Source organism: Mobula birostris, chromosome 18, assembly GCF_030028105.1.
Source record: "Mobula birostris isolate sMobBir1 chromosome 18, sMobBir1.hap1, whole genome shotgun sequence".
NCBI lineage: Eukaryota > Metazoa > Chordata > Chondrichthyes > Myliobatiformes > Myliobatidae > Mobula > Mobula birostris.
The window spans coordinates 16471956-16731499 of NC_092387.1; the positions used below are offsets into that span (position 1 = coordinate 16471956).

General features: G+C 41.7%; 2 protein-coding genes across 5 annotated transcripts; both read right to left on the reverse strand.

Annotated features, from left to right (window-relative positions):
• Positions 1-617: 617 nt before the first annotated feature.
• LOC140211973 (deoxyuridine 5'-triphosphate nucleotidohydrolase, mitochondrial-like) lies at positions 618-43308 on the reverse strand. 2 transcript variants are annotated; one of them, XM_072282262.1, is made up of 7 exons: positions 42684-42868; positions 26479-26608; positions 25686-25777; positions 12709-12753; positions 2369-2443; positions 1022-1092; positions 618-936 (listed from the first exon to the last, which is right to left on the reverse strand). In XM_072282262.1, the coding sequence occupies exons 1-7, from the start codon at positions 42829-42831 to the stop codon at positions 880-882; spliced, it is 618 nt and encodes a 205-aa protein (XP_072138363.1). In that variant the 5' UTR covers positions 42832-42868; the 3' UTR covers positions 618-879. The 2 variants fall into 2 exon arrangements, with proteins under 2 accessions (XP_072138363.1, XP_072138364.1); XM_072282263.1 differs by lacking the exon at positions 42684-42868 and adding an exon at positions 43284-43308 and having other exon boundaries at positions 620-936.
• Positions 43309-64886: 21578 nt separating this feature from the next.
• slc12a1 (solute carrier family 12 member 1) lies at positions 64887-226791 on the reverse strand. Of its 3 annotated transcripts, none has more exons than XM_072282265.1 (26): positions 226253-226791; positions 213579-213704; positions 211721-211796; positions 189324-189419; positions 167373-167512; positions 167143-167253; positions 166890-167001; positions 166667-166794; positions 166503-166587; positions 165091-165242; positions 162486-162593; positions 140987-141110; positions 138259-138360; positions 137870-138025; positions 134771-134870; positions 128326-128437; positions 125581-125721; positions 123484-123590; positions 93467-93549; positions 86974-87126; positions 83197-83319; positions 82150-82261; positions 69905-69991; positions 66335-66470; positions 66157-66224; positions 64887-65828 (listed from the first exon to the last, which is right to left on the reverse strand). In XM_072282265.1, the coding sequence occupies exons 1-26, from the start codon at positions 226658-226660 to the stop codon at positions 65693-65695; spliced, it is 3282 nt and encodes a 1093-aa protein (XP_072138366.1). In that variant the 5' UTR covers positions 226661-226791; the 3' UTR covers positions 64887-65692. The 3 variants fall into 3 exon arrangements, with proteins under 3 accessions (XP_072138366.1, XP_072138365.1, XP_072138367.1); XM_072282264.1 differs by having other exon boundaries at positions 86974-87129; XM_072282266.1 differs by lacking the exon at positions 189324-189419 and having other exon boundaries at positions 86974-87129.
• Positions 226792-259544: the final 32753 nt, after the last annotated feature.

Consider the following 259544-nt stretch of genomic DNA (forward strand, 5'->3'; position numbering starts at 1 on the left):
GACACAGACATTAAATCTATCCAAGAAATTTACTGGTTTCTGGGTAAAGGAAATTAAAAAGATATGGGAAGCATACAAGACTATGGCAGGCTTGTAGATCAGCTAGGATTGTGATGAATGGTAAACTGAAAGGACCAATTAGCCTATAACTGCTCCTATTTGTTTTGCGTAAATGAACGTGGAAGTGGCAGTGAACGTTTTATTTCCAGAAACTACATGACTGCTTCCCCACTGCTTGCCTTCAAACTAGCAAGTACAACTACATGCTTTACCACTTTTCTACCAAGAAAAACAGGCAGCACAGTAACGTAGTGGTTAACACAAGGCTTTACAGTACCATTAACATCTGGCTCAATTCCTGCCGCTGTCTACAGAGTTTGTGCCTTCTCCCCTCGAGTTTCCTCCAGGTGTTCTGGTTCCCTCCTACAGTCCAAAGGTTGGTAGGTTAATTGGTCATTATAAATTGTCCCATGATTAGGCTAGGATTAAATCGGAGGAATGCTGGATAGCATAGCTTGAAGGGCTACAGGGGCCTTTTCTGTGCTGTATTTCAATAAATAAGAACATGAAAACATCTTCTTATACAGATTGGTGAAGACATGAGCTTTAACAAAATGCAGTCTATATAAAAAAAAGTTACTTTTATTACTAATAAAATGAATTGCACAATTGTTCTAGTAATAGTTCACATAGTCACCAGAGACAATTATCTCATAACCACATAACATACAAGTCTGTTTGTGTTTTGCTTTGGAAACATCCTGACAAAATACAAAACAAATGCATCATAGATCACAACTTTTCATGAAGAATCCACAGATTGAAGCATCTTTGAAGAGAATTAGGCAATGCATGACATGTTTTGGCAGAACATCACGTTCAGTTTGTACCAGAGGAACCAAAGCCACTTGCACCTCGTTCAGTCTCATCTAGGCTCTGAAGAAGACAATAGGGCAAGTGAAAGGAAAAGCTTCTTATCCAGAAAAAAATATTAATTAAAGAGAATTTAAAAATTACTCACCTTTAACTCCTCAAGTTCTGGATAGCAGATCCGTTCACATATCAACTGAGCAATTCGATCGCCTTTTTTAACTACAAAAATAAAAAGTTGTAATTCAAAACTCTTTAGAATTATTTAAAATATTTAGCCACCCCCCCGTATGCCTTTCATTTCATTGTACATATCTGACTGAAGTTTACAATGTGTCCATCTGTAGCATACAAATGTTCAAAACTCTTTCAAGTTATTTGAATTCTTAAGAATATAAAGCTTTTTTTTTGATTGAACCCTAGAATTTTTGCCACAACTTTAAAGATAGCCACTTTAAAATGTTTAAGCAATCAAATGCTTATGCAGCAGACCAGTCATAAAACATGCATACAAACATTTATTCCCCTTTGGGTTAAACTTTATGACTTAAATATTAGAAATAAACAATGGCATCACTGTATAAAGAAAATTCCATGCTTCATTATTTTCTGTTTCAGTGTGGTAACCAAGACACCAAACAAATAACAATTTCTGGTAATCAAAGCAATTGGATAAATCTGCACTATCACTTGGTAGGACATTGAACATGAATCTCCTGTTAAAATGTGGTGACTCATAAGAATCAGTTTCAGATGCCAACAGTTTCTTTGTAATACCAAGTGCCACTTGTCATGTATTAGCCTAGGTCTCTTCAAACTTGGCAAGGAACTTAAAGCCCAATTCTCTTCTCATCCCGTGCCTAAAACACAGGCATTCTTACAGCTGTCAGCAGATCCCAATAGTGATGCCCCCCACCTCCCAGAGAGAATGACTGTGGCCAATGCACAAAAAGTTCTACAACTTAACCTCTGACAGCAACAGATTAACTTAGTTCAACTGGGCCCTCTTGCAAAGACATATTTAAAATCAACAGGTGGAAATGATATTATCATTCAAAACAAACTGGAAGCACAGCCTTCCACGATAAACATAAGCTTAATTACATGACACATATCGACAAACTGAATTTTGGCCCAATCAAAGTATTTTAATTACAACTGCAATAACTAAACTCAATCAAGCATTCAAAATACCCAAAATACAATGACACTGTGACATTATATATTTGCATTTCAAAATGCATTCTGTAAAATACTTTGTGACAAAATATGAGCATCAAATTAGCAATTTTAAGGATTATCTCAAATTTGAAATTTTTCTATGCCAAAATTTAGTAGCTTCATGTTAGTTAAATCCTACTCAAACGGCAGTTCCTATTTAGTAGCCACAGAGCATGTGGTTATGATGCAAGATAAACAGAAAAAAAATCTTAGTGAATATGCTTTCATGTGGAAGCAACAGTAGTCAGTGAACATTTACTGTTGATCTAGCCCTTACCTTCAAAGCTCTTTTTTCCAAGATTGAATAGAACTACACCAACATTTCCTCTGTAATCTTCATCAATAACCCCAGCTAAGAAAAAAAAAGACAATTGAGGATGTTAACACAAAAATTATATAATACTAGCAGGCATGCATTTATTATTCATATCCAGGCCAAGCAATTCATTATAGCCAGTCTTTTGAAAACTTAAAAACTGGTTGATACTTTGGACAAACAAAGCTGATCAGGGATTTGTAAATTATTGTATTTGTACCTTTTGTAAGTAACCAAAGTGAGAGATAAGCCATTCTATAATGAATTTCAAATGGACTTCCAATGGTATTTCATTGGGTTTAATTGAAAAGTGAGAAAATATGGAACTGGATGTACTTGTGGTACATACTGGGACATGACTAGCATTCAGCATAACAAAAAATCAGTTTGGAGCTTGCTGACAATGCTAAGCTGGTCGCCAATACAGAGCACATAAGTTTCAAAAAGACAATGGGCAGGCAAAGTCTCAGAATTGTGGATGAGTAGAGATTTATGGGCCCCAAGTATTAAAAACTCTTGAGGATTTTTAAGTCAAATTTAACAATAGCAGTAAATCCAAGAGAACCAGAATATAAAAGAAAGGATGTAATGCTGAGACCTTATAAGGCATTTGTCAGACTGCACGTTAGAGTACCGCAAGCAGATTTGGGTCCCTTATCCAAGAAAGGATATGCTGGCTTTGGATGGGGTTCTAGATGAGTTCCACAAGAATGATTCTGGGAATGAAAGGTTTAATGTATGAAAATCTCTGATGGCACTGGTCCTGTATTTGCTAGAGTTTAGAAGAATGGGGTGGGAGGAATCTCATTAAAACATATCAAATATTGAAAGGCTTAGCTATAGGGAACATCCTCAGAATACAAGAACATCCCTTTAGAAAAGACATGATAAGGAAACTCTTTAACCAGAGGGTGGTGAATCTGTGGTATTCATTGCCACCGAAGGCTGTGGAGACCATCATTGGGTACAATTTAAAATGGAAGTTAATAAGTTCTTGATTAGTAAGGGCAAAGGTTTGAGGAGTAGGTAAGAGAATGGTTTTGAGAGGGATAATAAATCCCTCATGTTGGAATGACAGAGCAGATTGCACAGGTTTGATGGTCTAATTCTGCTCCCATGTCTCATGGTCTTAAGGACTATATAGAACTGAATTGTTTAGCAGTGTAATTAAAGGTTTAGCATTAGCCATCCTTGAGCATTTTTTTTTTTTTTAAATAAAGCTACGATACTTAACTGCCAGTAAAATCATGCCCCAGCTTAATTAACTGCCATGGGAAAACTTTGACAAATGTTAAATTTACTATTAAAATGTTTAAATAAACTTTAAAACAAACTGCTCAAAACCTCTCCTTAACAGACATTCCTCTCCATTGAGATCAATAATTCAATGCATTAGGGCTAGCTTAGGATCAGTGCCCAGGTTTCCCAGCATACCCACTCAGAGACAAGTTAACATAGAAACATAGAAAATAGGTGCAGAAGTAGGCCACTCGGCCCTTCGAGCCTGCACTGCCATTCAGTATGATCAATGCTGATCGTCCAACTCAGAACCCTGTACCAGCCTTCCCCCCATACCCCACTGATCCCTTTAGCCATAAGGGCCATATCTAACTCCCTCTTAAATATAGCCAATGAACTGGCCTCAACTGTTTCCTGTGGCAGAGAATTCCACAGATTCACCACTCTCTGTGTGAAGAAGTTTTTCCTAATCTCAGTCCTAAAAGGCTTCCCCTTTATCCTTAAACTGTGACCCCTCGTTCTGGACTTCCCCAACATCGGGAACAATCTTCCTGCATCTAGCCTGTCCAATCCCTTTAGGATTTTATATGTTTCAATAAGATCCCCCCTCAATCTTCTAAATTCCAACGAGTACAAGCCTAGTCGATCCAGTCTTTCATCATATGAAAGTCCTGCCATCCCAGGAATCAATCAGGTGAACCTTCTTTGTACTCCCTCTATGGCAAGGATGTCTTTCCTCAGATTAGGGGACCAAAACTGCACACAATACTCCAGGTGTGGTCTCACCAAGGCCTTGTACAACTGCAGTAGTACCTCCCTGCTCCTGTACTCGAATCCTCTTGCTATGAATGCCAGATACTCAAAGTTGATACTCAAACATAGATGAGGATGCATCAGTAAGTTTGGCCCTTCAGTGTTCATTTAAGCAGCCCTTATAAATGAATTAGATTACTAATCTAGGCCTCACCACAAAGTACTGCTCACCATTGTTTAAAGACCAACATGTTCTTAAAAATAGCAGTTATTATGAGGATACAACAATTGATACATACTTTCATAATACATTTGAAGTCTAATGAAAGTATTGATAAACTCGTGACAGCTTCTACAGTGGTCAGATGAAAAGTCATTTAGTGTTCCATCCACTAACCCCACACTGGATTCTTTTATAACCCCTAACGTGATCTGTTACTACTTCTAATCATAAATACTAAAGTGAAATACAAGAATTTTTCCTTTTAGATTTGCTATCATTCTCTTTTAATACTTCCCATCCCTTTTATTTGCATGGGAACACAACAACTGTTTAGATCATGTTATTTGCTACAAAATATTAATATCAGGGATAATTTTGCAACTTTCTCAGCAGAAATAGGCTCAAGTCCAAGAATTTGAAAACTACCAGATCAATGAACTATGTTCACCACTTTGCAGGGTTCAGTTGGTATATCAGAAGTTTCTCAGCATCTTTTATTATCAAATGTAACAATATAATCAGTATTGAGTGCAAGGAAACAGACAAAGTATCAAAGTATCAGCCAGTATGCAACATTGGAAACGAATGACAAAAGCACACATTCAAAACTACAGATTAAATATAATAAAGAGTAGCAGTTAGACTAGTACCAAACGGTTTTATTCAAATGTGACACTAACAAAGAACCACTTAATACCTGTGATGATATTATCCTGGACCCCGAACAGAAAATGCCAGATTCGTCCGTTACAAAGGTTTTTAAAATTATATGAATTTAGAACATAACAGAACAACACAGGCTCTTTGGCTCACAATCTTGCGCTGACCTTTTAACCTACTCCACCATCCCTCCTATAGAGCTCTCCATTTTTCTTTCAGCCACGTGCCTAAGTCTCTTAAATATCTTTGATGTATCTGCCTCTACCACCACCCCTGGCAGTGCTTGTAAAAAAAAAAAAAACACCTACCTGACATCCTCCCAAATACTTTCCTGCAATCACCTTAAAATTATGTCCCCTTGTATTAGCCAATGCCACCTTGGGATTTGTTCCTATTTGTTTCTTGAAACACATATGTGACATGGAGACGTTGCAGTTGCATCGATGACTTACAACTCAAGACACAGCTATTGTCTTTATGAAGTTAACATTGACATCATGGGTTTTCTCCAGGTGTCATAGTTTCCCTGAACAACCCAAAGACAGATTAATCTGTCAGATCAACTACCTTTTTATAAATTACCCCTTAGTGTAAGCAAATAACAGAAGAACCCAATGGGAGTTAACAGGCATATGAGATGTAGTTGCAGGGAAATAGAGGAAGAGAGGGGTGGAAATGGATGAGATTGCTTTGCCGTCAGCCAACCTGGATCCAATTGACAAAATGGTGCCTTTGTGTTATAGTAAGTAACTTCACATTAATACTTGAAAGCTTCATGCTCTAAAAGCTAGGACTTGGAACTCTACATTTTCCTTTTGGAGTGAGCTATAGTTAAATAGTTCAATTTAGTGCAACTTTCAAATATACCCGTTACCTAATGAGAATACATTTCTTTAGCTGCTAGCCATTTTCACCTCATTATCTTCATTATTTCAAAAGCTAAACCTTAATGCCAAAATCATTAATGTAATTGGATTTGCTCATGCTTAATAATCAGCCATGTATGTGTGAAAATGTACCATTATTTTGTACCATTATTTTGTTGCACTCACGTAGAGTAAGTGTTCACTGCTGGAAACACGGGGAAATACGAAAAAGATGGTGTTGCAGGGAAAGATACATTCATAGATGTTGTTAATGAGTTTTTTTTTGTTAAAAAGCACTAGGTTTACACATATTAAGCAGTTTATCAAAAATAAAGACAAGATTGACAAAAATTGTTGGCCTCATCTCCGCCTGGGGAATTTGAGAACAAGACATATACAAAAAGTCAAATACTGGGGGGGGGGAATGTTAAAGTCAGAAGGGTTTTGCAGTGTAGTTGTCTTGTTGTCCTGTTGTCCATTATATTGCCAAACACGTTAAACAACATTTCCTTCTTATTCACTTGCATTCAGTATGGAGCAAAAATATGAACAGCCTTTGTTTTGCAAAGAGCTCAAGACATAATTTTAAAATAAAACAGTATTATTAAACAGTAAAAATCAGATGAGCACAATGCATAAGTATCTGCATTATCAGAAAGCAAATCTGACTTGGGGCTAAAAATAAAAGCCACATTTTAAAAGCACACTAAGGAACAATCTGCAGAGGTTTTTGATCACTGGTATTAAAAATACTATCAAAACCTTAAAGAAAATCTTACTATGAATGATCTAACCCTTCTCTTCCATATAGCCTTCACCAAGTCTCACTTACAGACACACATTACTCTAAATTAATTGCAACAAAGTCCAGATGTTTTGCTACACTTTTGAGGAAGTGGGTGCAAATCAGTTATTTTGCTAATACACAAAGCCAAGGTATCATATCCAGGCAGAACACTTAAATATTTAAACTTATGTAAAGACTTCCATGCCATATCCAGGCAGAACACTTAAATATTTAAACTTATGTAAAGACTTCCATGCAGTTGGCTGCACTCGATTACCCTGGAGATTCACTAAGGGGTAAGATCAAACAAACTACATGATGAGAGGACATGCCTTTTTCAGCAATAAAGAACTAGCACAAAAGGAAACAAAGCATGAAAGTTCTAGTCTGCATGACCCTCAAATGAAACAATTTAATTGCTCACACACAAGGAACAAAATGACAAACTGCTTACACATCCTTTATATTTCAGAACTCCCAGCCTAGCTCTCTACAGTGATCTATTGTGAAATGTTTAATTTTATTTGCTCAGCTCCATCCTAGATCTACAAAAGGAACCCACTGGCATTTCATCAGACAGTTCTCAAGAAACTTCAAAGTAATGCCAGTGATCAAAATTTGCTACAGATGGTTCAATAAACTCAGCACTTTGTGTTGGTTCCACTTGTGGAACTATTTCAGTAGAAGTTGTACTTCAGTGCAATATCAATGAAAACAAAGAAAACCACTGACCATGACATAGATATATATTAGAATATGTCCATAAGTCTCAAACACATAGCTCACTGTAAGCAACAAGAACCCTGCTTTAATTTAAATAAAAATGCTTATTTTATCATAAAATTATTTTGGCAATGTTACTTGTATAAGAGTTTACATGGCTGAAACTGGAATCGTATTGGGTGGCAGGTGTCAAGACAGCACTACACTTTCATCTCACGTGTTGATGTGTCCCATGCTGAAGCCCTACAGCTGCATGAAATTTCAGTTTGTATTTCTGGAGGAAGGTGGTAAGCCTGAAATGTTTACTGTTTTGCTCCCTACTGATATGAATTAATCTTTTTCTGTTTGAATTTACATTTTTAGTTTATTGAGTTTCCCATTTCACAACTTCCAGTCTCTTTTGTCAGCCAAGTCCTGACCACTGAGGTCACCATCACTGGATCTGAAGCACAGGCAGCCAGCACAGGAAGAGGAGTCTGTTGTAGGGACAGAATGACCAGAAAATTCCAACTAAGTTACTGTGTGTAGATATGGCAGAGAAAAAGACTGAAGAGGGAAAAGGTCCTGCAGATCTCCCTTCTAGATCTCCAACATGTTGTAGCTGGTGTTGTGTTGGAGATGATTAAGGGGATTCCTGTAATTCTTTGGTAGCTAACAGTCGGTTGAAGTGAAGTACACTGAGGTGTACAAAAATGGAAAAAAAAATACAGAAAACACTTACATTTACAAAGTGCAAATCAACAAAAGGGAAAAGGCCATGACAAGATAGAACGAGACATCAGAATTGCATCTTTGGGGTACAAGAGATCCATCTAATTCTCTCATAACAGCAGTATTGAGCTTGTCCATGAGCCTAGTGTTACATGTTCCCAAGCTATAGTCCTTCTGCCCAATGGGAAGGGGAAGAAAACCAGTGAGGCACCTTTGCTATTGTTGGCAGTAAAAAGTGTAAATAGAATTCCAATGCATTGAGCAAAAAACATCTGATCAATTACTTCTATAAATATCATATCTACAATGGGATATGCAGATGCAATGATTTGCAAATTCACATTTGTACGAGAAGTTGCAAAAAAAAAAAAAACAGGGGAAGACACTCGAGACCAGACAAAAGGTATTTGCTCTATCACAAACTTCATCCCTCCCTTATTTTAAATCTCTTAAATATCACCCCTCAGTCAACCTATCCACTCAGGCAATTGCAGGCCTGGGTTTCCTACTCTCCATACCCCTCAGCAATTTTTTTTTAAAGCAATGAGACCCCTTGATGTAGAATAAAAGCCCCACTTTCCGTCATAATCTATCCTGAGCCCAGCACACGGAAGCACCCATGAAGGCAGCATGCCAGCATCTGTATTTTCTCAAAAATTTAGAGTTTCTGGATGTGAAAATTCTTTTTTGAAGTTTTTAACAAATTAGTTATCTTTTAATGAACAATCCTAAAGTGCTGACATTCGATCACATAGCCAATTGACAATACGTACTCTTGGACTTCTTAGCTTCATATTGAGCTAGACATTCTTCCCTGATCCTCTGCACTTTCCTCTTCATCATCAGATCCAAAGAGACCAATATCATCATCATCTGCCTCTGCTTTTGTTGAGGTTGCGTCTGCTACATTTTGTGGACCATATTTGCTAAGGGGCTGCAAAGGCTGGACTTCGTGCTTTCATAGGACTGAATGTGATTGTACCACCGATGTGCACGATAGAATGAAGGTGCAGGTGGCCCACCAAGAGCTTCATACACAGCAATGTCTGCTTGTGATGGAACATACCCCTCAATGTAGCTGCAAAGTAATCGTTAAGTATCTGCAGGCCGGATGCGGCCTTCAGGTCACCAAACCCCATGGCTGACACTAGGCCCCATCCACGCCAACACGACGCGCAGTGGCAACTGCAAGAGCTCTGACACACTTCTATAGACAGAGTGGAAAGCATTCTGACTGGTTGCATCACAGCATGGCATGGAAACTCCAAATCACAGGAACCCAAGAGACTGGTGTGGGAGTTAATCAGTTCCATCACAAGTACAGCTCTCCCCATCAAGGTACTTTCAAGAGGTAATGTACCAGGAAGGTGACGTCCATGATTAAGGACCCCCACCATCTAGGTCATGCCTTCTTATTGCCATCATAAGGCAGGAGGTGCAATGAAGACCCACATTTCAAGGTTCAACAGCATCCACCCCGCTGCCATACATTTTCCTCAAAATGCACTAAGGTCATTATGTTTATTTTGTCATTCAAACTACACATAATTCAAGTTTGTATTCACTGGTGCTTGGCCTTGTCTTGTAATGTACTATGCTGCAAACAAAACATTTTTTACAGAATTGTCACCATGGATACTATGCCTATGTCAATAAAGTGGAATTTGTTGAACTTGAACTTAAACACTGTCCAACTCAACATTTAAATCTAGACAATTTTTTTTGGCAACAAATGTGATACACATTACGCAGAACGACCTCAAGTAGCACTTAATGTATAGTCATACACAATGAAAGGGAACAGGCTATTATGAAAGCAAACATTTGACTTCAAGTTAGACAAAGGGAAAGTAGGTCAGACAAAGTGCCAAGTATTAGGCAGCAACATACAGGGAGAGAGGGGTTTATGCAAGGAATTCCAGAGCTTAGGGCCAACATAACCAATTATTGTTGGAATGAGCAAAAATCAATGCACAAGCCAGAATTGGAAGGACAAGCATTGAGGCTTCTAGAGCTGAAGTTGGCTGCAAAAATTGGAGGTTTATCTGGAGATGGGAGAAGATAATGGCACTAAGGAATATAACAATTAAATTAATTAGGTCATGTTGGGGGAAAAAAAGTGGCATTTGGAGTAAGTTATGATTTAGAAAGCACTATTCTCCTAGAAAATTGACTAGAAGAGCATTGTAATAAACTTATCTACAAGTTACAACTTGTCAGCCAGTGGTGTAGTGGCATCCACAAGGGACTTTGAGGCAAGTGGCACTAGGTTCGAATCTGCTGGCTCCTTACGGTTTCCATCTGTGCTGGGTTGAGCTCGCAACACAGCCTTGTAAAACAGACAAATGCTAAAGGAATGGCAAGGTTGCCGCCTGATGTGCCATGTGGCGCGGAAAGTAAGAACAACAATAGGTTACGAATGCACAGAAGCTGGACTGAAACGAAGCAGGTTTAGTAATAGATTGGCTATTTCATTAAAAACATAGCTGTCAAATTTAACACTTTCAAAGGATGAAAACTGGGAATTTTAAAAATCTTTAAGGATTTGGATACAATTTAGAAAATATTTTGGTTTATTGGGATTCTCACTTTCTAGTCCCACTTTTTAAAAAAATTTTTTTAAGCCTTCTATGACTGATGTAGTTTTTAAACAATGGGAAAGATTGGGTATTACATGTTTCCTGGATCTGTTTGTACGAGGAATTATTTCTTTGTTCGAACAATTGTCAACAAAATATAGTTTACCAAAAACCCATTTTTTTCAGTACTTACAAATTAGAGATTTTCTGCGATCTCAATTATATACATTTCCTAATAGTCCTGATAAGAACGTATTAGGTGAAATTCTTAATATGAAATCATTCTATAATGGTTCAATATCCAATATTTATATGTTGTTGGGAATGAGAAATGATTCTTTAGACAAAATTAAAAATCTTTGGGAACAAGATTTACAGACCTCAATTTCTGAAGAAATTTGGAATGAGATTTTTAAATTAGTTAATACTTCGTTATGTGCTCGTCACTCCCTCCTACAATTTAAAGTGGCTTATATGACCATGGATAAGTTATCTCATTTTTATATGGATATATCTCCCTACTGTGATAGGTGTAACAATGGAGAAGCTTCATTTATTCATGTTTTGGATGTCCCCAAGTCTTGGAAAATATTGGATGGAAGTATTCCAAACTTTTTCTGTACTCTTTAAAGTAAATTTTAAGCCTAATCCTTTGACTGCCCTATTTGGTATTGTTGGAAGGAAAGATATCATTTTGAAGACATCTGATCTGCACATTCTGGCTTTTATCTCTGTTATGGCTAGGAGGGTGCTTTTGTTTAAATGGAAGGATGCTGTTCCGCCTAATCATGCTCAGTGGTTACGAGATGTTATGGCATGCCTAAATTTAGAAAAGATTCGTTGTCTATTTCTGAATCTAACCAAGATTTTCAAAGTTTGTGGGGGCCATTTTTAAATTATTTTCATAATCTTTGACTTCTTGCTAAAGTACAGAAGTTGGTTAGTAGTATATTTTATTACCTGATGTTTTTTTTCCCCCCCAAACAGCTTCAACTTTGGTAGTGGGTGTAGATCCTCTTTTTAAATAAAATTGCTTATATTCTAATACACAAATTAATCTAATCTATATGAATATAGAGTAAGGAGTTTGTTAATGTGACAATATATTGTATCTGGTATTATTGTATTTTTTCTTCTGTTTTATAATATGTATTCTCTTGGAATCTGTATTCTTCTATATAGAAATCAATAAAAATATTGGAAAAAGAAAGAAAAAATCAATGAACTCCTCTGGATGCTGGAAGAAGGGATGAAATCAGCAGGAAATTTGGCTTTAAGATGACAATTAGTGGTGTGGAAGGGAAGTTGTGGGCTACCCCTGTATTATGGAATATTTTAGGGAAAAACAATTTAGGACTAAGACAATATCATGCATAAAGCAGTCCAACTAAATCTGGGATTATCAACAAGTGTCCATTTGTCTTGTTTCATTGCATTTCACTGTCAACTAATATACTTAATTAAATTAGCGATGCATGAATTTATCTAGTAATTTTAAGTTCACAACTAACTCTCCAAATATGCCCTGCAAGTTAGAGGTGCTGTTCTGCATTTCAGATATTTTTCTTCCAAAACAGGCAACGCCATTCTGGAGATCAGCAGACTGTGCAAATCCCAATACCATATATACTACCTTGCTCATTCCTCAAGCCACAACAGTGTTTAGGTTTGTCTGCTTATACATAATTTCCAAAAAAAACTAGTATACCATTGATGATCACATGCAAATTTTGTTTCATATTTTAGTGCAAATACATCACCTCCAACATCAATGAAGTGTTTTGCTGCCAATCCAGATCTTGGAGCTAGGAAGGATTAAGAGAAAATTGACAAGTTATTTACAGTCTCAGCTAAAACATATTTTAGTTATAAGCTATTAGCACATATTCTATTTTTCCAACTTAAAATATTATATGCAGTATTCAGTATTTTTAATTTCTGATGCTCAACAGATATTTATGCGACTCTTAAAATATGCAGGGCACACTGAGGAAGAAAATTTCTTAAGGGTCACCGTCCACAGACAGTAAAAAAAAAGTTAAATACCATATTAAAACATCTTATAGGAAAACAGCAAAAATTGAGCAGAATATAAAAACAGGAAATGACTAGAAGTAGTGAAAAATCTTAAGATTAGCCTGGAAAATAAAGAGTTTCTACCAACTTTTAATTTAAAAAAAGTTAACCAAATAAGCATTAGTTTTAAAGAAAGAAAGTCTGGGAAATTAATAATGGAAGTAAAATGGCAGGAAGTCAATTCAATGGGTACTTTTCAATAATCTTCACATTACAGGATACAAGAAACACCCCAGATATAGCTGTAATTTTGGAATGAGGAACTCAAAAATTACAGCTACCAGGAAAGTGCACTGAGAAAACTGATGGAACTACATGGTCTTGATGGGTTTCATCCTAGGATTTTATAAGTGACTGAGTAATTGGTTTCCAAAAATTTCTTGATTCAAGGAAAACTCCCTAGATTTGGAAAATAGTAAATGTAATTCCTCTGTTCAGAAAGGGAGACAAAGTAAGAAAGGCAAGTTAGTTGAACATCAGTCTCAGGAAAATGTGAGAAATTCTAAAGGCATTTTAGATGGAAGAACTAAATCAATTATCTCAGGATACTCAGGCAGTCAACGTGATTTTGTAAATCAGAAGTTATGTTTAACCAATTAGTTGTCCTTCTTTGCAAGGACTGTGCAGAAAGGGGAAAATGGTGAATTCCATAAAAATCTACATCAAAAGTTATTGTAGAAAATAAAAGCTGGTGGTGCTGGAGGTGATATGCATAGATGGAAGACTAGCAGGCTGACATGAAACAGCAGAAAGAAATGGTCTTTCTTTACTGGTTGCCTGGTGTCACAGAAATTGGTACTGAAGCCTTGACATTTTAATTTATATAAAAGACTTGAGGACAGCTGGCAAATTTACTGATAACACTGATAAGTGGGAAAATTAGCTACAAAAAAGAAGAGGTTGTAAAGGGATATAGATATACTGGGGGAAAATCCAGCAAATGGAATACTATGGGAAAATGGAAATATTGAACATTTTGGCAAGATTAATAGAAGTCTATTATCTAAATGGTAAGAAATTGCAGTACTTAGTGATAGATCTCACAAAATAAGAAAATCAACACAAGGTTGTAGTCCATTGGTGAGAGAATATAAAAATAGGACATGCTCTGTCAGCCATTTGTAAGGCACTGTATTGTTTTTCTTAAGGTAAGATTAATGCAATAGAAACAGCTCAGAGACTAATACTGGATACATGCCTCATGAGCAAAGACCAAACAGGTTAGGCTTGTATTTGTATTAGAAAGTACATAGGTGATTTGACTGAAATAACAGGGGAACAAGAACAGTAACTTTAAAAATATGGGGACAATTGTTTGAAACAGACACAAAATTCTCAAGTTGTGCGACTGTGGAACTCTTCCTCAAAAAGAAATTGTAACCAAAGTATGAATTCATTTTTTTTTTAAAAAAGGGTAGAGGTAGGTAGATTATTGATAAAGGGCAGAAGGTCATTGTGGATCAAGAAATTTGCAGATTAGAGATGACAGTTGCAAAGGTGCTGCAGGGACTTGAGGAAGGAAAGGTTGAGTGGGTTAGTGAAGTGTATTTAATTTCAGTAATATTTGAGTAATATTAAGCATTTTTTTACATAATTCTTTCCATAATAATAATGATTATATTGATCCCAAGTGGGAAATTCGTGTTACAGTGGCAACATTTAAAAACAGTGAGGCTAACAAGGAGAACGCAGCATGTACGTGTCCACTTGGAGTCTTTCAGTTTGAAAGGATGCTCCAGGGCTTATCAGGAGCACCGGCTACTTTCCAGTTGGTCATGGAGAAAACTGTTGGGGATATGAATTTGTTGGAGGTGCTGCTGTACCTAGAAGATCTCATAGCGTTTGGGTCCACCCTGGAAGAGCAAGAGGCGCAGCTACTGAAGGTGTCAGGCCTCCTGAAAGATAAAGATAACTATCACTGGACAAACCCCAGTTCTGTAAGACATCTTTCAGATATGTTGGGCATGTAATCTCACAGAATGGAGTAACTACAGAGATGGTGACAATGTGGCCAAGGCCCAAGAAAGTGAACACCCTACACTCATTCCTTGGATTCTGTGGGTATTATCAGAAGTTCACAAAGAACTACTCTGAAGTGAGTCACTTTTTGAATCAGCTTCCATGCGGTTACCCACCCTTAGGGAAGAAAGGGAGGAGGAAAGGAAAGGATGGTAAATATCTTAGCTCTTTGAAGCCTTTTGGAGCAATATGGGATGCAAAATGTGAAGAAGTTTTTAAGTTGCTGAAGGAGCTGCTGACAAAATTGCCTGTGTTGCCTTTTGCAGATCGCCAATTGCTGTATGCATTGCATACAGATGCCAGCAGAGAGGGCTTGAGGACGTTCTGTATCAGGATTAGGGCACAGGGTCAAGACCTTTCTCTTTTGTCAGCCAGAGTCTGTCACCCTCTGAGCGAAACTATCCACGAGCACAAATTGGAGTTCTTGGCATTGAAATGGGCTGTAATGGATAAGTGATTATATGGCACCAAGTTTGAGACGAGGATGGACAACAATCCATTGACTTGTATCCTGACCTTGGCGAAATTGATGTCACAGGCCATCGTTGGTGGGTGGCGTTGTCTACCTATGATTTCAGCCTGAAGTACTGGCCGGGGAGCCAGATCATTGACGTGGACACCTTTTCCCAACATGTTCATGAAGTGATGGAAGGGGACGGAAAGTGGGAGAGAGTTCCTGCGCCTTAAGTTAAAACAAAGTGTCAGTTTTCCACCATGGGGAAGTCAGAGGCAAGGCAAGGGCAGGATTGAGAGTAGTGTACCATTTGGGAGCTTCTGGTTTTGTCATTCCACAGCTTACTGCAACCTGACCCCTCCGAATACAAAGCAGTTACCTGAGTTGAGCCCAGGGGAACTGGCCGCCGCTCAGCGAGATGACCCTTGCATAGGTACTGTTTGGTCAGCGGTTGCAAAAGGGGATATGGCCCAAGCTGAAAAGATGAAACACACTGCCGTATCTCTACTGCTGAGAGAATGGCACAAACTGGAGTTGAGGAACCATATTTTATACTGGGTCACATCTCTTCCAGATACGCCTCGGCATTCCCAGTTGGTCTGCCTGAGAAGTATCGGAGGATTATGTTGAAGTCACTTCACGATGATTCAGGTCATTTGGGGTTTGACAAGACTCATGGATTGGTCAGAGATCAGTTCTACGAAGCCTGCGGTCAAAGAGTACTGTAAGTCATGCATTCAATGTATTTGGAGGAAGATGCTGCCTATGAGGGCCGATCCGTTATTGCATTTGTCGAGTGCAGGGTCACTTGATCTGGTCTGTATGGATTTCCTATCCATAGAGTTCAATTCCAGCACCATGGCAAATCTTTTGGATATTAATGATCAGACCAGGTATGCTCAAGCCTCCCCTACAAAGGATCAGAGGGTGTCCACCATGGCCAAAGTGTTATGGAAAAAGTATTTTGTTCATTGTGACCTCCCCAGACAGATACATAGCAATCAGGGAAAGGATTTTGAGAGTAGGTTCACACGAGTTAATGAGCATGCTTGGAGTCGAGAAGTTAGGACTACGCCTTATCACTCTCATGGTGATCCCCAGCCCAAGAGGTTCAACCTGACAATGCTGGACATGCTCAGAACCCTGGAGATCAGCAAGAATAAATGGAATCAACATACTGGGAATCTGGTCCACTGCTACAACTGTACACAGAATATTTGGGCATGAAGCAAGGTTGCCCATTGACCTCTGTTTTGGGACTGGCAGGGAAGATTTGCCATAGAAGACCTATCCGAGCACGTGTCTGGTACGAGGAGGGAATTGCAAAAGGCATATGAATGAGCTGAGGTCTGCTACATAGCCGAATCAAGGAAATACTATTACAGCTACAGAAAGAGTGGGTAATGTAGCAGGATCCTCTTTTGAGTCAGTATGGGTGGAAATCAGGAACAGGAAGGGAGTAGTTACTCTATTGGGGGTATTCTGTAGGCCCCCTGGTAGCAGCAGAGATACAGAGGAGCAGATTAGGAGGCAGATTTTGAAAAGGTGCAAAAATAACAGGGTTGTTATCATGGGTGACTTTAACTCCCCTAATATTGATTGGCACCTGATTAGTTCCAAGGGTTTAGATGGGGCAGAGTTTGTTAAGCGTCCAGGATGGATTCCTGTCACAGTATGTGGACAGGCCGACTAGGGGGAGTGCCATACTAGATCTAGTACTAGGTAATGAACCAGGTCAGGTCACAGATCTCTCAGTGGGTGAGCACCTGGGGGACAGTGACCACCGCTCCCTGGCCTTTAGTATTATCATGGAAAAGGATAGAATCAGAGAGGACAGGAAAATTTTTAATTGGGGAAGGGCAAATTACGAGGCTATAAGGCTAGAACTTGCGGGTGTGAATTGGGATGATGTTTTTGCAGGGAAATGTACTATGGACATGTGGTAGATGTTTAGAGATCTCTTGCAGAATGTTAGGGATAAATTTGTCCCGGTGAGGAAGATAAAGAATGATAGGGTGAAGGAACCATTGGTGACAAGGGAGGTGGAAAATCTAGTCGGGTGGGAGAAGGCAGCATACATGAGGTTTAGGAAGCAGAGATCAGATGGGTCTATTGAGGAATATAGGGAAGCAAGAAAGGAGCTTAAGAAGGGGCTGAGAAGAGCAAGAAGGGGGCATGAGAAGGCCTTGGTGAGTAGGGTAAAGGAAAACTCCAAGGCATTAATTATGTGAAGAGAAAAAGGATGACAGGAGTGAAGGTAGGACCGATTAGAGATAAAGGTGGGAAGACGTGCCTGGAGGCTGTGGAAGTGAGCGAGGTTCTCAATGAATACTTCTCTTCGGTATTCACCAATGAGAGGGAACTTGATGATGGTGAGGACAATATGAGTGAGGTTGATGTTCTGGAGCATGTTGATATTAAGGGAGAAGAGGAGTTGGAGTTGTTAAAATACATTAGGACAGATAAGTCCCCGGGGCCTGACGGAATATTACCCAGGCTGCTCCACGAGGTGAGGGAAGAGATTGCTGAGCCTCTGGCTAGGATCTTTATGTCCTCGTTGTCCACGGGAATGGTACTGGAGGATTGGAGGGAGGTGAATGTTATCCCCTTGTTCAAAAAAGGTAGTAGGGATAGTCCGGGTAATTATAGACCAGTGAGCCTTACGTCTCTGGAAAGCTGTTGGAAAAGATTCTTAGAGATAGGTTCTCTGGGCATTTAGAGAATCATGGTCTGATCAGGGACAGTCAGCATGGCTTTGTGAAGGGCAGATCATGTCTAACAAGCCTGATAGAGTTCTTTGAGGAGGTGACCAGGCATATAGATGAGGGTAGTGCAGTGGATGTGATCTATATGGATTTTAGTAAGGCATTTGACAAGGTTCCACATAGTAGACTTATTCAGAAAGTCAGAAGGCATGGGATCCAGGGAAGTTTGGCCAGGTGGATTCAGAATTGGCTTGCCTGCAGAAGGCAGAGGGTCGTGGTGGAGGGAGTACATTCAGATTGGAGGATTATGACTAGTGGTGTCCCACAAGGATCTGTTCTGGAACCTCTACTTTTCCTGATTTTTATTAACGACTTGGATGTGGGGGTCGAAGGGTGGGTTGGCAAGTTTGCAGACGACACAAAGGTTGGTGGTGTTGTAGATAGTGTAGAGGATTGTCAAAGATTACAGACAGACATTGATAGGATGTAGAAGTGGGCTGAGAAATGGCAGATGGAGTTCAACCCGGAGAAGTGTGAGGTGGTACACTTTGGAAGGACAAACTCCAAGGCAGAGTACAAAGTAAATGGCAGGATACTTGGTAGTGTGGAGGAGCAGAGGGATCTGGGGGTGCATGTCCACAGATCCCTGAAAGTAGCCTCACAGGTGGATAGGACAGTTAAGAAAGCTTATGGGGTGTTAGCTTTCATAAGTCGAGGGATAGAGTTTAAGAGTCGCAATGTAATGATGCAGCTCTATAAAACTCTGGTTAGGCCACATTTGGAGTACTGTGTCCAGTTCTGGTTGCCTCACTATAGGAAGGATGTGGAAGCATTGGAAAGGGTACAGAGATTTACCAGGATGCTGTCTGGTTTAGAGAGTATGCATTATGATCAGAGGTTAAGGGAGCCAGGGCTTTACTCTTTGGAGAGCAGACATGATAGAAGTGTACAAGATAATAAGAGGAATAGGTAAGAGTGGATAGCCAGCGCCTCTTCCCCAGGGCACCACTGCTCAATATAAGAGGACATGGCTTTAAGGTAAGGGGTGGGAAGTTCAAGTGGGATATTAGAGGAAGGTTTTTTACTCAAGAGAGTGGCTGGTGCGTGGAATGCACTGCCTGAGTCAGTGGTGGAGGCAGATGCACTAGTGAAGTTTAAGAGACTACTAGACTGGTATATGGAGGAATTTAAGGTGGGGGGTTATATGGGAGGCAGGGTTTGAGGGTCGGCACAACATTGTGGGCCGAAGGACCTGTACTGTGCTATACTATTCTATGTTCTATGTTTAAATGGGAGATGTGATCAAAAGGTTAGGTTCTCCCAACTGATGCCTGAAGACAAATTTAGGGCTACCAGGGAAGCAGAAGTTGGCTGACCACTGGGTGGCTATGCCTTACTTAATGGAGAGTCAGATGCCAAATGTACCAGTTTTCCAGGTGAACCCAGAGGATGGGAATGAAGCTGTCACGATTCTCCATCTGAACCACCTTCTACCTCCAGGACAAGAGGTACACGTTGACCCAGAGCCTGACATGGACCCTAAACCCAGTAAGAGGACTCTGAAGCAATGTGGGAGAACAGAAGGCCAAGCAGTGGACATGTTTGGAAGGGACGTAACCACTAGATATGGTATGGACTCATAGGGTGATGAAATGGAGGTGTGGTATATGCTACCCTCTGCAAACTTCCCAATAATTAACAAAAGGATTTCTAAACCTCCACACGCCGATGCATATGAAATGGGGGGGAGGACTAGCAGTGGGCAGGCAGGTTTGTGGCTGGACATTGAGGGAGACTGGGCTCTGAAGTAACTGGGTATGGAGCCGAGCTCAACCAGTGACAAGCTGAGTTGTCGGAAGGCTCATGTAATGGACAGGGAGAAGCCTCTCCACGTAAACAGGAAAGATCTGGAGGGGACCATGATTCAATGGAGCAAAGGTGTGGAAGTCCACTGGGGATTGGTGAATATGACTTTTGAAAGATTTGAGCTCCAACCTGTGCACGTTTGACCATTTAATCATAATGGACTGTTTTTTTGTCTTTTCTCTACTAACTCTTCAGTCAAGTTAACGTTCATAAAGATACTCCTTTTAATTGTATGTTATGTACAATCTATTATTTCCTGTGACGAGATGAAACAGGGCAGCAAATCACACAACATTCACAAACCGGGGCTTGGATAGGCGAGACATCCCAATTTCATGGATTTGGCAAGACCAGAGTGTGTATACCCTAGATGTATGAGGCCAGAGAAAGACGAGTTTCTTGACGCTGAATTGGGAGAATGCCAATGACAGCTAATGAGCCGTTTCCTCAGATGCCCAAGAAGAAAGCAGGTTTCACACACCTAACAGTGTACTTAACAAATAAATACAGAATAATAGTGTAAAAACAGTAATATAAAAATAGTGTACATGTGCAATAATAATGTACAAGATAACAATAAATCAGACTATTGTGTTTACCTGTTGCAGAGATGAACTGTTTGTATGTGCTTATTGCATTTGGTTGGAAAGATTTTCTGTAATGATCTTTGTGACAGTGGAGCCAATTGAGTCTGTTCGAAAAGGTACTTCTCTGCATATTCAATAGGTCATAGAGAGGATGTTTCAGATTGTCCATAATGGATAACAGTTTGTTTAGCGACCTCCTCTCCACCACTAACCCAAAAGAATTATTTAATTAGTACATGAATAGCATATGGAATTCATTGCTGCAGGCAGCTGTGGAGGGAAAGTCTTTATGTATACTCAAGGCAGAGGTCGATAAGATTCTTTATTGGTCAGGGCATGAAGGGATATGGGGAGAAGGGAGGAGGCTGAGGAAAATTGGATCAGCTATGATGAAATGGCAGAGCAGACTCAATGGGCCAAATGGCCTAATTCTGCTCCTATATGTTATGGTTCTATAGTTATTACATTACCATGTCATAAGTGTGCACCTTACTAAAGTGGAACTACGCACACATTTTTCCTATAGCTCCCATATTTTTCTTTCAAGTCATCTCTGGAGTTACAAACCAAAGGCGACAAGTAAATTCTATAACAAACATGAGACCACTACCTACCTGTTGAACATAAGAAATAGGAACAGGAGTAGGCCATCTGGCCTGTCAAGCCTGCTCCACCACTTTATTTTCAGTACTCCGCCACTGAAGCGTAGCACTTTATTTTTCTTCGCAAAGGGGAGACCAGCATCAAGTTAAAAATAAAAATGACAGATACTAGACAAGGTTTACAAGTTTGTAAACAGTGAGTACCGGGTGATAGTAGTAATAAACTTTTAAAAGTCAGAAATGGCCTGCTACATTGTAAAAATAGACACGTTTGATCACAAAACAGATAACTGGGTGATGCATACTGAATGAATTGAGCAGTATTTTTAAGCAACTGGAATAGCCAATGAAAAGGGATTGCCAGTTTTGCTGAATGTAATAAGTGGAAAAGCACATAGCTTGCTTACGAGTTTGACCACTCAACCAAACCAGACAAAACAAGTTTTGCGATTAATGTAAAAGCAATACAGGAAAATTTACAACTGAGACCACTGTTGATTGGAGAATGCTTTAGCTTTTATAAATGGAATCAAAAGGAAGGGGAGTCCATTTCAGCTCAAGTGGCTGAATTGCCGAAATTGAGCATTTCAGTACCGCCAATTCAGTAGCTTAATGATGCACCAAGAGATTGTTTAGCTTGTGGAATCTTAGAAGAAAGTATTCAAAAAGAGTTGCTAATTGCAGCACAACTCACATTTAAGAGAGCTGTTGAAATCGCTGCATCAATGGAATCTGTAGCCAGAGACACCATTAAGTTGCGGCGTGGAATGAAAGTGAGCATAAACAAAAAAAATTCAACATTTGAACAGACACCTCCCTGGCCAAACCAAACTGTATTACATTGTGCCAGGGGCTCACATACATCAGACCAATGCAGGTTTAAAGGTGAAACATACAGAGAGCATGAGGGGCAGACAAAACTAAATGGAAAGTGCAGGGAAGAGAAAAATATTTTTAAAAAATCAAGATGCAGTTTCAAAAAGAGCATTAATCTGCATGCTGTTGATAAAAAAAAAATACTGATAGTGATGAGAGTGACACAGGACTGAGTAGCCTTGAGATTTACAATGTGAAAACTTACAAAAGACAAGCAATATGGCTTACACTAGAAGTGAATGGCAAATTAAATTAGAATTAGACACTGGCTTGGCTGGAACATTTCAATGATACTGAACTGAAGCCTGTAGATGATCCAATGAAGAACTTATACTGGAGAGAAGACAACTCCTGTGAGAATGACATTTACGACAGTGAAGTCCAACAACTAATAAGCCACATTGAGCTTTATGTGGTAAAAACAGAGTGCCAGCATCATGGGTCCATGATTGGCTGAGACAATTTGATTTCATTGGAGATCCATCCACAATTTTCCTGCTACATCCCCTTCATTAGTCAATTGAAAGTGAATTAAGAAAGGTACTGGATGATGCCACAGCAGTGCTCCTGGACAGCACTGAAAAACTCAAACACACCAAGGATAAAATAGTGTTAAGTGCCACACTCAAGTTTTACAAAGCCCATTCAGTTCCATATACTATCCATGATGAAGTAGCCAGTGAGCTGGATGGCACAGAGGGCAAAGGAATTCTTTCCAAAGTTGAGTGGAACCTATGGGTAACATCAGTGATCCCAGTAGCAAAGAATGGGTCCATCAAGATCTGTGATGATTTTAAGGTACCATCAACCCAGTACTGGAACTTAATGCCCAGAATAGAGGATATCTTTGCAAACCTTTCTGGAGGGAAACACTTCTGCAAAGTGGACTTAGCTGAGGCCTACCTACAGATGGAGATGGAAGAAGAGTCCAGTGTTTTTCACCATAAAGACTCAACAAAGGGCTTTATCACTGTAATAGGCTTATTTTTGAGGTAGCACCTGCACCTACACTTTGGCAGAAAGCTATAGGACCAGATGCTGCAAGGTTGCCCAGGCTGTGTTACCTAGACAACATCACTGCTACCAGTGAGAATCACAAAGATCTCCAAAATCTGAAGACACTTAAAAAGATTAGAAGATCATGGGCTCAGAGCATGACGCAACAAGTGTTAATTCTTTAAACCAAGCTTTACTTATTGTGGTCACACTATTTACATACAAGGATTACATAAGTGTGCTGAGAAAATTCAAGCAGTGGGGGGATACCCCAAAGGCAAAGGACATGTCACAGTTGTGGTCCCATTTCAAAAATTCTTAATTACTTTAACAGGTTCTTGCTGGATCTGGCTACTGTGCTCCACTCCTTGAACTCATTACTACAGATCGGGGGGGGGGGGGGGGGGCGGAAAAAATGGCAATAGACAAGGCAGTATGGGGTGGCTTTCAAAAATGTAAAGGAAGTGGTGACGTCAGACATTGTACTCACACACTATGATCCACATCACCCAGTGAAGCTTGCCTATAACACTTTCCCTTATGGAATAGGTGCAGTCTCTTATCTCATGGTAGTGGTGATGGAAATGAACACCCCATAGCCTTTGCATCACGTTCGTTTACTACTGCAGAGGAAAAGTATGCACAGGTTGTAAGAGAGGCCTTGAGTCTGGTTTGGGATGTAAAATGTTTCAAACAGTACCTGTACAGCAGAGTTACTTATTACTGGCCATCAACCACGAGTGTCCATTTTCAATCCCCTGAAGGGACTTCCACTAACAGCAGCAGCATGAATGCAGTGATGGGCTCCGTTTCTTAGAGGACACAATTACGAGATTGAATCCAAGAAGACAATTAATCATGGAAATGCTGATGACTATCCCATTTACCTTGGAAAAGGAAATACCTGAAAATTTTAAAAACAAGGATACTCCCTTTGACGTGTTCTCCCTAATGCAAATCGAAAGTCTCCCTACTATGACAGAGATGATCCAAAGGGAAACTGATAAAGACTCCAGTCTCAGGTTTACATGGCAACCCAAAATAGCTGGAATTTGCAGCAGAAATTTCAGTTTTCCCCAGATTTACCAGAGCCAGGATGAACTTGATAGAGGGTTACCTTACGTGGGGATTGAGAGTCATTGTACCATTCAAGCTGAGAGCTAAATTACTGGGAGACCTACATCAAGGAGTGGTCAAAATAAAAGCGTTAACTCAAAGTTTTGTCCGGTGGCTTGGGACAGATAACAGATTGAGCAGCTTGCCATACACTGTTTGGGATGCCAACATGTCCAGAAGATGCCAAGAACAGCTCTTCTCCAAACCTGGGAATGGCTTGCATTGCCCTGGCAGAGGGTTCATGTGAATTTTGCCAACCATTCATGGGCAAAAATTTCTTGGTAGTTGTGCATGCAGCTACAAAATGGCCAGAAGTGTTTCCAATGGCCTCCACTACAGCCTTGCACTCCGTTGGTGTATTAGAAAGCCTATTCTTAAGGACTGGAGATCCAGAACACTTAGCCTGTGTCAATGGACCAGTTTGTTGCAGGACAGCTTCAGCCATTCCTGGAAACGAATAGAATAAGCGACATATTACATCCAGACTGTACCTTCCAGCTACAAACAGCTTGGCGGAAAGGTTTGTCCAGTCTAAAGAATGCACTGCGTGCAATGTCAGTAGAACACACTACACTGACTCTGAATCAGAAGCTTGTCAATTTCTTTCTTACATATAGTAATGCAACACACAATTGAACCAACAATTCACCAGCTATGCTGTCGCTGGCTCATCCCTGACGTTCAGGCTTGGGAGCCCCTTGAACCCAATCTCAGAAGGAGTATGCAAGACAAACAGCTGAGACACAGTGAGGGCTCCTCAAACACGGAGCTTCTAAGTTTCACTCCTGGACAAGCGAGGACTTACAGAGGTGATCACAAGTAGGTGCTTGGAAAGACGAATGGAGGTTGCATCTGACATCATCTGGAGACAACGCATTGATAAGCTGAGGAGAGCAGAGTCAAATGTTAGAAAAGAATTGTGTCCAAAGCTGTCGGAACCACTTTGAGCAGTCTCAGAGTCATCTCCTACAAACACTATTGAGGAGCTCCCTGAACCTGAGGTATATAGGCATATTTGAGTTGAGATGCATTCTATAGTGAGTACTTGATAATTTAAAGTAAAATAGAAATACATGAGATACTTGTCCCAGTGTTGGGGAAGTCCAGAACGAGGGGTCACAGTTTAAGGACAAAGGGGAAGCCTTTTGGGAAACGAGATGAGGAAAAACTTCTTCACACAGAGAGTGGTGAATCTGTGGAATTCTCTGCCACAAGAAACAGGCCAGTTCATTGGCTATATTTAAGAGGGAGTTAGATATGGCCCTGGTGGCTAAAGGGATCGGGGGGTATGGAGAGAAGGCAGGTACAGGGTTCTGAGTTGGATGATCAGCCATGATCGTACTGAATGGCAGTGCAGGCTCAAAGGGCCAAATGGCCTTCTCCTGCACCTATTTTCTATGTTTCTATGAAAGCTAAAGAGTAGCAGTTATTATCACTTACCCACTCTGCCATAGAAACCAGGAGGAAGTGCAATCTGAATATCAGTCTTCGCAATAACTTTATCCTGAGGAAGGATCACATAATCATAGGCACTGCAAGACAACCAGAGAACTGAACTGAACAAGCTGGAGCAAATAATCAAGAAAACAGTGCACCATCCATGCACTTCAATACCCACATTGTTCTTGAATTTATATGTCATATGATAAGTAGTTATCAGACATACTATCAAGTGGTTACTACCCACCCTAAAATGCCCCTTGTACAGGCAGGTAGTCATAAAATTAGAGCAGACAGGCACCCGAGAAAGAGATGGTCAAGGGGAACAGAAATGTGTTTGCTCTGTAAAGCATCATAGGCTCAATGGACAGAATGGCCTCCTGCAATGCTATAACCCTATAATTGTGACACACAATGGTTATCACTAATTGGGTGCAGGAGGGATACACTCAACCCGACAAGACAGAGTGGCGGGGAGGGGGGAGAGAAGAGAGAGCCAGAAAAAGTGAACGGGAAAGAGTAATGGGAAAGGGAAAGGGAGGGTATCAGAGCCCGAGGCGAACCATTTGGTGGCAAAATGAAAATAAAAGCATGCAATTGCAGTGTAGGATTCCTATTATCAGTTTTCTTTTGAAGTACATCACTTTTGAAAAATCAGTAAAGCGAGGAGCGACGGGTTAATTCGAATAATAATTAAGTTTAGTGCAAAAGCGAAGGAAGATGCAGCACAAAGCTCGGGAAATGCAGCGCAGCGCCCCGAGACAGGTACCGGTTCCCCAGCCCGAAGACTCACCTGTAAAGGTCGTAACCCGCCGCCCGCGCCGAGCCCCGTGTCGGCCGGTACGCATTCTCGCTCAGCTTGGCGAACTTGAGCACGGCGCTCTTCACCGGTGAAACGGAGACAACTTCTGAGCTCGGCATGGCTGAGGGAGAAAGGGACGCGGGCTGAAAGAGCAAACAGCCCGCCAAAAACCCGCGCTCCAATCAACGCACGCTCCAATCGGCCTCGCCAATCAGCGCCGACTGGCAGCCGCCGCTCCAATCAGCGGCAGCCGTCCTCTTAGAGCGGGCTCCTAGGTCCCGCCCATTTCCAGGCGCCCACCCCTCCCCCCCCAGGTTCCAGTCCCTTGCTTTTCCAATTCTCCCCGCACTCCCTCACTCCCTCACCGGCATGTCGGTCTCTCTCCACTCCCTGGGTGAAGCGTTTCATATTCTGCCGTGCACACTTTGTTTAATACTGAATTGTACATTTTCACACCCCCGAGCTCTTTTCTCCTCCTCATCTGCCGAGTTACACAGCGCTCCAGCTCTCATTACTTAACTTTATTTCCCTTCCCCATTGGTTTTATCTTCCCATCACCTCTCCCTTATCATCTAACTTACTGCTCAGATTCTAGCATCTGCAACCCCTTATTTCCATGTCACCCTCTCTTTCCCCTCTCCCCCCTCCATGAACGGCCGTTGCCACAAACTGGACCCTCTAATCAACTGCATGAAGAGTCTCAAACCCAAAGCACTGACTCAGTTCCTCTCCACCGATGCTCCCCGATCTGCTAAATTCCTCCAGCATTTTGTGTGTGTAACCCACCAATCAACTGTTGCTCCCACTGTAAACCAAGCCAACAGATCAACTGCCATCACCACAAACCAGGTCAACCAATCAACAGACTAAACAAGATCATTCAGTCAACAAATTAATAGGCTATGGGGGGGGGGGTGGACTATAAAAATGGTAGCCATTGGTGAGGAAGAACATGGACAAATGAATTAATCTGAGAATTTCTGGTATCTCACTTTCTCTGTCTCAGACAGGACCATGTCTGTGACACTGGCTCAGACTTTCTCTATTCATCAGCATAGCCTTACCAGCTGGTCTGCACTAATGTATTCACTTATACGTTGCCCTTAACGGGCAACCTCATTTACAACAAAACCCTAAGGAATCCTGGCCACACCCTATCAAAGATGTTCCCTTTCTCTTATCCACCCAGTCCCCTACTCTATAAATTAAAACCAATTATTTTCTCTCTTATTCAGTTCTGATGGCAAGTTCTTCAACCTGCAAAGATAACTATTTCTCTTTGCAAGGATGCTGTCTGAACTGCTGAGTTTTTCTGGGTTTCTTGTCATTCTTAAAATTTCAAGCAGCTGCAGTTTCTTTTTTGCTTTTCATTCACGCTATATGGTGTATCCGACAGGAGCGTTCACCTCAGAATAAATGATGAAAATACTCGGCAAGTTCACCAGCGTCTGAGGAACGAGAAACCTGATGAGTGGTTCAGAACCAAAACTGACAAGTGAAAACTACAACAGCAAATGAGGAACTCAACAGGTCATGCAATATCTATGGAGGAAAATAGACAGTCAACATTTTGGTTGGAGACCCTTCATCCGCACTTAAGTCATTCAGCAAACGGTTCAGTATCAGTAGATACTCAATGTCCAGCTACGACGATGTTCCCAAAGGGTCCAAATACATGGTGCATGACTCCACGACATGTTAATGCAGTACAGAGTTGAGCAAGTGGATCTGCTGCCTCACCACTCCAGCAACCTAGGTTTCGCCTTGGCCTCAGGTGCTTTCTGTGTGGAGTTTGCACATTCTCCCTCTAACTATGTGGATATCCTCTGGGTGCTCCAGATTCCTCCTACATACGTGAGATGCTAAGTTAATTGGGCACTGTAAATTGACCTTAGTGTGTGTAGATGCAGTGTACAATCCGAGGGAGTTGATTGTAATATGGGAAGAATAAAATGGATTATAATAGGATTGGTGTAGAAATGGTCAGTGCAGACTCTGCGAGCTGAGATCAGAATCAGGTTTATTATCACCGGCTGTGACATGAAATTTGTTAACTTAGCAAAAGCAGTTCAATGCAATAGCAGAGAAAATATATAATAAAATAATAATAAACAAGTAAATCAATTACAATATATTGAATAGATTTTTTAAAATGTGCAAGAACAGAAATATTGTAATTTTAAAAAAGTGAGATAGGGTCCAAGGGTTCAATGTCCATTTATGAGTCGGATGACAGAGGGGAAGAAGCTGTTCCTGAATCACTGAGTGTGTGCCTTCAGGCTTCTGTACCTCCTACCTGATGGTAACAGCAATAAAAGGGCTTGCCCTGGGTGCTAGACGTCCTTAATAATGGACGCTGCCTTTCTGAGACACCGCTCCCTGAAGATGCCCTGGGTACTTTGTAGGCTAGTACCCAAGATGGAGCTGACTAGATTTACAACCCTCTACAGCTTCTTCCGGTCCTGTGCAGTAGCCCCCCCACCCCCCATACCAGACAGTGATGCAGCCTGTCAGAATGCTCTCCACAGTACATCTATAAAAGTTTTTGACTGTATTTGTTGACATGCCAAATCTCTTCAAACTCCTAATAAAGTAGAGCCACTGTCTTGCCTTCTTTATAGCTACATTGATATGTTGGGACCAGGTTAGATCCTCAGAAACCCTGACACCCAGGAACTTGAAAATGCTCACCCTCTCTACTTCTGATTCCTCTATGAGAATTGGTATGTGTTCCTTCATCTTACTCTTCCTGAAGTTCACAATCAGCTCTTTCGTCTTACTGATGTGAAGCCAGGTTGTTGCTGCAACACCACTCCACTAGTTGGTATATCTCACTCTTGTACACCCTCTCGTCACCACCTGAGATTCTACCAACAACAGTTGTATCGTCAGCAAATTTATAGATGGTATTTGAGCTATGCCTAGCCACACAGTCAAGTATATACACAGAGTAGGGCAGTGGGCTAAGCACACACCTGAGGTGCGCCAGTGTTGATCGTCAGTGAGGAGAATATGTTATCATCAATCCAGACAGATTGTGGTCTTCCGGTTAGGAAGTCGAGGATCCAATTGCAGAGGGAGGTACAGAGGCCCAGGTTCTGCAACTTCTCAATCAGGATTGCGCGAATGATGGTATTAAATGCTGAGCTATGGAGAGCCATTAAGATTGTGTCTGCTGTTGACCTATTGTGGCAATAGGCAAATTGCAATGGGTCCAGGTCCTTGCTGAGGCAGGAGTTCAGTCTAGTCATGACCAACCTGTCAAAGCATTTCATCACTGTCGCTGTGAATGCTCCAAGTCAATAGTCATTAAGGCAGCTCACATTATTCTTCTTGGGCACTGGTATAATTGTTGCCTTTTTGAAGCAAGTGGGAACTTCTGCCCGTAGCAGCGAGAAGTTGAAAATGTCTTTGAATACTCCCAATAGTTGGTTGGCACAGGTTTTCAGATCCTTACCAGGTACTCCATCCAGGTGGAGGTGGAGCCTAGGAGGAACAATGGTGCCGAAGGGCGACTCCTTTGCTCACATCTTCGGAAACAGCTCTATTTCTACCTTTAATATTTTATTTTTCCCTTTCAGCGTTCTTTTGAAGACCCTAATCTGGAGTTACACGCAGGCTTCAGTTCTTTGCGGGACTGGCCTGAGAATCTCGATCGTGTTCGGAAGCCTAAGATCTCGGGCTCTGGAGACAGGCAGATCGGTGTCACGGCAGGAGATTCATGTGTCGTCGGGGAGGCCAGAAAATCTTTTGCTGTGGGTCTGAAGACCTGAGGTCTTTGCGATCTTCGGACACAGAGCTCGAAAAAAGTGACGAAACGGACTTTTAATATGATAAACCAGCGGGTTGTTGTTATGTCTCCCGCTCGCTGTGAAAATGGGGAACACCTCCCTCTCCCTTGCTAGGGGCAGAGAGAACTGGTGAGTTATCGAATGTCAGATGAAATGTGAAGCCTTTGGGGTAACTTTGGTCTGTGTCTTTGCTATTGCTTAGCACGATTGAGCTCAGTGATGGTACCGATCTTTTTTTTGTTGGTGGGGGGAGGGGGGATTGTTGCTCGCTGCTGCTTATGCACAGGAGGGGGTGAGCTGGGGTTGTCACGTTTAACGTCGTTCATTCTCTGGGGCACTTCTCTGTTTTCGTGGATGTTTACGAAGAAAAAGCATTTCAGGATGTATATTGTATACATTTCTCTGACATTAAATTTGACCTTTGAACCTTCCACCTTGCAAGGGTTCACTCTCTTTAAAGACAGCCTAACATTGGCCTCTGAGACGGGGATTACAGGGTCACCGGGTGCAGCAGGGATCTTCACAGCTGCAGTTGTGTTCTCCCTTTCAAAACGTGCATAGAAGGCATTGAGTTCATCTGGTAGTGAAGCATCACTGCCATTCAAGTTATTGGGTTTCGCTTTGTAGGAAGTAATGTCTTGCAAACCCTGCCAGAGTTGCCATGCATCCAATTTCACCCCCAACCTCGTTCGAAATTGTCTTTTCGCCCTTGAAATAGCCCTCTGCAAATCATACCTGGTTTTCTGGTACAGGCCTGGGTCGCCAGACTTGAATGCCACAGATCTAGCCTTCAGCAAATGACGTACCTCCTGGTTTATCCACGGCTTTTGGTTTGGGTATGTACAGTAAGTCTTTGTGGGCACACGCTCATCCACACAGGTTTTAATGAAGTCGGCGACACTGCAGCATACTCATCCAGGTTCGAAGATGAATCCCTGAATATAATCCAATCCACTGATTCAAAGCAGTCCTGTAGGCGCTCCTGTGACTCCTTCGTCCATACCTTTTTGGTCCTCACTGCTGGTGCTGCAGTCTTCAGTCTCTGCCTATACTCAGGGAGTAGAAGTACAGCCAGGTGATCAGGCTTCCCGAAGTAAAGGCATGGAATAGCACAGTAGGCATTCTTGATGGTGGTGTAGCAATGGTCCAGTGTGTTGTTTCCTCTGGTATTGCAAGTGATCTGTTGATGGTACTTGCTTAGTGATTTTTTTCAGACTGGCCTGGTTAAAATCTCCCAAAATGATGGTCAGCTACTGCTGAATTCCGAAACCAATGGACTCCTGCCCAGCTGATCACTGTTTCTGGAGAGAAAACAACTGATTATTACAGGTGCATAACCTTCTTGTTCTTTCAGCTTTCTGATGGGAGTTCTCCTTCAGATTCCTGCTTCCATCCCCAAGAATCACTCCCCTTCATACAGCACTTGCCCTTGCAACTGCAGGAGATGCAGTATCTCATAAACATAAGGAATTTTGCAGATGCTGGAAATCAAAAGAAGCACACACAAGTTCCTTCAGCATTTTGCGTGTGTTGCTCTGGATTTCCAGCATCTTCAGATGCTGCCTGTTGTGTTTCCTCCAACATTTTCTGGGAAATGCAACACCTCCTCCTTCATCTCCTCCCTCCCCACCATCAGGGGATCCAATAAAGCCCTTGCAGGTGAAGCAACGATTTACTAGTGGGCTGTTTTTCATGCTCATGATATAGTCTCATTTACATTAGAGGAAATCTTCTGAAGTAGTCCTTCAGGATTGATAATGGCTTCGTTCCATTCAGATTTCAACAGTTCAGATGTGGCTGACGTAGATGCTGATCAATGCAGATCAGTAGATCGTGGATGCAAGGTGATCACCACCAATGTTCTCTCTAAGGTGTGCATGCACACACATCTTTTGCTTCTAATGCGCAAAAGGTTGTCACCCTCTACCTCACTGGCATGTTACGTATATTTCACGATCATACACAATCACATTTCCTTTTCCGTTTCTGATGTGGATGGTGTTGATAACATGGAGTTTGTGATGATTTATCTGCCGATTTTAGAACTGGCTTATTTATAGTGTTTCTATCGAAGAAATTATTCAGTGTGCACATGTTGTTGTCACTGGGCAAAGAAATTGCACAGCACAAGATTTTTGCCCACACTGGTCATTACAAGTTGGAGGGACTCAAGTGCAGAAGGTGTTGGCCTGAGAGGAGAGACTGGACTTCCACTGAATTTTGAGGACTTTGTGAGCACAGTGTTTGTTGAGATATTTTCCCAGGTAGTCCAAGGCTCAGAAACATAAGAAGGAAGGGATCACAGCTGCCTGGCAGACCATCAGGTCTGTACCAGATCTGACAACTTGGTTTTCAAATGTCCTTTATTATCCAAGGACCAAAAATGGTGAATTTCACCATTAATAACCCCCTTTGCTGAAAGATGGTTCCCAAGATATGGAAGGTGTTTCAAGTTCTCCAGGTCTCACCCATCAAAAGGCTGCGGAGTGCAACAGGGGAAGGTTGGTGGAGAATCCTGGTCTTTCAGACATTGAGCATAAGATCCACCCTCAGGTATATCTCAGTGAATGAGTCAATAGTGTCTTAGAGATCGGCACCCGGGTGGGTGTGAATGGAAGTGCCATCCACCACTGCAGCTCACTGCTGTAGTCTTTCTGGCCCTGTTTCTGTAGTGTAGACACTGTGGATTGAGAAGTTTGCCATTTGTTCTGTAGATTAACTCCAGTCCTGGGGAGGCTTGTTGGAAATTTTGTCCAACGATGCAGCAGGAAAGACTGATAGAATTGTTAGTGCTGTGACAGACCCTGTTTGACACCCGTCCTTACTGAGATTAGTTCTGCCCCTGGTTAGTATCATGACTTATTTGCTTTTGTGGAGCAAATGTAAGAGATGAACTTCTGTGGGTGACGAGGGTGTTCCACATTCTTTCTTGACTGATGAATGAAGTCTGGAGTGAGGTTACAGAAGGCCACATACAGAGGCTGGTTCCACTCCCAGTGTTATTATTAGGGTTTGCATGTTGTGGAGGTCATGTGCACCGAGTCACCTAGGCGGACACAATTCACTCTGCAATTCAGAAAGCAGATCTTCAGCCATGGGGAGGAGCTGGCTCAGGATGTCCCTGTGTCAGACATCAGAAAGACCTCTCTGCAGTTACCTCATCGCACTTGATTCCTCTTCTTGAAGATCAAGTTCAAGTTTAATTATCATTCAACCATAGATTAATAATAGCCAAACGATACAGCGTTGCTTCAGGGCAAGGTGCAAACCACATTACCAAGAGCGCACAGCACACTCACATAGCATATAGCACAAATAATGGTTACCATTATGCCATTTGACATTCTGTGATATACCTTTCTCATCCCTAATGTGAACAAGGAGACGGTAGATTCAACCCCGGGATTTCAATGGGATACCAAATTTTCCTGGCACCTGTCCTTTTCTGAGTTGAGGTGCATCCTTCTTGTCAGTCAGGAGTGGATGAACCAAGTGGGCGGCTGTGGGATGAAGGCCAGAGGGCTCACATCAAGCACCACACTGCAAGTTAAGGTTTCGAAGTGTTCCATTCACAGAGGGCACTGACTACCTCTCTATCCCTGATTGTGGAGGGACAGTGCAGGAAGCTCACTCATCTCATGATCCCACACCTGCACTCTTGGCTCCTGGGAAAACTGTTATGTACACTCGGGGTCCAAGGGACCCTGCAACAAGTGCATCAGACATAAAACTTTACCTCGTTTTATTTTAACTCAGTTGTCAATACTTCCCAGGTCAGAAAATTGGAACTGGCTATGTCCAAGTCTGACAGATGACACCTTCAACTCAGCCCATTTGGCACTGTTGACATCAGTAGATCTGAACAATTGCCCGATTTAAACCTAGAGGAACCTTTTTTTTTGTCACCTCTGTTTTTCTCATGGCATGAAAGGTGGCCATTTAGTCCACTGAATCAATACTGGACCTCAAAGCTATTCCATCTGTCCAGTTTCCCCATTTATTTCCTATACAGGCTGTTTCAAGGAAATGAACTCCAGAACATATCAACTAGCTGTGGGAGGAAATCCAGGCACAGGCAGAACATGCAAACTTCGCACACAGAGCACTTGAAGTGAGGATTGAACCTGGGTCACTGAAGGTGAACTGTGCTACTCTCTACCCAGCACATGTACGTATGAATTAGGAGCCAATCGACCCATATGTCATGTTCATGCCAATCTCCACCTTAAATACAACCAACGCCCTGGTCCCCACAGTTGCCCGTGGTAACAAATTCCACAAGTTCACCACCCTCTGGCTAGAGAAATTTCTCCACATCCCTGTTTTAAATGGACACCCCTCTATGCTGAGGCTGTGCCCTCTTGTCCTAGACTCCCCACCGCGGCAAACATCCTTTTCGCATCCACTCTGTTTAGGCCTTTCAACATTCAAAAGGTTTCAATGACATCCCTCCTCATTGTTCTAGATTTCAGCAAGTACAGACACAGAGCCATTAAACGTTCCTCCTATGATAAGCTTTTCATTCCCAGAATCATCCTTGTGACCTTCCTCTGAACCCTCTCCAGTGCCAGCACATCTCTTCTCAGATAAGGAGCCCAAAACTGTTCACAATACTCAAGGTAAGGCCTCACCAGTGCCTTATAAAGCCTCAGTATCACATTCCTGACCTTAAATTCTAGACCTCTTGAAATGAATGCCAACAATACCTTTGCCTTCTTCACCACCGACACAAACTGCAAGTTAACCTTCAGGGTGTTCTGCACAAGGACTCCCAAGTCCCCTTGTATCTCAGATTTTTGGATTTTCTCTTTTAGAAAATAAACTGCACATTTATTTCTTCTACCAAAGTGCATGACCATGCATTTTCCAATATTGTACTTCATTTTCCACCTTCTTACCCATGCTCCTAACCTGTCTCAGTCCTTCTGCAGTCTTCCTGTTTCCTCAATACTAACTGCCCCTCCACCAATGTAGGTATTAAGAAAGAGGATGTGCTGGAGCTTTTGGAAAGCATCAAGTTGGATAAGTCACCGGGACCGGATGGGATGTAACCAGGCTACTGTGGGAAGCGAGGGAGGAGATTGCTGAGCCTCTGGCAATGATCTTTGCATCAGCAATGAGGAAGGGAGAGGTTCCGGAGGATTGGAGGGTTGTGGATGTTGTTCCCTTATTCAAGAAAGGGAGTAGGGATAGCCCAGGAAATTATAGGCCAGTGAGTCTTACTTCAGTGGTTGGTGAGTTGATAGAGAAGATCCTGAGAGGTAGGATTTATGAACATTTGGAGAGGCATAATATGATTAGGAATAGTCAGCATGGGTTTGTGAAAGGCAGGTCGTGCCTTAACAGCCTGATTGAATTTCTTGAGGATGTGACTAAGCACATTGATGAAGGTAAAGCCGTAGATGTAGTGTATATGGATTTCAGCAAGGCAATTGATAAGGTACCCCATGCAAGGCTTATTGAGGAAGTAAGGAGGCATGGGATCCAAGGGGACATTGCTTTGTGGATCCAGGACTGACTTGCCCACAGAAGGCAAAGAGTGGCTGTAGATGGGTCATATTCTGCATGGAGGCTGGTGACCAGTGATGTGCCTCAGGGATCTGTTCTGGGACCCCTACTCTTTGTGATTTTTATAAATGACCTGGATGAGGAAGTGGAGGGATGGGTTAGTAAATTTGCTGATGACACAAAGGTTGGGTGTGTTGTGGATAGTGTGGAGGGCTGTCAGAGGTTACAGTGGGACATTGATAGGATGCAAAACTAGGCTGAGAAGTTGCAGATGGAGTTCAACCCAGATAAGTGTGAGGTGGTTCATTTTGGTAGGTCAAATATGATGGCAGAATATAGTATTAATGGTAAGACTCTTGGCAGTGTGGAGGAACAGAGGGATCTTGGGGTCCAAGTCCATAGGACATTCAAAGCAGGTTGACTCTGTGGTTAAGGCAGCATATGGTGCATTGGCTTCATCATTCGTGGGATTGAGTTTAAGAGCCGAGAGGTGATGTTGCAGTTATATAGGACCCTGGTCAGACCCAACTTGGAGTACTGTGCTCAATTCTGGTCGCCTCACTACAGGAAGGATGTGGAAACCATAGAAAGGGTGCAGAGGAGATTTACAAGGATGTTGCCTGGATTGGGGAGTATGACTCGTGAGAATAGATTGAGTGAACTCAGCCTTTTCTCCTTGGAGCGACGGAGGATGAGAGGCGATTTGATAGAGGTGTACAAGGTGATGAGAGGTGTTGATCGTGTGGATGGTCAAAGGCTTTTACCCAGGGCTGAAATGGCTAGCATGAGAGGGCACAGTTTTAAGGTGCTTGGAAGTAGGTACAGAGGAGATGTCAGGGGTAAGTTTTTTTTTAAATGCAGAGAGTGGTGAGTGCATGGAATGGGCTGCCAGCGGCAGTGGTGGAGGCGGAAACAATAGGGTTTTTCAAGAGACTCCTGGATGGGTACATGGAGCTTAGAAAAATAGAGGGCTGTGGGTAAAGCCTAGGTAGTTCTAAGGTAGGGACATGTTCGGCACAGCTTTGTGGGCCGAAGGGCCTGTATTGTGCTGTAGGTTTTCTATGTTTCTATGTTTCACTCAATCCAGTATAGCTGATCCCCTAGTAAGCTCAATGACAAAGTGCTCTAAAAAGCCATCTCATAGGCATTCAACAAATTCACTTTCGGGATCCATTATCAACTTGATTTTCCCAATCAACCTGCATGTTAAAATTTCACATAACTATCATAACATTGCCCTTTTGACATGCCTTTTCTATTTCCTGTTTTAGTCTGTAGTCCACATCCTAGTTACTGTATGGAGGCCTGCATATAACTCCCATCAGAGTCCTTTTACCCTTATAGTTTCTTAACTCAAACCCACAAGTATTCAGCATCTTCCGATCCTATTTCATATCTTTCTGATGATTTGATGTCACTCTTTACCAGCAGAGACATGCCACCCCCTCTGCCTGCCCTCCTACCCCTCCGATACAATGTGTAACCTTGGAATTCAGTTCCTAACTACAATCACCCTTCAGCCACCCAGATCATCCAGTATCGACCTAGGCCCTACAACTATCCAAAAACTCTGCTCGTACTGCCTTCTGAGGACAAGAGTTCTAAAAATTCATAATGTTCTGAGAGAAAAGATTTTGTAGGCAAGTCCCCATTCTTAAACACTGACCCCTAGTTCTAGATTCTTCCACCAGAGGAAACACCTTCTCCTCCTATATGGTCAAAACCCTCAAGGTTGTTTTTTAATGTTTTTTATGAAGTCATGCCCAACTTTAAGTCCAGTGTACACAAGCCTGACCTGCTCAACTTTTCCCGAATCCAGTTCAAGTGAAGGCTCTCAACCCAAACATTAATTGTCCATTTCCCTCCAGAGATGCTGCCTGACCTGCTGATTTCTTCCAGTATCTTGTTTTTTGCTCGAGATTCCAGTATCTACAGCCTCTTGTATTTCTCATTATTGGTCTAGTAAACCTTTTCAGTACTGCATCCAACTCATTAACATTTCAACTATTGTCACAACCACAACTAACGTATTGTTCGCTCAGTACTCATCAGTAGCCCACAGAACCACTGGATGACAGAAGAAGTGAATGTATTTGCGTAATGTAGAGAAATAAAACCTTACCAAAGCTTTCAGCTACATACACATTGTTCACTAATTCCCCTTTAAATGTCACTCTCCACTTATTTCAAAATACACACGGAAATGTTGAAAACACTCAGTGGGTTAAATACCCTCTGGGGGGAGAACAGCAGTGCTAATGCTTCAGATCAAAGACCTTTCACCGAATACCTTTATGTTAAATAATCTTGAGTGGCTTCTCATAATATCTCATGCTACATTAGCTCTAGTGCATGTCTTTATAATATTTCATTCACAATGTTTACCTAGTTTTAATAAACTTGTTACAAAGTTCTGGGTGTGTTGTTCTGCCAGCCTGGACAAGTTTCACCCCTCAGGAATTGGGATTTCAGGCTACAAACCCTAACCTCTACTGAACCCTAACCCTCTCTTCACAAACGCTGTCTGACCTGCTGAGCATTTTGTTTTTGTTTCAGAATTCCTGCACGTGCAGTCGCTTTTTTTTTGGCTTTTCTAACTTGTTCCAAAGAAGGGTGCCCTAAATAGGAAATCCTACAGAAATCCCACCAATTCAGTCTTAATCCAATTTCATCTGTGTGTGATTTTCAGATATCTGCATGAAATATCTTGTACCCTTGAAGGCATCAAGCTAAGTACCATCAGGATTAGTTTTAAGCCTCTTTATTGTTAACTGAATATATGAAACTCGTGCGGTATAACTTCAGGGTCACCTGTACCCTTGGTATCCAAATATGAACGGAATGTTGGCCTTCATTGCTAGAGGGATTGAATTTAAGAGCAGGGAGATTATGCTGCATCTGTATAGGGTACTGGTGAGGCCGCATCTGGAGCTCTCCGTACAGTTCTGGTCTCCATACTTGAGGAAGAATATACTGGCTTTGGAGGCGGTACAGAGCAGGTTCACCAGGTTAATTCCGGAGATGAGGGGTTTAGACTGTGAGGAGAGATTGAGTTGCCTGGGACTGCACTCCCTGGAATTCAGAAGGATGAGAGGAGACCTTATAGAAACATATAAAATTATGAAAGGGATAGATAAGATAGAGGCAGGAAAGTTGTTTCCACTGGTAGGTGAAAAACTAGAGGACACAGCCTCAGGATTCGGGGCAGTAAATTTAGGATTTAGATGAGGAGGAACTGCTTTTCCAAGAGAGTGGTGAAAGTGGGGAATTCTCTGCCCAATGAAGCGGTGGAGGCTACCTCAATAAACATATTTAAGTCAAGACTGGATAGAATTTTTGCATAGTAGGGGAATTAAGGGTTATGGGGAAAAGGCAGGTAGGTGGAGATGAGTCCACAGTCAGATCAGATATGATCTTATTGAATGGCAGAGCAGGCACGACAGGCCAGATGGCCAACTCCTGCTCCGAATTCTTATGTTCTTAGGAAGATTGGTACAAAACCCAGTGAAAAGCCTCCAGTCATAGGGCAGGGTTTAAGGACTCAAAGCCCCAATTCGACACCAAGTTTCTGCTATTGATCATATCCCACTGTGTCCACTGTTTTCCAACTGCCTGAAATGATATCAATTGCCTTTAGCTGACTTCTACCTCTGTTCCCTGGACTAATGCTGCCTGAAACTTTGAGTCAAAGTACCATGTCAATGTTCTAAAGAATGATCAGGAATCCAACCGGTTTTGTTGTACGGTAAAGGCCCTCTAATGATATGAAAGGCATTCGTTTTTTTTAGTCCAGTGAGGCAGTTGGCAGACAGTTCTCTGAGCTATGAGGGGAGGTTGGTACATGGTTAACATAAACCATAGAACAGTACAATACAGTACAGGCCCTTCAGCCCACAATGTTGTGCTTACAGAGCTGTGGGGGAGAGGTAATACCAGCACCATCTTAAAACAGTCTGTCCAAGCCTGCACTTTCGAGTTCTATTTCACCACCCCTGTGCTACAGCTTAACAACACAGATGTTCTCTTCCAGGTCTGAGACTGTTCTAGAGTTGAGGCAGTTGGTCAGGCTGGGTTACAACACCAAACATATGCTCCAGACCTTCCGAAAGGACCACCTTCCGCAGGCCTTTCAGATTTGTTCGCACCCCAGTCTCACAGCACAGGAACAGGCTCTCCAGCCCTCTGAGCTCCCACCATCCACTTAAACATCCTGTATGGCCATCAGCTTCAGCACTGGGAGGAACACTCAGAAGTTTAATTCAGATTAATGAAAGGTGTTGCATTTTGGTAAGACAAACCGGGACAGGACTTACACAGTAAATGATAGGGTCCTGAGGAGTATTGTAGAACCGAGAGACTTGCGGGTACAGTACATAGTGCTCTGAAAGAGGCGATACAAGTAGTCAGAGTCATGGAGAAGACACTTGGCACTCTTGCCTTCATCGTTTAGGGTATTTTGTACAGGAAGTTGGGACGTCATGCTATACTAGATATTAGTGAGCCCACATTTGGAGTACTGTGGATAGTTCTGGTCACCCTGCTTTCCAAAGAATGTCATGAAACTGGGGATGGTGCAAAGATTCAAAAGGACGTTACCAAGACTGGAGGGCTTGGGTTATAAGGAGAGGCTGGCCTGTTTTCTCTGGAGTGTAGGAGGTGGAAGGGTGACCTTATAGAGGTTTATAATAATCATGAGGCGTGTAGATAAGCTGACTGGCAGTTTTTCCCCCCAGATTAGGGGAGTCCTAAACCAGAAGGTGCAGGGGTAGAGTAAGAGGGAACATTTTTAAAGGGACCATCTGTTTCACACAGAGCGTGGTGGGTATGTGGAACAAGCTACCAGAGTAAGTGGTAAAAGCACGTACAATTACCATTTTCAATAGACTCTTGGACACGTTTAGAAGGACAAGGAGACCAAGTCAGGTCATTTGGCTGGCGTGGACAAGATGGCGCAAAAGGCATGTTTCCATGCTGTTTAACTCTATGACTCAAAGGTCAGGAACAAAATTCACTTGGAGATCGGCAGAGCCTGAGGCATCTGCTGAAATCTGTGGAGTCCCACTACTGTTCACAGACCCGAGCTGGGACCTCTGCACAGCCCCCTGAAAATCCACTCACTGCTCAGAGTGGAGGCTGTTCCCACTGCAGTTTGTGTGAAAAATAAATAAGGCGTCTCACAGCTGAATGGAGGTCTGAATCCACTGCAGCAGATTGACAGAAACACCATTGGCTGCAATAAATCCAGTGGTCAGAGGGTCATTACAAGTGTCAGGAACCATCCTCCACACTGTCCATATTGTCCAGACTGACTCCCATATGTGCATCAATGTCCTCTCTCCAGCACAAAGAGGCCAAACTCATACAGAGGGACAACACCTCATATTCTGCCTTCCTCCAAACTGATGGCACGAGCAGCAATTTCTCTAACACCCAATAATTACCCTCTCTCCCTTTTCCCTCCTTTTCCATTCCCCAATCTGGTTACCCTCTCACCTTTTTCCCCCAACCCCATCCTCATGACCTGCCATTAAACTCCCTACGGTTCCCCTCCTCCTTCCCTTTCTCCTGCGCCACTCCTATCACATTCCCTCTCCTTCATCTCTCCCACCCAATCAGTTCTCAGCTTCTGGCATCATTCCCCCTTCACCCGGTCTCACCTACCACCCGCTAGTTTGGCCTCCTTCCCCCCCCCACACCATAGAAACCATAGAAACTACAGCACAGAAACAGGCCCTTTGGCCCTTCTTGGCTGTGCCGAACCATTTTCTGCCTAGTCCCACTGACCTGCACACGGACCATATCCCTCCATACACCTCCCATCCATGTATCTGTCCAATTTATTCTTAAATGTTAAAAAAGAACCCGCATTTACCACCTCGTCTGGCAGCTCATTCCATATTCCCACCACTCTCTGTGTGAAGAAGCCCCCCGCAATGTTCCCTTTAAACTTTTCCCCCCTCACCCTTAACCCATGTCCTCTGGTTTTCTTCTCCCCTTGCCTCAGTGGAAAAAGCCTGCTTGCATTCACTCTATCTATACCCATCATAATTTTATATACCTCTATCAAATCTCCCCTCATTCTTCTACGCTCCAGGGAATAAAGTCCTAACCTATTCAACCTTTCTCTGTAACTGAGTTTCTCAAGTCCCGGCAACATCCTTGTAAACCTTCTCTGCACTCTTTCAACCTTATTTATATCCTTCCTGTAATTTGGTGACCAAAACTGAACACAATACTCCAGATTCGGCCTCACCAATGCCTTATACAACCTCATCATAACATTCCAGCTCTTATACTCAATACTTCGATTAATGTACCAAAAGCTCTCATTACGACCCTATCTACCTGTGACGACACTTTTAGGGAATTTTGTATCTGTATTCCCAGATCCCTCTGTTCCACTGCACTCCTCAGTGCCTTACCATTAACCCTGTATGTTCTACGTTGGTTTGTCCTTCCAACGTGCAATACCTCACACTTGTCAGTATTAAACTCCATCTGCCATTTTTCCAGCTGGTCCAAGTCCCTCTGCAGGCTCTGAAAACCTTCCTCACTGTCTACTACACCTCCAATCTTTGTATCATCAGCAAATTTGCTGATCCAATTTACCACATTATCATCCAGATCATTGATATAGATGACAAATAACAATAGACCCAGCATTGATCCCTGTGGCACACCACTAGTCACAGGCCTCCACTCAGAGAAGCAATTCTCTACCACCTTCCTACTCTGGCTTCATTTCCAGCCTTGATGAAAGGTCTCGGCCCGAAACATCAACCGTTTATTCATCTCCACAGAAGCTGCCTGACTCGCTGAGCTCCTCCAGCATTTTGTGCGTGCTGCTCCAGATTTCTAGCATCTGACTCAGGCAAACATGACCGGCAATGTTCTTACTGTCTTTCCCCTGCTCGGCTCTGGAGGTCCCTGTCTCCGCTCTGGAAGTGCAGAGCGCCCTTGGGAGTGCACGGGTCCCCGCCTCCCAGCCGATGCAGCGGATGAAAGAGCCTCCGACCAGAAGCACGGGACCCGAGTTGCGGAGCATCGCCCGTCAGACGCGACGAAGCGGTGGCGAGACGAACCGGGGGCGGAGCAGGAAGCAGGCGGGTCCTTCCTGTGCCGACCTGCGGTTCCGTGGGCAGCGCAGTGCTGACTGCTGCGGGAGAGCGCTCTCTGTTAAAGGGAACGCTGTCTTACATCAAGTAGGTGGTTTACATCTCACCATTTTGAAGCCTAATGGCTTGCTTCTGGCTCAGCAGCTACAGAATTCTTCCAGCTTTTTATATTATTTTAGGTCATTTAAAAATATTAAACTTCAAAGTAAACTTTACTATACTCTGCGGGTATTCGCAGTAAACACAATATAATCAATGGAAATCACCCCGAAAGGACGGACAAACAATCAAACTTTTCAAATACAAAAAAAAATAAGCAATAAATATCGAGAACCTGAGATGATTGCGGACTTCCGGAAGGGTAGGATGAAGGAACACATACCAATCCTCATAGATGGATCAGAAGTGGAGAGAGTGAGCAGTTTCAAGTTCCTGGGTGTCAAGATCTCTGAAAACCTAACCTGGTCCCAACATACCGATGTGGTTATAAAGAAGGCAAGTCAGCGACTATACTTAATTAGGAGTTTGAAGAGACCTGGTATGTCAACAAAAACACTCAAAGACTTCTTTAGATGTACCGTGGGGAGCATTCTGACAAACTGCATCACTGTCTGGTGTGGGGGGTGGGGGGCTACTGCACAGGACCGAAAGAAGCTGCAGAGGGGTGTAAATGTAGATGACTCCACCTTGGGTACTAGCCTACAAAGTACCCAGGGCATCTTCTGGGAGCGGTGTCTCAGAAAGGCAGCATCCATTATTAAGGACCTCCAGCACCCAGGGCATGCCCTTTTCTCACTGTTACCATCAGGCAGAAGGTACAGAAGCCTGATGGCACATACATACAATTCAGGAACAGCTTCTTCCCCTCTGCCATCCGATTCCTAAATGGACATTGAACCCCTGGACACTACCTTACCTTTTTAATATGCGAGGGGTGATTGATAAGTTTGTGGCTTAAGTTAGAAGGAGTCAATTTTAGAAAACCTAGCAGATTTATTTTTCCTACATTTACACACTTAGGCAGCGGTCATGGAGCATACGAATCCCTTCTTTGTAGAAGTCGGTGTCTTGGACCTCCAGAAGTGGTCCACAGCAGGGGTGATTGATAAGTTTGTGGCCTAAGGTAGCAGGATACGAGTTATTAACTTCAAGCTTTCTGCATTTTCACTGAAAGAGTTGAACTGCACATGCATGTAATGAGAGCTGTATAACTCATCTCCTGAGATGAGTTCTGAAATGCCTGCTTCACTGCCACTGCTACTGTGTGATCCAGAATCTCAGGAGGGGAAGGCCCCGAGTCCTCGGCTTTGCTTGTTGCTCGGCGGCCGGTGCAGGGTCGAAGCGTTCGGCAGAGGATGGTGCTCGGTGTCGGAGGGCTGGTCGAAGGCTCGAAGTTTTCGGACGGACTCAGAGTCGGCTGCGGTCGGGTGCTTCCAATGCATCGGCAAGTTTGCGGCGCTTGGAGGTTCATGGCAGAGAGAGTTTCTCCCTTCTACCGTCTGCGTGAGATGATGGGGCTATTGGAACTTGAGACTTTTTATACCATGCCCATGGTCTGCTGTTTATCAAATTACGGTATTGCTTTGCACTGTTGTAACTGTATATTATAATTATGTGGTTTTGTCAGTTTTAGTCTTGGTTTGTCCTGTGTTTCTGTGATACCTCTCTGGAGGAACATTGTATCATTTTTCTTAATGAATGCATTTCTAAATGACAATAAATGAGGACTGAGTGTCCTCATAATCTGAATCTAAATCCTTCTACATTAGGCCACGAACTTATCAATTACCCCTGCTGTGGACCACCTGGAGGTCCAAGGTGCTCTCGTTACATGCACATGCAGTTCAACTCTTTGAGTGATAACGCAGAAAGTTTGAAATTAATAACTCTTCTCCTTCTACCTTGGGCCACAAACTTACCAATCACCCCTGCTGTGGACCACTTCTACAAAGAAGGGATCCGTATGCTCCGCAACCGCTGGACTAAGTGTGTACATGTAGGAGGGGACTACGTTGAAAAGTAAATGTGCTAGGTTTTCTAAAATTGACTCCTTCTATCTTAGGCCACAAACTTATCAATCACCCCTTGTATATTATTTCTGTTGTTGCACGATTTTTAATCTATTCAATATATGTATATTGTAATTTATTTATTTATTTATTCCTTCTATATTATGTATTGCAATGAACTGCTGCTGCTAAGTTAACAAATTTCACGACACGTGCTGGATATAATAAACCTGATTCTGATTCTGAAGAGTCCTTGAAACTGAGTCCATAGGTTGTGGGAACGTTTCAGTGATGGGGCGATTGAAGCTGAGTGATGTTAACCCCTTTGGTTAAACAGCCTGATGGTTGAGAGGTAATAACTTTTCCTGAACCTAGTGGTTCCTGTACCTCCTTCCCGATTTCAGCAAACACATTCTCTACATTATTTAATTGGCAATGAAAACAGTTATAGTTTAATTGATAAACATGCCCCAAATAAGCAGGGCATCAAAAATTTAGTTAAAACTCCAATTGTTCCCCTCCAAAGAAATCTTCAGTAAAAGGCAAAAAAAAAGCCAAAATAAATAAAACATATACTGTAGTATACAAAAGAAGTTGTGCAAAACTTTAGCATTCATGGTCAGTACATTCACTAGTGTTAACTTACTCTTTGAAACCATAACGCCGTTGCCACTCATGGCCCCCTTGGGGTGATACACTCTTTCAATGTTTGAGGGGCTTTACCACGAGACTCAGCCCTCCATGTGTGGTAGCAGATGGAGCCCAGACTGTAGGCCTTCCCCTCATTGTCCACACCGAGCTTCAGTACATCCCTCAGCACACACTCATGGAACATAGAACATAGAATTTACAGCACATTACAGGCCATTTGGCCCACAATGTTGTGCCGACCATGTAACCTACTCCAGAGACTACCTAGAATTTCACGACTGCATAGCCTTCTTTTTTTCTTTATTCCACGTACCTAACCAAAAGTCTCTTAAAAGACCCAGTTGTATCCACCTTTTCCATCATTGCTGGCAATGCATTCCATGTACCCACCACTCTCAGTGTGAAAAACTTACCCCTGACATCCCCTCTGTACCTACATCCAAGCATCTTATAACTATGCTCCTTTGTGCTGGCCATTTCAGCCCTGGGAAAAAGCCTCTTGCTATCCACACGATCAATGCCTCTCTTCATCTTATAAACCTCTATCAGGTCACCTCTCATCCTCCGTCGCTCCAAGTGTCATGGTCCGGTCCGTAAAGTCCACATTCCGGTTCACGGAGCAGTCCATCGATCCTTATTCCAGGTTTTCTGGTTTTCCCTTGTTCTGTTGGGTGCCTAATTTGAAGCACATGATTCTCATTTTGGGCTGGCTACGTAAACAGCTCCTGGGTTCAGCTTCAGTTGCTGGACAGTTCCCTTCCCTTCCCCCCTGAAGCCTTACCTGCGTCCTCGCCTGTATTGCGGTCAGGTTCTACCACCAGAGCAAGACCGGAGCCTTGCTGTGTCCAGATAAGGAACTGTCTATTATTGTTTGGAACTGTCTCTGTGTCCACGCCTTCGCTAGGTAGGTCCAGCTGTTTGCCGCTACCTTGTGTTGGGACCCGTCTCTTTGTGTCCTCGCCTCTGCTGGGTAGGTCCGGCTGTTTGCTACTACCTTCAGTGGAGATCTGTCTCTGTGTTCTGTGTATGAGTCCGGGCCCTACATCCTGCTTCCTAGGAGGGGTCCTGACTCTGTGTAGAACCCTGTTCCCAAGGAGGGGGTCCCGGCTCTGTGTTCCATGTTCCTGTTCTGCCAGGACCAAGTCCCTGTGTTCCTGTTCTGCCAAGACCAAGTCTCTGTGTTCCAGTTCTCCCAAGACCAAGTCAAGGCTTTGGGTTCTCATCCTGTCTGCGTGCCTTGTCCTGTGTAGGAGTTCCACATCCAGTCCTGTAGCCATGTCTTGTCCTCGCCTTGATCTGGAGTCCAGGGCAACGTCGACTCAGACCATGAGACTCATGCCTTACAAGGCGCAGATTGGAAGTCTGTGTGGGGCGCCACTCCTCGCACAGACTAGAGCAATGCATGATTAAGTGCCTTGCTCAAGGGCACAAACATGCAGCCACAGCTGAGGCTCGAACTAGCAACCTTGAGGTAACTAGACGAACACCTTAACCACTTGGCCACGTGCCCAACTACTTGACCAAGTAGTCCAAGCCCGAGTCAAGACCCAGGTTCCGGGTCCCTGTCCAGTCTCTGGCTCAGAGTCCTTGTCCAGGTTCCAAGTTCCCAGTTCCTTGTCCAGGTCACTTTCCTAGTCTAGTCCTAACCCAGGCCCTGTATCCTAGTTTCATCCAGGGCTTGTGTCTTGTCCAGCGTCGTTTCTTCCTCACTTCCCTTGAGGACTGGGAGAAATTCAGAGTCCAGCAGAGGAGGACAAAGGGCTTAATTAGGAAAGGGAAAAAAGATTATGAGAGAAAGCTGGCAGGGAACATAAAAACTGACTGTAAAAGCTTTTATAGATATGTGAAAAGAAAAAGATTGGTTAAGTCAAATATAGGTCCCTTACAGTCAGAAACAGGTGAATTGATCATGGGGGGCGGGAACAAGGACATGGCAGACCAATTGAATAACTACTTTGGTTCTGTCTTCACTAAGGAGGACATAAATAATCTTCCGGAAATAGTAGGGGACCGAGGGTCTGGTGAGATGGAAGAACCAAGGCAAATACATGTTAGTAGGGAAGTGGTGTTAGGTAAATTGAAGGGATTAAAGGCAGATAAATCCCCAGGGCCAGATGGTCTGCATCCCAGAATGCTTAAGGAAGTAGCCAAAGAAATAGTGGATGCATTAGTGATAATTTTTCAAAACTCTTTAGATTCTGGATTAGTTCCTGAGGATTGGAGGGTGGCTAATGTAACCCCGCTTTTTTAAAAAGGAGGGAGAGAGAAACCGGGGAATTATAGACCGGTTAGCCTAACATTGGTGGTGGGGAAAATGTTAGAGTCAGTTATCAAAGATGTGATAACAGCACATTTGGAAGGCAGTGAAATCATCGGACAAAGTCAGCATGGATTTGTGAAAGGAAAATCATGTCTGACGAATCTTACAGAATTTTTTTGAGGATGTAACTAGTAGAGTGGATAGGGGAGAACCAGTGGATGTGATATACTTGGATTTTCAAAAGGCTTTTGACAAGGTCCCACACAGGAGATTAGTGTGCAAGCTTAAAGCACACGGTATTGGGGGTAAGGTATTGATGTGGATAGAGAATTGATTGGCAGACAGGAAGCAAAGAGTGGGAATAAACGGGACCCTTATCACGATGAGGACCAAGCTGGGTACACTTTTGCTGCAATACTCCAGGGATGTGCATCATTACCCGTTGGACTCACTCCATCTTCAAACTGGAAGACGTTCCAGATGATTACTGAGGTGAAGGAGTGGGGAACCAGCCATGCCTGCACCAAGTACAACAGTCTTGACAGCACGTCACACCTGATGAACAAGTTCTCCCCAGTTATTGTCATTTCCATAGTTTCAATTTTTGTTTGACCTTCTCAATCTGTGTCCCCCCCAATTCGTGTTACACCCTTTAGCCCCTCCAAACAAGATCCCCAGCACCTGCAGGCAGTCGTACCTGATGGTGAATGGGATGCTGGATCAGTCAGTCCAGCTTCCGACGAGCATGGCCTCGCTCTTCTTGAGGCTAACTCTGGCCCCGGATGCCAGCTCAAACTGACCACAGATGGCTGATCAGTCTTGAACTGACTATGGATTCAAGCAGAAGGTGGAGATATCATCCATGTACAGGAAGGTTATCACGTGTGTGCCTCCACTGCCTGGCAACATCACCACTCTAATGCCCTTATCCTTCCTGATGGATTCAGCAAAGGGTTCTGCGCAGTGCACAATCAAGACAGGAAGAGCAGCCAACCCTGCATGACTCCAGGTTCGATAGGGCAACTATCTGCATCACACCCATTGAGCTGAACTGCACTACTGAAACAGGAGCAGTCCAGTCCAATTTCTGATACCCTCCCCAAAACCCATTTTGGAGAGCACATCTATCGTGTATGTATGAAATATCCTGTCAAAGACCTTCTCCTGGTCGAAACTGACCAGGCAGCACCCACCTCTCTGTTCTACATGTAGGCAATGGTATCCCTGAGCAGCACAAGGTTGTTAAAGATCTTCCCACCAGGTACCAGCACACGTGTCACCCGGGTGGATCACTTGCCCCCAAGCAGATTTGCTGGTGATGCTCGACAATACGTTACAATCCATATTCAACAGAATCAGAATCAGAATCAGGTTTATTATCACCGGCATGTGACGTGAAATTTGTTAACTTAGCAGCAGCAGTTCAATGCGATACATAATCTAGCAGAGAGAGAAAAAAATAATCAATAAAATAAAACATAACAATAATAAGTAAACAAGTAAATCAATTACATAATTACGCAAAATGGGTCTCCAATTTCTGATGTCCTCCCTCTCCCCGCTCTGGTTGTGAATGAGGGTGATAGAAATATAGAAAACCTACAGCACAATACAGGCCCTTCGGCCCACAAAGCTGTGCTGACCACATCCTTACCTTAGAAATTAACTAGGGTTACCCATAGCCCTCTATTTTTCTAAGCTCCATATACCTGTCCAGGAGCCTCTTAAAAGACCCTATCGTACCCACCTCCACCACTGTCGCCAGCAGCCCATTCCACACACACACCACTCACTTGCGAAAAAAAAATTACCCCTGACATTTCCTCTGTACCTGTTCCAAGCACCTTAAAACTGTGCCATCTCGTGCTAGCCATTTCAGTCCTGGGAAAAACCTCTGACTATCCACACAATCAATGCCTCTCATCATCTTGTACACCTCTATCAGGTCACCTCTCATCCTCCATTGCTCCAAGGAAACAATGCTGAGTTCACTTAATCTATTCTCATAAGGCATATTCTCCAATCCAGGCAACATCCTTGTAAATCTCCTCTGCACCTTTTCTATGGTCTCCACATCCTTCCTGTAGTGAGGCGACCAGAACTGAGCACAGTACTCCAAGTGGGGTTTGACAAGGGTCCTATATAGCTGCAACATTACCCCTCGGCTCCTAAACTCAATCCCACGATTGATGTAGGCCAATGCACCGTATGTCTTCTTAACCACAGAGTCAATCTGCGTAGCAGCTTTGACGGTCCTATGGACTCGGACCCCAAGATCCCTCTGATCCTCCACACTGCCAAGAGTCTTACCATTAATACTATATTCTGCCATCATATTTGACCTACCAAAATGAACCACCTCACATTTATCTGGGTTGAACTCCATCTGCCGCTTCTCAGCCCAGTTTTGCATCCTATCAATGTCCCATTGTAATCTCTGACAGCCCTCCACACTATCCACAACACCTCCAACCTTTGTGTCATCAGTAAATTTACAAACCCATCCCTCCACTTCCTCATCCAGGTCATTTATAAAAATCATGAAGAGAAGGGGTCCCAGCACAGATCCCTGAGGCACACCTCTGGTCACCGACCTCCAAGCAGAATATGACCCGTCTACAACCACGCTTTGCCTTCTGTGGGCAAGCCAGTTCTTAATCCACAAAGCAATGTCCCCTTGGATCCCATGTCTCCTTACTTTCTCAATAAGCCTTGCATGGGGTACCTTATCAAATGCCTTGCTGAAATCTATATACACTACGTCCACTGCTCTTCCTTCATCAATGTGTTTAGTCACATCCTCAAAAAATTCAGTCAGGCTTGTAAGGCACGACCTGCCTTTAACAAAGCCATGCTGACTATTCCTAATCATATTATGCCTCTCCAAATGTTCATAAATCCTGCCTCTCAGGATCTTTTCCATCAACTTACTGAACACTGAAGTAAGACTCACTGTCCTATAATTTTCTGGGCTATCTTTACTCCCTTTCTTGAATAATGGAACAATGTCCGCAACCCTCCAATCCTCCGGAATGTCTCCCGTCCCCATTGATGATGCAAAGATCATTGCCAGAGGCTCAGCAATCTCCTCCCTCGCCTCCCACAGTAGCCTGGGGCATATCTCATCTGGTCCCGGCGACTAATCCAACTTGATGCTTTCCAAAATCTCCAGCACATCCTCTTTCTTAATATCTACATACTCAAGCTTTTCAGTCTGCTGAAAGTCATCCCTACAATCACCAAGATCCTTTTCCATATGAATACTGAAGCAAAGTGCTCATTAAGTACCTCTGCTATCTCCTCTGGTTCCATACACACTTTTCCGCTGTCACACTTGATTGGCCCTATTCCTTCACGTCTTATCCTCTTGCTCTTCACATAGTTGTAGAATGCCTTGGGGTTTTCCTTAATCCTGTCCGCCAAGGCCTTCTCATGGCCCTTCTGGCTCTCCTAATTTCTTTCTTAAACTCGTTCCTGCTAGCCTTATAATCTTCTAGATCTCTATCATTACCTAGTTTTTTGAACCTTTAGTAAGCCCTTCTTTTCTTCTTGACTAGATTTACAACAGCCTTTGTACACCACGGTCCCTGTACCCTACCATCCTTTCCCTGTCTCATTGGAATGTATCTATGCAGAATCCACACAAATATCCCTTGAACATTTGCCACAATTTTTTCCATACATTTCCCTGAGAACATCTGTTCCCATTTTATGCTTCCAAGTTCCTGCCTGATAGTCTCATATTTCTCCTTACACCAATTAAACGCTTTCCTAACTTGTCTGTTCCTATTCCACTACAATGCTATGGTAAAGGAGATAGAATTGTGATCACTATCTCCAAAATGCTCTCACACTGAGAGATCTGACACCTGACCAGGTTCATTTCCCAATACCAGATCAAGTACAGCCTCTCCTCTGGTAGAATTATCTACATATTGTGTCAAGAAACCTTCTTGAACACACCTAACAAACTCCACCCCATCTAAACCCCTCACTCTAGGGACATGCCAATCAATATTTGGGAAATTAAAATCTCCCACCACAACAACCCTGTTATTATTGCTCCTTTCCAGAATCTGTCTCCCTATCTGCTCCTCGATGTCCCTGTTACTATTGGGTGGTCTATAAAAAACACCCAGTAGTGTTATTGACCTCTTCCTGTTCCTAACTTCCAGAGACTCCGTAGACAATCCCTCCATGTCTTCCTCCTTTTCTACAGCCGTTACACTATCTCTGATCAGCAATGCCACACCCCACCTCTTTTGCCTCCCTCCCTGGTGATGATGGAGTCTGAGATGCAGTCAGCCAGAAGTATAGTGTTGTACATTTCCAACAGGGCCACGCCCCTTCAGTCCCACAAAACTTCACTTCTGTGAGCTTTATTCAACTCTAGAGAAAGCATGAAACCCGTCTGCTCCTCCAGGAACTGTGGCTGGTCCAGACTCTTACACTTGCTATTTATAAAACCTCTGTGACAGTGCTGGGAGGCTGTGCTGTCTGTGAACTTATTGTCATATAGACTGTTATGGAAGGATCTGCGGATCCTTGAAATCCTCGAGACAATCCTCGACTGTGAGGTTGTTACTGGGTCATCCTCCTCCTTAAGGCTGTGGATTACACATCTCCCACCATGAACCTTCTGGAAGAAGCAGTGAGAGAACATCTTACCCTTTTCCATGGAGTGGACCCTCAATCTGAATATGTTCTTGGAGGATTCTGAGCTAAAGGGTGCTGACAGCCAGCTCTTCACCTCTCTCATTTTCACCCCTGTCAACTACAGCAGGAGAAGTCTGTCTGGAGTTGGCCCAATTCTCTCTGACTCTATCTTGCTTTCTGTACACCCTTGAGGATGAAGAACTACTTGGTGTCCTCCTTGGTTGCTTCCCAACTATGAATTGAAGAGTCAAAGATGAGCTCTGTGGTTCTCCTCATTGCTGTTCCAAAGGGACGTCCTTCTATTCTGAAGGCGTGCACTCTGGTCCTAAATGCCAATGAGTGTAGGCCCAGAGCTAGCGAACACTCCTCATTCATTAATCCTTTCCATCCCAGGATCTTTCTCATGAACCTCCTCTGGACCCTCTCCAATGGCAGCACATCTTTTCTTTGATAAGGGGCTCAAAATGCAGTTTGATCAATGCTTTATAAAGCCTCAACATTACATCTTTGCATTTATATTCTAGTCCTCTTGAAATGAATGCTAACATTGCATTTGCCTTCCTCACCCTGCAAGTTAACCTGTAGGGAATCCTGCAGGAGGATTCCCAAGTCCCTTTGCATCTCTGATTTCCAAATTTTCTCCCCTTTTAGGAAATAGTCTATGCCTTTATTCCTTCTACCACTGTATTCCATCTGCCACTTTGTTGCTTCTTCTCCTAATCTGTTTAAGTCCTTCTGCAGACTACCTGCTTCGTCAACACTGCCTACCCCTCCACCTATCTTCATATCATCCACAAACTTGGCCACAAAGTCATCAATTCTTTCACTCAAATCATTGACAAATGACATGAAAAGAAGGGGTCCCAACACTGACCCCAGCAGAACAACACTAGTCACTGGCAGCCAACCAGAAAGTGTCCTTTAACCCCACTCTTTGCCTCCTGTCAGTCAGCCAATCTTCTATCCACACCTGTATCTTTCCTGTAATATCATGGGCTCTTATCTTGTTAAGCAGATTTATGTTGGGCACCTTGTCAAAGGCCTTCTGAAATTCCAAGTAAACAACATCTACTGACAACAAAGTTTCAGGCCGAGACGTCGACTGTACCTCTTCCTAGAGATGCTGCCTGGCCTGCTGCGTTCACCAGCAACTTTGATGTGTGTTGCTTGAATTTCCGGCATCTGCAGAATTCCTCGTGTTAACGTCTACTGACTCTCCTTTGTGTATACTACCTGCTGTTTCCTCAAAGAATTACAATAGATCTGTCAGGCAAGCCCTTGAGGAAACAATGCTGACTTCAGCTTATTTTATCTTGTGCCACCAAACACAAAACAGCACAGGCCCAGCCTGGTTAATCTCTGCTGATAGGACAAAGCCACCATCCCAGTAATCAATCTGGTTAACTGTCACTGCACCCCACAACTGTAAGTACAGACTGTCCCCAAATAACGAACAAGTTTTTACAGTCTTCCACAAGTCAATCTTGTCTGTAATTTGAAAAATACACAAAAAACATCAATATAGTCAGGGTTGTGAGGAAGTAATCAAAAGCATGTAAGACTGATAAGAAAGAAGAATTATACAAAGTTGTAAGGCAACTACTCTGCTGTTTGTTAGAACGGTTTTATGTATATACATCAGACTGTTGAATTTAATAGTATTATGGGAGATCATTCATGGTTGGAGTGTCCAAAGTCATGCAATTGTACCCTAGGTCAGCCTCTATAACCTTTCTGAAGCAGGGGCTCCAGACAATATACCAGATCTGTTCTCACCAGGGATCTCTACAATTGGAACAAGATGCCTCCTATATTCGTCTCTTTGCAAACCTAATGCCTTCCTAATAAACTCTTCTAGGGCTTCCAGCTGGGTACAGGTATTGATTATAACTAACGCTTCAATACCAAACTCTGCCATCTTCTTTAGGGATGATGAAAAAGATCCCTGATGAAGGTGGCAGAGTTTGTCATTGAAACGTCAGTTATAATCGATAGCTGTACCTGGCTGGAAGTCTGAGAAGAGCTTACTTGTCAGGTCCATCGGGAAAGCATGAGACCCTTTTCATAGTGCCTTCATATCTGCATGTTAACCTGCACGTTAATGTTCATTCACTCATGTACAATATCTCTCTGAACAGCACAGTTCCATCTCTCACCATTTAGAGAATCTCCATCTTTCCTATTATTTTCTACCAAAGGAGAATTTTTCCACGTTGCCGCGTTCTTGTCCATTCAAAAGCCTCTCAGCTTTGTATCATCAGCAAACTTGGACTTGGATATATTACAGATTATGTGCCTGTGATGCTGTGATACTGCTGCAAGAACTTTTTCACTGCACCTGTGCAGACAATTACAGGAACTTGAGCAGATGACAAAAAACTCAACGTTAAGACACAAGAGACTGCAGATGCTGAAACCTGGAGCAACAGATGATCTGCTGGAGAAACTCAGCAGGTCAGACAGTATCTGCAGAGGCGAATGGACAGCTGGCATTTCAGGTTGAGGCCCTTCATCTGGTCACATTGTGCTCAAACCCCTCATTCAGATCACTGATGCAGATTGTGAAGAGTTGTAGCCACGCAAGTCACAGTTTCCAATGATCTGCAGAACATAGAATAGTACAGCACAGTACAGGTCCTTCTGCCCACAATGCTGTGCCAACCTTTTAATCTACTCCAAGATCAATCTAACCCTTCCCTTACACAAGGCCCCCCATTTTTCTTTTATTTATATGCCTATCTAAGAGTTTCTTAAATGTCCACAATGTATTAGTCTCTACCACTATTCCCACTAGTGCATTCTTTCTGTAAAAACCTGCCTTTGACTTCCACCTTCCCCCATATTTTCCTCCAATCATCTTAAAAGTACGTTCTCTCATATTGCCCATTGCCACCCAGGGAGAAGGGGCCTGCTGTCCATTCTACCTATGCCTCTTATTGTCTTATCTGTTTATAAATAATCTCTTTTATTTGTATCAGTTAACCAATCACAATCCATGTCAATATATTACCCCTAGTACCAAGCACTTCACATTTGTTTGATAATTTCGTATGGCATCTTTTCAAAGGCCTCTTTAAAGTCCAAATGGGCCACATCGACTGGTCCTCGTTAAAACCTCAGCAAGACTCTTGACAGATTTGTTAAACATGATTTCCTCTCCACAGATCCATTTTGCCTCTGCTTCATTATTATTGTCCAGTTGCCTCAATACAACTTCTTTTTTTCTGACTCCTGATGTCAGGTGTTCCTTATTTCTTCTGTCCGTTCTTTCTTAACCAGTAGAGTTACATTTCCAGTGTCTCATTCTGTGAAAACTGTTCTGGAGTCAATGGAATTTTGGAACCCGCCCTCACTATCTGCATTGGTATCTCTTCAATAATAGTTTCAGGCCCCTGGGATACACGTCATCATGTTCTGGGTATTTTTTTTTCAGTTTTCTGACTCATTCATTTCTCCATTGCTAGTTTTCCACCTGCCAGTTTCTTCATCCTCCTCATTCACTCTAAACCTACACTTGTCCATCAGTCTCCAGAAGTTCTGGGTTGGTGAAAAAAAGATACAAAATCTCTCTTTAGTATTTCTGTCATTAACTGATTCTACAACATAATTTCTCTGCTTTCTGTCTGTAAGGGGCGCACATTCAAAGTGGCAAATCTTTTTTTTCTATATTTCCAGGAGTTTTAATGGTGATTTTGTCTTCCTCGTTATTCTTAAAATCTACATTCCCTTTCCATATGAATGCCTAGGTCCTCCTTTGTGGAATTCCAGAATTTTCCCACTCTCCAGGCTCACTGCCATTTCATTTTCATCTTGTAATTTCATACCAACCCGCTTCCCCGGTGGTTTTGTCTTAAAGGCATATAAATTATTTGTGAAATCCTTATTAATTTTTTGAAATTTACCCAGTGTCATCTCGTGCTTCATACCTTTATAGTTTGTTTAATTCATTTTTAAGGCCCGGATTTCAAACTGAATGAAACCATTTTCAACGCCTATATAAGCTTTCATTGTATTATGGCCACTGTTCCCTAATGACCTCTTAATTACCTATTAACCTGTTATCACTCTCCACTTCACTGCTCCACTGCAAAGCCTCTTCAAGGTATGCCCACTCTGAAGAAGTTTTCTTTCTCTCTTTGACAGGAGATCTGTGAGACCCTCTCTCAACATTGCCCTTCTATGATCTCTGCTGCTCTGCAATCACACCCTCACCCAGAATCACTACTTTGGCTAGCTCTTTTTCCACTGCTTTCCTCCACCTCTTTATACAGGCTAACTCCTTTTTATCTTTTAGTCCAGAGAAAGAGTTTTGACTCAAAACATTGTATCAAAAGGACTGGCAGGTAGGCAGAAGGGGTGGGGTGGCTCTGTCGGTAAAAAATGAAATCAAATCCTTAGTAAGAGGTGACATAGGATTGGAAGATGTAGAATCCTTATGGGTACTGTTAAGAAACTGCAGAAGTAAAACTACTCTGTGGAAGTTATATACAGGCCTCCGAATGGTATCCAGGATGTGGAATATACTATAAATTACAATGGGAGATAGAAACAGCATGTAAAAAAGGCAATGTTACTATAGTGATGGGGATTCAATAAACAGGTAGATAAGAAAAATCAGGTTGGTGTTGGATCTCAAGAGAGGAAATTTGTAGAATCTTTTTTATTTAGAGCAGCTTATGGTTGAACCCACCACAGGAAAGGCAATTCTGGATTGTGCATTGTGTAATGAACCAGATTTGACTAGGGAGTATGCTTAAAGCAGAGGTTTATATGTTAGGGCATCAAAGGTAATGGAGAGAAGGCAAGAGAATGGGGTTGAGAGGGATAACAAATCAGCCACGATGAAATGGTGGAGCAGATTCAATGGGCCGAATGGCCTAATTCTGTTCCCATGTCTTATGTTCTTATGGGCATTGACGGTCAATTTCCCTCCAGAGACATGGCCTGCCCCCAAGTTGTGTGTTGCACCAGGTCAATAATAGCTTGTTCCCTTGTTAGGACATCAACATACTCATCAGAAAAAAACATTTCTTCCAGATTCCTTAATTTCATGCTCCCCACCACTACTTTGATTCAAGAGCCTGATGGTTGAAGGGTGGTAACTGCTGCTGAACCTGGTGGTGTGAGTCCTGAGGCTCCTGAACCTTATTCCTGATGGCAGCAGTGAGAAGAGAGCATGTACTGGGTGGTGGGGATTCCTGATGATGGATGCTGCGTTCCCACAACAGTGTTTCATACAGATGTGCTCAATGGTTAGGAGGACTTTATCTCTGATGGGCTGGGCCGTATCCACGACTTTGTGTAGGAGTTTTTATACCAGATTCTGATGCAGCCAGTCAATATACTCTTTAGTACGAGCTTGTCAAAGTTTTAGACGCCATGCTGAATCTCCGCAAACTCTGAAGGAAGAAGAGGCACTGTTGTGCTTTCTTCATAACTGCACTTATATCTGGGTCCAGGGTAGGTCCTCTGAAATAATAACAGCTAGGAACTTAAGGCTGCTAACCCTCTCACCTCTGATGAGGACAGCTCAAGGACCTCTGGTTCCCTTCTCCTTAAGTCTACGATCAGTTCCTTGGTCTTGCTGACATTGAGTAAGAGTTGCTGTTATGACACCACTCAGCCAGGTTTTCAATCTCCTTCCTATATGCTGCATTTATCACCACCTTTGACTTGGCCTATGACAGTACTATCATCAGCAAAGACAGAAAGCGCCATATTTTGGTCAAGCATAGAACAGGCTCTCATTTCTGTCCGCTACAGCAATCTTGCTCTCAGGTCATCAGTTTTGTTCTCCACTGACTGCACATTTGCCAACAAGATGCTGAGTAGTGGAGGCCACATCTCTCTATGTTTCAGCCTGGCTTGTAGTGCCCTCCTCCTGCTTCGCTTCTGATTATGGTGATGAACCTCCATCCTTTTAAAGGTGCTGTACCTGTCTAGTCTGCCAAGACCTTCAGACGATCATGAGATCTGAAGATCATTAAGTTGATTTAAATGTACATTGCTTTGAGGGAAGTTATGTGCTGCAGATTGCAGTGAGAGTAATTCAAAATAAGTGTATTTAAAAGAATATTTGGAACTATTGTCTGCAGCACACAGAACATCGCTGATGATCACCAGCTCCATCCTGATTGGTATATTAAAAGTCAGAAGGTTGCCAGGTAAGAGTGAGGCTCACTAGGAAACGAATAGACAATCTCTCTGCAGGATCACAGAAAATGGGTGAGGCTTTAAACAAATACTTTGATATTCACTAATAAGATATGGTAGCTGGAGATTCTGTTGAAGGAGTGGTGATATTCTTGAGCAAATTACCTTTAAAAAGAGGACATTAGATGTTTTAGCCAACATAAAGGTGGATAAATGCCTACAGCTTGATCAGGTGTGTCTCTAGATGTTATAGGAGGCAGGGATAAGACCATAAGACACAGGAGCAGAATTAGGCCATTCAGTCCATCAAGCCTGCTCCACCATTCTATCATGGCTGACCCATTATCCCTCTCAACCCCATTCTTTAGTCTTTCCCCCATAACTTTTTATGCACTGACTAACCAAGAACTGCACAGATTCACTACCCTCTGGCTAAAATGTTCTTTCTCATCTGTGTTCTAAATGGACACCCCTCTATTCTGTGGCCACAACCTCTGGTCCGAGGCTACCTACCAAAGAAAACATTTTCTCCACACCCGCTCTTCCTAGGCCTTTCAATATTTGATAGGTTTCAATGAGATTCCACCCCTCCCCCCATTCTCCTAAACTCCAGCAAGTGCATGTCCAGAGCCATCAAACACCCCTCATATGTTAACCCTTTCACTCCTGAAATAATTCGCGTGAACCTCCTCTGGACTCTTTACAGTGCTAGCGCATCTCTTTTCAGATAAGAGACCTAAAACTGTTCACAATACTCCAAGTGTGGTCTGACTAATGTCTTATAAAGTATTGTTCAGACTGCTAAAGTCAGGTAATTACAGGCCAGTGAGTAGAATGTTGGAAAAAAATTCTGAAGGACAGGATCAATTCACACTTAGAAAGGGAGGCATTGATCAGGAATAGCATTTTTTTTTCTGGGAGATCTTTTCTGACTGATTTGATTTGATCAACGTTGTAAGTAAACATATTGGTGAGGATAGTGCATTTAATGTTGTCTATGTAGACTGCAAGGGCCCACATGGAAGGCTGGAGCACAAGAGACTTGAGGGCATGTATTATCATGGAGGATAAAGGTAAGGTGGATGATCACAGGGTAGGGGATGTGAGGGTCAACATTTTTCAGGCAGAGGGTGATGAATATATAGAATGAGCTGCTAGAGAAAGCGGTAGAGGAGGGTACAATTATAATGCTTAAGGGGCATTTAGGCAGTTATGTAGATGGGAAAGGTTTACAAGGAGATGGTCCAAATGCAGGAAAACAGAACTAGTTCAGGTTGGCATGGATGAGTTGGGCTGAAGGGCCAATTTCTGTGCTGAATTGCTCTATGATTGGAAACCTTTACCCACTGGTGTAGCAAAGGGGCTGTTCTGGCTCCCCTACTGTTTGTTATGTGCATTAACAACAATGTTATTGAAGAGATACTATTAGTAAGCTTGCAAATGATACCAACACTGGTGTTGCGGATCGCAAGAAAGATAATCAGGCTACAGAAAGATATCCATCAGCTGGTAAGCTTGGCAAAGCAACGTGAGATGGAATTTAATTCTCTTTAAGTGTAAAGTAATACATTTTGGGAGTTCAAATAAGGGTAGCAGAAACACAGCAAATGATCGGGGAACATAAGAGTACGGGCTATATGGAATCAGTCTTTATGAGCTGGTACATGGATTAAGGTATAGAACAGCTTTATAGAAGATTGGTGAGGTCACATCCATAATGTTGTATATGGATCTATACTCCTGTGCACTGTAGGAAGTATGTCATTCTTCTGGTAGCATGCAGAGGGAATTCACCAGGTTGCTATTTGGGATGGAGCATATAAGTTATAGGATGTGATTAGATAGGCAGAGTTTATTTTTCTAAGAGTAAAGAATGATGAAGGAGATTTGATGGAGGTGAACAAAATTATGAAGGGCATGGATAGGGTGGATAAAGGTAAACTTTCTCCCCAGACACCCATACTTAGAGGGCAGAGGTTTAAAGAAAGTAGGAAGTTTAGAGGGGATAGAAGGAACCAGTTTTTCATCTTGAGATTGTTAGAAGTCTGGAACACACTGCCTAAGGGTGGAGAGTCTCACAATATTTAGATGTCTATATAATCACCGAGTACTGGATGGTTGGCATCGACAGGACAGGGCAAGAGGCTTGTTTCTGTGCTATACCACTCTACAGATGGAGGAGGGTTTTTAGGAGAGTACATTTAGACTAAAGCCAAGAATGACCTTTTTCCCCCACCTTGTGTGTGTTTTGAAAAATGAAGCGTCTTATGTGGCCCACTGTTAACTAGTTGTAAGGGAATGGAGATGAGATTTACTAAGGGAGTGAGCAGGGTGAGAAAAGGAATATTTAGTCAAGACCAATGCATCAAGATCAGAGACAGGAATCATATGCAGTGTCAGGATGCAGCAAGTAAACATGCAGGTACAGCAGACAGTCAGGAAGTCAAACCATATTCTGCTCTTTATGGTAAGGGTTTGGTCAACACGGAAGTTTGGTATTTAAAAGTAAAGTCATCAGTCAGAGATAGTACTTTGGTGAAACCATAATATATAGGAGCAGAATTACACCACGTGGCCCATCAAGTCTGCTCTGCTATTTCATCATGGCTGATCCAGTTTTCCTGTCAGCCCCAATCTCCTGCCTTCTCCCAGTATCCCTTCATGCCCTGATCAATCAAGAATCTATCAACCTCTGTCTTAAATATACATGAAGACTTAGCCTCCACAGCTACCTGCAGCAACAGATTCCACAGATTCACTACTCTCTAGTTAAAGAAATTTCTCCTCATTTACATTCTAAAAGGACACCCCTCTATTCCGAGGTTTGTGTCCTCTGGGTCTTAAGACACTCCTATCATAGGAAACATCCTCTCCAAATCCACCCTATCAAGTTCTTTCACCTTTCCATAGGTTTCAATTAGGTCATCCCTCATTCTTCTGAATTTCAGTGAATACAGGCCCAGAGCCATTAAACACTCTTCATATGACAAGTTGTTTAATTCTAGAATCATATTTGTGAACTCCTTTAAACTCACAAGAGAACTCAGTTTCAGCACATCCTTTCAAGGGTAATGGGGCCGCAAAACTGTTCACAATACTCCAAGTGAGGCCTCACCAGTGCTTTATAGTTTCAACATTACATCCTTGCTTTTATATTCTAGTCTTTTTGAAATGAATGTTAACATTGCATGTGTCTTTCTCATCACAGACTTAACCTGCAAATGAACCTTTAGGTAATCCTGCACAAGGACTCCCAAATCCCTTTGTGCCTCAGATTTTTGTATTTTCTTTCCATTTAGAAAATAGTCAACTCTTTTATTTCTTCTACCAAAGATCATGACCTTAGACTTCCTGACACTGTATTTCACCTGCGATTTCAGTCTTGGTACCGTAAGTGGCTTGGGTCTCCAAATCTAAGTAGTCTGGAGTGCTGCAAAGGCTCATTCATTAGTCACCACATGGCATTGGATGTTTGCAAACTAGCCAGTTCAAAATTCAAAAATACCCAAATGTCCGAAGTATCATTTCAAAGCTGGCCTTAGACTTAAGACTTTCCTTTTGCATACTGCTCTAGTGTGGTGCAGATGAGAAAGACAAGTTTGGTTCTGTGTGAATGAGATATAGCTGCCAGAAAGTGATGGGGCTTGGAAATTAATGTTTGGAGGTGGCCAGCAGAAATGTGATCAGTAGTCAGGTACATGAGAACCTGGGGTCAATGGGTGTTGGGAAGGGGAATGAGGAGGTGGTGGGTGAAAGAGTTGGTGAGTCAGTTGTATGGGGGGGCCAAATTCCTACTGAGTTATACAAACACAATCAGATACAAATACAGTACCTCATATGTGTTGCCTCTCTTATTGATTGCATTCACATGCTTGACATATTCATAGATTCAGAGATATGCAGCAGGGAAATATGGTCTTCAGTCCAATTCTTCCAAACCAGCTGAGGTACTCATCTACGCTAGTCTCTGTTTGGCCCCCAAATCCTAAGAACTTTCTACAGGGGCACTATTGAGAGCATCCTGACTGGCTGCATCATTGCCTGGTATGGGAACTGTACTTCCCTTAATCGCAGGACTTGGCAGAGAGTGGCGCGGACAGCCCAGCGCATCTGTAGATGTGAACTTCCCACTATTCAGGACATGTACAAAGACAGGTGTGTAAAAAGGGCCCAAAGGATCATTGGGGACCCAAGTCACCATACCACAAACTGTTCCAGCTGCTACCATCCAGGAAATGGTACCGCAGCATAAAAGCCAGAACCAACAGGCTCCAGGACAGCTTCTTCCACCAGGCCATCAGACTGCTTAATTCATGCTGACACAACTGTATTTCTATGTTATATTGACCATCCTATTGTACATACTAATTATTATAAAATACCATAAATTGCACATTGCACATTTAGACGGAAATGTAACATAAAGATTTTTACTCCTCATATATATGAAGGATGTAAGTAATAAAGCCAATTCAATTCATATCATTCCAAACCATTCCTATCCACCTCCTTTTGTAGATCATTCCATTATCCAACAACCTGTGTGAAAAACTTGCCCCTTAGATTCCCTTCAAATCTCTCCGCTTGCATGTTATTGTTTATATTTATTTTTATTTTGAGATACAGTACAGTAATAGGCCCTTCTGGCCCAACGAGCCTGTGCCATCCAATAGCACCCATGTGACCAATTAACCTAGTAATCCATACATCTTTGGAATGTGGGAGGAAAACGGAACACTCAGAGGAAACCCACGTGGTCACAGGGAGAACAAACAAACCCCTTACAGACAATGGCAAGAACTGAACCCAGGCTGCTGGTGCTGCAAAGCATTATGCTAACTGCTGCAAACACGAGGAATTCTGCAGATGCTGCAAATTCAAGCAACACACACCAAAGTTGCTGGTGAACACAGCAGGCCAGGCAGTATCTCTAAGAAGAGGTACAGTCGACATTTCCCAGTGGCCACACATTTTAATTCCACATCCCATTCCCATTCTGATATGTCTATCCATAGCCTCCTCTACTGTAAAGATGAAGCCACACTCAGGTTGGAGGAACAACACCTTGTATTCCATCTGGGTAGCCTCCAACCTGATGGCATGAACATTGACTTCTCTAACTTCCGCTAATGCCCCACCTCCCCCTCTTACCCCATCCGTTATTTATATATACACATTCTTTCTCTCTCTCTCTCTCCTTTTTCTCCCTCTGACTGTACCCCTTGCCCATCCTCTGGGATTTTCCCCCCTCCCCCTTTTCCTTCTCCCTGGGCCTCCTGTCTCATGATCCTCTCATATCCCTTTTGCCAATCACTTGTCCAGCTCTTGGCTCCATCCCTCCCCCTCCTGTCTTCTCCTATAATTTTGGATCTCCCCCTCCCCCTCCCACTTTCAAATCTCTTACTAACTCTTCCTTCAGTTAGTCCAGACGAAGGGCCTCAGCCCGAAACGTTGACTGTACCTCTTCCAAGAGATGCTGCCTGGCCTGCTGCGTTCACCAGCAACTTTGATGTGTGTTGTTAACTGCTGCACTACTGTGCCGCCCCAAATCCCTATGCCCACTGGTTTTAGAATCTTCTATCCTGGGAAAAAGTCTACTACCTTGACCTTGATTATGCCTCTTAATTTTATAAACCTCTACCTCAGCAAAAACAGACCCAGTTTATCCAATCTCCCCTTACAACCCAAGCCCTCTTGTCCTGGCAACATCTTTGTGAATCTTGCTTTCAGCTTGAATCGCATCCATCCTGTAGCATGGTGACCAGAAATGCACACAATACTCTTAAGTGTTGTCTAGCGTTAGGACCACTGCAACATGACGTCCACTCAGAGCTCTGCCTGATAGTCATATGCTGTGCTAAGCCTTAATGTCCATATAGATGCAAATTCAGTCTATTAAAGCCTTAAACTGTCAGCTTTTTTGCCTCAAAGCTATAATAATGGAATGGCAACACAATGTACATTTGAAATATGCACTATCTGCACCAATTAGTCCCAATATTTTAACTTTAACTTTCAAATAGAAAACAGAACTGAAATTTTGGGAATTCCAGAAAGACATAAAACGGTGTGTAATTTTATAATAGTCAAATGTTACCCATGTTTGGATACTAAAATGACAGTCTGATGTGAACATTTCAAGTCATTTCAAAAATCCAAGCCATGTAATAAACTTAAACAAAAAAATCTAAGTATCATTGTGAAAGTAGTACAGAATGCATATTCTATCCTACTGTTCTGAAGAAAAAGGGTAACGTTAAATTCTAGTGTAATTTATTTCAACAATTACCTGACACAAGGTTATCATTAATGTTATGCAGATTACATAGTTAAACTGAAGTCATGGAAAAGTACACTCTGCATGTCAACAAAAATATCTGTGTCATATTACAAGTAATTCCTCCAAATATAATTGACCACATGATAAAATATTTTGTGCTTTCCAGAATTTTTGTTAAGAAAATGCACCTCATTTAATTTAACATTTTCTCATCTTTCTTTTAGTCAAGTTTTGATTCTGTGTTCCAGAATGTGACTTTGTCAGACAATATTAGACTTTTCTCAATCTATGCTTATGCTTAAGCTCAATGTTGAATAGTACACTGTACATAATTATAGTTAAGTCAAAATGAGGGATAAAGTCGTTTTTGTGCTCAGATGAAAGAATATTATTCTGTAAAATGGACTGGAAACCCCACTAAGATCTTAGAAGCCAAATGATTTTGGAACTCGATGATTGCAACATGATGATTACCTCTCTTTGGTATAATGACTACACAAGTTGGAGTAACATTCCACCTTTGTAACATTACAGTGAAAACACAAATCATTAACACAGCAGCATATTAACCTTACAATTACAGACAGTGACCATACATGAAAATACAATTTCAGAAGAGGAATAACTATTGACATTATTTGTGAAATGCATCAGAGAATTATAGGAACAAGAATTAAGCCCGATTGCTACTTAGATTAAGAGATTCCCTATAGGCAACTCTCAAATATACTGTATGATAAATAAATGTGGCATTTGCTGCAACCATGACATTCATTTTACAATTAGGAGTAAAAGGTCAGCACATTTTTTTGATTTCCTCTGATCATTAAGACGGGAGGTAGATTTCTGGAAAGGATCTCCAACCAAGCCATATATAGGTAGCTTGATACAGCTTCTTTTCTTGCAATTGGCAAACTCCTAGAGTGTGACAAAAATAAAATGTTAACACCTTTTGAAAAATAAGTCCGAATAATCCACTTGCAAATGAGCTGCATTACTGTTAGTAATATAGGATTGGGATGTATAATCACTTTTCCCATATATGGACTGAAGTAAAAAAAAATCTTAAGAATAGGTCAGTATTTTAGTCAATTCACCATTTTGTTCTCTAATCTTTTCTAAGTGATGTCTAATCATAGCCACTTTCTCCACTAAAAATACAGCAATATGTACTTTTGAATATGTCATGTCACTTTATCTAAATCACTGCTTCAGAATTATGAACATAGCTGTAGACTTTACATACACAACAATGATGTTGGCAGCTCGGGAGTTCTCCTGTAGAAGTTCATTCAGTCTGACTTGCCGGTATGTCTAATTTAAAACAAAAAGCCAGAGTGTACATTTCTGTTCATCAAATAACAAAACAATTCATACAGTATATGTATTATGAACACAATAGTTTACAGGATGTTTTTGTCTACCTTGTCTTTAAATCTCTCTAGCTCAGCATCAGTAATTTTCCATGGATACTCCTTCTGCAATATCTCAGCAGTTGCAGGATCCTTGGAGCTTTCATGAAGTTGATATGGTTCAATCAATTCTTCAAATGTTTTCCAGCTGTAATTAGTCATAATTAGCCAATCAAAGCACAATTATTCCATAATTAATAAATCTCACACCAAAGTTCAAAGTAAATTATCAAAGTGCGTATGTCACTATATAGTACATTACGATTCATTTTCTTGAAGGCAAACACAGAAATATGAAAGAATTTATGACAAAGTATAAATAACAAAGACTGACAAACAACCAATATTAATGATTGATTAGAAACCAGTGCATGTAAATACTTAATATCACAGCCAATGCCTCATGATTTACTAAGATTTTGTACATTGATCACAGATATGCTGGAGCTCCCTCTCCCTGCTTTTGCACTTTGTATCTGTACCCACATGGTCTCCCTCCACAAGACTTGTTATTCCTCGAGCAGAGGCCTGGTTCCCCAAAAGACCAGTCTGTAACAGTAACATCACAGGTTTGGTCAAAATTCAGAGATCACTGCACAGACACTTCATCTGACGAGGAAACAAATTGGGTGAATATAATCTGCACCAACCCCTTCTTTTCTACCCTGTTAACAGTGATGCATTCAATGTTTAAATCACCACTGCTCTCACCTAAAACTTAGTCCAATTGTATGATCAGGAAAACTGTGGCTCAGCACAACATCATCCTCGATGCAAGTCGGGTCATTAAACATAACAATGAGTGATGTCACTTGTAACAATGCTGATCTCTTTTGTTCTCACTGAATAAACTGCTCTTCACTGAACCAATGTTGGAGCTGAAATTAAGTAAAATAATGCTGTGGGTTTGTCAAAGTCACCCTTAGAAGTGGCTTAATACCCCTGTATTATCTGGCATTGCCCATTCTCTGAGTCATATTTCTGAAGGGTCTGCAACTTAACATTGCAGAACTCAATTGTACTTTTACACATTCCCACTGTCACCATTGCTGCAAGAAATCTGATGTAAAATGCTGGATGGCATCATAAATCTGGACAGTATTTACAGTAGTAGTAAATATGTGATGACAGGACATTACTCGCTTCTTCTGCAGATGCTATCTGACTTGCTGAACATATTATTCCATCAATGATTGTGATAACGTTGACAGAGAAAATCATGTGGCATGTTGGTTATTTCACTTTTCTAAATAATGCTCCACAGTAAATGCCTCAAGCAACTCGGCGTGGTGGGCAGCAAGCTTGATCGTCTGGGTCTGTGGCTTCCCTGGTACCTCGTACAGAGAACCATAAGAAATATTTCAGCATTTTTTTCAAAGGGGCCTAGCTAAATGCTGATCAACCTAATAAGTAAACCTTCAGAGCATAATTAGAGAAAGTATTAATTGACCAAATACTGTAAGTGAGCCTGCACTTGTGTTGTGCAAGTAGTATTCAGTGAACAATATCATGAAGGGTAGCGTGGGTTGGCTCTGTGAAGGGAGACTTTGAAAAGGAGTTTAACAAAGTACACCCAGACAAAATTGACTAGTTGTCACTAAAAATCTTGAAGAATAGATACAAAAATGTTTAAGGAAAAGGATAAAGGAGTTGAAACTCAAACCAGAGGATTACGTGTGTTATTATCATCACAACTGTTGGAACTACTGCTCCCTTTTGCTAATGATTCAGATTTCTGTAGAAAGATTGTAATTTTAAGTTCGCCATTTATACAAAATTCAGAAAAAAATTGGATATTCATCCTCTTCAGGTACATACAGTGGCATGCAAAAGTTTAGGCACCCCGGTCAAAATTTCTGTTACTGTGAATAGCTAAGCGAGTAAAAGATGACCTGATTTCCAAAAGGCATGAAGTTAAAGATGACATATTTCTTTAATATTTTAAGATTACTTTTTTATTTCTCTCTTTTACAGTTTCAAAATAACAAAAAAGGAAAAGGGCCTGAAGCAAAAGTTTGGGCAGCCTGCATGGCAGTACTTAGTAACACCCTGTTTGGCAAATATCACAGCTTTTAAACGCTTTTTGTAGCCTGCTAAGAGTTTTTCAATTCTTGTGTGGGGATTTTTGCCCATTCTTCCTTGCAAAAGGCTTCTAGTTCTGAGAGATTATTGGGCCGTCGTGCATGCACTGCTTTTTTGAGGTCTATCCACAGATTCTCGATGATGTTTAGGTCAGGGGACTGTGAGGGCCATGGCAAAACCTTCAGCTTGTGCCTCTTGAAGTAGTCCATTGTGGATTTTGAGGTGTGTTTAGGTTCATTATCCTGTTGTAGAAGCCATCCTCTTTTCATCTTCAACTTTTTTTTACAGACAGTGTGATGTTTGCTTCCAGAATTTGCTGGTATTTAATTGAATTCATTCTTCCCTCTACCAGTAAATGTTCCCCATGCCACTGGCTGCAACACAAGCCCAAAGTATGATCGATCCACCCCCATGCTTAACAGTTGGAGAGGGGTTCTTTTCATGAAATTCTGCACCCTTTTTTCTCCAAACATACCTTTGTTCATTGAGGCCAAAAGTTCTATTCAAAAGGTTCAAAGGAACATCTAAACAAGCCTGAAGCATTTTGGAAACAAGTCCTGTGGACTGATGAAGTTAAAATAGAACAAAAATGTAATTAGAACAAATAAACTCTATTTCAGTGCAAAGTAATCAGAGTGGTCACAGCACTGCTAAACTGTAGAAATGCAGTGGTGATCAGGGCTTTGCTAGTTGGTTCAAGAACCGTAGCTGTGAAAAGATGGCATGGCTCAGATGGTAAGGATTTTAAAATATTAAATAGAGTACTATTTTTTGAATGATTTTTCATCTCAAAAAGTTTTAGTAATAGTCTTAGAATTTTTGTGAATACTGTATCAGAGACATCCAGAAATGCTCAAACATGCTAAATTGAGTCAGCTATCAGACTTTTCGGTGTTTTCATGAGCTGGTACTGCACCACACATTGCCCTGTATTATGCAGAGCCTCAATATTTAGGATAGAGATGGGTTTGGACAGAAAATCTTTCCAAAGATAATCTGTTTGCTGTTACCATGTATAGGTCAACAGGAATTTGGGGAGGCTTGCTGCTTGTAGAAAGTTCCCGCCCATTAAAGTAAGTCCAAGACATTGGCCAAAGAGGTAGAATTTAATAAGTGCCTTGGAAGAGTAAGAAAACAAAGATCTAGTGGGGTGGGGTTGGATAAATAGTTTATATCCTTGGCAGCTGAAGGCACTGACCAAGTGGAGTATTAAAAATTTGGGGATAATCAACAACAGATCATATTGCAAGTGTAGACAGCTGAGGGTTGCCAAGCTCATTATAGAGATAGAAAATGGTTAAACCACTGAGAAAGTTAAGGTGCTGTTTAACTGAGAGGTACATAGTTAAACAGCGGAGGGGGGGAGGGATTGAAAGGTGATCAAGGCAGTGTAAATTAGGAATGCTGATAGTTTTAGAGAACATCAGTTTATGGAGGTAAATAGGGAGTGGTCAGCCAAAGGTTTGCTGGAATGCCAAATCTGTCAGCAACTGTTCATACCTCTCCTTGCTTGGTTTCACATTAATGTCTCCAATGACCTTGATGTCAGCACACTGAATCCTGAATTTTCCCAGAAGTGCGGCCATTCTGTATAAAAGCCAGAAGAATGAAATGTGAAAAGAATGATTAAGAGGAAAGTACAGCAGGCTCTGTAAACATGCAGACACAACAAAGTACTGGGAATACTTAGTAAGGTAGGGAGCATATGCGGAGCTAAAGATACTGCCCAATCTGATGTGCATGGCTACTATGCTTAAGCAACGTCAGTTATCTTGCTGTTTGATTCAATCACTAAAATACTGGGGATTATCCTTTGTTTGAACTAATCCATTGCTAAACTTTTTATCACATCAACTCTTTCTAAAATATGGAGCTCAGAACAGCTACTGTATATATTCATTTTCTTTATTCTACAGACTTGAAATTGTAGTGCTAGGTATACGTGCATTGTAAGGTCAATGATTGCTGTGCCAATGATATTTGGTTTTAAATCTGCCACTGAGAACTTTAAAGCCAAGGGCCCCACTACAAAAAACAAAAAAAAATCCAGTTTCTGAGACTGTGGATGAGACTGGGTTTGGTGCAGGGAAGGTTATGTACTGATTAGGTACATAATGGTTTTGTAAGATTCGAACCTAGGTGCTGAACAGTGTCATGTCATCAAACCTCTAAGGCTGCATTTTCCTATTTATTAACATTTCATAACAAAATATTTCTCTTTCAGTAATTTGTATCTTATGTCATGTAAAATATAACAAACACTATTTTTGCCAAATCTCATCTACCACTCTGCAACCAATTGTCATCTCACTAACATCTTTCAGGAGCGCGATATATCAGCTTGTTGAGTGGTGTCACAGCAACAACCTTACACTCATTATCAGAAAGACTAAGGAACTGATTGTAGATTTCAGAAATGGTAAGGTGATGGTACACAAACTAGTCCTCATAGAGGGATCAGGAGTGGAAAAGAGTGAGCAATTTCAAGTTCCTGGATGTCAATATCTCTAAGGATCTATCCTGGACCCAACATATCGATGTAGCTCCAAAGTAGGCATGACAGCAGGTATATTTCATTAGGTGTTTGAGGAAATTTAGTATGTCACACTTGCAAATTTCTACAGATGTACCATGGAGAGCATTCTAATTAGCTGCATCACTATCTGGTATGGGGTGGGGGGGGGGGGGAGGCTACTGCACAGGATCGATATAAGCTGCAGAGAGTTGTAAACATAAGTCAGCACCATCATGGGCACTAGGCTCCGTTGTATCCAGGCCATCTTCAAGGAACGGTGCCTCAAAAAGATGGCATCCATCATTAAGGACCTCATCTAGGTTATGCCTTGTTCTCATTGCAACTATCAGGGAGGAGGTACAGAGGCCTGAAGGCAGCCACTCAACTATTCAGAAACAGCTTCTTCCCCTCTGCCATCTGATTTCTGAATGGATATTGAACCCATGAACACCACTTCAATGATATTTTATTTCTATTTCTCCACTACTTATTTAACTATTTTATATATATCATATATACATAAACACACTGTATATACTTACTGTAATTAACTTTTTTCCTATTATGTATTGCATTGTACTGCCACCGCAAAGACATCAAATTTCGTAACATATGCCAGTGATATTAAACCTGATTCTAAAGACACATTAATGCAGCAGTGTGGAGCAAACTGACAATTATTTTCTTTTGAGTTACCAATGCAAAGTTCTACAGCAATAATGCTCATGCATTTTGTGCATGAATTAGGCTTTGCATGCTTTCTGCTTTAAAAGGCCTTGCTGAATGCACACAAAAGAAACCAATAAATCCCAAATCTGGGCTTGAGGAAGAATTCTTAGAAAAAAATTTAAGCAAGTGGTTGTCCAAAACTGATTCTAGGGAATGGCTCTGCACTTTGAGCAGGCTCCTTTTCAATATTGACTGAACAAACTTCACAACTGTCCTGAAACCTGCACGCCACCCACAGGCCACACACACATGGACCAGAATCAAGGATGTTCTGTAGGCATGTACTAGATGCCACAGTGTATGCTTAGGTACCCCTTTGTGTTCAAAGTCCCAATGCATGAACAGCCATGAATGGAAATTGAGAAGTTTGTGGACATCACCAGTAAATACTTGATTCCTCTATTGCTGATTTTAACTTTATTCATATTGTGTGCTGTAATGCACCAAAATGTTGTAACAAGCAATACATTTTCTATGTCTATTTTAGCATTATCTGCAAAAACTGGGATTATTCGCTTTTATATGTATTCAAATTATATACACACGTACTGGAACCCTATGGGCTACTGTTATAACTGCAAACTTCCCATTGTATTTGAAAAACTTCTTAACCTCCATCTTTCCTTCTAACAAATTTTTAAATCTTATTTGGTGCCTTCTCCTTCATTCTGTGCTCAATTTCCAACACAGCTGTGAAATAATTACTACACCCGTCTGATATTTCCTTCCAAACTTACACTTGATCCTCCAAGTAAATTCCCCGTGGTCAAATCTTCACTTATGTGATTATTTAAATTGGCCAAATATTACTATAAAACGAACCATGGGTTAGAAGATGGTGATTGGTGGAATTCATAAGAACAAATATTTTTACATAGCCGTTGATTAGAGTCTGGAATGGGTAGTAGCGGTGGCCTGTTCAACTGTAGCATTTAAAATTGAGCTGATTGCATCCAAAAGAAACGAATTTGCATGCAAAGAACAGGGGGTAGGAATAGCTGGATTACTTTTGCAGAGTTAGAGATCATTCTTGAGCTGTGACATTATGAATAGCATAATGAAGGATTAACTAAAATGAGAAGCAGTCTTTATGTAATAAAAACTGTACAAAATTTAATTTCCAACTGATACTTTCTGGCAAATGAAACCAATCTGGGTGTGGGATACTCTGATTCTGTCCCATTGAAACTACATGGGGAAAATGATAGACAATAGTTCCTGCCATTATCACATTGTTAAAGGTGTATTCCTGCCTCTTAATGCACAATTTAGGACAGGTCTATTTTGTCATTTAATTTTCTGGTTAGTTGTATATTCATGAAGCCATCCTTCACACCATTAACAAAAGATGTATATAGCAACACATGCACACAAAATGCTGGAGGAACTCAGCAGGCCAGACAGCACCTATTAAAAAGAATAAACAGTCGGCGTTTTGGGCGAGACACTTCCTCAGGACCTTTTTTCGTTGTCTGGAGTTTGTACTCAAGAGACTTTTGGAGCAGACATTGATATTGAATATACAAAGTAGTTCTGCTAGTTGGAATGTGTTGCCATTGTAAATCTGTAATTCTGTAGATGTTAAAGTACGTGATTATAGTAATTGAACCCATAGTTAATTATTTATTGTTATTTTTGTGTTGAAGATATATAAATTCTCTTGGACTCTCTCTCTCGCTAAGGTTCGCTGTGTGAATAAAGAATTTTATATTTCCCAGTTAGTTTCCATGCGGCTCAGTTTTATTCAGCCACGACAAGTGCAGAGTGGCTACCAGTGTTGCAAGGTTTGTGATTCTGGCAAAATAACATAAAACCAAAACGATGAACACAGCAAAGGTCAAACTAGTTACACAATGCTGATCCTTTAAAGCGTGCTGGAATCAGTAATGGCACATTTTTAATAAAGTTACTAGTGGGGACTTCAAAGAAACAGAGGTAACAATATGAACTTCCAGAGATAAGAACACTATCCATAAACCTTAATATGAAATTTGCAATTTTTAGTATAGGCCTGCTTAGGCAATGTATATACACATATATGGCAAATTAAACAGTAAAACTTTTACTGGAGTCACTTGTGGTGAAAACAGTTTTCTCACTTATTAATGAATTAGCATGACCTCTCATCCACAAAAACATTGACTGGCACTCCACAAAGCCTTTTTTTGTTGCTCCATTTCATGGAGACAGATATTTTAAGCACATGGCTGTTGGTAGGCTGTTTAGCTTCAGCCTTCCCTCTGGAAATGCCTCCCAAAACAATTTCATCTTTCTGTCCTGTTCACTTCCTTTAAAAGGCTTTCTCAAATATCCATCCACAGTAATACTCCAATAATCTATAAATCCTGATGGCTCAGCATCTGGCTCATCCACCAGATGACACTGGCTGAGTTCACTTTGAACCCACTGGACCTCAATTCTCACGTTTCATTTCAACTCACTGGCCTCCCGCATTCCCTTAAAATTCACTGTGTTCACCTGAAAATTGATCAAAGATTTATCAAAGTATATGTGTTACCATATACTGCCTTGAGTTTCATTTTTTCAAAATGAAACCCATTAGATTTTTACAAAAAACTATGCATTATTGAAGACTGACAAACGACTGTATGTAAAAGAAGACAAACTATGCGAATAAAAATAATACTGAGAACATGAGTTGTAGAGTTCTTTAAAGTGAGTCTGTAGATCATAGAATCAGTTTCAAGTAGTGGTGAATTAAGGCATCTACTCTGGTTCAGGAGCCTGGTGGTTGTATGGGTCATAACTGTTCCTGAACCTGATGGTGTGGAACCTAAGGCTTCTGTACCTCTCACCTGATAGCAGTAGCGAGACGAGGGCATGGCCTGGATAGTGGGGTGTTTGTTAATGGATGCTGCTTTCCTACAGCATTGCTCCACGTAAATGTACTCAAGGTGGGAAGGGTTTTGCCTGTGATGGACTGGGCTGTACCTACCACTTCCTTTTGCTCTTTCCATTCCTGTGAATTGGTGTTTCCATACCAGGCCATGATGCAACCAGTTAGGATACTCTCCACTTGTCATCTATAGATGTTTGTCAAAGTTTTTGGTGACATGCTGAATTTAAGCAAACATCTAGAGAAGAGACATTGTCATTCCTTGTTAACTTTCAGCCGTCAGGCTCCTGAACCAGCATGGATAATTTCACTCACCTCAACACTGAACTGATTCCACAACCTATGGACTCACTTTCAAGGACTCTTAACTCTTGTTCTCAATATTATTTATCTATCTATTTATTATTATTTTCCTTTGTATTTGCAGAGTTTGTCTACTTTTGCACATTTGTCTTTTATTATATACTGTGTAATGTTTAAAAAAGTGAAGTACAAGCATGTTAGGTATTAATAGGAAATAAGATCCAATAGTCTGCAAAATCTCCCTCTCACTTTTATACACTGGTTATCTTCCCTCTGTACTCTCGGCCCTGATGCAGAGTGTAGACCTGAATGTGGACTACCCTTTTGCCTCCACAGGACGCTCATCTTGCAGAGTTCTCCTGGGTTTGTTTTTGCTTGAGTTTGAAAATCTGCATGCAATAGTTTATAAAAACCAAACTTGTTTAAGTATTCAATGATGTTGACCAACAATCCCAAAAAAGATTTCTTCACTCCAGTGTATTTGTGTAGTGTATTAAAAAGTCTTCCAGGTTTACTCTAATTTATTAAAGTGTCCTTTAAGTTACCGAAAAGTTGGCTGTTGAAAATTACAATAGGGGCTCATGATTATGTTGCAGATTTGTCTTCAACTTCTACATTTCAAATGTCTCAACATTACAGTGACTAAAGTAGTACCCAGGTGAAAAACTGATGTGATTTTGTTTTACTGCTGATGGTTTGTGGGCATTTTGAATTAAACAAACACGTTTATTTTTAAACACAGCAGTATTTGTTGATAACTGCCACACGTCTTGACAATGTAACCTTCAATATTAATATTGAAGGTCAGTACATACAGGCCTAACCTATTTATGAAAGTTGTGGCTAATTTGGCACTTGCCCTTTTACAGTCAATACAAAAATAACAGGGCCCTCTTTCACCAACAACATAGAAAGTCTGTACTTCATTCAAGTAAGGTAGAACTGTCAAGTTCCAAAACCTCCAGATTTTGACTTACTGCCATTCGCCAGCTAACCCGTATTAAGCAAAGGTATGGGAGGTACATGGCCTGCCTCCACTTTCAGAAAAGCATATAAAAAAATCACTCTATGTCACTTCTGCCAAGTGCATTATGATCCTACCATCAGCCACATCTTCTCCTTTTCATATTGTGCAGGAATCATTCCCTCTATGACATCTTGGTCTGCTCATCCATTTCTCTCTTTTGCCTGACATTTGCCATTGCCCTCACATATAGTTGTTACACTTATCCTTACACCTCCTGTCTCACCAATATCCAGGAACCTAAACAGTACTTTCAGGTTAGGCAAAGGTTCACGTGCATCTCCCCCAGCCCTGTCTACTGCATTCAGTTCTCCTGATGTGGCCCTCTCTACATCGGCAAGACCAGATGCAGACTCAGTGACCATTTCGCACAACATCTATGCTCAGACCACAATGGCTATCCCAAGCTCCCAATTGCTGACTAGTTTCAGCTCTCCTCCCCCTTTCCACACTGACTTGTCCATCCTTGACATTCTCTACTGCCAGATGAAGCCTAACACAAATATTCCCCTTGAGTAGTCTACAACACAATAGTAATTAACCTCCATCCCCAAACTTTTACCTTTTTTCCCCCTTTCCCCTCCTCCATGTACCAACTTCACACACAGATAACCCACCAAATCTCCCCTTTAGTTCCAATGGTCGAAGGCCTCTCTCCCTTCTCTGATAGTAGCCACTCCCACTCCTTTATAAATCAGAATCCAGCAGTGGTGTTTCTGCTTATCTCCATTCAGAAGCCGTCTCATATCTTTACACTACCTTCCCTACCTTGCTCCATCTGTTGTTTCCTTTTCTCTCTCTCTCTCTCTCTCTCTCTCTCTCAGCTTCTATCTCAGATCTTCATTTGCCAGTTCCACCCCTACCTGCACTACCCATCTTTCATCTTGCACCCCTCCTCAATCCACTATATGCCTCAAAGTCCTTCTCATGCTAGCCACCTCGCCTCTTCACTCAGTCCTGATGCAGTGTTTCAGCGCAAAATACTGACAGCTTAGTTCCTCCCACTGATACTCCTAAACTTGCTGAGTTCTTCCAGCAGATTGTGTGTTATTTAAAAAAATGACCTCTCTGCTTGACAATATCCAATTGTCCTTTTAATGACAACTGCATAGGGCTACATTTCAATTTTGCTAAAAACGGCTTTATGCAGGTTTTAGGTTTTCTGTCTTATCATCAACTTCAAGCATGTGAATAAAAGTGCAGAAAGAGTGTAAGCTGAACTTTAGGGGCATGTAGGATGACAAGTGCTTACTTGGTTAAGTTTTAGGAGTTGGGAAAGTTTAGAAGCTAACTTGAAAGATCAGAGGATTAGACCATAAAAGATAGGATCAGAATTAGGCCATTCGGCCCATCAAGTCTGCTCTCTGCTATTTCATCATGGCTGATCCATTTTCCCTTTAAACCCCATTTTCCTACCTTCTCCCTATAACCTTTCACACCCTGACAAATCAAGAACCTATCAACCTCCACCCTAAAAACACCCAATGACCTGACCTCCACAGCCGTCTCTGGCAATGAACTCCACAGATTCACCACCCTCTTGCTAAAGAAATGCCTCCACATCTCTGTTCTAAATGGATGTCCCTCTATTCTGAGAATGTGCCCTTTAGTCCTGGACTCCCCCACCATAGGAAACATCCTTTCTACATCCACTCTATCGAGGCCTTTCAACATTCGAAGATTTCAATGAGACCCCCCCTCACCATTCTTCTAAATTCCACTGAGAACAGGCCCAGAGCCATCAAACACTCTTCATACGATAATCCTTTCATTCCAGAATTATTCTTGTGAATCTCCTCTGAATCGTCTCCAATGTCTGCACATCTTTCTTAGATAAGGGGCCCAGAACCGTTCACAATACTCCATGTAAGACCTCACCAGTGCTTTATAAAGCCTCAGCCTTACATCCTTGCTTTTATATTCTAATCCTTTCAAACACTCATATTGCATTTGTCTTCCTCACCACCTACTCAATCTGCAAGTTATCCTTCAGGGAATTCTGCACAAGGACCCCCGAGTCCCTATGCACTTGGATTTTTGGATCTACTGCCGGTTTAGAAAGTAATCTGTGCTTTTGCTCCTTCAACCAAAGTGTATGACCACAAAATCCTGACACAGTGTTCCATCTGCTACTTCTACTTCTTTTGCCCATTCTCCTAATCTGTTTAATTTCTTCTGCAGCCTCCCTGCTTCATCAACATTACGTGTCCCTTCACCTATCTTTGTATCATCTGCAAACTTGGCCACAATTACATTATCCAAATCGGTGTCAACACCAACCCTGTGGAACACAACTAGTCACCGGCAGCCAACCAGAAAAGGCTCCCTTTATTTCTACTCTTTGCCTCCTGCCAATCAGTCAATCCTCTATCCATGCTAGTACCTTTCCTGTAATACGATGGGCTCTTATCCTGTTAAGCAGACTCATGTGCAGCACCTTGTCAAAGGCCTTCTGAAAATCCAAGTACAAAACAGCCACCAATTCTCCTTTGTCTATCCTGCTTGTTATTTTTTCCAAAGAATTCCAACAGATTTGTCAGGCAAGATTTTCCCATGAAGAAACCATGCTGACTTTGGCCTATTTTATCATGTGCCTCCAAGTACTCTGAAAGCACATCCTTAACAATTGACTTCAACACCTTCCCAACCATTGAGGTCAAGCTAATGCCTCCACAATCACCCCAGCCACCTCTTTCAGAACCCTGGAGTGTAGTCCATCTGATCCAGGTAACTTATCCACCTTCAGACCTTTCAGCTTCCCAAACACCTTCTCTCTAGTAATACCAATTCACTCATTTCTGCCCGACAGGCTCTAACTGCCAGCATACTTCTAGTGTCTTCCACAGTGAAGACGGATACAAAATACTTATTTAGTTTGCCCACCATTTCCTTGTCCCCCATTACTATATCTCCAGTGTCATTTTCCAGTGTTCCAATATCCACTTTTCACTCTTTATTATTATTTATATATTTGAAAAAAACTTTTGGTATCCTCTATGATATTATTGGCTAGGTGACCTTCATATTTCAACTTTTCCTTTCTTATGGCTTATTTAGTTGCTTTCTGTTGCTTTATAAAAGCTTCCCAATCCTCGAACTTCCTACTAATTTTGCTCTATTACTCTAATATGCCCTCTTTCTTGCTTTTATATTGTTTTTGACTTCCCTTGTCAACCACAATTGCATCATCCCGCCTTTAGAATATTTATTCTTTGGGATGTATCTAACCTGCACCTTCCGAGTTTCTCCCAGAAACTCCAGCCATTGCTGTTCTGCCATCATCCTTGCTAGTGTCCTCTTCCAATTAACTTTGGCCCGCTCCTCTCTCATGCCTCTATACTTCATTGTAATACTGATACATCTGACTTTAGCTTCTCCCTCTCAAATTGCAGGGTGAAGCCTATCATATTATGATCACTCCCTCCGAAAGGTTCTTTTACTTTAAGCTCCCTAATCAAAACCAGTACATTACACAACACCCAAACCAGAATACCCTTTCCTCTAAAGGGCTCAACCACAAGCTGGTCTAAAAAAGCCATCTCATGGGCATTCTACAAATTCCCTCTCTTGGGATCCAACCCCAACCTGATTTTCCCAATCTAGCTGCATACTGAAATCCCCCATGACTATCATGACATTGCCCTTCTGATGCGTGTTTTCCGTCTCCAATAGGCCACAACAAGAAGCCTGGAAGGGTTATAGTACTAGAGGAAGTTCGGAAAAGAAGCAGCATTTAGTCTATGGAAGGTTGTAAAAACAAATGATGAGAAATTTTAACACTGGGGAAATGCTGGGTCAGGGACCAATCTATGTCAGGTACAATGGGGGTTTTAAATGTCTAGTATTTGGTATGTTATGATTTGGGTAACAAAATTTAGGGAAATATGTACATTAGCAAGGTGAAGTTTCATGATGTGATGGAGATAAATGTAGGGTATCTTGGTGATACAGTGATAAGTGTATCAAGCTTAAATATAAGTTCTCAAATGATCTTACTCAGGCTTAAAGTCATTTGCTAGGGTGAAAATGTACTTGATAAATAGGAGTAAACATACACAAAATGCCGGAGGAACTCAGCAGGCCTGGCAGCATCTATAGAAAAAAAAAGTACAGTCGATGTTTCAGGCAAATGCCCCTCTTCTCCGTCCCTGTATCTCTTCCACCAATCAATTTCCCAGCTCTTTACTTCTGGTTTCACCTATCACCTTGTGTTTTTCTCTCCCCTCCTCACCTTTTAAATCTAGTCCTCATTTTTTTTCTTCAGTCCTACAGAAGGATCTTGGCTGAAACGTCGACTATACTTTTTTTCATAGATGCTACCTGGCCTTCTGAGTTCCACCAGCATTTTGCGTGTGTTGCTTGGATTTCCAGCATCTGCAGATTTTCTCTTGTTTGTGACTTGATAAATAGGAACTGAATTTGTTGTGGGAACCAAGCATAATGACTGCGGTCTTTCCTACAGTTGTACACTGTCAGATCAGCAATGTGCTAAATCAAGGAGGGTGGAGCATTGCAAAACTTCTTGAACAATTTTGGCCAGTGCCCAAAAAACTACATTAAATGTTCATTATTTAGCAATCAAGTTTTGCTTGTGTATGTGCCATGATGAAATTCAGTCATCCATGTAGCCTTAGTCATGTATGCCTTCACATACACTGCCCGTACAGTTTGGGAGGCTGTGACTGGTCAAAGTATAGGTGTCACTGAGGTATTAGTTATCAGCAGGCATGTGCAACTGTGCACTGGGCACCAGCCCCTTCTCTCAGTTCCTCCATCTTCGCCACATCTGCTCTCAGGATGAGGCTTTTCATTCCAGAACTAATGAAGTGTCAAAGAAAAGGGTGTACCTTCCTCCACCATCAACGCTGTCCTCGCTCGCATCTCTTCCATTTCATGCGCATCTGCCCTCACCTCACCTCCTGCCACCCCACCGGGGATAGGGATTGATTCCTCTTGTCCTCTCATAACAACCCAGTAGCCTCCACATCCAGCATATCATTCTCCATAACTTCTGCCATCTCCAACAGGGTCCCACTACCAAGCACATCTTTCCCTCACCCCAGCTTTCTGCAGGGATCGCTCCCTACACAATCCCCTTGTCTATTTATCCCTCCCCACTGATCTCCCTCCTGGTACTCATCCTTGCAAACGGAGCAAGTGCCATTCCTGCCTCTACCCCTTCTCCTTCATTCCTATTCAGGATTCCTATCAGCTCTTCCAGGTGAGGCAACACTTCACCTGTGAGTCTGTTGGGGTCATCTACTGTATCCAGTGCTCCCAGTACGGTCACCTATGTATCGGTGAGATCTGAAGTAGATTGGCAGACCACTTTGCCAAGCACTTACGCTCAGTCTACCAGAAAAAGCAGGATTTCCCGGTGGCCACCCACATTAATTCTACTTCCCATTCCAATTCTGACTTGTTAATCCATGGCCTCCTCTACTGCCGCGATGAGGCCACGCTCAGGTTGAAGGAGTTGTACCTTATGTTCTGTCTGGGTAGCCTCCAACCTCATGGCATGAATATCAGTATCTTGAACTTCCGGTAATTGCTTCCCCCCCCCCCCCCCCCCCACCATTCCCATTCCAGTTTCTCTCTCTCACCTCATCTCCTTACCTGCCCATCACTGCCCTCTAGTGCTCCTTCTCCTTCCCATTCTTCCCTGGTCTTCTACCCTCTCCGATCAGATTCCCCCTTCTCCAGCCTTTTATCTCTTTCACCTAACAGCTTCCCGGCTCCTTACTTCACCCCTCCCCTCTCTCCTGCTTTCACCCATCATCTACCATCTTGTACTCTTCTTCCCCTCCCTCCACCCTCTTGGTCTAACTTCTCATCTTCTTTTCCAGTCTTGATGAAGGGTCTCGGCCCGAAACGTCCACTGTTTACTCTTTTTTCATAGATGCTGCTGCTTGGCCTCCTGAGTTCCTCCAGTATTTTGTGTGTGTTGCTTGAGTGGAGCGGGGTGGTTTAAAGCTTGGATGGCAAAGATTGCCACCAACAACAGTTGGGAATAAATTCTAAAGGGATGCTGAAAAAGTAAATAACTTAAAGAGACACACCGGGACCAGATTTCTGGTGGTAGCACATCATCTACTCAAACAATCCATTTTGTAGCACAGGCATCAGCTTCAGAGCAGTAGTGAAAGCTCATTTCTGCACATAACCAGCATCATTATGAATGTAAAATACAGAAGATCTAAAATCAAAATTACAAAATTCATGATCTAAGTTCCAAATTTTTAGAGGAAATTTCTCATTGTGATGATTACTATTCATGATTTAAGTAGGTTGGAACTCATAACTTTAACTAAACTTACGCGCGTTTCTCTTCATTAATACTGTCCACCTTCCCTCCAATAAAGATACGCAATTTGCAACCAGACCATTTTTTCCGTGTCGTCAACAGATAAGGTATAAGAATAGTCAAGCCTATCAGAGCAAAGACACTGGGATTAATAATTGAGATTGATTGTATAAATATTCATGTAATATGCTTACTTTCATAAAGATTAAAATCATTTTGTGTATTAGTATTACACCTAGGCTCTAATAGCTGACTTTAAAACTGTAAGCATTATCAGAAATACTTCCAATATTTTTGTGAAAATATTTTCACTATTTACATTCACTATTTATAAACTCCTGGATACTTCAACTTGGTAAAATTCAGGCAATGAACAGGTTTCATAAGATAGGCAAGTATCTTCAGCATTAGCGTTCTTGACGAACAAAAAGGTGATGCATTTGAACCACATTCTGTAAGAGTGCATAATCTACAACAGCACTTTAGTGCAGGACTGATATAGTGTTGAGCCCGTCTTTCACAGTATCTGTTAAATCAATACCCTGTAGGCCCTTTTCCAGGCAGATTTAAATGATCTATGGTATTACAAGAAAGTTGAAATCTTCAAGGACTCCAGAACAATTCTTCCTCCCTTAACCAACATATAATATGGTTTTGTTACTCCTGACCATAGGAACTTGCTATGTACTGGCTGCCACATTTTCACAACATAAAAGTGACTATCGGGCCATAGAATTGTATGGTATAGAAACAGGCCAAACAGCCCAACTTGTCCATGTGACCATTGAGCACCCTCCCATTAATCCCAACTCACAGCTCTTCATTGGACTTCAATGCACAAGTGATTCGAGTGCTCATCTAGACACTTCTCACATGTTATTAGGAATTATTTCATTAAATATAAAATGCTTTTATGATCTTAATGTCACAAAAGACATTTTAAGAAAGCCTATCCTTTTACCAAAACATAACTTTATTCAAATGAAGACAATCACAAAATCTTACATATTAGAATCATACACAGAAATTAACTTCTTTTGGAAAATGAAATGCTTCATACCTCCATCATCAAACAACCACCAAACATCTACTGTGCCTTTCTCTTGATTCTTTTTGAATTGCGCACTAGCTTCCAATAAGCGTTGATTGAAATTTGCAGCATAACCAGTAGAGATTTTAAAGCCTGAATATGACAAAGAAATTATTGTTTTTGTGCAGCCTGTATTAGTTGCCAATGAACAGCATACAAGTTCACCACGTCCTATTTGTTTACTTTCAATAAATAAATCTAGTTTGTTAATTTGGAATTTGAAAGAATGTCAAATATGGTTTTGTTGATAAGATTGGTTTCAAAATGGTTCGCAGGAAAATAAACTTAATAGGGCTCTGATATTTGACAGTTATATGAATCGTACAGGCTGAATGCCTCTGTAGAGGCAGGAAAGTGCTGGACTCCAACTTTTGGCTTAAGAGATATAAAGTCCACTGTTTGAAAAAGTGACAACACTATTGCAGGAAATGACTCAAATCTAAAATTACATCACAATTGTGACAAACATCTTTTAATAAGTGGACAAAGGGTCCTTTGTGATGAATGAGGTTCCACAACCAGAAAGTATGTGACATCTTGCACAGTGTTCATTTTCATGACCTTAACTTGGATTAAATTACAACATGGAACCATCAATACATACTTAGTTCAAGGACAGCCACAAATTTGCCATGAAATGATTTCACTTCCACTGCTATATCCCAGCTCTGCTCAAGGTGACCTTCTCCTGAAGAACTTAAATCTGATTGCATATAGTCCATCTTCCTTTAATCTTATACTAAATGAATATAAGGCAGAAAGGCCTAATCTTGCTTCATCTATCGAGAAAATAATCATTCCTTCTTTCCACCTGACAAACTTTTGACCAACCCCACAAGCTTTATGCTCTATTACTATTACTGGTGATACATTTCAGGTATTAATTAGCCATCAGAAAACAATGCAGAATGGAACACAATTTCTTAATCAATGTTTTAATCTGCACCATGGAAGAATGTTATGAAATTCTCAACCCTGAAGTATGTGTAGATCCACTAAGCACAATCCACTTCAGGATATTTGATCCAAATTTACAAGTATAATGTCAGTAAGCAAGCAGAGATGTCAAATAAAATGCAAAGTTTGGTTGATGTAATATGTACAAAGTTGTATTATGCAAAAAAGCCCCTCAAACACTGACTGTAGAATGATGTGGAGATTCTAGGAGTCTTTGTTAAAAGTTTGTAGTCTATCTGCAGTCTGAGATCACCATCTTTCTTAAGGCAGATTCACTATTTAAACTTTTCATCCCTAGAGATCATTCCCACTCAATCCCTCTCCTTGCCAAGCTCACCCATCTGTCTGGAATCTTTACTCAAATTCAGCCCCCACCAACTATGATTTCCTCTAGTACAGACTGAGGTCAATGACACTCAATCTTACTGCAATTTTGCATCCAACAAGCTTCCTACTGGAGTGGAGTTAATCAGCAGAATAAATAAGAAACTGTTCAATCTCTCTTGCTTCCATTCCAGAACAAAGGTACCCCAACCTCAGTCACCAAAGTGTGGTTTATAGTTGGTATTTATTCATTCAAAGTGTACAAGAGAATGAACTACATGCTTTAAATCTGCAAAAGCATTTTCCACCACTATACGGAAGACAAGCTTCCACATTTTAGGAAAATATTCCAGTGAAGGCAGACTTTGACATTTGAAATTCTTAAATTACCTTCATTAGGCCAGGACAACAATTGGCTGTCTGAAGGGAACAGTTTTGAAATCAAGTCCTCAAATCCAGCACAAAATGCATGTAATCCCTGCATGCTTCCAAGACATGGACCAACTACAGAAGGCAACTCAAATAGCTAAAGGGGGTCTTCTTTCATACAAGAACAATTAAGTGATCTTTTATCAACACCGCCATGAAAATGTGCAACATCCTTATCCTTCTGAGAATCTCTGGTCCATGACAATCAAAATATTAAAGGAGCATTCAGGATAATATTCAGAATCTTGAGTTTCTTCTTCAGAACCACAGAGGAGTCCAGCACAAATGACAGAAGGAGCTCCCACATTGGTCTCTTCAACCACCTCAAAATCTATAGAACTGGAATGCAATTAAGTCATCCTAAGCCACAAGAAAATGCCGACCATTCTAAATCTATGGTCATGTTTTAGTTTGAGAAAAAGGAAAAATCATTTTATACATTTCCTTTGGTTCCAAATGGCATATCATTCTGCTACTAGTATAAATCATAATGTGCTAATTTAATTCCTGACTTTGTATGATTTCCCTTTAAAAGCTAGATTTTAAAAAAACAGAAATGTAATTACAACTGCTTCAAAAAAAAAAAGCAATTCTAATGTTTCAGGGACATTGGCTTGGGATTTAAAATCAGTGAGATCGTCACCGTAATTTAAGTCTCAACTGAAGTTGTAAAATTAAGGTCCAAGCAATTCTGTTGAACTGATTTGTTAAGCCTACCCAAGGAATAGGGGGGAAAAACTATTTTTATTCTAAATGCCATCTCTCATCTTGGTGTTGCAAGGATACCCTCAACAGCACGGTGCCTGAAAAGGTTTACGCCATATTCCCTCACCTGGAGTTGTTTGCTTATTTATTTGGCAGGGTTGCAGTTCCTCCATCTCATAGCCCAGATAGATTGTTAAGAGGGTTGTATCAAATCACAAACCATGTAATAAATAGTCATGTCACAGTGACCAAATATCACATATCCTGAAAATATTGCATTTGTTGACCGACTGTGGTTAATTTTCTTTCCAACAATCAGATGTTTTACTTTTGATTATCACTTGTCTGTTGCCAGCTCCAAATAATTTCTATTGCAGTAATTCTTATCTTGGAAGTCAAACTATAGTTCTTTAACCCCATGGTGTAATACCTTGCTGGTTTAAAAGTTTTGATACATTCATAACCATACCATGGGTCTAAATTTGGATTGCACCCCTTGTTTACTCTGAGCATTACCTTTGATGCCCTCAATTTATCAAAATAATTTTCAATCCTGAAAATTTCTAAAGCCTCTTGATAATAACTTCCCCCTCCTATTCAGTGATGGAAATTGCTTTCTGACTTCATTTCTTCCATTCTTTTCTTTGGATTTCTGTTCTAGCAAAAAATGTATGCTTTATCTGTCTTACAGATTCCCACTTACTATCTTACTTTTACTTCTCAAATTACCATTCCATTTAAACATTAATTAAATAATATCAAACTTAAGAGGAACCATAACTTTCAACTAAAAATGGATTGTACATACACCTTAGCTGAGCACTATTCTACTCTCCAATCCTATCTTATCTGTTGTCTGTGCTAGTTTTCAATCACCATGTGCAGCAAGTCAATGATCATATAAATTAAGAGCAGACTACCTGGCCCCTTGAAGCTGCTTTGCCATTTAATAAATTAGTGGTTGACTGGTTGATCTGAAAGTAACCAACTCTATTCCTGCCTACCGACAGTAATCTCTCACCTTCTTGGCTTTCTTTAAACAAAATACATTCAATAATTCTGTCCTTTGAGGAAGTCGGTTCCAAAATGTATGATCCATGAGAAAATCTATTTGACTTTACAAAGTTTCTGAAATTCGTTGAGAATCCTTCAGCATCTCACAACAAGCGGCTGATGAAATCCTCAGAATGACTAACACCCACACTCAACAATTTCTCCAGGAGCTTCACTTGTCACCTACTGGAATTATGCTAGAAAATTGGAATCACAGCCAATATTTTATTATTCGGCTATTACTGCATATCATTTTTTGTGCACACAAACAAGCCTTACTTTTCTGAGTATTCACTGCTAATGGAGTATTTGCATTATATTTCACAGCTCTGTTCAAGAATTTCAGTGAACGGATTCCTCGTTTTCCATCCTCTTGTTCCTCTCTCTTAGCAGATTCCAATGCTAGTTTTTCTTGCTCTTTTCTTTGTAATTCTTCTGTAAACAAAAGAAAAACTATTGGCACCAGTGCACACAAAGATTTTGGACAATCATATAAAATCCAAAGCAATGCACTTTTATACAGAACATTGAAACTGTTACATAAATATTTGTACATTGTAAGGAAAAAGTAATACATGCTTTTGACAAGGACCATGTTATTTAAATTTCTTCCCAAGTCAGGATGGTCTTCAGACAACAAAGTGAAATGACAAAGTCCATGCCAGATATTTTATTAATGATCTGGTAACTAAGTTCTGCCACTTTTGCTGGTTTTTGCCAGAAGATTCACAAGAGCAGTTTTGGCAAATTCAATATTTTGTCCATCTCTCATTGCAGCCAACTGCCATATGGATATTTTTAATAATGATATGGAACTTTACCCTATAGAATCAGAAATTCAGCTCCATTTTCTTTAGTCATCACAATGAAGCACAAGTACACTGAAACATTCTACTATACTTCTACTGACCAGATCATGCATTGCACCTTTTTTTATAATTTTGTAAATGTTCAGCTGAATATTTGCCAATGTACTAATTAGCAGTTTAACAAGGCTCTATTTTATGACTGCCAATGGAAGTTAGGTACAGTAAAAGAATGGCAACATTTGAGGCCATGTAATATATTGGAGCCAGTTGTGTCTGACTGTATTTGACAGAAAAATTACATTTTTACTGGCTAATAGGCTTACGTTAAAAAAAAACTGATGGACACAGAATCCTTACTGCAAGGAACAGCATATAGATTTTAAATCCTGTCACTTACTTCTCATGAACTACCTATCTTTGGTACTTCCTCACAAAAAAACCCAAGATTTCATTCCACCACACATCAGTGATTTAAAGAAAGGGGCCTACTCACTTTAAGCATAGAGGAGGCTAGACACTGGCCTGAAACTGATTACTGAACTTTATTGATCTATTATTGGGGCAAATTGTGTTATTTTTGTTTGCTTTCAGTTAAAGCATACCCATTTCAAAACAAAGGATGAAAATCTGGTTGTCTACTTCAGTTGCAGTGATCAGAGACAGAGTGATGACTGGGGAATCATGCTTTTGCTTTTGATAAATAATGGTCACCCTGAAAAGCATCTGTGAAAAAAATCTCCTTAATCTCAGGGGTCAAGAGATTTCTGCATTAAACTTAACAATTATACCATTCTACAATAGTATCAATGTTGATTTGAATAGTATAGGAGACCACCTTTCTATTATCATACTGTTTGGAAGAACAGATTCTGTGAGGCATCACATCAGTTCATTCTTGAAACAATATAATCAGTAAGAGACTGAAAAGATAGGAATATGAAAGTTAGTTTTATAAAAATGTTGTTGACTCAATAGTAAACACTACCTCAGTGTGCTCCATACATCATTGACTGATGAGCTGTGGCATAATGGAAAAAAACTGCTCTGCAACAAAAATGCATAAACTTCCAACAATTGAATTTAAGACAGTAAATGTTACTAACGTTTACAGATAACTTGAATATCAACTTACTTCAAGGATCTCTAAAAAATGTTGTGGTTTGTCTAGGAATTATTTTACTTGGAAGAAATGAAAGCAGGACAGAATAAAAATATGTGAAGATCTTTACTTCCTTAGCCTCTGTCTCACAAATGGGTGGGTGTGGTGGGGAAGAAGTTTTGATTGGGAGAGGAGGAAAATTACATTCCTCCAATTGTATTTGCAGTCATCACTGCTTTTATCTTAGTCTAATCCCACTTTTCACAGGCAGTCTTAGAGCAAGTAGTTTGTCATGGAACAGGTGGTACACTTTAGTACAGAGTTGCACAAAAATGCTAGAACATATGCATGAAGCAGCCAGCAAAGGCATCAGTCATGACCTTTTAGAGTGTGACGAAAGAGGGTTACAAAGAGTACACATAGATTAAGATGTTAACTGTCCTGTGCTGGCACCAGTGGGATCAACAGTTGATCTGCCACCTGTCTTCAGGAGAAAGAGAGATAGGAAGACAATGGAGCAGCATTTGGAAATGTTAGTGAAGAGACGGGAGAATTTAACGGAAGGAGACGCAGTCTGAGAGCTGTCAAGATCGGCTCCTTTTTAAACCCTGAACTGTTTGAAGTGTGATGGACAGGCGATACCCCAGCAGGGGGATAAGAAGGGACAGGTTCGCTAAGGCAGGACACACACGACACCACGAGGTAACGAGACCCTGGAAGCAGTGCGTCTCCCACAAGTCGGTGGGAGTTTTGGAGGGCTGATCGCGGGACCAAGCCATAGACGCACAGGGTGGAAAGGTACGTTCGGCGGGAACCTGGTGTGTGTCCGCCCTTGCCTGGGTGCCAGGTTCACTGCAGAGGAACGATCGTATCTGAAACGGAGGGGTCACAGTCGGTGACCTCAGAAGACATTACAAAGGGCTCGCCCGAAAGCTGACTGTGAGGAATATCGAAGGTCTGTTTGGAATCCCATTTGAATATTCATTCGATTTCTCTCTCTCTCTCCCACGGCAGTGATTACTGTGAACTGAACTGAACTCAATTGAACTGAACTTTGCGTCACTTTGAAACTGGTCATTTACCCCTAGAGGACAATAGAGCTTGATTGATCCTATTATCCTAGATCTGTGTACATGTGTGTTTATTCATTGCTAACCTGTTGCATTTATATCCTTACTATTAGAGTACTGTGTTGCTTATTTCTTTAATAAAACTTTCTTAGTTCCAGTAATCCAGACTCCAACTGAGTGATCCATTTCTGCTGGTTTGGCAACCCAGTTACGGGGTACGTAACAAGAGTTACACAAGATTAGCACGGTCAAATGGGGAGACAATCTTGTCTGACTGCTCAGTGAAACATTACAATAAAATCTACTATTCCCATCTGCCTCAAAGTTACCTTTGTATTCATTATATTTTATATAAATGCTTACATTTCTTGAATTATGATTAATTTAACTAATTTTTCTATTCATGCTTTCACTATTCAACCAGCCAATTTTTATGCTTACTTTATTATACTCTATTTTCATTGCTATGCACAGGCCCACATACTTGAGGTTAGCCTTGGGCTATCTGGAGCGTTTTTCCAATCATCTACATATGCATGCATTTACAACCAATCATGTCTGTAAAAATACAGTGATCAGTTTGTGTTAAATAGCTCCCTGCAGTGCATTATTTTACACAGCTTCAGCTCGTAATTTCAAAACCAATCACTGCTTATATTAAACACAAGAAATTCTGCAGATGCTGAAAATCCAGAGCAATACATACAAAACTGCTTGTATTGATACATTCAATTGAAATAGTTGGTGACTGGTATCATTTTCTTTGAAGTATTTAAATATTTTAGTGCATTCAATACATATTAATTTCTATTAATGAGTAGAACATTGTAGGGCATAAATGCATTTGTACAAAGGATAGAACCCAAGTGGTATCTGCATTTTTTTATTATCTGTGAGAAGTTTATATCCCCAGCTCTTGAAGATAACTGGGCTTAATATTTACAAACCCCATTTCCAGAAAAGTTCAGATATTTTCCAAAATGCAATAAAAACAAAAAATCTGTGATATGTTAATTCATGTGAACCTTTATTTAACCGACAAAAGTACAAAGAAAAGATTTTCGATAGTTTTACTGACCAACTTAATTGTATTTTGTAAACATACAGAAATTTAGAATTTGATGGCTGCAACACACTCAACAAAAGTTGGGACAGAGGCATGTTTGCCATTGTGTTACGTCACCTTTCCTTTTAATAACACTTTTTAATCGTTTTGGAACTGAGGATACTAATTGTAGTAGATTTGCAATTCGAAATTTTGTCCATTCTTGCTTCAGACTTCAGCTGCTCAACAGTCCGTGGTCTCCGTTGTCTGATTCTCCTCTTCATGATGCGCCATACATTTTCAATCAGAGATAGATCTGGACTGGCAGCAGGCCAGTCAAGCACACGCACTCTGTGTCGACAAAGCCACGCTGTTGTAGCCCGTGCAGAATGTGGTCTGGCATTGTCCTGCTGAAATAAGCATGGACATCCCAGGAAGAGACGTCACCTTGATGGCAACACATGTCTCTCTAAAATCCTAATATATGCCTCAGAGTCAATGGTACCTTCACATACATGCAACTCACCCATGCCGTGGGCACTGATGCACCCCCATACCATCACAGATGCTGGCTTTTGCACCTTTCGCTGATAACAATCTGGATGGTCGTTTTCATCTTTGGCATGGAGAACTCGACGCCCGTTTTTTCCGAAAACTAACTGAAATGTGGACTCATTTGACCACAGCACACAGTTCCAGAGTCTTTTGGTCCATCTGAGATCAGCTCAGGCCCAGAGAACCCGCTGGCGTTTCTGCATAGAGTTGATGTATGGCTTCCTCCTTGTGTAATACAGTTTCAAGTTGCATTTCTGGATGCAGCGACGGACTGTGTTGAGTGACAATGGTTTTCCGCAGTACTCCCGAGCCCAGGTGGCTATAATTGTCACAGTAGCATGACTTTTCTGTGCACTTTTCAATCTTATTTTAACTCTGTCCCAACTTTTGTTGAGTGTGTTGCAGTCATCAAATTCTAAATTTGTGTATATTTACAAAATACAATTAAGTTGGTCAGTAAAACTATTGAAAATCTTTTCTTTGTACTTTTGTCAGTTAAGTAAAGGTTCACGTGAATTAACATATCACAGATTTTGGAAAATATCCCAACTTTTCTGGAAATGGGGTTTGTACATTCATTATTATTTAATTGACCTGAATCTTTCACTAATAGCCTTTCAAATAAATCATTTTGAGCGTTCCTACTAAATCACACTTTTAACCATTTTACTCCAATGATCCAATGACTGGTTTTAAAATTTTCCAACTTTATAACTACAAATGGATCTTAAATAAAAGAGAATGTTAGCAACATTCAACAGGTCAGATAGCATCAATGAAAGAGAAACAGTTAAATGTTTCAACTCAAAAAAACCTTCCTCAGAACCAATTAGGTCCATGCTCTAACGTATTTTTATATAAATGTCCTCAAAACAGTGCATTGTTCTTTATTACACTGAGATGAAAGATTGAAACTAAAAATCCACCAAGATTTTGGCTTTAAAAATTTCGGTATTATTTACTCTTCTCTTCTTGACCCAAATTCAAATGATGAATGGCTGCTCCAAAACATGCACTGAGTAAATGAATATGAAATCACTTTTATTTCCAAGTTATTAGCCAACTGTGACTGATTAACAGGATCACACATAAAAGGAACTCCACATTCTGCATGCCCGAAAGTCAAGTGACAATTCAAAGGTGAATGTCAAGAATGGTCATTTGATTTTGAACTGAGATTTGCACCTGGCAGTTGTTTTCGTCTACATTTTAGGAGTTAATTAACATTAAAGCATTACAAGGAGTGCTGCAGAGATCCACCAGGATATTACAAAGAGAAATTGGATGGGTTGGATTTGTTCTCACTGGAGTATAGGAGGTTGAGTAGTGACCCCAGAGATTTATAAGATTATGAAGAACATAGATAGGGTAGACAGAGTCATTTTTGTTCCTAGGGTACAGGGGGTTTAAAATAGAAGGTATAGTTTTAAAGTGAGATGAGACCTGAGGGGCAGATTTCTCACACAGTATGGTGGTTATACAGAACGAGCTATTAGAGGAGATAGAGACAGATACAATTACAACATTGAAAAGCCATTTGGACAGGTACTTGGATAGGAAAGCCTAATACAAGCAAGTGGATTTAACAGAGGCATCATAGTTTGCAGGGTTAGTTGGACCGAAGGACTATGACTCTATACCCTATCCCCTTTAAACCTCTTGCTCTTTACCTTAAGCCTATATCATCAAAATTCTAGATAACATCATTATGGGAAAGGAGTTCTGAGGTCTCCTCTCCCCACAAGGAAAACAAACACAGCCTATCTGATCTCTTCTCATAACTGAAATGCTCCATCCTAAGGCAACATCATTTCCACCTTCCTACAGTGTGATGACATTCTCTGAACATCTTTCCATATATTTAATACAAATAATTCAATCTTGAGGTTTCCTGACGAAAGGCCTCGGCCAGAAACATCAACCGTATTTTCCTCGCCGTAGATGCTGCCTGACCTGCTGTTCCTCCAGCATTTTGTTTGTGTTACCCTGATTTCTCACCACCGACTCAATTCTATAAAAATAATTTCAACCAACTGACAAACTCTTGTATATTGTACACAATACCTGAAACATTAACTCTCCTGAGAAAGAGATTATTTCAGTATTTGTTTCTACCAGGCAGCTTTTCACTCACATTTCAGATTTGCAGATGTACATTTGCTTTATTGAGATTATTGCTGCTACATAATCCTACCTTGGATTTGAAGTATTTGAGATATATCAAGTCCTTGGCTAATCCTCAGAATGATCAAACCATATTGAAAATCAAAGGCATCACTGCAACAAAAATAATACATTTCAAAATAGCAAATGCATTCTTACTTCTAGTTTCTTTGTCAAATCTAAGTAAGATTAAATACTAATAAGTACTTTGTGCTTGTAGTTTCCCATTAGGTGTCCCTGTTAATGATATAATGGAAAGGAGTTAGGATTTTCCATTTACCCATTCACTAAAATGGAAGAATTTTTAAAAAATTATGCAGACCTGACTAACCTCAGTGTCCATATTTCTAATGTACACTCATAGCACACAGAACTTCATGCTGTGAATATAAACGTGTTAAATCAAATATTGTGTTTAAGTTTCTCATTTAAAATAACCAGAGTAGTCAGAATAAACACATTAAATATGATTCAGCAACATAAACAGATTGAACACATTTAGCCTCATAAATACTTCAACTATCTACCACAAAAAATTAAAGGAACTATTATAAAAAGCACTCAGTTATAACAGTATTCTGTACCCAAAGTTTAATAACCACAGTGTAGACAATTAAACTTACTTCAAAACTACCATGAAGAACATTGGAGAAAGTGGTAACTTTTTTTGTCATATCTATTAGCAATTTACATTTGAAGACCATAAGATTCACTTTCATTCTAAAAGCACACATCAGAAATTCCTTTTGGATGGTGAAATGTATTTAAAAAATGCAAAACCCCAGACTTTAATCACTTGTGTTCAACCTCATCATGAAGCGCCATTTATTTATAAAGCACAAGCTGATTTAGTGCTGATCAAACTAGTTGAAATGATTCTATTCAAATCACAAACAAGAGAAAATCTGCAGATGCTGGAAATCCGAGTAACAAATACAAAATGCTGAAGGAATTCCGCAGGCCAGGCAGCATCTCTTCCATTTCACACACTCCTGCTCTTACCCCATCCTCCCGCCATGCTACCAGTGATAGGGTTCCTCTTGTTGACACCTACCACCCCACCAGCCTCTGCGTCCAGCACATAATTCTCTGAAACTTCCACCACCTCCAACTGGATCCCACCACCAAACACATCTTTCCCTCCGCCCCCCACCTTCTGCTTTCCACAGGGATCGCTCCCTACGTGACTCCCTTGTCCATTTGTCCCTCTCCACTGATCTCTGCCCTGGCATTTATCCTTGCAAGCATAACAAGTGCTACACCTGCCCCTACATCTCCTCCCTCACTATCATTTAGAGCCCCAAACAGCCTTTCCAGGTGAGGTGATACTTCACCTGTGGGTTTTGAGGGTCATATACTGTGTTCGGTGCTCCTGGTATGGCTTCCTGTATATAGGCGAGGCCCAACGTAGATTGGGAGACTGCTTTGCCGAGCCTCTATGCTCCATCCACTAGAACAAGCGGAATCTCCCAGTGGCCACCCATTTTAATTCTACTTCCCATTCCGATATGTCCATCCATGGCCTCCTCCACTGTCAGGATAAGGCCACACTTAGGTTGGAGGAACAACACCTTATATTCCATTTGAGTAGCCTCCAACCTGATGGCATGAATGTCAATTACTCAAACTTCCAGTAATGCCTTCCCCCCACACCCCAACTTCACCATTGTCCCTCCCTCATGTTATCTCCTTGCCAGCCCATCACCTCCTGGTGGTGCTCCTCTCCCCTTTTTTTCTTTCTTCCATGGCCTCTCTCTCTTTCACCAATCAACTTTCTAGCTCTTTGCTTCATCCCTCCCCCTCGAAGTTTCACCTATCCCCTGGCATTTCTCTCTCCCCTCCCCCCACCTTGCAAATCTACTCCTCAGCTTTTTTCCTCCAGTCCTGCAAAGGGTTTTGGCCCAAAACGTCAACTGTACTTTTTTCCATCGATGCTGCCTGGCCTACTGAGCTCCTCCAGCATTTTGTGTGTGTTGTTGAAATGATTCTATTAGCAGGAATCATTTTGTTTCATCTGTACATGTTGAATAAAACCATCTAATTTCTCCCAAAACATAGTTACCATTGTCTCATTGATGTCAGAATCAGTATCAGGGTTAATATCACTGGCATGTACCATGAAATTTGTTGTTTTGAGGCAGTAGTACATTGTAATACATAATCATAAAATTATAAATTACAATGTATATAGAAAAATAAGTAAGTAGTGTCCAAAAAGAGAGGGAAAAATAATGAAATATTGTTCATGGGTTCATTGTCCATTCAGAAACCTGACGGCAGAGGGGAAGCTGTTCCTGAAATGTTGAGTGTGTGTCTTCAGGCTCCTGTTCCTCCTCCTTGATGATAGCAATGAGAAGAGGATATGACCTGGATGATGGGAGTCCTTAACAATGGATGCCACCATTTTGAGGCATCGGCTTTTGAAGGTATCCTTGATGCTGTGGACCATGATGTAGCTTCTTCTGATTTTGTACAGTGGACCCTGCATACCATGCGGTGATGCAACCAGTTAAAATACTCTTCACGGTACATCTGTAGAAATTTGTAAGTGATATTCCAATTATCCTCAAACTCCTAATAAAATATAGGTGCTCAAGCCTTCTTTGTAATTGCAACAATATATTGTGCCCAGGATTGAACCATAGAGATGTTGATATCCAGAACTTGAAAGTGCTTACTTATAATCTCTCTAGGAGGACTAGTGTGTGTTCCCTTGATTTCCCCTTTCTGAAGTCCACAATCAATTCCTTTGACTTACTGGCAGAGTGCAAGGTAGGTTTCTGTGACACCACTCAACCAGCTGATCTATCTCGCTCCTGTACGTCTCCTCGTCTCCATCAGAAATTCTGCCAACAATAGTTGTGCAAGTTTATAGATAGTATTTGAGCTGTGCCTAGCTACACAGTCATGGCTGTTGAGAAAAAAGAGCAGTGGGCTAAGCACACATCTTTGAGGTGTACCAGTGTTGACTATCAGCAAGGAGGAGATGTTATTTTGCACAGACTGTGGTCTCCCAGTGAGAAAGTTAAGGATTCAGTTACAGAGACAGGTTAAAGGACCCAGGTTTTGGAGCTTGTTAATTAGAATTTAGGGTATGATTGTTTGAACACTGAGCTTTAGTCAGTAAACAACAGGTGATCCAATGCCAAGCGAAGAGCCAGAGAGATCGCATCTGCTGTAAATCTATTGTGGATATGCGTAAATTTTACAGGTCCAGGTCCTTGCTTAGGCAGGAGTTGATTCTGGCCAACCTCTCAAAGCATTTCACAGTAGATGTGAGTGCCACTGGGCAATAATTGTTGACGCAGCTCACCTGGCTCTTCTGGGACACTAGTATGATTATCGCCCTTTTAGGCAGATTGAAGCTTCCAACTGGCAGTGAAATATTGAAGATGTCCTTGAACACTCCCACCAGTTGGTTGGGACAATTTTCAGTGACCTGCCAGCTACACCATCAAGGCCTGATGCCTTGTGAGGGCTCACTGTCTTGAAAGATGTTCTGATGTTGGCTTCCGAGACAAAGATCACAGGGTCACCAGATACTACAGGGATTAGCACAGATGTAGTTTTATTCTCCCTTTCAAAACCTACATAAAAGCACTGAGCTCATCTGAGAATAAAGCATCACAGACATTCATATTAGGTTTTGCTTTGTAGGAACACCGCCAAAGCTGACGTGCCACTGATTGCATCTCTAATCTCAATTGGAATTGTTTTCTCGCCCTTAAAATAGACTTCCATAGGTTGTACCTGGACTTGGACAGTTCTGGATCACCAGTCTTGAATGCCACAGAATACCATGTGTAGACTGTGAATCTCCTGGCTCACCTATGGCTTTTGGTTTGGTTATGTCCAGTATATTCTCAAAGGCATGTACTCATCCACATAGGCTTTGATGAAGTCAGTGACAACTGTGGCATATTTATGCAGATTCAAATATAAATCCCTGAATATTGTCCAGTCTATCAACTCAAAGCAGTTCTGTAAGCACTCCTCCATTTCATTTGACCATATCTTCTTTGTCCTCACCACTGGTGCTGCAGACTTTTCGAAGTGTGGGCATGGGATAGCACAGTAAGCTTTCTTGATGGTGGTATAATAGTGGTCAAGTGTGTTGGCTCCTCTGGTTCCACAGATAATATGTTGGTGGTGGTTGTTCAGAGATTTCTTGAAGCTGGCCTGGTTGAAGTCCCCCACAATGATAAGGAAGGCAGTTTCATGCCTACTGATTACATTGTTTAGCTCCTCCAGTGCCTGCCTGACGTTGGCCCAGATGGAATGTACAGTGCTACCAGGATAACGGCAGAAAACATCCTCAGCAGATAAAGTGGATGACTTTGATAGCTAGACATTCTAGATCAGGTGAGCAGGACTGAGACAGAACTGCCAAGTTTGTGCACCACGATGAGTTAGTCAAAAAGCATACTCCACCTCCTCTACCTTTAAAAGACTGATCTGTCCTGTCTTAGCAGAGAATGACGAAGCTATTGAGTTCTAATACTGCATCCGAAATGGCGAGGGATAGTCATGTTTCCGTGAAGCACAGTACACAGCAGTCCCTGTTGTCACTCTGGTACAGCAATCTTGCCTTGAGGTCTTCAATTTTATTTTCCAGTGACTGTACATTCACCAGCAGGATAGTCAGGAGTGGAATGCTAAGGCCTCTGCACTTCGATTGAACTTGTAGATTGGCACAGCATCCCCATTTCCGTTTTCTTAAAGGAGAACTGCACTAGTGACCTGAGTTTGCCGTCCAAGGCAGATAATCAGGATAATGGCTTTGTAACAAATGTATCTGGTACATAACATAGAAAAGTTATGATGTCTGTGAAAGAATAAACCCTCCCCCCACTTCCAGAACCAGTTCTACTTACTGGTACATGACATACTTAAGCAATTTGACACAAAGGTTCATGCACTGTATGTAATCTGTTAACACTGAATACAACACAGGTATTATAGTTGATCTAATTCAAATCAGGTAAACTAGAAAAACAAACACATATGTAACAGACACAAAATGTTGGAAGAACTCAGCAAACAGGTAGCATCTATGCAGGGGAATAAATAGTTGATAGTTTGGGCAGAGGCGGTTCATCAGAAAACTGCTGCCATCAGATGCTGCCTGACTTGCTGAGTTCCTCCAGCATTTTGTGTATATTGCTCAAGATTTCCCACATCTTGGTGTTTATGTTGACCACAGCATTTATTTCAGTTTAGTTCCTCAAATCACTTCCTTCAGGCTGTTTCTGGAATGTCTGGATCAGTTCCACTCTGGTTCAACAGACCTATAGAAATGGTATATGAACAGTGCAGCATTGACTTAAGATTAGTATCAAGTTGGCAACTGTTATGGAAACCGCGTTAGCAAAACTCAATGAGGAAAGTCAAGTAGCGCAGGCAGTAGCTGAAATCAAAAATCTTAAAAGGAATAGCCACAAACAGTCCAGCTCACTGTACTCCAAGCAGTAAGAAAGAGAAGTAACTTACATTTTTTTCTGATACGCAATATCCTTTCAATATGTGATAATGAATAATTTGGGAGTTGGTGATATTCTTTCCCAGGCTCCCATTCTTTTATATGGCAAGTCAGCTCTTATGATAATGCAAGACAATGAGTAACGATTTACAAGAGGGACACCTACGACTCAGACTCAGCCATAAGAACAAAGTCAGACTCATATACACAATCAAAGCCATCAGCATGTTGTAAACATGCTGCAGAAAGGCATACAGCCAGCACTACCAAGGGATATAGATGGTGCCAGATCACCAACGTGGTGAACAACTTAAAGGCAAAATGTGACTTGACTGCTGTTGTAAAAGTGGATATTCACATCCAAGAATCCACGTGTTAGCCAACAAACTAAACATTGCAGATACCTTTGAATGTATTCAATCTAGTTAAGAAAGTACACCATAGACACTTTCTTAAAAACAGTAAATAAAGATCAACTACTCAATAGTTAAACTAATTGAATTAGCATTTCAGGCTGATAACCTTTCTTCACATAACCCAATAAATGCTTTACAGGTGACTGATTTTGCTTTGATTTCTGAACTGTAGGAAATATTTTCTGAAAAAAGAAAACAATGAAAGGAAGGAACTTTAAAATGTGAATATTTTACAAATACCAAGGAAAAGACCTTCTTTCATTATGCCAGATAACCATATATAATTGTATATGCTGCATCCCTGTATTTCATAATGAATTACGTTAAGGGGATCCTGTTTGTACTTCAGCAAGGGCTCTGGCTGTAGTAGACAACTTTAATCATTGAGTAGATAACAAATCCCTTCAGTGAAATGTCTCCCCTTTCCTAACAGTGTTTAGTTATGTTTCAGGAGTTCCTGTATCTGTTAGGAAAACTTCCTGAGGGATCCCCAGGAAAGCCACAACTCCTTAAAAGCTATAGCCAATTACATTACCATTGTCCATGCTGAATCTCTCTGTGTCACATAGTGACCAGAAAGACCACTATGAAAGCTGCAGCAGGGCCCAGCTTAGCAGGTGAGAAGCCAGAGGCACACTGCTACCATCTGAGCCAGAGTCCAAATATAGCTTCATATTCAACTCTAGTCTTGAACGTCGCACATGTGTTGATAGACCAGTCATGATATAACACTGATATACAGGTATGTGGTGATAGAAATCCGTATTTCCTTGAAAATTGTGTCACAAGTAGGTAGGGTCACAAAGAGAGCTTTAGCTACATTGGCCTTCATAAAGCAGAGTACCAAATATCAGAATTGGGATGTTATGTTGTGTGAATTTGGAGCATTATGTGAAGTTCTAGTCACCTATCTATAGGAAAGATATTAATAAGATTGAAAGAACACAAGAGAAAATTTATAAGGATGTTGCTGGGTCTTGAAACCTGATTTGTAAGGAAAGGTTGAATAGGTTAGGACACTATTCCCTGGAGCGTAGGAGAATGAGAGGAGATTTGATAGAAGCATACAACTCTATGAGGGGTACAGTAGGGTAAATGTAAGCAGACTATTTCCGCTCAAGTTGTAGGTCATAGGTTAAAGATGAAATGTGAAATATTTAAGGGGAAGCTGAGCATCAACTGCTTCACTCAGAGGGTGATTCAACTGTGGAACAAGCTGCCAGCAGAAGTGGTGGATGCAGATTCAATTTTGTATTGAATAAGTGCATGGACAAGAGGGTATAGAGGACCATAGTCCTTGTGCGGGTTGATGGGAATAGGCAGAAAAATAGTTCAGAACTGACTTGATGCACTGAAGGACCTGTTTCGGTGTTGTAGTGCTTTATGACTCTATGGACAGCTACTGTACTGGTGGCTATGTATGTAATCACAGTGCAAAACACAAGTATAGAACCAATGAGTACGAAAATAAATAGCTGCTGCATTACCACCCCAGCCCTGGCCAGATTTTACTTGCTTTCTGCCGGCACATATAAATGAACAGTGATAAAGCTGAAGCTGTTAGAGGAAAGGGAGAAAATAAATTCAGCCTCTCCACTTGGGAGAATGGGAAACATTTCCCTCTAGAGGAAATTTTAAAGAACAACCTGTTTTGAACATAAAATATATTGTATATTGTTTTCTGAATAGTCTGGGTCACTGCTAATACTTTACCTCTGAGTGTTTTCTAAAAAATTGTCTTATTGCAGGAACAGGTAACTAACACATCTTTCTTATTTTATTCTTTTTCTTTTTTTCCCCGTAAGATTGTTTCAAAACAATATTTAAATTTTACTTTTGTTCCATTGAGTCTGTGTTTATTATAAACTGACATTTGGGGAGATCTGTCATAATAAGTTAGAATTTTACACTGAATTAAACTAATGAACTTCAATTCAAAGCGAGGATCTGGCTTCTGAACTACGAAGATATACAGGGCAACTTGGGCACGGTTGATTGAAAAATTGTAAAGAATTACCATATAAGGAATTAACAAATTATTGGCATTTAAGAAATAACACAATTTGCAAAAAAAAATCCTAAGGCACAAAAAAGCACAGCATTTGATTGGTCTGAGGCTGACAGAAGAAACTAAAGTTCGTATTGACAAAAGTTTGAATTAACTCAAATGACGCATATAATGTTAAAAGAAGCATGAGGACAGAAAGCATTTTAGGACTACAATATCGATAAAGGAGGAAGATAGAACGAGAGTAAATTGGTGAGAAGGACAAAAATGGATGATGGCTTCTGATATATAAAAAGGGAAAAAACTCAAAGGTCAACATTTGACTCTTACAAATAGGCAAATTTCTAACGGAGAATAAAGAAAAGTGGGGAAATTAAATATTGTCTTGATAAAGATGGCTTATAGAGAAGTCATCTTTCAAAATTCTAGAGGCTTTGGAATGCTTCCTGCGGTTTGGAAAGTAGCAAAGATGAGCCCACTATTTAAGGGAGTGAAAACAACTACCAACATATTGACATAGTACTACATAAAATGTGAAAATTATATAAAAATATAATAACAGACCACCTAGAAAATATCAAGATTAAATTTAAGAAAGGAAAATCAAGTTTGATTAGTCTATGGAGTTCTTTGAGTGTGTGACTGGAGGAACACTAATGGGGAACTAGTATATGTGGTGTACTTAAATTTTCAGGTTTCATGTGCAACTGGGGGTAACATACTGGAAGGGACTGAAAATTAATTACTGGATAAAAAAAGAGTGGGAATAAATGGATCTTTTTCATATTGGCAGACTGACGTAGGATACAATAATGATCAGTGCACAGGCTCCAACTATTTGGTTGATGGGAACCAAATGTTATATTTCCAAACGCAAACACGAAGAAATCTGCAGATGCTGGAAATTCAAGCAACACACACAAAATGCTGGTGGAATGCAGCAGGCCAGGCAGCATCCATAGGAAGAGGTACAGGCGATGTTTCGGGCCGAGACCCTTCATCAGGACTAACTGAAAGAAGCATTAGTTAGTCCTGACAGAGGGTCTCGGCCCAAAATGTCGCTTGTACCTCTTCCTATAGATGCTGCCTGGCCTGCGGCGTTCCACCAGCATTTTGTGTGTGTTGGTTATATTTCCAAGTTAGCTGATGATACCCAACTAAATAGAACTGAGAGCGGGGGGTGGGGGGGTGGTGTAAGAGGCCCTAGGGGGACATAGACAAGTCAATGAGCTACAACATAGCAGATAGAATATGTGGAAAAATATGAGATGATCCACTTCTGTGCACAATACTGACAGTTTGAGGAATCTGCATATCCTTGTACACGTGCTGCTGCATCAAGCAATTAGGAAGACAAATGGTATGTCAGCCTTTACTAAAAGAGAATTTGAGCACACGAATAAAGATCTCTTACTAACATAGATATTGAGACTGCACCTGGAATACCTCAACATAGGAGGATAGACAGCAAGTTCATGAGAATGGCACCACCATCTGTATGTCCTCTCCATATCACACAACATCCTGACCAGTGAAGTTACAGCCATTCCTTCTTTGCTAGGTATAAATCTTAGAACTCCCTAGCCAACAACCTTGAAGAAAGTGGCTCAATCCACGTTAACGAATAATAAACTCTGGTCACGCCAGGGGCACTGGATAGCAAAAATAAATTCTTGAAAAGGTCACTGATGAAAGAGGTGTAAATGATTGTGATTACCATTGTTTATTTAATTAATGGAAGTGGTAGGTTTGGCATTACCTTCCAGCACTAAGGGACAGATTATGGTTGTGATTTGTTGTGGACTGTTTGTCTCCTTCTCTATTAAGTATAGTGGTATTGAGGAAATGGATGAAAATTTAGTACACTATATTCCTGGGATGATAGGTTTGCTTTGTAAGGATGATCAAATAGAACAAGCACCAAGACCGTGCTTGCCTGACTGATCCTTCCTGCACTGTTGGGAGTTTTACTCTCAATGTATGCTGCCAATAACAATCTGGAAAACGAATCCCTGGTCAGGTTTGTCCTAAGTAATTGTACAACAGAGGGTTCCACTGGTGTTTACAGGAACACAGTTGATTTTCCAGCAGCAAGGAACTTATTAGTCTTCTGGTGCAACAAGATATCTGTAAGTAAATGCTTCTAATTAGCACAGGGTAGGGTGCAGGAGTATGTGCTGAAAGACGCACTGAAGCCACTGCAAAGACTTTATGGGGAGGGACCACAATTTCCTGCCAGCTTGGAATATGGTGGGGGGGAGGTGGTGGAGTGGCTGGCCTCTGAATAACAGCCTCTCTAACACTCCTTACATTTATTTATAAACAGGACTTACAAGTGGCTTTGATGATCCTATGATCTCCATCTCCAAAGCTCCAGGCTGCTTTTAGGAGGGTGAATCCATGGAAAGCTTCTGGACCAGGCAGGGTACCTGGCCACAAACTGAAGACCTGTGCTGACCAACTCGCTTGTGTGTTCACTGATCTTTAACCTCTCACTTCTGCAGTGTGTGGTACCCACCTGCTTCAAGCAGGCTTCAATTCTACCGGTGCCCAAGAAAAGCATGATGACCTGCCTCAATGACTATTGCCCAGTTGCACTTACATCCACAGTGATGAAGTGTTTTGAGAGGTTGCTGATGAAGCATATCAGCTCCTGCCTGAGAGGTGACTTGGAGCTGCTCCAATTTGCCTTACTCGAGCAACAGGTCCACAGCAGATACCATCTCACTGGCTCTTCACTCAACCCTGGAACACCTGGACAGCAAAGATGCATACATCAGGATGCCCTTCATCAACTACAGCTCATCATTCAATACCATCATCTCCTCAAAGATAATCAATCATCTCCAAGACTGTGGCCTCAATATCTCCTTGTGCAATTGGATCCTGGACACTACTTCTGAGGACTAAATCAAAGGTGGTGATAAATCAGCATACAGGTGGGAGATTGAAAATTTGGCTGAGTGGTGTCATTACAACAGCCTCTCATTCAATGCCAGCAAGACCAAGGAGCTGGTTACAGACGTCAGAAGAAGGGAACCACAGGTACATGAGCCAGTCCTTATTGGAGGATCAGAGGTGGAAAGGGTTAGCAACTTTAAATTCCAGGTGTTACTATTTCGGAGGGCCTGTCATGGACCCAGCACTTAAGTGCAATCAAAAAGGAAGTACAGAAGTGCCTCTGTTTCCTAAGGAATCTGCAGAGATTCAGCATGACATCTAAAACTCTGACAAACTTCTATAGCTGTGTAGAGGGTGGAAAGTATATTGACTGGCTGCATCACAGCCTGGTACGGAAACCCCAATGCCTTTGAACAGAAAATCCTACAAAAGGTATTGCCTTCGGCCCAGTACATCACAGATGAAGCCCTTCCAACAACTGAGCATATCTACATGAAGTGCTGTCATAGGAAAGCAGTATCTATCATTAGAGATCCCCATCACGCAGGCCATGCTCTCTTCTCACTGCTTCCATCAAATAGAACGTACAAGGGCCTCACTACTTGCACCACCAGGTTAAAGAACAGTTACCACCCCTCAACCATCAGCCTCTTGAATAAAAGTGGATAATTATACTCACTTGCCCTTTTGTTGAAATGTTTCTACAACGAAAAATCTCACTTTAAGGAATCCTTATCTCATTATATCATGTTCTTGTTATTTATTGCTATTTATTTATATTTGCATTTGCACAGATTGTCATCTTCTGCACTCTGGTTGATCTTTCATTGATCATGTTATAGTTATTATTCTATAGATTTGCTGAGTATGGCAACAAGAAAATAAATCTCAAGAGTTGTATATGGTGACATACATGTACTTTGATAATAAAATTCACTCTGAACTTTGCATTGTGAATAGAATGCATTAATTTGATGATGCAGTGAATGTAAAGACATTTACTGATTGGCCTGTACTGCCTATATACAATAGTTCAATAGTTCTATTTAATACCACTGAATATATACAATATACAATCTGGAATCCTTGAACTTAACAGACAATGAAAGAATTAGGAAGCATACAGGAAAATGGCATTCAGATGAAGCCATGATCTTGGTGAATGTCAGAAGAGACTCAAAAGGCTAGATGGCCTACTCTTAAAGGTTAGCAGGATTCCCACCCAGATGATGTGGACCACCATTCAACACCCAACCGTATCACCTACTAACCTACATCTTTTTAACAGGCTTTGAAACCCATCAGTTTTCTGGCTGTTGAATGCTAAACCTGTTGAGAAGTGTAAATATATGCTTCCTATTTAGATTAAGCCTCACCACCCTCTTTAAAGGCCCAATACCAGTTGGTAAGGTAGGGAGAAAAATGTACAGCTTTTTAAAAATAAATGCATTTATTCATATGATGACTACTTCATTAGCAAGGACAAGCTTTTGTAAATTAGTGAATTACTGTTATCTGTACCTGTAACTAGTCCTTATCATACTCAGAGTACGTTCAGTAGTTTTATAACATCAGTGGTACATGTTTTCAGGCATTTGTATCTTCTGCCTGATAGGAAGGAGAAGAAGAGTGAATGTTCAGGATGGGTGGGGTATTTAATTATTGAAGCAGCAAAAAGTATGTCGGAGTTCCTGGAGGGGAGACAGATTTCTGCGATGTGCTGTGCTGTGTCCACAACCCTCTACAGTTTCTTGCAGTCACAGGTGGAGCAGTTGCTATACCAAGCCATAATGCATCCAGACACGACGCTTCCAATGACGCATCAATAAAACTTATGAAGGTCAAAGAGAATATGCTAAATTTGTTCAGCTCCTGAGGAAGTAGAGCTGCTGGAAAGCACTCTTGGCTGTGGCATCTATGCGGTTGGTCCAGGATAGGCTATTATTGATGTTCACATTTGTTGTGTAGCCTTGGCATTTTGGCTATGCTTTGTTCTGAAAACTACAATATGAAGGAACAAAGCACAGTTTGGGTTTCTTGGAGGATTTTCACAATCTTAGGAAAAAAAAAACAAAAATTGGAGAAGTTGATAATTCTACTCTCTGAGCCCATCACCGAATCATGCTTGATCATTTTCACTCTTCCTATAATCCTAGATAGATTTTGTCTAGAACAGCTTTCTCTTTACTGCCTCCTGTCATAGAAAATTCCTTACGTTTATCATCTTTCTCCTTACAGCAGTGGTCCCCAACCACCAGGCCGCGGACCAGTACTGGGCCGCAAGGAAACGATATGAGTCAGCTGCACCTTTCCTCATTCCCTGTCACGCACTGTTGAACTTGAACATAGGGTTTCCAACTGTCCCGTATTAGCCGGGACATCCCGTATATTGGGCTAAATTTGTTTGTCCCATACGGGATCGCCCTTGTCCTGTATTTCCCCCGCTAAGGTACAGCGTTCCTATGAAACCATTCGTAAGCGGAAATGGCATGAAGCAAAGAAGCAATTACCGTTAATTTATATGGGAAAAATTTTTCAGCGTTCCCAGACCCAAAAAATAATCTACCAAATCATACCAAATAACACATAAAACCTAAAATAACATTAACATATAGTAAACGCAGGAATGATATGATAAATACACAGCATAAAGTAGAAATAATGTATGTACAGTATACTCGGGAAGATTAAGCCAAAACTGATTTGTGGGGAAAAAATCGGCACGTACGTGCATGCGCACACAGGTGCCCACACAAGGCTTCATGGTCATGGTAGTCTTTCCAGGGGTAAAGTGTCCCGGGATTTGACTGCTACTTTTGTCCCTTATTTGGGAGTGAGAAAGTTGGCAACCTTAACTGTAAAAGACATGTTGAGGTGAGTTTAACCCTACTTGAACACCATCCCCTCCCAGTCGGCCGGTCCGCAAGAATATTGTCAATATTAAACAGGTCCACGGTGCAAAAAAGGTTGGGGACCCCTACCGTACAATATTCAGCCTCAAGTCTCTTACCCTGTAAACCAGGACCATGATCCCTGGCTCTGCACCCTCTTCCACGGAAAGCAACGTCCCTACATCCAACCTATCCAGACCATTCCAGGAATCAGTCTAGCATACCCTTGTTATACTGGAAACTAAAATGATGTACAATAAATAACTGATCTCACCAATTGTGGCAGGATATCCTTGTTCCTGTACTCAGAACACTTGCAAAGAAGGTTTACATATTATTTGCCTTCCTAAATGCTTGTTACACCTGCACAGGTGTATTCAGTAAACAGCATAGGGAAGAATACCCAGATCCTTTTGTAAATTGATATTTCTATCACCATGTAAATGATATGCTACCTTTGGTTTTCCTTCAAAGCAGATTTAAAGGTGAAACTACAAATAAATGCAACAAAGTAGGGCATACTCAAAGAGTATGTCAGGCAGACAAAAACAAATGGACTGCAAAGGGAAGAGAAAAAGCTAAAAAAAAAAATCAAGTTGCAGTTTCAGAAAGAGCACTAATCTGCATGTTGTTGATGAAAAATCTGATGCCGATGAGAGTGAAGCAAGACTAAGTAGACTTGAGATTTACAATGTTAAAACAATGGAAGCAATATGGCTTATGCCAGAAGTGAATGTCAAGTTAATTCAAATTGAATTGGACACTGGCTAGGCTATTTCAGTCATGCCACAAAGAGTATCAGCATTTCAAAGATACTGAACTTAAGCCTGCAGATATCCAACTCAGAACTGTGGGAATGACCTTAATAACAGTGAAATACAACAACCAACAAGCCACGCAACAAACAAAATGCTAGATGAACTCAGCAGGCCAGGCAGCATCAATGGAAAAGAGTAAACAGTTGATGTGTTGGGTCAAAACCCTTCATCAGGACTGGGAAAAAAGGTGAGAAGTCAGAGCCACATTGGGCTTGTATGTGTCAAACAAAAAAAGGAGGGCAGCATAGTGGGACTCTGATTGGCTGAGACAACTACAACTTGATTGGAAATTTCCAGTAAGATGGTGGCACACTCAGACGCAAGAGCCTCTTGGGGGCCAACCAAAAGTGTTTTTGTCTTTTTAAAAACACTTTTTATGATCCCAAGACAAAGCTGGATTCCCAGAACTTCAGGTACTGCAGTCTACCCCATCAGTAAGCTGCTTGTTGGCGGAGGAGCTGGACTTGGTGCAGACCGTGATGCTGTCTGTTACAGGAAGGCATCAGAATTGGTGCATGAAGGCAAAATGCAGTGTAACCTCAGGTGATTGTCTTAGATGTTCTGTCTTGCAATTGCAAGGCCCTGTTGGACATTGATAATGAAAGATGCCGTCGCCTGTTTCCCTTGTTTGGTGGTGCGACAGATAGCAGGGGCTTCAGTTGTAGCGAAGAGTAGGGCTCAAGCTGCAGTGCAGGACAGGAGACACCAGAGGCGGTGGAATGTGGTGTCTGTGCTCGGTTGGGGACTGGCTACTCCCATTGGTGCTGCTCTCCAGTGTTTGATCAGTGGAATGAGAGGCTGGATTGCATGTGTGTTTGTATGCAGACTGCTGGGAACTACACCATCAATTTGTGAGGCATGTCACTCGGAGACTTGGGAGTAGAGAGTGCAGCGCGCCGCGCGTACGCAGCCCTCCAGTGAAAACTTATATCATCTCCGTTAAATAGGGGCCGTGGACAATTCTGATTTGGTGGAGATGGACGTGAAAGCACAGAGGAACATCGGGAAAAATTTCTGAAACACTCGTTCACTGCTGTCATTACTGCGCAGTCGGGAATCTTTTGGAGGGAAGGCCTCAAAATCCCCAGCTTTGCCTGCTGTTGGCGACCAAGATGGAGGTCGAATCGTTTAAAATCAATCTAACCCTTTCCTTCCACATATCTCCCCACTTTTCCACATATCCCTCCATTTTTCCATCATCCATGTGCCTATCTAAACACATGCGGAGCAAGCCATTTTTGAATTTTTCGGTTTTTTTTCCATCGGCGTTCAGAGAGGCGGGACTGCGCAGGCGTGTGACGTCAGGCAGTGAAGCGCGGAAGATTTAAAAGGAACAGAGCCTTATACAGCGGGCAGCATAGTTTGCGGGCTGTGGAGTGAGCCGGAAGCAGAGTGAAGGCTTAAGGGCTTCAGCTCAACGGGCTTAGGCGGAAACGGGCGAGGCAACGAGCGTTTGGTATTCATTTTTTGTTGTTATTTGAGGAGAGGAAGTATGAGTGTATTATAGAGCAGCTTGTTGTTCTCGGTGCCAGATGTGGGAGGTCCTGGAGTTTCCAGGCCTCCCGCACGTCCACATCTGCGCCAGGTGCGCCAAGATGCAGCTCCTAGGAGACCGCATTAAGGAACTGGAGCTGCAGCTCGATGACCTTCGCCTTGTCAGGGAGAGTGAGGAGTTGATAGAGAGGAGTTACAGGCAGGTGGTCACACCGGTGCCACAGGAGGCAGACAAGTGGGTCACAGCTAGGAGGGGGAAGAGGAAGAGTCAGGTAATAGAGAGTACCACAGTGGCTGTGCCCCTTGACAATAGGTACTGCTGTTGGAGTACTGTTGGGGGGGGGGGGGGGGGAGAGGAACAGCTTACCTGGGGGAAGTGACAGTGGCCGTGCCTCCGGCACAGAGTCCGGCCCTGTAGCTCAGAAGGGTAGGGAAGGGAAGAGGAGGGCAGTAGTAATAGGGGACTTGATAGTAAGGAGGTCAGATAGGCGATTCTGTGGACGCAGTCCGGAGACCCGGATGGTAGCTTGCCTCCCTGGTGCCAGGGTCCAGGATATTTCTGATCGCGTCCAAGAGATCCTGAAGTGGGAGGGTGAGGAGCCACAGGTTGTGGTACATATAGGTACCAATGACATAGGTAGGAAAAGGGGAGAGGTCCTGAAAGGAGAATATAGGGAGTTAGGAAGCGAGTTGAGGAAAAGGACTGCAAAGGTAGTAATCTCAAGATTACTGCCTGTGCTACGCGACAGTGAGAGTAGGAATGCAATGAGGTGGAGGATAAATGCATGGCTGAGGGATTGGAGCAGGGGGCAGGGATTTAAGTTTTTGGGTCATTGGGACCTCTTTTGGCGCAGGTGTGACCTGTACAAAAAGGACGGGTTACACTTGAATCCTAGGGGGACCAATATCCTGGTGGGGAGATTTGCGAGGACTACTGAGGTGACTTTAAACTAGAATGGTTGGGGGGTGGGAATCAAATTAAAGAGACTGGGAGAGAGGAGCAAATTAGTCCTGACGAAGGGTCTTGGTCTGAAACGTCAACTGCACCTCTTCCTAGAGATGCTGCCTGGCCTGCTGCGTTCACCAGCAACTTTTATGTGTGTTGCTTGAATTTCCAGCATCTGCAGAATTCCTGTTGGTTGGGAGAGAGGAGGTTAGTTCACAACAGGGGGATGGGAACAAGTGCAGAGAGACAGAGGGGTGTAAAATGAGGATAGAAGCAAAAAGTAGTAAGGTGAAAAGTAAAAGCGGCAGGCTGGCAAATCCAGGGCAAAAATCAAAAAGGGCCACTTTTCAACATAATTGTATAAGCAAGCCTGAAGGCTTTGTCTGTCAATGCAAGGAGCATTCGTAACAAGGTGGATGAATTAAAAGAGCAGATTGTTATTAATGAATATGATATAGTTGAGATCACGGAGACATGGCTCCAGGGTGACCAAGGATGGGAGCTCAACATTCAGGGATATTCAATATTCGGGAGGGATAGACATGGAAGAAAAGAAGGTAGGGTAGCATTGCTGGTTAGAGAGGAGATTAACGCAATAGAAAGGAAGGACATTAGGCGGGAGGATGTGAAATCAATATGGGTAGAGCTGCATAACACTAAGGGGCAGAAAACGCTGGTGGGAGTTATGTACAGGCCACCTGACAGTAGTAGTAAGGTTGGGGATGGCATTAAACAGGAAATTAGAAATGTGTGCAATAAAGGAACAGCAGTTATAATGGGTGACTTCAAGCTACATATAGATTGGGTGAACCAAACTGGTAAGGGTGCTGAGGAAGAGGATTTCTTGGAATGTATGTGGGATGGTTTTTCGAACCAACATGTCGAGGAACCAACTAGAGAGCAGGCCATTCTAGACTGGGTATTGAGCAATGAGGAAGGGTTAATTAGCAATCTCGTCGTGAGAGGCCCATTGGGTAAGAGTGACCATAATATGGTGGAATTCTTCATTAAGATGGAGAGTGACATAGTGAATTCAGAAACAACGGTTCTGAACTTAAAGAAGGGTAACTTTGAAGGTATGAGATGTGAATTAGCTAAGATAGACTGGCAAATGACACTTAAAGGGTTGACGGTGGATATGCAATGGCAAGCATTTAAAGATCGCATGGATGAACTACAACAATTGTTCATCCCAGTTTGGCAAAAGAATAAACCAGGGAAGGTAGTGCACCCGTGGCTGACAAGGGAAATTAGGGATAGTATCAATTCCAAAGAAAAAGCATACAAATTAGCCTGAAAAAGCAGCTCACCTAAGGCCTAGGAGAAATTCAGAGTCCAGCAGAGGAGGACAAAGGGCTTAATTAGGAAAGGGAAAAATGATTATGAGAGAAAACTGGCAGGGAACATAAAAACTAACTGTAAAAGCCTTTACAGATATGTGAATAGAAAAAGATTCGTTAAGACAAATGTAGGTCCCTTACAGTCAGAAACAGGTGAATTGATCATGGGGAACAAGGACATGGCAGACCAATTGAATAACTACTTTGGTTCTGTCTTCACTAAGGAGGACATAAATAATCCTCTGGAAATAGTAGGGGACAGAGGGTCTAGTGAGATGGAGGAACTGAGGTAAATACATGTTAGTAGGGAAGTGGTGTTAGGTAAATTGAAGGGATTAAAGGCAGATAAACCCACAGGGCCAGATGGTCTGCATCTCAGAGTGCTTAAGGAAGTAGCCCAAGAAATAGTGGATGCATTAGTGATAATTTTTCAAAACTCTTTAGATTCTGGATTAGTTCCTGAGGATTGGAGGGTGGCTAATGTAACCCCGCTTTTTAAAAAAGGAGGGAGAGAGAAACCAGGGAATTATAGACCGGTTAGCCTGACATCGGTGGTGGGGAAAATACTAGAGTCAGTTATCAAAGATGTGATAACAGCACATTTGGAAAGCAGTGAAATCATCGGACAAAGTCAGCATGGATTTGTGAAAGGAAAATCATGTCTGACGAATCTCATAGAATTTTTTGAGGATGTAACTAGTAGAGTGGATAGGGGAGAACCAGTGGATGTGGTATACTTGGATTTTCAAAAGGCTTTTGGCAAGGCCCCACACAGGAAATTAGTGTGCAAACTTAAAGCACATGGTATTGGGGGTATGGTATTGATGTGGATAGAGAATCGGTTGGCAGACAGGAAGCAAGGAGTGGGAATAAACAGGACCTTTTCAGAATGGCAGGCAGTGACTAGTGGGGTACTGCAAGGCTCAGTGCTGGGACCCCAGTTATTTACAATATATATTAATGACTTAGATGAGGGAATTAAAAGCAGCATCTCCAAGTTTGCGGATGACACGAAGCTGGGCGGCAGTGTTAGCTGTGAGGAGGATGCTAAGAGGATGCGGGGTGACTTGGATAGGTTAGGTGAGTGGGCAAATTCATGGCAGATGCAATTTAATGTGGATAAATGTGAGGTTATCCACTTTGGTGGCAAAAACAGGAAAACAGATTATTATCTGAATGGTGGCCGATTAGGAAAAGGGGAGGTGCAACAAGACCTAGGTGTCATTATACACCAGTCATTGAAAGTGGATTGCAGGTACAGCAGGCAGTGAAAAAGGCGAATGGTATGCTAGCATTCATAGCAAGAGGATTCGAGTACAGGAGCAGGGAGGTACTACTGCAGTTGTACAAGGCCTTGGTGAGACCACACCTGGAGTATTGTGTGCAGTTTTGGTCCCCTAATCTGAGGAAAGACATTCTTGCCATAGAAGGAGTACAAAGAAGGTTCACCAGATTGATTCCTGGGATGGCAGGACTTTCATATGATGAAAGACTGGATCGACTAGGCTTATACTCGCTGGAATTTAGAAAATTGAGGGGGGATCTTATTGAAACGTACAAGATCCTAATGGGATTGGACAGGCTAGATGCAGGAAGATTGTTCCCGATTTTGGGGAAGTCCAGAACGGGGGGTCACATTTTGAAGATAAAGCCTTTTAGGACCGAGATGAGGAAAAACTTCTTCACACAGAGAGTAGTGAATCTGTGGAATTCCCTGCCACAGGAAACAGTTGAGGCCAGTTCATTGGCTATATTTAAGAGGGAGTTAGATATGGCCCTTGTGGCTAAAGGGATCGGGGGTATGGAGAGAAGGCAGGTACAGGGTTCTGAGTTGGATGATCAGCCATGATCATACTGAATGGCGGTGCAGGCTCGAAGGGCCGAATGGCCTACTCCTGCACCTATTTTCTATGTTTCTATGTTCGAATAGAGATGGTGCTCAGTACTTGGTGTCGGAGAGCTGATCAGAGCTCGAAGTTTTCGGATGACTCAGAATTGGACCGTGGTCGGGTATGGCAGGAAGAGTTTTTCTTCCTTCTCCCATCTGCGTGAGATGTGGGACATTTGACAGACTTTGAACTTTTACTGTGCTCATGGACTTCTTCATCAAGTTATGGTATTGTTGCACTGTTGTAACTATATGTTATAATTATGTGGTTTTGTTAGTCTTTTTTCAGTCTTGGTCTGTCCTGTGTTTTGTGATATCACACCGGAGGAAATATGATATCATTTCTTAATGCATGCATTACTAAATGACAATAAAAGAGGTCTGCGTGTCTTCATAATCTGTATGTATTTTTTGCATGGCTGTATGTGTGCTCACTATCTTGAATGTGCTGTGTGCCTTATGTTGAGTTGTGTTGTGTATGTTTTGCACCTCTGGCCCAAGGGAATGTTGTTTCGTCAGGCTGTATTCATGTATGGTTGAATGATAATTAAGCCTGAATTTGAATTTGAAATCCATACACAATTTGCATGCTACATCCTTTCTAATAAAGTCAACAGAAAGCAAATTAAGGAAGGTACTGGATGATGTCACAGTAGTGTTCCAGAATGACAATGGAAAGCTCAAACATATCAAGGGTAAAATAATGTTAGATGAAAATGCCACACACAAACTTTGCAAAGCCCATCCAATTCCTTATGCCATTTGTGATAAAGTAGCCAGTGAGCTATATTGCATGAAGTCTGAATGAGTTCTTTCCAAGGTTGAGTGGAGCCCATGGGCAACACCAATGGTCCCAGCAGCCATCTGTGGTGATTTTAAGGTCACCATCAACTCAGTACTGAAAGTAAATCAAATCCTCTATCCTGGGCAGAGAATATCCTTTGCAAACCTTTCTGCAGGGAAACAGTTCATCAAAGTGGACTTAGCTGAGGCCTACCTACAAATGGAGATGGAAGTCCAAAGTGTTTCTCACCATAAACACTCACAAAGAGCTGTATCATTATAACAGGTTTATTTCTGGAGTAGCATCAACACCTGCACTCTGGCAGAAAGCTCTGAACCAGATGCCGCAAGGCTGTCCAGACACTCAGTGTTAACCGGATTACATCATTGTTGCCAGTAAGGATGACAAGACAGTATTAAAAAGATAAGATCATGGGTTCAGAGCATGACATAACAAGTGTGAATTCTTTAAACCAAGCATCACTTACTGTGATCACACCATTAACACCCAAGGATTATACAAGTTTGCAGAGAAAATTCAAGCAGTGGTGCATGCCCCAAGGCCAAAGGATGTGTTGCAGTTGCAGTCCTTTTTAGGACTTGTTAATTATTATAACAGATTCTTGCCAAACCTGGCCTCTGTGGTCCAACCTTTGAGCTCATTACTGCAGATCAGGAAGAAATGACAATTGACAGGGCAGTGTGAAGTGACTTTCAAAATAGGTAAAAGAAATGGTGATATCAGACACTGTACTGACATGTCATAATTCATATCTTCCATTGAAGCCCCGCCTTATGGTATCAGTGCAGTCATGTCACATATTAAGAGTAATGGAAATGAACATCCCATAGCCTCTGCATCACGTTCCCTTATTGTTGCAGAGAAAAATTATACACAGATTGGCAGAGAAGCCTTGAGTTTGGCTTGGGGTGCAAAACATTTCAACCAGTACGTATGGGAGAGAGTTTACCCTCATTACTGATCACCAACCACAGATGGGTGTCCAACCTACAGCAGCAGCATGAATGCAGAGATGAACTCTGTTTCTTGGAGACACAATTACAAGATTGAATTCAAGAGGACGATTAATCATAGAAATGTTGATTCCTTTTACCCTGTGGTTTTAGCCTCAGAAGGGTAGGAAACTGAAGATGGCAGTAGTAATAGTGGTCACAATGTAGTTATGGGGACACATAGGCGATTCTGTGAATGCAAAAAAAGAAACAGAAATGGTTGGTAGTCCGCCCTCCAGGTGCCAAGGTCTGCGATGTTTCTGAACACATCCACAACATCCTGAAAAGGGAGGCTGAGCAGCCAGAAGTCGTGGTACATATTGGTACCAACAACATAGGCAAAAAAAGAGAGGGGAATTAGGAAGGAAGTTGAGAAGCAGGACCTCAAGGATAGTAATCTTGGGATTGCTGCCTGTGCCACGCGACAGTGAGGAGAGGAATAGAATGAGGATGCAGATAAATGTGTGGCTGAAAAATTGGAGCAGGGGGCAGGGATTCAGATTTCAGGATAATTGGGACCTCTCCTGGGGCAGGTGGGACCTGTACAAAAGGGACGAATTGCACTTGAATCTGAGGGGAACCAACATCCTTGGGGGCAGGTTTGCCATAACTGTTGGGGTGGTTTAAGCTAATATGACAGGGGGATGTGAACCAGTATGACAAGAGCTGGTATGATCTCCCAGTGGCCACACATTTTAATTCCACATCCTGTTCCCATTCTGACATGTCTATCAACGGCCTCCTCTATTGTAAAGATGAAGCCAAACTCAGGTTGGGGAAACAACACCTTATATTCCATCTGGGTAGCCTCCAACCTGATGGCATGAACATTGACTTCTCTAACTTCCGCTAATGCCCCGCCTCCCCCTCGTACCCCATCCATTATTTATTTATATACACACATACTTTCTCTCTCTCTCCTTTTTCTCCCTCTGTCCCTCTGACTATACCCCTTGCCCATCCTCCAGGTTTTTCCCCCCCCTCCTCCTTTTCCTTCTCCCTGGGCCTCCTGTCCCATGATCCTCTCATATCCCTTTTGCCAATCACCTGTCCAGCTCTTGGCTCCATCCCTCCCCCTCCTGTCTTCTCCTATCATTTTGGGTCTCCCCCTCCCCCTCCCACTTTCAAATCTCTTACTAGCTCTTCCTCCAGTTAGTCCTGATGAAGGGTCTCGGCCCTAAACGTCAACTGTACCTCTTCCTAGAGATGCTGCCTGGCCTACTGCGTTCACCAGCAACTTTGATGTGTGTTGCTTGAATTTCTAGCATCTGCAGAATTCCTCGTGTTTGAGGATGAGCCAGCAGGTTTACAAGTAGATGATGGGTGTAACATGAATGTCAGGAAGGACAAGCCAATGACTGGGTGCAAACGCAGACAGTCGAAAGAGTTACATTGTCCCACAGAGGCAAAACTCAAAAGGGAGAAAAACGCAGGACTGAAGGTGCTGTATTTAAATGCATGTGGTATTCGGAATAAGGTGGATCAACTTGTGGCACAATTAGAGATTGGTCGGTGTGACGTTGTGGGCATCACTGAGTCCTGGCTGAAAGAAGGCCATAGTTGGGAGCTTAATAGCAAAGGATATACTTTGTATCAAAAGGGCAGGCAGAAAGGGATAGGTGGTGGTGTGGCTCTGTTGGTAAGAGATGGAATTACATCTTTAGAAAGAGGTGACATAGGTCAGAGAATGTCAAATCTTTGTAGGTGGAGTTAGGAAACTGCAAGGGTAAAAAACATTATTGGAATCACATATATGCCTTCAAATAGTATCCAAGATGTGAGGTTGAACTTGCAGAGAGAGTTAGAAAGGGCATGTAATAAGGCTAATATCACAATTGTAATCGTGGTCTTCAACCTGATGTTTCCCAATCCCCTTGCATATTGGTGTCGGATGGCAAGAGAGCGAATTTGTTGAATGCCTACGAGATGGCCTTTTAGAGCAGCTTGTGCTTCAGCCTACTTGGGCAAAGGCTATTTTAGATTGGGTGTTGTGTAATAATCCAGATTTTATTAGAGAGCTTAAGGTAAAGGAACCCTTAGAAGACAGTGATAATAATATGATCGAATTTATACTGCAAGTTGAGAGGGAGAAGCACAAGTCAGATGTATTAGTATCACAATGGATTAAAGGGAATTACAGATGCATGAGAGAAGCACTTGTCCAGGTGGTTTGCAGGGGGCTACTGGCAGGGATGACAGCAGAGTAGAGATGGCTGAAGTTTCTAGAAATAGGTCATAAGGCACAGTATAGATATGTCCCACAGAAGAAGTTGTTCTCAAATGGCATTGGTAGACAACCATGCTAACAAGGGAAGTTAAGAACTGCATAAAAGCCAAGGGAAGGACATATAATGTAGCACAAGTGACTAGGAAGTTGGATGATTGGGAAGTTTTTAAAATTGAACAAAAGGCAATTTAAAAAGTTATAAGAAGAGAAAAGATGAAATATGAGGTCAAACTAGTCAATAATATAAAGCAGGATACCAAAAGTATTTTCAGTTATATAAAGAGTAAAAGGGTGGTGAGAGTTGATATTGGACCACTGGAAGATGATACCAGTGAGGTAGTAATGGGGGGGACAAAGAAATGGCAGATAAACTTAATGGGTACTTTGCATTTGACAGAGGTCTGTGAGTGTCAGGGAGCAGGAATGAGTGCCATAGCTATTACAAAGGAAAAAGTGCTAGGCAAACTGAAAGGTCATAAAGTGGATAAGTAGACGAGATGGATTACATCCTAGAGTTCTGAAAGTTGTTGCTGAAGAGATAGCAGATACACTGGTTATAATCTTTCAAGAATCACTTGATTCAAGCATGGTTCCAGAGGACTGGAAAATTACAAATGCCACTCTACTCTTTAAGAAGGGAGGAAGGCAAAAGAAAGGAAATTATAGGCCAGTTAGCCTAGCCTCAGTGGTTGGAAAAATGTTGGAATCAATTATTAAGGATGAGGTTTCGGGGTACTTGGAGACTAATGATAAAATAAGTTAAAGTCAGCATGCCTTTTGTAAAGAGAAATCTTGCCTTGCCTGAGAAATCTATAAAGAATTATTTGCGGAAGTAACAAGCAGGGACAGTGAAAGAGAGACAGTGGATGTCATTTATTTGTATTTTCAGAAGGCATTTGATAAAGTGCCACACATAAGGCTGCTCAATAAAATAAAATCCATGGCATTATAGGAAAGATACTGGCACGGATAGAGGAATGGCTGACAGGCAGGAAACAACAAGTGAGAATAAAGGGGGCCTTTTCTGGGTGGCTGCCAGTGACTAGCGGTATTCCTCAGGGGTCAGTATTGGGACTGCTACTTTTCACTTTGTCAGTGATTTAGATAATGGGATTGATGGCTTTATGGCAAAGTTTGCAGATGATATGAAGGTAGGTGAAGAGGTAGGCAGTGCTGAGGAAGCAATGCAATTGCAGAAGGACTTGGACAAATTGGAAAAATGGGCAAAAAAGTGGTGGATAGAATATAGTGTTGGAAAATGTATGATAATGCATTTTGGTAAAAAGAACAAAAGTACAGACTATTATCTAAATGGGGAGAAAAGTCAAACATCAGAGTTACAAAGGGACTTCAGATTCCTTGTACAAGACTCCCAGATTGAGTCTGTGGTAAAGAAGGCAAATACAATGTTGGCATTAATTTCAAGGGGAATAAATATAAAAACAAGGAGGTAATGCTGAGGCTTTATAAGACACTAGTCAGGCCACACATGGAGTATTGTCAACAGTTTTGGGCCCATATCTTAGAAAGTATGTGTTGTCATTGGAGATAGTCCAGAGGAGGTTCATGAGGATGATTCCAGGATTGAAGGGGTTAACATATGAGGAGCTTTTGGCAGCTTTGGGCCTGTACTCACTGGAATTTAGAAGATTGCCGGGGGATCTCATTAAAACCTACCAAAAGTTGAAATGACTAGATAGGAATCATTCTCTCCACGTCCACCCTAAGGTGGAGGTGTACACAACTGGAGGGCACAGCCTTAAAATTCAGGGTTGACCCTTTAGAATAGAGATAAGGAGGGATTTTTTTTTAGCTAGCGAGTAGTGAATCTGTGGAATGCTCTGCTACAGACAGCTGTGGTAGCTAAGACTGTGGGTATACTTAAAGCAAAAATTGATCATTTATGGCGAGAAGGCAAGTGTATGAGGTTGAGTGGGATTCAGGATCAGCCATGATGGAATGGTGGAGCAGACTCGATGGGCTGAATGGACTAATTCTGCTTCTCTGTCCTATGGTCTATATAGTTGATGCATTTTCTATTGAGTTGGAGTTTATAGCTAAGCAGGGAAGAGTGTTTTGTATTAATATCCAAGTAAAATTGGAATAATATTGTAACTATATTGTTTGAGTAAGCATTCATTGTTTGCTTAAATAATTATGTGTTATATGTAAAAATACCTGCATTGTATAATTCATGATGCCACCGTGTGATACATGTACACCTTGCTTAAAGTAAACACAAAGTTGGACTCACATTTTGGACACCCATGGCTTCCTTTAAATTAGATTAATGTTTTGGAGTTACAAACCATAACAAAGGGGATGAAGGACAAGACAGAAGGTGACAGATGAAGCCAGGTGGGTGGGGGAGGGGTTGAAGTAAGTAGTTGGGAGGTGTTATATGGAAAAGACAAAAGGCTGGAGAAGAAGGAATCTTATAGCAGAGGAGAGTGGACCATGGTAGAAAGGAAAGGAGGAGGGGCACCAGGGAGAGGTGATAAACAAGTGAGTAGTGAGGAGAAGAGGCAAGAGACCAGACTGGGAAACAGAAGAGGGAAAGGAAAAAAAACTAACAGAAGGTTGGTAAGTTGATGGAGAAGATCCTGAGAGGCAGGATTTATGAACATTTGGAGAGGCATAATATGATTAGGAATAGTCAGCATGGTTTTGTAAAAGGCAGGTCGTGCCTTACGAGCCTGATTGAATTTTTTGCGGATGTGACTAAGCACATTGATGAAGATAGAGCCGTAGATGTAGTGTATATGGATTTTAGCAAGGTATTTGATAAGGTACCCCATGCAAGGCTTATTGAGAAAGTAAGGAGGCATGGGATCCAAGGGGACATTGCTTTGTGGATCCAGAACTGACTTGCCCACAGAAGGCAAAGCGTGACTGTAGATGGGTCATATTCTGCATGGAGGCCGGTGACCAGTGGTGTGCCTCAGGGATCTGTTCTGGGACCCCTACTCTTTGTGATTTTTATAAATGACCTGGATGAGGAAGTGGAGGGATGGGTTAGTAAATCTGCTGATGACACAAAGGTTGGGGGTGTTGTGGATAGTGTGGAGGGCTGTCAGAGATTACAACAGGACATTGATAGGATGTAAAACTGGGCTGAGAAGTGGCAGATGGAGTTCAACCCAGATAAGTGTGAGGTGGTTCATTTTGGTAGGTCAAATATGATGGCAGAATATAGTATTAATGGTAAGACTCTTGGCAGTGTGGAGGAACAGAGGGATCTTGGGGTCCAAGTCCATAGGACATTCAAAGCAGGTTGACTCTGTGGTTAAGGCGGCATATGGTGCATTGGCTTCATCATTCGTGGGATTGAGTTTAAGAGCCGAGAGGTAATGTTGCAGTTATATAGGACCCTGGTCAGACCCTACTTGGAGTACTGTGCTCAATTCTGGTCGCCTCACTACGGGAAGGATGTGGAAACCATAGAAAGGGTGCAGAGGAGATTTACAAGGATGTTGCCTGGATTGGGGAGTATGACTCGTGAGAATAGATTGAGTGAACTCAGCCTTTTCTCCTTGGAGCGACGGAGGATGAGAGGCGATTTGATAGAGGTGTACAAGGTGATGAGAGGTGTTGATCGTGTGGATGGTCAAAGGCTTTTCCCCAGGGCTGAAATGGCTAGCATGAGAGGGCACAGTTTTAAGGTGCTTGGAAGTAGGTACAGAGGAGACGTCAGGGGTAAGTTTTTTTTTAAAATGCAGAGAGTGGTGAGTGCATGGAATGGGCTGCCAGCGGCAGTGGTGGAGGCGGAAACTATAGGGTCTTTTAAGAGACTGCTGGATGGGTACATGGAGCTTAGAAAAATAGAGGGCTATGGGTAAAGCCTCGGGAGTTCTAAGGTAGGGACAGGTTCGGCACAGCTTTGTGGGCCGAAGGGCCTGTATTGTGCTGTGTTTTCTATGTTTCTAAGGAGAAATTGATGTTCATGCCAACAGTTTGAAAGCCACCCACACGGAATATGAGGTGTTGAATCTCCACCCTGAGAGTGGCCATTGATCAACACTGAAACAGGAATGGGGATAGGAATTTAAATGATTGCTGTTATAAGTAAACCTTATACCAGTTTCATGCCTAGCCTGAAAATCTGGTAGAGATGCATGTAAGAATCATCAGTGAACTCATCGCTTTTCTCCGATAGTCTGAATGTCTTTTATGCTCAGTTTGATGCAAAAAATGATGCGCCAGCATGGAAGACCCCTCCTCCTCCTTCCCACCAAGGAGCAGGCACTCTGTCTAGCCGCAGCACATGTGCAGACGACCCTAAACAGGGTCAACCCGTGTAAACTGCAGGGCCTGATAATGTACCTGGTCGAGTGCTGAGGTACTGGCAGCCCAGCTAACCAAGGTTCTAACAAACATATTCAACATCTCTCTGGAAGAGTCCACTGTCTCCTTAGGCTTCAAGGCAGTTACCTTCACCCCAGTGCCCAAGAGGGCAACAGTAGTCTGCCTCGACGACTACATTCTTGACAAAAAGGCCACAGTCAGTCCATGTTGGAAGAAACATCTCTAGTTCCATGACGTTGAGCACCAGTGCTCCCCAGAGCTGTGTGTTCAGCCCGCTGCTGTTCCTGACTGCACTGCTAGATCCAGTTCCAACCAGTTCATCAAGTTCCTGACAACAACTGTGGTTGGCCTCATCAACAACGACGATGAGATGGCGTACAGAGAAGAGGCAGAGTGGCTGGTAGAATGGTGAGAGCACAACTACATGAGTCTCAATGTGGACAAGACCAAAGGGATGATTCTGAACTTTAGGAAGGTCCAGGCTGACCACTCCTCACTGCACATACACTGTTCCTCCACGGAGGGAGTTGGGAGCAGAAAGTTTCCGAGAGTGCAGGTAATGGATAATCAGATCCGATCTCTCACAAATCATCTTTTTGGTCAAGAAAGCATAACAGCATCTCTGACGTTGAGAAGATTGTGGTGGGTTAGACTTCCTTCCCCCACTCCCCCCCCACCCCATTCTAACCAAGTTTTACAGGAGCACCATTGAGTGTCTGATACAGGAATTGCAAGGCATCTGACCATAAGTCCTTACAAAGGATTGCAAGGACCGCTGGGAGTCTCTCTTCCACCCATTAGAGATATTTATCAGGAGTGCTGCATTCACAGGGCCCTTAACATTGTGAATTATCCTTCCTATCCATCCAACAATCTCTTTGCGCCACCCGCCCCTGCCCCCGGACCATCAGCAGGAGGTACCGTAGCATTCGTACAAGCACTGTTGGAATGGGAAACAACTTCTTCCCACAGACAGGCCTTAAGACTACTGAACTCCCTGCCACCACCCAGGTCATATCACACATGAAGTGCTAGTAGCATAATACTATTTACTTTATAACTTGTGTTGTAAATGCACCTTACTTGTTACTTTATTTGTGATAATATTACTTTATGTGTAATGAGTGTAAATTACATGTAGTGTGTTGTGTACCTGGTCTGGAGGAATGTTGTTTCATTTTGCAGTATACATGTGTATGGTTGAATGACAATAAACGGAACTTGAAGACAAATGGAGTACATAAAAGAGCAATAAGTAACAGATGTAATGCATCTTCACATCTGACTGGCAGAAAACAATGAGAAAATATTTTCTTGATGAAGAAAGTGATAACAAATTCTATTTTCATTAATATACAACAAAAACAACAATGGAAATAGAAGAAAACTGAATTTGACAAATCTCTGAAGACATTTTGCTGCAAGATATTTTTCTTGGTTCACAATATACCAAAGCATTACTGACATTGTTTAATAAAGTCACTAGCTCCAGGTGCTACATTATATTAATTTTAATCAATAGATCAAAAACTACTTACTGCAAAATGCCAACGTAATTGTCAACATCCCGAAAATTAATAGTATGCCAGTCTTTCTTGTATCCAATCACAAGTGTATTCGGCTTCATTCGACCCAGTCCAGAAGCCTAGTGTAATACAAGTTAAGCTATATCCTATTAAACAGTATTAGTAGTGTAATTTTTCAGATTTCACCCAGACAAACCATATTTCTCTCAGTTTCTTGGAACATTTTTGAATTACATCATACAAGAAAATTAGTATCACATTATAACTTAGATAAAATAAAGCCTTGGGAGACCTAGTGCAGGATTCCCTAAAAGTTAACTTGCAGGTTGAGTCTATAGTAAGAAAATCATATGCCACGTTGTTACAAACGCAAACACGAGAAAATCTGCAGATGCTGGAAATTCAAGCAACACACACAAAATGCTGGTGGAACGCAGCAAGCAGCACTTCACCTGTGAGTCTGCTGGTGTGATAATACTGTGTCCAGTGCTCCCGGTGTGGCTTTCTATATATTGGTGAGACCCAACGCAGACTGAGAGACTGCTTCGCTGAACACCTACGCTCTGTCTGCCAGAGGAAGCGGGATCTCCCAGTGGCCACACATTTTAATTCCACGTCCCATTCCCATTCTGATATGTCTATCCACGGCCTCCTCTACTGTCGAGATGAAGCCACACTCAGGTTGGAGGCATAACACCTTATATTCCGTCTGGGTAGCCTCCAACCTGATGGCATGAACATTGATTTCTCTAACTTCCGTTAATATCCCTCCTCCCCTTCTTACCCCATCCCTAACAATTTTTTTTTCTCTCTTTCCCTCTCTGAATAACTCCTTGCCTGTTCTCCATCTTCCTCTGGTGCTCCCCTCCCCCTTCCTTTCTTGCTAGGCCTTCCATCCTATGATACCCAGGCTTCTCCAGCCTTGTATCCCTTTTGCCAATCAACTTCTCAGCTCTTAGCTTCATCCCTCCCCCTCCTGTCTTCTCCTATCATTTCGGATCTCCCCCTCCCACTTCCAAATCTCTTACTATCTCTTTTTTCCATTAGTCCTGACGAAGGGTCTCGACCCGAAACCTTGACTGTACTACTTCCTATAGATGCTGCCTGGCCTGCTGCTTCCCACCAGCATTTTGTGCGTGTTGCCACGTTGTTACTCATTTTGCGAGGACTAGAATATAGAAGCAGGGATGTAATGCTGAGGCTTTGGTCAGATCATATTTGAATACTGTGAGCAGTTTTGGGCCCATATCTAAGGATGTGCTGTCATTGGAGAGGATCTAGAGGTTTACAGATGGATCACAGGGTTAACAAAAGGTTAACATACAAGTTGCATTTGATGGCTCTGGGCCTGTACTAACTGGAATTTTGAAGAATGTGGCATCATCTGATTGAAACTTATCAAATATCAAAAGGCCTCGATAGAGTGAATATGGAGGGGATGCTTCCAATAGTCAAGGAGTCTAGGACCAGAGTACAGTACACAGCCTCAAAAGGACATCCCTTTAGAACAGAATTTCTTTAGCTAGAGAGTGATGATCTGTGAAATTCATTGCCACAGATGGGTGTGGAGGCCAAGTCATTTGGATATATTTAAGGTAGATGTTGACAGGTTCTTGATTAGTAACGACATCAAAGGTTACAGGGAGAAGTCAGGAGAATGAGGTTGAGAGGGATAATAAATCAGCCGTGATTGAATAGTGGAACAGACTCGATGGGCCTGATGGCCTAATTCTGCTATGTTTTATGGTCTAAAGACAGGAGGCTACTGTAAGCCTGACCATCTGTATAGACATGTTCAGCAGAAATGCCCATGTATAAAATTTCATATGAAATTTTCTGATTTTGCATTCGACAGCTAGAATAAAAGTAATCTTCCTTCATTCTAAATGTTAGCTTGGAAAAATATTGTTCATTTATATAGTAGAACATTTACCAACAGTATAAATTCCACAGATGTTACATTTTAAAATATCTTTCGTCATTAATTGAATATGAATCCACTCAAATAAAAAATTCAAAAACAAATCTGCGGTTTTAAGACTTGATCAGTATATTTAGTACCTCTGCACTATGGTAGTGGATTTGCTAATATAGATATAAAACAATCACCTGAAGTAAGCACTTTACTCCATCTCGCAGATTATCTCCAGCCACTGCTGCATAGAAGGCTTTCTTCTTGTTCTTTGATAACCATTGCTGGTATTTATCCATATTCATATTAATTTCACTGACTGACTGCTTCCGTGGACCCTAAGCACAGGATAACATGGATATGTTCAATGGTATTATTTTGAACACATTTCTTAAACATCTGTAACTTGATTTCATAAAATATACTGAAGCTTTCCCACCAATACTTACCATGTACAAACTTATTTCAGGGAGGCATTTAACTTACCATTTTCCTTCATTTTCTTTTTCTACTACCCACATAACTGCAAAGCTCTATCTAGAGTTCTAATGAAATGCCATTTACCTGGAATGTCATCTCATTTTCTTTCCATCACACACAAAATGCTGGGAGAACTCAGCAGCTCAAGCAGCCTCAATGGAGAGAAATGCACATTCCTGATGAAGGGTCTCAGCCCAACATGTCAACTCTTCATTTCCCTTCATAGGCACCTACTAATCTGCTGAATTCCACAGGAACTTTGTGTGTTACTTAAGATTTTCAGCATCTGTAATATCCACTGATACCACTCTATTTATGAGTGATCACAACATTTTTTGTTTTTGCTCCATCTAGTGGATAAACATGAGCAAATGAATCCCCAAGCAACAGAGTTCAAAAAATATTAATGCAATTAGTTCACCATTCAAAAAATTCGGTTTCCACTGTTGATATCATTCAGGAATGGAATTTTAACCATTTTTTCACCATGCTAATCAAGGAATGTATACAAAAGCTGTGACTGCCCAATGACAAGACTAGGGAATAAACTGATGTTTCAAGTCACACCTGTCATACTGCCATCTGTAAACATTAACACATCTTTATCCTGTACAAATGTTTCAACATTTGACTATCCTGTTGGTAGTTAAAAAGGTAAACCTGACATTACAATTAACTAATGTTTATAATTTTTGCAAAACACATCCATTCTGAACAAAATTTAATCTCGTCCAAAACAGTTAACTAAATAAAACTTGAAAATTGGGAAGGATAATCACAACACAAAGAGAAAGGGCAAATAGTCCACATTTTGTCCATTTTCAGCCAAAGTCCTCCTTTCAGATTCTGCTGTATATGAAGCAACCTAGGCTAAGACCTAATTTATTTAACACTGTACTGAAACTCAAAATAAGGCAAAACAAGCCAAATGAAAATTAAACTACAAAGGAAATCTGAATTGAATACAAAATGCTGTAAACACAGCATCAATGGAAACTTAACATTTCATGTCTGACAGCCTTTGAATGAATGTCAGGCAAAGGGAAGCAATGTGTAAACTAGGACACATGGAAGTGCAGCTTGCATTTTTAATAAGCAAGGTGTCTATGTGATCAATTATTCCCCCACCTCATTCAATCACAAATGCTAAATCTTTTAGCTGCTTGTTCTATTTTAATAAATTTGTAAATAATTTCACCTTTACCATGACCAACATATCTAAAATCAAACCTCACATCCTCTTGTCCAAACTAAACATCCATCTGAGTTGTTAAATGACAGGACTGCAAAAACATTACTTTGAGAGAGTGAAGGAAAGATTTATGAGGAAGTTGCCAGGGATGGAAAATTTTGGCTATGGGGAAAGAATGGATAAGTTAGATTGGATTTCTTTAGATCAGAGACAGGTAAGGGGAGATTTGAGCTGTATTTAATTAAATAAGCTAGATATAGTAAAGCAGAGGGACTGAAATGAAAGCAAGAATCATTGCACTTGGTAGAGAAATCAGAGAGGAGACATAGCAAACTAAGATAGTCATCCTGTGGCTCTGGAACCCTATGCCCAAGAGAGCAGCAGAAACATTTTAAAAAGTACTTGGATGTCCACTTGACAAACCATAATCTGAAAATGGAACTAGGTGCTGGAAGGTGCGATTAGATGGTTCATTTTTCTACTGATGCAGACATAATGGGTTGGATGCCCTCTAGTGTTCTAAGATTTCAATGTTTCTATGATTTTCTATGACCTATTAGCATTCAAAGAAAAATGGTCTATCAACGTAAGAGAATGAGACAGGTTCTATAAGTGTCAACACAGATTACAAAAGGTAGACAGACAGCTGTTCAATGCAGCATCCAAAGTAGCCAACGTGCAAAGCTTTAAATCTAAAAACTTGCTACCTATGAATCAATTCTACCTGTTTATTTCTGTCTCTTGAAATTTAGCAATAGCTAGCAGTTTTTTTTAAAGAAAAGGAATCTTTATCATTCAACAGCAATAATAGACATTATTTTGCAATTTTTGAACATGAAGTAAGATACTGGAAACTGAAAGGTGGCATGGGTTACACACACAAATCTCATCTCTGGATAATGACCTGGATTGCCCCTGTTTGAGGGTCTACAAATTTGACACAAACTCCATTGAAACCAGCCATCATCCCATTCTATATTCTTTTTTGCTGCCATAACAAGTCAACACACACTGCATTCACCAGCACCTGGCCCAAAGCACTAGTGCTCATCTTGGATGAGTGTTAATTTTAGAAGTTATAATCAAAGTGCCAAACCCAAGAGTTTTGTGTCATTACATGTACGCTAAAGTTTTTATTGCACATCATTTGAACAAGGGGAATAAGGGGAAATCAGATATTTCTTCTAAACTGCTGTCATATGAACACTTACCACATTTCTACATTTTAAAAACGAAATGAATGGCAAGAGAAATCAATAAAGGTAATTACCATGTATACTTGACTACAGATGCACAAACTGAAATTTTTTGTGAAAGAAAGTGTTAAATCCAACAAAGCTGGTCTGGACATGGGCGATCCTGTCAGTACAATGCACTGTGGCCTATGCAGGGGGAGCAAGGGAGGAAAGAGGAAAATAAAGAGTAAAAATTTAGTAAATTCATCCACCAGATTTTAAAAATGATTCTTTAAAATAAAATCCATTTACAGAACAAATAGATGCTATAATGGGAGGCTGATAAGTTCTATAATTCCATATTAAGATATTTGGCAGCTAAAACGAGGTGGGCTAACTTCTGCATCCATAATCATCCTGTAATCACCTGCAGTAATGAACTGGAGTTTCTACAGAGAGCAATGCTTCTAATAGAAATGGCAGTCAGTCAAGCTCACATTTCAGGTGCACTGCTCCTGCTCATCTTTAGAATGGCAGTTTAAAACAAATTGCCTCCATTAACACTAGATAAAGTGTCACAATAATTTTCTTGGTCTCAACTTTGCAGTATTGTATTTCTTCAGCAGGTCTGACTGTTACTGCATTGACTGACAGTTCATTTTATTTTGTTCTGACTGGTAATTCAGTCTTGCCTACCATAAGTATTTTTTGATTAGAAAGAAATGGACAGCCTGTCAATTCATTTTTTCATTTAAATTAACTCCTATATATTTTCATTGGCAGTGTAATTGTTTACCATCTCAGATCAAATTCAACAATCACAATGCAAATAGAGTTAACTTACTATATTGGCAATGTGATGCATTACAAAGTAGACTAAATCTTAGCTTACAAGTTGTAGATGCTCATTAGCCTCTCTTCAAAGAAGTGGCTAACATTATTGATATTAATCACTAATTTGAGCAGTGATTCTTTTTGTTTTTGCAGGTGAAACTTTTTTCTTACATGGTAAATTGCAATGCGCAGCTGGGAGACTGAGAAAATTTAACTACCATAACCTGGTTATTAACTTTTCTTACACAGTAAGGAGAAATTAGTTAATGCAGTGGGTTTAACTTCTGGATCCCACTGCATAGCATTGAATAAGAATAGGACTGGAGTCTCTGGGACATTGCTTTCTTCTTCTGTCCATCAGAAAACCTGTTTACATAGAGAGGTCAGTATTAACCGGAAGAAGGTAAAAGGTAGCCTCGAAAAATAAGACTATGTGAATGTTTGGACTTTTCTAAAACCTCTTGCTTCACTTATCCCCAGCCTCTACCACATTTACCAACCTTGCACCTACACATTAATAATGACACACACTTACCTAGATAAACATGCAAATTATTTCTGTTTTGCAACTGATTGCCTTGTTTTGACGATTATGCAAAATTTACCTCCTTCATGACACATAAAATAATCAGAGGCCCTTCTGGAACATTTAATCCAGAACTAGGAAACTGTGCTGAAAACACCACAGCAACAACAGTAGAAGTATTACTCAAATATGCTTTTGGAATTAATTCAAAGATTGAGGGAAATTTCACCTGTGGATCTTTAGTCAAACCAATACTATACAGTGGTGTTTACAAAGGACAGTTTGTTAAAGAGATTTTGCAACTTGATAATCTATCTTAGATGGTCTAAAAAAAAAGGAATAGTATTATATGGTCTTCCTGAAAGAGTTAGCACTTTGCTAGCTCTATGTATTGCCCTACCTGCTACTAAATCTTTTAGCTTGCTTTGTTTTGTCTATTACTGGAGTATTTATCAGCATTCAAAGTAGGCTTGATGGAAATGATTCTTTTTTTGAATGTGATTATTAATGTGATGGACTATAATTAACAGCATCTCTCAAATCTTAAAGCTAGTACTATCCTGACCATCACGTGTGCAAGGCTGCAGAGTTCAGCTGAGAGCAGACTGCCTGCACACTGAAGTTGCCAGTATTGCTGTTAACACAAACGAAAACTGGGGAAAGGCAAAACCATAACAGGAATGCTATTTACTTTTAATAAATATACTCTAAGTTAGAAACATTAAAAACTACAGAGAAACTTGGAATTTATGATATTCCACAAGTTCAGAATCAGGTTTAATATCATTGGCATATGTTGTGAAATTTGTTGTTTGCAGCAGCAGTACATTGCAATACATAATAACTACAAATTATATATGTACTATCTCTATGCCTCTACCTCCCTATAGCTACATCTATATTAACCATATAGATATTTATATTAACAAGCTAGATAAGATATAGATCTATTAAATAAGCAGTGCATAAAGAGAAGAATAAGAGTAAAGAAAAAAATACTGAGGTAGTATTCATGGATTCATTGCCCATTCAGAAATCTGATGTTGGAGGGGAAGAAGGTATTCCAGAAACATTGAGTGAATGACTTTACACTTCTGTTCCTCCTCCTTAATGATATCAGTGAGAAGGCGGCATGGCCTGGGTGACAGGGGTCCTTAATGATGAATGCCACCTTTTTGAGGCATTGCCTTTTGAAGGTGTCCTGAATGCTAAGGAGACTAGTACCTATGATAGAGCTGTTTGTGTTTACAACTTTCTGCAGCTTTTTCCAATCCTGTGCAATAGTCCCTCCAAACCAGACAGTAATGCAGCCAGTTAGAACACAAGATAACAAGCTGCTCTATGCAGTGCTCTTCTGCATAATGTACAGAACCTCATATGCTACCATGTTCCTCACAGTCAAGAAAAGAGCTATTTTAATGGAAAAGGAGTAACTGGATTTACAACTAGATATGCTTATCAAGATGGACAAGAGACAATACCATTTACATTCTCACCACCAACAGGTTTAAAAGCTTACATTTCCATCATACTGGTAATTATCCAGCATCTCTTTACAGTTAGAAACAACAACTAAAGCTTTCATTTTAGAGTTGATCAAGTTTAGATAGACTCAATGCCCAATTACTGCAATTTGTCTCAAATCAATTGTATTACAACAGCTTCATTCTGAGATTACAAAGTTTTTCATTTAGTTGGACAGTACGAACACGAAAGATATCATCAGCAAACAACTTTAGATTCATAGTAAGTCATCATAGTGGTAAGACATAAATCATTTTAAATGAATAACTCAGAAATGTTAATATGTCTGTATCATGTGTCATTAACACTGGCTGAATGAGTATTTTTATGACTTTGATACTTCATTAAGTTCTCAGGTTTTTAACCTTCATTTTTTGCCAATCACATTTACATTAAAAAAAAACTTACTTGACAATTAAATGTTACCTGCAAATCATTTACCAATGGTTGCAATCCATCATGTCACAGAAAATTGGCTGAAGTGATTTTTCAGACCTCGAAATTTTGCGCAAACAGTTGAAGTCTAATAATCTGCTGACCATTCAGAAGTCCTAATATACTGGCTTCTGGCTCACCAGATAACATGTGCAATTTTCACTCAACAGGAACCCATTACATTCCCTATGCACTCACTGAGTCCCAGGTACCCATGCTCCAAGACCACTCCCCAACAACTCACCAGGGCTTGAGTTCTAACATCACAGAACCACTCAATGGAGCCTCCAATTCAGTAGACAATAGACAATAGGTGCAGGAGTAGGCCATTCAGCCCTTTGAGCCAGCACCACCATTCACTGTGATCATGGCTGATCATCCACAATCAATACCCTTTTCCTGCCTTCTCCCCATATCCCTTCACTCCACTATCTTTAAGAGCTCTATCTAACTCTTTTCTGAAAGAATCCAGAGAATTGGCCTCCACTGCCTTCTGAGGCAGAGCATTCCACAGAACCACAACTCCCGTGTGAAAAAGTTTTTCCTCAACTCCGTTCTAAATTGTCTACCCCTTATTCTTAAACTGTGGCCTCTGGTTCTGGACTCCCCCAACATCGGGAACATGTTTCCTGCCTCTAGCGTGTCCAATCCCTTAATAATCTTATATGTTTCAATCAGATCCCCTCTTGTCCTTCTAAATTCCAGTGTATACAACCCCAGTCGCTCCAATCTTTCAACACACGACAGTCCCGCCTTCTCGAGAATTAACCTCCTGAACCTACGCTGCACTCCCTCAATAGCTAGAATGTCCTTCCTCAAATTTGGAGACCAAAACTGTACACAATACTTCAGGTGTGGTCTCACCAGGGCCCTGTACAACTGCAGAAGGACCTCTTTGCTCCTATATTCAATTCCCCTTGTTATGAAGGCCAGCATGCCATTAGCTTTCTTCACTGCCTGCTGTACCTACATGCTTAATTTTAGTGACTGATGAACAAGGACACCTAGATCTCGTTGTACTTCCCCTTTTCCTAACTTGACACCATTCAGATAGTAATCTGCCTTCCTGTTCTTGCCACCAAAGTGGATAACCTCACATTTATCCACATTAAACTGCATCTGTCATGCATCTGCCCACTCACCCAACCTGTCCAAGTCACCCTGCATTCTCATAACCATCTCCTCACATTTCACACTGCCACCCAGCTTTGTGTCATCTGCAAATTTGCTAATGTTACTTTTAATCCCTTCACCTAAATCATTAATGTATATTGTAAATAGCTGCAATCCCAGCACCTAGCCTTGCGGTACCCCACTAGTCGCTGCCTGCCATTCTGAAAAGGACCCGCTAATCCCTACTCTTCGCTTCTTGTCTGCCAACCAATTTTCTATCCATGTCAGTATCCTACCCCTAATACCATTTGTTCTAATTTTGCACACTAACCTCCTATGTGGGACCTTATCAAAAGGCTTTCTGAAAGTCCAGGTACACTACATCCACTGGCTTTCCCATGCCCATTTTCATAGTCACATTCTAAAAAATTCCAGAACATTAGTCAAGCATGATTTCCGCTTCGTAAATCCATGCTGACTCGGACTTATCCTGCCACTGCTATCCAAATACTGTATGCCACTATTACGTCTTTTATAATTGATTCCAGCATCTTCCCCACCACTGATGTCAGACTAGCTGGTCTATAATTGCCTGTTTTCTCTCTCCCTCCTTTCTTAAAAAGTGGGATAACATTAGCTACCCTCCAATCCGCAGGAACTGATCCTGAATCTATAGAACATTGGAAAATGATTACCAATGCGTTCACGATTTCTACAGCCACCTCCTTAAATACCCTGGGATGCAGACCATCAGGCCCTGGGGATTTTTCAACCTTCAGTCCCATCAGTTTACCCAACACCATTTTGAGTCTGATGCGAATTTCCTTCAGTTCCTCTGTTACCCTAGGTCCTCTGGCCACCATTACATCTGGGAGATTGTTTGTGTCTTCCCTAGTGAAGACAGATCCAAAGTACCTGTTCAGCTCGTCTGCTATTTCCTTGTCCCCATAATAATTTCACCTGTTTCTGTCTTCAAGGCCTCAACTTTGGTCTTAACTAATTTTTTCCTCTTCACATACCTAAAGAAGCTTTTACTATCCTCCTTTATATTTTTGGCTAGCTTACCTTTGTACCTCATCTTTTCCCCCCGTATTGCCTTTTTAGTTATTTTCTGTTGCTCCTTAAAAGTCTCCCAATCCTCTGGCTTCCCACTCATCCTTGCTATGTTATACTTCCTCTCTTTTATTTTTATATTGTCCTTGACTTCCCTTGTCATCCACGGTCGCTCCTTACTCCCCTTAGAACCTTTCTTCCTCTTTGGAATGAACTGATCCTGCACCTTCTGTATTATTCCCAGAAATACCTGCCATTGTTGTTTCACTGTCATCCCTGCTAGGGTATCTTTCCAGTCAACTTCTGCCAGCTCCTCCCTCATTTGTCCATAGTCCCTTTTGTTCAACTGTAATACTGACACTTCCGATCTTCCCTTCTCCCTCTCAAATTGTAGATTAAAACTTACCATATTATGGTCACTACCTCCTAATGGCTCCTGCTTTTCTGCTCTTGCTTTCCATTCACCAGGGTCGTTAAAGTTGCTTTCCCTTCCACACAGCAAGGCCACAATTCCTGAACTCTATTCCATTTACTGGTGCTTCATTTCCTGCACTCCACTGAAACTTACCTAGTTTTGCTTCCCATACTCTGTTGAAGCTTACCGAGTTATTGTGGGGAAAAAAATTGAATAAGGTGTGCCATAGATTCAATGAGATATCTGCCGTATAATACAGAAAACCTGCTGGCCAGGCACCAAAGTCTTGAGCATGTTGAATGAATAGTTTAATGTAGAGTTAAGTAACAGCTTAATCAAATTATCCCTCACCGATTTCTTAATCTGCTTTCAAAATTAATCAAGACTGTCATACCGAGGTTGTGGTCAAAATTCAACATCAGGAGTTTACCAAATATTTTGATCTTTAGAAACCAGGATGGTAATAATTACCAAATTTTAACCTCAAAATTTTCCCAATCTCCTTCCATAATCCTCAACTATCTTCCAAGCAGCTTGACATGACATTGTCTAGATTTAAAAAGGAACTAAGATTAGTTGGTACAGAATTCAAGGATCTGACATCTAGAAGTCAACCTTCATTATTATGCTCCTATCATACCTGAAGTTCTTAATATGATCATTCACCCCAGTCAGTGAAAGTGCATCTTGTAGTGCAGTGACATAAGACATGGCTTGTGCTGAAGAGCCCCAATTCACCTCTGTAAAAATAACATTTTTAACCTCAGTATAATAAACAGAAGCAAAATCATCTTTTGAAACCATCAGTCATCACTGATTAAACATTATCATCATGAATGTTCAAAGAAAAAGCTTCACCTATTGTACTAGACGAGGTTGGCAAGCTGCTTGCACTAAATTTGCCTTTGCTCATTTTCATTATTTCACAGGCTTAAACCCCATACCAAACAAGGACAGAATACTGTATGTGAAATGTGTTCAGTTAAGCTTCCTAAGTCTTAGAGGGCCCTATTCTGGAGGGTGCAATACTGGACCTTCTCTTAGAAAAAGAGGAAGGTAAAGTAAATGAAGTGACTGTCAGGGAACAATTTAGCTCTAGCAACCATAATTATATTAGTTTTAAGATAATGATTGGAAAAGATAGGTCAGGTCCATGGGTTAGGGTCCTAACTGGAGAAAGGCTAACTTTGGGGAATTTGGCAGGATGAAGAAGAGGTTGATTGGGTGAGCCTGTTTGAAGAGAAAATAAAGAATAGTAAGTGAGAAGCTTTTAAGAGTGTGATATCAAGACACCAGGAAGGAGCGGCATGTTCTGGTTAGGATGAAGGGTAAACTGGCAAGCTAGTGAAGCTCTGCTGGTGAGAGATATTGTTCCGGTCAAGTAAAAGGAAGCATGCATTGTGTTTAGGAGACTGGGGAGACAAATGAATCCCTTGATGACTATAAGACTAAAAATACTTTTAAGAGGAAAGTCAGGAGGGCAAAGAGATGGTATGATATGAAGCTGGGCAAATAAGATTTAGGAGAAGCCCAAGAGGTTCCATAGCTATATTAAGAGTAAAAGGGTGACTAGGGAGAGAGTAGGTCCCTTCAGAGATCAGCAGGGCTGCCCGTGTCTTGGGTCACAGAAGATGGAAGCGATTTTTAATCAAGTATTTATCCATTGTGTTTTACTGTGGAGAAAAATCGAGGTAGCTCAGGAGAAAAGGGAAATAAAAGAAAATGATTTGGAAGACAATTATATTATCAGGGAGAAGGCATTTGCAGTTTGACAGCATTTTAAGATGGATAAAAACCAGGTCCTGATCACATGCACCTTTGAAATTTTCGGGAGGCTAGAGGAGAAATCATGAAGCGCCCTTTTGGAGATAGCAGCTTCATCGTTAGTCACTAGTGAAGTTCATAAAGACTGGACAGAATTCTCAGGCATTTGTGAAGACAAGAATCTGATTCGGAGTCAGCCATAGCTTTGTGCTCAATGAACTTTTGAGATTTTTGAGGAGGTAACCAAATTAAAAATAAAAAAACAGGATGAGAGTTGGGCAATGGATGTTGTCTATTTGTACTTTAGCAAGGTCTTCGACAGGGTCCTGCACTGTAGACTGCTCTGGAGGTTTAGACTCCATAGAGTCAAGTAAGTGCTAGCTAGGTGGATTTAAAATTGGCTTCGAAGTAGGAAGCAGAGAGCGGTGGCTGAAGGCTGTTTATCCGAATGGAGGCCAGTGATTAGTAGTGTGCTGCAGGGATAAGTGTTGGAACCCTTGTTATTTGTTATTTAGATAAATGATTTGGATGCGAATCCACAAGGCTTGATCGTTAAGTTTTCGGATGACACAAAATTAAACCTTGCTGATAGCGAAGATTAGAAAGGGATCTTGGTTAGTTAGGGAAGTGGGCTGAGTGGCAAATTGATGAAGCACTTTGAAAAAACGGAATCAGTGCAGGACTTGTGCTATGAATGGTAAAGATCTAGGAATACAAGTGCAGGTTCATTAAAAGTGGTGTGACAGGTAGACAGGGTGGTGAAAAAGGCATTTAACTGCTGACTTTCTGTCAGGGCACTGAGTAAAGGAGTTGAAATATTATGTTGCTGCTGTACGAGTCATTGGTGAGACTGCATTTGGAATACATTTACCCAGTCATAGAAAAGATGTGGTTAAACTGGAGAGTGTACAGAAAAGACTTACAAGGACGCTGTCAAGACTAGAGGGTCTGAGTTACAGGGAGAGCCTGGTCAGACCAAGTCTTTATTCCTTTGAGTGTAGGAGAATGACGAGTGACCGATAAGGTGGATGGTAGCATTATTTTCTCCAGTCCTAGGCGGCATACATTTAGGATAAGGGGAAATATTTAAAAGGGGCATAAAGGGAAAAATATTCCATGCAGAGAATGATGAATATATGGAATGAGCTGCACTTGGATAGGTACATGGAGGGCTGGGCTTAGAGTGATATAGGCTGAACCCAGGAAATTGGGACTAGATGGGTGAGTACTGTGGTCAGTACTGACTCTGAGCCGAAGGGCCTGTACTTGTGCAATATTGCTCTATAGCACTAAGAGTATTGAATTTCTATGGGCACATGAATTAACAACTTCCAGCATAGCTTATTCCAACATGTTACCCCAATAAAATATGAATTCTGAGAATGATTGGCTTTCTTATTTAGAAATACTGGGACTAAGAAATTTTGACATATTTTGTGCACCCTGTAATAGAACTGCATTGTTAAACCAGGCTCATTATGTTAAGAGCCAAGTCTGCAACCTCCAAGCATACGATTTTCTTCCAGTTCCTTTAACTCTAACACAGCAGTATGGGTAGGTGCCCACCACGTGCAGGTAGCCAGTGGTTTACAACATTTCTTTAAACCATAAGAGCTACGGTAGTCACATTCCAAGAGGAAATTTCAATGATATTAAACAAAAAAAAATTGAACTTTATTGCATACCAGACTCTGTGCTCAGAGAACTAGAGCAGAGCAGAAGGGATGTGGCCCATAGACAACAGTAATTTGTGGAAAAGTATTCGTGCTTGTGTTAAATCTTCTCAACAGGAAGACAGAGGGCCATGTGCTATCTATATAATGCTACTGTCAGCACATACTAATAGTTCCAGCTATTGAGTTCAAATTTGCTGGGAAATCAGTATTGGAACCAGAAAATTTATTTTTAATACATTTGTAAATGTACACTTAAGTCAGTATATTCTGCACATTCAGAAGCAAGGAAAAATTCTCACCTGGTTTATTGTAAATAACATAAATATTAAGGAATAGCACGATTGCAACTGTGATTACAGCTGCCCACCAGTTGATGACGAACATGACCGCACAGCACAAAACAGTTCCAAGTAACGAGAGCCACATGTTGTAAAATCTAAAGGCAGGACGCCACCCTGTTAAAACAATCAATTATGAATTTACACTTTCATTTATGCTGCGAAACATAATCTCAACAAATAGCTATGTAAACGTGTTCAAGATGCCAACTTATACTGAATGGCCAAACTTACATTTCATTTCAGAATAGAGTACTTGAATGCTAAAATGATGCTGGAATTTCAAAACCAAGAAAGTTTAGGTGTCCTGTAATTTATACTCAGTTGGAATCTATATACAAATTACTGACCTGGAGTTTTTGAATATGAAGCGTGAAAACATGAGAAATTGATAAGTGCATACGAGGCCAAGAAAAAGTTTGAGATAACAGGTGCAATAGTATTCAGCTCAGCTAGAAAAAAAGAAAGTAACATTTTAGATTTCATCAAAGTACATCTTAAAATTTAAAAAAAACCACAAGAAATTCCGTAAATGCTGGAAAACTGAAGCAACACACACAAAATGCTGGAGGATCCCAGCAGGTCAGGCAGTATCCATGGAAATGAACAAATGGTTGATGTTTTGGACCGAAACCCTTCTTAGGGCTAGAAAGGAAGGGGAAGACACCAGAATAAAAAATGGGGCGAGGGGAAGAAGGGTAGCTAGAAGGTGATAGGTAAAATTCAAGTACCTTTCCAATAATCAGCAATCACTTCATTTCAAAATTCCCTATGATTTCAAGCTTTTACTGGCAAGAAGTTGCTTCTATAAGAAACTGTAATTTTGGGGTGCTTCGATATGCAAAAGTAAGATACACACTGAAGAAAAACAATCAGCTTCTCCACTTTGTGGCTGAGTTCTTGTTGAGTCAGAGTCACATAGCATATAAATAGACCCTATTGCCCAACTTGCCCACACCGACTAAATTGCCTACCTGAGCTAGTCCCATTTGCCTAAGCATTCAGTCCATATTCCTTTAAGCCTTTTCTATCCACATGTTTGTCCAAATAATTTGTTCTAAAAATGTTGTAACTTCACCCACTTCCTCTAGCAGCTTGTTCCACATACCCCCCCCCCCCATCTTCTGTGTGGAAAAAATTGCCCCTTAGGTATCACCTTAAACTTATACTCTCTAGTTTTAGACTCCCCTTTCCTGGGAAAAAGACTGACTATTCACATTATCTACGCCCCTCAAGATTTTATATACCTCTATATGGTAACCCTCAGCCTCTTACACTCCAAGAAAAAAATGCTCTAGCCTGTCCAGTTTCTGCTTAGAACTCAAGACCTCCAGTTTTGGTAACAACATTGTTAATCTTTTCTGCACCCTTTCTACCTTAATGACAGCCTTCCTATAGTTAGATGATCAGAACAGCCAACAGTACTCCAAGTGCAGACTCACCAACATCTTGTACAGTTGTGACATGACGTCCAACATTTGTACTCAATACCCTGACCAAAAGACAACCACACCAAACACCTTCCTCACTAAGTCTTCTTGTGCCACTACTAAGGAACTATGTACTGTATCCCTGGGTCTCTGTTCTACAGTAGTCTCCAAGGCCCTGCCATTTAATGTACAAATCTTGTCTTGGTTTAACTTGTCAAATTGCAACACTTAGTGCTTGCCCGAGTTAAATGCCATCTGCTAATCCTTGACCCATTTCCCAGCTAATTTAGATCCAGTTGCAATTTAAAGATAACCTTCTTTAATGCCAACAAACTCTGCCATCTACTTTCTCACTCAAGTCATTATTGCAGATGACAAAAGCCCTGTGGCACATTGCTGGTCAAAGGCCTACAATCTAAAATGTCATGTGTGGATTCTATCATGGGGTCAGATGAGGATTTTGAAATAAGGTATCCAAGAATGAGGGTGTCCAACAATTTACAAACGATTAGCTTGTACTTGAGATTTTCAGAGTTCAAAATCTAAGTGAGGACTCCCTTATAGAAAGGTAGCCAGTATAAACATTGCTCCAGCAGGAAGTGTTGATTACAGAATGCCTTCCTCTGAAACCGGCATTAAGATTTTTGGCAGTATCACTTAATGGAAGCCTTTTCCTGTTTTTCTCCCACTCACTTCATTTGAAGAAACCAGTTTGATTTTTGCAAGAGTTTTTCTAGCATTTCTGGCCACTTAAGTTCTGGGGGTAACTTGCTGAATCACTTGAGGGTGTGGTGACTTGCATCCCAGTTTAAGTCAGTCTACTTGAAGTTCATTTTGTGGAGGGCTGTACAGCACTGTGGCTATGCTAAGAGGAGAAATACACTATATGCAATATAAGTGTTCGGATTTTGCTTTCAGCACAAGTTAAAGTCTAGTTCTGTCCAGAGTAAACTATCCTGGTCATTATTAAGGCAAACATAGTACAAAATCTTGCCTGGATGAAATTTTAGATACCATGCTCTCTAACATATGGTCACATTGAAAGCCACAAAAAACAACACTTAGGGACTCAAAGCTTATGCCACAAAAAAATCTGTACAGATTAAAAATTGATATTAACTCACCTGCAAATTTGCATTAATTTAATTAATATAATACAATTTGTGCATTGCTTGGAAAACTGTCTTGCATTCAGATGATTCTGAAGTTGTATAGACACTTGTAATTCCACAAGGGGTAAAAATAACTCAATGTCCTTTTACCAAATAAAATTACATAAAATTACATATGTAATACAGGTTGACCTTCACTAATCCGGCACCATTGGGACCTGAGGAGTGCTGGATTAGTGAAAATGCCGAATTACAGAAGGATCACATTGAGCATAATCAGTGCTGGATTATCGAAGGAACCGGATTACAGGTAGTCAGATTAGTGAAGATCGACCTGTATTTTGCATTAATGTCACCAATGCAGCAATGGAAATGTGACTTAGATTTTATTAAGATGTTCAAGTTAAAGGCTTGATTTATAGATACTGAGAACTTCTACTTTTTCTGTTTTTAGCTCAGGAAGTTGCAAGTTTCTGTAAAAATACCAAGCTACTTTTTAAGAGCAATTTAAAGGATTTAAGATGAACCCCACTTACCAATCAGAATGAATGCAACAGCAATAAAGAATGTTAAAATATAGCTTCTAATAGGTTCACCATTCTTCCCATATCCCTTTCCAAAGAAATAAAGCCCCTTATAAATATTATCCTTGCAGAGTGCCTGTAGAGAAAATAAAGTCAATTATTTGCAACCTAACAAACCCATTTCTACAGAGGAATTTTAGATCAGCAGCCATTTTAGCTACAAGTATAAACCATACTGTCCCAAGAGATAACCAGCTCAACCTACCAGTTTTTTCACCATGCCACTCAATCTCCAGAAACACAAGTTCTCCAGTTATATCAATAGGCATTCTTAATAATTTATTCCACAAGTTCATTACATTTTTTGATGAAAAGATGTTAAGAAAACTTCTCCCTTGCTATTTAATTCAGTGAAATGAAAAGTTAGCCATCAATTCCTATCTAGTGCTTCAAAAATTCAACTAGGATATTACAAAAACCTTGTTTTCTTAAAAAAAATGAAGACAAGTGTATCGATGGTTTTCAAAACAAGGAAAAGCCTCATTTGGTATTTTGTACTACTTATTTTCCGGGTACAAGAACAAACAGAATATAGTCAAAGAGTACATAGTGAAGTAAAATTATATGTGAGTAAAGTCAGTCAGTCATGCTAATCACAGTAAATCTGAATTCTCAGTCGAGGGGAAAAGAAACCAATAAAAAATTATTCTACCTTTTGAAATGTTGTATGAAGTAATCTGGTCGAAGCTTTTCACCATCCATCCCATTACCTATATCTTGTTTCTTCATTTCCTCTTGCAAATGAGTTATCCTAGTTCTCAACTTTCAATCTCTTCATCTTCACAGCTTATTATTCTGTTTTTCATAATTATTATTCCATAATTACTCAATATTATTCATTGAAGTATTTGCTACAGGGACAGTGGATGCACTGGCTGAGAGCTTTCAAAATTCTCAAGAATGATTCCCACATATTGGAAATGAAAAAAAATCTATTATTTAATAGGGGAGGAAGAAAGAAAACAAGTTGCAGAGAAGGTGCTAGAATTTATTAACTGGTAAAAGAACAATTGTTAAAAATATAAAAATAAACATGGTGAAATCAATATGGATTTATGAAAAGGAAATTATTTTTTAGGTTTCTCAGTTTAAGGTTGTAAACTGGCAGAAATAAATAAGAATTAACCAGATGACTTGGTATATCTGGAGTTTAAGGTTTTCATGGCATCTTAATAAAATAAATCATTAAAACAAATTTAAAGTGTGTGGAATTGGAGGCAATATACTGGTGTTGACTCAGGATTAGTAAACAGAAAACAGTAAGAATAGTCAGGTCATTTTCAGGTTAAGAGACTATGGCTGGTAGGATGATATCAGGATTAATGTTGTGACTTCCAGTTTCCAACCCATTTCAATGATTTGTATAACACTGAGTGTCATTTTCCAAATTTGCTACCAATACAAAGCTGGCTCTGAAGCTTTTCACAGCCTAATTTCCAAGCGTATAATCAGTTTAAGCAAATGTGCAAAGACAAAGAGGATGGAATATATTGTAGAAACATGTGAAATCAAGATGAAAAAGATACTCCCTTTCATCTCATTTTAAAAAAGCATCTATTTAAAATAAGATGAAACGAGCATCTCATTTTAAAAAGATACTCCTTTTATTGTAATAAAAAGGAGTATCTTTTTGAAAAGAGAGATTGAAAGGTATTGATGGTCAAAAGGACCAGTGAGTGTTCTTGTACATGAATCATTCAATGTTAGCATCCAGATTCAGAAGGAAATTAGGAAGGAGAAGAGTAAACTAGCCTTTACTACAAGTGGTTTTGATCGCAAGAGTAGAGATGTCTCATTCCAATTTTGTAGGGCAGTTATGAATGCATTTGGAATACACTGACACCAAGGAGTGATATACCAAATGATAGAGTAAGTGCAGAGAAAGCTTGGTGCCAGATTAAAATTAAGCAGACCATGCATTTACTCAAATTCAGTTGAATGAGTAATGATCTTAGAAGCATAGAAAATTCTTATAGGCTTAAAGTGGATATAAAGTTGAGGCTTCCTTGTCAGGGATTTCTAGAACCATGAGGGTTATAGTTTCAAATTAAGCAGACAGCTAAAATGAGACAAAATTTCTTCACCCACAGCACTGAACCTTTGGAATTCTTTAATCAATAGGCCTATCAAGATTAAGTTACTGAGTATATTCAAACTACTTTTTGGAATTAAAGAAATCAAGGGATATAGGGTTTAGTGCAGGAAAGGGGTGCTGATGACCTTACTAAATATCAGAGCAGGCATGACATTCCTTTTGTTATACCCATCCTTTTCCCACCTCTACAACTGAAAATTTCCCAGTTCAAAAGGGACTCAGACTCGAAAACCTGAAGTATTAACTGTTTCTCTTTCCGCAAATGCTGCCATCCGATCTGCTGATGTTTCCAACATTTTCTGGTTTTTTTTCTCCTCTAAATATCATATAAATTCCCTTTACACTATAGCCCACTTTTCTGTATAACTTAAAAATGTTAACTGTTTTTTGGTACTGATGAACATCACTGATGTGAAATGTTTACCATTTTCCTTAGACCTATTGAGTACTTCTAACAATATTTTTATTCTGTAAGTTAATTAACTACAATTACTGAATCATTTGAGTAGTGTAAAGTCTCTGAGATAACCAATGCTCTCATCAGCATAGATCCATATGACCCGTTTCATATTGATAATTCGTTACGCCAAGCAAGTGACGCTGACAGTGTTGAATTTGTGTTTCATGGCTGCCTTTATTCCCTCTAGTGGAAACTTCTTGGCTATTAGATTCAGCTTCCCAAAACTCATCTTCAGGGTAGGCAACTTCCACCCCACCACTAAGTAGCATTTCCAAGTAATGACATGCACCCTGAAAACATGCCCAAGGAGGATATTACTGTCTTCTTGTTCTTCTGCTCAGCACTAACCATTCTTCCATCTACACTTCTACAAGTGTGCTTCAGACAAATGGCTAAGCTCCTCTGATGACAAAGGCTTACAGTATACAGATGAAAATGCTCCCAATCTTCCCTGAACAGCATTCCTAATTGACTAAGATGGCACTGGTGAGTCACTTTCTTGAACCAGGACATCACAACATCTCCGCATATAAGTGTCTCGGGCCCTACGACCTTCAGGTGGGGGTGGGGGGTTAAATCAAGCATTTAACACCCACCCCCACCTTTCATAATGAAATAATAAGTCACGTTTCTGACTATGAGTTGCGATTGAAGCTGTCTCTGCCCAGGTGCTACAAATACTGAAAACTGGGAAGCAATATTAGCAATAGCACAAGAGAAGGATGATTTCTCGTAGGGACATCAATAACATTTAATTACATCATCCAAAATCCACCACTATCAAATTCCTGGGGTCAAAGATAAACCCAATCTTGAAGGCAGTAAAAAGCTGGTAAATGATTCATCTTCTGATTCCCAAAGCCATTTTTCTAGCACAAGTTAGGAATGTATCAATCCACCTGTCTGGACAAATGCTCCTCCAACAACAAAGCAGCCTAGATTCCACCTCCAACACTTACATCCTCCACCAGCACACCATGGCTGCAGGGAGTTCATCTGTCAAAGCACATTGATTAATCATTTTGCAAGAGGACATCTTCCAAGGCAGTAAATTCTTCCATCAGTAGCCCATATGAACATAGTAATTTTGTTACACATCATATTGATTTCAAACTTTAAAATTCAGAGTAAATTAATTACAAAAGTACATCTATGTCACCATATACAACATTGAGGATTTGTTCTCTTGCAGGCATACTCAGTAGGTACAAGAAACATATTAGAATCTATGAAAGACTGCACCCAACAGGATAGACAAACAAAACAAAACAAACTGAAAATATAAATGAAAAAGAAAATAGATACACTGGACAGCAAATTTTTTCAAAAGTGTTGCTTCCTCAGAAATATATTGTAGTTATAATAGACCACTTAAAGCTAAACACAAATATAATTTCAGACTACTTGTATCACAAAGGAATTTGGAGAAACAAGAAATTAACATTTATTGAATGTAATGCATTTAATTGCATACCAGTGCTGACACCTTACAATAGTTCAACTAAACTAAAAAATATTTTGTTGATGACTTTCATTTGTACTCAGTGTCTGAGGATTCTCACTTAAGTGTCACAATAATCAGCTAGCATTAATAGATTCCAGTTGCCTTGATACCGTTTCTCCATGACTACAATGTCCTAGTGAAACCTTTCACCATGTTTGTCACTGACAGCACCAGGACTTACAGAGAAGTCTGAATGGAAATGCAGGAAATAAATCTTTAGTGACATGTTGCACTTCATGGTTGAAACATGTTGTCAACCAGCTGCACATAGTTTGGTGCTCTGCAGTTGCCAAAATTTTCAACAACATCCTTGAACGCCCTCCAGTCAATTTTCTCCTGTTCCACTACAAGTTCTTAGAATTGCCTGTCATTGATGAACTGTTTATTTTGTGTACCAACAATAATGCCTTCCTTAATCTTAGCACCAATTATTCTTGGAAATATCTGTCTCAAATATTGAAATCCTTCACCTTCCTTGTTCATCGCTTTCACAAAATTTTTCATAAGCCCCAGTTTTATAAGAAGAGGAGGCAAAAATATCTTTGTTGGGTCTACAAGTGGCTTATCTGGCACATTTTTCTGCCCTAGAGTCAACTGCTTACCGAGTGGCCAATCCTTTTTAATGTAATGAGATTCTTTAGCGATGGCTGTCCTATTTGCAAATGGAACGACAGCACTCGGTGTATCTGAGCTGCATTCCTCGTAGCAGCACCACTACTTTCAGATCACCACAGATGTTCCAGTTGTAGTTGCTGTACAAGACTGCCAAATTTCAGCAATTCTCTTTCATGTGTACTGCACAGCCAATTAGTATTGATAAGTGGATATTGCCATTGTGCATCAGCACAGCTTTTGGGCTGAACACTGAGGAATCAATAAAAAGACATCATTCTTGTAGATCATGCTGGCAACCCAAAGCATGTCCAGGCATGCCTGGACAAGATAGAAAACTTTACAGCTTACATTGTGGGCAATATTTTAATTGGCTTGTATTATAAATTGAAAGTTTAAAAATAGGCCATTCCAAAAAAAAAGGCATATAATAGGGAAATAGCATGGTGATGTTCATGATCAGCAGCCCAAAATCCGTAAGATACACCCAAAAGCATTCAGGAAGGAAAACATTTGTGGTCCAGTGATAGAGAACATGAAATGAAGAGTCCTTGAAAGTAGGTATTTAGATTGTGGCAACAGTTCAGTTTTAGGGCAAGTGAAGTAGAGTGAAGCTATCCCCTATAGTTCAAGGGCCCGAAAGGTTGAGGAGTAATAACTGTTCCTGAACCTGGTGGTGTGGGTCCTGAGGCTTCTGTACCTTCTTCCTGATGACAGCAGCAAGAAGAGAACATGGCCTGGGTGGTGGGGTCCCTGATGATGGATGCTGCTTTCCTGTGACAGCACTCCATGCAGGTGTACTCAATGGTGGTGAGGGCTTTACCCATGATGGACTGGGCCATAACCAATACATTTTGTAGAATTTTCCATTCAAGGGCATTGATGTTTCCATACCAGACCATGTTGCAACCAGTCAATGCCACACATCTACAGAAGTTTGTCAAAGTTTTAGGTGTCATGCCAAATCTTCGCAAACTTTTAAGTATTTCAAAAATTAAGTTCCATAAAGTTATCATAACCGGGCAGTTGGGGATCATCAGCTGTGGTTAGCTGTACACACTCATGGGACAAGATTTGGGAGTAAACCCAAGGAAAAAATCCAGAGCTGGAGTCCCCAAAGCAGTCCTATGTTAAGTTCAACTCCTGTGATGCCACTGGTGCCAAACTGTATCTGTCTCTGCCATTCCTTTGTATCCATCAGCTGTGTGGAGAGGGGGAGCCTGCTGTATGGGCAGCAGCTTACTCTCCATATTGTACTGGCCTGGCTTGTTTATCACATAGGCAGCTACAGTGCAGTATCCATGGTTAATTCCGATCAACAGAGGGCCTCATTATTTCAAAAATTTGAGATGAAACATTGATTTCGAAAACTTAAAATTTTAGCAGTAATAAAACAGAGTTTAAAATGAAATTATCTTCCAACAAGCAAAAGGAATTGAGTTATTTCAGTTCTTGTTCACCTGCATTTCACCAAGGCTGCAGCTTCAGAATTCTATAAACTGTTTACACCACTTTAATACTTTTGAGCAACTGTTAGACTTCTCTGGGCAGCTAATGAAGCCATATACTTTATTCCCTATTAAAATTATATGATATTAATGATCTACTTTCTGCAAAGATTCACTTCACTGGACTCACACTAACATCACACCTCTTCACATTCCTTTAGATGTCAAAACTAGCAACTAAAATCAGGAAGAAAAAATATTACTCATGAATATTTATAGCAGTGGCATAATCAGGATTAGTGAGCCATTTCTGCAAGAGTCACTGAAGCAAAAACTGCCAAAGGCTTTTGAAAGTAATTAGAGATGCTTTGCAAGCATAGTAATAAAAAGGTAACCATCACCCTTGATGTTGCTGATCCTATTCTTGTAAGCCATTAATGACACCAAATACGAAAAATGGGAAAAATATTGTAATGATTGAGGTGGTAATAGTACAAATATGTAATTACTCCTCTCAAGCAATTCTTTATTTAAAATTCAAAGTACATTTATTATTAAAGTATATACACTTTATACAAACAAGAGAAAATCTACAAATGTTGGAAGTCCAAGCAACACACACAAAATGCTGGAAAAACTCAGCAGGCCAGGCAGCATCTAGGAGAAGAGTAGACGTTTCGGGCTGAAACCCTTCTGCAGGATGAGAGGAAAAAATGCTGAGGAGTAGATTTAAAAGGTGGGGGAAGGGGAGAGAGAAACACAAGGTGATAGGTGAAACAGTCCTTCCAGGTGAGGTGACACTTCGCCTGCGAGTCTGTATGGGCCATATACTGTGTTTGGTGCTCCCGGTGTGGCTTCCTGTAGATTGGTGAGACCCGACGTAGATTGGAAGACCACTTCGCTGAGTACCTACACTCCAACCACCAGAAAAAGCAGAATCTCACAATGGCCACCCATTTTAATTCTACTTCCCATTCCCATATGTCCATTCATGGCCTTCTCCACTGTCATCATGAGGCCACACTTAGTTTGGAGGAACAACACCTTATATTCCATTTGGGTAGCCTCCAACCTGATGGCATGAACATTGATTTCTCTAACTTCCGATAATGTCCCCCACACCCCTCCTTCACCATTTCCCACCCCCTTTTCCCTCCCTCACTTTATCTCCTTGCCTGCCCATCTTGCCTCCCTTTTCTTTCTTCCATGGCCTTCTGTCTCTTTCACCAATCAACTTCCCAGCTCTTAACTTCATCCCTCCCCCTCTGGGTTTCACCTATCGCCTTGTGTTTCTCTCCTCTTCCCCCCACTTTAAAAAATCTACTCATCAGCATTTTTCTCCAGTCCTGCTGAAGGGTTTCAGCCTGAAACGTCCACTGTACTCTTTTTCTGGATGCAGTCTGGCCTGCTGAGTTCCACCAGCATTTTGTGTGCTACACTTTATACAACCTTGAGATTCATCTCTTTACAGGCAGCCATGGAACAAAGAACCCCAACTGAACCCAGTAAAGATGAAAGAAGACTGTCAAACACCCAATGAGCAGAGACAGAATAAAAACAAATTGTGCAAAAAGCATTCAGAAATGAAGTTCACAACACCAGGCATCACTGCAGCCAATTCAGAAGGCGTCAGTCCAGCAAAGAGGTCAGCAAACCCCGTGGCACAGCGAGCCGAACTGGCCTAGCTCTCATCTCCGACCCTGACACCCTGACCATTTCAATCTGGCCCAGCACTTAAATTGGCTTGTTCCTCGTCCACTGGCTTGGGCTCTGCTGCCTTGAGAAGGTTAATACCCTACATTCCCAATTCAGCTCAGCTCTCAAACTGATCAAACCTTGGATTGTTCCTCTTGTCGGCTCTGCCATATCGAACCACCTGACCTTTGCACTTCAGCTTGGCTCTTAAACTGATCAAGCCTTGGATGTTTCCATGCCTCGCCGCGACTCTGCTGCATCGAATTGCCTCCAGCCACTCCAGCCTGGACATGCTCCAACTGTCCTGCCCCAGCAAGACTCCCAGTCACACCACAAAAATGCAATATCAAGGAAGCGATTCAGCCCAACTCCAACAGGGAAGCCATAGGCACGGTTTGCAACGATCCATTACCAGAAAAAGTATGAATAACAGTAGTTCCCTTCCTCCACCATCAACTCTGCTCTCAAACGCATCTCCCCCATTTCACGCACATCTGCTCTTACTCCATCCTCCTGCCACCCCACTAGGAAGAGAGTTCCCCTGGTCCTCACCTACCACTCCAACAGCCTCCGGGTCCAACATATTATTCGCCGTAACTTCCGCCACCTCCAATGGGATCCCAGCACTAAGTACATCTTTCCCTCCCCCCCCCCCTTCTGCCTTCTGCAGGGATCACTCCCTACGCGACTCCCTTGTCCATTCATCCCCCCCATCCCTCCCCACTGATCTCCCTCCTGGCACTTATCCTTGTAAGCGGGACAAGTGCTACACATGCCCTTACACTTCCTCCCTTACCACCATTCAGGGCCCCAGACAGTCCTTCCAGGTGAAGCGACACTTCACCTGTGAGTCGGCTGGGGTGATATACTATGTCCGGTGCTCCCGATGTGGCCTTCTATATATTGGCGAGACCCGACGCAGACTGGGAGATGGCTTTGCTGAACACCTACGCTCTGTCCGCCAGAGAAAGCAGGATCTCCCAGTGGCCACACATTTCAATTCCACATCCCATTCCCATTCTGATCTGTCCATCCACGGCCTCCTCTACTGTAAAGATGAAGCCACACTCAGGTTGGAGGAACAACACCTTATATTCCATCTGGGTAGCCTCCAACCTGATGGCATGAACACTGACTTCTCTAACTTCTGCTAATGCCCCACCTCCTCCTCGTACCCCATCCATTATTTATCTATATACACACATTCTTTGTCTGTCTCCTTTTTCTCCCTCTGTCCCTCTGACTATACCCCTTGCCCATCTTCTGGGTTTTCTTCCCCCCGCCTTCCCTCTTTTCCTTCTCCCTGGGCCTCCTGTCCCATGATCCTCTCACATCCCTTTTGACAATCCCCTGTCCAGCTCTTGGTTCCATCCCTCCCCCTCCTGTCTTCTCCTATCATTTTGGATCTCCCCCTCCCCCTCCCCCTTTCAAATCTCTTACTAGCTCTTCCTTCAGTTAGTCCTGACGAAGGGTCTCGGCCCGAAACGTCAACTGTACCTCTTCCTAGAGATGCTGCCTGGCCTGCTGCGTTCACCAGCAACCTTGATGTGTGTTGCTTGAAAGTATTTAATTGCTTTCTTTGTTTCACTGACCACCAACAAGCTGTTGCTCAAACCAGTACATAGTGCCATCTTAAACTGGTGTACAATGTACTTACATTTAAAACTTCATGGATGGATATGTAACTCTGCACCAACTCTACATGATGCATGACAAAGCTGCTTTGTGATTTAAAACCCTGTTTTCAGAGGGATATACGGAGGGATCTCACCTCCTGTTAAACTTGGCGATAATAGATAGACGTAAGGCAGCTCCTTTTGACAAGGCAGTGGGTTTTGTCATTCATGCTGGTGTTCTATTCAAATATCATACTGTAACTCAGAAATTTTGTAAGAGAATATATCAGTAGTACAGTGATGGCCCAAGCACAGAGGAATTAACAGTTCACTGAGTTTTAATAAGAACTTGTCAGAACAAAGAAAAATTAACGCTAAGCCAACAGGACCTCTAAAAACTCTCAAACTAACCAAAAACTAGTGCCGTCACTGCTGCAGTGACCTAAATTAATACCACTCCTTTAACAGCATCTATCTAAATCACTGAACATCTTTCCCAGTACGTGGACTAAGGTAAGCAAGGAGCGTTATCATCACTGTGCTTCGATCAAGACTTGATAAGACTAAAACAACTGGAGAGAGTTAAATACAAGTTCAAAGGAATCCTAATTGGCTGGGATGTGTGCTTTTCACATGCATAACTGTCATCTTCTTTCAGCTGCCCACCAGTGAGAGCGTTCAGACTCAACAACAGTGACTTCCATAGTTGTGACTAGGCCCCCCACTCTATGGTGCAGCTACCGATCAGCCAGGGGCCTGTGCCTGCTGGAAGTCCTGAATGAAAGACTTCTCTGGGCCACACCTCTCCCAATCAACAAGGTACTGGACAATGCACCACACCCAGTAAGATGCCAGGATGCACGTGGACAGAATAGAACAGGGACCCATCCATCAAGCAGGGAGAGTTGACTGGAGGAGGAGGGGGAGGAAGTCACTTCATGGATGATGGTGGGCACAACCTATAGGAGGTTCTTCTCCATTACCAATAGTCCCATGGTGTAGAGCCAACTTGCGGCTCTCTACTCTCAAAGGAAGATCTCTAGATGCCAGTCAGACTTTGTCCCCTGGCTTGAGAGGCTTCACCTGTCAGTGAAACTGATCAGCCTGCCAAACATGTTGCTTCTGGCTGCGCAGCAGAGAAGCCCTGGCCAAGTCTCCACATGCAGCAGGGACTCCAACGTCAATTTCTTGGTCAGTGAACAATGGTACCTGGATTCCCTTTTGACATTCAAAGGGGGACATGCTATTGCAGGGTGACTGAAGGTTATTGTGGGTAATCTCTGGCCAAACTAGCTGTGATCTCCAGATTGTGGGGTTGGAAGAGACATGGCAGTGCAGGGTTATCTCCAACTCCTGATTCACTCACTCAGTTTGGCCATTAGACTGGGGGTGGAAACCTGATGAAAGGCTGGCTGTGGTTCCCAAAAGGGAATAGAAAGCCTTCCAAAAATGGTATGTGATCTGTGGTCCTTGATCAGACACTATGTCCTGAAGAAAGCTGAGCACGTACTGAACCATGAGGGTGGCAGTCTCACGAGCTGACAGGAGCTTGGGGAGTGTGATGAAGTGGGCTGCTTTAGAGAACTGATCCACCACAATTACCAGAATGGTAGTGTTCCCATATGATGGAGGCAAACCAGCAATGAAATCCACTGAAAGGTGGGACCAGGGGCGGTGAGACACAGGCAGACCACCAGGGGACTGACGTAACATCTTGTTCTGGGCACAAATGGGACAGAAAGAGATTAAGTTGTGGACACCTTGGGACAGACGACCACCAAAATCATCTCTATAAATTCCATAGTCTGTTGAATTCTCAGGTGGCCAACCAGACGGGAAGGGTGACCCCACTCCAACATTCTGGGACACACATTAGGAGGGACAAGCAGCCAGCTGTGGGGGGGGGGGGTCCCCCACCATGGCTGAGATCCGACTATTGGTCAGTCTTCACCTCTGTTTCTACTCCCAAGTCACTGGAGCAGCTCTGTATGTGTGGGAAAGGATGGGCTCTGCATTGGCTTTATTCTCAGATGTCAAACTGGTGGAAGAGGGCATCGGCCATGATATTCTTGCTGCCAGGATTGTAGATGAGGGTGAAATTAAACTGAGTGAAAAAGAGAGCTCAATAGCTTGACGGGAGTTGAGTCACTTGGTGTCATGAATGTAGGAGAGGTTTTTGTAATCTGTGCATACCAGAAAGGGGTGCTCTGCTCCCTCCAGCCAGTTTAGCCATGCCTCCAGAGTCTCCTTGATAGAAGTTCTCAGTTCCCAGCATCATAGATACAATCTGCAGGAGTCAAGCGATGGAAAAGAAAAGCACAGGGGTGCATTTGATTATCTGCTGAAGAGCGCAAGGATAGTACAGCTCTAATGCCAATATCAGATGTATCAACTTCGACGGTGAATGGATGGGATACACCTGGATGTTGCTTCACCACTTCCCCAGTGCTTTAGTTTTGATAATGCTTGAACTGCTTCACTTGCCCACTGGAATCCTGCACAGGTCTTCTTGGTGAGTGTAGTTATGGGAGCCGCAATGAAACTGAATTTTCTGATGAAGCAGAGATAAAAGTTTGCAAACTCCATGAAGTGCTTCATCCACTTGACTGTAGATGGTTTGGGCCACTGGCCCTGCCTGAACTTGACATGAGTCCATTTGAACAGTGAAAGGGATGAGGATGTAGCCCAAAAACAACACCTGCTCAATAGACAACAGAAAATAGGTGCAGGAGTAGGCCATTCAGCCCTTCGAGCCAGCGCCGCCATTTACTGTGATCATGGCTGATCATCCACAATCAGAATCCAGTTCCTGCCTTATCCCCATAACCTTTGATTCCGCTATCTTTGAGAGCTCTATCCATCTCTTTCTTGAAAGCATCCAGAGACTTGGCCTCTACAGCCTTCTGGGGCAGAGCATTCCAAATATCCACCACTCTCTGGGTGAAAGAGTTTTTCCTCAGCTCCACTCTAAATGGCCTAACCCTTGTTCTTAAACTGTGGCCTCTGGTCCTGGATTCACCCATCAGCAGGAACATGCTTCCTGCCTCCAGCGTGTCCAATCCCTTAATAATCTTATATGTTTCAATCAGATCCCCTCTCATCCTTCTAAATTCCAGTGTATACAAGCCCAGTCGCTCCAATCTTTCATCATATGACAGTCCCGCCATCCGGGAATTAACTGCACTCCCTCAATAGCAGAATGTCCTTCCTCAAATTTGGAGACCAAAACTGCACACAATACTCCAGGTATGGTCTCACTAGGGTCCTGTACAGCTGCAGAAGGACCTCTTTGCTCCTATACTCAATTCCCCTTGTTATGAAGGCCAGCATGCCATTAGCTTTCTTCACTGCCTGCTGTACCTGCATGCTTGCTTTCAGTGACTAATGTACAAGAACACCTAGATCTCGTTGTACTTCCCCTTTTCCTAACTTGACACCATTCAGATAATAATCTACCTTCCTGTTCTTACCACCAAAGTGGATAACCTCACATTTATCCACATTAAACTGCATCTGCCATGCATCTGCCCACTCACCCAGCCTGTCCAAGTCACCCTGCATTCTCATAACATCCTCCTCACATTTCACACTGCCACCCAGCTTTGTGTCATCTGCAAATTTGCTAATGTTACTTTTAATTCCTTCATCTAAATCATTAATGTATATTGTAAACAGCTGCGGTCCCAGCACTGGTCACCGCCTGCCATTCTGAAAGGGACCCATTAATCGCTACTCTTTGTTTCCTGTCAGCCAGCCAATTTTCAATCCATGTCAGTACTCTGCCCCCAGTACCATGTGCCCTAATTTTGCCCACTAATCTCCTATGTGGGACTTTATTAAAGGCTTTCTGGAAGTCCAGGTACACTACATCCACTGGCTCTCCCTTGTCCATTTTCATAGTTACATCCTCAAAAAATTCCAGAAGATTAGTCAAGCACGATTTCCCCTTCGTAAATCCATGCCGACTCAGACCAATCCTGTTACTGCTATCCAAATGTGTCCTAATTTCATCTTTTATAATTGACTCCAGCATCTTTCCCACCACCGACGTCAGGCTAACCGGTCTATAATTCCCTGTTTTCTCTCTCCCTCCTTTCTTGAAAAGTGGGACAACACTAGCCACCCTCCAATCCACAGGAACTGATCCTGAATTTACAGAACATTAGAAAATGATTACCAATGCATCCACGATTTCTAAAGTTACCTCCTTAAGTACCCTGGGATGCAGACCATCAGGTCCCAGGGACTTATCAGCCTTCAGACCCGATAGTCTATCCAACACCATTTCCTGCCTAATATAAATTTCCTTCAGTTCATCTATTACCCTAGGTCCTTTGGCCACTATTATATCTGGGAGATTGTTTGTGTCTTCCCTAGTGAAGACAGATCCAAAGTACCTGTTCAACTTGTCTGCCATTTCCTTGTTCTCCATAATAAATTCACCCGTTTCTGTCTTCAAGGGCCCAATTTTGGTCCTAACTATTTTTTTCCTTTTCGTATACCTAAAGAAGCTTTTACTATCCTCGTTATATTCTTTGTGGAACTTGCACTCTCTGGCCTAGCATAAAGGTTGTTCTCAAGGAGTCATTTGAGAACCTTCCGGACATGCTGGAGGTACTCCTGCTGAGAGCAGGAATAGATAAGAACATTGTCCAAATACACAATTTAAAAAAACTGGTTCAGTATGTCCCAGAGCATATCATTGACTAGGGCCTGAAAAACAGCAGAAGCATTGGCCAGAACAAATAGCATAATGAGTTACTCAGTGGTCAGTGGGGGTGTTAAATGCAGTCTTCCACTCAACCCTTTCTTGGATACAAACCTGGTTGTAAGCATTGCACAGATCTATCTTAAAGAATAAGCTTCTCCCTGGAGATGTTCAAATGCAGAGGCAAGTAAGGGAAGAGGCTAGTGGTTCTTCACCATGATGTCGTTGAGGGGCATTAAAGCAGGGATGGAGCTAACCATCCTTCTTGCACACAAAATTGAAGCCTGCCCCTGCTGGTGGGGTAGATAGAGAGGGAAATCCCAAGGCCAATGCCTCCTTGATGCATTCTTCCATGGCCACCATCAGGACTTAAGGTAAACAGCCTTAGGTGAGGAGGTAAGGTGAGGACTAGAACCAGGTAAGAGGTCAATCACGGTTATATGCTGGTGTAGAGGTAGTGAAGTGGCCTTCTTCTTACTGAAGATCTCAAGAAAGTCAGCATATTCAGCTGGAATACCAAACAGGTCCACACTAGCAGTTGGCTCAGGACAGGATAAGCTGAAAGGGGCTTGCGCTGGACTAAGACAGGTAGACAGATATGCCAGTTGTCTATCTTGGAGCTCCTTTAGATTCTAATTGATTAGTGGTTGTATTGAGAGAGCCAGGGAGTGCTAAGTGCTAGCAGCAGTTCAGGTGAATCAATAAGATAGAAGGAAAGCTGATCCCTATGGCTGACTCTAGCACAAGTTGGAGGATACTGTGGAAAAAGTGTTGGCGCGTGGCCAAGTGGTTAAGGCATTCGTCTAGTGATTTGAAGGTCGCTAGTTCGAGCCTTGGCTGAGGCAGCGTGTGTGTCCTTGAGCAAGGCACTTAACCACACATTGCTCTGCGATGACACCAGTGCCAAGCTGTATGGATCCTAATGCCCTTCCCTTGGACAACATCAGTGGCATGGAGAGGGGAGACTGGCAGCATGGGCACCTGCTGGTCTTCCATACAACTTGCCCAGGCCTGCGCCCTGGAAACCTTCCAAGGTGCAAATCCATTGTCTCATGAGACAAACGGATGCCTACACATATATCTCTGTGGAAAGGCAGATCTTCCCAGTGCCTAGAGTCCAACCATCCAGAGCCTTAATATCAATATTCTGCTCCAACAATTGAGTGGAAGCTCTCTACCTTTGAGCCTGAGAGATATCCATGAGGCTCTTGAATTCCCCAGGGTCAATATTATGTCAGGAATTTGCGGGTCTGAGACCCCCATAGCAGGGAAGCTGGAAGCATTAGTCGATTAGGGAAAAATGCTTGCAGGAGATTCAACCCTTCAGAGTTCCCCTTCTTATTGATGGGGCTCCTCTTTTACTGAGTGCTTGGGAACATGATGCCTAGAAGTGCCCTGGATTGCCAGAGTAGAGGCAGAATTCTGTTCTTCTGCACCGACCTCATTCCTCCTGAGATAGGTGCAGGCATCCCACCTGCATGGGCATCAACATTTGAACCGACCTGGCTGGGTTTCGAAAATCAGCTCACACTAGGGTTACCTCAGTACCTGCCTGGTGGAGGAATTCTTGTTTCAAGTCCAGAAGCAACTAAAGGAATTGGGGCGTTAGTGGCAGAGGTTGATGAGACTGCAATTGAAGTGGATGAGTTGGTGCCAGTGCTGGAAGTGGAGCTGTGCTGGCAGAGAACTGCTGAATGGTGGCAGTGAGAACAGTAATGGATGCCACCTGATTCTGGCTGTCTGTTGTGAGATGCTGAACTGTCATTGCAAGTGCTGACTCCTGTTCTTCTTGCTTAGACTGTGCTTTCAGCTCTGAGAGTAGCTGTCGCTCTGCAGGAGCCATTTCTGCCAACCCAGCTTCCACTGACTAACTTCTCCTCCATTTGACCGACAGAATTCAAGGCTGATTTCAGCTGTTTTCTCTCTGCTGGGTCCATTTTGATGGTCAAGTCTTGCTGACAGGAGTTGAATGATGGGGCCCAGAACAGAGGGAGAAACATGGACACAGAATTAACAGTACATTGAGCTTTAAAAAGAACTGTTCAGAACAAAGAAAAATTAATGCTAGGCCAACAGGGCCACTAACTAAAAACTCTCAAACTAACTAAAAGCTATCGCTGTCACTGTGGCTTGAAAGCAGTAACCTAGAACTAAACTAATACTGCTCCTTTAACATAGTCTATCTAAATCACCAATCATCTTTCCCAGAACGTGGACTAAGCCAAGAGGGAGCGTTGTTGTCACTGTGCTTCAATCACGACTTGACAAGACTGAAATAGGGTGAGAGTTAAATACAAGTACAAAGAAAGTTTAATTGGCTGGAATGTGTGAATTCTCATGTGGGTGATTGCCACCTTCTTTAAGCTGCCCATCTGCAAGAGTGTTCAGGCTGTGCAGCAGTGTCTGCAGATGTTTCAGAATAGTGCCTAGAGCAAAGGTAATGAGGTATATCATACTCGATAGCACCATAATTGCTCTGAGAACAAAGAATAAGGCCAAATGAACCACTTGGCATCAACTTGTATACCACCTACCTTCTTAAGCCCATCACTCCTTCTGGGGTATAGGCCACCTATAGTACCTCAGAGTTCTCTATCCTAGGCCAGTCTTTCAAGTAGCCTCCAGGTGTAGCCCATCTTCTTGGTGTATTCTTGCTCTTGCAGGAATGAGGCCCTTGCACTGTTTTATAGGATGAGATTGCTAGCCCCATGCCCAACCCTCTTCTTCAGCAGCCTGGCTTGGGATGGTCCATGGCAGAGTTGCATACCACTTGTGGAGACTGAATGGGCTAGTGCAATTTTACAATGTTGCTAAAAACTTCTCAAACACCTACAGACTAGAGTCTGAATTGAGAGAGTTTATCCACAGATTAATCAAGCAGTAGTCTGATATTACTGAGTTCAGGATCAGATCTTCCAGTCAATGAGCTGGACTCCTCTACTGCTCTCCCAGATGTATCCTGTCCCACAAACAAGGTACAGCAAGCAGAGGCGGTGACATAATAGTATTCTGATAGAAGGGAATAGCCCTTAATTTCCATGTCTCATGGCATCAAGTGAAATCTGGCAAGGAGTTTACTCTCTGTCCCAGTCTACCTTCAGCTGATTTAACAGTACTTCCTGATATTGAACAATGCAGCTAATGCAACAAACGTAATCTAGATAAGGAACTTCAATGCCCATGACAAAGAATGGTTTAATTAAACAACCACAACCAAGTCCTGAAGGGCACAACTCCCAGACTGGCACTGTGGCAGGCAATGAATGAATCAACACAAACCAAGCTTATTTGGCCTTTTCTCCATATATCAATGACAGCACTAATAGAAGTCACCACTGTATAAATCTTCAAGGAAAAATTCCTTCTTTATGCAGAGGATACCTTTCTTTGTGTTGCATGGCACTAAATAAGATAGACTGAACAGATCAGCATCCATTGAGGCACTGGACCATGAGAAGCAGCCAACACATCCACCGTACTGAGATCTCTTAGCCTTTCACATAACCAAGCTAAGGGATGGAGAGCGAAGAGCATGGCAGAAGCAGCACCAGAATACCTAAATGAGATAGTAATTGAGTGCAGTTGAAACACATACATGCTAAGCAGTAAAATCACATGTATTTGTCCTCTGAGTTTAGAGATTACAACTGAGCGATCCAATTAAAGTTTTGCTGCAAAGTGGTGGATAATTATATGGCCATTTAGAGGAAGCACCAAAACAAACGTCCTCAACATTGAAAGTGTGCAGCTTGTGAATTCAGAGCTATGTTCACAGTCCAAATGAGTAATCCATCATCTTCCTCTGAGATCCTTAAGAAAGTCAGCCTTTGGCCAATTAAATCAATACAAATGATATCAAGAAACAGCTGAGAGTACCGCATACAACAAATGCTTTAGGATATGATGACATCCAGCTATAAAACTTAAGAGATGTACTCCAGAATGAAGCGCACTTCTTGCCAAGCTAATTCATCCAATTACAACATTGCCATATTCCAAACATCGGGAAAACTTGTGAAGCTATGTCCTGTTTAGAAAAAGCAGCTCAAAAATAATTATCACCAAATCAGTCTACGCTTAAATCATCTCGAGCGATACTCCATCTACTGCTCTAAACATCCATTGCCTCTACTACCAGCATACAAAGTGGGTGTAGCATATACAAAATACATGTAATTACCTAAGAAATGTGGTGGAACCTCAAACTCTATTATCTAGAAAGACAAGAGTTTCAGATGCATTGCAACATCATTAATTGCATTTTCCTTTGCAATTCATGCTTAACTCCCCCTACTCTCCCCCCCCAACTTGGAATTATATTGTGCTCTTTCAATACCCAAGGTCTAAGCTAACATTCCTTGATCATTTAGTCTGAATCCTGGAGTACATGCAGAGGAACAACATTAAAACCAAACATTAAAACCAAAAAATGCAAACTAAAAAAAACACAAATTCAAGTCTTGAATATATCAAGAATCACTCATCCTAACACAGAATGCTAGTAGCTAAGATCACCACATACCTTCCTCCAGTCCAAGTCATTCCTCTCCCATCTGTTCTTCGAGCTAATTGTCAAACATGATTTGCCCCGAATACAGTTTTATTTTCATGCTACTGAAGGGTGTTAATTTTCATCTGCTTCATGTCCAAAAAAATGTTTCCCCCAATGCTGCATTTGAGTGACAATTCACTGCATATTGCAAATACGTGCCACCATGTGGGCAAGGGTGCAACATTTATAACCTTTGATTCACCCGATAGCAGCAATGTCACTTGAGGAGGAGTGGAAGACTGACTTCACCAACAGACCTCCAGATTAACTACAGTGTTCTTGACAACCTCTTCCTGTTAAAATGCTTTCTCGCTTATCTTAACTGTCTATTTACATTTACATTCTTCATACTCAGCCAGATTCCGCTCACTTTGTAACAGGAAAATATAAAACTGCAGATGCTGGAATCTGAAACAAAAACAAATGCTGGAAGAATTCAGCCAGGTAAGTAGTGTCCATGGAAAGAGAAACCAGTCAAATTTTAGATCAGTGACCGTTCTTCAGAACTTGTTTGACTGACTGAGCTCTTTCAGCATTGGTTTTGTTCCACCTTATATTATCAAACACTTCATATATTCCTTTCATGGCTTCCTCTCTAACATACAGGAAAAGAGCATATGAGGTGTTAGCTTGATAATACAATGTGAAACAAAAACAAAAGGCTCTTTTCTTTCCATTCCCTGTTATGGGAATATACCTAGAAAATTTTTGCTACCACCACTTTTGCTGCTTTCCAGGGGCTTTTTAATTTTTTTAAACCAGTTTGATTCAGAAATTTGTCAAATGCCTTGTTAAAATCCCTGTAAAATGATAACTCATGTTCTACCCTCATACACCCTCCTCAAAAAATTAAACAAAGATTACTTTGTGAACTGACAATACGAATATTTTGTAATAAACCACAAGTTATAAGGTTAGGCAGTCATTTATTGATGTGGACTTGCAAACTGGATGCAAGGAGACTGTCAGCTATGCTTGTGAACGCAGCAGGCCAGGCAGCATCTCTAGGAAGAGGTACAGTCGACGTTTCAGGCCGAGACCCTTCGTCAGGACTGCCATTGATCTCACCAGCTCCAACACCTCAGGGCATATTCAAAACCCAGACTTGTACCTCTTCCTAGAGATGCTGCCTGACCTGCTGCGTTCACCAGCAACTTTGATGTGTGTTGCTTGAATTTCCAGCATCTGCAGAATTCCTGTTGTCAGCTATGCTCTCCTGATTGGTAAACTATGTTAGTAAAAAGGACTGTAGTATGGAAAGAGCAATTTAGTTTCTCTTGAGGAAATACTTTGCAGAATCCTTATTAAAATCATCTCCTATTAGGAAACCCTCAGATCAATTCTGTGGGAAATGAAGCTGTATTGCCAAGTACAGGTATATCTCTGGTAGCCTCCTTCCTTGTGCTGCACTTCAGACTCTGCCTAAAGACCTTCAAGATCCATATTTCCTTTGTCCTCCTCTAGTACCAGTTACAACTATGCAGGTTGCATTAGAGGGTGAACACAGAACAGTACACATGCCTTTACATGGTCTATATTCTGTCTGTTCATGTGCCTGTCTAAGTGCCTCTTAAAACACTGCTTCCAGTACCTCCTCTGGAAATCTGTTCTATGTCACAACCACTTCATGTGCAAAAAATTGACTCAAATCTCCTTTAAATTTGTCTCCTCTTGCCTCAAATGCTACTCTAGCATTTAGTGATTCCATCCTGGTAAACAGACTATCCACCCTCTCTTTGCCTCTCAATTTTATATACTTCTATCAGGCCAATCCTCATCCTCCGATGCCCCAAAGGAAACAATCCAAGTTTGACCAACCTCTCCTTACAAGAAATGCTCTAATCCAGACAACATCCTGGTGAACCTCTTCTGCATTCTCTCCAAAGCCTCCCCCTTCCTTCCTGTAAAGAGGCACCCAGAAATGTATATAATACTACAAATACTGTATAACCTAACCAATATTTACCTAACTGCAACTCGACTTCTCGACTTTTATACTCAATTTACTTACTGGTGAAGGCAAGTATGCCTTCTTACCACTCTATTCACTTGTGTTGATGTTTTCAGTAAGCTATGGACTTGCATCCTAAGATCCCTTTGTATATCAATGTTCCTCAGAGTTCTATCATATGCACATGTGTTTTTTGCCCAGATGTCTCCTTTTGCTCTTGGGTAGCTAGCGGTAGCTAAGAAACACACTAGGAAAAGTGTGTAGGGAACTATTAAATTAGTTTTTGAGAAACTAAATGTTGCAAAAATCATTGTTAGTTCTACCACTCTGAAGATATAAAAATAGCCTTCAACTGGTTGACAAGATGCTGATTAAATCAAATGAGGAAACCAAGAATCTTTGTACACTACTCATCAGAAAATCACTTTGATAAAAAGGCTATGATTGCCTTCGCATTAGACAATGCTAACACCTGCACAAATGTTTTGAGATGCAAAAATCAGAGCCTTCATTGAAGGAGGAAAATCTCAATTCCAGCATGCAACTGCTTCATTTTTAAACAAGCAGTAAATTTCTTACATTTTACAAATGTGAAACAAGCACCTCAATTTGTTTTGTTTGCTGGTATACTTAATGAATAACTTAACATGTTTCTATTATAATTGAAAATGTTATTTGCTCTAACAAATGCATGCTATATAAACATTTTATGTCAATTTAATACAAATTTACATGTTCAGACAAGTGTTAATAACTGGGATTAAATGGTTTATATTATAACATTTACAACTGAAAACTAAATTTTCTTACCTGAAAAATCTTGGGCGCACTAACTAAAGAGGCCAGGGCAGAAGAAAGAGTAGCTGAAAAGATTCCAGCTGTGATGAGGGGTCCGAAACCAGACACCATGCTCATAACCTACAAAACATGTTAACAGCTGTTATAAGCCAGTTCCTGGTACAGGTATTTTGATTGTCCCAAGCCAGCCCCTTTATGCACATTACAGCACTTGTACCTGGAATGTCACTCTGGGCATTAAACTCTGGATAATTCTTTCCAATGGTGCTCCTTTCTGGGACTCTTTGGGCTTGAAATTTCACAGCAAACTGAGAGGCACAGAAACCGGCCCTGTACAGGAAGTCTGCTCTTCATTTTCTTGGTGACATTGATGCGTGTTTGTATACATGTGAAAGAGAATGCATGCTTTGGGGATGTCAATCATTTTCACATTCTGCATAAAAATGTGTTTTTTCAAGTCCCATACTTCTATTGAAATTAATTTCTCAGAGTACTATCCAATTAAGAATTGCTCATCAGGGCCGACTGGTGGTACAATGACATTGGCGCCGGACCCAGCAGCGGAGGTTCCCGGGTTCGAAACCAGTTGGGTCCGCTCCCGAGTACGCTTTCCATCCGTGCCGGGTTGAGTGTCGAGATCACAACTCAACCTTGTAAAATAAAGTGAAAAATTCTGTGAAAATGTCTGTGTGAGGAGTGGTGCACCACATAGTTTCTCTCTCTCTCGCTCTGCGCCTTGTAATAAAAAAAGCCAGGAAAAAGACATCATCACGTACGCACGCACACACACAGACTCGCACGCACGCAGGCACACACCAAAAAAAATTGCTCACTATATATTTCACATACTCAGTGCACAGATATAGACTTATGGAACCTGCCAATGGTATCCTGTACTTTAATCAATTTTACACCTCAAATCCATTCCACAAGAATCAAGAATGTGTTACACAATCAAATTTTCATGATATTGTTTTTGAAACCATTTTTACTTATGTTTTTAAATTCCTTTAATAGAAATGTGAAAGAGAGGTTAAAGTTATTGCAGTAGCTTGCTAAACACTAATTTCAAGTTAGTTAATCTCTTTCATTAGAAGCTACTTGTCCTAGATGAGTGAAGTCTTCAGTTGTCAGAAATTGAACAGCAGCACATTTTGTCCTGATGTGTGAATATAACAAAACTCTATTCACCTTTTTTAAAATTAAGCCATCTACTTGATATCTAAAAATATTTAAAATTTCAGTTAAATAAGAGTGAAATCAGGGGGCTGGTGGGGTCTGGACTATATACACACATACTCCGTGTCGGTTTTTTTGGATATATTCCATGTGGGTTTGTTGACTTGTACATGCAAGGACTGGATATCAAGCCATGGTGTTTTTTTTTTAGGGGAGGTGGGGGCACGTTCGGACTCTTTTTTTCCCATGATTGTGTTCTTGATGTGACTGTTGGTAATGTGTTTTAGCACCTTGACCCCAGTAGTAACACCATCTTATTTGGCTGTATTCATCTATTGTTGTATGATAATTAAACTTGAATTGAATTTGCATGGATTGAATTTCATATATGTCGGAAGGCTGGTGGGAGGCTCGAAGTTTTCGGACGGACTCAAGAGTCGGCTGTGGTCAGGTGCTTCCAGGGTGCTGCATCGGCAAGTTTGCGGCGCTGAAGGTTCATGGCAGGAAGAGTTTTCTTCCTTCTACCATCTGCATGAGATGATGGGACTTTCGAGACTTTGAGACTTTTTTTTTTACCGTGCCCATGGTCTGTTCTTCATCAAATTATGGTATTGCTTTGCACTGTTGTAACTATATGTTATAATTATGTGGTTTTTGTCATTTTTTTAGTCTTGGTCTGTCTTGTGTTTCTGTGAAATCATACTGGAGGAACATTGTATCATTTCTTAATGCATGCATTACACAATAAACAAGGACTGCATGTCCTCATAATCTAATATATATGAAAAAGGTGGTGATCATTACTATACTCCAAATCTCATACATACATTGTAGATGACCTGGATCTAAGGAGAGGGGAGACTACCTTTTTAAATCGCTGGTGAGATCGCCCTGCTCCAGAGAGGGAGAATGTGGCCCAGGTTTTCTGCATTTTGGATGTGGACTTGGACTGGACTCCCCTCACCTCCCGCACCCCCCCCCCAACCAGTCTTTTAGATTTTCTGTATTGTGCTTTTCAGCCGATCTTTTTCTTTTTTTTATGTGCGGGTGGGGGGGGGACCATTTTGGGGATTGGGTCTGTTCCATTTTTGTTCGTTTTTTTGCACAGGGAGTGAGGCTTGGGGGTTAATGATCATGCTGCCTTTTTTTCCCTTCTTGGTTTCATAACCATCTGGAGAAGAAGAATTTCAAAGTTGTATACTTTGATAATAAATTAACCTTTGAACTGTTTACATGTTTACTACAAGTAACACAATCCTGAGTTGAAAATACCTTGCCTTCAAAGACATCAAAATATTTGACCTCCCTACTCAATAGCACCATAAACCTGCAATATCTCAAAATGATCCATTACCACTTTCAAATGAGAGTTAAGGATGGAGAATGAATGCTAAGTTGCCCAGTAATGTTCCCATTCTGTAAGTAAAAAATAAACTACCTGGAAGTTATTCATTAAACCAAAATTGCATGACTGTGTGTTACAGATGGAGAAATCATATCCCAGTCTACAGGCTGCTGAACCATTGCAGTTTGTGGTGGAACTTAAGGTATCATTCACACTTCCAGTGGCATCACGCACAACTGTGGCACCTAAAAATGGGTATAAACACAAGAAATAAGGTGTGATTGTATAAAATATGCAAATAAAAGTTTCAAATAGCTACACAAGCCTAGATTTTTTTTATAGCTCAACAGACACATTAAAGGTGGCATGTATGGCAGGTTAATGAATGTTTATTTTGCAAAGTTACCATTGATCCCTACCATGCACAAGACCCAAGTTATCACTTGCAGTACAACTGGCCTTGATATTTAGCATACTCATGTCTTTCTCCCACACCTCATCCTTCAAAGACGGTAATCAGCTGTTGGTTGTGAGGGGAGTGGCAGGTAACATTCAAAGAGTTGTTTGGAAAGGCAAGTTCATGTTTCATGAAAAGTGCACCTTCCAGTGTTAAGATTCAGTGGGAAGGAACCTACTTAAAAGGTCAATTTAAATTTATTCAAAAGCACACCTCTATCTTTTATATCTATAGCATCAGCTTGGACTGTGTTCCTAATGTGGCTTGAATCCACAAACTGACTTAAATCTGCCAACACTGAACCAAGGCTGAGAACAGATGAAAGGCAGGCAATATCAATCTAGACTATGATTTTTAGGTAGGAATTACTTTTTTAAGTCTTCATATAGAATCACAGAAAATGCCAATATTCATAGTCCACAGTACTGCAGTTTGAGTTAGCAGCAGGTGACAATGAAGGAGAAGATCCCCTCCTGGCTATTACATTTCCAGAAAATTCATGCATTTAATTTTCTGAAGACCTCAATGCTTGTATCCATAATATTTGCTGGCGGCCATGCTCAATGACTTTCCAACTATAGTTGTTAGTTGGGATGGAAACAGTAAAGTTTTTCATCTAATTTGATAATGCATTTGCTTCTGCCTAGCATAACATGCAACCCCTTCCATGCCTGCAAATTAGGGACCAAAGTACCTAGCAGTAGCTGCAAAGAAAAAACAATCCATCTCATAATTAAGTTATGACATAAGCATTGTATAATTTTTTTTAAATTTAAAAAACCCTTGTAAAAACATTGTGGGCCGAAGGGCCTGTACTGTGCTGTACTTTTCTAATTCAGTGTTATAAATTCCAATGTACAAAATCTGGGCATGATCTTTTCTCCCATACTTCTCGGCCTACAATTTTCCACTCCTAACGTGAATATTCCATAATGACTACAAATGCAGAGTACAAAACGTAGTCATAATGCATTCAGTATGCTTCTCAGTTTCTATATTCTTGCGGTCAAGTTTTAAACAATTAATATTCAAAAGAAATTGATCTTACCTACACAGATGGCAACAGCAATATAAGTTGTAGAAGTTATGAAGATAGCTAACATTGTTCCTTTAGGGATGGCTACTTGAGGATCCTAAAGTACAATATTTCGAGTCACAAAGTGTTGCTTAATCATTTTAAATTATCTTTAATTTTCAAAATTAGGAACACACCTTTAGATCACCTGAGATGTTGGCACCAGCAAGAATACCAGTAGCAGCTGGGAAAAAGATGGCAAAGACAGAGAAGAAATCTTCTCCATCCCTAAAAGATGGTCCAAAATTCTCTGCAAATATGTTAGCTGTACAGGTGTAAGAAAAGTTAAGAAACCTAAGTCCAGTGTTCAACTTTTTAAATTCACCAAAATGTGTTCTTTATAATACAATAAAGGCTTGCCTTGGTAGTTAAAGAAACCTTTGCCTTTTTTCCCAGTATTACTTGGAATAACAGTTCCAATAAAGAAATTACAAATTCCAATTAGAAGAATTATCAGAAGAATAACTTGAGCCTGTTAAAACAAATGTAGTTGATTAGTTCTGTATTAATGCCAAACTTATTAACACAGCAAACTGAACTGACTAAGGTATCACTTTACCTAAATATTACAACACCTTATAAAAAAAATCTGAAATATCCGAAAACACCTTACCTTGGTCTCCCATTCCATGCCAGCTACAGTTATTCCAAGTAGTATTACTACTGTAATGCAACCTATTATTCGGATATCACTGATTGGATCTACCATGAGTGCATTATTTTCCTGCAGAAAAAAATTCATTACTGGCAAATGATATTTAGAAGAACGTTCCAATATATAAGCAAATATGGCACTTCCAATAAGAAATCAGCATTTAGTGTCAAATACAAAATATACATTACCTTCAGAATATCTACCAGAGTTTCGGCAAATCCAACGACATACATGGCCACAGCTACAGCATTAGCAAAGGAGAAGATTAAGCCTATTGAGCCACCAAATTCTGGTCCCAAACTTCTGGAAATGAGATAGTATGCACCACCTGTTTCAATCGGAATATAATTAATTTAAACGAGAACTAAAACGCCAATAACAGACTGCGTCTAAATTATAATTATCTTCCAGTTACATGAGTACATGTCTTCAGTATTAGCCTCAAAAGGCTTACAGCAGATTCACCAGAATCTTCACCACGAGCAGGTTTTGGGATATCGAGAATACCAGAACACACAAAGAAATCATGCATCCCATGGAGACCCTGCACGCTCCACATGAGCACCAGAATTGAATCTGAGTCACTGAACCTATACGGCAACCAACTGTTGCATCACTCGAGTTGTATAACTTTTCCAAAACAAAAGATTAGAGAAGTTTGATTGGGATTATTAGGATCTTTAAAGGAGTAAGTTGGGTGTGGAGGCTCTTAATCTACCCAATGTTGGGCATTGAAACAGCAACATACTTATAAACAGAGTTAGGCCATTCAAAAAAGTTAGACTATATTTTCAAAACAGAGAGTGGCAGAAGTCTGAAACTGCTAATGCTTTCACCAATTCCCCCAGAAGAAAAGCCAAGATAGCTCAATTAATAATTCAGTAATGGAGATTAATAGGTTTTTGCTAGCGGGGGGATGTAGAGCTATGACTAAATTTCTCAGTGAAATTCAATCTGTACTGCACATGGGCATTATCTTAAAGTTTACATCACATAGCACAGCAGCTAAGATACATTCACTGCAACAGACATAAAAATACAAAGCATACATCTGGCGGCTGCTTATCAGTTACAGTTCAGTGTTCAGTACCATCATTCCCCACCCCTCCCTCCGCCATAATAATCAGCAAACTTCAAAACTTGAGCTTCTGTACCTCCCTCGACTTCCTTATTGGGAGACCACAATCAGTCAGGATCAGAAATAATACCTCTTTCTTGCCTGCAATCACAGGCACACCTCAAAAACGCAGGTTTAGCCATTGTTGTACACTCTATACTCATGACAGTACGGTGAAGCACTGCTCAAACGCTATTGAGAAATCTGCCAATGACACCACTATGGGTGTTTTTGTGCCAGCCAGACCAACTAAAGCAAGGGTCTGCAGGACCAAAATAACTTTGCAAAAGATACAAAAAACAAATGATTGATAGCCAAGAAGAAATCTGCAGAGTACAAGAAAATCAATGGAGAGGTCAAAAACAGAAAATAAATGTGGAAAAACATTTCAGGTTGAAGAACTTTCATCAGATCAAGATGGACCAGATAGTGCCAGCGATCGTCAATGACTTTGTGGACTGCAGAAAATTGGACCAAAATTCCTCTAAATGTACTTCTTTTGAATTACATTCACTGCAATCTGCAGCATGCAACTTTCCTCCCAACAACAGACTTTTAAATTTCCTCAATCTTCAGATCTCACGATCAACTGAAGAACCCAAACCTGTCAGACATGCTGCCTTTAAGGCTCATCACCATGGCCAAAAGCATGGCAAAGTGAGGTGGTATGTGTTTTATGGTTAATTCTCATTGGTGCTCCGACATGGCGGTTCTATTGAACTCCTTATGCCCCAACTTGGAACACTCAATGGTCAAATGCTGTCCATCTTATTTACCCCAGTCCTGACTGCACTGTATAAACCATCAGCGGCCAACTATAGGCATGCAGTTATGATGCTGCATGATGCTGCCTCCAAACTAGAAACAGCCCATCTCAACACATTTCAAATGGTAGAGACTTCAATCATGCTTGAAGAAAACCCTGCCCAATTATCACTAGCATACAACTTGTAGTACCAGAGGACCCAACATACTAGACCCTTGCTATACTAAGATAAGGAATGCCTATCGTTCCTTGACCAGAATGCATTTTGGTAAATCAGATCACCTGGCTATTCTCCTCCTACCTGCATACAGGCAGAGCCTAAAAAGCAAGGCTCCAGAGATCATGACAACTAAGAAGTGGTCATGAGAAGCAGAGGAGCGATTACAAGGTTGCTTTGAGTCAGTGGACTGGGTCGTATTCAAGTACACATCTAGATCTGGATAAATACACCATGATTATAACAGACTTTACTAAAACAGCTGTAGATGAGTGTGTTCCCACTAAATCATTCAGAGCCCTGATCAGAAGCCCTGGATAAACCATGAGATCCAAAATCTGCTGTGGGCCAGATCAGAAGCATTCAAGTCTGGTGACCAAGAAAGCTACAAGAGGTGTGGGTATGATATCTGGAAAGCCATCTAATAGCCAAAGCAGAGATTCCGGACCAAACTTGAATCAACGAGGGACAGCTGTGGCAGGGCTTGACTGCTATCATCTCTTATAAAGTTAAATCAAGCAATATGTGGGACAGCAGAGCTTTGCTTCCAGATGAATTCAATGCCTTCTATGCTCGCTTGGACTGTCAGAACATGGAAAACCCATCACAAACTCCCACATCCCCCAGTGATCCTATGATCTCAGTCTCTGAAGCTGACATGCGAGCTCCCTTCAGGAGGGTGAATCCATGCATCTGGTCTGGATGGCGTACCTGACCACGTACTAAAGACCTGTGCTGACCAACCGGCTGGTGTGTTCATTGAGATCTTTAACCTCTTGCTTTAGCAGTGTGCGGTCCCCACCTGCTTGAAGCATACCGGTGCCCTAGAAGTGCATGATGATCTACCTCAATGACTATCACCCAGCAGCACTTACATCCACAGTGCAGAAGTGTTTTGAGAGGTTGGTGATGAAACATATCAGCTCCTGCCTGAGAGACAACTTGGATCCACTCCAATTTGCAGATACCGTCTCATTGGCTCGTCACTCAGTTCTGGAACATCTGGACAGCAAAGATGCATACATCAGGATGCTCTTTATCAACTCAGCATTCAATACCATCATCTCCTCAAAACTAATCAATAATCTCCAAGATCTTGGCTTCAATACCTCCTTATGCAATTGGATACTAGGTTTCCTTACTTGTAGACCCCAGTCAGTTTGGATTGGCAATAACATCTCCATCAACACAAGTGCACCAAAAGGGTGTGTGCTTAGTCCCCTGCTCTAATTGCTTTATATCCACAACTGCGTAGCTAAATACAGTTCAAATGCCAACTCAAGTTTGCTGGTGACACCACTGTTGTGGGCCAAATTAAAAGTGGTGATGAATTAGCATACAGGAGGGAGATTGAGTTGTTATGACATCACTCAGCCAAATTTTCAATGTCAGCAAGACCAAGGAACTGATTATAGACTTTTGAAGAAGGAAGCGAGAGGTCCACAAGTCAGTCCTCAGTGGATCAGAGGTGGAGAAGGTTAGCAATTTTTAGTTCCTAGGTGTTACTATTTCAAAGGACCTGTCCTGGACCCAGGACCTACGTGCAACTGCAAAGAAAGTACGGCAGCTCCTCTATTTCCTTAGGAGTCTGCAGAGATTTGGCATGACATCTAAAACTTTGACAAACTTCTATAAATATGTAGCGGAGAGTATAGTGACTGGCTGCATTATGGCCTGGTACGGAAGCACCAATGCCTTTGAATGGAAAATCCTACAAAAGGTAGTGGATTTGGCCCAGTACATCATGGATCAATCCTGCACAACCATTACATGAATCACAGGAAAGTATCATTCATCAGGGATCCCTGCCACCCAAGTCGTGCTCTCTTCTCATTGCTGCCATCAGGTAGAAGGTACAAGAGCCTCAGGACTCACACCACGAAGTTCAAGAACAGTTACTACCCCTCAGCTATCAGAATCTTGAATAAAAAAGGATGGTGCACTCAGTTGCCTCATCATTGAAATTTTCCTTCACCAATGATCTCACTTTAAGGACTCATGTTCTCATTATTTATTGTGATTCATTTATAGTTGTATTGCACAGTTTGTTGTCTTCTGCACTCTGGTTGATCTTTCATTGATCCTGTTATAGTCAGTATTTGATAGGTTTGCTGAGTATGCCCACAAGAAAATGAATCTCAGAGTTGTATATGGTGACATATACAGTGGCATGCAAAAGTTTGGGCACACCTGGTCAAAATCTCTGTTACTGTGAATAGCTAAGCGAGTAAAAGATGAACTGATTTCCAAAAGGCATAAAGCTAAAAATGACACATTTCTTCAATACTTTAAGAAGAAAACTTTTTTATTTCCATCTTTTACAGTTTCAAAATAACAAAAAAGGAAAAGGGCCCGTAGCAAAAGTTTGGGCACCCTGAATGGCAGTACTTAGTAACACGCCCTTTGGCAAGTATCACAGCTTGTAAACGCTTTTTGTAGCCGGCTAAGAGTCCTTCAATTCTTGTTTGGGGAATTTTCACCCATTCTTCCTTGCAAAAGTCTTCTAGTTCTGTGAGATTCTTGGGACGTCTTGCATGCACTGCTCTTTTGAGGTCTACCCACAGATTCTCGATGATGTTTAGGTCAGGAGACTGTGAGGGCCATGGCAAAACCTTCAGCTTGCGCCTCTTAAGGTAGTCCATTGTGGATTTTGAGGTGTGTTTAGGTTCATTATCCCATTGTAGAAGCCATCCTCTTTTCATCTTCGGCTTTTTTACAGATGGTGTGATGTTTGCTTCTAGAATTTGCTGGTATTTAATTGAATTCAGTCTTCCCTCTACCAGTAAATGTTCCTCGTGCCACTGGCTGCAACACAAGCCCAAAGCATGATCAATCCATCCCCTGTGCTTAACAGTTGGAGAGGGGTTCTTTTCATGAAATTCTGCACCCTTTTTTCTCCAAACATACCTTTGCTCATTGTGGCCAAAAAGTTCTATTTTAACCTCATCAGTCCACAGGACTTGTTTCCAAAATGCATCAGGCTTGTTTAGATGTTCCTTTGACCAGGGGTGCCCAAACTTTTGCATAGCACTGTATATGGATTATGGAAGAGGAGGTCCTAGCTGTCTCAATGCAAATGAGAGTAGATAAGTCCCCTGGGCCTGACAACGTGTTCCCTCAGATATTGTAGGAGGCTAGTGCAGAAACTGTAGGGGCCCTGGCAGAGGTATTTAAAACTTCCTTAGCCATGGGAGAAGTGCTGGAAGACTGGAAAAAAGCTAATGTTGTTCCATTGTTGAAGAAAGGTTCTAAGAATAAGCTGGGAAATTAAAGGCCTGTGAGCCTGATGTCGGTGGTGGGTACATCATTGGAAGGTATTCTAAGAAACTGGATTTACAGTAAAGTATTTAGATAGGTGTGCCTGATTAGGGACAGTCAATATGGCTTTGTGTGGGAGGCCGTGTCGAATCAATCTTAAAGAGTTTTTGAGAAGGTTACCAGGAAAGTTGATAAACTTAGTGGATGTTGGATTTCACCAAGGCCTTTGACAACGTCCCACGTGGGAGGCTAGTTAGGAAGGTTCAGTTGCTTGTCTTTCAGGATGAGGTTGTAAAATGAATTTGATATTGGTTTCACGGGTGAAGCTAGAAAGTAGTAATAGATGGCTGCTTCTCTGACTTGAGGCTTATGACTTGTGGTGTACATCAGGTGTGCTGGGTCTTTTGTTGCTTGTCATCTATATCAACAAGCTGGATGATAATATGGTAAACCGGGTCAGTAAGTTTGCAGATGACACCAAGATTGGGGGTGTAGTGGACAGCGAGGAAGGCTACAGTTTGCAGCAAGATCTGGACCAGCTGGAAAAGTGGACAGAATAATGGCAGATGGAACTTAATGCAGACAAGTGTGAGATGTTGCACTTTGGGACTTGCACAGTGAACTGTGGTAGAACAGGGCGATCTGGAAATACAGATCCATAATTCCTTGAAAGTGGCGTCACAGGAATATAGGGTCACAAAGAGAGCTTCTGGCACATTGGCTATCATAAATCAAAATACTGAGTATAGGAATTGGAATGTTATGTTGAAGTTGTATGAGACATTGGTGGGCCCTAATTTGGAGTATTGTGTGCAGTTCTGGTCACCAACCTACAGGAAAGATGTCAAAAAGATTGAATGAGAACAGAAAACTTACAAGGATGTTACTGGGACTTGAGGACCTGGGTTATAGGTAAAGGTTGAATAGGTTATGACTTTATTCCCTGGAGCAAAGGAGAATGAGGGGAAATTTGACGCAAGCATACAAAATGATGAGTGTTATAGACAGGGTAAATGTAAGCAGGCTTTTTCCATTGGGGTTGGGTTAATCTAGAACTAGAAGTCATAGGCTAAGGGTGAAATATTTAAAGGGAATCTGAGGGGGAGATTCTTCGCTCAGGACAGCAGTGTGGAATGAGCTGCCAGCAGAAGTGGTGGATATGGGTTCAATTTCAACATTTAAGAGAAATTTGGATGTACGTAGATGGGAGGGGCAAGGAGGACTATGGTCCAGATGTGGGCCAATGGGAATAATAGTTCAACACAGACTAGACGGGCCAAAGAGCTTGTTTCTATGCTATAATGCTCTATAACTGAATAATACTAATTGACTTGAGAGAGATGCACTAAAAGACAGATGTACAGAGACAAGGTGAGAAATCAAAGCAATTAAATCTCTCACGAATTGCCCTAAAATTAGTCTATCATTAGTACCCATCAGCATCAAGGCTTAATTTTGTCATTAGGAAAAGCTGAAAATAAACTCCTGCAGTGACATATAGAGTAGATTACAGAGAAGATGCCAATTTAATGAAAGATTGATAGTGTCAACAGTTAAGGTTACTGGTGGTAATTATATGTCAAACTGATGGCCCATACTTATAGCTGATTCTCCAGCAGACTTTCACAAGGTTAAAGATCAGAAGCAAAGAGAATGGAAATCTATCATGGTGAACCTTTATAAACACAATTTTTGTGAGCTAGTCAGGTCATCAGTTAGGAAAAATAAAAGCATTAGAGAAAGGGCTCAGAAGAGATGCAATAAAATGGTTTCAGGATAAAAGTTTCGCTATGAGATTAACCCTGGAGATGCTGGGGATGTTCCTCTTGGAACAAAGGATAGCAGAGAAGAGATCTCATGGAGATGTATAAAAAGGTAGTTTAGACAGGGCACACAGTTAAGCTGTTCTAAATAGTAAACATTTTAAGTAGCAGGAATAACAGCCATATTACTATTATAAATTTCCAGGAAGCTATTTAGCTTACACACACCAAGTGCTGGAAGAAATCAGAAAGTCAGCTGCATCTGTGAGGGAAATAAACAACCTTGGCCCAAAACATTTGTTTATTCCCCCCTGTAGATGCTGCCCGATTTGCTGAGTTCCTCCAACACTGTTTTACTCAAGATTTCCAGCATCTTGTGTTTATAAATTACAGGGGACAGTATTGCTTTCCCAAACAGCAGGCTAAGGGTACCACCTCAGATCAATTTTAGCCAGACATATTGAACTTATTACCCAGACTTGCAAAACTGATTATTATTTCTGTTTACAGCACATTCACTTGAGATTAACACTTGCTGCATCTTGCAGTACCCTAGGGCAGAATACCATCATTAATAGCTACTCCCATCTGCAAACTCTGTTGCATACCTAATACCCTAATATAAACATTTATAATTAAGTACACGAATATTTAAGAAGATAGAATTAAAGCTACTTAATGAGGTCTGCGGGTACTAAATATCTCAAATTAACTAAATACTTAAGCAACGACAAAATAATCATTGTTTCACCTGACAAACCTAGTAACCCCATGGACTGAGTTGAAACTACAGCCAATCTCGATGTTCCTTTATCCATGCAATCAGTCCATGCTTGCCCATTCCTGGGATAATCATCGCACAAGAAAGGAACCTTACACACTTACAGCACATGACCACAGGATTCTGGATGTATCTGTTTGCACTTGGATTCATATTGTGTTTTGAAGCCATAGCTCCATAAACATTCTGATGTCTTCAACTGACCTCCATTGATTAAGAACAAAAAAAAACAGATGAAAAGCAAGGGAACAATAATTTTAATGGATCAAATATTAGGTTGTAAGCAAAACAAGAAAATAAGATCAACTCACAAATGCTTTTTAGTATCTGTGCTTAACCACAGATTTGGAGATATTTCCAATGAAGTGTGCTGACAGAGTATTGTTCTTGGCTCCAAGTTACGGATGTCCTCTCCAGATCCTCTGAGATCATATATTTAATAGGTCAGTTCCAGACTATCCAATACCAACTGAGTGTCATCTAGTTTACTCGGCCATGCCCATCCTCCTCTCTCTATTCCTTGGCACTTTTCCATGCAATCATAGGAGATACAACACTAGTCCCTCACCACCATCCAGGGACCCAAAAAAATCCTTCCACAAAGATTCACATGCACTTCCTCCAATCTCATTTACTATATTCAAGGCTCTTGATGTCGTCTCCTCTACATTAATGAGACCAAGGTAGGTGAGGCGATTGTTTAACAGACCACCCTACACTTAGTCCAGAATAGCCTTCCAACCTCCCAGCTGCATGCCATTTCAACTACTCCCACTCCTTACCAACTTGTCAGTCCTTGCCTTTCACTGCCAGGGAGAATCCAAATGAAAACTAGAAGAACAGCACCTCATATTCCACCTAGGTATTTTACTTCAGGTAACCCCCACCATGCTCCTTTTTATTCTCCTTCTGTTTTTACCTTTGATTTCCTCGCCTGCAGACACCTGTCAGTAGTTATGTAATGATATAGGATTGGCTGACGCAACTGTAACAAATGCCAAAAACATCCATGATTACAGATTTGGACAAGAGATTAAGAGGGAGGATCCAAGGGGGGCTTTGTCTCCCATCCCAAGTGGCAAGCACCTGCAAAGCACTGCCGTGAAGCAGAGTGTTAACAGCATTTAACAGAAATGCTGATGAGCACTCGAATCACCTAGGCATTGAGGCCAAGTGTGGGAAGGGTGATCTCTGATCATTGTGCACATGGTGGGCTGCATGGCACCTTATAAATGTTGTACTATTTTATTTATTTAATACACACACTGATGTGGGGTGTGCAGAGGAAAATAACAGGAAAGTTTGAGAGGGAGACAATGACATCAGGAAAGAGATGTTTAGCAGACAGCCATAGGTTATGAGACAAGAATGAAACAAGAAGCTCAAAAAGGCAGTGAAAGTCTTTCAATTTCAGTTAAATGATGAAATTGCTAGTGTTAGGCTCCTAGTGCTACTTTTATTCTTGTGGCCAAGCAGCTCCTCAGAGCAGAGAGTATGGAATCATAGAAAGGTTGGCCAAGCCGAACTTGGACTACAGAAGGTCCAAGTCCACCAAACCAGCTGGACCTGACATTCAGTCAGAGCACATATTAGCAATACTATAGCAAGAATAAGTGTTCTGACAGGTCCAATGATCAGTAACACAAGTACTTAAACAAGTGCTGGTCCAGGAAAAGAGAAACAGTAGAGATAGACTGAATGAATCCTTGGTTTCCTCCCTCTACCACATTTGAGGGGTTGCATTCAAAGCATTCCCCACACTCGTTAGCAGTGGCTCTCTCATCTCACCATCTAATTGGTCAAGGAGGAAGAAGTCTCCAGGAAGTTACAACAGGGATATAACTAATCCCCCCATTAACAAACCTATTGGGCAGAATGGTAGTGTAGTGGTTATGGTGACGCTATTACGGCCCAGAGCATTCCAGAGTTTAAAGTCCAATGTTGGTGGTGTTCTGTAAGGAGTGTCTGTCCATCGTCCTTGGGGAATGTATATGCTTTCTCTATGTCCTCTGGTTTTCTCCCACAGTCCAAAGATGTACCAGGTCATTGCAAATTGTCCCATGATTAGGTTAATCAGGTTTGTCAGGGGTTACTGGGACAGCATGGCTTCAAGAGCCAGAAGGGCCTATTCAGCACTGCACTGCTAAATAAACAAACAAGCCAGAGCAGTAGTAACCCTGCCCTGACAATCAGCAGTGAAGAACTTTGACAGCAGCCAGTAATGCCAGTGAGGGCTAGAACCAACAAATGCCTACTTTGTGGGCCCCATTCAAGGGAGTAAAGATTGTACTGGCGCCACCCAAAGATCTTCATGAAGAGTGGAGAACTTTGGACTCCAGGAACCTAGTGAAGACACCTGTGACTGGCCCAAGAATGAAAGATAGTATTTGGGACTCAGCCTGATAGTTAAAGTCTAAGTCATTGTTTCCCAACCTTTTTTAGCCCAATGCCCCCCAAAGCACCTTCATACTTGCCTACACCCCTCTTAAGCACGATATACTTTCTAGCACCCCTACAGTGTAAAAACATGTCTACCATATGCTAACATGCGAAAAATGATTCTGCTTTAAATTTTTATGTCTTTAAACCTAGCTTACACAGTACCTGTGCACTGCACAGCATCTTCAGTATCAATGTGATCCTTGAGCTTGATGGTTCTTAGCTAGTGTTGAAATACCTAGTTCAAGTTGTGACAGCAAAAGCCTCAAGTCCCCATGCGTAACAATGTCCAAGCAGTTGCTGTTTTTTGGTAGTATATGGTTCATTGCACTGAAGCCTCCTTAAAAAGGTTGGAGGATGGAAATGCAATGAAGAGCAGTTTGGCTCTTCTCCAAAGACCAGGGAACTTCGTATGACAATGTAGCCACATACCACAAAAAACTAACATTTTTGAAAAGCATTTTTGCTTCTTCATCATTCTGAATTTTGATAATTTCTTGCAAGCTTTCTTCCTGTACTTCCATCTTGCAAAGAAATGGGTTAATTACTTAGTCTGGAATTTCCAGACTGTTCAAATCTTGGAATTGATTCTGAAAATCCTTCAGTGATTGCAAGTGTAAGCAGTACTCTATGGCACTTTCACAGATGGTGATTTGCAACTTTCCATGCAGGAAAACTGAGAACATTCTTCTCCCAATGTTTTGCTTACATATTTCCAATTTTCCAATAAAAGTGGACACTGCACTTTTTACCTGGATTAAATTGAAATTCTCACCCCGCAGTTTCATAATTAGAATATTCATTTTGTCATACAGATTAGCTAGGTATGCCACATCTCCCCATCAATGTTCAATCTTGTTTCCCCAAGCTCTTGTCAACTTTGAGCAAAAATTCAACCACAGTGTCATAAAGATCAAAGCAACATTTTAAGCATCAGTCTTTTGACAGCCAAAGCACTTCAGTGTGAAGAAGAAAGTGTTCAAATTCATCATTATCTTGGCATAACTGGCAAAATATTCTGCTATCTAATAGATGAGCTTTCATTTTGTTGATAGCAGATATTACAAGAGTCATGCTTGAGAAAAGCCATTGACTGACTTTTTTGGCTGCAAGGTACTGATGATGAATTACACAATGGATTGCAAACAGCCTTGGAATTTTGTTTTTCATAAATGCCACTAAACCAGCATGGTGACCTGTCATATATGGTGCTCCACCTGTTGCACAAGTAATCATGTTTCTAATAGAAATAATCTTATCCTCAATGTACATTTTGAGCTAGTCATAGATTGATTCTCTGTTGATATGTTTTTAACATTTAACAAAACAGAATCTCCTCATAAACTTCTCCATTTTTGATAAACCATACATATGCCATTAGCAATGCCTCGTTATCTCGCACCGCTGACTCATCCAGTTGTATCCCAAATTCAGCTTTTTGTAGCTCCGTATTGTTGATACTCAATGTCTTCACTCATTTTGTCAATATGACAAGCTATAGAGTTATTACGCAAAGGAATTGATTTTAAAATACTGGTATCCATTTTGAGAACAGTGGTGAGTATTTCTGATACAGCAGGCGTTATTAATCTTTCACAATTATATGAGATTTTCCACACTTTGCTATCATCTGGAAATGTTATAAGAAGCATGAGATCACTATCAAGGTCATTTTTAGCTTTCTTGCCAAATGACAAGTGTGCAACACTTTTCAAATAACACATAAAAGTTGCTGGTGAACGCAGCAGGCCAGGCAGCATCTCTAGGAAGAGGTACAGTCGATGTTTTGGGCCGAGACCCTTCGTCAGGACTAACTGAAAGAAGAGCTAGTAAGAGATTTGAAAGTGAGAGGGGGAGGGGGAGATCTGAAATAATAGGAGAAGACAGGAGGGGGAGGGACGGAGCCAAGAGCTGGATAGTTGATTGGCAAAAGGGATATGAGAGGATCATGGGACAGGAGGCCCAGTGAGAAAGAAAAGGGGGAGGGGGGAAAAAAACCAGAAGATGGGCAAGGGGTATAGTGAGGGGGACAGAGGGAGAAAAAGGAGAGAGAGAGAAAAAGAATGTGTATATAAATAAATAAATAACGGATGGGGTACAAGGGGGAGGTGGGGCATTAGCGGAAGTTTGAGAAGTCAATGATCATGCCATCAGGTTGGAGGCTACCCAGACCGAATATAAGGTGTTGTTCCTCCAACCTGAGTGTGGCTTCATCTTTACTATAGACATATCAGAATGGGAATGGGACGTGGAATTAAAATGTGTGACCACTGGAAGATTCTGCTTTCTCTGGCGGACAGAGCGTAGGTGTTCAGCGAAACGATCTCCCAGTCTGTGTCGGGTCTCACCAATATATAGAAGGCCACATCCGGAGCAGCGGACACAGTATATCACCCCAGCCAACTCACAGGTGAAGTGTCGCCTCACCTGGAAGGACTGTCTGGGGCCCTGAATGGTAGCGAGGGAGGAAGTGTAAGGGCATGTGTAGCACTTGTTCCGCTTACAAGGATAAGTGCCAGAAGGGAGATTGGTGGGGAGGGATGTGGGGGGACAAATGGATAAGGAAGTCGCGTAGGGAGCGATCCCTGTGGAAAGCAGAGAGAGGAGGGAGGGAAAGATGTGCTTAGTGGTGGGATCCCGTTGGAGGTGGCAGAAGTTATGGAGAATTATATGTTGGACCCGGAGGCTGGTGGGGTGGTAGGTGAGGACATGGGGAACCATATTCCTAGTGGGGTGACGGGAGGATGGAGTGAGAGCAGATGTGTGTGAAATGGGGGAGATGTGTTTGAGAGCAGAGTTGATGGTGGAGGAAGGGAAGCCCCTTTCTTTCAAAAAGGAGGACATCTCCCTCGTTCTGGAATGAAAAGCCTCATCCTGAGAGCAGATGCGGTGGAGACGGAGGAATTGCGTAAGTGGATGGCATTTTTGCAAGAGACAGGGTGAGAAGAGGAATAGTCCAGATAGCTGTGAGAGTCAGTAGGCTTATAGTAGACATCAGTAGATAAACTGTCTCCAGAGATAGAGACAGAAAGATCTAGAAAGGGGAGGGAGGTGTCGGAAATGGACCAGGTAAACTTGAGGGCAGGGTGAAAGTTGGAGACAAAGCTAATGAAGTCAACAAGCTCAACATGCATGCAGGAAGCAGCACCAATGCAGTCGTCAATGTAGCGAAGGAAAAGTGGGGGACAGATACCAGAATAGGCACAGAACATAGATTGTTCCACAAAGCCAACAAAAAGGCAGGCATAGCTAGGACCCATATGGGTGCCCATGGCTACACCTTTAGTTTGGAGGAAGTGGAAGGAGCCAAAGGAGAAATTATTAAGAGTAAGGACTAATCCTGCTAGACGGTGCAGAGTGGTGGTAGAGGGGAACTGGTTAGGTCTGGAATCCAAAAAAAAGCGGAGAGCTTTGAGACTTTCCTGATGGGGGATGGAAGTATATAGGGACCAGACATCCATGGTGAAAATAAAGCGGTGGGGGCCAGGGAACTTAAAAACATAGACAAGTTTCAGAGCTTGAGAAGTGTCACGAACATAGGTAGGAAGGGATTGAACAAGGGGGGGGGGGGATAAAACAGCGTCGAGGTATGCAGAAATGAGTTCGGTGGGGCAGGAGCAAGCTGAGACAATAGGTCTACCAGGACAGGCAGGTTTGTGGATCTTGGGTAAGAGGTAGAAACGGGAAGTGCGGGGTGTAGGAATTATAAGATTGATAGCAGTGGATGGGAGATCCCCTGAGCAGATAAAGTCGGTGATGGTGTGAAATTCCAGCATCTGCAGATTTCCTGGTGTTTGGGTTTTTAAAAACACTTTTCAAATGCTTCTTTCATTGTCTGGAACTGAGTAACCTTTTCAGGGTGTCTTGTACAGAAGTGTTCCTGAAATCATGATGGTTTAATGGCTTCATTAGACAGTACAGTATTACAAATAAGACACATGGGGCATCGCTGATCTAACAGGAATGAAATAAAATCATACTCCAGATATGTAACATTCTATTGACCTACTTTGTTTCTTTGCAAGATTAAAATTCAAGGCTTCACCGCTTTCAGACTTAGTTCATGCCATACATACTTATCCTTCATTATCAGGGCTAAATTAAAATAAAAAATTATCACAAACTGGGAATGCCTATCGGATGTTGACGACGGCAGTGAATGGACGCAGATGAAACGATGGCAGCGGCATGCAAAGGAATGGCCAGGTGAAGAGGAAAACAACAACAGCGAAAATTACATTGACAAGGATCCAGGTTAGAATCTGAATATTAGTCGGGATAGAGCTGGTGCTCGACAAGCTACCTTTACATTTGAAACACTCTGGGGAAGGTTTCACTGCTGATGTAATGGTCTTCCTGTAGAAGCAATGTTATGGTTAGAGATAACGGGTGCTTTGGAATGTGGGCCGTCCAATGAGGGGAGCGTGTTTTTGTGCTGTGTGACTGACACCGAGGCAATCTGGGTCTTTTGTTCGGCGGAAGATGGAGAGAGAACATTCCACAAAGGAGAGGTCATAGACACCAGAAAGGAATGGACTTGGAGTGGGGCCAGGAGTCGATGAAGCCTAGGGAAAATCGATGGAGGACCAGCGGAAGGGAAATAGTGAGCTCCAACTTGTGCACATTAGACTGTTCCATTAAAATGGGCCCTTTGTTTTGTTTTACTTTACTAACCCTTTAGTAAAATTAAGTATTATAAAGCTAAATTGTTTAATTGCATATGGTGTGCTCTCTGTTATTTTGTGGTACTGATTTGTAACAGGGTAACACATCACGCAGCATCCACCAAAACAGGAGGTTTTGCACCTCAATCTCATAAGTTTGGTGGGTCCAGAGATTGTCTTCTCTAGACTTACGTAGCCGACAGAACCTGCGGGTTACATACTATTCCAATTAGCGCAATTGGTCAATCACACAAGGTCTCATAATTATAGTACTATTGTTAGGGTGTAGCTTCCCTCCCCCCAGTATTAAATGATTAACTGTGTGTGACTAAAGCTGTCTGTACCAAGATCCAACTTGTGCCCTTTTGTTTGTCTTGCAAATATAAAGCGCCCAGGTAAAACCCAACTAAAGGGATATTGTTAAAGTGTCCAAAAACAGCAAGAACAAAACCCTGATCAGAAAGACTCCTTTAAAGTCAAATTATTGCAGAGATGGTGGCTCTATTATAATCTTGTTCTAGATGTCAGTAACAGAAATGTCTCAAAAGTATGTAGGTTAGTGGACATCAGGGAATGACCCAAGCAAGTGACCCAATGTGGAAGTCATATCTACAAACATAATTGCAACAAAAACTGAACAAATATACTTAGAGGCAATATACAGTTATTATATCCCAGTATCATTAGAATCATTAGAACCAGGGACATAACTATTAAATTTCCAAATTTCTAGACACAAACCAAAATAGACTAGTTAATATCAAAGAGATAAATGTATTTGATGAAATAGACAAAAACAGAAGTGTAGCTTGGAACTAAATATTTAGGATTTCTGCATAAAATTATAGGCAAAACTAAAATTGAAAACTAAGGTGAAGACACAGCTCAGACAAAAAAACAACAGACATGCAGAAGACACACAAAATGCTGCATGAACACAAGTCAAGCAGCATCTATAGATGGGAATAAATGGTCTATGTTTTGGGCTGAGACCCTTCATCAGGACAAAACATAGCACTCTTTGAAAAATGATGAACTCCAGAAGGTCATGATGTAAAATAAGTAAATGGAGCTAAGAAACAAGTGGCTGAAAATAAATAATATAATTATTTTGAAGGCTAATTATTTCCAGTAGGGCAGATACTAGCACATTAGACTCTCACTTCAAGGATATGTAATTATAGAAGATAATCTTCACATAGTATTCAATGACATTACCACCAGCAAGTTCATCACTATTGACAACCTAGAACTCAGCACTGACCAGAAACATAACTCAATTAGTTATAAAGATACTATGACTGCAGGAGCAAGTCAGATTTGTAAGGGCATCCTTCAGAAGGGTGAACCCACTGAAATTATCTGGCCCAGAGAGTGTACCTAGCCAAGTACTAAGGACTTGTCTAATCAACTGGCTGGAGGTGTTCACTTCAGCAGTCAGAGGTAACCAATGGTTCAAGTAGGATTTAATATACTTGTGCCCAAGAACATGGTAATCTGCCCCAATGACTATCATCCAGTGGTACTTACATCCATTGTAATGCAATGCTTTGACAGTTTAGTCATGAAGCTCCTGCCTGAGGAACAACTTGAATCCAGTCCAATTTGCCTACCATAAGAACAGATCAACAGCAAATGCCATTTCATTGGCTCTTCACTCGCTCCAAAACATATGGACAATGAAGATACATGCATGAGCATGTTTTTCATGACTACAGCTCAGCATTTAACACTATCATCTCCTTAAAATTAAGCTCCAAGACATAGGCCTCAATACTTTTTGTGCAACTGGATTCTTTATTTCCTCACTTCCGACTCCAGTCAGTTTGAATTGGCAGCATCTCCTCCACAACCACCATCAGCACAGGTGCACTACAAGCCCCTCTGTTTAGCTCTGTGCTCTATTTGCTTTATACTAATGAATGTGAGGCTAAATACAACTCCAATGTCATGCTTAAGTTTTCTGATGACACCACTGTTGTGGGCCGAATTAAAGGTGAGGAATCAATATACACGAGGGAGACTGAAAATCTGGCTGAATGGTGCTACAACAACCTCTCACTCAATGTGAACAAAACCAAAAAAATGATTATTGAGTACAGGAGGATAAAACCTGGTTGGGGGGGGGGGTCAATGAGCCCTTGAGGAATCGGAGTCCATGAGTAATCAAAGGTGGAGAACATCAATAACATTAGACCTTGGACCAGCATGTTAATGCCATTACAAAGAAGGCACAGCAAACTTGGAAGTTTGCGCAGATTCAGAATGTAATCTGAAACTTTGACAAACTTCAATAGCTGCACAGTGGAGAATATACAGACTGGCTGCATCACGGCCTGTTATGGAAACACCAATGCCCAAGAACAGAAAAGCCAACAAAAAGTGGTGGATACAACTCAGTCCATTACAGGAAAAGCCTTCCCCACCTTTGAGCACATCTACAAAGAGCACCGCCATGAGAAAGCAGTATCCAATGACCCTCACCATCCATGCCATGCTCTTTTTTCACTGCTGTCATCAGGAAGGTGGTACAGGAGCTTTAGGTTCCACACACCAGGTTCATGAACAGTTACTACCCTTCAACCTTCAGGCTCCTGAACCAACATAAATAACTTCGCTCATCTCACTGAACTGATTCCACAAACTATGGACTCACTTTCAAAACGTCTACAACCCATGTTCTTGGTATTATGTATTCACTTATATTTTTGCATTTTCCACATTGGTTGTTTGTTAGTCTTAGTGTGTAATATTCATTAATTCTATTGTATTTCTTTGTTCTACTGTAAATGCTTTCAAGAAAATGAACCTCAGGATAGTATATGGTGACATATGCACTTTTTATACTTTGAGATACTGAAAAATCCTGTGACTGCTGATTCACCTCATGATACTCAAAGCCTTTTCACCATCATAAAGGCACAAGTTTAAAAAGACAATTGATTATTACACATTTACTGGCACACCTGCAACATGACAACTCAACTATCAGCCCACAATGGCTGCAGCATTCACTCCAACAGCATCTCTCAAACCCACATCCTCTACCAATTGCCAGTGCTTCAGTGTGTGGGAACAACACCACCTATAGGTCATCCTCAAAATCACAGCAGCCTGTCACCTTCAAGACTCATTTCCCAGTACAAGGTTAAGCCCATTCTCTCATTTGGACTATTCACACTGTTTCAAGAAACCCTCCTGGGTGCAGTGAAGTTTAATCCGATTAGTTTTGTAATAAGTGGTATGGCCCGTGCAGTTAGGCTGAATAATAAGTTTTGTATCTGTCAAGGAAATTCTAAAGGGCATATCCATTCAGCAATTACCTTATTTCCCCATGTCTAGGAGTCCTGAACAAGGAATTGGAGTATTGGAGTCTCAGGTTAAGAAATTGATAAACCTTAAGATGAAAAATATCTTCAACCTGTACTGCAAATCTTTGAAATTTCTTCTGATTGCTGCAAGTGCCCTGGTGTAAAATGCATTTAAGCTAAACAATTTTTGGACAATAAAGGGAATATAATCTGTACAATACAATATGCATGTTTTTTGAATAATGTTAAGTAAAATTATTGCTCAAATATTCCAAGTGGTGATCTCACATTTCACAGACAGGATGTGGCACTGCCCACATTGAGGTATTATAAATTGAAAATGGGGAAAATGCAAGGAGCATAGCAGAGAAATAACCATACTGAATACTACGGACAGAAGGATATACCTTAGCTCTGTTCTTATACCTTGTGATCTTAAGAAATGTATGTGTTCACATTTTAAGGGTGATTTTACAATGCAACCACTTGCAAAATCAGGACTGCTTTACCATTATAATTTGCATTGCATTCGGCCATTGACTGCATTACATCACAGGGAGGGTCATGACTACCGTGGTCACAATGCAGTAAGCAGAAAGTAATAGACCGGTATTCTCCTAGGTCCTTGTCAAAAACCCTGCCAGACACTGGCTCCATCAATTTCCCCAGGAATTCTCAAAGACCAATCCAAACTATACACAGCCACAGCGCCATTGATGACTGAATATTTTGAACTACCCCCAAGATGACAGATTTCCAAATTTAGTGCCTAGGGCTTTTTCCCCACATTAAATACAACTTTTACTGTAGGAAGGACATCAAATATAGGGTGTTAACCTTTCAAGAAACCAGGTACCTTGGTGTTTTTGCTGATTTCTGTTAAAATTACCTGCAACTCCCCCAAATGCCCCTCAAATTCAGATTAAGGATAAGGTGATAGTGGCTTTGCTTTACACAAAAAAATCTCCGAACATGTTTCTGGTTAGAATTCTATAATCTATTTAAATACTAGAAATTTCTATATTAATTGAATGGAATCACATATTAACATTTCTAAAATGGATAAATCTTAAGACTGTTTTTGTGATATAGTCCAATACATTAATTCTACTATTATATTTAGCTGGTAAAGGTTTGTTAATGTAATGAGAAAAGTAATAACCTGCTTTGACTACATTTTATGAAAAAAATACTGATTCAAAAGCAGACCTAATCATTTAAAACACAAGTAATTCTTGATTTTCATTGATTGAAATGCAATAGTAATGTTCATAGCCATTAGTCTATCGGAAGCATTATTTCCAGATTCGAAAGAAGGGTAGTAATCTCTGGGTTGCTGCCTGTGCCACATGCCACTGACGGTAGGGGAGGATGATTTGACAGGTGAATGCATCACTGAGGAACTGGTTCAGGGGGCAGGGGTTCAGATTTCTGGATCATTGGGATCTCTTCTGGGGAAGGCACGACCTGTACAAAAAGGAAGAGTTACACCTGAACCACAGGGGTTCCTATATCTTAGTGGGCATGTTGGTGAGAGTTGTTCGGGAGAGTTTAAACTAATTCGGCAGGGGGATAGGAACTGGAGTGATAGAGCCGAGTATGAGTTGGTTTATTTACAAACAGAGAAACAGAGGCAATGTGTAGTGAGGAGAGACTGTTGATAGGGCAAAATTGCAGTCAACAGAATGAGTTGCAATGTAAATGATGGAGAAAATCTAAAAGGGCGAATACAGGACTGAAGGTGTTATTTTTGAAAGTGCGTAGTATGCGGAATAAAGTAGATGAACTTGTAGTTACAGATTGACATATATGATATTGTAGGTATTACTAAATCAAAGCTGAAAGAAGATTATAGCTGGGAGCTTAATGTCTAAGGATACACATTGTATCAAAAGGACAGACAAGAAGGCAGATGGGGCGGATTTGCTCTGTTGGCAAAAAATGAAATGAAATCATTAGAAAGAGGTGATATAGGGTCAAAAGGTCTTGAATCATTGTGAGTTAAGCTACGGAACTGCAAAGGTAAAAAGACTCTGATGGGAGTTGTATACAAACCCCCCGCCCCCCAAATATAGTAAGCATGTGGTCTACAAATTAAAAAGGGAGATAGAAAATGCATGCCAAAAGGGCAATGTTACAAGAGTGGAAGATTGTATGCTGGAAGTTCCAGGTGTCAGGGGTCATGAAGTGTGTGAAATTAACAATGCTAGGGAGAAGATTCTTGGGAAACTGAAAGGTCTGAACCAGACCTGGGCCAGATGGTGTACACCCCTGGATTCTGCAGAGATTGTGGAGGCACTGGTAATGATCTTTCAAGAATCAATTGATTCTGGCATGGTTCCGGAAGACTGGCAGATTACAAATGTCACTCCACTCTTCAAGAAATGAGAGAGGCAGAAGAAAATAAACTATAGGCGAATTAGTCTTACCTCAGATGTTGGAAGGATGTTGGAGTCAACTATTAAGGATAAGGTACTTGGAGGCAGACTATAAAATAGGCCATAGTCAGCATGGTTTTCTCAAGGGAAAATCTTGGCTGACAAATCTGCTGGAATTCTTTGAAGAAATATCAAGCAGGATAGACAAAGGAAAATTGGTGCATGTTATGTACTTGGATTTTTAAAAGACCTTTGACAAGGTGACATACATGAGACTTCTTAACAAGCTACAACCCACAGCATTACAGGAAAGATTCTAGCATGGATAAAGCAATGGATGATTGGCAGGAGGCAAAGAGTGGGAATAAAGGGGGCCTTTTCTGGATAACAGCCAGTGACTAGAGGTGTTCTACAGGGGTCTGTGCTGGGAATGATTCTTTTTGCGTTATATTTCAATAATCTAAATGATGGAATTGATGGCTTTCTTGCAAGGTTTGCAGATGATATGAAAATAGGTGGAGAGGCAGGTAATTTTGAGGAAGTACAGAGGCCCCAGGACATAGACAGATTAGGGGAATGGGGAATGGGCAAAGAAGTGGCAGAAGGAATACAGTGTAGGGAAGTGTATGGTCCTGCACTTTGGTGGAGAAGTGAAAGGGTTTACTATTTTCTAAATGGAGAGAAATTACAAAAAAACTGAGGCAAAAGGAGTTCTTGTGCAAAATTCTCTGAAGGTTAATTTGCAGGTTGAGCCTGTGTTGAGGAAGGTAAATGCACTGTTAGCATTCATTTCAAGAGGACTAAATATAAAAGCAAGGATGTAACATTGAGACTTTATAAAGTACTTGCCTCACTTGGAGTATTGTGAGCAGTTGTGGGCCTCTTATCTCAGAAAAGATGTGCTTAGATAAGGTTCCAGGATTAAGTGGCTTGTCATATGAAGAGCGTTTGATGGCTCTGGACCTGTATTCACTAGAATTCAAAGAATGAGGGGTAACCTAATTGAAACCTATTGAATGGTGAAAGGCCTTGATAGAGTGAATGTGGAGAGGATATGGTGGGAGAGTCTAAGACTAGAGGATACAGCCTCAGAATAGGGGGGAGACGGAGACGAGGAGGAATTTCTTTAGCCAGACGGTGGTAAATCTGTGGAATTCTTTGCCACAGGCAGCTGTAGAGGCCAAATCTTTATGTATAGTTAAGGTAGACATTGATAAATTCTTGCTTGGTCAGGGCATGAAGGGATACAGGAAGAAGGCAGGGGATGGGGACTGAGAGGAAAATTGCATCTGCCATGATGAAATGGCAGAGTAGACTAGATAGGCCAAATGGCTTAATTCTGCTCCTACATCTAATAGTCTTAAATACGATCAACCAATTATTTTCCTCTTATATCCACATTGTCACGATTTTTCCAAAGCAGTGCAAGAAAATTTTATAATTACCTCCTCGAACAATTCCATTGGTGCAAATGGCTGACATTGAAATACCCGTTAGGACAGTTACTACTGTACTTAAGCAAATGACGATCACGCCAAGACCTGAAAAGAATCCCAGATACATGTTAAGCATCTCTCACACTTAGTGATCTATGCAGCAATTTAATCCTTCTGAAGTCTGTTAAAGGAATCCAAGCTACATTCTTCCTTGGATACTTGAAATGTACCAATAAATAAAGGAAATACATGTACTAATCTTCAGCAACTATCTGAAATGCACTAAGAACTGAAAGGAATCCTTGAAGAGTGTACCTGTAATGTTTATATAAGAAAAATGTGCACTGGTTGCACCCCAGGAGTGAACATCGATCCTTATCCTGTGTCTGTTTTTGTGATAATTGTGAGGAAAGATTAAAGTATATAGGGATACAGGTGAGTTTTGACTACCTTTTGAAATTCAGTGGCTTTACTATGGTGAAATGCACTTTTAAGAAAATCGGAGTACACTTGCTTTTCCTAAACAATCACAAAATTTTAGTTAGCATGTTTTAAAGTTGTTACAAATTTTGTTAGTTGATCCAATACTCTGGAAAATCTACTCATCTAGCACTGAAGTCCTTAAGGTGACAGATTATCGGAGATTTACTGTACTTGGCAAGTATGAAACAAGTCTGCTTCTTTCACATTCAGAGTAGTCGGTAATAAACAGAAACCACAAAACCAAATGCAGAGTTGTTCTATTTGAAAGGTCAGCAGTCTTGTGCTGTAGTTATTTTAAAAAAATCTGCTTGTTAAAGAGAATTTATAAAAGGACTATAACTAAGTAAGGCACTAAATACTAGGTTAGACCTAGAGGTTTTATGTTGTAGCCATCATTGATTCGTGGTTGAAGAATGGTTGTAGTGGGAGCTGAATGTCCAAGGTTACACGTTATATCGGAGGGGTAGGAAGGTAGGCAGAGGGGGTGGTGTGGTAAAGAACGGCATCAAATCAGTAGAAAGATATGACATAGGATCGGAAGATGTTGAATCCTTGTGGGCTGAGTTAAGAAACTACAAGGGTGATGGCAGTTATATACAGGCTTCCCAACAGTGGCTGGGAGGTGGACCACAGGTTACAAGAGGAAATAGAAAAGGCATGTCAAAAGGGTAATGTTACGGTGGTTATGTAAGATTTCAACATGTAGGTCAATTGGAAAATCAGGTTGGTAATGGATCTCAAGAGAGTGAATTTGTTAAATGCCTAAGAGATGGCTTTTTAGAGCAGTTTGTCATTGAGCCTGCTAGGGGATTGGCTATATTGGATTGGGTGTTTTGTAATGAACTGGAGGCGATTAGAGAGCTTAAGGTAAAAGAACCCTTAGGAGCCAGTGATCACAATATGACTGAGTTCAACTTGAAATTTGTTAGGGAGAAAGTAAAGTCTGATGTAGCAGTATTTCAGTGGAATAAGGGAAATCCTATAGAATGTGATATTGATGTTAAGGATACTATCAGAACAAGCTATTCAAGTGAAAAGAGAACAACAGGAATTCTGCAGATGCTGGAAATTCAAGCAACACACATCAAAGTTGCTGGTGAATGCAGCAGGCCAGGCAGCAACTTTGATGTGTGTTGCTTCAAGTGAAAAGAGATTTGTTTGTTTCTTTTATCGACTACACAAAAGCATTTGATAAAGTGAAGCACAATAAGTTATTTGAAATATTACAGGAAACTCTTGATCTAGATTCGAAAGACCTCCGCCTAATCAGAAATCTGTACTGGGAACAAACTGCCACTGTAAGAACAGATGGAGAAGTGAGTCAGTTTACGAAAATCAAGAGAGGCGTTACACAAGGGTGTGTTTTCTCCCCTAATTTGTTTAAAGTGAAACAATATTACAAAAAGTAAGAGACATCTTGGGAATCAAAGTTGGCGGTGAAAACATCAGTAATTTTATTAAATATATTTTTATTAGAGGAATGACACAATACAGAATACATAATGGATTACATTTTCCTTCATTTTGTTTTTATATCTTACCCCTAAACAAACCTCCCCTCACTCACCCACCCCACACATACCATGGCAGCTAATGTATTTACAATACAACAATTCACAAATACAAGTACGAACATTTCACAGCCATACCCCCACACTACTTCAAGACGAAGGCCCACACACATCCACAACATGTCAGATGATCCAAAATACACTCATATTACAATTCATCAACCACCCTGTGAGGTGAACCATATGCGTGTTAGAAGGGAGGTAACTTCCCAAGTACAATCAAATGCCCTCAACTAGTAGATAATTCCTTAAGACTCCCAAAATATGACGAAAGGTCCCCATTTTGAATAGAACTTTTTCACAGACCACCTCAAAGTGAATTTAATCTTTTCTAATTTCAGAAAAAACATTACGTCCTCTAATCAAGCAGCAGCAGATGGGGGAGTGGCAGATTTCCAGACCAGCAAGATTCTCCTACGGGCCAATAGCGATGTAAATGCAATGATATCCGACTGGCTTGCATTAAAACCCAAAACATCATCTGCCACACCAAATACAGCTATAAGCGGGCAAGGGGGTCTCAGTGTCACCCCCAAAACCTCACTGATAATTTTAAAAACCAGTGCCCAATAGCCATCAAGCTGAGGGCAAGACCAAAATGCATGTATTAAACCAGCCGGGGAGAAGGAACACCTGTCACAGCCAGCGTCTATCCCGGGATATATGTCAGCAAGCCTGGCTTTACTTAAATGTACCCCGTGTAAAACTTTAAATTGTATGAGCCCCAGTCTAGCACATGTTGACGAGGAATGAACCTTATTCAATGCTTTTGCCCAATATTCCTCAGCCAGATCCATACCAAGGTCATCCTCCCACCTAGTCTTAGTTTTGTTTAGATCTTGAACTCCCAAAGACATCAGCTGAGAGTATAGTACAGAGATCAGCCCTTTATTATTAAAGCTAAGGGTGAGTTTTTCCCACAACATAGCAGGTGGTAGATCAGGAAAAGAGGGAATTTTTTCCTTGACAAAGTAGTGAATCTGCAGGTATTTAAAAAGATGATTATGCGGAAGGCCAGATTTACTGCACAGGTCATCAATACTATCAAATATGTTATCAGTGTACAAATCCTTAATGCGCATAAGACCGTTCAAACCCCATTGTCTAAAAACCAAATCGAGTGTGGAGAGAAGAAATAGATGGTTTCTATGAATGGGACCCAAAACTGAAGCTGATGTGAACTTATAGTGGCAGCGAAATTGATTAAAAATTTTGAGGGTGGAGAGCACGACCGGGTTAGATGTGAATTGAGAGGATTTCAATGGTAAGGAAGAAAACACTAAAGCTGGGAGATACGAGGAGTGGCAAAATCATGTCTCAAGCAGGCACCAGTTTATATCTGACCGGTGGAGCCAAAATAATACCTTTTGAATGTGCGATGCCCAGTAATAACGAATAAAGCTAGGAAGGCCCATTCCACCTACATCACAACCTCTTTGGAGAGTGTGCTTATTAACCCTTGGGACCTTATTTTCCCAAATAAAGGAGGTTATAGCTTGGTGGACTGATTTGAAAAATAACTTGGATAAGAAAACTGGCAAGCACTGTAACAAATAAAGAAATCTTGGAAGTATAGTCATTTTCACTGATTGAATTCTCCCAGCTATAGTAAGGGGTAAACTGCGCCATCTCTCAAAATCAGCCTTCATTTGGCTAACCTGAGGCCTGTAGTTAGCTTCAAACAGAGATGTAAAAGATCGAGTAATGTGTTTTCCTAGGTATACAAAACCATCTTGAGATAAAGGAAAAGGCAAAGATTCCTGTTGGATCTGTAGGGCCAAGTTATTAATGGGAAAGCATTTGCTTTTTTGAAAGTTCTGTTTAAAGCCAGAGAAGGCTCCAAATTGACCTAATAATGACACAATAGCAGGACTACTACCTACAGGGTTGCTAACATAAAGTAAGAGGTCATCAGCATATAGGGATACATGGTGTTCCATGTCCCCTCTCCTAACACTTTGAAATAATGTAGTTGACTTAAGAGCAATAGAAAGAGGCTCAATTGGAATTGCAAAAAGAAGAGGGGACAATGGGCAGTCTTGGCGAGTGCCACGTGTTAATGGGAAATAGTCAGATTGAAAATAATTCATCTGTATACACGCTAAAGGCGAGTGATATAATAGCTTAACCCAGGCTACAAATATTCTGCCAAATCCAAATTTCTTCAAAACACTAAACAAGTATACCCACTATCAAACGCCTTCTCCGCATCCAAGGAGTTAACAACCTTCGGACTCGGAGAATCACTGGGTGAATAAACCACATCAGCCAGTTGACGAATATTAAAAAAATAGCGACTTTTAATAAAACCTGTTTGATCATCTGAAATTATCTTCGGAAGGCGGTGTTCTAAACGACATGCAAGCACTTTAGCCAAAATTTTCACATCCACATTCAAAAGTGAGACGGGGCAATATGATCCACATTGAGTCGGGTCCTTGTCCTTTTTAAGAAGAAGTGAAATAGATGCCTGTGAAAGAGTAGGGGGTAAGGAACCGTTCTCCAAAGATTCCTGAAACACTTCTAGAAGGACTGGTTTGAGGTTATCGTTAAATTTCTTATAAAATTCTATCAGATAACCATCAGGACAAGGGGCTTTCCACTCTGCATAGCCATAATGGCATTATTAATCTCTTCCTGCCCAAGAGCCCGATCTAAATTCTCCACCTCCTCTGGTTCAAGAGTTGGTATTTCCAAATTATCTAAAAAACGTTCCATATTTGTTATATCTGAGGGGAACTCAGAGGTATACAGAGAGGAATAAAAAGTTGCAAAGATGTTATTAATCTCTTTTGGATTGCTTGTCAAGTTTTGGTGCGTGTCTCTTACCTGGGGAATAAGTCATGATGTAGCTTGACACTTCAACTGATGAGCCATAAGCCGGCTCGCCTTGTCACCATATTCATAATAGAGGCCACGTGTCTTAAGAATTAATTGTTCTGATAGGTTTGTAGATAGAAGATTAAACTTTGCTTGCAAATCAGCCCGTGGGTGCCTCAGAATATTGCCTATCCAGGTCCAAAATAGATTGCAATAACACTTGTATTTCCTTCCTACTCTCTTTATTGGCATGTGAAGTATAAGATATTATTTGACCCCTCAATTAAGTTTTCAAAGTTTCCCAAAGTAAAGAGTATGACTCAGTTTTGTTAGCCTTGAAGAATGTGTCAACGTTAGCCGATATATAACTACAGAATTTCTCACTGGAAAGCAAAAGGGGGTTAAGTCTCCACAGAGGCCGTTCTCTAATGTTTAAAGGAAAACAGAGGTCCAGTTTCACGGGCGAGTGATCAGATATAACTACAGCAGTGTACTCAATTTGTCTAATCATTGGTATCAAGGAGCTATCTATAAAGAAATAGTCTGGCCTGGAATAGGAGTGGTGAACATTGGAAAAGAAAGAGAATTGCCCAACTGATGGATTCAAAGATCTCCAAGGATCCATATAAACATTTTGTTGCATAAACATCGAGAAGGCCTTTGCCATACCAGAAAATGTTCCCCTAGAGCTAGACCTATCAAGCAGTGGGTCAATAGCACAGTTCAAATCTCCTGAAAAGATTAGCTGGTGTGTATTCAGGTTAGGTATTAATGACAAAACCTTATTTGCAAAGTGGACGTCGAACCAATTAGGGCCATAAACATTTACCAAAATGACAGGTATCTGAAAGAGAGATCCAAAGACTATAATAAAGCAACCATTAGGGTCACTGATTACATCAGATGGTGTGAACTGCATTCTTTTGGTGATTAATATTGCCACCCCCCTGGACCTACCATTAAATCGGGGATGAAAAACCTGACTAATCCATGCTTTACCAAGTCTGTTATGGTCTTCCACTCTTAAATGTGTCTCTTGTAGAAATAGTATATCTGCTTTTAATTGTTTCAGGTGAGAGAAAACTTTAGCTCTTTTAACAAGACCATTGAGCCCCTTTACATTCCAAGAAATAAACCTCACAGGGTGGCCTCCATCAGCAGCACTCATGTTAACCATATCAAAAGACACACAGGGCCTACAATCCAAAACGATGCTAGGGCACAAGCTGCATACAATAAAGCACAATAAAAAGAAAGTCTGGCCAATCCGTAACACACAAAGCAATAAACTGCCATGGTAATCCCCCAAAACACTCTCCCACCTCTTTACACAAAGAACAAAAAAACCAATTAACCCCCGAAACCTAGATCTACCTCCCCAACTGAGGATGATCACAGGCATTACCAAGCAAAAAACTTCCAAAGCGTTCCCCATACAACCAAATTTTCAATCTAATCTAGGGTGGCTCCCCTCCTTAAAATTTATATAATCACTTATTCTACCTTTAGTATATATAGGCTAAAGATAACACAGGTCAAGCAAAGCATTAAAAACAAAAAAAACTAGGAAACTAAACGCCCGAGATACAAATCCCAAATATCTACATTTTGCTGGTTGAAAGTTTTTGTTAATCAGATTCCGCAGCATAGCAGTTCGATCCGATCGCGTTCCACAAATTAAACCGGAAAAAATGAACAAAGAAGTGGATTGCAAAAATTAACAGTTTGCCCCGGCAGGAGACCCCTTCAATGCTGCATGAATAACCTAAAAAAAAAAATCATTGCTCTTCTCATTCTTCTTCGCCCCAGCGCGAATGGTAAAACTCTTTGGCCGCCTCTGGTGTATGGAAATAATGCTTTTCACCTTCATGCATGACCTGGAGCTGGGCAGGATACAGGAGGCCAAACCTGACCCCTTTCCCGTAAAGCAGGGATTTCATCTCCTTGAAAGCTGCTCGTTTTCTCCCTAGCTCGGCACTGAAATCTTCATAAAAAAACACGCGGTGTCTGCGGAAATACAGCACCTGCTTCCGTCTATTGATGATGCGTTGCTCATCTTGAAAGGAGTGAAAGCAAACCAGGAACATACTTGGTCTCGTTTGCTTGGCTCCAGAGACACCAGATGGTTTAGGCCTGATTCGGTGAGCACGCAAAAGCACGAGAGGACTTGGGGAAAACTTTGTCCCCAGCACTTCGTCAAAAAACTCAGTCATAAATTTAACAGGGTCCGAACCTTCCAAATTTTCAGGAATGCCGACCACTCTCAAATTGGATCTCTGCGACCAATTTTCGAGGTCATCTAGCTTTCCCTTCAGAAATGCATTTTCGCTCTGCAACGCTGCAATGGTGGCTTCAGCACTCACCAGTCGGTCACTGTAATCATTCAGGCCGTATTCAACCCCACGAATGTGTTCATCGTGTGACTCGTAATAAGACATAATGGTAGCATTCACTGGTGACAAAGCATCTTCAAGTTCTCTTTTTAGGGCAGAATGCACCACTTGCATTATGTCAGAAAGAAGTACTAAACAAAGCCTCTCCAAGTCATCGGGTAGTGCAGGTCCAGGTCCAGCAGCATGCAACGGCGCCATTACTGTAACATGAACTTTCTTGCTCAGGCTTCGCTATCTTTTTCCCCAGTTTTACTTCGAAGGTACATTTTATTTGCCATTTCAGTGTCCAACAATGTCCCAGGTTGTTCACAATGTTAAATATTCAGTTATCTCGAGCATACGGCAAAGATAAACAGGTAGATTTTCAATAAAAATCGGGAGCCACACTCACACGCATGCACCTACTCACTCCATGCTCAACCCGGAAGTCAATAATTTTAGATATGCGGATGACACTGTGCTAATTGCAAGGAGGAAGAATTACAAAACTTAATTGATATAGTTGTTGAAGAAAGTGCAAAATTGGGTCTATCTATCAATTGCAAAAAGACAATGTATAGTGACAGCCAAAAAGGAGAATCCTATCTGCAGGCTGAAAATAAACCAGGAAGACATAAAACAAGTACAGAACTTTTGCTACTTAGGAAGCTGAGTGACATCAGATGGCAGGTGCAACATGGACATCAAAAGAAGAATAGGGATGGCAAAAGACACCTTTACGAGAATGAAGAATATACTGACCAACACTAAACTAGGCACGACAACCCGCCTCAGAGTACTGAAATGTTACATTTATCCAGTTATGTTATATGGCTCAGAATGTTGGACCATACCTAGTAACATGAGGAAATGAATTGAAGCAGCAGAGATGTGATTTTTGAGGAGGATGCAGAGAATATCATGGACGAAACGAATATCTAACGATGTCATGAACAGAGCAAGCACAAAAAGAGAAATAATTTATGAGATCATGAAAAGGCAACATAACTTCAATGGACATGTGATTGGGAAAGACGAGTAAGAATGCACGATAATTGAAGAGAAGAAAGCAAGAGGAAGGCAAAGACAAATGATGATGGAGACAGCAGCCAGAGAACTGGAAATGAATACCAATGAATTGATCCACTTGACTCGAAACAGGAGTGTTTGGGCCATGGCAGTCAAAGCTCAAACTGGGCACGGCACCTGATGATGATAATGATGATGATGAAGGGAAATTACAGTGGTATGAGAGAGGAGTTGGTCAAAGTAAATTGGAAGGAGCTGCTGGCAGCGAAGTTAGCAGAGCAGCAATGGCGTGCATTTCTGGGGAAAATGAGAAAGGTGCAAGACATATGCATTCCAAAAATGAAGAAATACTCAAATGGTAAAATAGTAAAACCATGGCTAACAAGGGAAGTCAAAGCCATTGTAAAATCGAAAAGGGCATACAACAAAGCAAAAAATAGTGGGGATATAGAGGATTAGGAAGTTTTTAAAAACCTACAGAGAGCAACTAAACAATCATTAGAAGGGAAAAGATAAAATATGAAAGCAAGCTAGCAAATAATATCAAAGTGGATAGTAAAACATTTTTCAAGTATGTTAAAAATAAAAGAGAGATGAGAGTGGATATAGGCCCACTAGAAAATGAGGCAGGATAAATAATAATGGGGGACAAGGAGATGGCTGCTGAATTAAATGAGTACTTTGCGTCAGTCTTCACTGTGGAAGACACTAGCATTGTGCCAGATGTTGTAGTGTGAAGGAAGAGAAGTGGGTGCAGTTACTATTACAAGGGAGAAGGTGCTCAAAAGGCTGAAAGACCTAAAGGTACATAAGACACCCAGACCAGATGAACTACACCCTAGGGTTCTGAAAGAGATAGCGTTAGATATTGTGGTGGCATTAGCAATGATCTTCCAAAAATCATTGGACTCTGGCATGGTGCCAGAGGACTGAAAAATTGCAAACATCATTCCACTCTTTAAGAAAGGAGAAAGGCAGCAGAAAGGAAATTATAGGCCAGTTAGCCTGACCTCAGTGGTTGGGAAGATGTTCGAGTCAACTGTTAAGGATGAGGTGATGGAGTACTTGGTGATACAAGACAAGATAGTACGAAGTCAGCATAGTTTCCTTCAGGGAAAATCCTGCCTGACGAACCTGTTGGAATTCTTTGAGATTACAAATAGGATAGATAAAGAGGATGCAGTGGAGGTTGTATATTTGGACTTTCAGAAGGCTTTTGACAAAGTGCCACACACGAGGCTGTTTTCCAAGTTAAGAGCCCGTGGTATTACAGCAAAGTTACCAACATGGTTAGAGCATTAGCTGATTGGTAGGAGGCAGCGAGTGGGAATAAATGGATCTGGTTGGCTGCCAGTGACTACTGGTGTTCCGCAAGGGTTGGTGTTGGGACCACTTCTTTTTATGCTGCATATAAATGATTTAGATGATGGAACAGATGGCTTTGTTGCCAAGTTTTCAGATGATACGAAGATTGGTGGAGGGGCAGATAGTGTTGAGGAAACAGGTAGGATGTAGAAGGACTTAAGACAGATTAGGAGAATGGGCAAGAAAGTGGAAAATAAAATACAATGTCGGAAAATGCACGGTCATGCACCTTGGTAGTAGAAATAAATGTATGGACTATTTTCTAAATGGGCAGAAAATCCAAAAATCTGAGATACAAAGGGACTTGGGGGGGGGGGTCCTTCTGCAAAACACCCTAAAGGTTATTGCAGCTTGAGTCAGTGGTGAGGAAGGCAAATGCCATGTTAGCATTTATTTCAAGAGGTCTAGAATACAAGAGCAAGGATGTGATGCTGAGGCTTTGTAAGGCACTGGTGAGGCCTCACCTTGAGTACTGTGAATAATTTTGGGCCCCTCATCTTAGAAAAGATGTGCTGACATTGGAGAGGGCCTAGAGGAGGTTCACAAGGATAATCCCAGGAATGAAAGGGTAATCATATGAGGAATGTTTGATGGCTCTGGGTCTGTACTCACTGGAATTCAGAAGGACTGGGTGGGGGGGGGGGGGGAGAGAGGAATCTCATTGAAACCTTTAGGACATTGAAAGGCCTAGACAGGGTAGATTGGAAAGAATGTTTCCCATGGTGGAAGAGACTAGGACAAAAGGGCACAGCTTCAGGATGGAGGGGCGCCCTTTCAAAACACAGAGACGCGGAGAAATTTTTTTAGCCAAAGGGTGGTGAATTTGTGGAAGTTGTTGTCACATGCAGCCATGGAGACCAGATCGTTGGTTGTATTTAAGGCAGAGATTGATAGGTTCTTGATTGGACATGGCATCAAAGGTTACGAGGAGAAGGCCGGGAACTGGGGTCGAGGAGGAGAAAAAAGTATCAGCAATGATTGAATGGTGGAGCAGACTCGATGGGCCAGATGGCCTAATTCTGCTTCTATGTCTTAAGGTCTAAGTAGGAAAACTGTCAGTCATTCGTGCTTAAATGTCATGCCTCTCACAACAGCTCATCATCAAAATGCTTATATCAGGTTTTGAAAGGGAAGAGATGTCAGGTGCAACTTTTTAAGTGAATGTTCTCTGAAGTAAAACCATTTCACACAGCCAATCTCATTTGCGAATTAATTTGTGATAGTTAGAAATCTGCTCATGCCATTATTTATCTTATTAAGCATCTCAGCAGATGACGAAAGGGCATTTTAAAAAAGGAAAACAAGCAAATGAATTACTTTGCTTGAACCTTAGCATTTATTTCATTTTTTCCTATTTTTCCTTTATACAAGAGAAAATACAGAACACAGTTTTATATATTTGAAATTTTAATTTGTTCTTCAATATGCAAGGCAAAAGATTTGACAAACTTCTATAGATATGTGGCAGACAATATATTGACTGACTGCCTCACAGCCTAGTATTGAAATACCAATCCCCTTGAACAGAAAATCCTACAAGTAGTAGTTGATACAGCCCAGTCCATCATGGCTAAGACCTCCCACCACTGGGCGCTACACAACACTGTCACAGGAAAGCAGCATCCATCATCAGGGACCTCCACCACACACATCATGCTCTCTTCTTGCTGCTACCATCAGGAAGATGGTACAGGAGCCTCAGAACTCACATCAGCAGTTTCATGAACAGTTATTACCCCTCAACCATCAATCTCTAGAACCAAAGCGTATAACTTCACTTGCCGTATCACTGAAATTTTCCACAACTTATGGCTCACTTTCAGGAACTCTTCATCTCATGTTTGAAATTTACTCCTTATTTATTATTATTATTATTATTACTACTTCTTTCTTTTTGTATTTACAGCTTGCACAGTGGTTGAACGCCCAGTTGGTGCGATCTTTCATTTATTCTATTATGGATTTATTGAGTACGCCCACAAGAAAATGAAACTCAGGGTTGTATATGGCAACGTATGTACTTTGATAATAAATTCACTTTATACTTTGAATTTTAAAAAGTACAATAGAATAGTTTATCACAATATTATTTAATTTTAAAACTAAAATAGCTTTATACTAAACTTATTTCAACAGGAGATATTTTGTCTCTATTTACTAATGTATTAAGAGGATGGTAGGGTAAAGGAGCCATGGTTGAACATCTAATCAAGAAGAAAGAAGCATACTTAAGGTTTAGGAAACAAGGATTTGATAGGGCTCTAGCAAGTTATAAGGTAACCGGGGAGGACCTTAAGGGACATAGAGAAAGAAAGGGGTACAAGGCTTTGGTGAGTAGGGTTCTACACGTATGGGAAGACTAGAATGAAGGTAGGACCGATCAGGGATAAAAGAGGAACATGCCTGGAGTTGGAAGAGGTAAGGGAGGTCCTTCTATGAATATTTCACTTCAGTATTTAACAGTGAGTGGGACCTGACAAATGTAAGTTGGTTGTAGAATAGACTGATGTGCTAGAAAGAGGATGTGCTGGAACTTTGAAAAAACACTAGACAACGGGGTGACCTGTTGGGGCACCCTTTGAGAGAAGGGTAGTGCAGTCTAATGTGACCAGAATGAACATTAAATTTTCCTGAATGCTATTGACATCGCTTTGCTTTGGATATTGAAGAAGAAAACCTCAGTTTATTAAAGAAGAATGACATGTAGCAAGGCAAATATAGCTCCTCTTCGTTTAACGAAGGACACTTTTGATGGCATCATTTCTAGTTGATCTGCTACCCTTGTGCCTCTCGTTGTCATTCTGGAGACGTGCAGCCCATTCATCCGCCGTCTCTTCATCTCTTCTGCTGTTTATTCTTTGTCTCTGATCTTGGAGACATGCATTTCTCTGCTCCTTTGTCTCTTCCTCTCTCCTCCTCCGTGCCTGTTTCTGTCATTCTGGAGACCTGCAGCCCTTTCATCCGCCGTCTCTTCATCTCTTCTGCTGTTTATTCATTGTCTCTGATCCTGAAGACGCGCATTTCTCAGCTCCTTTGTCTCTTCGTCTCTCCTTCTTCTACGCCAGTTGTTATCATTTTGGAGATGTGCATGCCTCTCCTCCTCTGTCTCTTCTTCTCTCATCCTTTTTGTCCTGATTCTTTGATCCTGGAGTCATGTGGCCCTGGCCTCATCCAATTCTTGTTCTCTCCCTCTCCTTGCCACTTCCCGACAACGTTTGGCATCATCTCTTGACCATAATGTCCCCCTTCTCTTTCCACGCGGCATAATTAGGCTGACCATATTTTTTTAACCCTAATGCTGGATAGAAGATACAAAGCAGTAACACCAAAGCCTCCAGGATGCTGATTATTGTTGATGATGTGGTTGGTGCTCTCCTAAATGGACGTGATATAGTCACCGCTGTCCTTTGACTGCAGCAAAGGGTTTGATGGGTGTCTCGAATTACCATAAGATTTAATTATCTCTTATTGATGGGTCTCAGTTTGATCTGTCCCAATCCTGCACATGCTGATGGGGATTAGCAGAATGTGACCGCTCGAAATAGAGATGCCCTGCCTTTTTGCTCCAGTTGGTGTCGCTGCTGTGAGCATTGAGAGTCGCTTCTGAGGCTGGCTGTGCGCATGCATCGTGGTGTCGCGTCGCGGTTCCCATCATGGCTGACATCAGCTCTCAGGTGAAAGCGGGGCTGTTGACTTTGGCGAGTGGGCGAGTGAGCAATTTTATACGAATATATAACCCTGAACTTTGCCTGCATTCTGTAAGTTAGCGCATTTTAAGTCAAGCAACACATATCAAAGCTGCTGATGAATGCAGCAGGCCAGGCAGCATCTCCAGGAAGAGGTACAGTCAACGTTTCAGGCCAAGACCCTTCATCAGGACTAACTGAAGGAAGAGCTAGTAAGAGATTTGAAAGTGGGAGGGGGAGGGGGAGATCCACAATGATAGGAGAAGACAGGAGGGGAGAGAAGACAAGAGCTGGACAGGTGATTGGCAAAAGGGATATGAGAGGATCATGGGACAGGAGGCCCAGGGAGAAGGAAAGGCGGGGGGGGGGAAAAACCAGGAGGATGGGCAATGGGTATAGTCAGAGGGACAGAGGGAGAAAAAAAAAGAGAAAGAATGTGTGTATATAAATAACGGATGGGGTAACTTCTCTAACCTCTGCTAATGCCCCACCTCCCCCTCGTACCCCATCCATTATTTATTTATATACACACACATTCTTTCTCACTCTCTTTTTTCTCCTCTGACTATACCCCTAACCTATCCCTCAACGTCAGCAAGACGAAAGAATTGGTTGTTGACTTCAGAAGGAGTAGCGGACCGCACGACCCAATTTACATTGGTGGTGCGCAAGTGGAACAGGTCGAAAGCTTTAAGTTCCTCGGGGTCAATATCACAAATGACCTGACTTGGTTCAACCAAGCAGAGTTCACAGCCAAGAAAGCCCACCAGCACCTTTACTTCCTGAGAAAACTAAAGAAATTTGGCCTATCCCCTAAAACCCTCACTAATTTTTATAGATGCACCGTAGAAAGCATTCTTCTAGGGTGCATCACAACCTGGTATGGAAGTTGCCCTGTCCAAGACCGAAAGAAGCTGCAGAAGATCATGAACACGGCGCAGCACATCACACAAACCAATCTTCCGTCCGTGGACTCACTTTACAGCGCACGCTGTCGGAGCAGTGCTACCAGGATAATCAAGGACACGACCCACCCAGCCAACAGACTTTTCGTCCCTCTTCCTTCCGGGAAAAGGTTCAGGAGCTTGAAGACTCGTATGGCCAGATTTGGGAACAGCTCCTGTCTCACCCCTCCTTCTCACCTCCATACTCTTGTTATTTTCCCCCTACACACTCAGCCCTGATGTAGGGTTTTGACCTGAAACATTGAGCATGCTTTGGCTCCACAATGTTGCCTGATCTATTTGAGTTTCTCCAGCAATTTGCTTTTGGTTGCAGAGCTTGTCTCCCTTTGAACTTACCTGCTTCACTAGAAATTTTACAATACTATTTTGTAACATCTAAAATTAACATCCAATAGTCCGACACCACCAACAACCCACGTGTGCTGTGTTAACAAAAGTTTACTGCATTATTCCCTTCCCATTATTGGGTATGAGGCAATGGTGTAAACACAAGAAAATAGGAACACAAGTGTGCCATTCAGCCCCTCGTGTGTTCTATCACACTAAATAATCATTGTTGCTTTGGCCCAGGCCTCTCCTCCTGTGCCATTTCACTACACCCTCATTCTCTTTCATAAAAACCTGACTAACCCTTTTAAACCAACCAAGCAGAGTCCACTGCCAAGAAGGCCCACCAGCGCCTTTACTTCCTGAGAAAACTAAAGAAATTTGGCCTGTCCCCTAAACCCCTCACTAATTTTTTATAGATGCACTGTAGAAAGCATTCTTCTCGGGTGCATCACAACCTGGTATGGAAGTTGTCCTGTCCAAGACCGGAAGAAGCTGCAGAAGATCGTGAACACAGCGCAGCACATCACACAAACCAATCTTCCGTCCGTGGACTCACTTTACACCGCACGCTGTCGGAGCAGTGCTGCCAGGATAATCAAGGACCCGACCCACCCAGCCAACACACTTTTTGTCCCTCTTCCCTCCGGGAGAAGGCTCAGGAGCTTGAGGACTCATACAGCCAGATTTGGGAACAGCTTCTTTCCAACTGTGATAAGATTGCTGAACGGACCCTGACCCAGATCTGGGCCGTACCCTCCAAATATCCCGACCTGCCTCTCGGTATTTTTTTTGCACTACCTTACTTCCCATTTTTCTATTTTCTATTTATGATTTATAATTTAAATTTTTAATATTTACTAATTTTAACTTTTTAATATCTTTAATTTTTAATATTTGTAATCCAGGGAATGTGAAGCGCAGAATCAAATATTGCTGTGATGATTGTACGTTCTCGTACCAATTGTTTGGCGACAATGAAGTATAAAGTATAAAGTAAGTTGATAAGGTGGTTAAGAAGGTGTATGATGTGTTAGCCTTTGTTAGTCAGGGGACTGAGTTCAAGTGCCAAAAGGTAATGTTGCAACTCTATAAAACTCTTGTTAAAGGACACAGAGTATTGTGTTCGGTTCTGGTCAACTTATTATAGGAAGGGTATGGAAGCTTTGGAGAGGGTGCAGAGGAGATTTACCAGGATGCTGCCTGGATTAGAGAGCTGTCTTATGAGGATAGCTTGAGTGAGCTAGGGCTTTTCTCTCTAGAGCAGAGGATAATGAGGTGACTTGATAAAGGTGTACAAAATGATAAGAAGCATAGATTGAGTAGATAGTCAGAGACTTTTTAACTCCAGGGATGAAATCACTAATACAAGGGACATAATTTTGAGGTGACTAACGGAAAGTACAAAAGACCATAAGACCACAAGACAAAGGAGCAGAAGTAGGCCGTTCGGCCCATCGAGTCTGCTCCACCATTTTATCATGAGCTGATCCATTTTATCCTATTTAGTCCCACTGCCCCGCCTTCTCACCATAACCTTTGATGCCCTGGCTACTCAGATACCTATCAATCTCTGCCTTAAATACACCCAATGACTTGGCCTCCACTGCTGCCCGTGGCAACAAATTCCATAGATTCACCACCCTCTGACTAAAAAAATTTCTTCGCATTTCTGTTCTGAAAGGGTGCCCTTCAATCCTGAAGTCATGCCCTCTTGTACTAGACTCCCCTATCATGGGAAACAACTTTGCCACATCCACTCTGTCCATGCCTTTTAACATTCGAAATGTTTCTATGAGGTCTCCCCTCATTCTTCTAAACTCCAAGGAATACAGTCCAAGAGCGGACAAACGTTCCTCATATGTTAACCCTCTCATTCCCGGAATTATTCTAGTGAATCTTCTCTGTACCCTCTCCAACGTCAGCACATCCTTTCTTAAATAAGGAGACCAAAACTGCCCACAGTACTCCAAGTGAGGTCTCACCAGCACCTTATAGAGCCTCAACATCACATCCCTGCTCCTATACTCTATTCCTCTAGAAATGAATACCAACATTGCATTCGCCTTCTTCACTACTGACTCAACCTGGAGGTTAACTTTAAGGGAATCCTGTACGAGGACTCCCAAGTCCCATTGCATCTCAGAACTTCGAATTCTTTCCCCATTTAAATAATAGTCTGCCCATTTATTTTTTCTGCCAAAGTGCATAACCATACATTTTCCAACATTGTACTTCATTTGCCACTTCTCTGCCCATTCTTCCAATCTATCCAAGTCGCTCTGCAGACTCTCCGTTTCCTCAGCACTACCGGCCCCTCCACCTATCTTCGTATCGTCAGCAAACTTAGCCACAAAGCCATCTATTCCATAATCCAAATCGTTGATGTACAATGTAAAAAGAAGTGGCCCCAACACTGATCCCTGTGGAAAACCACTGGTAACCAGCAGCCAACCAGAATAGGATCCCTTTATTCCCACTCTGTTTCCTGCCAATCAGCCAACGCTCTATCCACGTATGTAACTTTCCTGTAATTCCAGTGGCTCTTATCTTGTTAAGTAGCCTCATGTGTGGCACCTTGTCAAAGGCCTTCTGAAAATCCAAATATAGAACATCCACTGCATCTCCCTTGTCTAGCCTACTGGTAATTTCCTCAAAAAATTGTAATAGGTTTGTCAGGCAGGATTTTCCTTTAAGGAATCCATGCTGAGTTCTGCCTATCTTGTCATTTGCCTCCAGGTACTCTGTAACCTCATCCTTGACAATTGACTCCAACAACTTCCCAACCACCGACGTCAAGCTAACAGGTCTATAATTTCCTTTTTGCTTCCTTGCCCCCTTCTTAAATAACGGAGTGACATTTGCAATCTTCCAGTCTTCCGGATCATGCCAGAATCTATCGACTTTTGAAAGATCATCGCTAATGTCTCCGCAATCTCCACAGCTACTTCCTTCAGAACACGAGGGTGCATTCCATCTGGTCCAGGAGATTTATCGACCTTTAGCCTATTCAGCTTCCTGAGTACTTTCTCTGTCGTAATTGTGACTGTGCACACTTCTCTTCCCTGCCACCCTTGAGTGTCCGGTATCCTGCTGTCTTCCTCAGTGAAGACTGATGCAAAATACTTGTTCAGTTCCTCTGCCATCTCCTCATCTCCCATTACAATTTCTCCAGTATCATTTTCTATCGGTCCTATATCTACTCTTACCTGTCTTTTACTCTTTATATACTTGAAAAAGCTTTTAGTATCCTCTTTGATATTATTTGCTAGTTTCCTTTCATAGTTAATCTTTTCTCTCTTAATGACCTTCTTGGTTTCCTTGTAAGGTTATAAAAACTTCCCAATCCTCTGTCTTCCCACTAATTTGTGCTTCCTTGTATGCCCTCTCCTTTGCTTTAACTTTGGCTTTGACTTCTCCTGTCAACCACGGTTGCATCCTTTTTCCACTCGAAAATTTCTTCTTTTTTGGAATATACCTGTCTTGCACATTCCTCATTTCTCGCATAAACTCCAGCCACTGCTGCTCTGCTGTCTTTCCCGCCAGTGTCTCTTTCCAGTCAACTTTGGCCAGTTCCTCTCTCATGCCACTGTAATTTCCTTTACTCCACTGAAACACCGACACATCATATTTCGGCTTCTTTTTTTCTAATTTCACAGTGAACTCAATCATGTTATGATCACTGCCTCCTAAGGGTTCCTTCACCTCAATCTCTCCAATCACCTCCGGTTCATTGCACAATACCCAATCCAGTACAGCCGATCCCCTAGTGGGCTCAACAACAAGCTGTTCTAAAAAGCCATCTCGCAGACATTCTACAAATTCTCTCTTGAGATCCAGTGCCGACCTGATTTTTCCAATCTACTCGCATGTTAAAATCCCCCACAATTATCATAACACTGCCCTTCTGACAAGCCTTTTCTATTTCCAGTTGTAATTTGTAGTCCACATCCCTGCAGCTGTTTGGAGGCCTACAAATAACTGCCATCAGGGTCCTTTTACCCCTGCTATTCCTTAGCTCAACCCATAAAGATTCTGCACCTTCCAATCCTATATCACCTCTTTCTAATGATTTAATATAATTTCTTACCAATAAAGCCACACCTCCCCCTCTGCCTACCTTCCTATCCTTCCGATACACCTTGTATCCTTGGACATTCAGCTCCCAGAGACATGCATCCTTTAGCCAGGTCTCAGTGATGGCCACAATATCATACCTGCCAATCTGTAGCTGTACAAGATCATCCACCTTATTCCTTATGCTGCGTGCATTTAAATACAACACCTTAAGACCAGTATTTGATACTTTTTGCTTTGATTTCACTGCAACTTTATTGCACTGCAACTCATCCCAATGGCTACACATTTGCCCCATCACCTGCCTGTCTTTCCTGACATCTTTACTGCTCACTATCTTAGATTTATTTCTGTTTTCCCCTTCCTCCACTCTATCATTCCGGTTCCCATCCCCCTGCCAAATTAGTTTAAACCCTCCCTAACAGCTTTATTAAACTTTCCCGCCAGGATATTGGTCCCCTTCGGGTTCAGGTGTAACCTGTCCTTTTTGAACAGGTCATACTTTCCCCAGAAGAGATCCCAATTATCCAAGAATCTGAAGCCCTGCCTCCTACACCAGTGTCTCAGCCAGGCATTCATCTGCCTGATCCGACTACTCTTGCCCTTGCTAGCACGTGGCACAGGTAGCAATCCCGAGATTACTACCCTGGAGGTCCTGCTTCTCAGCTTCCTTCCTAACTCCTGGAAATCTCTCTTCAGGACCTCCTCCTTTGTCCTATCTATGTCATTGGTACCAACACGTACCAAGACAACTGGCTGCTCACCCTCCCCCTTTAGAATATTCAGGACCCGATCCGAGACATCCCGTACCCTGGCACCTGGGAGGCAACACACCATGCAGGTATCTGTCAGGCTCACAGAATCTCCTGTCTGTTCCCCTGACTATGGAATCCCCCACAGATACCGCATTTCTCTTCTCCCTCCTTCTCTCCTGCACAACAGCGCCAGGCTCAGTGCCAGAGACCCGGTCACCGTGGGCGTCCCCTGTCAGGTCATCCCCCTCAACAGCATCCAGAACAAGATATTTGTTGCTGAGGGGGACAGCCACAGGGGTGCTCTCCACTATCTGGGCATTTCCCTTCCCTCTCTTGACAGTGACCCAGTGTTCTGACTCCTGTAGCCTAGGGATGACTACTGACTCCTGTAGCCTAGGGATGACTACCTCCCTGTAGCTCCTGTCTATCACCTCTTCACTTTCCCTGATAAGCACTAGGTCATCAAGCTGCAGCTGTAGATCCCTAACACGGTCTCTGAGGAGCTGCAACTCTGTGCATCTGGCGCAGATGTGGCCATCAGGGAGGCTGGAAGTCTCCCAGGATTCCCACATCTGACACCTTGAACAAAGCACTAACCCTGCAGGCATGCTATCTAACTCTATACGAATAAAACAGGAAAAATAAGTCTACTCACCCACTTACCTCGCCAAACAAACTTTTTAAACGTTAGCTGTGAGAGCCCTGCTGTTCCTGTCTGTCCGGGCCGATTCGCGAAAGGGGTGGGTGGGGAGAGAAAAAAGAGTTGGCGCTTCGCTCTCACCTCTTCCCGTTTATCGTCGAAGCCCGTTGAAGCCAAAGCCCTACACTCTGCTACCGCTCACTCCGCTGCCCGCTCCGACAGCTGCCCGCTGTATAGGGTGGTCGCCTTTTTAAACTCTCCGCGCGGTCCTGCTGACGTCACACGCCTGCGCAGTCTCGCCCTTCTTGCACTCGAACAAGTTTTTAAAAAAAAAAACTGCCTTCCTTCACAATTCAGCTCCCACGACGCTCTGTAGTCCTGATCCAAAAGACAGCCGCTGGTAGCAACCTGCCTTTTTAAACTCTCTGCATACAGAAGGTATGACTGAGGCAAGTTTTTTTTTTTTTTTTTTTTTTTTTTTAAAAAAAACGTGAAGAGTGCTCAGTGCATAGAATGCTCTGCCAGAGGTGGTGGTAGAGACACACACACATTAGGGGCATTGAGGAAACTCCTAAATATGCACATGGATGATAGAAGTACTGTATACAGGGCTATGTATGAGAGAAAGGCTAGATTGATCTTAGAGTAGGTTAAAAGGTCAGCACAACATCATGGGTTGAAGGGTCTGTACTGTGGTATAATGTTCTATGTTCTAAATCTAACAGGGTAACTGATATCCCAATCACTGCAAAGGTGATTTAACTTTAAAGAGGGTATTAATGGACATGGTTGGATACCTCACTTCATCAAGAAAATTATGCTTTACTGAAGTCACTATTGTTGCAAACCCAATGGTTTGCAAACCTTGTAATAAAATGGTACCTTTATTCAACAAAGGTGGTAGGGATAAGCCAGATAACTACAGACTGGTGACTCCAATGTCAATGGTAGGGAAAAAGTTCTCAGAGAAAGGATTAATCGGCACTTACAACAGAATTAGTCAGCATAGGGGTGATGTCTGATTGATCTGAGGGATGACCAAGTGTTTTGATTTGAACAGTATGGCTGATGTAGTCCACAATGAGTTCAGCAAAGCCTTTGTGGGAGATTAATCCATAAAGTAGGAGCCCATGGAATCCAAAGTAATTTAACAAATTAGATAGGAAAGTGACTTGTTGATAGGACACTGCAGATGAAGGTTACTTATGTGGCCAGTGATGTAATGCAGAAATCAGCACTGGAACTCCTACTGTTTATTGCATACATTAACAAGTTATGTGAATGTAGAAGGTACATCTGGGAAGTTCAGACATGAAATACTGATTGGTTGCCAAGATGGCCACAGCCATGGCAGATAGAATTTATTCTTGAAAAATGTGATGTGATAGATGTTGCATGGAGTAATAAAACTAGAAAATGCACAAATGTCAGATCCTAGGAAGATAAAGACAGACCTACCTGTACATCCAAGAATCCCTGGCAACATGGGTACATATGATTGTGAAAACAAACAGGCCATTCAGCCCATCAGGCCAATCATCACTCATTTATATGGATCCCATTTTATTCTCCCTTTACGTTCCCCAGACCCTACCTTTATATACATGTGTGTAATTTACAGTTACTAATTAACATAGTATCATAGTTGTGTGAAGAATCCAGGCAAATATACTGGGAGAAATTGCAAGCTCCATACAGAGCATATACTATACTGTATATCTGAATGAGATATACAAAGTTATGAGGGGACTAAATAAGGTAGATAATGAGAAAGTGTTTGTGCTTACCTGAGGGGTCTTTGACCAGAAATCAACTATAAAGTAAAAAGTAGAAGATTTAAAGAATTTTTTTCACCTAAAGGGTATTTGTAATCTAGATCCCTTTGCCTGAGGATTGGTATAGACAGAGAGTTTCAACATTTAGTATTTAGATGAGGTCTTGTAACTAGGCATAGAAGACTATGGGCAAAGTGCTGCAAAATGGGATAAATATAGATGGATACTTCATGGCTGGTAAACTCAGTGGGATGAAGAGCCCATTTCTATGCTATTGCTCTAAGCTGCAATACATCAACTGCAAAAAAATTACAGTCACTCTAAAGCAGGGGTTCCCAACCTTTATGTCATGGACCCCTGCTATTAACTGAGGGGGTCCATGGACCCCAGGTTGGGAACCCCTGCATTAAAGAGACAACTTCTGGTGTAAAGAGAATTCACATACATTTTGTTTTCCAATTGCATGATATATAAAGTAGTGGCAAATATCACTGATCCTGAAACTTAATGGCACCAATTTATAACAAAAATGCAAACATACCTATTCCAGCCTGACCAACTATCCATGACAATCGAATAAAAAGCATCACTCCCCATATATTTAACATGCATCGTACCTACAATACAAGACATTAATTAACTACAATTCTTAAGTGATAGTCATAGATATGAATCTGAAGAGAAAATTGAAACAGCTGCAATTTTGGTTAATGGAACTTCTTACATGTCATTAATTTTTTGAAAAAATTCAAATCACATCCATTAGAGTTTGGTTATTTGCACCCATCATATTTAAAAATACAAAACAAGCCTATATTTTCCCCAGTAGTATTTTTTACCCTGTTTCTTAACCTCCTGTTAAGACAGATGAAAAAAAGTTACATCAGCAAGTTGATACTAATATTTTGCAAAAAAACAGAAATCACATCCAGCCTTCATGAGGTATCTCCATCCCTCATCATGGCAATGGAGATTCATCCATTTCCTGGACTACTGCTCTCATGCTCCCAACCTTCTACCAAACAGCACAGAGGCAGAATTCTCTTGCTCGTCATCCTTCACCCTACCAGCCTTCTCACATTGAAATGTGATGTCACTACCAGTCACATTTTCCCCTCCCACTCATTCCTGATTTCTGCAAACACTCTATTTCTCCCAAGTACACTCACCCCTACTCTCCCACCCCTCTCCTTTTCATGGCATTTTCACCTGCAATCATAGGAGGTACAATATTCATTTCTACACTTCCTCCCTCACCCCTTCCAGAGACCCAAAATAGTACAAGCCAACCGAAGTTTCAGATGCATATCCTCCAATCTCATTTATTGCATTCGCTATGGCCTGTTCTACATCAGCAAGACTAAGCATTAACTAGGTGAACATTCTTTTTTATCTCCTCTGCATTTACTGCAACGACCATCCTGACTTCCCACTTGCGTACAATTTCCATGCCCTTCCTAAACCCATATCGGCCCTCAGCCTTCTCCACTGCCATGCTGAGGCTAAACAAGCCAGAACAATAGCACCTCATTTTCTACCTGGATAATCTATAACCTAAAGGTACGAATACTGAATTTTTCAACCTCACATAACCCACACTCTCAATGCTTTTTCTTTTTGCTTCTCCCCCAACACAGTCTCATTCCCCTCCTTGCTGGTTTAATCTGAACACTCTACAGCTTCTGTTTTCCTATCCCACTCCCCAAAATGGTTCTACCCATCAACCCTCCCTCCTTCTGTACCTGCCAGATTCCAGCACTTGCAGCATCTTGTGTTTCCACTTATCACCTTCCAGCCTCTGTCTCACACTTCACCCTCCCCTCAGCTGGCTCCATCTTTCCTGATTCTTTCCTTGTCTGTCTCTACCTATCTCTCACCAACCACTGACTCCACTCCTCCACATCCTAGCTCTGTCTATCATTTCCTTCTCAACTCTATATACTAACCACCTCCCCACTACACTACAGCCCTGATGCAGGTCTCAACCTGAAATGATGGATTATAATTTGCCTCCACAAATGTTGTTTGACCCATTGAGTTCCTCCAGCAGTTGTTCTTTGCTCCAAATGCAGTTGAAAAGTTATTCAAGAAAGTGATACTGGATGTAATAAGCCAATTATCATTTTCCTACCTGAAAAGCAACTCCTGTCAGCCATTATAGCTTTCAGTATATTGCATTTTATGTTTATGATCTTGGCTCATTCAGTTTAATGAGCCTACACATCTTCCCAAAAAGACAACATCACTCACTTCCATTTAAAAAATTTTTACACTTCACAGCCAAATTATAAATTCTACATAATTATCCACATTTTTTAAAAATGCAAACTCAGTTAAACCTTTCATTGTTATACGTCAATAAAAATAAGCATGCTGTAACTTTAGCTGGAGTTCCTTACCAGCACACCCTTGATCCATCCAAACCTCACTAATTCATTTTCTGGAGGCTTTCTTCCTGCTTCATCACTTACTCCGCCATCACCATTGGCAATACCTTCCACTGTACCAGGAACTGACACAATATCCTACAAACAGTTTAGAAAAAGTAACAATGATAATAATTAATAAAGAGCATTTATGCAGAGCTTGAGATCATGGGAACAGTTCCTTGTAAAGAGTAGTACCAGATTATTAAAGCAAGTGGAGCTTGTCAGGGCTTTCTGCAGAGCTTGAGATCATTTGGGTTATTAGGCACTTGGCAAGGACCAATAAAAATAAGTTATGTTTAAGCAGAGCAGCCATTATTGGAGTGGGACAGATTTAGAATGGGAACTGAGGCATTGGCTCAAGAGGCTTCAGTGAAATGAGGCTGAGGCTAGGTTAAAGTTTCTGTCAAGTTTCATTTTTTCTTTATTGGTACCCAACTAGAGTAACGAGAATGCATCCCAAGTCATTGGTGTGCTCCTCATGCAAGGCATAGGAGATCTAACATACCTCCTGTCTCTCTGATTGCTACATCTTGTAGCCCCCCCCCCAGACAGCCTCAGGGTCGCTCAGCTCGCTGTCGTCTAAGGAAACAGCCCTCAGCCCCGCCAAACTTGGTAATAAAGTTTGTGTGGATGCTGTGTGATGTACCCCACCTCGCCAAATAACAGACAATACACCAGATATGATTAAATGGATTACAGTTTACAGATATTACTGGAACTATATAATTAATAGAGATAAAATATAAAAGGAAGATAAAAGGTGCCACACTTATCAAAGTTTAATCTCTTCGTGCACAAACAGCTGGAGCTCGGGACCTTCCTTCTGCACCCTGCGATCCCCTCAGACCACCTCAACCTGCCGCCTGGGACCAACAACGGTGGTTGACCAGACGCTCCACACGAGTCCATCTCCTTCTCTCCTTGCTGAACATCCTGGACCTCGGACTCCTGCTTGGGGTCCGACCCCATTAGCCGACTCACAGCACCTTGTCCATCCTCCCTCTCTCTGGCGCCTTCTGCCCCAAAACCCGCGCGTCACAATAACTTACAGACACATTAGAAAGAATAACATCTATCCCAATTGGTTCGTTCTCCCTCTTATCACTAATCTAACCCAAACAAACTGCTAGCACAAGAACTTTCTCAGCATTTAACATAACAAAGAAGCCATCTCAAGTATAACATAACAAAGAAGCCATTTTAATTAGACTACACAGTAACATCTGCAAAAAAGTGCATGTGGGTGCAGCTCCTTATAGACTTTTAGGAAACTGAAACTGGATGACCTATGACTCATTCAAAGAACGAGGTGGTGATAGAAAGGAGCTACAGGAGGTAATCACAGCTAAGTTGCAGGAGACAGGTAGTGTCAGGAAAGGGAAGGAAGAGGCAGATAGTGCAGAGTATGCCTGTGGACATTCCCCTTAACAAGCATACTGCTAGAATGGGAGGGGTGACCTCATTGAAACCTATCAAATAGTGAAAGGCCTTGATAGAGTGGATGTGGAGAATATGTTTCTTAAGGTGGGAGAGTCTAAGACCGGAAGGCACAGCCTCAGAATAGAGGGACGTCCTTTTAGAATGGAGATGATGAGGAATTTCTTTAGCCAGAGTGGTGAATCTGTGGAATTCTTTGCCACAGGCAGCTGAAGAGGCCAAGACTTTATGTCTATTTACGGCAGAGGTTGATAGATCCTTGATTGGTTAGGGCACGAAGGGATACGGGAAGAAGGCAGGAGATGGGGGTTGAGAGGAAAAATATATCGGCCATGATGGAATGGCAGAGCAGACTCAATGGGCCAAATGGCTTAATTCTACTCCTATATCTTATGGTCTTATGGATACTGTTGAGGGCAGCAGGAGGAACAATCTACTGAGGGAAAAGTCACAACAACTAGGTTTTAGGCATGGAGACCAGCTCTGTGGCTCAAAGGGAAAAGGGGGAGTAGAGGAGAGCTATGGTAATAGGGGGTTTAATAGTTAGGGGGACAGTAGATTTTGTGGACATGAAAGATACTCCAGATGGTATGTTGTCTCCTAGATGTCAGGGTCAGGGAGGCGTCTGCTTCAGTCCACAACATTAAGGGGGAGGGTGAGCAGCCAGAAATCATGGTACATATTGATACCAACAAAATAGGCAGGAATACAGATGAGGCTCTGAAGAGCAAATAAAGGGAGCTGAATACAAAGCTGAAGAGCAAGTCCTCAAGGTTAGTAATCTCTGAAATGCTGCCTGTGCCATCTGTCAATGAGGGCAAGATAGAATGATTGGGCAGATGAATGTGTGGCTGAGGAATTGGTGTGGGCAGCAGGATTTCAGATTTGTGGATCATTAGGATCTCATTAGGGAAGATATGGCCCTCACAAAAGGGACAAGTTACACCTGACTCAAAGGGGACCAATATCCTTGCAGGCAGGTTTGTTTTGGGTGGGTTTAAATTAGTGTGGCACAGGTACACGGTGGTGTCTGAAAAGAGGATGCTAAGTTACATGCCATCTTGGTCAATGTCTCCCATCCACTACATAATGTACTGGGTGGGCACAGAAGTACATTCAGCCAGAGACTCATTCCACTGAGATGCAGCACAGAGCGTCATAGGAAATCACTCCTGCCTGTGGCCATCAAACTTTACAACTCCTCCTTTGGAGGGTCAGACACCCTGAGCCAATAGGCTGGTCCTGGACCTATTTCATAATTTACATATTACTATTTAACTATTTACGGTTCTATTACTATTATTTATGGTGCAACTGTAACAAAAACCAATTTCCCCCAGGATCAATAAAGTATGACTATGACTATGTATGGGAACCAGAGTGATAGGTCAGTGGATGAAGCAGTTGATATAAAGATAGCTGCAGCATGTAGAGAGACTGATGTGGTGAATAGTGCATAATTACAGTGTAGATGGGTTGAAATGTGTCAATTTTTATGCAGGTACTATCAGAAACAAGGGTAATGAACTTACAGCATAGATCAATAGGTAGAAATATGCTCTGGCCATGACAGACTTGGCTATCACGAGGATAGGAATGGCTGCTAGATGTACCGGGATTTAGACGTTTCAAAAGGGACTGGGAGGGAGGTAAAAGAGATGGAGGAGTGGCATACTAACTGAGGATAGTATAACAGCTGCAGACAGGGAAGACATCTTGGCGGTATAATCTACTGAGTCAGTGTGGGTGGAAGGGAGCATTCATTCTATTATGCCCACACCATAGCAACAAAGACAGAGGAGCAAATCAGAGGGCAGATTTTGAAAAGGTCCAAAAATAGGGTTGATATCATGGGCAACAATTTCTCTAATATTGACTGGTACTTCCTTAGTGCAAAACATTTAGATGGAATGGAATTAGTTAGGTGTATTCAGGAAGGATTCCTGGGGTATACTGCAGCTGGTACTGGGCAATGAACCTGGTCAGGTGACAGATCTCTCAGTGGATGAGCATTTTAGAGACGGTGACCACAACACCCCGACCTTTACCATGGCCTTGGGCAGGGTTAGGAGCAGGCAGTATGGGAAAGTACTTAACTGGTTTAGGGTGAAACTGATGCATTTTGCAGGAACTTTGAAGCATAAATTGGGAACAGATAAATGCACAAAGGAAATGTGGAGGTTGTTTAGGGAGCACTTGCATAGTATTCTGGATAGGCACGTCCCATTGAGACAGGGAAAGGATGGTAGAGTGAAGGAACCATGGTTGACAACAGATGTGGAACATCTAGTTAAGAGGAAGAAAGAAGCATACTTAAGTTTTAGGAATCAAGGATCAGACAGGGCTCTGGAGAGTTAAGAGTTAGCCAGAGAGAAGATTAAGAAAGGACAGGAGAGCTAGGAGACACAAAAAGGCCTTGACAAGTAGGATTAAGAAAACCCCACAGCATTCTACACTTGTGAAGAATAGAAGGAGGACTATAGTGAGGTAGGACTGAGCAGAGATAGAAGAGGAAACACATGTCTAGTCAGAGGCAGTGAGGGAAGTTCTTAAAGAATTTTTTCCTTCGGTATTCACCTTTGAGAGGGACCTTAACAAATGTGAGAACAGAAAAAAAAAAAAGACTGATATGTTGAAACATGTTGATGTGAATAAAAGAGGATATACTGGAACTTTTGACAAACATTAGGTTAGATAAGTCACCATGCCCGATGGGATATACCCCAGGATTGGACGGGAAGCAATGGAAGAGATTGCTGCATCTTTGGCAATGATCCTTGTGTTGTCACTAGCCACAAAATTGGAAGGTGACAAATGTTATTCCTTTGTTCAAGAAAGGTAAGAGGAATAATCTTGGGAATTGTAGACCAGTGAATCTCACATCAGTGGTGGGCAAACTATTGGAGAGAATTCTTAAAGACAGGACTTAGGAGCATTTGAAGAAGCATAGCCTGATTAGGGATAGTCAGCATGGCTCTGAGAGGCAGATTCTGTCCCATGAATCTGACTGAATTTTTTGACAAAGCAGCTAAACAAGGTAGAACAGTAGATGTGGTGTATATGGAGTTTAGCGAGGCATTTGACAGTTCCACATTTTACTTAGAGACCTTTAGAGAGGGTGCAAAGGAGATTTACCAGGACACTACCTGAATCAAAGAGCAAGGAGAAAAGGGTTAGATTGACCTTAGAGTACATTAAAAGGTTAGCACATCATTGTGGGTTGAAGGGCTTGTACTGTGCTATACTATTCTATGTTCATTTACTCAAGGTGCAGGTCCAAAGTTGTCAAAAAGCTTCCTTTTAATAAACTTGGAATTATAATACAATGCCATAATCATCAACTTAATTCAGATGATGCAATAGGCAAATCCTTCAAATTGTGATATACCATTCACTAAATAGAAAGGAAGGTTAGAGAAAAAAAAATCAGGCAGGAATCCAGCTCCTTTCATTAGCACATAATACAAAAAAGGAGGTGATCTTTGAATCTCATAAAGTTATGATTATACAATAACACTTATTTCACCTCAAATCTTAAATTTGCAATTGACAACGAATCTGCTGCTGCTAACATATGCTTTTGTCACCTCTAGCCTCATCAACTTCAACACAATCCTGAGCAGCCTTTTCTTCAAAGCATGGCTATTTGCATCCTATATGTTTGCTGACCTACAGTGACAACTAGTTAAGAAACAACTAATTTCTGGCATTATGGCACCAGTGACCAACAGCAACATTGTGCAGACCAGCTTACAGAACTACTGGATACCCTTCTAAATATACTTCTGAACTGCGATCAATTGCAGCCTATAATTTCCCTTTCAAGAATGTGTTTTTGTACCAACTGAATGATTTGGCACTTCTGCAATCTCCTGGGGTATTCAGTGTGGATGAGATTGTGTCAATTCCTAATGGCAGAACACAAACCCGTGGCTGGCGCCATTACGCCACGCCAATTAAAGTGTCGAGCAAGATTAAAATTGTCAAGGATGAGAGCAGAAAACGAACAGATGTTCAGCGCTGCCTGCCTGCATTTGACTGGTATCTCTCGCTGCTGCCAGTGGGCAGAAGGTGCAGGAGTCTTGGATCTCATACCAATGGGTTCAGGAGCAGCTGCCACCCCGCAACCATCGGGCTTCAGGATGGGCTCGCCTCAGCACTGAACACGCTCTGTAGTTGTGAACTTTTATTCGGGTACTCCGCAGTTAATTTTCCTTCTGTTTTTTTTTTAAACTATATGCACGATTTAATCAGGGCACTTCATTGCTCAAGTGACTCTGTGGCTGTGGCCTGCAGCCATCAGCAGAGCACTGAGTACTCACTTTTGGGGACTCTGCAGTTAATGTTGTTTGGTTACTTTTCACTGTTGGCACAACTTGTTCTTTTTGACATTGGGTATTTGATGGTGTGGGGTTTTTCTTTGAATGGGCTCTATGGAGCTTTTTGTTTTGTGGCTGCCTGCAAGAAGATGAATCTCAAGGTTCTATACTGTATACAAACTTTGATAATAAACATTTAAGAATGACATAGGACTTGAGGAACTTATAGGGAGGTTAGACAGGCTAGGACTTTACTCCTTGGTACTTTGGAGGGTGAGGTAATCTTCTAGATGTGTACAAGATCATGACGGATTGAAAAAGGTGAATACACGTAGTCTTTTCTCTGGTCATAGGGGAAATCAAGAACTAGAGGGGACAAGTTTAAAGTATGAGCAGAAAGACTTAATAGCAACTTTCAAGCAACTTTTTTTTTTTTAAATTCATAAAATGTGATATCTATGTGGAATTAACTGCCAGTGAGTTGTTAAGGCAGGTACAATAACAAGCTTTAAAATACAACTGGACAGGTACATGGATTGAAAAGAGTTAGAAGGTTTGGTCCAAATGCTGGCAAATGGGACTAGCTTGGATGTGACATCTCAATCAGAGTTATACAGCATGGAAGCTAGTCTATCTATATAACTAGAGGGGAAACTGGAGAAAAATGGCACAACTTAGTGGGATTGGCCACCTTCCTTTTGTACCAGTAAACTATGTTCTTAAAATTGCATACTACACAAGTCATAGGATCAGGAATCGCCTTTTATTCCTGCTCCACTGTGAAAGGATCATAGTCGATCTTTTATCTTAGATTATGAGGACGCTCAGTCCTCATTTATTGTCACTTAGAAATGCATGCATTAAAAAATGATACAATGTTCCTCCAGAAAGATATCACGGAAACACAGGACAAACCAAGACTAAAACTGACAAAACCACGTAATTACAACAGTGCAAAGCAATACCGTAATTTGATAAAGAGCAGACCATGGGCATGGTATAAAAAGTCTCAAGTCCCGATAGCCCCATCATCTCACGCAGACGGTAGAAGGGAGAAACTCTCCCTGCCATGAACCTCCAAGCGCCGCAAACTTGCCGATGCACTGGAAGCACCCGACCGCAGCCAACTGAGTCTGTCCAAAAACTTTGAGCCTCCGACCAGCCCTCTGACATCGAGCACCATCTCTGCCGAGCGCTTCGACCCCGCTCCAGCCGAACAAGTGAAGCCGAGGACTCGGGGCCTTCCCCTCCGGAGATTCTGGATCACACAGTAGCAGCGGCAGTGAAGCGGGCATTTCAGAAGTTTCACAGATGTTCATCCGTGCTCTCACGTCTGTCTCCATCAAATCGGGACTGTGCACGGCACCCTACTTGACAGATAGCAGATATCATTCACCGGAGTGGCCACTGCAAGCTGCGTGATGCCGCCATCTTCTCCTCCCGCCCGTTCTACTTTTCTCTAACAACATTAGATCCCTTTATTTCCTTTTTACCTGGAAATGCACAATCTGTCTTAGACTACTATGATGGCTAGTGAATTACAAAGATTCACAACCATTCTGGAGCAGAAAATTTTCCTCACCTCAGTCATGAATGATTGATCCCTTGTTTAAAATAAATAATTTAGTTGTGACCTATGGTTCAAGATGCATCATAAAGAGGAAGCATCATACCTGCATCAAACCCCATTGGAACATCATATGTTTCAATGAAATCGGTTTGCATTCCAATCTTAAGTATAGTCCAGCTTGCTTATCCTCTCCTCAGATAATACACCCACTATCCCATGAATCAATCTGGTGAACCTTCTCTACGTTCCCACACTGCAAGAACATTCAACCTTAGGCTGAGAGAGATCAGACTTGTAAAGAATATTTCCCATGAGTTCTCATCCCTTTGCAATAAAATCCAAAACAGCATCTGCCATCCTAATTGTTTACTATACCCTTATTTCTGCACAGATCCTCAAAACACCAATACTATTAAAAAAAAATACAGCTGTTTACCAAAGCAAGGGTCTCACATCAGAATCAGATTTAATATCACCAGCATATATTGTGAAACTTGCTATTTCTCCACATTACAGTTCTATCTGCCATGCTTTTGCCCACTCACTTAAGCCATCTCACAGACATCTCTCCCTGCATCCATTGCACAGACTACACTGAGCATCTTCAGCAAAAATTAACATGCTGCAGTTGATTCCCTCATCCAAATCACTGACCAAGGTTGTGAACAGGTGAACCTCCACCACGGATACCTGCAGAATCCCCCTAGTCACAGCCCTAATTTTAAGATTGTTTGATCATTCCTGTCAGCCTATCAATCCACACCAGTATATTACCTAAACACCAAACACTCCCATTTTGCTTATTTATGCATCTATGTTAACAGACTATGGAAGCCTGAAGACATCATCTCCAAGGTTTCGTCACCCTTATCTATGCTGTTAATTTCAATAGATCTGTCAAAAACTTCCCCTTTCATAAATCTATACTATCACTTCTCAATTCAAATATTGTACAAGTGGCCTGTTACTAACTCCTTAATAGGAGTCAGTATTGTAGGGCAACACTTGCAAAGTGTGGGAGCTGTTCTAGAAATGTTTGGAAGATGAAATTTAGTTCACCTACAGCTATATCTTTGGAAGCCTTTAGATTCAGGGCATTCAACTGTATTCAGTTCCATTAACTTATCCCATATAACTTGGTTAAATTAATGTTAATACTTCATTCCTCATACATCTCTACTATTTCCTGGCTTTCTGCATCTTCTTTGTAAATACAAGGAATACATGCTCATAGTCTTCTGCTGCTGTAGCCCATCCACTTCAAGGTTCAATGTGTTGGGTGTTCAGAGATGCTGTTCTACACACTACTGCTCTAACGTGCGGTTATGAACTACTGTCGTGTTCCTGTCAGCTTAAACCAATCTGGCCATTCCTCTGATCCCTCTCAATAACAAAGTTTTTTTCGCCCATAAAACTGCTGCTCATTGTATTTTTATTTTGGTTTACACACCATTCTCTGTAAACTCTAGAGAATGTTGGGCTTAAAAATCCCAAGAGATCAGTAATTTTTCAGTATCTGGCGCCAACAATCATTCCACATCAAGATCACATTTCTTCCCCATTCTGATGTTTGGTCTGAACAATTGAACCTCCTGACCATGCCTGCGTGCTTTTATACACTGAGTTGCTGCCACATGATTGGCTGATTAGATATTTTCATCAGTGAAGTGTACAGGTGTACCTAATAAAGTGGCCCTTGAGTGCAGATCAATCTGATCAATCTCTGTCATTTCCTTATTCCTCAATATGATTTCTCCTATTTCTGTGTGAGAAACTCATTAACTGACACCAACAAGCACAGCTTTCCTTTATTGCTAAACTACCTTCTTGGTCTACTTTTCCTTTTCTTGTCTAGCTCCACTTTTGCTGAGTGTTGAAATTTCTCCTCTTCTCGTCTCACGGCTTTTCTTAGTAATATTACCAGATTTTCTCTTTGATCTAATGTACTTTAAACTTCACAGCTTGACTACATATCCTGTCGGTGTCTTGTAGAAAAAAGATAGACTTGTAAACAATTAATTAATTCTTTAAATGCTAGCAATTGCTGATGTACACTTGCGTTTCAATGCAGTTTCCTAATCTATCACAGACAACTCAGCTCTCCTACAGATTTTAGACCCTGGTTTCAGAATGTACTAAATTACTTTCAGTATTTATACAAATTATTTCACCTTATGATCACAGGCATTAATTATATGCTATTTGTGTTGATGCAGCCCTTAGTACTGATAGGTTCCTCTAAATACTTATTGAATAGTTAGAACTAATAAAATCCAACCAAATTCTTCAAAAAGGGAGGGTGAATTTTGTAGAAAATTATGCAGAAATCACCTCAGTTTTGGACAGCAATGTACAAAATGATGTTGAGAAATAAACCTGTATAACTACTGGGAAACAGTGAAAATTTGAATAAATACTGCAGGAGTCAGAATTCAAAGTGACAGTGGTAAAGAAGTCAGATAAATATGGATTTGTATTTGTGCAGGAAGTCCTTACAAAGTAGCTTGCTGTGACTGTCAATGTCTATCCTGCAAAACACTGCCTCACTGACAGTCTCAAATCTCCTGTTTTTCTAGTAATGCAGTTATCCTGCTTGTACTCATTGATAAAGGTAACTGATCAGTTCAAAAATGGGTATGGACTATCAAAAAACATAAATACAGTATACAAGTCCTTTATTTACTACTGTCCAGTTGGAAGCCAGTTACCCAACATTAAGTAACGATCGGTAAAAAGGCTGCATCTTAAGGTCTATATTAACTGCATGATGTAAATAAGCAGCCGCAAGGTTATCAGGGTGATAAAAATAAACGTGGTCTTTATACAAAGAGGCAACAAGATAACAAATCAATTACTTAACCAATAAAGCACCATTGGATTGATCTAATATCAGTTTCTTAAAAGACAATGTTAGATTTTAAGCTGTTGATAAATGTCGTATCCAAATAAAGCACCACTAATTCTAGTCACCTCCAGTGCGCACTGCCACAGACAACTACAGGACCACCCAGGCACACTGGGAGGCTATATCCGTGAATTTACCAGCAGCCACTCCAGATTACCTCCTCGGGCAAATGTGGGCAAGCATGAACTGCTCACCTATCATTGATGGGAGATAAACCAAATCATCCAACAGACCAGATACATGTACCATAGCTGCAGTTTCCTCCACATTGTTGTAGTTTCTTCCACATCATACAGCAATTAATGTCTATTCCTACATATTTTGTTGTATCCACCTTCTGTCCTCTACATGGGTTCAACATGTCCAAAGTGGCAGATTACTCTGATATCACTCTTTAATAATGCTATTATGATATGCTGCAGGAAGGACAACATATCTTAGAGTTCATGTACCACCTCAAGGTACTATGGTCCAAGACTAGTCAGATTTAGACGCATATTCATTTATCACATGTACATTAAAATATACAGTGAAATGCAGCATTTGTGTTAATAACCAACACAACCTAAAGATTGTGAGGGGCAGCCCGCAAGTGTCATTATACAATCCAATGCCAACACAACATGCCAACAATGCTTGACAGAAGAACACAGAGGACAGAACACAACACAACAAGGGGTCAGGGAAACCATTGAGAAACAAATACATGTCAAGTGCACTGCTGCTTAATCCGTTTCCATAGTATACAGCAATTCTATTAAAAGAAACAAAATCAAAGACCTGAAACAATGGAGTCCCAAACAGTTTTACTCAATAATATCTTCAAGTTGGGTAGGAACTAATCCCCAATTCTTATCTTTCCATTGTTAAGCACAGAATTGTCAAAACATTTCTTCTTCTACTTCTAGATTGTTGCTGCCAAACAATTCATTTCCTACAAAGAAGAACTTTTATATTATTTTTAGCTCTAAATTTGTCTATTCCAACTCAGTCCTGTCAGCTATCCTACATCCACTCTTAGTAAACTGGAGGTCATCTGAAATTCACCTGCTGCTACCTTAACATGCATCATCCTACCCACTAAGCTTTATTTATTTAGAGATACAGCATGGAACAGACCCTTCCGAGCCTTCGAGCCATGCCCCACAGCAATCCCCCGACTTAATCCTAGCCTAAACAGGGGACAGTTTACAGTGACCAATTAACTCACCAAACAGGACTGTGAAGGGAAACTGGAGCACCCAGAGGAAACCCCCGTCGTCACAGGGAGAAAATACAAACGCCTCACAGGCAACAGCAGGAAGTGAAACCGGATCACTGGTACTGTAAAACAGTGTGCTAACCACTATGCTTCCTTGCTGACCTCCAATAAGTCCTTGACAGTGTTTTAAAATTCTCATTCTGGTTTTCAAATCCCTCCATAGCCTTTTAAACTCTCCACCTCAAATCCTTGAAACAGAAGATTCTGAGATGACTTGACAAGGTACATGTTGAGAAGATATTTCTCATTAATAATCTTAATATGGGCACAGCAATTCAAAAGGGATAGGTCACGGAACAGAGATCTTAGCTCAAAGGATCAACAATCTTGGGAATTTCCTGCCATCTGGAACAGTCAAGGTCAAGTCTTTAATGCATTCTAGTCCAAAATAAGATCCCTGTTTTTACCTATTGCAGTGTCAAACTGGAGGCATGGCCAAGGTCTCACTAAACGGCAGAGCAGACCTGAGTGATCACATGGCCCAATTACAAACAAGAGGAAATCTGCAGATGCTGGAAATCCAAGCAACACACACACAAAATGCTGAGGAACCCAGCAGGCCTGGCAGCATCCATGGAAAAGAGTACAGTCAACGTTTGGGGTGGGGACCCTTCATCAGGTTCTGCTCCATAGCATAATTTCCTTTTTTTACATCAGGGGCCTCAGTTTGACATCTCACGAAATACTGGAGGAGCTCAGCAAGACTCCCAATGAAAGGTCTCCGCCCGAAACGTTGACCCTATTCTTTTTCATAGATGCTTGCTAAGTTCCTCTAGCATTTCGTGTTACTCAACCAAAGGAAGACAACTTGTGGCAATTTTTTTTAAACTTCCTATATACGGTCAGAAATGTCAGTCTGGATTTTGTGCACCAAGCTCTGGAACGAAATCACCTCAATGGTGAGACTCGCTCCCAATGGACTGGTTAAACCTTAAATCTGAGAGACTCACTAGATCAGAATCAGGTTTATTATCACTGTCTTATACGACGTGAAATGCGTTGTTTTGCCGCAGCAGTACACTGCGAAGACATAAATATTATAAATTACAAGATAAATAGAGTGAACGAAAAGGTAGCGTATGTGGATTGTTGAGAAATCTGATGAAACGGGGCAGACTGCAAACAGGAAAAGTAGTACCAGCACAGCCTCACCGTCTTCAGGTCTTCATGAAGATCGGCCAGGGTCGGCCTGTTGACTTTGACGCCGCTGAAGCTGCCGGTATTGCGGTAGAAGTCGATGCGGGGCACCCTGTCCACTGTATTGTGCCCGAATGTCTTCAGGTGCGAATTGGTGATCGTGTCGTACGTCTGTAAGAGGGTATCGGGGCGGAGCGGGTCGCAGGTCGGAAAGCCGCTCCCCGGGCCCCGATATTCGTACGGGTGCAGGCGGCTCAGCCCTTCCTCGCTCTCGAAGGAAGGCGCCGCGTACTCGGGCGGCTTGTCGTCCTGCGAGAGACCGGACGCGGGCCGCTCATCCACCAGCTTCACATGGAAACGACTGCACGCAGTACCGTCCGGGTCCTCGGCGCCCGAGAAATTCGGGTTGTAGTCTCGCTGCATCGCCTCGCCTCGCCCCGAGCTGACCGCGGGACGGCAGAACGAAAGCCCCGGACCGCCAAGCGCCTCCCTCCCGCTCTCCTCGTCGTCAGTAATCCCCCAGGCTCTGCCGAGGCTCTGCCCACCAATTCCCCCTCCCTCAACTTCACCGCGCAAGCAGCTTTCCCGCTTCTTTTATAGCGCCAGCTCCGCGCCTGCGCATGCGCGTGGCGGGGCACGCTCCCGGGCGCTGTGGGCACGCGTATACAATGTGCACGCGAAACAAAATTGAATCGATGCATGTACTGCATTTATAACACAAATGCTTAATTGTAGCAGTAAAATTAGCCATTAGTAACATTAATTTTTAATTACCATGATTTTTTTAAAAGGAAAACAAACACATCCCTGGACAAACCTTTGTTCCTCAATCCCGCATTTTCTTTATCCTTTCAAGTATATTTATAAAGAAAATTAATATTAATAAAAGCCGTTATTTTTTTCTTACCACCCTTTAATGAAGGGTGCGAAGCGTTATTATTCAATTACCCCCAAAGAACTCACAAATGTGCACAAAGCAAACAAAACGCAAAGGTGTTAATATTTTACTGGATTTATATCGGTGAACGTGAAGCGAGAATGTACTGTCTGGACAGCGGGGCGTTTCCAAAGCCCCTGTTTTCAATTCTATTTCCAGCATTAGCAATAATTTGTTATTTTAGAATAAAAATTGACATTGTTCAAAATCGCGAAAAGGTATCAAACAAAAAGGCTACCATGTCCTATCCTTCCGCACATGCCACGTATTACGTGGTTTATTTTACTTTCGTGTAAATTTGATTAATAAGTAACTGCTTGGATAATTTAATGTACTTTATTGGCATTGCAATTTCCATTATTTCGTCAACTAAGAAAATATCATTTTTGGTCATTTCTATATAATTTGATGAAAATCGCTTAAAAGAACACAGCATTTCTATTTAAGGTAATGGTAATACGAGCGATCCGAGTGAGCGGTCTTATTTAGGGAGTTCGGACACGCATTGGTTCGATTGGACTACCCGTTTCTACAAACTCTTAGGAACAGTTGAAATGAGAAAACCTGAAATGAGCAAGCCAGGAAAAGAACGTTTACATTTCTTATCATTCCTGGGATGAAGACTGACTTTTTTGCACTGAATATCGATAAGATCTTAAACTGTTTCTTACAAGTAAGTAATTCGGCAACCTACAATGGGTATGAAACAAACAGCTAAATCAGAGCAACTGAAATGTGCAGTAAATGAACATCTTACAAACAGCAAACGTCAGAATTAAAAACAAAACAAAAAGAGCTGGAAACACTTAGCAGATCAGGCAGCACCCGTATACTGTACAGAAACTGTACTGTCCCCTACAGACAGAAACAGGTGAATTGATTATGGGGAGCAAGGACATGGCAGAGCAATTGAATAATTACTTTGGTTCTGTCTTCACTAAGGAGGACATAAATAATCTTCCAGAAATAGTAGGGGAACAGAGGGTCCAGTGAGATGGAGGAACTGAGCGAAATACTTGTTAGTAGGGAAGTGGTGTTAGGTAAATTGAAGGGATTGAAGGCGGATAAATCCCCAGGGCCAGATGGTCTGCATCCTAGAGTGCTTAAGGAAGTAGCCCAAGAAATAGTGGATGCATTAATGATAATTTTTCAAAACTCGTTAGATTCTGGACTAGTTCCTGAGGATTGGAGGGTGGCTAATGTAACCCCACTTTTTAAAAAAGGAGGGAGAGAGAAACCGGGGAATTATAGACCGGTTAGCCTAACGTCAGTGGTGGGGAAACTGCTGGAGTCAGTTATCAAAGATGTGATAACAGCACATTTGGAAAGCGGTGAAATCATCGGACAAAGTCAGCATGGATTTGTGAAGGGAAAATCATGTCTGACGAATCTCATTGAATATTTTGAGGATGTAACTAGTAGAGTGGATAGGGGAGAACCAGTGGATGTGGTATATTTGGATTTTCAAAAGGCTTTTGACAAGGTCCCACACAGGAGATTAGTGTTCAGACTTAAAGCACATGGTATTGGGGGTAAGGTATTGATGTGGATGGAGAATTGGTTAGCAGACAGGAAGCAAAGAGTGGGAATAAACGGGACCTTTTCAGAATGGCAGGCGGTGACTAGTGGGGTACCGCAAGGCTCAGTGCTGGGACCCCAGTTGTTTACAATATATATTAATGACTTGGATGAGGGAATTAAATGCAGCATCTCCAAGTTTGCGGATGACACGAAGCTGGGTGGCAGTGTTAGCTGTGAGGAGGATGCTAAGAGGATGCAGAGTGACTTGGATAGATTGGGTGAGTGGGCAAATTCATGGCAGATGCAATTTAATGTGGATAAATGTGAAGTTATCCACTTTGGTGGCAAAAATAGGAAAACAGATTATTATCTCAATGGTGGCCGATTAGGAAAAGGGGAGGTGCAACGAGACCTGGGTGTCATTATACACCAGTCATTGAAAGTGGGCATGCAGGTACAGCAGGCGGTGAAAAAGGCGAATGGTATGCTGGCATTTATAGTGAGAGGATTTGAGTACAGGAGCAGGGAGGTACTACTGCAGTTGTACAAGGCCTTGGTGAGACCACACCTGGAGTATTGTGTGCAGTTTTGGTCCCCTAATCTGAGGAAAGACATCCTTGCCATAGAGGGAGTACAAAGAAGGTTCATCAGATTGATTCCTGGGATGGCAGGACTTTCGTATGAAGAAAGACTGGATGAACTGGGCTTGTACTCGTTGGAATTTAGAAGATTGAGGAGGGATCTGATTGAAACGTATAAAATCCTAAAGGGATTGGACAGGCTAGATGCAGGAAGATTGTTCCCGATGTTGGGGAAGTCCAGAACAAGGGGTCACAGTTTGAGGATAAAGGGGAAGCCTTTTAGGACCGAGATTAGGAAAAACTTCTTCACTCAGAGAGTGGTGAATCTGTGGAATTCTCTGCCACAGGATGCAGTTGAGGCCAGTACATTGGCTATATTTAAGAGGGAGTTAGATATGGCCCTTGTGGCTATGGGGATCAGGGGGTATGGAGGGAAGGCTGGGGCGGGGTTCTGAGTTGGATGATCAGCCATGATCATAATAAATGGCGGTGCAGGCTCGAAGGGCCGAATGGACTACTCCTGCACATATTTTCTATGTTTCTATGTTTCTATGTAAAAACAGAGTTAATATTTCTGGTCGAAGTTAACTCCGATTCTCTCTTCATAGACGCCGCCAGACCTACTGAACATTTCCAGTACTTAGTTTTTTTTTGTTTTACATTTACAGGATTTTCTAATAAGATACAGTTTGAACCCGCGTACAATTAATTCAGGACGTAAAAATTTTAAATCAAGTGTAATTCCAACAGCACAGCCAACAATTAAAAAGTTAAAGGACTGCAAGTTACTAAATTCGAATTCGATGACTACACCGTACCGAATACATCAAAACTGCAGAAATCACTGGGAGCGGAGAGTGATCAGTGGAAACTAATTTCTATATATCAATGCCCCTTCCTGAATACCTGACAGTGGAAATTATACTAACTAGTTCTTATACACAGCGAGATGAAAACTGATCCGATACAATGCGTTGTTTATCGCCCATAAGGTTTTTATTTCTTCTGGAATAAATTGAACTTGGAGAACAGTCATCTCCCGCAGAAACTGAATATTTTAAGATTATAAACTAGGCAGTCAGAAACACAACTACTTTAAGGGGAGGAAGGAAAAAATGAAGCTGAGACGGAGAAACAGTATTTCCTAAGCAACACACATAAAACGCTGGAGGAACTCAGCAGGTCCCGGAGATCTATGGAAATAAATAAAAAAATAGATATATAGATAGATAGATAGTCGATGTTTCGGGCCGAGACCCTTCTTCAGGACTCAAGCAGGAACAATATTTCCCATTTGTTTCGAACATTTTATTGTATCGGTTACATTTATCCAGTTCATAGCCGTAACATTCGGCTTCACTTTTATTTGGAGAACGAATTGTTTCCTACCTGTGGGAAACATTAAAATTTACAAAGGATAAAACTGCTGAAGAATTAATTGCATTAATTGCTGTAAGACATTAATATTCCCGACATTAACTACCCTCCTGGTACACCACACTTTCTGCTGAATCTATTCATTCTATTTTAAAAGTCTTAATAGGTACCGAGGGTCGGGAATGTTAGGAACATTTCACATCACTTTTCTGTTTGTTTTTATCCCCCAAATTATTTGCCGACGTAAAGGCAAAAGGTGCTTTCTTTTCATTTTAAATAAAAGGTCAACAATTCAAGGTACAACTGCTGTTATTTTAGTTCCCTGTAAAGATTGCAATAACCGTTTCTTTACCTATCAGGAAGTAAATTTGAGGGGATGAACACGAATCTTTTCCATTGTGGTTGAATTCCTGGAATTTTTTTAGAACTTTTTTTGACGTGGGACAGAGTAAAACACGGGTTCAGTCACGGGCTCAGATTTCCTTGGGCCATTTCACTCTGACAATTAGTACCATATTAACCATGTGATAAATTAGGTTTCACTAATATATTCTTCCCAACCCTTTCCTCTGTAGGTTGTAAATATTCCATACTAATAATGGTTGAAGTTAAATTTGGTTTGGAAAGCCACATTTTGAAATGAAGCAAAACGAAACCAATGCACTACTGTAGGTGTGACTTCTGCAGGAGAATTCCTGATGTAAGATCATAGACTGCAGAGAAATGTCCAGCGATATTGGACTTTGATGGACAATCTCATAGATACATTGAGTTTTACAGAAAAGAAAAAGGCCTTTGGCCCAATATGTCCCTATCTATGAAGTTTCTTATGACAGTTAGTCCCATTTGCTTTTATTTGACCCATATCCATCCAAATCTTTCCTATACATGTTCCTGTTAAAATACCTTAAACATTGTAATTGTACCTATTTCTACCACTTCCTCTGGCAGCCCATTCCATATACCCACTACCCACTCTGAAAAAAAAAGCCTCTATCAGTGCCTTCAGTTGAACTCTGTCTTTTTGTGTGTTTTCCCCCTAGCCATCATTCTGTGTTTTTGTATTGCCATGTGCTCCTGTCCCCGCTCCACTCTACTCCGGCCCCTGTATTACTGAGTACTCCGCCTCTCACCTGTTTCCCATTATTACCTGTTTTGCTGCCACCTGTGTCTCATTGTGCTCCACCTATCATCTGCCTCTCTGTTTATTGCTCAGTCTATTTCAGTCCTGTGTTTTCACCTGTTTGTTGCTAGATTGTGCTGGTGAGTTTTCCTGAGCCTTTCCAGCATTCGTACCTGAACTCTGTCTGAATATTGACTCTGCCTGTTTCCTGATTCTGATTTTTGGATTTCTCTGGCATTTTTGATCTCTGCCTGAACTTTGATGCTGACTTTGTTGCCCCTCTGGATTTGCTACTCAGTAAATATCACAGTGTGTACAGTACTTGGTCTGCGATTGGGTCCCTGCTTCAGCGTCCTGGCAGCCCCTCAGGTCTTTAATTCTTTCCTCTCTCATAAAATGTGTGGCTTCTAGTTTTAGACTCTCCTACCACAGGAAGCTGCGAGTATCTATGTCCTTCATACTTATAGAAACTTACATAAGGTCAACTTTCAGCCTTCTTCACTCCAGGGAAAATAATTCCAACCTATCCAATCTCTCCATATAACTTAAGCCCTCCAATCCAGGTAACATACTTATGAACCTTTTTCTGTGACCTCTCTAGCTTAAAGCTCTTTGACCTGAAATATTAACAGCTTTCTTTTTCCACAGGTGCTGTTTAACTGGCTAGATTCATCCAGTATTTCTGTTGTTTGATAGCAGCGTTTGCAATTATTTTTCCCCATTTTAGATCTGCCCCTTGTCATCACTAAAAATAGGTAAGATGGGTAAGGCAGAGGTAGGAAACTTGTTTCCACTAGAAAGAGTGCAGTAGGGGTTTGTGTTTGGGGTTGATTTAGTGACTGTGGAATGGCAGTAAATACTGACAGACAAGCACATTAAAAAACGCAGAATGATTTTAATCAGGAAGTTTAACTTCCATATAGTTTGATATCAGTATTCAAACTCAGGTGAGCATAATCAGAAAATTTCCCAATTCTGTTCAGGACCACATGAACCAAGAACATGGTAACTCAAGGGCCAGTCAGGCCCTCAGATCTGCTCATTGTTCACTAAGGTCCTGCTTGGTCTGCTCCATTTGAAAGGGGACGAGCTACTTAGGCATGATGGTTGGAGATGGACTTGAGCAACTATTTGATTTTTCTTTCCCCAGGCAGATGATTCTGTATATTTGCCAAGTGTTAATTTTAAGTGTGAAACCCAATGAACATAATTGAAAAATCATCAAACACAATATCATGAGTTGATATTCCTTGCTGGAGAAATGTTTTCCACTCTCCAGACCTCTGAAAATGCACCAATATATTTTTTATGAAAATACTGGAATATTGAGCTGGAGTAGCCATGTACTCAACGTGGCTACCAGGGTAGGTCAGAGGCTAGGAATCCTATGGTGAATAACTCCCCAAAGCCTGTAAATTATCTACAAGTCCAAGTCAAGGGTGTGATGGAACAGTTTCCACTTGCTGAGATGATTACAGTTTCAACACCACTCAAGAATATCAACACCATAGGGGACACAGACATTCATTCACACCAACACCAACTCACAGTAGCATCAATGTGTACCACCTCGGGAGTGAATTGCAGCAACTCACCAACACTCCTCAGACTGCACCTTCTATATGCACAACCTCCACCAACTACAAGGACACACAAGCATGGGGAGCACTAGCAGCCGGATGTTGCCATCCAGTAACAGATCATCCTGACTTGGAAATATTTCGCTGTTCCTTCACTATCACTGGAAAAAATGTTGGAAGTCCCTCCACACCCCAAGGACTGCAGGGGTTCAATAGGGCAGCTCACCATCATAGTCATAGTCATACTTTATTGATCCCGGGGGAAATTGGTTTTTGTTACAGTTGCACCATAAATAATAAATAGTAATACAACCATAAATAGTTAAATAGTAATATGTAAGTATGTAAATTGTGCCAGGAAATAAGTCCAGGACCAGCCTATTGGCTCAGGGTGTCTGACCCTCCAAGGGAGGAGTTGTAAAGTTTGATGGCCACAGGCAGGAATGACTTCCTATGACGCTCAATGCTGCATCTCGGTGGAATGAGTCTCTGGCTGAATGTACTCCTGTGCCCACCCAGTACATTATGTAGTGGATGGGAGACATTGTCCAAGATGGCATGCAACTTGGACAGCATCCTCTTTTCAGACACCACCATCAGAGAGTCCAGTTCCATCCCCACAACATCACTGGCCTTACAAATGAGTTTGTTGATTCTGTTGGTGTCTGCTACCCTCAGCCTGCTGCCCCAGCACACAATAGCAAACATGATAGCACTGGCCACCACAGGCTCGTAGAACATCCTCAGCATCATCCAGCAGATGTTAAAGGATCACCTCCTGGGGGTAGCTAGAATGGACAATTAAGTATTCGGTCAGCCTGTGAAGTGCACATACCTTGAAAAGGTTGTAAAAAATATTCCAGAGCTGAAGGTCCTTAAATGGAATGTTTTGATAAATAATTAAATATCACGCTGACCACAGATCTCATTAGAATTGCTCTGATATATCTACAACTAAATATTAATCTCTAGGATACTGCTATGAGACATCCAGAAGAAGATACTCTTAGACATGTTATATGAGGTGGGATTTTCTCATCTTATGTGAACTTTTAGAACAAAAGCAAAGAAAGTTGTGAAAGAATGATTGAATGTCAAGAATTGTACAGCTAAATTGGTGAGGGATCTCTTAGTTTCCCAATTGACATGAAAAGATGGCATGCCATCAATATAGTGTATTGGACCATCGATGGACCATAGAGACAGGGCAGTATCATGCAATTAACACTTCAGGATCCAACCAGTCTTGATGATCCTAGAACCAATGGAAGATTACAGAGAATTGTGTAAGACTTTGAGAATAAATCTCTTAACTGGTTATGCACATGAGCAAAGTCACAGTGAGTTTTAGATTGTGATATATCTCGGGGTATCTCAGCAGACAGCAGATCACAGTCATATTACAAGTCATGCATCAGTGCAGTTCTCGTTGTGAATTGTCACTCTCCTGAATTCACACATACAGGGATATTTATGCTGACATTTATTAGAAGGTGACTACCTCAGTGTTAAATAGGAATCAATTTTAGTCACTTTTACATCTGGGTCTTCACACCAGGGTGGAGTTAAACTGCAGCTGGGGATACTCAACTGTTTGATCTGATGTGTTTAAAGAAGCTAATTGGGTTCCGGCTCTTAAGTGACTTTGTCAGTTTTGTGCATGGGTAACTAAGATCCAAAGGATCTGGTCTGTACCACCCACTGGGGAGGCAAAATACTCAAGATGTGAAGTAGGTATTTAAATGTTGAGTTATACTGAGAAATTCACTGAACTAATTTTGATGTTATTTCTTAAAGGTGCAAAAGTTTGCTACATCATTCCAGAATGTCAAGAACGTTATGAAAACATGAAGTTATTCAACAAGCAAACTATTGTACTTGAGGAAATCAAAGCAGGGCAGGATATACAGGGTAAATCACAGGCTCTGGAGAGTGTTGTAGAACAGAGAGACCTGGGGATACAGGCACACAGTTCTCTGGAAGGGATGCCACAAAATGACACTCCTGCCTTCATCAGCCAGGGGACAGAGTACAAGAGTTGGGACATCATGTTTTTTAAAGGTAGAGACTAGCTTTATTTGTTAAATGTACATCAAAACATACAGTGAAATGCTTCATTTACGTCAAATTAAACCAGCAAGGATTGTGCTGGGCAGCCTGCATTTCCAGCACCAACAAGACTTGCCCTCAACTCACTAATCCTAACAGTGTGTCTTTGGAATGTGGGAAGAAACCAGAGCACCCGGAGGAAAGTCATGCGGTCACATGGAGAACACAACAAACTTCTTACAGGCTGTAGCCGGAGTCAAACCCTGATCTTACATCCGACGCTAACCACTACTCCTCTGTGCAATTGTACAAGGTGTTGGTTGGACCACAAACGCTGAGTGCAGTTCTCGTCTCCTAGCTATAGGAAGGACATCAAGAAGCTGGAAATCGTGCAGAAAAGACTCACAAGATTGGTACCAGTACTGGATAGCTTGAGTTACAAGGAGAGATTCAATAGATTGGGCTGCCTGAAGTGTAGGAGACTGAGGGGCAACCATATACAGGTATGTAAAATCATGAGGGGCTTAGATTAGGCGAATAGCATAGTCTTTTCTCCAGAGTAGGGGAGTCTAAAACCAGAGGCAATGGATTTGCGGTTAGAGGGGAAAGACTTAAAAGGAGCCTGAAGGACAACATTTTCATACAAAGCGTAATGGAATTCAGTCTCTACAGCACAGACCCTCAGCAGCTCCCATGGGTAATAACAATCTCAGGGTTTTCATTCAGGTCTCAGCAGTTCTTGTGGGACATCCAAATCCAGATCCACTGATGTTACCTGGAATTTCCATGATTGCCTGAGGAAATATCTAAATTAATATCCTGATTTAAAAACAGAAACTATCCAAGACCAGAAATTCAATCTGGGAAAGGCATTTCAATTCATTGGCATTAAGGTTTTGTGCATCAGTTTTGATTAGATTTTGATTCTATGATAGGTGATAAAGCCTGCAGCCATTCAATAGAAATAATTATGAGAGAGGTGCAAAATAATTTGAACTACAAAGTCAGTATGACACAATTTTACCTGAGTATACATTGAAAATCTATTCCTAAGTATCCACCAAAATATTAATCCATCTTTTAATCTTCTTAGAATTTAGTGTACCTGTTGTACATTTGCAGCATACTTATTTAGATTTCAGTTCTTTGACATCTCATTTTGCAAAGTGCCATTAATCCAATGCACTGTTTGGTTCCTGTTCATTAAGTGCTCAATGTGCATTTTATTAGTCACAGGGGGAATATTGCATCTCATTTTCAAGATTATTTGTTCTTAAACCATTATTTCAACACTCTCACTCAGGGTTAGAAAGAAAAATACAAGCACAAAAATACAAGTTGGCAAACAAAAAGTTTCCACGGTAAAGTAGCTTAGTTACACCAGCCACATACTTAATGTATCTCCGTGAAAAAATGTGTAATTGAAAACTACCGACAAGCAAAGTGTATTCACTAAAACAGTGGGTAAACTAGACCGTTTTTGAGGAACCAATTTGTGAGATGCAATCACAGCTTGGATTGACATACTACCAGCATCATGTTGCCACATGGATGGAGCTTCCTCTATTTGTTGTTTATTGTCCACCATCATTCATGATGGGATAAGGAACAACCTCAAAGCTTTGATCTGATCTATTGGTTGTAGATGGCTTGCCTCTGTCCAGACGCACAGTCCTGTATTGCATTGTCACTAGTCAGGCTCCACGCTTTTGCCTCGAGCTTTCACACTGCTTACTGAACCAGACCAATAGCGATGATAGAGTGGGAGATATTCCACTGGGTTACAAAGTTTGGTGGTATATATCTCTGCTCCTCCTCATGGTCCGCAGAGCCTCAGGAGTGCCCAGTTCTGAGTTGTCAGATCTGGTTTGTATTTATTCCATTTAGCCCATCTATGGTGCCACACAACATGTATGAAGGAGGGATTTTGTCTCCATAAAGACATTCTAGCCATGGATAATGCATCCAGAGTAGATAGATTTGTGAGGACGAGGGTAAGTAGGTTTATCCCTGGTGTTTGTTCACTCACGACCTGCCACAGACCCAGTCTGCTATCAACGTCCTTCAAGACTCAAAGTCATTGCTTCTCTTCCTGAATGTCTTTTACGCTCAGTTTGATGCACGGTGAGGAAGGGTCCCCCACCCTTCCCCTGAGGAGTAGGCATCCAGTTTAGCCACAGCTGATGTGAGGAAGACACTAGCCAGGGTCAACCCATATAAAGCTCCGGGGCCTGATAACATACCTGATTGGGTCCTGACGGACTATGTGACTCAGGTAACAGAAGTCCTAATAGAGATCCTCAACATCTCTCTGCAACAGTTCACTGTCCCCCTCAAGGTGGACACCATCATCCTGGTGCCCAAGAGGGTGACAGGAACCTGCTTCAACAACTATCATCCAGTGGCTGAGAACAATAATGAAGTGCTTTGAGCGGCTGGTTATGGATCCCATCTTCCTGCTACTTTGGACCCTTTCGAGTTTGCTTATCGCTCAAGTGGGTGCACTAATTATGCTGTAGCCTCTGCATTCTGTTCCGTTCTGTCCCACATGGAACATGCTACCTCATATGCAAGGATACTGTTTATTGACTTCAGCTTGGCTGGAGGGTAAATTGTCTTCATTGGGTCTCACAACTTTTCTTTGTGACTGGATCCTGGACTTCTTGACAGAAAGGCTATAGTCCGTCTATGCTGAATCACACTGAGCACTGGTGACCCCTAGGGCTGCATGCTCAGCTGCTGCTCTTCATGCTGCTAGATCCAGTTCCAAGCAAATCAACAAGTTCGGTGATGACACAACAGTAGTTGACCTCATCAACAACAACAATAACAACAGAAACAACGAGACAGCATACAGAATGGAGCTGGAGTGGCTGGGAGAATGGTGCGAGCACAACAACTTAAGTCTGAACGTGGACAAGACCATAAACATGATTGTGGACTTTAGGAAGGTGTAGGCTGACCGCTCCTCACTGCGCATACAAACATCATCCATGGAGAGAGATAATGGACAGTCTCACCTGGTCCCTCAGCAGCACCTCTTTGGTCAAGAAAGCACAGCAGCATTTCAACTTCCTGAGGAGGTTGAGGCAAGTGAAGCTCTTCCTCTCACCCCACCATTCTAACCATTTTTCACAGGAAAACCACTGAGAGTGTCTGACCAGCTACAACTCCATTAGTACAAGAATTTTAAGGCATCTGACTACAAGTCCCTATAAGGGATTGTGAGGACTACTGAGAGGATCATCAGGGTCTCTCTTCCATCCATCAAAGGTATTTATCAGGAGCACTACATACACGGGGCCCTTAGCATCGTCAATGATCCTTTCCATCCATCCAACAATCTCTAGAGACCCCTACCCTTGGGCAGGAGATACCACAGCATTAGGACAAGAGCTGATAGAATGGGAAGCAGCTTCTTCCCCCATGCTGTAAGACTATTGAAACCCCCTGCCACTGCACAAGTCTCATCACCCATGAAGCCCCAGCTGCGTTGTACCATTTACTTTTTAACTTGTGTCTTAAATGCACCTTATTATTTGTTAATTTACTAGTGGTAACATTGCTTTTTGTGTTATGTCTGTGAGTTGTACATACTATGTTGTGCACCTTGGTCTGGAGGAACAATGTTTCATTTGGTAGTATGCATGTATACGGTTGAATGACAATAAACTTGAATTTGAAAGTAGAGGGTATTGGCTTGTGCACAAGTACATGTTTGCACAGGCATAATGAAAAACCTATTTGCGTCAGCATCACAGGCACATAGTATCAGATGAGTAAAATTCACAAAGAAGTACAAATTAGAGATAAATTATACACTTTTTATAGGAAAGAATACATTCAGAACAATTAATAAAAAAAACCATTGTAGTGCAAAGTAATCAGAATGGTCGTAATGTTGCTCTACTAGGCTAGTGTGCAGGCTGGTTCAAGAGCTGACTGGTTGAAGGGAAGTTACTGGGTTGGGAATGACTTTACCTTGCACAGATTTGATGCCATCAGTCTAGCTGGTCTATCCTCTTTCTGATTAAGTGCACCAGTTATAACAGGTGAGTGACTTGCTGGGCAATTTCAGAATGAACTTAGCAATCGACTTCATCGCGAAAGCCAGGTCCTAGTGAAATGATGGGTGTTGTTCCAAGCTTAGAGTGAGATTCGTCACACTTAGTACAGAACCTAGGCACTAGAGGACTAGCTGTTCGTCTGTCACACCTGGGTGTAAATAAATAATTGTCTGGAGGGGAAGCAGGCAAGTGGCGGGGGCTGAAAAGGACATTGCTGGGATGGGAGATTGAATAAATGGCAAAGATTGGCATGTGCTCACCCTGGCTCACTATACTCCAGGCACACAGCCATAGTAAAAATGCACTCAATTTCAAAGAAGCAGGAAGACCATAAGGTATAGGAGCAGAATTAAGCCATTTGGCTCATCGAGTCTGCTCCACCAGGAAAGCAAAATTTAAAGCAGAAACTGCAAGAAACACTTACTGGGTCACGAAAGATCTGTGAAAAGAGATACTGAGATGATATTTCAGGCTGAAGACTCCTCCTCAGAACTCTAGCATACTGTTTGAACTCCTATCATACTTCCTGTGATGTGGGGCGGGGGGAAGTGTTCCAACATTTTTGAATTTTATTTCAGATTTACAGCATAGAGATGTAGAGTCAAAGAGAGGGCATATAATAGAAAAAAATTTGTGAGAAGTTAGAGGATTGGGAAGCTTGTAAAAACCAACATAAGACAACTAAAAAGGTCATAAAGAAAGAAAAGATGGAATATGAAGGTAAGCTAGCCAATAATATTAGAGAGGATACCAAAAGTTTCTTCAGATACATAAAGTGTAAAAGAGAGGTGAGAGTAGATAGCAGACTGCTGGAAAATAATGCTGGAGAGGTAGTAATGGGGTACAAGGAAATTGCGGACGAACTGAATAAGTATTTTGCATCAGTTTTCACTGTAGCAGTATGCTGGAAATTCAGGAATGTCACGGGGCAGAGGTGAGTGAATGCGTCATTACTAGGGAGAAAGTGCCTGGGAAACTGCAAGGTCTGAAGGTAGATAAGTCACCAGGACCAGATGGTCTACACCCCAGAGTTCTGAAAGAGGTGTTGAAGAGATTGTGGAGGCATTCGTAATGATCTTTCAAGAATTGATGGATTCTGGCATGGTTCCAGATGACTGGAAAATTGCAAATGTCACTTCACTCTTCAAGAAGGCAGACAGGCAGAAGAAAGGAAATTATAGGACAGTTAGCCTGACCTCAATGGTTGGGAAGATGTTGGTATCGATTGTTAAGGATGTGGTTTCAGGGTACTTGGAGGCATATGATAAAATAGGCCAAAGTCAGTGTGGTTTCCATAAGGGAAAATGTTATCTGATAGAATGATACATCCTACGATGCACTCTGACACATCATCAGTGATGTAACCAGGGGTAGCAGGGTGTTTCGGGTCTTTCAACATCAGACACCCTCACCCGGGTGATCCTGCTAGGGTTGATCAGACCCCGACGTGTCTGAGTAGCATTCTGCCACAGATCACTCCTCCTGATCCACAGCTATCCCAAAGCTCACTCTGCTGCCTCTATGGTGCTCCTGATGGCTTTCCTCTTCTGGGGTCCTGAGATGCCCATCCGGCTGAAGGTTCAGCAGAGGGATGACCAGCAAATCTTTGCAGCCCACCCCCCATGGGCCTACAGTGTGTCCCCCACCCCTTTCGGCAGCACAGCACTCCTCCACCAAGTCTTGGTACTTTGTCTTCTTCCTTTCATGGTCCTCCTCCATCCGGTCTTCCCAGGGAACAGTCAGCTCCAGCATGACCACCTGCCTAGATGACTCTGACAGCAGCACGATGTCTGGCTTAAGCACGGGTCGAGGAGATGTGCTTGTTGGCATGTACTGTAGCTCCTCCACAGCAGCATACACCTCCTGCTGGACCAACTGGTACCTCGCTCTTCTTTGCACCTTATCGTAGCGGACTGTTGGGAAGCAACCCAAGCTCGATCGTCCCAATGCCACTGAGTCCACCAGCACCCTATGGCACAGTCGTGCTTCAGCTTGTTCAACTGCATCCTGTGCCCACCACCTCCCGCCTGTCCTCACCGCAATGCCAGTGTGTGAACCATCGGGTCACTGGACTCTCTGTATTGCTGCACTTCTCTTGCCGGGGTGACCATGAGCTCTTGCTCACACTGTTGATGGGGAGTTTCAGTCTGTTTTCCTTCCCGTACAAGGCAATGCTGCTTAGGGTCTTAGGCAGACCCGGCCACCTCCGTAAGTGCGGGCTGATTTTTATCTCAGAGGTCTCAACTGTTGACAGTGGGACATCATAGATTAGCAGAGCTCGCAGGATCCAAGGGAGCCTTGAATTTGCCCGGCTGCCCTGACTTATCCACAGCAGTCAACCATTGTTACAGCTCTTCCCTGGCTGCTTTGATGGATGTTGTGTCAGTCGGTAGAAGCGCACAACAGTAACGCAAATACTTGCTCTCCATAGAATTATCAAGGAAGTCAAGAAGAACAACCTACCAGCCGTGCTTACTTACATTGATTTTCACAAAGTTTTTGACTCCATTCACCGAGGTAAAATGCTGAAGATCCTGAAAGCTTACGGAGTGCCAGACCATCTACTGAGAGCAATAGAGTCCAGCTATACCAAAACCATGGCGAAAGTTGTATCACCAGATGAAGAAACAGCAGTGTTCGAGCTCCTAGCTGGTGTGCTGCAAGAAGACACTCTGGCACCCTACATCTTTATAATCATCCTTGATTACGCTCTATGTCAAGCTACCAAAGATCATGACAAGCTTGGTTTTACCATAAAACCAGACGGAACCAAAAGGGTCAGACCAGTTACGCTCACAGATCTCGATTTTGCAGACGACATAGTCCTGCTCTCTGACCAGACGGAGGAAGCACAGCAGCTACTGACAAAAGTGGAAATAGAGTGCAATAAAATTGGACTTCACCTAAACGCTAAAAAGACAGAGTACATGCATTTAACTGCGACAAAGATATTCTCAAGACCATAGAGAATGATATCATTAAGAAAGTCTTTGACTACAAGTACCTCGGGTCAAGAATTATGAGTTCGGAGAAGGACATAAAGATACGGAAGGCGCTAGTGTGGAGGGATATGAACGACATGAAGGAAATCTGGAAAGTCGAACCCGACCAGAGGGCTTAAAAAGAGGATTTTCATAGCAGTCATAGAGTCCATTCTCACGTACAGATGCGAGACGTGGACACTCACCAAGACTACGCGAAAGTCTCTAGATGGTTGCTATACACGAATGCTCTGGATAGCTTTTGACGTGAGTTGGCAACAGCACATGACGAACGTCGAGCTCTATAACGACCTACTGATGCTCACCACTAAAATCGAGGCGACTGCAACTAGCGGGGCACTGTCTACGCTACTTCGAGCTACCTGCCAGCCTAGTCATCATATGGGAGCCCAAGCATGGGAGGATGAACCCTGGGCCCCCTCCCAAGACTTCTAGGAACATGGTCAACATGCCGGCCCCTTAGGCCTGAGTTGACATAGTAGTAGTAGTAGTAGTAGTGTGTCATTCGGTGAGCTGTTAAACACCTTGCCAAATTTGCTGGGACTCTAAAGAAGTAACAAGCAGGATAGGCAAAGGAGAATTGGTGGATGTTGTGTTCTTGGATTTTCAGAAGGCCTTTGACAAGGTGCCACAATATGAGGCCGTTTAACAAGCTAGGAGCCCATGGTCTTACAGGAAAGATTTTAGCATGGATAAAGCAATGGCTGATTGGCAGGAGGCAAAGAGTGGGATTAAAGGGAGCCTTTTCTAGTTGGCTGCCAGTGACTAGTGATGTTCCACAGGGGGCAGTGTTAGGACCTATTCTTTTTATGTTATATGTCAATGATTTAGATGACGGAATTGATGACTTTATAGCCAAGTTTCCAGACCATACGAAGATAATTAGAGGAGCAGGTAGTTTTGTGGAAGCAGAGAGGCCACAGAAGGACTTGGACAGATTTGGAGAATGGGGAAAGAAGTGTCAGATGGATTACAGTGTTGGGAAGTGTATGGTCATGCACTTTGGTAGAAGTAATAGAAGTGTGAAATATTTTCTAATTGGTGAGAAAATTCACAAATCCGAGGTGCAAAGGGGCTTGGAAGTCCTCATGCAGGATTCCCTAAAGGTTAACTTGCATGTTGAATTGGTGATGGGAAGGCAAATGCGATGTTAGCATTCATTTCGAGAGGACTAGAATATAAAAGCAAGGATGTGATGTTAAGGCTTTATAAGGCATTGGTGAGGCCTCACTTGCAGTATTCTGAGTAGTTTTGCCCCCCTTATCTAAGAAAGGATGTGCTGACATTGGAGAGTGTTCAAAGGAGGTTCAAGAAAATGATTCTGAGAATGAAAGGATTATCATGTGAGGAGCATTTGATGGATCTTGGCCTGTACTCACTGGAATTCAGAAGAATGAAGGGGGGGGATCTCATTGAACCCTATTGAATGTTGAAAGGCCTTGACAGAGTGGATATGGAGAGAATGTTTCCTATGATGGAAGTGCCTAAGACCAGAGGACACATCCTCAGAATAGAGGGATGTCCATTTAGAATAGAGATGAGGAAGAATTTCTTTAGTCAGAGAGTGGTGAATCCGTGGAAGTCTTTGTGGAAGCTAAGCCTTTATGTATATTTAAGGCAGAGGATGATAGATTGTTGATTAATCAGGGCATAGAGGGATACAGGGAGAAGACTGGAGACTGGGGCTGAGAGGGAAAATGGATCAACCATGATGAAATGGCAAAGCAGACTCAATGGGCTAAATGGCCTAATTCTGCTCCTATATCTAATGATCTTATGGTCTTATAGTCAGAGTTATATAGCATAGAAATGGGCCTTTCTGCCCAAGTGGTCCATGAAGGCCAAGATGCCCCATCCAAGCAGGTCCCATTTGCCAGTGTTTGGCCCATAACCTTGTAAACCCTTCCAATCCACGTATCTGTCCAACTGCATTTTGAATATTATTGTACTTGTGTCAGCCACTTCCTCTGACAGCTCATCCACATTCTTACCAACGTTGTGTAAAAGAGTTGACCAGCAAGTTCCTCTTAAATCTTTTCCTTTCACCTTAAACCAATGCCTGTGAGTTTTTGATACCCCAACTCTGGGAAAAATTACTGAAATCATTCACGCTTTTTTTGCCTCTCAAGCTGTTATACACCTTGAAAATCAACTCTCCATCTCCTACGCTCTAAGGAATGAAGTCCTAGCCTCTGCAACCTCTCCCCATAACTCAGTCCCTCAAGTCCTGGCAGCATACAGTACTTGTAAATCTCTTCCGCACTCCTCCCAGTTTAATAACATCTTTCCTACAGCAAGGAAGCCAAAACTGAACACAATACTCAAAGTGCAGCTTCATCAGTGTCTCTTACAACTGCACCATAACTTATATAATCAATGTCCTGACTTATTAAAGTCATTATGCCTAAAGCCTTCATCACCACCCTGTGTACTGTGATTCCAATTTCAGGGAACCATGTACTTGCACTCCAAGATCCCTCTGTTCTACAAGACTCCCCAGGGCCCTAACATTCACTGTGAAAGTCCTACCTGGATTTGACTTTCTAAAATGTATCACCTCACATTTATCCAAAGTGAGCTCCATTTGCTATTCCTTGGCCCACTTATTCATCTGATCAAGATCCCCTTGTAATTTTTGATCATCTTCTTCATCTTAGTGCCATCTGCAAACTTACTAACCATGCCTGTACACTCTTATCCAAATTGTTGATATAGATGTCAAACAACAATGGGTCCAGACTGCCCCTGAAGCATAGCATAATTCAAGGGCTTCCACTGTGAGAAACAACTCTCTGCCATCAACCTTTGCGTTCTAGAATCAAACCAATTGTGTGTCCAATTACGAGAAAATCTGAAGATGCTGGAAACCCAAAGCAACACACACAAAATGCTGGAGGAACTCAGCAGGCCAGGCAGCATCTATAGAAAAGGGTGAACAGTCAACGTTTCGGGCCAAGACCTTTCATCAGGACGGATGTCTTAAAAGATATGAATGTAGATATAGTGAGACCCTTCATCCAGCTCTCTTTGATTTCCATCTGATCTAACCTTACAGAGCAACAAGCCAGGTGGAACTTAGGCAAAGGGTTTATTGAAGTCCATAAGAACCTTGTCTACTATTCTGCCTTCATCAAATCTCTTGGTTATTTCATCAATAAACTCAATCAAGTCTGCAAGACATGATCTCCCATGCACAAAACCAAGCTGAACACCCCTAATCAACCCCTTTCATTCCAGATTATGTATATACTATCTTTCAGAATCCTCTCCAGCAACTTACCCTCCACAGATGTTAGGCTTACCTCTCCCCAGGTTTTTCTTTGCTGTGATTAAATAAAGGCACACCATTCACTCTCCTCTGGTCTACAGTACCTCACCTATGCCTAACGATGATGCTAATATCTCAGCCATGGCTCCCAGTTTCTTCTCTAGCCTCCCAAAGTGTTCTTGAACAAACCTGGTTTGGCCGTGGAGATTTACCTACTCCACATACCTTTTACAACATTCAGCACCAGCTCTACTGTGATGCAGACCATGTCGGAGACCTCCTCATTTACTTTTACTAGGTGCAAAATTTTTATGTCTTTCACTCTGATAAAAACATTAACGACCTTGCCCATCTCTTGCAGCTCCACACAAAGGTGTCCCTTTTGGTCTTTGAAGGGTCCTATTCCTGTGATACACTTAAAAAAAATCTCCACATTTTTCTCAGTCTTCTCTGCCAGTGTTAACTCATTGCCCTCTTCTTGCCCTCCTGATTCCCTCCCTGAGCACACTTCTGCATCGCTTATACAACTCCAGGGATTCAGTTGGTCCCAGCTGCCTGTACCTGACCCATACCTTTTTCTTTTTTCTGGCCAGGGCCTCAATAACCCCTTACATCCAGGTTTCCCTATTCCTACCAGCCTTGCCCTTCACTCTAGCAGGTACAAGCAGATCTTGAGCTCTCACTATTTCATCTTTAAGAGACTCCTACTTTCATAAGGCCCCTTTGCTGCACAACAACCTACTCTAATCAATCCTGTCTTGTACTGTCAAAATTCACTTTGCCCTCATTTAGAACTTGAACCTTTGGACTAGTCCTGCCCCTTTTCAAAGCTATTTTAAACCTGATACAACTATAGTCACTGGTCCTAAGGTGCTCCCACATTGTCGCCTCCATCACTTGCCCCACCCTGTTACCCAAGAGAAGGTTAAGCTTGGCCCTCACCCTCGTAGAGCCCTCTGTATATTGCCCAAGGAAAGCTTCCTGAACATACTTAATAATTCCACCACATCTAAGCCCCTAAAAGCATGGCACTCCCAGTCTGTGCTAGGAAAGTTAAAATCCCCCAATATGACATCCCTGTTATTCTTACAGCTCTGCACAATATCAATGCATATTTGTTCTTCTAATTGCCATTGACTATTTGGGGCCAATTGTGCAACCCCAACAATGTGATTGTCCTCTTCTCATGTTTCAGCTCCACCCATAAAGCGCCATTGGATAATCCTTCAGTAATTTTATCTCTGACTACTGCTGTGACAAAAATGCAACCCCTCCTCTCTTTCCTCCACTGCTAACCCACCTAAAGCACCTGGAACATTAAGTTGCCGGTCCTGTCCGTCCCTTAGCCATGTTTCTGTGATGTCTAATATCCCACCCCTTTTTTCTCCGACATCATTATGTCAACATGCACAATGACTTCTGGTTGCTTACCCTGCCCCTTGATAATGTTCTGTAGCTGCCCTTGGACCCTGGCCCCAGGGAAGCAACATACCAGTCCAGAGTTCCTTTTGTGGCCACAGAATCTTCTGTCTACCCCTACACCCCTCATCGCTGAAGTTCTTCCTGGCTTCACTCTTCCCTGCTGAGTCTCGGAGCCAGTTCTGATGCCACAGGCCTGGCTACTACTTACTTCCCCTGAAAGGTCATCCTCCCAGCAATATCCAAAACTGTATACTTGTTCTCAAGGGGAATGGCCGCGAGGGGATCTTGCACTATCTGCTTACACCTGGGCTTCCCAACCTAGGGTCCATAGACCCCTCGGTTAATGGTAGGGGTCCATAGCATAAAAAAGGCTGTGAACCCCTGACCTATGCCCTTTTTCCTTCATTCAGCTACAGTCTCTGCCTTAGGTGTGACCACCTCACTACCCCTCATATCTATGAAACTCTCAGCATCTCAGATGACCCTGAGTGTGTCCTGTGGTCAGTCAGGAGCTGCAACTGGGCGTACTTCCCACAAGTGAAGCCCTCGGGGATACTGGCCGTCTCCCAGGTCTCCCCCATCCTGCACGAGGAGCACGCCACTGCCTTAAAAGCAGCACAGTAGCTTAGTGGTTAACGTAACGCTTTACAGCGTCAGTGATACAGGTTCAATTCCTGCCACTGACTTTAAGGAGTTTCTTCATTCTCCCTGTGGCTGTGTGGGTTTCCTCCAGGTATTCCTATTTCCACCCAAATTCCAAAGATGTCCTGGTTAGGGTTAGTAAGTTATGGGTGTGGGATGTTGGCATTTTTGTGGGCTGCCCCCAGCATGTCCTCAGACTATGGTGTTAATGGCTGATGCAAGTGATGCATTTCACTGTATGGTTCAATGTTTCAATGCACATGTGACAAAATAAAACTAATCAAGTTTAATCTGATCTAATCTAATCAGACCCAACTGCCATCTGAATGCTGTAAGACTAGAAAGGAAGTTCCAGGAACTTTACTTGTGCCTTTAGCCATTGAAGTCTTGTGAGCAAAAGCAGAAGAAGAAAGGGACCTGGGAATAGAGATCCATAATTCCTCAGAAGTTGCATCACAGGTCACTAGGTTCATAAAGAAAGTTTTTGGCACATTGGCCTTCATAAATCAGAGCAGTGAGTATAGGGGTTGGAATGTTATGTTGAAGTGTACAGGGTGTGAGTGAGACGGAAGGTGTTTTGAGCAGATTTGATCACCTACCCATAGGAAAGATATCAACAAGCAAAAGAGTGCAGAGACGATTTCCAAGGATGTTGCCGTGACTTGAGGACCTGAGTTATAGGGGAACATTGAATTGGTTTGAAATTTATTCCCTGGAGCGCAGGAGAATGAGGGGAGATCTTATAGACGCATACAAGATTGTGAGGGTATTGATGGGGCAAATGGGTGCAGGCTTTGTCTCTTAAGGTTAATTGAGACTTGAATTAGAGGTCATAGGTTTAGGGTGAAAGGTGAAATATTGAAGGGGAATATAAGGGGAAACGTCTTCAGTCAGAGAGTGGTGCTAGTGTGGAATGAGTTGCTAGCAGAAGTGGTAGGTGTGGGTTCAGTTGTAATGCTTAGGAGAAGTTTGCATAGGTTTGTGGATGAGAGAGATATGGAGGGCTGTGGCCTGGATGTGGGGAGATGGAACTAGGCAGAAGTCCGAATGGACTAGGTGAGCTGAAGAGCCTGCTTTTGCGCTGCCGTACTCTTACTCTATGAGTCCTAACCTACCACTCAAATACTGGCCCGCTCTCACAATGGCCATTCCACAAGAGACTTTGCATCTGCAGAGTTCTGTTTTCATTTACTCTCAAAGGGCAGCTTCCTCCTCCTGTTTACATTGTTCCCATTATATTTTAATTTCCCAATCCAAACACTCAGAGTAAGAGTTGCAGGCAAATATTGACAAACTGGGCAATCTTTGAAAATTAAATTGGACAAAGAACCCAAAAATGTAACTTTGGATCGTTGCTGCCTTCCTGGAGCCAGTGTCAAATCATTCTCCACATTACACCTGATTATTACCTAATGAATAATTGAAAAGCAGTTTTCCATCTACACACTGAAAAAAGATAAATTGTCCAGCTTTTTTTAAATAGAAGGAATCTAGGACAGAGTATTCAGTGGAATGTAAAATCTCCAGTTACACAAGCAAGTTGATAAGAAGATCCTTGTACGTGGATAGCAATTATTAACTTGGCAGAATCAAGCTGGCTTAGTCTAGTTACTTTTCCACTTACAGGCGAAAGGTTCATGCCGAAATGATAGGCTGCATCTGAATAGATATGCTATGTAGTAGCCAAGGGGTTAGTGTGCCCAGAAGTTCCAGTTAAGCAAGAGAACACTTGGGAATCTGAGAAACACGCAGAAAATGCTGGAGGAACTCAGCAAGTCAGGCAGCATCTATGGTGGGAAATAAACAGCCGACATTTTGAGCCAAGATCCTCCATTAGGACGCTGTTCCTCTATAGATGCTGTCTGATCTCCTAAGTTCCTCCAGCATTTTGTATGTGTTGCTCAGGATTTCCAGCATCCGTGGAATCTCTTGTGTTTACGACTGGGAAATCTGGCTAGTGTGTTTCATCACATTCGATGCCAGGATCACAGGCAAGCAGTCAGTTCAGTTGGGGGTTGAAACCTTGGAATTCTCAGGCTCAAATTGAGGGCTCAGTCATAGTTTTCATTAAAAGCAGAGCTTTGTAGAATTCTAGACATGAAGAAAATGAAGGATATAAGGACTCAACAGGAAAATGGCTTTGAGGCAGAACAACAGCCATGATACTGATGACTGGTGGAACTGGTTCAAAAGGCCTGCATGGCCAACTCCCCTTTAGGTTCTGAATCTTCTGTAACTGTAACTAGGAACCAGTTATACTGGGGCAGGGGGTAATTAAAAATCAGTCACTGAATGGATGTAGGGTTATGGAGAGTCAGGGTTCCTTTTCTGAAGCCAACATTATACTAGTTTTCAAAATGACAATTCAGAAGTCCACAGCAGCTTCTTATTCCAGATTTATTTAGTTTTTCCTATATAGCAATAGAGAATTTGTTCATATTCTCTGGATTATGAATCCAGTAACAAATATTGTTACAGCATCACAACTAACAGTAATGAAAATGGCTATGCACACTTGTCTCTGCCACTATCCTGTACCTTTGTCTCCACTGCCATTTTGTGTGTGTTGCTCAAGATTTCCCGCATCCGTAGATTCTCTTGTGTTAATAAAAATGGCTGATGGTAATTATCAGGACAGCTTAGGTTTGGTGGTTTATACTATAATATTGAAGTTCAAACCTGCTCCTCTCATCCTGCATGCCGATGACAAACCATTGCTGTACATTTCAGTTTGCATATTTTGCATATCAGCTTACACATTTGTCCTAAAGGTGTAACTCAGTCCATTTCAGTACTAGTTTCTTGGAAGGAACAAAATATTTCCTGGCAAATTATCTGCTCCTTTCCTCATCTTGGAGGAGACACTCAATTGCCTTATGCCAAGCACTGTAGACAGAATCTATCTGCCAGCAGGACAGAATGATACTCTCATCTCTGGCATAAGCTTGTACACAACTGACTGGGCTAAAAATGAAAATTCCATTATTACAAATTAATGTTTGTGATATTCAGCTGTTTAAACTCATAAAACCTGGAGTCAGAGACATTTTTATAATTAGAATTCACAACTTGTTTGATGCTACAAGAATCATTTTCTCTTAAAAGCAGAGATGAGCAATAACTGGGTTTTCAATTAAATACCACAAAGCAGACAGACTTGTATACAAAGAACACAGCGCATTAGTATTCGCAACGTGGTCCTCGAAATACAAGTCAAACTTAGCTTCTCCTACACAGAATAACCTTGAACTGTTGCGTGTTCTTCACGGGTCCAGTGTTTAGTATGAAGGTGAAAACTAATGTTAAGCGAGAGACTAATTTTATAACTAATTTAACATTAATGGCAATCATTTACCTGCAAATAAATTCCTTACGTTGTGTAAAAGTATACTTGAGTTAAGAAAACACCCTAGTAGATCTTAAGACAGTGCTGACCGAGATTTTTGCAGGGGCATTAAGTACTGAGGAAAGATTTGGCAATAGAGCTAATTATCTAAGCAAGTCTGGGGTGGTAAAGCATTATCTTGTACTTAGAGACCCCATATCAGAGAATGTCCTCTTCCCACCACCTTGCACCTCACCACCACCCACCTCCCTCAAAATGAACTCTTGTATTACACTGTGAAATTAGTTCAGCAATTGATTCATTGACAACATGGCCTTTTAACGTGGTTATGTGATACTTGCTGTGGATTATTCCTTGATTAGACAAACATTTCAGTAGAATTTAGCTTGTCTTTTGGGTTTACTCAACTGATGGGTTAGCAGTGGGGCAGAGTCATAGGGGGCAGCTGGCCGCTGTGGGCACGTGGGAGCCCAGTTCTGCATCTTGCTTGAACAGGTGGTTTCTCAGGAGCAAGAACAAGTTGGGATAATGCAGCCAAGTGTGCAGCAGGTCGCTGCTGTGAACTGGGCATAAACAAAAGATTGGATCAGCAGCATATGGTTGGGAACTGGTCCTTGGACCAGCCTCAAGGAACAGCTTAGTACTAATCGTATTGTGCTGCCTAAATAATGACTATATGAGACAGATGGTCAAGTGTTGCAATTAAAGAGCTTCAGTTTGACCAATACAGGCACTTGTTTGATTTATAAAAGGTTTACATTCTGGAAAATATTTTAAGCAAAATTTCATAAATGAAGAACGTTGAATATTTTTGCAGTGTATTCCTGTGGGTCATTCAAATTAACAAAAAAAAAAATAAGTTGAGCATATGCGTATACATTCAGTGGCCACTTTATTAAGTACACCTGCCCACCTGCTTGTTAATGCAAATATCTAATCAACCAGTCATGTAGCAACAACTTAGTGCGTGAAAGCATGCAGGCATGGTCAAGAGATTCAGTTGTTGTTCAGGCCAAATATCAGAATGGGGAAGAAGTGGGACCTAAGTGATTTTGACCATGAAATGATTGTTGATTCCAGATGGGTTGGTTTGAGTATCTCAGAAACTGCTGATCTGCTGAGATTTTCACACACAACAGTCTCTAGAGTTTACAGAGAATGGTGCGAAAAACAAAAAACATCCAGTGAGTGACAGTACTGTGGACAAAAGTGCCTCGTTAATGAGAGAGACCAGAGGAGAATGGCCAGACTGGTTCAAACCCAGGAAGGTGACAGTAACACAAATAACCATGCATTACAACAGTGGCGCGCAGGAGAGCGTCTCTGAACACAGAACACATTGAACTTTGAAGTGAATGGGCTACAGCAGCAGAAGACACACCAGGTCCTACTCCTGTACCCAATAAAGTGGCCACTGAGTGCTTATACTCTAAAGGGGTTAAAGCAAAGATTTGTAACTTGAGAATTTGTACGGTTGCAGGAGTATTTGGCATTAAATTTGAGCTTCTGTTGATATACTGACTTTTGTAGATGAAGGAGGAGGCAGCCTTGGTTTTTGGTTTGTGTTGCATTAGCCACAACCGTCTGTCTCCAGGCTGAGGCAGGAGATTAAGTGACACTGATATAAAGATGCCCAGTTGTAGATGTCACTTACAAATATGAAACTGGTCTCCTGCTCCTGCTCCTCTCTCTCTGTAATTATTGTAACCACAATTACCTCGGATGAAAATTGGTCTGAGGTTTTTCTCAGGACCACAAAGTTTTATAGCGTTTGGTACAACATATGGAGATCACAAAGCAAGTAAAGTAGAGATCTGCACCAAGAAGTCAGCAATATAGCCTAGGAGTTTAACGTTTATTACATAAATAATTTTAAAAACTGCTCTGCCCAAGACCACAAAGGAATTGCAGAGCTGTGCATGAGCTGTAGCCCAGTCCATCACGCAAAGCAGCCTCCCCTCCGCTTCCAGCTCCCTCGGGGTGCCACGGTAGCACAGCAGTTCGTGCGACGCGATTGCAGCTTGGGGCGTTCAGGAGTTTGGAGCTCAGTTCCAGCACTGTCTGAGAGGAGTTTGAACATCCTCCCTGTGAGAACAAGGTTTTCCTCTGGGTACTCCAGTTTCCTCCCACAGTCCTCCTGGTAGGTTAATTGGTCATTGTAAATTGTCCTGTGATTAGGATAGGGTTAAATAGGTGTGTTGCTGAGCAGTGTGGTGCGTTGGGTATTTGGTTACATTTATCAAACCTTCAGTGTCCAACATCTCACTTCTTCTTTGATTTGGTCCTTCCTACTTTACATTGAAGATTCACAAGATCTTCTACCAAAGACAAAACCGATGTCCATTTCTGTTTTAACATAAATGTTGGTTTCACCACCCCCGCCCACATCCCCCTCTGGACATCCTCCCCACCATGCTCAATGACTCGCACGCCAGTCAATATTTACCTCACTGTTAACTCAGAAATGCTCTTCCAAGTTGTAAACCATCATGACATGACATTGTCCCATTTGCATTCATCACCAAATTTCTTCTTACCAATTTAACCTCAGATTTTCCACAATACCACATGGAAAGCTGATACATGGAAACATCGCCGTTCCTTCATCCCCAGGCCTAAGTAATGCAATGCACTGTGGAAGATCAAGAAGACATCTTTATTATGATACCTAGGGATACAAATTTCTGGTTTACAATAAAAGCACGCCATAGATGGTTTGTTAGTTTCACACAGAAATTGATATAATGTCAAAAAAAGAGACTGCAGATGCTGGAATCTGTAGCAACAAACAAGATGCTGGAGGAACTCAATGGGTTAGGCAGCATCTGTGGAGGGGAATGGACAGTAAATGCTTCATGTTAAGCTCTTCCATTGGACTCCAGAATTTAAACAAATAAATTAACCGATACCCTAACCCTTAAAAGATATATAAGAGTAACATTAAATAACCAGAATTTATGGATTCAGCTCTCATTATTCCTCAATCTTTCATTTTTGGTCATATTTCACCCCACCATCCTCTTTTTTTTCCTCCATTATTTATTCCAGGGAACTTTAGATCATGTGTGTATAATGGGTCTATAAATGTGCAAGTGTAATTTCAAAGTGCAAAAGTTCAAAGCAGGTTTATTATTAATGTACATTTACATCACCATATACAACCCTGAGATTCACTTTCTTGTGGCCATACTCAATATATCCATAATAGAATAATAAGTATAACAGAATCAGTGAAAGACGGCATTGACTGGGTGATCAACCAGTGTGCAAAAGACAACAAACTGTTCAAATACAAAAAAGAAATAAATAACAATAACGAATAAACAATAAATATTGAGAACATGAGATGAAGAGTCCTTGGGTTGTGGGAACATTTCAGTAACAGGACGAGTGGGGTTGAGCAAAGTGATCCCTTTTGGTTCAAGACACTGATGGTTGAGGGGTAATAACTGTTCCTGAACCCGGTGGTGTGAGTCCTGAGGCTCCTGTACCTCTTCCCGAGAAGAGAGCATGTCCTGGATGGTGGGGTTCCCTGATGATGGATGCTGCTTTCCTGTGACAATTCTTCGTGTAGATGTGCTCAGTGGTTGGGAGGGCTTTATCTGTAATGGACTGGGCCTTATCTACTACATCTTGTGATTTTCCGTTCAAGGGCATTGGTGTTTCCAATCACAAACAAATCCAAGCATTGCATACTAAATGCTGAGGTCCTCCAGCATTTTGTGTGTGTTCATTGATGCTTTCATACCAGACTGCAATGCAACCAGTCAATATACTCTCCACCACACATCTACAGAAGTTTGTCAAACTTTTAGATGTCTTGCTGAATCTTCACAAACTCCAAAGGAAGTAGAGGCACTGTCATGCTTTCCTAGTAATTACACTTACGTGTTGGGCCCAGAACAGGTCCTCCGAAATGATAACACAGGGCATTTAAAAGTTGCTGACCCTCACCACCACAGCCACTACAATCTGTCGTGATACTTAGACCTAGGAATTTAAAACTCTCCGCTATCTCCACCTCAGCACCATTGATACAGACAGGGTGTGTACTGCCCCCATCTCCTGAAGTCAATGGCTGCCTCTTCTGTCTTGTTGACAGGAGAATGCACCAACATACCCTAAGGGAACGATCTCCGGGTTATGACGTCAGGGTACACACCCTCCCTTGAAACCACAGGAGATCACTGCACTGTTCTGACCAGACAGCTAACAATTGAATTCCAAGAGTCAGCATAAACCCGGAGTGGTTATCACTGAAAATTACTTTGCAGTCACACGCGGGAGTGGATACAGGAAGTGTCGTTTCTCACTTATTCTGACAGTAGGATGCCTTTCAGTCCCCACCCTGTGGAACAAACGGTGACCCTGCCAGGAATCCTCAGCCTCTTCCAAATAGCTCTAATCATGTAGTCGGCACTGGCCACGAGTGCTCTCCGAGTGGGAGGGAGCGTGGCTAATATCTGGTTCCCAGATCTGAGTCCTGAATGGACAGAAACATCACCTTGCAATGGTGGGATTACCGGGGTTTAGGTGGGCGACCACTGGCGACAATTCAAATGTGACATTCCACCCGGAAAGTTGAAACAGGACAGTCTCCTTGCATTAGAGACCTACACAAATCCTCCAGACACCCAAGGTTACTTAAACTTCCTGGGGTATGTGTAGCTAGAATTCTGGAACCTGGAACCTTGAAGTGGTGACAGACCATCATCGACAATAGCTACAAGTATTCGTTAATGTTCATACAGTTGTAGCCCCCCTAGCCAACCTCAGGGTCGCTCGGCTCGCTGTCGTCTAGGGAAACAGCCCTCAGCCCTGCCAAACTGGGTAATTAGTTTATGTGGATGCTGTGTGAGATACCCCACCCCACCTAAATAACAGACAATATACCAGATACGATTAAATGATTTACAGTTTATAGATATTACTGGAACTATCTAATTAATAGAGAATAAAATATAAAAGGAAAATAAAAGGCACCACACTTATCAAAGTTCAATCTCTTCGTGCACAAACAGTTGGAGCTCAGGACCCTTCTTCTTCACCCTGCGACCCCTCGGACCACCTTGACCAGCCGCCTGGGATCAACAACGGTGGTCGACCAGACGCTTCACATGAGTCCGTCTCCATCTCCTCGCCGAACGCCCTCCTCAGGGTCCGACCCCGTTAGCGGACATCACAGCATCTGGTCCATCCTCTGTCTCTCTCTCCCGCCTTCTCCCCCAAAACCCCACGCATAGAATATCTTACAGATACACCAAAATCATAACAACTATCCCAATTGGTTCATAACATCTTCTTATCAGTAACGTGATTCAACAAACTGCTAGCGGGAGGACTTTCTCAGCATTTGACATAACAAAGAAGCCAATTTAATTAGCCTACACAGTAACATAAGAGATGAAACCTCCTTACACAGTTAACGGGTGTAAGACAATCTGTTTGCTCCAATTGAATAAAGGGGGTAGGAAGTGAGAGGCTAGAGTGCTTTTCTTTCCATCCACACGTTTATATCATTACACCAGGTGATAGACTGAAGAAAAGAGACGTCAAAGAAACAGTTCAGGATTTCACATCTTCATTTTTTTTTGGCGTGTGCGTGAGTCTGTGTGTCTGCGTGTGTGTGCGTGCACGTCTGTATGTCCGTGCGTGCGTCCGTGAAGATGTCTTTTTCATGGCTTTTTACAAGGTGTGGAGCGAGAGAGAGAGAGACTGTGTGGCGCACCACTCCTCACACAGACATTTTCACAGTATTTTCCCTTTATTTTACGAGGTCGAGTTGCGATCTCGACACTCAACCCGGTACGGATGGAAAGTGTACTCGGGGGCAGACCCGACTAGGTTCGAACCCGGGAACCTCCGCTCCCGGGTCCAGCACCAATGTTGTTCCGGCCCAGGATTTCACATCTCCCAACTCTGACAGAGGTTTTTCTACCTGACACGTTAATCCTGCGACTCTGTCTCCAGATACGCTGCCTGACCAGCGGAGAGTTCGATTCACCACGCCACAGAGAGATCTTTGGGGAGGGTGTGCGCAGGGTTAAATCACTGGAAGGACAAGTGGAGACTGTAATTTAAACCCACACATGACTGAGTGCTTTATAAATGGGAGAACATTGAGTAAGGAAGTCAACGGCCCTTCCCAAACTTTGCAGTGGCTGGAGGACTATGTCCAGCTCTGAGGACTGGCCACAATGGGGGACCTTAGTTTAGTGGTAAGATTGGAGAAGTCAGCCTGGTCCCAGAGACAGAAAAGGCTGAGGGGAGACCTGATGTAAAACTCTGTTTTACACCTGTTGACTGTGTGGACAGTCTTAAGGGAATGAGCGAGCAAAGCGCTTGACCATCAGGATCTCTGAACAACTGGATGCTGGATTATTGGACTTTACCCTTTTGCTGAAAGAAGGCAAGACATTGTACCACCACAACTTCAGACTGTCCCAGAGTTCACCAGTGCAAACTAAGTGGTTTTGATGTGTTGCCACAATAATAATGAATTCCCACAATTTAGGCAGTAACTAAGTTTTTAGTCAGGAGACATAAATTTAAGATAATCGTAAAAGACCAAGAATATCCCAAGTTCTTGGATGTAATAATTTGTTACCAACCCCAGAGTCAAAGTAGTATCATCTAGAAGAAGGGGCATAAATATTAGAAGAAAAAGATGATAGTGAATGGGGAAAGAGCAGGACTGGTCATGTTATTCTTATGTATGCTGTGAGATGCAGGCATTGATGGAAAGACCGACATTCCATTCCATCCCCAATTGCCCTTCAAAAGTGCAGTCTTTCTGATGGATGTCCACTTAGAGCTGGGTGGTTAGGGAGCTCCAGGATTTAGACCTGGCAACAATGAAGGAATGGTAATGTTCTTCCCATCCTAGAATGTGTGCGATTTGCGGCAGGAATTTGCTGTGGCGCCCACTGTACTCATTCTACATGTTGTTAGATGCCTCCCATCTGCAAGATTCTACTGAGTTATCTGGGAACATTTTGTATGTGGTGCACACTGCAGCCACGGTGCACTGGTTGTGGAGGGAATGGACGTTCAGGGTGGAGGATGGGGATGCCAGCTGGCTTCTAAATTCTAGAGAGTTTTTGTCTTGGTCTGTCCTCGTCACCTTGGACTGAATAGCATCCTAATGTACAGAATGGTTCTGTGATTCCAATTCTGTGAAGGAATTACTAACAAGATCCCACAGGACTGGAAGCCAATGAATGAGAAGTCTTTGGTGTTTGAGGATCTAAATCACCACAATTCAAACAACCAGTATTTCCTGCAGCCAGTATCTACAGTCCTGCTGTACTTCTGACATCCTGATTTCTGATTTAGGTTTTCTCCTCCCTGATATGTTTGGGGGAATATTTGGAATTCTTGTTGAAACCTTACTGATTCAAACTGTGGAAAGGATTGGTGTACACAAGGAGATATTTGTAGAGGTCCTAAGGGGAGTTATATTCAAACTGTGAAACAGATCGGTGTATACTAGGGGACATCTGTAGAGGTCTGTATGGTTTCAGATTGAAACAGTGGAGTGGATCAGTGTACAGCTGGGAATTTTAATAGAGGTCCTGTGGGAAGTCACTTGCAGGCAGCCTGAGCTGGAATAATGCACGCGCACTTGCACCATGTCCTTTCTTCAGCAGCAGCAGTGCTGGGAGCTTACTGTGCAACAGTTTTGGATTAATGAGGAAGGTCATTCCAGGATACCATCACATTGGTAGGCAAGCTCCTCAGAATCCCTGAGGACTGCACCATTACCACTTCAGGTTCAGCAACTCAGGAGAATGTTCTCAGAACTCGATGTTTCACCATGCCTGCTATCGGTTACGTGGAGCATCTCTTAATCAACTTTGCAACTTTGCCTCACTCCTCTATCTTCCCAGCCAGAGCAGGATAGGGTTCACTTGGTCCTCATCTTCCACCCCACCAATGGATCATCCTTCAGAACTTCACCTTCGGGAAAAATCCACTGCTAGAGTCACCTTTCCCACCTGTCAGCATTCCAAAGGCTCTGTTGGCATTTTCCCAGGCATCCGCAGGAAAGGCAACACCTGAGCCTCCACCTCTCCTACCCCCCCCATCCTGGACCCAAGGAGTCTGCCGGGTGAAGCTGTGATCCACTTGCACTTCTTCAACAGTGAGGTTACTGCAATCCGGTCTCCTCGCCACCTGAGGAACCAAGTGCAGTTTGGGTGACCATTTCACAGATCATCTCTATTCCGTCTGCAGGAGTAACACTGACCTGTCACTTTAACTCTCTCCCTATTTGCTCTGCTCTTCCTGCACTATTACAATGAGTGCCAATACAGGCCTGAGGAACAGCACCTCATCTTCTTCCTGGGCACATTACAGCTTTCTGGACTCAATAATGATGGTGGTGTAGTTG

Excerpts from the sequence above, each read along its gene's own strand:
- LOC140211973 (XM_072282262.1), bottom strand. The coding sequence starts at position 42,831 with ATGCTCCGCAACTCGGGTCCCGTGCTTCTGGTCGGAGGCTCTTTCATC. Across the intron at positions 26,609-42,683 it reads AGCCGAGCAGGGGAAAGACA|CCATGCCGAGCTCAGAAGTT; the intron begins GTAAGAACATTG and ends TTTCTCCCTCAG. Across the intron at positions 2,444-12,708 it reads ACACTTCATTGATGTTGGAG|CTGGGGTTATTGATGAAGAT; the intron begins GTGATGTATTTG and ends TTTTTTTCTTAG.
- slc12a1 (XM_072282264.1), bottom strand. The coding sequence starts at position 226,660 with ATGCAGCGAGACTACAACCCGAATTTCTCGGGCGCCGAGGACCCGGAC. Across the intron at positions 166,588-166,666 it reads ACATCTCAGGTGATCTAAAG|GATCCTCAAGTAGCCATCCC; the intron begins GTGTGTTCCTAA and ends ATTGTACTTTAG. Across the intron at positions 83,320-86,973 it reads AGCAGTGAATACTCAGAAAA|GCTTTAAAATCTCTACTGGT; the intron begins GTAAGGCTTGTT and ends TGTCATATTCAG.